General features: G+C 42.9%; 5 protein-coding genes and 2 long non-coding RNA genes across 14 annotated transcripts in view; 5 read left to right on the top strand and 2 right to left on the bottom strand.

Moving 5' to 3' along the window:
* Positions 1 to 15,437, top strand: part of LOC147023197 (carbonic anhydrase 13-like) — a 33,025-nt gene extending 17,588 nt beyond the window's left edge. The window contains exons 1-7 of one of the 3 annotated variants that reach the window (XM_085888382.1): positions 108 to 416; positions 2,875 to 3,072; positions 4,029 to 4,147; positions 10,105 to 10,200; positions 10,470 to 10,538; positions 11,860 to 12,015; positions 13,944 to 15,437. In XM_085888382.1, the coding sequence (XP_085744508.1) occupies positions 377 to 416; positions 2,875 to 3,072; positions 4,029 to 4,147; positions 10,105 to 10,200; positions 10,470 to 10,538; positions 11,860 to 12,015; positions 13,944 to 14,060 (795 nt within the window). In that variant the 5' untranslated portion in view covers positions 108 to 376 and the 3' untranslated portion in view covers positions 14,061 to 15,437. The other 2 variants (XM_085888380.1, XM_085888381.1) reach the window with 2 other exon arrangements.
* A 26,367-nt stretch (positions 15,438 to 41,804) lies between these two features.
* Positions 41,805 to 47,119, top strand: LOC147023196 (uncharacterized). 3 transcript variants are annotated; one of them, XR_015060065.1, is made up of 4 exons: positions 41,805 to 42,264; positions 43,578 to 43,770; positions 45,069 to 45,198; positions 45,648 to 47,119. It is a non-coding gene; the product is annotated as an uncharacterized LOC147023196 (long non-coding RNA). The 3 variants fall into 3 exon arrangements; XR_015060064.1 differs by lacking the exon at positions 41,805 to 42,264 and adding an exon at positions 43,098 to 43,173; XR_015060066.1 differs by lacking the exon at positions 41,805 to 42,264 and adding an exon at positions 43,277 to 43,358.
* Positions 47,120 to 53,753: 6,634 nt separating this feature from the next.
* LOC147023195 (cadherin-13-like) lies at positions 53,754 to 115,281 on the top strand. The gene is made up of 13 exons (XM_085888373.1): positions 53,754 to 53,995; positions 55,303 to 55,378; positions 67,075 to 67,142; positions 75,497 to 75,607; positions 78,852 to 78,995; positions 79,708 to 79,849; positions 92,965 to 93,143; positions 99,493 to 99,633; positions 104,018 to 104,200; positions 104,458 to 104,708; positions 108,855 to 109,000; positions 111,041 to 111,325; positions 111,467 to 115,281. The coding sequence occupies exons 1-13, from the start codon at positions 53,951 to 53,953 to the stop codon at positions 111,703 to 111,705; spliced, it is 2,010 nt and encodes a 669-aa protein (XP_085744499.1). The 5' UTR covers positions 53,754 to 53,950; the 3' UTR covers positions 111,706 to 115,281.
* LOC147023194 (uncharacterized) lies at positions 70,289 to 125,623 on the bottom strand. Its single transcript, XR_015060063.1, has 5 exons — positions 123,450 to 125,623; positions 79,971 to 80,050; positions 77,843 to 77,879; positions 76,635 to 76,692; positions 70,289 to 72,164 (listed from the first exon to the last, which is right to left on the bottom strand). It is a non-coding gene; the product is annotated as an uncharacterized LOC147023194 (long non-coding RNA).
* Positions 125,624 to 132,116: 6,493 nt separating this feature from the next.
* Positions 132,117 to 224,171, bottom strand: MEAK7 (MTOR associated protein MEAK7). 2 transcript variants are annotated; one of them, XM_085888372.1, is made up of 9 exons: positions 224,086 to 224,171; positions 223,883 to 223,980; positions 154,431 to 154,697; positions 152,516 to 152,681; positions 152,047 to 152,425; positions 146,399 to 146,514; positions 137,883 to 138,001; positions 134,001 to 134,180; positions 132,117 to 133,740 (listed from the first exon to the last, which is right to left on the bottom strand). In XM_085888372.1, the coding sequence occupies exons 2-9, from the start codon at positions 223,937 to 223,939 to the stop codon at positions 133,627 to 133,629; spliced, it is 1,398 nt and encodes a 465-aa protein (XP_085744498.1). In that variant the 5' UTR covers positions 223,940 to 223,980; positions 224,086 to 224,171; the 3' UTR covers positions 132,117 to 133,626. The 2 variants fall into 2 exon arrangements, with proteins under 2 accessions (XP_085744498.1, XP_085744497.1); XM_085888371.1 differs by lacking the exons at positions 223,883 to 223,980; positions 224,086 to 224,171 and adding an exon at positions 157,678 to 157,978 and having other exon boundaries at positions 132,786 to 133,740.
* On the top strand, positions 164,997 to 208,484 carry LOC147023193 (uncharacterized). Of its 3 annotated transcripts, none has more exons than XM_085888368.1 (6): positions 164,997 to 165,186; positions 194,472 to 194,978; positions 200,495 to 200,935; positions 202,127 to 202,720; positions 204,922 to 204,990; positions 207,694 to 208,484. In XM_085888368.1, exons 1-6 carry the CDS (start codon positions 165,175 to 165,177, stop codon positions 208,213 to 208,215), a joined length of 2,145 nt encoding a protein of 714 aa, XP_085744494.1. In that variant the 5' UTR covers positions 164,997 to 165,174; the 3' UTR covers positions 208,216 to 208,484. The 3 variants fall into 3 exon arrangements, with proteins under 3 accessions (XP_085744494.1, XP_085744493.1, XP_085744496.1); XM_085888367.1 differs by lacking the exon at positions 164,997 to 165,186 and adding an exon at positions 192,395 to 192,553; XM_085888370.1 differs by lacking the exons at positions 164,997 to 165,186; positions 204,922 to 204,990 and adding an exon at positions 192,395 to 192,553.
* A 1,219-nt stretch (positions 224,172 to 225,390) lies between the features above and the next one.
* PSMB8 (proteasome 20S subunit beta 8) lies at positions 225,391 to 259,647 on the top strand. Its single transcript, XM_085888366.1, has 6 exons — positions 225,391 to 225,602; positions 234,617 to 234,761; positions 244,233 to 244,344; positions 246,956 to 247,085; positions 250,187 to 250,391; positions 259,457 to 259,647. Exons 1-6 carry the CDS (start codon positions 225,459 to 225,461, stop codon positions 259,540 to 259,542), a joined length of 822 nt encoding a protein of 273 aa, XP_085744492.1. The 5' UTR covers positions 225,391 to 225,458; the 3' UTR covers positions 259,543 to 259,647.
* Positions 259,648 to 288,358: the final 28,711 nt, after the last annotated feature.

Here is a 288,358-nt window from a genome sequence, read left to right as displayed (position 1 = left end):
CCTCGCTCCTCGCCCCGCCCCTCGCTCCTCGCCCCGCCCCTCGCCCAGCTTGCCGCCCATTGGCTCTCGCGGGGCTATCCTGCGTGCAACGAGTTAAAAGCCTGGCCACAAGCAGTGTGGTAGATAATTAACGACGGGACGTTGTATTAGGCGGTGCAGAATCATCGCCTCGCAACAGTCACGAGTGACCGATCTCACATTTCACCGCCGGGGCTGATAGACCGGTTGGGTTTGGGTGGTGCGAAATCATAAGCACAGGCACAGCATCACTGGTATACTGCGAGAGACGAACGGAGGAGCTGACGCGGAGGAGGATTCACGGCGTTTGGTGATTGTATTTCCACTCCTCCATACTTCGTACTTTGAGTCTGCAGTCATGGCTGAACAGCCCTCTTGGGGTTACAGCAAAGCTAATGGTAAGTACATGTAAAGTCAAGAGGCAAGTAAGTAAAACGGTTGCTCTCTGTTTCTCAGAATCCTTGTCCATTACAGGTGCGATGTAATTCAGTTACCTATAAAATAAATTCGTGTGTGTGTGTGTGTGTGTGTGTGTGTGTGTGTGTGTGTGTGTGTGTGTGTGTGTGTGTGTGTGTGTGTGTGTGTGTGTGTGTGTGTGTGTGTGTGTGTGTGTGTGTGTGTGTGTGTGTGTAACATCACGAAGTTTTTCTTAATCCCATGACAACTCTTATCTTTACCAGTAATCAGGATTATGTCCTTGCAACACTATTCAAGTCCTCCATGTGTTGTTCGTCAAAGGTTCTGAAAAAAGTGGCATCTACTGTGTGTGTTTCAGATGAGTTTCATTTATATTTTTATTTTTCTTCTAACATGAGCCCAGGGATGAGATCAATTGAGACCAAAATACCACGTGAAGGAATCCTCACCACTGTGGTGTGATTGTGAGGCCAGTGCTTTTTCACCGTCTGTCCCACATACGTCTGCTTCAAGCTAATGTCATATTATATATATATATATATATATATATATATATATATATATATATATATATATATATATATATATATATATATATATATATATATATATATATATATATATATATATATATATATATATATATATATATAACCAGGCGTATTGGCGTGCGCCTGTAATCCGGCTACTCTGAGGCTAGGGTTGGAGGATCGCTTGAGGACGGGAGCTCTGCACTGGGCCGCGCTATGAGAGGATGTAGAGCAGCCTGGAATCATGGTGAAACCCAATCCTTATCCCTGTGTCGTTGGAGGTGACCAGAGTTGCGTCAGGAAGGGCATCCGGCATAAAACCTATGCCAAATCGGAATGCGGATCATAACGGATGATCCGCTGTGGCGACCCCTCACGGGAGCAGCCGAAAGACGAAAAACAACATATATATATATATATATATATATATATATATATATATATATATATATATATATATATATATATATATATATATATATATATATATATATATATATACATATACATATGATTTATTATTTTTCAGATGCATAGAGACATACATTGCACCCCTGCAGGATTGCTAAAAAGTGAACCGAATCCCTATCGAGTATCTCTCCTGATGCGAAGCAAATATATGATATAAAAGTCCAGATCTACCTTTATAACAAATATATATATATATATATATATATATATATATATATATATATATATATATATATATATATATATATATATATATATATATATATATATATATTGTCTGACAGCATGGTGCAGAGCTAGTACACTTACCTTTAAGGTGTCTCATCTGGTTTCGATTCTCCCTCCACTCGAATATAAAACTGTTGATACTTCGCAGGTCCCGAGGGAATTGCATCATAATTGGCACCATCCCTCGGATGGACATTCACCTGGCGATTTATCTGCCAGCATTAGTCAATGGCGGTTAAAGATCCCACAGTATATTTCAATGAAAAATAGGCAAGTTACTGCCAGACCCTGACCACATTACAAATCCTGCCATGGTTTCTTGGGAGGTAACAGGAAACCACCCAGCATAAGTAACCCTGGCCAAAGCACTGATTCTCTATCAACAGAGCGTGATAAATCTCCATCACTTGCAACATGTGTATATATATATATATATATATATATATATATATATATATATATATATATATATATATATATATATATATATATATATATATATATATACATGTACTTACTGATAATAGATTGCTTGTACTATTTCTAGACTTTGTAGAATTAAATACAGTACAGTATTGCATTTGTCAAGGGTCCCAAAATGACAGCAGGATGTAGTGTAATGTAGTGTTCTGTTTGAGGAAGGACACAACATGGTTTCCACTTGCAAGAGATTGAGTAAAAATTTGCCTCCACTCACATGAGTGAATCATAATCTCTTGCTTTACTTTTCGCTGGAAATGCCATGAATTTTGCATGAAGCCGGTACGTGGTATAACGAACGTCTCCACTGTCGTGCCTTTTCAGAGTGATTGTCATTGTGAAATTGAGGGTGGTTATAGGATTGGAGCATTATCAAACCTCGGCAGCCTGGTTTTTGTTGTGTGACAAACAAGTGTGATGCAATTTGGGTTTTTTGTGGCCTAGGGATTATGTAGCAGAAGATTACTTTGGGAAAGTATAAATTAATATTGTTCTTTGGACTCCACTCATGCAGAAGTGCTGCTGTAAAGTGCACACCATGAAGTTAAAGTGGTAATTGATTGCTGCCATGTTTGAATGTTCAAAATCTTTAGGTAATTAATTTTGAAAGATATTCCTACCTTACAGTTTTAGAGAGAGACTGTGACTGAGACTGATTTGGGGTAAAGGTGTAAGCACTGTGTACATGCATGTATTCCTCTCACCTAACATGTGAGTGATACCTCTACAGGTCCGCACACATGGGTGCATCAATTCCCAATAGCGCAAAGCTCACGTCAATCGCCTGTGGATTTACGAAGCTCAGAGACACACTTCGATGCCAAGTTGCAACCCTTAAACTACGACGACAAGGCCACATCTTCCCGCATGCTGAATAACAATGGATTATCTTTCAAGCTATCATTCGATGACTCCTCCGATCCCTGCGGTAAGAAAGTTCCACTTTCAAGCATGTGTGTTACTTAGTTAGATACGAAGTGGGCTTTGTCAGGTCTGGATCCCTCCCCCCACCCCCATTCTTTCTCTGGAAAGTACCAAATGTATACATTAAAACTTTGTCTGATTATTGCTATGTACGTTTAGTGCTGGCCATGTTTTATGACAGTAAGGGTTAGTGCACGTGAACCTCCTTCCCATGGATAATTGTTGCTCTATCAACCTCAAAATAAATAAATACATCTTGAACCTCCTTTGTATGTTGATAAACAACAAAAAACGTTTGGAAAAGACACTTTTTCATTGGAAGACCTGTTCCTCTCTTTTGTCAGTTTACGTGTCCCCTGTAATGTTTCACCCAGCATACCATGAGCTTACCAATTTCCTCTCTTACCATCGATTGTTTCGTTATTATTTATCCACTCGGAACAATTTTCATTCCCTATAAACATTCCTCCGAATGATTTCTTCTTGCGATAAACTTTAGAGATAGTAATTTCTCCCATTGAGAAACTAAGGGCTGATTGAGACATGTGCAAGTACTAATCTAGATCTAGGGTTTTGCTTTTGCAACTCGTGTTGCAAAAGCCAAGGATATTAGAATCTGCAATTCAACATTAATAATAATACAAGTTCCCTTGCAAGGAACTTTGACACAGGAGGCCATAAGGTCCATCAAAACCTGTGCTATTATTACCAACTTATGGTTGTTTGGCCATGTTCTATCCTTTTAAATGCTGAGTAAGACTTGTTTGGGGTTCAGATCGCCGACCTCCCAGACTCGGAGCAGATGCTCTAACCATTACACCACCGAGGCTGGGATACATTCTTCAAGTATATTTGATTATTTTGTACAAAGATATCCAACACTGTGATAAGCATCTGTTTGAAATACCTCTCACAAGACACCTTCCACCCCTGACCTTTCACCCTTTCCTGTGATGACAGTTCTGAATGGAGGTCCTTTGGATGGAGATTTCCGCCTGAACCAGTTGCATATGCACTGGGGTTGTGACAAGCTTCCAGGCTCTGAACACATTGTTGATGGGAATGCCTATGCTGCTGAAGTGAGTATATTTCTAGAGATAGGTGCACACATTAGAAAACTAGAACGGGCACTCATAGAGCGCATACCTTCGCCGCCACTACTTTTTTTGTTCTTGGTATGAATGTGGGGAACTGGTTTCATATGAATGGTCTTATGACGCAAACCACATATCTATAATGTCATGACCCCCCCCCCCGACTTTCGGGGGCTACGGACTAAACAACAATCAACTCACGTCGTTTTGGCGAGTCTTCACTCGCAAGCTCGGTGAATATAATGTTTCAACAAGAGAAGGTAATCTCGTTTGATGCTGGTTTCATGCAAATCGAATAAGAATTGACCGAGTTATGCCGAAAACCAAATATTTTTCAAGGGCGTGACCCCCCCCCCCCCGATATTTTACCCCAACCGGTGACATGTGTTATGACGTCATTGTGTCACAAGATTGGGCATTAAATTCTGACCATTTTGGTGCTGGGTTCATGTAAAGCGGACAAGAATTGACCGCGTTATGACAAAAACCGCATATTTTTCAAGGTCGTGACCCCCCCCCGACCTTTGACCCCTAACCGGTAACAAGAGTATGGGCGTCATTGTGTCATATTGCATATCACAAGATGAGGCGTTGAATTCTGAACATTTTGGCGTTAGTTGCATGCAAATTGAATAAAAGTTGACCGCGTTATTGTAAAAAGACGATTTTGACCTTTTCGTGACCTTGACCTTTGAGCCGAACGATCCAAAAATCTAATCGAATGCTTCCTGGCTAATAACCAATCATCCCACAAAATTTCATGCAATTCGGTTTAATACTTTTTGAGTTATACGAATCACAAGATTACAAATAAATAAATAAATAAATACACGCCGACCAAAACATAACCTTTCGCAGAATGCGAAGGTAACAACAACTCATTTTGAGTCCAAAATTGACTCAATTTCTGTACAAGGTTGAATCATCTTGTTTTTTTTTGTTCATTACCACCAACTTGCATCGGCTTGACAAGGATAGGTGGTTGAGAAATTATCTCAAATTATCCCATTAAAGTCATTGGCTGTCATCGTGTGAATTTCTGCAGAATAATAATAAATAATAACAACAACACTTTTTCCCTTGTAATACCTGTGTAGTACCTGATATCACATCCTTGCTACAACCACACTACATGTCAAACAGCTTTGCCAAGCACTGGATATTTTAATGTGGACCAGCTCAGCCTGTGGCCTGGGTGCTGCAAAAGTCAGAAGAGACTTCCTTTAAAGTACATATTTGCCGGAGACAGCACTCATATACATGAAAACAAATAGCATTCTAAATAATGTGCAATTTCAGTTTGTTTTGTCTTGTAACACAAATATTGACCCGTTTGTGCCACACATCCGTGATGTTTAGCATTATCTTTATAGTCATTAAAAGCTTTTTGGAATTCAATAAGTGTATTTAAAGTACATTCTTTTATCTTAGATCGTATTTATAACAGCGGAAAAGAAAATTGAGGTCTTTTAAATCCCAGTGCAATGTATCTTACAGATAAAAATACCCAAGCTGTAAATAAAATGGTGATTACCGTATTCTCAAATGCTATAATTTGGCTGTCTGCTCGCCTTGCACTGCAATCCACTTGGGATTAAACACGAGCTTGTGTTTCGGCGCAAGCTTGTGTTGTGTTGTGTTTCGGTTTCTTGTACTCGTCGAGAGCGTTGGGCCAAATTTGTATACGACTTGTGGTAATGCAAGTGAAACAACATTATCGAGTTTGTCCTCTGGATTTGCCTTTAATGAGCTATGCTGTGGTGGTGGTGTTTGTAGATTACATCTGCTCTTTGTCAAAGCAATAGTGTACTGGTACTCACAACAAGTGGTGAACACTTCCTTTGTTTGGTCAAGGCCAAGCAAAGAGAGGTCAAGGCCATTTATTCCTGATACATGAAAATAGAAAACACACTTTTGGAATGCCGGCCACATTTTCCATCCAATCATCATGTATATTTGTTTAAAAGAAATTATCCATGGGAAGGCACTCCGATGTTGAAAGTTTCATGTCAATCGCCAAAGCGTTTCAAAAGGTGCAAAGGTGACAGTGGAAGAAGAAGAAGAAAAAAAAAAACCGGGAAGGCCTCAGCCAACATTCCACACCATGGTCAAGGATGATTGTGGACGTCAACTGCTCGTTAAGAATTAATCCTGGACAGGTCGCCACTCTGTCAAACGGTATGAAATTTCTGCTGAGCATGTGAGGAAAATGGGGAATCAAACCCACACCAGTGTGGGCAATGCAAGAATGGTTTACGCACTCCTCCATTGAGCCGCTCCAGATGCTGGTATCCAATCAAAAAAAAAATCTGCTTTTGTCTGTGTTGCCATCTATAGCAGGTTGTGCATGCTGTGCTGAAGGAGAAAACCTACAGCCTTGAAGGCTTAAGTGTTTAATTGAGAATTTGGCACTATCCTCCTTCGCACATCACTACATTCGTATTATCTTATTTTAATTCCGAGGTTACAACACATGGGGCATTCGTTTAAGGATAGACCATACATTGGATCACATAATGTTGTCAGACCAAGGCCATGGACATTCTAGAATCTAGAGCTTCATATGTTTACTATTTTAAGCATGCAATTATGGCACAAGTTGCATGTGGAAGCGGAGTCGTCATATTAGTACTGTGGACATCTGGAAATTGTCTTCGCTGGCTTTATAGGCAGGAACAGTTCTCTTTGTGGGACTACAACAGCAAGAGAATAAAAATAATACCATATATATATATATATATATATATATATATATATTTTGTTACGGATCTGGAAACCATTTGCATTCAACATACAGATGTCCCAAAAGTCAGTTATGTCGTTAAGTATGTGTGTAGTCAGATCCCCTTCCTTTTGTCTAGTGGGAGAATCAAAGGCGTGCGTTGCGATTTCTTCTAGTTTGGTTATTACATATAATAAACCATCCCATCACCACCCGCTGGCTGCTCGTTCTTTGACTTGCCGAGAGAGGGTCTTGCGGTTCCAGATCTCGGCTCCCACGAACGTTGTAACTCTTGTACGATGACCTTCGTGGCACTGACACTGTTACTCGTCGAGAGCGAAGCCACATGGAGGAGTAACTGGGGTCTCCTGGCAGGGGCCGAGGCCCCGCCCCGGAAAGGTGGGCCGGAGGACCCTGTCCAATCAGAGGCGGACAGTGAGGTGCGTTTTTGCCAAGGGTCCCTCCCCATGGAGAGAGGCCAGTAAATCTCCAAGACTCTCTGTAAAAAGGGTCCAGTCGAGTTTGCTTTCACGGTGGCTGTATGGGGTTCTGGAGTTTCACGGTGGCTGTACGAGGTTCTGGAGCTTCACGGTGGCTGCTACGAGGAGTTTTAAGGAAGGACAGAGCGACCCTGACCTCTCTCCGTGGACCCCAATTGTTCACCACCCGAGCTCCGCCACGAACCACGTGTCCCGACGTGCGACTGGGGACCGGACCAACGACTTTTGTCAGGTGCCGCATCGCGGAGCATGCCCTTCCTCCGACGGTCAGGTACACCACCGAACTCTGACACCCAGCTTGTCTCTCTCCACGGCTGCGAGGGTCCAATAAAGACTCTGGGTTTCTTTTTATTTTGTGTGTCTCTGCGTGTGGGCCCGTCTTTAAGTAGATCTGAATAAGTGTTTTTGCTCATTGTAAATATTCCTTCTTGCATATTCGCGTTAAGTCTTGCCTTTGTCTTTTTGTTACAAATAAACATTTGTCTAAATATTCCCAGTCCATTTCTGTCCCTTCTTGAATTGGTCCAGCATGGTTCGGATCTGAGTTTAGGCGGGGTTTTATCCCCGATAATCCGTTAATTCCAGCCGGCACGGCTTTGGCAGTTTCTGCTCGGCTGCACCCAAACCGGAGTTGATAGTCGGTAGTTGGAACTCAACCGCAATCGGTTGAGTGACCCGGTTCGAGCAAGACGTGCCGAGGGCGTGGTTTCCCCGGTAGTCGAAATCGTGTAGTTAATTAGGTAAATTGGTTACAGACAAATAGACCCTATGCTACGCGGTTGAGATATTGGCGACCACGGCCGGTTAAACTACCCGCTGGCTTGCAGAGTTATCCGAGCAACGGCCTACAATTCCGGGGAGTTTGGTGGGAGACGACGCAAGCTTTCCCCACCTAGTGGTCGTTCTCGCCACCTACCCCCGGCCCACAATATATATATATATATATATATATATATATATATATATATATATATATATATATATATATATATATATATATATATATATATATATTAGCGATACCCGTGCAGTAAGCAGTACAACATAGCTGGTAGCAGACGGCAGACCGTACACGGAGAATGACAAAAATACGCATTGTGCAAAATGCAAGTGGTACTATGGAACGCCAAGACTTCCCAAACATTGTCGCCATGTCTGCTAAGTGCCACAGCAATTTCATAGGGATCGTGTGACGGCGAGCCGAGTTTTTAGTGTGCAAGCTTGGTATTATAATCGATATATATATATATATATATATATATATATATATACATATATATATATATATACATATACATATATAGATATATATATATATATATATATATATATATATATATATACATATATATATATATATACATATACATATACATACAAGCTGAAGTACCCGGTAATACCGGGGAAATTTGCCCTATTTTCCTCACGCTAGTTAGACTGAGGCATTAGTTGTATGGAGAAAATTAGGAAGGCTTCTTTTATTCCTCAGATTTACTGAAGGAAGGCTTTATGCTGCCGTAATCCTCAGATAGGTCATAGTTGAAGGCAGGCTTGAGCCACTCAATGTTTCTAGCAGCAGTGGCAACTGTCCTTGATGTCCTGCCAAAATCCGGACCTAGAAAGCTGGAACGTGAGTTTTGTGCTTCTCTCGCCCGTCGGTGTGACGCTATATTTGCAGTTAGGCGACGCTCTCTCTCTCTGCAGCTGACTCTGCTTGCCTGGCTCGTTCATGAGCAGATATATCAGCAGTAAGACGACACTCTCTCTCGCTCTCTCTCTCTCTCTCTCTCTCTCTCTCTCTCTCTCTCTCTCTCTCTCTCTCTCTCTCTCTCTCTCTCTCTCTCTCTCTCTCTCTCTCTCTCTCTCTCTCTCTCTCTCTCTCTCTCTCTCTCTCTCTCTCTCTCTCTCTCTCTCTGCAGCTGACTCCGCTTGCCTGGCTCTTTCATGAGCAGATTTATCAGCAGTTAGCTGTTGCCGTGCGCGTGCAGTTCTAGAATTCAGATAACAGGAGGAGAATGTGTATGTTTAAAAAGTCAACGAATACGAACATTTTGTATTTCAAAAAACCCTAGCGTTTTTAACCATGAAGCCTTTTGTTATGATTAATACGCCGGCGCACTATTCGAAAGCCATTTTTTTTCTAATGGAAATTTTATTTATATGTATATATATATATATATATATATATATATATATATATATATATTTTCATTTTTATGGAGAGCCACTTAGCGCATCCTGGAGCTGAATGTAAGTTCTATATATGTGTAAAGTTTCATCAAGACCGGTTCGCTGGTCTCGGACCTTATTCGTTACAAAAAAACAGACAGACAAACAGACAGAAGGACTGCTATATATATATATATATATATATATATATATATATATATATATATATATATATATATATATATATATATATATATATATATATATATATATATATTGGCCCATTCATGGGTTTCACTGGCTAAAAACAAATGAAGGACAAGGATATTAGGAAACATTGTCACACTTTTAACTGAATTACAAGGACATTAGTATGCAATGGAAAAATCAATACATTATATGGGATGCCAATGCAAGTACTCATCTGGGAAGGTCAAACAGTATGAACAAAATTTGCTTTCAAGTTTTTGTTCTGGTTCCATGTACGGTATTCATTTTACCAAAAGGCCATTAAGGTCAAAATTGTTCACACTCATGTCTCTATCACACAGCTTCACATGGTACACTGGAACTCGAGCAAGTATAGCAGCATGCAACAGGCTGTGACACAGCCGGACGGCTTGGCTGTCATCGGAGTCTTTATTCAGGTGCTTCTTTCTGTTTCAACTCTGCTTTTGTTCAGTTGCCCTGGAAGGCAATTGTCATAATCATAATGTCCCCCTCAACCACGGAAGTACATTTGAACTTGTTGCTCTGCCATCATCAACAATATTTGTTCTCAACACAGAAAAGTTGGCCGGAATATCTGGTTACATTTTCACGATTCATTTTGTAGCAGCTGTTTGTGACGATGGCTACAATGATAACTGTTGTAGATTGTGGTGCTTAATGAGAATTGATGGGGGTTTTTTATCAGGTGGGGAAGGAACACGAACACAAAGAATTAAAGAAAATAACTGATCTCTTGCCAAAGATTACTAATGAGGTAAGCCTGTTTTTACCCTTTTTGGTGTGCTAGTGGTTCTGTTGGTCCGTTGGACCAAATTTTCTTTGGTCTTCACAGCCTTGTAGCATACTTGCCTGCTGTACTGCTTGAGCATTAGCTTGCCTTTTTACCAAGGCCAGATGAGCTTGGTCCAGGGTGGGGATTATATGTTTGTTGTTATTATTGCCAAATGTTAATATTATTAGTAATAGAATTAATATATGCTTTGTTCCAATGTTATCATTTTTTTTGATCATATTCATATTGTAATGAGAATGCCATGCCGCGGAAGGACTTATTAAGCTGCTCTATACACCTTAACATGGTGTGCGTTTAAAACTTGGGAATTCTTCCGAGTTCTTTGTAGTTTGTTAGCCTAATCATGACAATCATTTCGGTGCATTTCACTCCACACCAGAAAGCCCCAGTAGAACTTCACAAAAAACATGGCACACCTCATCCATTTATAGTAGATTCTCTTTCTGTGCAAAACTTGATGCACTGTTTACCTTGAAAAATGTTCGGTGCAAGTCACTTGGTGTAACCTTCATACTTGGCTGTCATCTCTTCCCAGGTAGATGTTATGGAGACCTGCATGTTTATCCTCAAATAAAATGTTTATTTGTTTGTTTTTTTTACTCCTGTTTTGGCATCACTATTGTGCCTTCATTGAAACGCATTTCTTATCCATCCTCTGACAAGGTCATGTGATAGCAGAACACTAAAGGTGATTCATTATTTAGTATGAATTGTTTCCATAACATTGCCACATTTCCCAGGATCTGTTGAGCAAATAAACAAACTTTAACCTTGTTCTAAAGTTCACAAATCTTCAGAAGGGTAATTACATTTCATGAAATGTTTCTTTTTTTTTTATTTATTGTAAAGTACCCCGATATAAAAGTTTAAATGATACCTTCATGGAGCATGAAGGTAGTTCATCAGGTTCCACATTTGTGGAAGCACCTCATATATATATATATATATATATATATATATATATATATATATATATATATATATATATATATATATATATATATATATATATATATATATATATATATATATATATATATATATAAACCGTGATGCTTCAGTAAACCTTTAGAAAATACAAAAATGCTGAATAGTAGGTTTCGTCGATTTTTTTTTATTATTATTATTTTTATTTTTTGTCAGACCACAGACTTACTGATGACTTTTCTCACATTTGACGATTTGTTCGTTGTTTGAAATGTTCACCAGTGAGAGAACATCCAGAGCTGGTAGTAATTGCCTCTTTGGATGATCCTCCAGAGATCTGTCTGTGTGGCCACAGGGATCAAAAATAGAACTCAGTGGGTTGAACCCCCTTCTGCTGCTTCCATCCTCTACTGCTTACTGGACTTATCTTGGATCACTTACCACCCCACCTTTGCATGAGAGCGTTACATGGATTGTTATGAAGGAGCCCCTCAGCATTAGCAAGCAGCAGGTGAGTATGGTTAAGTGCATGAACCAATCTCCACCACCTATTTGAAATGCTTTTGATTAGTTAAATTCCTCCTACAGCCTTCCCTTGCACATTTGCTACTCTCTGGAATTTCACGTCCAGCATAGAGCGTCATTGCAATGGTTTAATTAAACAATCTTTTGAGAACCCATTAATAATTACTTGCTTACGATCCTGTCATGCCTGCATGGCAGCATATGGAGCCTCTTGAGGAACTCATGGCGCTTTTGTTTGTCTTGGGCACACTGACTGACTGCCATCCAGGTGGATAATATCTCCCTCAGCTCGTTCTCATTAACAATGCTTCTTCCTTATGATCACCCCCATTATATTATTGTGCTGTTATGCTCTCATCATTATCTCTCAAGGGGAGGAGATGCTGCTGAACGTTTTGTTGCTAATCTTGCAATCAGGAGCTTCATGACATTTTACTTTTTATACAGGTATTTATTGGTTCAGGTGACCCAACTTGTTTATTGGGTAGAGAGGTGACATACTTACTTTTGAGCTGTCTAGTCTGAGTTTGATTTCCGCCTCAGCTATAAACTGTGGGATCGGTACATAGTAAGCTGGGCGTTGTTTAACAAAGTGCACCATCCCTCAGATTACTGTTAAGCTGAGCTGGCAATGGTTGGTGGATTTTAAATCCCACAGCATCTTCCGTGAAGAATTTGTGAGTTGTCGTTGGCACCCTGAATAAATTCCAAATTCCTGCCACCTTCAGTCGAACGTCGGTCCTGGCCTGCTGCTTTGTGAAAGACTTTGGCAAAAACGTTCCTGGAGCCAACCCCCACAAGAAGGTGTAAATAACTGGGGCCGTTAAAGAAGTAATATATTTAGTACAAGTGATCGTGTTTTCATGCATATCAATAAAGACTGATTTCACACAAACTTCTACTTAAAGCGAATCGTAAGGCAAAATTCAAATATGTACTCATTAATGCGGGATCTGATCATTGTTAAAATGTCCCACTTTGGATTCTGATATGAAACGATCTATCATGAAATAAATATGCATTTCAATAAAATAGACATTATCAAAGCTTTTCGACTTGCACTCCTCAGGATAAAACCGCAAGCATATGAAGAAGAAGCACCAAACTCATTTCTATAGTTACAAAACAATGTCTCGCGTAGCGAACGCTGCTCATGGAGAGCTCGGCGTTGTTGTTGTTGTTGTTCTTCTTCTTCTTCTTGTTCTTCTTCTTCTTCTTCTTCTTCTTAAGACAAAACCTTAACCTCTCGGACTCGGCTCTTGTATATACAAGATCCGGATCTCCTTAAATACTAAGCACATGTACACATCCTTGCATTGACGGTGCCTTTTGAGCGTCTATCATGAACTTTTAAATATATTCGGACATTTGCTTTAAAGTTTCGAAAAGTTCACGTTACTATTTAAAGATTATTCCATTTATCATATTGTAATTTCGTAAATACACTATAATACGTAAATACATTATGACAGGTCTCGCTTTTGGCTTAATCAAGGCACGTGACGAAATATCGGAAGTTGTTGTTTTTTTTTGTTTTGTTTTTTGTTTTTTTAGCCGACAAAATCTTTAGGACGCTGCTCTTGGACACATTTGTCCTTGTTTATATATACAAAGACTAGACTCCTGGAGGAGACGAGGTCCATCGAGAATAAAACAATGACTAAACAACTCAAAAGTGAACGATGCTTCTGAGCAATTCTTCTCAACCAATAATTAAAACTAAGATTGACTTTATGTTCTGATTTCTTGTGATCTTGGCTTCAACAGTTGTACAAGCTTAGCTGTTTGCCATGTAGCAACTAATAATTTATCACTTTTAATTTGAGAAAATACATGAGTGTGAATGATCATCTCGGTCATGGAAATATGAAGTTCTTTGATCATCCTGATATCCTTTCGCACCTCTATCCACAGCTCAAGGCCATACAGTCTCTATACTTCCTTCGTTCAGGGAAGTATGAACGCTTGCTGAACAACAACAGGCCTCCACAGCCCCTTGCCGGACGAAAGATCAGGGCATCCTTCAAGTGATCGTGAAGATGTTTGAATTTTATGCAAAAAATTGAAGGGAATTCTGCTGTTGTGAATAGAATTAGAGAATTGTTTGTTTAAACTTTGAAAATTACTAATGATTTGATGAACAACAGATCACACTAAGGGGAAATTGATGGCATTTTCATCAGGTAGTTGTATTCATTAGAGTCTTTAAGTTATTTTTTTAAAGTAGACCAACTAATCATCCTCGGCCCTGCTACAAACTGTCATCCTGGTGTCTCGCAGGCAGGGCGAGGCATGAATGTGTGTACCGTCCCTTGGATGGATGGTAAACGGGCGTCCCATCTGCCGGTATTAGTTGGTGGATGTTGAAGATCCCATCGTGTCCTTCACGAAGGGGAGGCGATCTATTGCCGGCACCCTGCACAAATTCAAAATTCCCACCATAACTTACAATAGGGTATTGCATCAGCGGCACACCTCTCCTGCTTACTGAACATATGAATAATGGTCCCAAGGCAATGGCTCTAATCGCAGCCGTGTGCGCTTATGAAAACTAATAATTAAAGCACACTATAGATAAAAGAATATTCATATTTTAATGATCTGTATTTAAACAGCAACTGTTGATTGTTGGTATTGCAAATCCACTTTTATGAAACATTTCGATTGGACAAGTTTTCCAAATGGTTTTCACGAGCACGTTTTTGATCTGGAATTAGGAAAATTTTCATTTGCATATTGCTTTGTTACCGTTCCAATCATTCCAATCCAGTAAAGATGACCTTCATGTTTTGTATTGAACGCCATAATTTTGCAATTCCAATCAACTGTGAATTAAACGCCTTAATATCAATGACTTCTTATTCGTTTTTTGCTGTGATCTTGTGATTTATTTTGGAATAAATTACACACTTAACACCCCAGAACTTAGAATAAAGCTCGGTACAAGTAAACATGAATTTAAACTTTTATAATCAAGTTGGTGAAGTTTCACCAGGTATGTCCCTCCCCCTTCGTCCCCCTTCCCCCCCTCCCCCAGCCCTGTATTCTGTAAGTTCCGCTGATCTGTATAAAACTCTTGGGAGGCCAAATAGAGCTGTAACTGGTACAAGCAGCTGCACGAGTGTTCTGTGTTCTCAATGCCTCATGCTCTGTTCAATTGTTTTACGCTCTGTTTTTGGCTCTTCTAAGGCCATACCTTTGCTTGCGACAATAATTCCATGCTTAATTATTAAGCTATGCCCAAGAAAGTTAGGAGTACTTCAAAATATGATTAAATAACATGCACAGTAACTGTTGCATAAGTTGTATGTTTTTGATACGCTTAAGCAGTCTAGTTGCTCGTGTTGTTCGCAGAATGTAATCAAAGGTGTCATGAAATAAATTTCTCTTTTGGTCTGATCCACTCAATTGTTTGTGATGTTCGAGGTTGTTGTTTCTTTGTCTTTATTGGGGTTTGAGTTTCTTCCAACATGCAACTGCGGATTTATTACTTGTGCATTGTAACTCCAAGCTGGTTTTACTTTGCATGGACTCGTCAAACCACAGCTTTACTGTGGCCTTCACATGCAAGATTAATCCCAAGCCAAACAGTACCCAGCACTTGCTGCATTCCTTGCTTGCACTGCCAATCTTATCTTTTTAAAAAAAAATATTTCCAAAGGTAAGTGTGATGATGAACTTAAAGTTGAAACTCCTTCAGTTGCTCCTTTGCACAGGTATTGTCATCAGCTGACCAAGTCTAAAAGCATGGCACTCACGGCCAACCAAAGCACTTGTAATCCTTGGCAGGAACCAATGGCTGTTTGAGTGCTATTTAAACACCCTCAATTGAGGAAGACATTTTGCTATTGACGTTCCCCATCTTAATAGATTATGATGTATCCATTTGGAGAAATAAAAAGTTTATCATTGTGATATGGACAGTCTCTGGGTTGGTGTTGTCTGTAACCTCGTAGTTCATCCTATGTGATTGTCACTTGATACCATTATGGTCATATACAGCAGACTGGCAAACTGTGGAATGAAATAATGGGGTTGAGAATTGTACCCAGCTATAACAGGCAGTTTAAGATCAAGATGTTCCCTAAAGTTGTGGATACATTCTTTCATACCACTTCCAGACTTGGAAAATCTGGATGAATACTCGTTCTCTCACCACTTGATTGTGATTCCAAAAAATGGACCAAAGTAAATTGCAAAATCCCTCCTCTCCCCAACCCGCCAACAAGGTAGTATTTTCAAAATCCTTTGTTGTTATCCCCCGCCAACCAATGAAGTTGGCGAGGGACATAGAAATGGGTTCCGTCCGTCCGTCCGTCACATTTCGTTTCCGGAGCTTAACTACAAATCCCCTCAAGATATATTTACGAAATTTGGTACACATATCAAGCAAGTGGTGAACTGGTGCCTTTTGATATTTTCTAATTGATAGGTCACATGGTTTGGCAGCCATGTTGGATTCAAGAAAAATATTAAATAATGTTTTCTCTGGAATCACATAACCTAATGAAGCGAAAATTTGCAACTATCATCTTCCATCATGTCTGCATGAAATACTTGAAATAGTAAAAAATTGACATCACAAGTCACATGGTTTGGCCATCTTGGATAGAAAAACACACCTCATCCGATTAACACGAAACTTCACACACATATTCCACTGGACGATTGGAGGCAGAATGTACATTTATGATGTCATAGGTCACATGGTTCGTCAGCCATCTTGGATTGAAGATTAATAAATTTTTAAAATCTCCAGAACGGCTGGACAGATCAAGGGGAAACTTCACATACACATAGCACACGCTTAGGGAATACAAGTTTGTTAATCCTCATTTACTATGCCGGGGGATATCAAAGACTTTGTCTTCAACGGATGCTAGTTTTTTAACCTTCGCCAGAAGAGATGATATTGCATTTGAGTCCGTTTATCTGTCTGCCTTTCTGTCTGTTTGTTACTTGCGAAAATCGAAGATTTTTCAAGTATATTGGTCATTCGATTTTGTTATTCTGTCTGTTTGTCGCCTAAAGGCCACAATTTTAAACCGATCTTCATGAAACTACACCACATGGTAGAATTTGCCATAAGCAAGAAGCCTGTTGTTGTTGAGGTCAAAAGGTCATCATCGCCTAAAGGTCAACAAATTTATTAATTTTATAAAATCCTCAATTTTCAGCTGATTGACAAATTTTAACAGAATTTCCATATCGGCTTACTGAATTCAACCACCAATTATTTTTGAGATCAACATTGGCAAAAAGGTCAACATAGGCCAAAGGTCAAAACTTTTGCGATTTCTGAAATCCTCAATTTTCATTCAATGGACATGAAATTTGAAGAAGATTTATATTTGAGGTCACTAAATTCTATCAGCTACAATTATCTACACCTCAATTATTTTTGAGGTCAACATAGACCAAAAGGTTAACATAGGCCCAAGGTCAACAACTAAGGTGATATTTCTAAAATCCTCAATTTTCATCCCATTGACTTGAAATTTGAAGAAGATTTACATATCAGGTCACAGAATTCAACCACCAATTATTTTTGAGGTCAAATTTGTTTTATGGATTTCACAAGTATTGTGCTCTGCACGACATCTTTCTTGTTTGTTTGTTTGACCACACAGAACATGAATGTTTTTCTCTGCAACCACTTATCGGATTGACACACAATTTTCACCAATATAGCGACTTCGCATGTAGAATGTTTTAATGATATAATTATGATGTCATAGGTCACATGCTGTGGCAGTCATGTTGGAAAAATGGAAAAACTTTGGACCTTTGAACCTCCAAAACCACACCAAAGAAAAAAATTGAAACTTGACACATGGGAAGTACTCCACATGAGGAATAAGCGTGATTCTTTTATGACATCATAATTTCATATTTCGAGCATTACATCAGATCAGTATGAAATTTTTTGAGTCATAGAGGGTCCTTTGATAAATTTGTCCACAGGAAAAAATAGATGACATCATCAGTCACGTGGTTTAGCAGTCATTGTTTTTTGTTAACCTTCAAAAATCCTCTGAAACGGCTGAATAGATCGAAGCGAAACTTCACAGATATGACCGACTATCCATGTTCACACCTATAACGTCATAGGTCACATGGTTCGGCAGCCACATAGGATTTGCCCTAAAACCTATCAAAATCTTCTCCAGAACGACTGTTCAGATCGAGGGGAACTTCATACACGTTCCCCAAACCTTGGGGATACCAGGGTGTTCACAAATAATTGATAGGTCACATGGTCTGGCAGTCATATTGGATTGAGGGAAAATCTTTTCAAAAATTATTTCTTTTGAACAGCTTCATCGATCGACGTGAAATTTCAAAATTATGATCCTGTAGTGATGGGGAATATATGTTTTAAATTTCAACCCGATCAGATGCATGGTCTGGCAGCCAGAATTATTTAAGTTTTCTGATCTTGGTTCTTTTTGAATTTTTTTTTTGTTGTAGGCTCTAATAAGAATAAGGCACTTTGAGGGTGGAAGAGGATCATCTGAAACCCAAATCCTATCCAGTTTCCTCCTGATGACTTCATCTTTGCTTTTCGCTTGTTCAGGTTCCTTCTGATTACTCCAATGCAGAAATGTACCTATTTGGTCCTCCATTTGATTTGAATTGAATTAATTTTAATCCCATTCTGAATTCAATTGAATAATAATAAACGTCATGGGTCAGGGTCAAGTGTCCTCCGATCAAATCGAGGTTGCATCAAAGCTGGATGTCTTGGTACCAGCAGTTAGAGTAGTCTTGGTACCAGCAGTCTTGGTACCGTCACTTCCAGCATTTATAAAGTGGCAGTTCTTGTTATGTCTATTATTAATTACGCAATACACCAGTACACAAACACCACAGAAAACTACACAAACCGCCACACAAAAACAAGTCCCGGTGAGGATATGCAATCTCTGATTGCTCTTTTTCTTATTAAGAATGTTTTTATTACTTGAAATATTTGGTTTGCTTTGGGGTCATTAATTTATTCGTGTAATGCACCTGGAGGTGCTAAATTGAGAAAAGGAAGAGAAGGGAGGATAATGATTGCACAGAGAAAAAAAACACATGAGGGTAGTTTGGATGAAGTGTAGAGAGAAGGGAAAGCATGTTGGGAGAGAGAGAGAAAGAGAGACAGAGTGAGGGAGAGCTTTGAGGTATGCGCAGTCACCTCGAAGCTATGTCATCCCAGTGTTTCACACACATGGTGATTCATCAATGTGTGTGCCGTTCCTCTGATGGACGCTAAACTGAGCGTCCCCATCTGCCAGCATTAGTTGGTGGATGTTGAAGATCCCATGGTGTCCTTCGTGAAGAGTCGGTGAGCTTTCGCCGGCACCCTGTCCAAATTCCAAATTCCTGTCCCAACCTACAGAGGACACTGCATCAGTAGCACATAAATGCAATCAACCAATTATGCTTCCCTGCAGCCTCATGCTGCATACTAAGGAGGATGAAAATGTTCTATTCCAAATCAAAATTTTCTTGACCCTGCTTTGCTTTGGTAGTTGATGATTAGTGTGGTACCATTTTGAACTTTGTGTGACCAGTGGTTTTGGAGGAGATGCGAAAATGACACAGACACTGGATCTTATTATTCAGTCAACTATTGGTTTGACAAGGTTCGCTACAAAGAACGTCATTTCTGTCCACATGACCAGTTGATTGATGTACATTTTGATTTATTTAAGTGCTGTTGTAATGTTTTGTGTCCATATATGTATGTATTATTTTGCTGCACTTACTTTATATTTACTTTAATAACTTTACTACACTCTTTATGGTTTTCATTTATGGTTAATGACTATTTACATTGTTTTACCGATTAACATGGTGTTATAAATTGTCATGTCCAGGGGGTTAGGAATGACCTGGACGTAAAGCCAAACGACAAGGGGACATAATAAATCAAAGAAAAATCGTCTTTCTCCCAGCACTTAGCTGTGTACCCAGAGGTTAGTTTAATCACTTTCAAAATGGGGTGTTTTAATGAACCCAAACACCCAATTTTCACTCCTGCACTTCCTTGGAGTTCCTTGAGTATGCATGCAAAGTTTTAGGCTGATAGGTTTCATGGTTTTTGAGTTGTCGAGGAGACAGACTGACTGACTGACGCACACACACTCACATTTATTATTATAGATAATTTTGTGTGCTCCTTTCACGTCCATCATGCTTTATTTTGGAGGGTTCCTGCTGATCCTGCTGTCGTTGATCCGCATCACCTTAGGAACAAATAGCAATCCCTTAAGAAGACCAGCAGGTGGAGACGTGAGCAGAACTTGGACCGAGAATTCCAAACGACATCTGTGCCCGTCCGTGGTGTTATTCTCCTTGCCACTCCTCCGATGATCCCCATCCCTTCCACCCACTCCCTTACCATTGAAGTCGATAAGCTCATGGATTGACTTAATGTGCTGTTGATGGAGATTACAGTGCAGCCATGATGAGCCAAATGGAACCTGAACTCCGACGTCTGGAAGATGGAAACTGGGAGAGCATTTCTCATGGACAGTGGATACCCTTCGAAAATTGAGACCATTCTTGTCCCCACGGATCTCAGGACATTCGAAAACAAACCGTATCAACTCCATTGCCCAGGAATGCGTGTTAATTATGCTCGCTGCGTTGCCATGATGCCCGACGGAGGCCTGAGCGCAAACTGTCCGTATTTGGAGTCCTCGGAGCCCGAGTGGAAGAGGGAGGAAACGCGCGTAACGAGGTTTTACCCCGAGATGTTTATTACATTCCCATTCGTTTCCCAGCATTGTGCATTGGACAGGTTCAGCTTCCGGACCGACGGGCACTCCGACCCAACCATTTGCTCGGATCCCAGACCGAGCACGGGATTTTGATTTGGAACCTTATCTATTTATTACGTACGCAAATATCATGGAATTTTTCCATTTATTATTTATTTCTTTATTTATTTTTATTTAACCCTTCCTGCACTTCCCCTCTGCGCAACACGTCCGATCCCTACTCTTTGTTTGCCTCCGTGCTGTCCGTACTTTGTTTTCCTCCGTGCTGTCCGTACTTTGTTTGCCTCCGTGCTGTCCGTACTTTGTTTGCCTCCGTGCTGTCCGTACTTTGTTTGCCTCCGTGCTGTCCGTACTTTGTTTGCCTTCATGCATACACAATAAGCAGATGGCCCTTCTCCTTGATCCCATCGCCGGAGGTGAAATCTCAAACTCCAACACGAACACATTCAGGACGTGAGTTAGTACGTACCTCTTCAATAAATAATTAATTCGTACATTTACTACCCCTCTCCCCCACAAAAAGTGTGTGTACGTGTGTGTGTGTGTGTGTGTGTGTGTGTGTGTGTGTGTGTGTGTGTGTGTGTGTGTGTGTGTGTTCGTGTGTGTGTGTGTGTGTGTGTTCGTGTGTACGTGTGTGTGTGTGTGTGTGTAGGTGTGTGTAGGTGTGTGTAGGTATGTGTGTATGTGTGTTCGTGTCTGTGTCTGTGTGTGTGTGTGTGTGTGTGTGTGTGTGTGTGTGTAGGTGTGTAGGTATGTGTGTATGTGTGTTCGTGTCTGTGTGTGTGTGTGTGTGTGTGTGTGTGTGTGTGTGTGTGTGTGTGTGTGTGTGTGTGTGTGTGTGTGTGTTCGTGTCTGCGTGTGTGCGTGTGTGTGTGTAGGTGTGTGTAGGTGTGTGTAGGTATGTGTGTGTGTGTGTGTGTGTGTGTGTGTGTGTGTGTGTGTGTGTGTGTGTGTATGTGTGTGTGTGTGTGTGTGTGTGTGTGTGTGTGTGTGTGTGTGTGTGTGTAGGTATGTGTGTATGTGTGTTCGTGTCTGTGTGTGTGTGTGTGTGTGTGTGTGTGTGTGTTCGTGTGTGTGTGTGTGTGTGTGTGTTCGTGTGTGTGTGTGTGTGTGTGTGTTCGTGTGTACGTGTGTGTGTGTGTAGGTGTGTGTAGGTGTGTGTAGGTATGTGTGTATGTGTGTGTGTGTGTGTGTGTAGGTGTGTGTAGGTGTGTGTAGGTATGTGTGTATGTGTGTTGTGTGTAGGTGTGTGTAGGTGTGTGTAGGTATGTGTGTATGTGTGTGTGTGTGTGTGTGTGTGTGTGTGTAGGTGTGTGTAGGTATGTGTGTGTAGGTATGTGTGTATGTGTGTGTGTGTGTGTGTGTGTGTGTGTGTGTGTGTATCCGATTAAGGAGTTGGTGTTGTGGTGCTTGCTGGTGGTGATGTTCAGGGGTTGAATTTTCTCGTGTTGAGTAGAATTACACGTTTTGGTGTTGGATCAATACACAGCGAAGGTTGTGTTGGCAGAGTAACTGTTTCCTGTGTCTTTCCTTGTTTATCCTTTGTGAGCAATCTTTACAAGATCATGTACACATCACGCAGACAAATGAGGTCACATTTAGACTACCTCCCTACCCTACCCCCCTACCCCCCACCCGAGCACGCGCAATTATATCCAACACTTCCCGATTTTCCTATTCCCGACCATTACTTTCCCTCCATTGATCCCTCTTTCCCCTGCTTCATCGATCCCCTTCCAAACCCCTCCCATTTAAAGGGTGACTTGTTTTTTTTTCCAGTGGACTTCCTTCTCCCCCCACGCCCTCAATTTATATGTCGAGATCTTTTTCAGCACACGTGATGTTGTGCTGCAGGTGGACGAGGGGTTGATGGTGAAGTTTTTTTTGCGGAATTTGCATCAATCTCTACATTTCAGAGAGGGTTGATCATACGAGCAGGATAGCTGAGACTACAGTCGAGGTGTGCACATTTGCCTCGAAGCCGTCTATCCATGGGTTCGAATCCCGACCCAGCTATAAACTCTCATATTGGTGTTTCACAGGCAGGGTGATCCATCCATATGCGTGCTGTCCCTTGGAATATCGGATGGATGTTAAACTGGGCGTTACATCGACCGCTGCCGGCATTGGTTTGTGGATGTTAAAGACCCCAAGGTGTCCTTCGTGAATTGTAGGCCAGCTACACCCAGGGGACAAATACAAATTCCTGCTCCAACGTACAGGAGGCACTGAATCAGCGGCACAGCCGTGCTCCCAGCACTGATGCGACCAGCAGCCATCGGCTGTTTAGGAAATGGATGAATGGGTTGAGCCCCATCCCTCCCAAATAGGTATTTGCTCTCTTCTCCAAAACTACACACACGATTTCGACTCTTCACGAAGGACACCACCGTGGGATCTTCAACATCCACCAATAATGCCGCTAAACGGGACGCCCAGCTTAACTTGGCTGGCTCCAGCCGGTTGAACATCCTTCCGAGGGGACGGATGACACAACACAAGTTTGGATTATTTCAATGCCCATCCCAGATTCCAAAAGGCATTCAAATCCGCCACTGCGTTCACTGGCATCAAATGTAGACTAGAATCATCTTCCTGAAGGTTATTAATGAACCAGCTTGGTTTTGTTTTTGATGGGCAATCCAAAAGTGAGATGGTAATTCTTCTGAGACAAGCTTGGTCTCTTGTGTAAGCTGAAGATGCGAATGGTTATTACTGCAGCCATCAGATGAATGTCATTACAAAACATGTGTGATGCAATCCAGCATCATCGCCAAGTTTAACCTGACAATAAACTTTGGGATTAGTTGGGGTGTTGCACCGATGAAGGCGCCATTCTTAGGGATGGACATTAAAAGTGTCTGTCTGTGTGTCTCTGGTCATCGATGTACTCCTATAAAAATCGCTGGACGGAATGAGTTGAAAACTGATGGGATAATATTACCCAAGGTGTGCCCGGGAAGGTTTTAATCACTAAAAACAGATCACAGGCCTGGGGGGGTTCAGGATGGTGGGAAGACACCAATTCTCTCTGAAATTCATCAAACTCTGCAGCATAATGGTTGAAACGTCTGCTTTGAGTTTTAAGGTCAGTGATTGGAACCCTGACCATGTCATCCCAAATATTTTTTAACTGGTACATGTTGCTTCCTTGCTTGATGCTCAGCATTAAAAAAAAAATAAAGAAAAGATAGAGCACGGACAAACAACCGCAGGTTGGCAATCATTGTGCACAATTGATGGGCTCAATGGTTTACCCTTCTATTGAAGCTCTTTGTAAGAAACTCAGACGACTGTATGAGCAAATACCACCCATGGATTCGCTGACGAGAATACTAAGGGGGGGGGGGTGGGGAAGGGAGAAAGAGGGGTGAGGACAGAGAAAGAGGAGGGAGGGGGAAAGAGGAGGGAGGGCAGAGTGAGGAGGGGGATGGGGAAAGGGAAGGCACTGTGAGGGGAAGGGAAGGCAGGGTGTACCGGGGCAATACCAGGGCAAAAGTGCTTTCAGTCGTCGATTGCGAAAGCGAACTTGATGCTGTTGCAGAGTTTGGTTTCTTTGGATCCGCTTTCTCAACAGTCACCAATAGGTACACTCCCTGGTGTTTGCTTTTCAAATGTTTTGTCATATTGAACGTATTACAGTGATGAGCAAGTTCGATTGAACAAAGTGAGCATGCAACTTCCGGACTGACTTTAACCTTCCCAAAATCGTTCCAAACTGCACTTCTATACTTTTTGAATGATGTTGTCAAAACTTGGTTGCCTGCCCCTCATTCAGCAAATCAATGAGCATGCTTTTCTGGCCAACTCTAAATACCTTGCTTTTCATTTAAAAGGATCATGCCCTTGGGGTGTGTTTAGTTTGTAAGTGACTTACTTTTGCTGCTATGTTGCAAACGGAACGCTCCGGGGTCATGCTCTTTTTCAATTTATTCATTACCATTCCATGTGTAATGGAACATGCCCAGTAGGGGCGAAAAAAAATTCCCAGAGAAAAACAATTCTTTCCATAAAGTAGGAATTACTTGGAATCAACGTCCATTCCAGTTCACTGCTCAATTCCTTTTGATTGGCATGGTTGGAATTGAGTACTTTGGAATCAACTCCACCCACCGCTATAAAGCACTCCAACGAAACAGTTTATGAGGAACGGCTGGCTGGGTCATACTAAACACTTTCCGAAGACGAGCGGAGTATCAAACAGTTTGAAAATTGGACAAATGAACACTTTTTTTTTTTGAGCAGTCAGAACTGCTACTAAGTTGAATTCCACAGTTTACCATTTTGAAATTCAGCTCAGGTTAAGGAATTCTAGATCTTAACGCATTTCTGCTGTAATGCTTATAAACACCGACAGAGTTTAATTGAGATGGACAGGGGAGGGGGTTTGGGAGGAAGTGGGAAGGCATTTGGGAGGAGGTAAGCGTGAGGTGAGGGGAAGGGAAGGCAGACGTACGGTGGAGCATTAATTATGATTCATACTGTCTCATCAAAATTGTTCTCCATAGAATAACAGTGAAGATGCAAAAAAAATAACATCTGAGATACATTTTTTTACCATCATACTGTAAACATGTCAGTGTCAGGTCATGTTAGATCTGTGACCTGCTACAGGTACCATGTAAACCTGTACTAACCTGTTCCATGGTCGGGTTGTCGGCGACTAAACCGTCTCCCCCACCAGGTTTCCTGGTGAGGAGGGTGTTTGGATATGGACACCCAGCAGGATTAAAAACAAAACCTGTCAAAGGGCGGAGGAGCTCCTTGTGAGCCAACGGCCATCCATATCTAGTGCCCAACTGTGTCTGCGGACGTCCTCCTGCAGTTGGGTTACTTCTTATTATGAGGTTGGTGGCAGGATTTGCACTCCGGCCACCGTAAAACCCTTCATTCCGCAAAACACAAAAACGCAAAAAAAATCTGAAAACCCACTCCGTGGGAGTACCTCCTGTGCAGCTTCCCTTCGCAGGGCAGCTCACCGGTTGACGGGATTGGGGCAAAGCCTTCGGGACCCCCAATCTTTGATAGGAGGGAAACCACGGGGTAACATCCCTGGGTCAGATTGCAGGAGAGTGTGTCGGAGTGGTGCTGAGGTGTCGTCCACCAGACGGGGGTCTCCTTGGGTAAACCTGAGGCGGTCCCTTCGGGTGGGTGCCTGGAATGTCCTATCCCTAAGAGAGGATGATCACCTGTCTCTGTTATCACCTGAGCTCAAGCATTTGGACATCGGGATTGCAGCACTCTCTGAGGTTTGGAGACCAGATTGCGGTGAGATAATGGTGGGTGGTTACACCTACTATTGGTCTGGTCGCTCTGATGGTTACCATACCCAAGGAGTTGCTGTAGCTGTGTCCAATAAGCTGACCCCAATGATAATTGAGGTAACACCGGTCAACGAGCGTGTTATGAGATTAAGGATTCGTCACTCCTTCGGTGTCATTTCCCTGGTCTCTGTTTATGCTCCGACTGAGGCGAGTGATCTCACCGTGAAGGATGCATTCTACGCCACACTCGAGTCTGTGGTTGATCAGTGCCCCAGACGAGATACACTTCTTGTATTGGGGGATTTCAATGCATCGACTGGAACTGATAGGGATGGTATTGAGGTGTGTGTTGGTCCTCATGGGTCAGGAACTATGAACCAGAATAGCACTAAGTTCCTTGAATTTGCAAGAAGTCATGGACTTAGGGTGGCTGGTTCATGGTTTCAGCGCCCTCAAGCTCATCGCTGGACTTGGTATTCCAACGCTGGCGGTGTGGCAAAGGAGATTGACCATGTCCTCATTGACGGTCGTTGGAGGATGATCCAGAACTGCAGGGTCTACTGGAGTGCTCAGTTCCTCAATACTGACCACAGGCTTGTTGTGGCAACTCTAAAGCTGCACCTTAAATCCTGGAGAATGGTACCATCCCAGCCGAGGCTGGATATTGGCAAACTCAGGGATGAGAGAGTAGCTGAGGAGTTTGCGAACAGGCTGAGTGGACACTTGGGGGGTCTGGGTGCTTTGGGGGGTCCTGAAGAGTTGTGGAGTGCCTTCAAGACCACCGTCCTGATGTTGCTGGTGGATGTCTTGGAACTCACCGCAGGGCAAAGAAGAATTTTGTCTCTCAAGGGACACTGGATACCATTGACCAGAGTCGCAGGGCCAGGCTGAATGGCAGAGCTGAGCTGTTCAGGGAGCTGAGGCGTAAAACTGTACGTGTACTGAGGGTGGACAAGGAGGCCTATGTGCGAGGAATCTGTGAGGGGGTAGAACATCACCTGTGGACAGGTGATTCTCGTCCCGCTTACAGGGGAATTCGCGCATTGCGTTCATCCAAGCCCATCCCTCGGAGCACTGCAGTTAGAGCAGAGAGTGGTAGGCTCTTTACAGAGGAGTCTGAAGTGAAGGCCTGCTGGGCCGGTTACTTTAAGCGGTTGGACCGGGCTGAAACCTCAGCTGTCGAGTTGGACGTCAAGGGTGTTACAATCCCTGTTGCTGACCCTCGAATCAACTGTGGTCCACCTACGCTTGTGGAAACACGGGCTGCGGTGAACCAGTTGAAACGGGGCAAAGCTCCAGGGATCTGTGGCATCCATGCCGAACTTCTCAAGGCTGGTGGAAATGCTGCACTCGTGTCGTTGCTTGCAGTTTTGTGCTCTGCCTGGAACACAGGCATCATCCCAACTGATTGGAAGAGGGGCCTTGTTGTCCCGCTCTGGAAAGGGAAGGGTGATCGCCAAGACTGCAACAACTACCGAGGGGTGACGCTGCTCTCAGTGCCGGGCAAGATCTTTGCTCGGATAATTCTTGATAGGGTTCGCCACCATCTGCTTGAGCACCAGTGTCCAGAGCAGTCAGGCTTTACACCAAAGAGGTCAACGATTGACCGTATCCTTGTTCTTCGTGTCTTCACCGAACGCAGACGAGAGTTTCGGCAGGGGCTGCTTGCAGCCTATGTTGATCTCTGTAAAGCGTTCGATTCAGTGAATCGGGATGTCCTCTGGAGGATTCTTGGTCTTCGTGGGGTGCCACCAAAACTGATTGATCTGATGTCTGAAATCTACTCTGGTACTGAGAGTGCTGTGAAGTGTGGTGGTACCATCTCTGACTTATTTCCAGTTGTTACTGGAGTTCGTCAGGGGTGTGTACTGGCCCCCGCACTTTTCAGCACTTGTATGGACTAGATTTTAGGGAGGATGTCGGAGAGATCAAGCTGCGGTGCATCGTTTGGGAATGTCAAGATCTCGGACCTTGATTTTGCAGATGATGCAGTCATCTTTGCGGAGACTTTAGATGTCCTTTTGGGGGCCCTCGAGGTGCTGAATGAGGAGTCAGAGCCACTGGGATTACGGGTTTCTTGGGTCAAAACTAAGATCCAGGCTTTCAATGACATCTTGGATGCTGCTGTCCTGTCTGTGTCTGTTTGTGGTGAGGATGTTGAGGTCGTGGAGAGATTCACTTCCCTTGGCAGTGATATTCATGTCTCTGCTGGCTACGAGTCAGAGGTCAATAGACGTCTGGGTCGGGCCTGGGGAGTCATGGATTCACTGGATCATGGGGTGTGGTGCTGCCGGTACCTGTGCGGGAGGACGAAAGTCCGAGTCTTCAGGTCCTTGGTACTTCCAGTCTTGCTCTATGGATGCGAGACTTGGACTCTGACCAAGGATCTGAGACGGAGACTTAATTACTTTGGTACCAGGTCTCTTCGGAGAATCCTTGGCTATCGCTGGTCGGATTTTGTGTCCAACGAGCGGTTGCTGAGAGAGACTCGGATGAGATTTGTTACCTGCATAGTCCGTGAGCATCAGTTGCGGCTGTATGGACATGTGGCTCGTTTTCCTGACGCTGATCCTGCTCACCAGATTCTCTCAGCGAGGGAGTCTCATGAGTGGAGGAGGCCAGTGGGCCGACCACGTGTCTCTTGGTTGCAGCAGGTTGACCATCATCTCAAGGAGATGGGGATGGGCCTGGAATCTGCCTAGGAGATGGCCAGACGGAGGCCCCTGGAGTTCCGGCGGAAAGTGGACGCAGCGACGCGCTGTTCTGGCACATGCTCCCATACCTGACCTGATACTGTAAACACCGCCCGGCTACGTCCAGAGGCAAGCACCACCCGGTCACCTCCGGAGGCAAACACCACCCGGACAGATCTGGATATAACCACCGTCCAGAGATGAACGTCATCTGGACAAGTCTGGATATAACCACTGTCTGGCGACGACCACCGTCCGGACAGATCTGGATATAACCACCCTCCGGAGATGACCACCGTCTAGACAGGTCTAGATATAACCACCGTCTGGAGATGACCACCGTCCAGACAGGCCTGGATATAACCACAGTCTGGAGATGACCACTGTCTGGACAGGACTGGATATAACCACTCTCCGGAGGTGACCACCATCCAGACAGATCTGGATATAACCATCATCTGGAGATGACCACCGTCTGGACAGGTCTGGATATAGCCACCATCCAGAGATGACCACCATCCAGAGGTGACTACCGTACGAACAGGCTTGTATATAACCACCCTCCAGAGACGACCACTGTCTGGACAGGTCTGGATATAACCACCTTTTGGAGATGACCAATGTCCGGACACGTCCGGAGTATCAGATAATTTGCGAATACATCTCTGGATGTTTATAGTTATCACAGCTGAAATGCGCAATAAGCACAAGAATGTCTTAACCTGAACCAAATTTTAAAATTAAAAATCTGGAATTTACCTCAGCAACAGTTTGGACTGCTAAAAAAGTCTTAATTCCGCAGTTTACATTTTGAGATTTGGCTCAGGTTAAGAGATTCTGGAGTTTATCACATGTGCGGAAATGAAATGAAATCACATTGTAGGTATGAAGATGAGGCATTCGATTATGCGAGTGAAGAAAGTGAAAAAAACAAATCTGAGCACTTTATCATTAAGAAACTGTTGCGGCTTGTTCCGAGTCAAGGCAATGTTGAGCAGGCCGAACAAAATGACAAATTAAGATACCAGCAAACTGACAGAGTGTTGACCGAGGATGATGTCTTGATAAAGGATAATTAAATAAGGCCGTTAATTATCTTCAAAAGGGGTGTTTAAGTTAACTCAACACCCAATTTTCATTCATGCACTCCCTTGGAGTTCCCCTCGTATGCATGCAAAGTTTTGGGACAATATGTTTCATAGTTTTGGACACACACACACACTTTTTAAAAGTGATTCGACTTCACCATTGAGTGATGGGGCCAAGACAATATATAGCACGATATCTCAAAAAGTTATGGACGGATTCGGAAAAAACTTGGTGGATTAGTTGGTTCGGTGACGCGAACAAGCTGATTAAATTTTAGCTCAGGTGCGAATCCAGATCCGGCCTCTCAGTGGGATACAAAACGTAAACGAATCAGCCTGGCGGAGACAAGCGCTCGACCGAGTGCCCTTCTAGTTACGCTTGTCCAAGGAGAGGGTTTGTCTGTCTGTCTTTGTTTGTTTGTCCGTACAGAACTTTCGTGTTTTTCTCTGCAACCACTTGTCGGATTGAGACGAAATTTTCACCGGCAGTGCGACTACTCATGTAGAATATTTTAATCATAATATGACGTCATAGGTCACGTCGTGTGGCAGCCATGTTGGAAAAACGGAAAAACTTTGGACCTCTGTATCTCTGAAACCGCACCAAGGTAAAAATTGAAACTTGGCACGCGGCAAATACTCCTCATGGAGAATGTGTGACTTTTGATGACGACATAGGTGCCTTCGTTATGACATCATAATTGTACATGTAGAACACTATATCTGATCAGTATGAAAATTTTTGAGGGTCATGTAAGGATATAATGATCCACAGAAAAATTTTGTGATGACGTCATTGGTCACGTGATTCGGCAGCCATATTGTTGTTTTTTATAAACCTTCAAAAAACTTCTTTGAAGTGGCTGAACAGATTGAGGCAAAAATTTACATGTGTGACTATCTATCCATGAGGAACAAAAGGTTCACACATATGATGTCATCAGTCACATGGTTTGGCAGCCATATTGGATTTACCCTGAAACCTATAAAAATCTTCTCCAGAACGGCTGGACAGATCGAGGGGAAACTTCACACAAATGTCACCCGTCATGAGTGTACAAGTTTGTTAAGGAATAATTAATAGGTCACATGGTTTGGCAGCCGTATTGGATTGAAGAAAATATTAAATAATGTTTTCTCTGGAACCGCTTTATCAATTGGCATGAAACTTCACATTTATGATGGAGTCGTGATGAGGCATAAATGTTTTAAATTTCAACTTGATTGGATGCATTACTTAATTGGCAGCCAAATTTATTTAACTTTATAATATGGGTTCTATTGTTTTTTTGAATAAGGCTCACTTGGCTGTGCCTGGATGAGTTTGAGGGAAGAGGAATAGCAGCTGAAATGCAAATCATACACAGGTTCCTCCTGATGACTTCATCTTTGCCTTTTCTGAGATATGGAATCATGGAACCACACAGTGTCGATGGATAAAATGTGTGCTCAGACCCTTTTGCATGCAACTCTGCAGAGGAAATTGCTGCACTTGGCACTTGAGCAAGATCTCGCGGAAAGATGACCAACGGGAGAGCTATTGGGAAGCAGATGTCACGAGCTACTGGATCCCGCTGGCACGCGATTGAAGAGCGCATTCCCAGAGGTAAAATGACAAGGGAAGTTCATGCGGAGCCAAGGAGTGTGAGGAGCTGTGTCCTGACCCAGGCAATGCAGTATTCGTTTTCTCAGTTCCGGTTTGGGTATGCCTGGCTGGAATACCCAACATGTACATTTCACCACATTTGTGGTGAAACCTGTGGGGCACTAATGATGCAGTTTGACTTCATCACAAAAATGATTACCAAAGTAGATGAATACTAGACTTCATGAAGACGAAAATGACAATACATTATGAAAACGTGTCAAAGTATTTTAATGTCATCTCCATAAATGTTGCTTAAAATATACAAAGGCCTCCGGGGAATTGGGGGATAATGCAGAGTATGGCTTCCAGATTCTTAACCACCTTATCCACTCCTCTTGTCTCATTGATTCAGCCTCAAAATAAAATACGTGTTATTACCCCAATCAAGTAAAGCAAAAAGCAGGTTCAATAAATTGCTTCACTCTGTCTGTCTATCTTCAGATGTCAGTCTATGATCGAGGAACGACTTCATTTCAGTTTCATATTATAGTTTGAACACGAGAGTATGAATCGGAAAATGAACCTGCAGTTTAGTAGTACTTTGGCTCTTAATTTGGCAAATTGTATGGAATTTCGTCCCGATTGCGCATTCGCAGAAAGGAGTAAGATAATTTGTTCTCACTCTATCTGGCAGTCAAACAAAATTGAATGTCATTCCAAACAGGAAACTTAATGAATTTAAGGATATCATAAAGGACACAACCAACAGACATGACAAACTGATGTAATGTCAAGGAGTCAAAGTACAGAAAGAGAAGATGGTGCAAGACCAGAAAAACGTGGTCGAAGACAGAGAGTCCACGGACCTGTATAGTGTATACGATGGGAAAGTGAAAGGTAACATAGCTTCTGCGCAGGAGATTCCAATGATCTTGAAAGCCTTGGTTTCCATGGCGTCAAGCTGATCAAGATGTGACAGGGGAGCCAACCCAGAGGGGAGAGCAGTACCCCATCAAGCTGTGAATGAAGGCTGAGCTTGCAGGTGGATAGGAGTTCAAGTGTACTAAGGAAGGACTTTGCACGACGGTGGATGCCCAGATGCAACTGGCTTTGGGGACCAACTTTGAAATGTGGTTTGTCTAAGATAGATCATGGCTGATGGTGAGACTCAGGAGTTTGAGTGACTGAACATCCTCAAGAGGATGGTTTAAAAAGTAGGAGAGAGAGAGAGAGGAGAGAGAGGAGAGAGAGGAGAGAGAGGAGAGAGAGAGAGGAGAGAGAGGAGAGAGAGGAGAGAGAGGAGAGAGAGAGAGGAGAGAGAGGAGAGAGAGGAGAGAGAGGAGAGAGAGAGAGCGAGAGGAGAGAGAGAGAGAGAGAGGAGAGAGAGAGAGGAGAGAGAGGAGAGAGAGGAGAGAGAGAGGAGAGAGAGGGGGAGAGAGGGAGAGAGAGAGAGAGAGGAGAGAGAGGAGAGAGAGGAGAGAGAGAGAGAGAGAGGAGAGAGAGAGAGAGAGGAGAGAGAGGAGAGAGGGGAGAGAGGAGAGAGAGGGGAGAGGAGAGGAGAGGAGAGGAGAGGAGAGGGAGAGAGACTTTTGTATCTTTTTATAATAAAAATAGAAAAGAAAGCCCCCAGATGGGAGTTACATTTTCATTTCAGAGAAAGAAGGAAAAGCAAGAAACAATTTCTGAAGAAAGGAAAGGATGAATCAGGGGATTATATACAAAACATTTCACAAAAGGATAAACATTCCTCTCGGACTTTGCAAATAACTTCTTTGAATACACCATTTTGATTCGAACTGCGGTAATCTTCCATTTACTGAAAAGAAAGCAAAATCCAATTTAACACGACTTATTACAAGGTTTTGGAACAAAAACAAAGCATCTTCATCATTTACTCCAACACCATCAAGTTTTCTTTTCCTTGACTTATATACCGCCATCTTTGCCTGAGCCAGCAGGAAATTGGCTAACACAGCATTGGAATTTTTGTGTGGGATATCCAATCCATAGATGAACACACAAGTGTTAAAAATCAAACCAAACCTCACAAAACAATTCCGAAGTAAAATAAATAAAGGTGCCAACCGTTGGCATTCAACATAGATGTGAAAAAGGTTTTCAGATTTCTTACAAAAAGGACATTCATCTACAAGCAGATTTGAAAAATGGTGTAACAAGTGATTAGAAGGAAGGATCCAGTGTACTAGTCTCCATTGGAGGTCACCATGTCATGGTGGTACAGGAGGGTGATGAAAACCTTTCCAGTTAGGAAAATAAGGGGGAGAACAAGGAAAGAGGTCTCTCCATCGAACCTTCTGCTGTGTTATTTGCTGTTGCGAAATAAATTTTACACAACCCAAATAAAGGTCTTTTTGTTTGGGAAGGCCATTGAAGCCTACGTTAAAAGGGGCACAAGGAAGAGGGCTGGCAAGAGAAAAAGCACATACGAGTTCAGGAAAGGTAGAGAGAGAAGGTATTCGATGTGGATTTTGTTCATTGCTTTGGTGGTTCTGCTCCCAAGCAGGTGCAAGCTGTGTGTATGTCCAAAGCACACTACATAACATGGCGTGCCACGATTCGAGAGGATTGCACACCGACCAGGCTTGCCAATGCATCAGCTCCAATCCAGCTGCCGTTTGGGCTGAGAAGATCTGCGACAGATTTAACGCCTTTGTCGGTAAAGCATTGAATAAAACACCTATCAGCAGGCATATCATGGAAAAAGGAGTTGTAGAACAAAGGTTCTTCCAGAAACATCTGTTTCGTGTACGAATGTGTAGCTCTTGTTATTGTCAGAGCTTGCCACGCATTTAGTATGCTCTGATAGAAACCAGAGAGGGGGGATGTGTCGATTTTGGAAAGGTCCATCAGGAAAAGAGAGTGGTCATAGTCTAGCCTCCCAGCCTGTTGCAAAAGGTGATGAGCGACGTTGACCCATGGTGGAGAGGGTCGCATGTATAGCATGCGAAGAGCAACCGAGAGTCGAAAGGCCATTAGCCGGCTTTTTATGTCGACCAGGCCTTGTCCTCCATCGGTCAGTGGTAAACTGAGGACCCCAGGTTGCAGGCAGTGTTTTCCGTCCCAGAAAAAGGACACGAAGCACTTCTGGAGCTGTTGAAGCAACGCCGCTGGAGGATGCAGCACGAAGAACCTGTGCCATAAGGTAGAGGCCACCAGTGTGTTGATGACCAAGACCCTTCCACGATATGACAGTTGTGTGATCAGACCTTTCCATTTTTGCAGTTTACCCTCAACAAACTCAAGCAGACCAGCCCAATTTTTTGCTACTGTGGTATTATTACCTAAGAACACTCCAAGGTATTTCACACCATCATTGGCCCATGACAGTGGAGCAGGAAGTCTTGGCGCCAAGTAGCACAACGGACTGAGCAAAAGGGCGCTCGTTTTGTTCCAATTTACTTTGGCTGAAGAAGCCTTTTCAAATAAGGACAAACAATAATGAACGATGTTAACGTCATTGATATCTTGTACGAATACACACATGTCATCGGCGTATGCCAGTACCTTGATGGGCCGTTCAAGCTGGGACAAACTAACCCCTGTTCGTCTACAGCGCAAAGAAACCAGTAGGGGTTCGATGGAGAGAGCATAAAGCAACCCGGAAAGAGGGCAACCTTGTCCAATTCCCTTGTTAATAGACAAAGGTGCAACAAGTTCATTGTTTATCTTAAGCACACTATAAATATTATTATATAGCATTTTAATATAAGAGATGAAGGTTGAACCAAGTCCAAACCGCTCAAGTACTTCGAAAAGGTACCGATGGTCAACACGGTCAAAGGCTTTCCCCTGATCAACGAGAAGAAGTCCTAAATCTTTAGGGTTTTCCTTGCACAGTTCAATGATGCCTCTCACAAGGGAGATGTTGTCATAGATGGAACGTTTTGGGACACAGTAACATTGGTCTTCTTTCAACAACGAGGATAAATAAGGAGTAAGTCGCGATGCCAGGGCTTTTGAAAAGATCTTATAGTCCGTACATAACAGGGAGATAGGACGCCAATTTTCAATACTCAGCATGTCTCCCTTTTTGGGGATGAGGGTAAGAAGAGCTCGTCGGCAACTCCGAGGTAGCTCTCCAAGCTGGCAGCTTGCGTTCAAGGTCTTAATGAGTTCTGGACCCAATAAGTGCCAAAACTTCTTGTAAAATTCGGTTGTAAGTCCATCCAATCCAGGTGCTTTCCCAATGGCAAGGCCGTGCAGGGAAGTGCCAAGTTCATCCAAAGTAATGGGTCTTTCCAGTTGGGAACGCCCATCTGCACACGACACTGGCAGGCCTACGGAGATCGAGGAGACACTGACAGGATTTATTTGTTCCATTGAATATATTTTCGAAAAGTATTCCTTCACGAAAAGTTTGATTTCTGATTGTGTAAAGGTAATGGACGAATCTGCTAATCGCAGCTGAGAAAGCTGTTTACTGGGAAGACGTTTCTCTAAGGAAAATAAGTACTTGGTTGGTACGTCTGCCTCATTCAGGTGTCGCACCCTCATCCGAACTAAGGCACCACGTGCATTCCTCTCGGTTATTTCCTTTAATAAGGACTGTTTCTCAGTGAAGGTTTTTTGTATGTTACTATTATTTTGTCCGATGACCCGTTGGAGTTGTAAAATCTCGAACTGTAATATTTTCTTAACTTCATGGTCAGCCCTTGTTGATAAAAAAAACTGATACTGTTGACAGAACCCTTTAATTTGGGTTTTTACTAAATCCCACCATATCAGCGGGTTAACGGAACAGCTTAACTTCTGTTCTAGGAGAGCCGTGCAGAAGGATTCAAAGGCCTGAATGAAGTTGAGGTTTTCTAGTAAACTGTTTTTGAGTTTCCAATGAGAGCTCCCTGGACATGGTTTAGAGAGTTGAATGAAGACTCGAGCTCGGGAATGGTCGGAGAAACCAGAAGGCACGATATCGGATTTATAAGCTCCATGTAATAAATGAGAATTTACATAGATGCGATCAAGCCTCGCAAGTGAGATGTGGTTGTTTAAACAACGACACCATGCATAAGACCGATCAGAAGGGTGCTGCACGTGCCAAATATCATGAAGATTATATTTCGCAATGATGTTTGCAAAACGTTTTGCGGTACATGGTTGGGGTTCCGGCCCGTTCCGGTCAAACGAAGCATTAAGAGTACAGTTAAAATCGCCACCAATAATTAGACAAGTCTGCAAATCCAGTGTTTGCAGGAATTTTCTCAGTTCGGCGAAAAAGGAGATCCGCTCGACATTTTTGCTTGGAGCGTACACATTGAGAATTGTGAACTTGACCTGATCGATAGAGAAGGTCACGGAGGAAAGGTGTCCATCAATAATACTCATAAATTTAAGGCAGGACGGATGGAAATGTTTCCCCAAGACAAAACTGATGCCTGCCTTCGACGTGGAGTTGTTACTGAAGAAACATTCCTTGTCCATAAATAGTCGCCACTGAGCCTGAACAGATCGGAGAGCATGGGTCTCTTGTAACAAAGCTATGTCAAGACCGTTGACCTCTACCAACTGTTTAATTTGGATCTTGCGGAGCGGACTCCCACCACCATTATCATAAATTGTTCCAATCTTGAAACTGGCCATGAGGAAATAATAGTTTCTAAGAATAAGATCAGAAGTGGGATCATTGATCAGGATCCCTTTTCGCCTTGGAGATCAATTTTTTTAAGCGGTGACAGTGTGTCTGGTGGAAACCGAATAAGTCAGGCTTACGTACGATAGCCTGAGCACACTCAAGGAAGGACGGTAAATCTGGAAAGTATTCCGTCAGGTTTATATTGCGTTTCCTGTATGTATTTTGTAAGAAGAGTCTTATTTGTTCAAGGGGGGGGGGGTAGGACTTTGACTGGTCGGCTTCTCCACCGTTTCCACCTGACTGTTCCTGTTTGTTTCCCCCAGGTCAGATTCGTCAGAGTTGGTTTTAGTTTCCGAGTCATACAAGCTTGCACCGTCCTGCATATCGACACTGTCGTCAGTATTGATACACGGATCTGTACTGGTTACCAGGTCTATGTGCTCTTCCATTGTGGGAACATCTCCTGGTAAAGTAATGGAAATAATCGGGGGAGTTGATGAAACAGAAACACCATCAGTGGATGTTGCGATATCGCATCCCTCGACCGTAACGGTGTTATCGACCTCCAACGGTGTGGAGGTATACAGTACTTTGGGGGTCTCTCGTAAAACATCCATTTTAACATTTCCTGCGTTTCCAGCTTCACCACGTGATGAACTGGGAGCAGTAAAAGGGTTAACATTTGTTTCGCTATTTCCTGCTGACAAGGATTCAGGGTTAACATTTACCAAAGTGACAGCAGGATCATCACGAGTGGTCTGTGTATCACCGTCAATGGACTTTCCAATAGGAGAGTTTTTAACGAGTGAAACAGTTTCATTTACTGTGATAACAGGTTAAGCGGTCTCAGTCAGGGAGACGTCGATGTCCTCACCGGCAAGTAGGCTGAACTTGTTGGTCGTAGGTTCCGGGGTCCGGGTCCATTCCGGGTCCATTCCGGGTAGGCCTTGTCGAGTGACATCAGTCACAACTGCAGGAACATTACCGACAGATTCCTCGTTTGTAAATGCTCCTTTCTTCTGCGTTAAACGACCATCAGGTAAAGTCTTTCTCTTTCTTGATGAAACGATGGTGAAACCATCCCAAACATTCGTTTTGCTGTTTCGACTATCAGACTGGGAGGACTGGGCTTTATTACCGGACACGGGATTCCCTTCCTTCACAGTCGAGGAAGAAGAAGAAGAAGACGTATTCTTGTTGACGAGGCTTGTTTCATCGTTTGACGAGGTTGACTTTGGGCAAGATCGTTTCAAGTGTCCGAAATTACCACATTGCAAACATTTTAGGGTGTCAGTGGTTACGTAGACTTGGTAATCATGATTTTCAATATTGAGTTTTAAAACGATGTTCAAGGTTCTTTCAGCGTTAGAGGGAGGAAGCACCACACGAGCTTGTCTCCGAAAAGACATCACATGCTTCGTCCGATCGTCCTGGCTACGTAAAGGTAACATAGTGATTTGAGAAACCACAGAACCATAACGAGATAGTTCGGAGATCAGCGTCTGATTCTTCAGGAAAGGAGGAGCGTTCGAGATCATGACCTTCACGGCCGGTGTGTCGAGCACGAAATGTCCGTCGTCTGTTGATAGTCCGGTCGATACGATTTTGTGAACCAGTTTTGTCTCAGACACGAAGATTACCACACGTTTGTTCATTCGCGAGGCTGCACGAACTTTGTCAGGACTAACGATGTTTCCCGTAGCGATAACGAGATCCTCGACGCTGACGTCGTCGGGCGGGACGCAGACGACGCCATGTTTTCTTGTTAATGCTTCAAATGCCGAATAACGGGAATAAGAAGTCATATTTAGGAAGGGGGAGGAGGGGTGATTGCTCTCGTGCAGGAATTAAATACGAGCCGAGACAGGTTTCCAAAGGAAATAAATACAGCTCCAGTGAGGAAAAAAACGATCAGTTGAAGGCCCGGGATGGGCCGCCAACTAAAAGCTATCCACAAGAAGCTGTGGGCTCTTTCTCTCTCTATCTCGGGGAAAAGGTATGCGAGGAGAAAACAGGGGGATGGGGAGAGGAAGAGATGACCTGAAGGGCAAACCGTGAAATAAGGACAGATGGGTGAGGTGGGGTGACGACGGCGTGAGGGAAGGCCGGATAGCGAGGTCTAACGAAGAGGGGAGGGTGGGGGCACAAATAACGATGCATAGAAGGAAACAAAGGAAAGAAGGTGAAAAACGATGCGAAAGGGGATATAAAGGCAAATAAAACAGGGCAGATCACAGCTCACCAAGACCACACAGCCGCCATGACACTCCACTCGACTCACCAACAGCCAGCAGGGGGCGAGAGGGCGAGAGAGGGAGAGAGAGAGAGAGAGAGAGAGAGAGAGAGAGAGAGAGAGAGAGAGAGAGAGAGAGAGAGAGAGGGCGAGAGGGCGAGAGGGCGAGAGGGAGAGAGGGAGAGAGGGAGAGAGGGAGAGAGGGAGAGAGGGAGAGAGAGAGAGAGAGAGAGAGAGAGATATTGGATGAGTGGTTGAAAGTCAGTTCATGTTGTCAGAAAGAAAGAAATGTAGACGGAGTCGTCAGTGTTTGGAGAATGACACAACACACAAACAAGAGGTCGGAGCGGAATGGAAGTCACAGCCAATGGTACTCCTGTGGATTGGGAAGTGGAAGAGCAGTGCAAGGTGAATGAGAAATAGAGTTCTTGATATACAGTGCAACTCCATTGCCAGGACGGGATTCAGGTAAGTCATAAAGGAGGAGACAATAGTTAGGGAGAGACAGTAAGGAGTCAGGGACGTCCTGTGGGAGGAAGGATTCTGTTAAACAAATGATGTCTGGGCTGTCAACAGCAGCCTGAATTGAGACATGTCAGGTTGGAGCGGAGACTTCAGATGTTTAAGGTTCACACAGTGAGGCACAGAGGAGGAGGTGTTGGACAGGTGGGAGGATCAGAAGGTGATGGAGGGGGGGGAGGAAGCTGGGATGGTGTGGGTTGGAGGTGAAGATGGGGGGAGGAGGGAAGGGTCAGGGTGGGGAGATGGGATAGGGAAGGATGGGGGAAGATGGGAGAGGGCAGTAAGATAGGAGGGGGCAGGACTGGGGGGGGAGATGGGAGGAGGTGGGAAGGTGGAGCAGGACGGCGGGTGGGGGGAGGTGGGAGGGGGCATGGCGAGTGGGCGAATGGAAGGCGGCAGGATGAAGGGAAAGCTGAGAGGGGCAGAAGGGAAATCCTTGTTTCTCAAATCTGTGCAGGGTAAGGTGTTCTATGAACTCTCCAGTTCTTTGGGGGATTGTTTGTAGTTACAACTACACTCTGTGGTGCAATGGTTGGAGTGTCCACTTCAAGTCTGGGAGGTCAACGGTGCAAACCCTGGCTGAGTTACACCAAAGATTTTAAAAAATGGTATGTGCTGTTTTGTTGCTTGACGTTCAGCATTTAAAAGATAGTGTATGGACAATCTCCATAGGTTGGCATCCAGGGGAGATGGGAATTCCTCCAAAGGAAATGTCCTGCTGAGTGTGGTTGGAAAGGCTGTGCCATTGTTGTGATGTCGCTGGTACCCAGACCACCCTGGAAAATGAGGTGTTTTCCCAAGCTCAGTGGCTGTTTGTCTCGTCCAACAGTTTTGTAGTGTGTGTGTGTGTGTGTGTGTGTGTGTGTGTGTGTGTGTGTGTGTGTGTGTGTGTGTGTGTGTGTGTGTGTGTGTGTGTGTGTGTGTGTGTGTGTGTGTGTGTCAGCTCTGCACTGTGAGATAGGTGAGTGAGGGGTGGGAGCTGAAGTGATGAAATTAAAATTGAGAAAATAGAGGAGTAGAGATATAGGTAGGACAGTGTGGGATGAGGAGGGAGAGATGAATGGAAGAAGTTTTTGCGGAGTGAAGAGAAGGGGGCATGTATGGAGGGCAGAGAGAAGGATGGGGGTTGAAAAACGTAAACATTTGAATACGTAAATAAAGACGTACACTGTTAACAAGGAGAACACCGATTTGAAACAAACTGTAACTTCAATGGTGTGAACAAATTTTGGACAAAGAATTGATGAAAAATTATCTTGAGAAACAGAGGATTGCACCGAGTGTCGACAAGATGAGAAACTTCCAGCAAACCCCTCATTTCACTCCGTCGAGGGTCCGTCCCAGGTAAGAATTTTGTTTGGGGAAAACATTTCAAAAACTTTCATTGTTTTTCGACACATTGTCGGCCTCCATCCACCCACTACATATGGCAACATAATCAGAGCCACGTTCTCTCTCTCTCTCTCATCCATGGCTGCCTGATCAGAAACTGTACAAAGCCTATAATTTGGATGGTGACGCGTTGAATTAAAAATTGCGTAAAACGAAACACGAGCTGCAGTCTGCGATCACATGTCGATACTCTCACATAGAGGAGCTCTCGTGGGGGGGGGGGGGGAATGCCCGGAGTCACAATGAAGTTGCTATCTCATCTCGCAAAGCATCAAGTTTGACAATTCACGGTCTCATGGACACAGTGCCGGTTTGTATATCCGAATGCTGTCACAAACTGCCCAAACACGTGTCGCAGTCTTGAGTTCGAATCTCCATGTCATCCTAATGTTTCGCAGGGAGGTGTGTGTGTGTGTGTGTGTGTGTGTGTGTGTGTGTGTGTGTGTGTGTGTGTGTGTGTGTGTGTGTGTGTGAGTGATCCCTTGGATGGACGTAATAAGCTGGGCATCCTATCTGCTAACATTCGATGACGGAGGGTGTATTTTGACAGACAGTGCGCAACCTTTACCCACTTTCCCCTCTGAGATACGTTAATTAAACCACTCTGATCCCTCCCTCAATCCTCTGATCCCGGCACCTTGAACACATTCCCGCTCTGCGGCCTGGCACAGGCGCGTTCCCAACAAAAGATCGATGCAACTTCACAAGCCACGTGTTGCGCGCGAATGAAGAAGAAGAAGAATCCAAGCCGGGCGACTCCCCCCGTGCCCCGTGCCCCGTGCCCCTTCACGCGCTCACGCTCACTCCCAACTCGCATCCTCATCTTGTCCTCCCCGTCCCGTTCTACTTTCCCCTCATAATTACACGCACAAACTCGCATTTTCCGTCGGCCGGATCGTTATTTTTCTTCTTCTATTTGCATTCCGGGAATTTCCGAACACGGCGGCCGAGTTACGAGCTGTTTGTTGCGAGTTGTGTCGTTTTGGCAACGAGCTCGAGGTTTTGGCGCGTTTTCCGGGCCCCGAGCCAGTCTTTCCGAACTATGACTCGCTGTGTGGATCGTGCAGCGGGATCAAGGAGCGGCGAGAGTGAGTTCGGGACTGACGCTCGGGGCATCGAGGGAGGTGCATGGCGGGAGGAGGGGAGATGGGTCGGGGAGGGGAGATGAGGGGTCGGGGAGGGGGGGAGATGAGGAGTCGGGGAGGGGGAGATGAGGAGTCGGGGAGGGGGGAGATGAGGGGTCGGGGAGGGGGAGATGAGGGGTCGGAGAGATGAGGAGTCAGGGAGGGGGAGATGAGGAGTCAGGGAGGGGAGATGAGGGGTCGGGGAGGGGAGATGAGGGGTCGGGGAGGGGGAGATGGGTCGGGGAGGGGGTAGATGAGGGGTCGGGGAGGGGGAGATGAGGGGTTGGAGAGATGAAGAGTCGGGGAGGGGAGGTGAGTCGGGGAGAGGGGGGGGGGTATTCGACCAAAGATCAAAGCGTGAAAAACTATGAGGGGAATAATAAAAAAACACAATACAAGACTTTTTGATTTTTATCAGGATCGTGTATTAAATACGGAGATTTGAGAATAATTCACGTCATGAAGGTTTGTCTTCAAACCACATCTCAAGACTCAAACCACAAACTCTTCATCAACAAGGCTCAATTGTCTTCGAGTTCATGTAGACTGTAGAGAGATGAAGTGGTGGCATCAATGAGGTTGAAAATCAGCTCGAGCGCCATCTATTTATTACGTATGCTCCTAGATTGAAAAAGGGAGTGTTGGAGGGGCTATTCGGGTTGAGAAAAAGAAGGGAAGGGAGGTTTATCGAGGAGAGAGAAAGCAGGATAGCTTGGAGAGCGTGGGAGGAGTGGAGAGAGAAGGGAAGGAATTTGGGAGGGGTGAAGAGAGAGGGGAGGGGTTAAGAGAGAGAGAGGGGGGTAGCTGGGAAGGGACACGTTGCTGAAAAGCATTTAATGGAAGGTGAGGAGGTGAAAAAGTCATCATATTTGAGTGAGTAATACATCCATATCCCATATCCCCTTATATGATGAGACTCTAACCATGAGCAAAAAAACCTGCATGTTGTCCTTGCACACAGACTCCTCCCCCCCCCGCCCCCCCCCCAAGCGAGCTCCCTTCCCCTCGATTGACCGTCGGTTCCTTTACATGTTGTGCAAATCCAGACACAGAGGAAGGTATTTTTATTTAGAGAGGAGGGTCTGGGGTATATCTTACGGAACCATTCATTGTGACGATTTAACAAACTCAAATTAAACTAAAAGTGGAATTTGGAAGTGCGGCAAGGAGGGGGGGGCAGGGGCCAGGAGAGAGGGTGCTCTGTTGCCTTGCAAGCTATTGAAGAAAATATATGATTGCTTTCGGACTTGGTTTATAGGATGCTTGTCGGTCCACAGGTGTTTAGAACTATTGGCCGTGTCTCCCAACTCGACGATTGGGACTCCAGATTCAAACCTGCCATCTTCTCATGTCAATTCGCCGGATAAACAAGGTTTTACCTGAACAGGACGGGAGGAAAGGCGGAATCACACGACAGAGAATCCCGGAGGGAACCTGCGTGACGTCAAACTGCTTGGCGCGCAATTCCAGGTCCCGTTTCACCCTCCTGTCCCTCCGTCTCACTCACCCTTTCTCTTCGTCATTCTTTCCCTTGGTTTATAGTTTATACTGTGCACATTATTCATATGAGATGTTAATCAATAACACATTGATTTAGTAAAGTAATATGGTTGGCCAGGGGGAAAAAAATGGACACAACAATGGTGTTTCCCCACCTCTTCCAGTTCCAGGGGATATCTGGTCGGTATGGAAAATGGCAGAATTTTTCAGACACTTCCTCCCCTGCGGCATACCGGGAATGCATCATAAGCCGACATGCAGATCCCTTTCCTTCTACCTTTTCCACAATACCCATACCCTCCATTTTCTCTCCAACATCCTAATTACACGTCTTTTCCTTTACCTTTCTCAACTGTAACATTTTCAACTTGTCTCCGCCTCTCCACACATACGGAATGCATAGACGACCCCTGATGTTACCTACAATTCCACTCAAGACACAGCCTTGGCTTTCTTGGACACTTTTAGCTATTGAAAGAAATGTCCATGGATACTTGGTGCAGTTTTTTATTTGTGATCCCCTCTCCGACAACCACCTTAACTTAATATCTGTCTCTGTCCGTCTCTATGTGTCTCTGTCTCTCGCTCTCTTGAAACTCCTACCCCATTGTGAAGAATTATCCAGCAAATTAGATCAGGTTAGCAAGATGATAGACATGCTTGAATCTATGAGTATATTATTGGTCAATGTTGTTTCCTGCTGAATCGTCCACCGTTTCCTAATATGGATGGTATCCGAGGATAAAGAGATTCAGCTCACAGATTATTATACATGCCTTGTGTTGATTTAATAGTTAGGGTGGTGAGCTTGGGATCCTAGGGTTCTGAGTTCAAATGCCGCTCGGCCGTTGAATTAATACCAGGTGGGGTTGACTCAGCCTGTCATCCTTCTGAGGTCGGCAAAATGAGTACCAGCTTGCTGGGATGATTGAGCCATTCGAGTATCCTGCGTCGGAGCGGCGACCCCAGCACCAACACCCAGTACAGAGAATGGTCTGGATGGATGGATGGATGCATTATTATATGCTATACTACTCATCCAGCATACACTGACAACACCACTACTACTTCTTTAACAGCCTCTATTAGTCCCAGTTTATTGTGGAAAGCTTTTGACCTAAGTCCTTCACAAACCGGCCGGCCAGATCTGACATTCGACTGTAGCTGATTTGACAAGAATTTGTCATTTGTTCAGGATATTGGCAATAACTCACCTACTCTTGAAAGACATTGTGGGATCTTTAACATCCACCATCTAATGTTGGCAGATGCGACGCCAAGCATTTCATCCATCTGTGGGTTGGAACACTTTGTGATACAACGCCCTGCCTGTGAAGCACCAATCGGACAGGTTATGGTTGGGTCAGGTATCAAACCCAGGCTGTAGACAGCTCAAAGGTAAGTGCCTTCCCACTGCACCATCCTATCAGAAACCTACCCTTCCTATTAACACTATATAACATTAGTTATATCTATCCCAAGACTAGATTTTCAGAGTGTGGAGATGAAAAGCTACTCAGGACTCTTAAGTGCCAAAATGTAAATGTATGCAGCTGTGTAGGAGTTGGGGTTGAGTTCCAAATAGCAGAGGGCTTACGTTGTGAAGTTTTTTTTGGTTGCTTTATTCAGCCTTCTTTGACTCGGCCTGTGTGTTGGTAATTATATAATCCTAGTTACAACTGGAGATGATATGATTGATTAGGTGAGGGCTGATTAGTCATTCCTCCAATTGCTGGTGATAGATGTGATTGGGCTCTTACTATTTCAGTGTGTTTCAAAAAGATTGCTACAACTTTGACTTCCTGCCATTTCTTTGTTTTTTGACCTATACTTTTTTTCCTTTTCAGGGTTTGTTGGTATTATCGTGGTATTTGTTCCCTGGGATTTCTAGCTCCATAGCTGAACTATGCCATTGACAGTGAAGCAGAAGACAAAAGTGGTGGCTCTATGGTATGAGACTAAATCATGTGTAGACACCCGCCGGAGGTTCTGCCAGGAATACGACCTCATAACAAGTGATGGACCCACAAATGGTGCCATTCAATGTATTGTGAAACATTTTGAGCACAAAGGTACAGTGCACAACCAGACCAAGGTGGCAGGCCAGCATCAGTAACCAAGAGCCAAGCCAACATCGACGCTGTGTGGGATTCTGCAGTGGACAGTCCCAAAAAGTCCCACCGCCGGTGCTCACGGGAGCTAGGCATCAAATCAACACCAGGCTGGTGTATCCTCACTAAGGAACTGAAGCTTTCCCATATATCATCTCTATTAGGCATAAACTGAATCAAGATGACATGAGAAGGAGACTTGAGATGTGCAATTCGCTCAGTCACAGGATGGAGCAGTACCCAAACTGTATCAACCTGATCTGGTTCAGTGATGAAGTTCATCTCCACGTGAACGGTGCCATCTACAACCACAACAACAATTTCTGGGGGGCAGAACTACCTGAGGAGATCATTGAGAGGTACCTGAAAGGGCCTAAGGTCACATGCTTCTGCACCTTCATTGCCAGATGGGGAATGCTCTGGCCTTACTGGTTTGTGAATGACAACAGCAGGACAGTGATGATCAACAGTGAGTGCTTCCGGAAGCGTGCTCCAAAAGTTTCATAACGATCTAGTCCAAAAGGTCACCCCAAACCAGCTCGGCATGACGTGGTTAATGCAGGATGGTGCACCCCCACACACAGCTGGTGACACCATCACTTTCCTGCGGCAGCTCTTCAGAAACCGGCTCGTTTCCCTGGGGTACCACTCATAACTGGGCATGCCATAACCTAGACTTGAACCCTCTGGATTACTGGTTCTGGGGGGCTGCCAAAGGCGCTGTCTATGCCAACTGCCCTGCCACACTGGACGATCTTCAGACTATCTCCAGGCAGTGCCACATGAGACCTACAGGAAAGTTTGACAGAACTTTGGAGTCAGGATCAATGTCTCTCTGAACCACGGAGGTGCACACATCAAGAACGTCAATTACAAGGATTTTGCGTAAATGCCAATTTCACACTTTGGGCTCTCACTAACTCCAGCAGTGATTTACTGCAATCGCAATCAGTGATAGAAAATAGCATTTCATAAGCTTTCAAGAAATGTTATATAGCCTGCAGCTATAAAGGAACTCAGGTTGAGTTTGAAATAGGAACGGGCTTACCTTGGAGGTGGGGTGGCTTTAGGCAGCCTTCTTGAACTAGAAGGGCCCATTGTTGGTAATTATATAATCTGAGTCACAGCTGGGGCTGATTAAAAAGGTCAGAGCTGATTGGTTGTTCCTCTAATTATGAGTGAGAGAGTAGTTGGGTATATATACATATATATATATATATATATATATATATATATATATATATATATATATATATATATATATATATATATATATATATATATATACTAAAACGCAAAAGAAACTTACCACTTGTTTGAAATGTAATAAAATTGTAACAGTTCAAAATAAAACAAACCAACAATTGCTAATTGAAACATTGGCATTTTATTAATGACATGTCAAGTTTTTGACCAAGATACACCATCTCATAAGTTTGTTCTACAGTACAGAACGGCACAAGGTGCAATGTCAGTCCCCTTTCAATAGCGTGTGTGGCCACCATTTTTTTGGATACAGGCAGTGCATCGTCGGCACATACTGCCTACCAGTCTTTGGATGGATTGCTGCTGGATTCTGTCCCACTCAGTCCTCAATGTCTGAAGCCATCTGACTTAGGACCATCTGCCTGTCCTGCCTTGCAGTGGTGACTCTTGGCCTCCCTGATCGAGGTCTGTCATCTGCAGAGTTGTGGAGGGTGTCTCTGTCCACCAGGGCCGATATCGTCTGGTGTGAACAGCCAAGGCGACGTGCCACCTCACGGTAGCTCAATCCGCCTTGCAGTATGCCCAAGGCACACTACGGTTGATCCCTTGACAATCGTGGCATGTTGATTGAAATGCCAATTTTGCACTGGCCTTTTTAAAGTGAATATCAAGACATCACGTGCAACTCATTAAAATGATCCCATACCCCTTGGCTATTCACTGACAGTCAAAACGGCTGTTCAACAGCTGTGCTATGAAGTGACCATTGAAGGTTCAAGTGACCATCTGTGACCGTTTTGTCTGACAGTGAGGACACTATTGTCCACAAATAAGTTCACACATTTACTACACGCAGTGTTATTGTTGATATTTGAAGGTTTAAAAGGTGGTAAGTTTCTTTTGCGTTTCAGTATATATATATATATATATATATATATATATATATATATATATATATATATATATATATATATATATATATATATATATATAGATATATATATATATATATATATATATATATATATATATATATATATATATATATATATATATATATATATATATATATATATATATATATATAGATATATATATATATATATATATATATATATATATATATATATATATATATATATATATATATATATATATATATATATATATATATATATATATATGGGTTGACTCAGCCTGTCATCCTTCCGAGGTCGGCGAAATGAGTACCAGTGTACTGGGCCGGTGTATACCCCGGTTAAAATAGGTGTACCATATCCCTGTGTCATAAGAGGCGACCAGGGTTGCGTCAGGAAGGGCATCCGGCGTAAAACATGTGCCAAATCGCTCTGCGTATCATACGGATGATCCGCTGTGGCGACCCCAAACGGGAGCAGCCGAAAGAAGAAGATATATATATATATATATATATATATATATATATATATATATATATATATATATATATATATATATATATATATATATATATATATATATATATATATACACACACACTAGCAGGGTGTGCTTACACATACACTGTGCTTACAATGTGTAAGCATATGAACCATGTTTCCCCATTGTCTCCAGTCGCTCACCTCCATTTGATTTTCATTTATTTATGTTCATTTATTTATATTTTCATTTATGGATGTTTTCTGACGGTTTTGTGATTTTTCCTGGTGTATCAGCTTCGATGTCCATCGACATACAAAATTACCTGCTTCCCCATTGTCTCGGGTCACTCACCTGTATTTTTTTCATTTTTTTTTACATTTACTTATATTTTCATTTATTGATGTTGTCCGACGATTCTGTGTTTATTTTCTTTTCTGGTGTACCGGCCACAATGATTTATTAACGATAAAGTGCTGAAAATGTTTTTCTTTTCACTTTCCTCACTCATCTCATCAAATGCCTCATCGACATAGCTATGAATCACTGTAGACATCACTTTTGTAAGTGCTATAGTTTTCAAATTATGAGCTTCAAGAAATTTCATGCATTATACGATGCAATTTTCCATGATCTAATCTCACGGACTAATTCAAGTACATATTAAAAATGTAACTTGAGTTTTGAGAATCGGATCATGTCGACGAAATAACTCGAAATCTGGAGTGAAATCTGAAAATGTTAAGAAATCAGCGATGTTTTTGTGGGTATGTGCCATTACCAATCAGCTGGCTATCACTTGCCAAGCCAATCGTTCCTAATCAACCATTTAATTGGAGTGCTTGCTGGAGTGCTTAAGCCACTTGCAGAGCGCCCTGCAGTCGACAGCGGTACAGTTCGTATCACGCAGTTGGCAGTTGCCCCAAGGTTTTTGGTTGTGTACAGTACATAGTTGGCATATTACACTGACTCCAATCTGCCGATTCCTGAAAAATTTCAGATATCGGCCCCTCCTCTCTCTGTCGCTCGACATATCTGGATGGTGGTTGCCTGGACGATGTTTGTCTCTGGACATGTCCGGGCAGTGTTTATGTCTGAGCGGTGTTTGTCTCAGGACGCGTCCGTGTGGTGTTTGTCTCCAGATGCGTCTGGACGGTGTTTGTCTCCAGCCGTGTCCAGGCGGTGTTTGTCTCCAGACGCGTCTGGTCGGCGTTTGTCTCCAGACGCATCTGGGCGATGTTTGTATCTGGACATGTCCAGGCGGTGTTTGTCTCCGAATGCGTCTGGACACTATTTGTCTCCCGACGCATCTGGGCGGTGTTTGTCTCCAGATGCGTCCGGGCGCTGTTTGTCTCCGGACAAGTCTGAGCGGTGTTTGTCTCCCGACGCATCCGGGCGGTGTTTGTCTCCGAACATGTCCAGGCGGTGTTTGTCTCCCGACGCATCTGGGCAGTGTTTGTCTCTGGACGCGTTCGGGTGGTGTTCGTCTCCGGATGCCTCCGGGCGGTGTTTGTCTCTGGACACGTCTGCGAGGCGTTTGTCTCCGGACGTGTCTGGGCAGTGTTTGTCTCTGGACACGTCCGGGCGGTGTTTGTCCCCGGACAGGTCCAGGAGGTGTTTGTCTCCAGACGTGTCCGAGCGGTATTTGTCCCCGGACGTGTCCAGGCGGTGTTTTTGTCTCTGGGTGGTGTTTGTCTCTGGACATGTCTGGGCAGTATTTATAGTATGACCGGGAGAAAATGTATTTCCAACATTATTTTGTTTCCATCTTCACTGTTATTCTATTCTATTCCATCTTCATGTTATCTCTGCTGAAGCATTTTGATGAGATATTATGAATCGTAATTAACACTCCACCACACATCTTCCTTCCCTTCCTCTCACCTCATGCTGCCTTCCTTTTCCCCACCCTTCCTCACTCTCCCCCTCGACCTCCCCACCCTCCCCCACCCCTCTCTTTCCCCCACCTCTATCCCTCCCCCTTCTTAGTATTCCTGTCAGCGAAGTGACGGATGGAAATTGCTTGTGTTGCAGAGACAAACACCGCCTGGACGCGTCCGGAAACAACAATACGCTCTGCGTGAAAAGCGAAAAGTGCGGTTTAAAAGCAATTGGTTCAATCTGTCTGTCTACAGACATCAGTTTATGATCAAGGAACAGGTTCATTTACATTGAATGTTATATTTTGAAAATGAATGAGAACATGGATCGGAATATGAACCGACAGTATAGTTTAGCGGTAACCTACTTTGGCTTTGAATTTGGGAAATTGTAAAGAATTTCCCCAAACAAAGTTTGCGCAGAGAGGAATGAGATAATTTTTTTAGTTTGTCTGTCTGTCTGGCAGTCAAGCAAAATTCAAAATCGTGACAAACAGGAAACTTACTGTTTTTAAGGAAGTCAAAAAGGACACAAACAACAGGCATGAAGAACTAATGTAACGTGTTGGACAGAGTCTACAATACCCTGCATCAACAGCGGTAAACTTCTGAAAAACATTTTTTTCTGCAACTTTTGAAATCTTTATTTTATTTCAATTGAATTATACTGTACACTTGAACACTGTAGAACACAAATCGCCTTATTGGAACTTTCAAACCCTTCTGTTTAGCAGTACTCGGGCAAGATATTACGGCATTTTACGTCATCTCCACCAATCAAATTTGACACTCACAAACCCTCCCCGTGTGTTTTTTCTCTCTCAAGACTGCATGGGGCACGGTCTTTTGTGAACTGTCTAGTTTGCAAACTGTGACTACCAGACCACTACTTATTTTGAGAGCCTTAATGGACACCCACTATTATTCTCACCTTATAGTAGGGTCAGCTATGGAGGGAAATTTGGTCCAAGTCTTTCATGAACTGGCTAGGCATGCCTGACGTTTTTACTGGAGCTGGTTAGGACAGGAATTTTAAATTTATTCAGGGTGTCAGCAATAACTCGCCTACTATTTGCGAAAGACTTCCTGGGATCTTCAACGTCTGCCAACTATTTCGAAATGACGGGACATCAGCTGATACCTTTTTCAAAAGATGGTTGACTCTTTGGTACAACAACGCCCTTACCTGTCATGCTGTCAAGCCAAGCATCAATCTACAGTCGGGCTGGGAGTCGAACCTAAACTAGAGCTTAAAAGCTAAAGTGCGCTACCTCTGCACCATCCTGCAGTCATGCTGTCCAAAACATTTTCACCAATCTATAACTACTGGCAATGTTCCCAGTGTCAGCAGGTGAAGCAGAATGAATGAAAGCTGGAACGAATGCGCACTTGCAATCACATGCACAATGACCAGGCCAGACTGGTCGAGTCACTTGTCCCGTTCCAGTTACCAAAGTTCGTGTTATTCAGAGATATCGCTGACACGCAAAAAAACACTGATTGGACTTCATAATCATTCCGTGATGTGATACACCCATTGGAATAAACGAGTTCTATGTATTTGGTTGTGTTGTAAAAGTCGTCCCTATATTGAGACAAATGTCCCCTCCCAAGATTTGCCCCTTGGAACTACAACTCGCTGAAACCACAGGTAGTTTATTTTCGAGCTGGATGTGCATTCATTGTATTATACTTTCCGCAGTTACACGAGGAAAGAGATGCAGCTCACCATGAGAGTATTATTGTGGGGGCTTCCTGCCTCTATGGCACTAATCAGCACATGGGCACACGATTCTTACTTGAACATTACTTGCGGCTCATTCTTGTTGCCCTTTTGCAGGAAAGCTTGGAGGAGACTGTTGTTTAATTCCCTCGAAAGAGAGGAGGTGATGGCAGAGCCTTAAATCATTCTTTGCAAAGTTCGCCAAAGGCAAGCAACTCTATAGGCAACTTTTATTTCTTAATGAATATATATATATATATATATATATATATATATATATATATATATATATATATATATATATATATATATATATATATATATATTGTAGTTACAAACAGTTAACTTACTGTTTTGAAGGACATCGTAAAGGACACAAACAACAGGCACGAACTAATGCAACGTGTTAGATAGGGTGTAATGTACACTAGTAGGGAATGCTTAAACACTAAGCAATAATGGACCACGCTTCCCCATTGTCTCAGGTTGCTCACCTTCGTTTATGATTTTCATTTACTTTATTTTCATTTATTTATATTTTCATTTATGGATGCTTTCCGATGGTTCTGTGATTTTTTTTCCCCAGTGTATCGGCTTCGATATCCGTCGGCACGTGAACTTTCAGTGTTCTATGTCACGCGGAAGGTACCAATCTTTAATATCAGTCAGTCAGTGATTGGTTAGAAAGAGCGTTATATATTAAATATGTACATACATATGACCAAGGTGTGTGTGTGTGTGTGTGTGTGTGTGTGTGTGTGTGTGTGTGTGTGTGTGTGTGTGTGTGTGTGTGTGTGTGTGTGTGTGTGTGTGTGTGTGTGTGTGTGTGTGTGGCCTTTTCTTTGATTTCTATACAATTCCATACTCCTGGGCCACTTGGTGTACATTGGGCCACTTGGCTTTCCCATATTAGTTTCACACACAGAAGGTCAACGTCACACTAAAAACTTTCAATGAGGCCACTTGGACCAGCATCGCTGTGGTGCATTCCCAGGTGAATTTTTGCTGCAGCTTTGAACATCAATCTTCTTGATGGTTCAATAAAGTCTAAATACCCCGATCTTGATTGGGTGATCCAAATTGTTTACTTATACCTACGAGGTGTGTGCAGTGGAAGGACCGATAAATAAAGGGAAAACATTTTATTTGGAGAACTTCTTGTATAATACAGAATAGCTGCAATTACATTCTTATTGGAGTATATTATTTAAAGGTTCAAAAGTTGCACAGCACGAATGATGAACCTATGAAACTTTGTCCGAATGAGTGTATGGTTATGGGGCTTCTATGTTTTGCAAGATCTGGTTTCTCTATTTGAGAGGAGGTGTGGGAGGTGGGCCGTCTTGATGAATCAAGATACTTGAAACAACCAGTCATCCAGAGACAAACACTGCCCGGACGAGCTTCCACCCTGTACTTACACTTGATTAAATTTGACATCGTCCTTGAAAAACCCATATACTTTTGGTCAACCTGCCAAAAAAATGTGCTTCGTCCAATCCCAGCAGAATAGTGAATCAACTGCGATTGGACGAAGCGCACCGAGCAATGCAACCACCAACACCCCCCTCAGACCCACTTTTCACGTCTGTTCTTGCACATATCCCGCTGGGTGTTTGGGGTCCCTGCCATATAGCACAGGCGGTCTCAGCGACCGCGCCCAGCAGCTCCAATAAAAACCCCTCCCTCCAACGCAGTTTCTGAACTCCCTCTTGTAACGGGCAACTGAGCCAGCGCCAGTGGGAGCCGAGTGGGCAGGCTCCGCTCGTTTGCTTTGGAGCAACAAACATCCTCAAGCTTTTCTCGGCGTCTGTTCTTCGCTGTAACACACGATGGCTGCTGGAATGAGGTTTACGGTGATGCTCCAACTCATGCAGGTATCTTCCACACTGTTCTAAAATGAAAGCTACATTTAATTTACGGATCTCTATAGCCTTTAACCCTATCACCATAAGTTTCTCTCTGTATCACAAAAATGTCCAAATCCCATATTTTGGGTCCATCGACATTTCACTCTCACGATATTTACTCACTCTTTACAACTTTAAACTACACACCATGCTTTTACAATTTACATTTGCGCATGTAATCAGATATGACAGTGTGATGTACGGAAAGTGAACATGAACCTATTCATGAACCTATATAACGCTCCATTAGAGCCCCGTTCATTATCGAAAGAAGAAGTTTTCTCATAAAAATAATTTCAAGTGATTATAGACTTTTATCTCTTGTCAAAGTTAAACTTTTCATTGTTCTGAATAGAATAAAGGGTTATCACTTTGTCACAACCATTCTCATACCTAGCCATGCCCTTCCTGTCTTTCTGGGGTTGCTAAATTCTAATTTCTTGATTTTGGGGGAACAATTTGAAGTTGTACATTTATATTTTGTCAGAGTAAAGTATAGAGTGACTTAATACTCATCATCATCATCATTGTATCTTGAACTCTACATCCAAGAGCATCGATGCTTCCAAAAACAGTTTCTTATCAGGGGTTATGCCGAGTGGTTGCCATTGCCTTCTCAGTAATCAGCCAGTTCAGGCATTTGTAATTTGTTCAGGGTGTCAGGGATAAGTCACCAACTCTTCACAAAAGACACCATAGGATTGTTACTGTCCATAAACAACCAGTGCTGGAAGAGAGATCCTTGGGCCTAATGTCCATGTCAGCAGTGGACACAATGATGGATCAGCCTGCCTACAAAACACCAGGGCAACAGTTTATAGCAGGGCCGAGATTCAAACCCAGGCGAAACGGCTCAAAAGCCAGTGCACGTACCTCTCGGCCATCCTTCCAGCCTTCCAGCCTATATAATTTGATACTACATTTGTTGAAATTGAGACTTTTCAAAAATATTATGAACAATCAAACTTCGTGAGTTAATTCTGATACACCCTGTACGATATATTTGTAGTTTATAGTGAATTTGATGCATTGGTTAAAACTCATTTATTTCACCATCAAATTAAACTTTATAATCAACCAAACAGCATTGACTCAGGAGTCATGACTCATGCTCTGTTGTGCTGTGTGTAAACCTGACATTAGATTTGTGTTAAGAAATGCATTGCACCCTGCAGCATGAATACCAGGGACAGAAATAAACACCGTTATCTTGAGGGTTGTGCTTTGTGAATTCTTTGCATATGGTGTTGTTCTTGCATGCCTTTTGCCCGCAGGCGGTATATACGCTGGCCCTGGACTCTAATTTCCTGCCACTCCTTCAGTCCCACTCCCTGCTTGTGAAGGATACAGGTATGCCCGCATGGAGGGATCACAGTACTCCCACGTGCCGCACCCTGTTTCTGAACATTTGATCTCGCGCGAGGTCCACCTCCTGTCCATATGCTTTTGTCCGCAATATGAAGTTTAAGTTTAGTGTATGCAGCAAGTTGTTTTTGAGTCTGTGAGATTACAGCATTTTGTAATCACTGTAATTTTGGCTCACTTAACTGGACATGCTCAGTGTGGGTATTTGAGAAATCCAGTAACAAATAGCCCAATCGTGCGATCACATGGTACACTTTTTGGCAGATTATTATCAGTGAGGCAAAAACTTTGAGAAACATCTGTAATATGAGCTCGAGTTTATGTTTTGTCTTTGAAATGATGATGGTTCTTTGAGCGATTTCATGGACATGCATCGCATTGATTGCAAGGATATGAAAGCAGAAACGATTGAGATAGCACGGTGTAACGAGAGAAAAGGTGTATACACGACTGGTGTTGAATCTATAACAATCAATGTGACTGTTGCACATTGAGCCTTTGGGTCATGACCCATGGCAATACGTTGTCGGTGATTTTTAAAAATAATTTTTGTGCAATCCATGAAGAACTGAATACTAAACACGATTCTCCGGCAAAATGGTGAAATAATTTTCAGTTTTATGGAAAATGCACCAAAGGTAGAGCATGGCCTGCTGGCATACAGCGGATATGGACCCACTTCGCAATTTGTTCAAAATGGCCGTCATTTCCAAGATGGATACCAAATGTTCTTACAATTTCCACTTTTATTAATATTATATATATATATATATATATATATATATATATATATATATATATATATATATATATATATATATCATTTGTAGGTACAGAGGGATATGGGTTATGGGGTCTGTGAAACATCATTCTTCTGAAGATTTAATTATTGCTCTGGAACTCTGGGTTAAACAGCAAGCAGCTAAATTTAGCACAGATAAATCCTGCAGCACATATTCAACTAATGTTTGTTCCAACACCACAGTGCAAACTGAAGTGGGCAGGATTGAGGTGGTGTGGTCTTTGATAGTACAGTGTTCAAAAGGAAGAGTCGAAAGTTTAACAACCACATGCATACACGAATGTGCCTCCTGCAAGTCCTGTTGTACTTTCTGTTCAAACTTTACTTGACGGCGACTGTGAGTCCCATTACTTATTCTCTGTGAAATTTTAAAAGGAATGGAGTGAGCACTTCTGAATTATTTGGTCATATTTATTTTCAACAATATATTTGTCATCCATCTTGAAAAGAGGTGGCCATTTTTTTTTTTTTTTTAAGGGTCAAGTGTGTCGTTATCCAATGTTTCACGTGGTCTGTCTCTCTGCCACATTTGCTACTATTACCACAACACACACAATTCCTTAAATTTTTCACCATTCTGCTCGACTACTATACAAGCTGTTTCCATGTTAAAGCCGGAAAGGTTGGCTTGTCGGTGAAAAATTCAGGTATAATGATATGAGTAACAGGTGAACATCGATGAATATCGTCAAGCAGTGATACAATCTCATATTTCTTACATCATTCACCCAAAGGAGACTAGTCGACTTATTTCTTTTATAAATAATGATAAATGCACAACTCCTGTTTCTACATCACTTTTTTTGATTTTGATGTACAGTACTCCTGAGAGAGCATTGATGCTGCTGAAGCAGTTTCTTGGCAAGGGTTATACTTGGTGGTTTGCCATTACCTTCCCATCATTGTTTGTATATGCTCTATACTTTAAATGCCAAGTGTCAAGCAAGGAAACGGCACATACCATTTTTGTAAGTCTTTGGTATGACTCACATGGGGTTTGGACCACCGATCTCCCAGACTCGGAGAGGACGCGCCAACCTTTACACCACCGAGTCTGTTTGCAAGTATAGACAACCGCTTATATAAATATGAGAGTATATTGCCGATAACTACGCGTGGAGTCTGGTTCTATGTCACTATAGGCCAAATAAGAATATCATTGCGGAAACTTGTGATATAAAATCCATGCAGATTCAAACTTTTTATGTGAAAGCTCAGTGCATGCAAGAGGCTTCACCAAGTACCATTAAGATGCTTGAAAAATAAAGTGTAGACCGAGGATGTAGAGCCGTGAACGCCAAAGAGGGATTAGAAACACATGACTGTGCTTGGTGAGTGCACAAAGCACGCTCTATGTGCGTGTCACATGCTCAATATATACTGCTGCTCTCCATCCCAGAGGTTAGACGTCTCTTTTGATTATTTCATTTAAACACAGACAGACATCATTTCTTCAATCTCTTTTGCACTTGAATGAACTTACGTAAAGTTTTATAAAGTGAACGGCTAAAACTTGGAATCATGTGTTGTTGGACGCCGCCTCTGACATCACATGAGTCACACTTTCCATGGTGCCTTTTACTAAGCAGTGTTTCTGCAGGGTTTGTGTTATTTATTCCATATAGTGTATTTGGCTCCCTCCCCTTCTTTTCGGAGCATGTCCATGCAAGGCTAATTACCACTATGAGTTTCATGCTTTCATTCCTTATGGATAGTTACATGGTTGCTGCTTGAAGTGAAGGGATAGAAATGTGGGTGATGTGAGTGAAAAGTGCTGCTGATTATTGTTTCTCATTTCAATATTACTATTATGGGAGTTGCAACTGGAGTGTAGGGTGCTGAAGGATACGAGAGGTATGCTCGGACGATGAAATACCGATGCTGACATCTCGCTGATTTTTTTTTCCAACTTTTTTGAATCGGGGGCCCCATAGGAATCATTCTTGAGCCACTCCCAGCTACAATAAATATTCCTGGAAGTATATCATGAGAACTAAATGGAAAAGTTGTACTGAACCCATGAATCCCTCTATGGTTCCTTAGGCTACTCTGTACAATACCACACCAGTCACCTCTTGGTATCCAACTCTACTGCCAAACTACTGACCCTTAAATCCTACCGATTCGACCAGGCTTACCTTCAAATTGTGTTTTTGACTTGATAAGTGCAACAATAGGCCCAGTGACCCCATTTGGAAATTTGTCTTCCACGTTGCATAACCTCAAGACCATCTGTTTTTGGGGCACATTTAGAAAGTTTCAATGTGGTGATCAACAGCTCTCTTCTGTTTATCAGGTAAATGTGGTGTGTGTTTTTCTTCCTCATGCAGGTACATGTCCTTCATGTACGTTTGATTTGTAGTTTCTGAGAACATCGGATCTAGGAATTAGATGGCTAATCATTTTCCAACCACAAATTCTCTCCGAGACAGCCAACATTCTTTAATGTGTTGCCAACTATTTATTTCAGTTAGTCTGCATCATGTATATGTACATCTGACCATGGGGCCAAAAGATAGCTTCAAAAACCTATGGAGGTTGACTGATGCAGTTGGCAGTGTAGCAGCTGAGACTGCATGAGGCAGTGGGTGGTTCTGTGTTTTTCACCGAATGCAACCGAGTCGGTTTTCCATTTAATGTTGATATTTATCTTGCCAGCTATAACTGAAAGTTATTATTAATTGGTAATGGGTACCAATTATAATGGGTAATGGGTAATGGCACTTGTTATATTCAGCAGTAGGCTGCAAGGCTGAAGCACATGGTCAATGGGTACCGAAAGAGGGTGATGTGTGGCAGGCATCCCCTTTTGCTCAGGACTTGAAACAAGTCATGCTGTGACACCAGGATTCATTGTCACCAATCCAGTTTATAGATGGGGGGGGGGGGTATACTTCCTCATGAGACAGCATATTAACTCACTTTTTAGTTTTATGTTTATAGTATTACTAGCAGGGGTACGCATCGTTGCCCAGTCTATTTTTTTTTGTGGAGGCTTAAACCACTTCCCTACACCCACGAAGGAATGGGGTCAAGGATCATTTAATATTATCTTTCAAATAGCTACAAAGGCAAAGGCGTTATAGAGTGATTTAATAATGGCCCATCACAGTTCCCTTTCCAACTCACAATCCTGTGATATTTGCGGAAACCTCGTGGAATTGCAACTGTGAAGTGACCATGAGACCCGAAACCAAGAGATCCTAAAATCAACTTCGTACATGGAGAAATGTACTGTACTGTACAGAGTGGTCACAGTCACATTACCCCTTCCCCCCCCCCCCCCCCGCAATCATCATCGACTCTGGTACGTTTCATGTATACATATATATATATATATATATATATATATATATTCATATTAATGTCAATTCTTTGGTTTTTGTAACCACTGGGTGGTGAATACACAAAACAATAAAAGTTTTGTGTATTCATAGTTTACATTTATACCTCTTGTGTTCATTATATTAATTTATCAGGTTTTGCGGAGGGGGTAATGGGACTTTGTTAACACTGTTGATTAATTATTGGCTAAGAAGCATTGTAAAAGTGTTACATTAGAAGTGGAATTCGATATTATTCATCGAATGCATGCTCATGAATGTGCCGTTGATGTTTATGCGTTAAGTTTGACCCTGATCTATAAATATGGTGCCGTTCAGGAAGAAGATGTCCCGCCAACTTCAACCGCTTCCGGAAGAGGTTCATTTGTATTTATATTGTTGTGGGCTGGATATCGGCAATGAGCACGACCGCTAGATGGAGCAGTAGAGTCGGCTCCACCGAGCACCTGGAATTTATAGGTCGTCACCCCGGATAACTCCCGAGCTGACGGGTCCCTTATCGGACTGAAGATCGCCAATAGGTCAACCGCGTGGGATAGGGTCGATGGCCAATTTCAAATTACCTAAATACCCACGTCGTCCAAACTACCGGGGAAATTCACCCTCGGCGGAGCTCGGGTGGAACGAGCCGTTAGCGTGCTCGAACCGTGCGTAACCCGAGCGGATGGTTACCGAGGTCCGTCGGTCCAAATGCACAACTAACGGCAGCAACGGCCTTTTTAATTACCCAACACGCACCGTGCTAAGCCAATGCAGGAAAGGACAGAAACGAGCTGAAAAAATAGGAATATCTATTTACAATAGCGTGGGAGAGGGACATAGAAGAGCAGAGTGAAACCGACTAAGCAATGCAATCAATGTACAAGCAAAAGCACTTAAACTGTTCTACTTGACAAGACTGGGGCCAAGGACACACACACGCACACACAAATACCCCAAAAGAAGTGATGGACCTCAACGGTCTTTATTCGGCTCTCCAACCAAGGAGGATAGTTTGGCTGGGAGTCAGGACGGCTGGCTACCTGGCCGCGAGCGCACGGCTGGACGTCCACAACTTCCTGGAGCTCCAGTTGCCAAAAGCACGGACCAGGGCAGCCGAGTCCAGCGGAGGCGAGACGAGGCGATCTCCCCCGATGAAACTCGACCGCTCGCTGCAACGCGCCGGACGAGACACCCTCGAAGCGTGGGATGCAGTCCGCCGCAAAACCAGGCAGAGACGCGCACTCGAGCTGACTGAGGACGCAAAACTCTCTTAGACTCCACGCGCACCCCAGCAGACTGGACGCAAATTCTCTTCAGGCTCGTTCCGACAACCACTCCTTCTCCTCAGGCGGGAGGGGCTTCTTTTTTTGGCCACTCGCCCCCGTGATTGGCCGAAAGGGCGCCAAGTCCGCCGATTGGACCGGGGAGGGGGTGTGTCTGCCGTCGCGGCGGACCGCCCCTCAAACAAGGAGAGTAACATGGTCCTGCATGGGCTGCGCTTATTGGCCGACCGGTGGCAACCTCGCTCACATTCCCCGGATTGGGTGAGAGAGACGTCAGGTCCTCGTGAACTCTGCCCACGTACGTGCTGACACGCACGCATGTAATGGTGCCGGTAGAGGATGGTGGAAGGAAGCGAAGGCAGGTGTCGTTGGTGTTGTTCTTGTTATAAAAATCCTATCTATCTATTCATTGGCGTGAACGCCAATGACTCAACCATGTGACTTTGGGTCCTCCGTCTAAATCAATTACCTAATTATAATCACATGACCTAATTACCAGGGGACACGCCCTTGGTACGCCTCGTCCGAACTGGGTCATCTTACCGGGTCAGATGCAGCCCAGCAACTCTACCAAGGACATACCGGCTAAAAGAACAGATCATTGGGAATAAAGTCCCGGCTTGGTTCGAATACAGACCATGCTGGATCAATGAAAGAAAAAACAAAAATGAGCTGGGAACATTTCTACACCATCATTTATTAACAGGCAGGTGAGGAAAAGCATGTGGCACAATTAATAGAGTTTATTGTTGTATGTAAAGCAGGGATAGCAAGAAATGTGAGGTGCGACAATAAAACAAGCAACTAAAAGCAGACACAGACCAGACCTATCCCGATAGAATTCTTCTGCAATCTTAACTTAAGTGAGGACAGGCGCCATGACAACACACACACACACACACACACACACACACACACACACACACACACACACACACACACACACACACACACACACACACACACACACACACACACACACACACACACACACACACACACACACACACACACACACACACACACACGATGAAGAAGAGATAATGAGCAAAAAGAAGAGGAGATGAGGCTAACGGTCTCGTAATACCTTGCACGATTGACTGACCACGCCATCCAGTAAGTTTTGGGGGGATGCTCCCCTCCTTGATAGTTGGTGCATCACCTCCTGCTGGCTACGGTGCAGCAAAGCGTCTGCGCCGATCCAGAGAATGGGCGCGACCGTCAGGCATGAGGGAGGAACTTTGGGTGGAGCCAGCGGTGAGTGGGTGGATGGAGGTGGAGTCACGCGGGTGGGTGGAGCCAGCGACGAGTGTGTGAAGAAGAAGACGGTGTGCAGCAGGCGCACACAGAGACCGATCCAAAACCAGGCAAGGAAGGTGAGGATGACCCTGACTCCCTCTGAACGGCTTCGTGATCTGTCATTTATAGGCCCTGCGATGAAGGGTGGGGCGCCGCCCCGAAGCGATGCGTCGACACCCGAATCGGGTGCTCCCATTGGGCTCTGGCCACCACACGACCCGGCCGTCATTGCCGGAAGCGTCCTCACTGCTACATCCGGCAATACCTCACTGAGCTGTGGAATTATCTCGCTCCGAACCCTGTGATATGAATCGCCCCGCACCGGACTCCCGGGCCGTGCTCCGGCGACTAGCCGAGGGCCACGCCGGTCCTGCATGCCCGCTCGGGCACCCCCGATCCGCTGCGGTTGGCGCCGATCAATGTGCTTGCTTCGTCCGTACGCCATGCGGCCCAAGCGATCCGAGCCGTACAGCACGCCTCTGCTTGGTTCCAGTTGGCTGACTGATGCTGAGGTTCACAGTGTCGCAGCTGACACTGCATTCGGCAGTGGGTGGTTCTCTTTTTTGTGGACTGTAATTAAACTGGTTTGCCCATTTGATGTACAGTACATGACACTTTGCAAAGCGGCACATTTTATCAACCGGCACAAAAGGGATCTCAATTAAGTTGTTTACACATGACCAGAGCTGACTCTCTGAATTATTATCACATCAAAACAGGGGAAAAACAAAACACGAGATACAGAGTCGACCCGGCCTCTGCTGTGAAAACGAGGCTTTTCTCTCGACCCCCTTCTGTCACAGCCTAATGTTTCAAGAGCCGTGTTGATCTGTCGTAAATCCACACCATCGGAGGTGCCACGGAAATCTCTTGGCTTCTCAAAACGTCAGGCATTCACTTCCTTGCATTTGAAAAACCTTCGCTGATATTTCCTGAATCGAGGTTCAACATACCCAAAAATGGGAACGAATCCATGTCCTAATCAGCACCATGATGCATCCGGCTCTCTCCACCCAACAACCAATCACAAGATCCCAAGTCTTGGGTAGAATATATGTGCAAACTTGGGGGAACAAGAAAAATAAGTTTGGCTTCCAAAGCATCATGACTTCTGTTAGCCTGTAAAGCAGTACTGATGGGAAAAGGAAGAGGATTGTTCTCACAATCAACCAGAAGTTTGACATGTGGGAGATTGGAGAAGGGAGACAATAGAAATGTGTTGATGCGTGAGTACCATGTCGGATCATCAACCATTCCAAAGTCAAGACCCAGAAGGACAAGTTACTGGACTTTTACACCAATTCAGAGACAAAAAAGTTGAGACAAAGCTGCTGACAAGTGCCATACTATACACAAGCCAAAAATGGAGCAGCTGGATAAAGTTCTGGACGAATCGCCAAGTGACTTAAGTACGCAAGCAAGAACTCCAACGAAATGGTTGATGAGGAATAGCTGGCTTGGCAAGCGATAGCAGCTGATTGGTAATGGGACACACCCCTGGTAAAGGTCTTGACATGCTTGTGAAAGTTGCTGAAAGGCAGAAAGCTAAACAGCACCCAGGAAGTGATGCAGCTGCACCTCAAACAAGAACAATTCATGAGGAAGAGGCAAGAAACAACACAGCAGTCTGACATAAGAAATGGTTCAAGAAATAAAGCCTCTGGAATGTGACAAGATATTGTTTTGCATAATTCATTGGTAATTACTTTTATAATGTAATAATGTTATTATTTAATGTTTTTTCACAGGCAAAGTTTAATAAGATGCTCTTTTGTACCATTCGATGTAACATTTAGATAACTGGCAGGGGGCAAAGTCCCATCGGTGCCAGATAACACAGCTATCACTGGAAATATATATATATATATATATATATATATATATATATATATATATATATATATATATATATATATATATATATATATATATATATTGTTGCGAATTCGCGCCCGCCAGCGTGCGATCAACCACGTAACTCGAATTGCGGCACGTCGCCCACCGGACGGACAATTCAGTCATGACCTTCTCGGAACAACGCTGGGAGCTAGTCACGGGTGGGTCTTTCGACCTCACCACAATCGTGCCAATCCGCCACCCGCGTAGGATAGGGTTGTTCGCCAAACTTGACCTACCTAAGTACCTATGCGGATGGTTAATCGGGCGATCGTACCTCGCCGCAGGTCGACTTCGGACACGAACCGCTTAAGCGGTTCGTTCCGTACTGCAGAGATAACCGAGCAGAGTTATCTTTGACCTCGACGGTTCAGATTAGTTACCGGGAACTTACACCCACTACCAATCTCTTACGCGATGCAGGATGGAGAGTCAATAAAAAGAAAGGAGACGAAGCAGAGCGGGAACAGTTCAACAAGCAAGCACTTTATTCACACACACAAACACACACACACACACACACACACACACACACACACACACACACACACACACACACACACACACACACACACACACACACACACACACACACACGCACGTATTTACAGCAAAAGAATAATGCAACAAAAGCAAATGCAGAGTTAAAACCGAATAAGACCGACACACGGCAACACTTACGCAGTTCTACTTTACGGACGGCGCCAACACAAGCATTTACACAAAAAGCAAAGGAAAAAGAAAAGAAGTCGCGACTTCCCTTTTCGTGGCTAGTGAGTCCCTCTCCCACGACCGTCAGCATGGTCGCGCCTGGCCCCGACCTCTCTCGCGGCCGGCGAACCCTCTCCGGCAATCCTCGTCCGGACACGCAGGTCCACCTCACAACCGGCGCTGCCGCGTCTCCCGTCCGTGCCTTCGTTGACAGGCCGCTCGCCAAGCCGCGAGCGCAGGACCTCTTCCCCCGACTAGACAAGCAGCGCCAAGAAGAAGACGACGTCCAGCCCAGAAGCTCAAACCACCCGAAGAACACAGGAACTCTTGAAGACAAGGAGACAGGAAGCCTCGAAAACCTCACTCACTCACTCAAGGTCCGTGCTATCCGCCTTTTGTAGCGCGGGGCTCCTCCCTTCGCTCTGCCCGGTTTTTGGCCCCGCCTCCCTTCGAGCTTCTTGGAGAAGCCTCTCGAAGGGGGGCGTGCCCTCTCGCTCTCCCTCCACCCCGCCCCGTGCGGGGGCCGGGGGAGTCAGTTTTTGGCTCAGGGCCAGAGAATTATTCCCCCAAAAAGAGGCCCCCACCTTTTCTCACCTTTGACCCCCGGCTCAGATCGCACTTCCACCACACCGAGCGCGGAGAATTTAGACGGGAGAAACAGGTGGGAAAAAACCCCGAGCATCGTTGGTGGTTTTTGTTCTTCCGCGGAGCTCGTAACCGCACGGGGCTTATTGAATGGCGAGTGGCGAAGATGTGGTAGCGTAGATGGTGGAGGTGGCGTGGTTGTAGTGTGGTTGGCGCTGTGGTGGGGATGGCGTGGTTGTTGAGATGCTGTTTGTTTGAAATAAAAGATAGAACAGAAAAATGGCTAACTCAAAGCGTCGCAGCCCGGATGGATCACATACATTCCCTCTATACAACGGGTGTGGGCTAACTACACATGGACCTATCGAGATATCTCACCTGAGGACTCTTTATGGTGTAATGCGAATTTCCACAACCGTAACAATATATGTATATATGTGTATATATATATATATATATATATATATATATATATATATATATATATATATATATATATATATATATATATATATATATATATATATATATATATATATATATATATATATATATATATATATATAGATACACAGTTCTGCAAAACGGTCCTTACCCAAAGGCAATGGCATACAACATATAGCAGTTCCCGAGATAGTTAATTCGTTATTATTTGTTTCAGATAGCCCTTCCCTTATGTTTATGGGGGGTAATTTTGCATTGTGTGGGATTAGGTAGACTTTTTCCCCATTTCATTCCCACTTAATTTCCTGAAAATGAATCTCCATCACACAACCAAGCACATTAAGCACACACAGCTAATTTTCATACGCGTGCCAAATCTCTGTTTGAATCACGTGACAATTAAACTGACACCTCACTTCAACCTTCACCACACTCTACCCACAAACACTACAATGATAACACAACATGAAGACGCCTTTATTATCACTCCACGTCATTGTAACATTACACAAGCTCACTATACATTCACCATCGCTCGACCACAATGACCACCACACCACGTCAACCACAGCTCACCCACCATGCCACCTCTGTCATCGCCTCAACCACAATCATCACAGTGCCTGCCGCCACCTTTGGAACAGTAGTAGCAACATCAGTCAACATCAACATCAGTTACACATCAAACAGAGCCATTCTGGTTGAATGGTTTGCATTAGCGGGAACAATCGTCTGGGTGGCAGATGGACGGTTGTTCTTTGCAGATTATGTGGTTTTACCGTGTGAGACATAACCCATGGCAATGCTCACCATAACAGCCAGGAGGTGCGATTGATATATTTACAATTACAAAGGTACTTCCAGCTGAAGTTGCAATAGAGTCTGTGAAAGAATCCTTGAGGCATATCCACTGAATGCCAATGAAGGCTAGCAAGCCAGAAACGTGTCCATGGATTGATTCCCAAGTGATGGGCTGGCATTGCTAAAATGGTTGCTTTGTTGACTTGTGGACTGGAGTTCTCGCAGCTGACACTGCTTGTGTGCAGTTGGCGGTTCTGTCAGGCCCAAATATATTATGCCAGCAAATTGATGGAAAAGCAGAAATATCTGAGAATTTGGTGGATTGAAAAATACATTGAAGTTCTGTATAATGCATGGCATGTATTAATTCATACGAGTGAGAGAGATTGCAGTGAAACTACAAATTGTCACCATGGTTCATTTGAAGTATTTTTGTAAATTTGATGTCAAGATAATGCAGTCGATTGTCACATGCTCTACCAAGATATGATTGTCGTGCCTGTTCGCTCTAGCCTAACCCTGTTCAATCCGCAGACAGATGTCCAGGCTGTGAGAGAACGCAGCAAGGGGAGTTCAGCAACCTACTGGAAACGGAGAGCAATGTAAGAATACTAATCTCTGAATTGCACATTTGAGTAAAATATTATTAATGGATAAAACAGCTGTATAATGATTTTCTTGCTTACTGTTTATTTTTGTTTGGTAAATTTGGAATTAAGACTATACACAGTGCTTATATAAAGTCTAAACCCCCTTTCAAATTTTTCACCTTTTGTTGCCTTATAGCCTGGAATGAAATTGCATTAAATCAGACTTTTTCCACCTTTATTTACACATCGTAACCCACAAATTCTACAAATTTCAGGAAATTAATTAATAATACAAAACTAGAATATCTTGGTTGGATAAGTGTCCACCCCCCCCCCCCTTATAATAGCAATTGGAAATTAGCTTAGGTGTAACCAATAACCTTCAAAATCACACACCACGTTAATTGGCCTCCAACCAGTGTTAAATTGTGGTGATTCTGATTATTTCAGAATAAAATCAGCTGTTCCTATAAGTTTCCTCTGCTGGATAGTAATTTCACAGGAAAGACTCAACCATGAGAACCAAGGAGCTTTCAAATGACCGGGATAAAGTTGTGGAAAAGCACAAATCACTGGATGGGTATAAAAATATTTCAAAGGCCTTGAACATCCCTTGGAGTACAGTCAAGATAATCATTAAGAAGTGGAAGGTATGTGATACCACCAAGAGCCTGCCGAGATCAGGCCGTCCCTCCAAACTGGATGACCAAGCCAAGAGGAGACTGTTCAGAGGGGCCACCAAGAGGCCAATGGCAACGAAAGAGCTACATGCCCTTGAAGTGGTGACTCTTTTTACATGCATCATTTTCTACTTGAACATCCAGTGCAGGCAGAATTAATACACCAAGTTTGTTCCGTACATACTGACGCACTGCTAGCAAATGTGGATAGTGGGGCATGGTTTAAAACGAGGAACAACCAATCAACCCCGGAGTACTTTTCTAAATTAGGGCTGGAAATGGATAAAAGGAAGAAGAAGAATTGCATGAGTGCGGAGAGCCACGAGACGGTGAAGCTTTAATAAGTACCAGTGCTGCTCAGTTCTTTTGGCTACCTTTGGTTTTCGTTCTTCCTCTTATTCGTTCTCTTCGTTTTCCCTCGTGACTATCAGCGGTTTCCTAACTTGTTTCCAGGGGATCACTTGTCGACCAGACGAATGTTCCTACTTCGTAGGCCTTTGTATTCGACCCAGTCTTCCATAAACATTAGCTGCATCTCGGTGGAATCACCACAGACGAACTTGCCTATTTCCCGGACTTGGTATTTTCAGCTGATAGAAATCAACATTTCATGACATATTTCCTGCTGGGATTTTCAACCTGGATTCGGAGGAGCATTGGCCACGTGCATCTCGGCTGATTTCGCCATTACTCCCGTCACTACGTTTGCTGAGCATAATGAAGACTTGGAGGCTGCCGGCATTCATCGATCTAACCATCGTATCACCACACGTGAGTGGAAATTTACCCACACATAATTTCTACACCCTTATGGCAAAGACTGGTCACTGTGTGCATGTGACAACAATATCCCAAGCACTCCATAAGTCTGGCCTGCACAGTAAGGTAGCAAGAAGGAAGCCATTACTCAAAAAAGCCCACCTTGAGTTCTGTTTGAAGTATGCAAAAAAAAAAACACTCCAGAGATTCTGAAGCCATGTGAAAAAAGTTTTGTGGTCTGACAAAACCAAGATGGAATTTTTTCACCAAAATGCAAAAACATTACGTTTGGCGGAAACCCATCACATCACCCAAAGAACACCATCCCTACTGTGAAGCATGGTGGCGGCAACAGCATGTTATGGGGACGTTTCTCATCAGCAGGGACTGGGGCACTTGTCAGGATAGAAGGAAAATGGATGGAGCAATATACAGAAAAATCCTTGAGGAAAACCTGCTTCCCTCTGTAAGAAAGCTGAAATTGGGACGGAAGTTCACCTTTCATCATGACAACCACCCGAAGCACACAGTCAAAGCTACACTGGAGTGGCTAAGGAACAAAAAGATAAATGTCCTTGAGTGGCCCAGTCAGAGCCCCAACCTAAATACAATTGAACATCTGTGACACGACTTGAAGATTGCTGTCCATCAACGCTCCCCACGCAACTTTACTGAACTTGAACAGTTTTGTGCAGAAGAATGGGAAAATATTGCCCAATCAAGGTGTGCAAAGTTGGTCGAGACCTATCCCAACAGACTCGCAGCTCTAAATGCTGTTAAAGGTTCTTCCACCAAGTATTAACTCAGGGGGTGGGCACTTATCCAACAAAGACATTCCAGTTTTGTATTATTCATTAATTTTTTGAAATTTGTGGAATTTGTTTTTGACTTGGAAGTTGTGGGTTACAATATGTAAATAAAGGTGGAAAAAGTATGATTTAATGTAATTTAATTCCAGGCAGGAAGGCAACAAAAGGTGAAAATTTTGAAAAGGGGGGGAGGGAGACTTTCTCAAAGCACTGTACCTCTGCTCTCTCAGTTCCTTAACCCTCCCCAGCCACTCCAAGACATATGCGTTCTTCCAGTAACCCCTTCCTAGTTCCAAAAAAAAAAAAATCCAGGATTACTGCACACCTTAGCTCTCTTGTTCTTTTCTCACATTATGTAACCTTCTTCCAATGGAAGTTCAATTTCACTCTTGACACCAGGACTTAAAATCTGTGGTGTGCTCCCCTATCATGTCTTCCCCTTTCTCCACATGTGATATTTTCTACCCACATTAACCTTACCTCACTCAATCATCTTATTTGCAGGTTACAGTGTTTCCTCTGCTCCTTTCTTTCTCTCCTTTTCCTATTCACTTATTTCCTTGGTTGTTTTGTCCATATGTGGCACTACTGCATAACGGTCAGTACGTTCCCTCCCTCCATCACCTCCCTCTTCAACGAGTCAGGAATATCTCCCACAATTTCTCACGAGATGAGATGGAAATATGACGAGAACATAATCAGAACTCATTAAAAAAAATTGTAATGGGGGTGGGGTGGTGGGCAGAGGAGGGAGCTTTGGGCTGAAAGGAAATTTGATTCTTCCAAGAAACTTTACAAAAGATTCGTTTTTAGATTGATGTAGAATTATTATACTGAGACAGCCCATAAGTCCTGCGTGTGAGATTAAGAGCAGTTGATTCAACATGCCATCACAGAGTACATTTTTGTGTCTGACTCAGAGTAATAACACTGTAAACATGTGGCTGCTTCTATCTGTGGCTTCCTCTTTGCACCACACAATGCATTGAATCAAGCACAGACAAGCTAAGGCTAGCACATACAGTTAGAAAGACACAGACTAGCAGAATTCCTTTGTCAGGCGTATGCTGGATGTACAGGGGAAATATCCAAGACGCATCCAAGGAATGCGAGTGCTAATCCTCACTGAGAATCCTAAAATAGTGGGCTGAATGAGGAATAAATTCTTTCTGACCAAGACACACCCATCTGCCTTGTGATTTAACACAGGCTTTGGCAGAAATGGTATAAATTCATTCAAGTTGGTCCTTTACACTAAACTCTTGAATGAAAGTTATGATCAAATTACAGTATTCCTAAATTTTCCTCTACCTTTCTACAATGGAAAAGGATTGTGGAAGAGGTCATACATGTATCACAAGTCGTGCAAAGATAATAGGTGGAGTCCTTCGCCTCGACTTTTACATTATTTACAAGAATATTAGCACCAATACCAATGCCCCCCACACTTTTCCACCTTTACAACTTGCACATTAGAACTTTGTCTCCACAATCAAATACCCTAGCCATGGCTGGGGATAATTGACTAAGTGAGAGCTGATTCGTTGTTCCCTCCAACTATGAGTGAGAGAAATACTGAGCCTTTGAAATATAAACAGTATGGTACTATGCAAAAGTTTGGGTTATTTTCACTTTTTCTGGTGCTATTCCCCATTAAACATTTGTGGGAAGTTTAAAAAGTGCAATATAGGTCGAAAATAATTCAGATTTCTGTGAAGGTCAATTTAATTTCAGTTACCTTTAAGTGTATAAAATAAATTAGGAAATTGAAAAAGTTTTAGTTTTGCTATACATATTATCATACGCAATATCCACTTTCCACAAAGAAAATATGCAGGAAACAGTTTGTGGATTTTTGTACAGCAAATAAAGATAAATTATTGAAATAATCAATACCAGCTTCATGAATGTGAATTACAAGACATCACAATAAAAGTTGCAAAGTAGTGAATATGTGAAATTGTTTTTCATCTGCTCGTTTCCTTGCTTGAAAGTCGATGAGCAGGTTCAGAATGGGGCCAAGGAAGCAACTTTCAACAGAATAGTCGATGAAGATTCAAACTCTGTGAGAAGGACTCAAACACTATGAAGAAAATAACAGAGGGGCGAAAGATCTTCAACAACGGTGTGTGGTACACTTTACAACGCTTGAACGAAACAAGGCAAGAAAAGGCCAGGAAGATCAAGGACAAGCACTTGAAGTTCCTCAGCTTACTCAACAGAAGAAAATAATGTCAGCAGCTGACAAATGAAATAAGAACAGCATTGAACATTAACATCTCGTCCAGCACTGTGTGCAGAAGTCTGATTGCAATAGGTCTCCATGGCAGAGCTGCGGCAAACAAACCACTGCGGAGACCACAGAATAATATGAAAAGACTGAAGTTTGCAAGGCAACGCCAAGATTGGGTGACTGAACCTGGTCTGATGGATCGAAGTTTGAACTTTTTTGATCTCAGATATCAAAAATGTTACAGCATGCAATGTTTGCAGCCTACTGTTAAACAAGGAGGTTTTTTTGGGGGGTGGAGGGGGTGACTGTTATCTTAGCTTTTGTTGAAGGGAAACTTCTTAATATCAATGAGATGCTAACAAAAGAAGTACAAGCAGATACTGCAGCACCATGCAGTTCCTAGTAGAAATTGTTTTATCAGAAAAGTATTCATTTTTCCAACAAGATGATGATCCAAAACATACATCCAATATTGTAAAGCAGTATTTGGAGAACAATGTCATGGCCACTCCAGAGTCTAGAAATGAGTCCCATCGACACCATATGGGATTACCTGGAAACAGAAAAGTACAAGAGGAAACCAACTAACCTTACAGAGCTGTGGAATGTACTACAGGATATTTGGCACAATATTTCTGAAAGAGTGCTTCAGTCATACACAGGAAGCATGGGTAAAAGAGTGATGGCACTCAAGAAGACAAAGGGCAGACACACAAAGTATTGACTCATAATATAAAATGACACTTCTTGTTATTTACTTCAGCAGTTTCTTTCATGCACATTTATAAAGACTTAATTTACAATAATAAGCACATACGACTTATCACTGATAATTGGATGCATTTACCCTAAAGTATGAGCATCATTGGAAAAACCCAAACTTTTGCACATCACTGTATAGATATAGTTTTTTTTTTCCTGCATTTGATTGGCAACTCATCCAGAATTGTAACCCTTGCCAAAGGAAGTACTTAGACAGAATATACAGTGTGTGTGTGTGTGTGTGTGTGTGTGTGTGTGTGTGTGTGTGTGTGTGTGTGTGTGTGTGTGTGTGTGTGTGTGTGTGTGTGTGTGTGTGTGTGTGTGTGTGTGTGTAGGAAAAATACACACCCAGAGCAGGAATCAAACCCAGGTCCTTTCATGAGCCATACCAGTGCTCTGCCATCTGAGCTATCTGGGAAACCCACAGGTTAAGCACCGAATTCTCCCACATATAGAGATGCCACTCTTTCCACTGCTGCTTCTGGGACACATACTGCTAACCATAGGAGCAGTAATGACCAAATATGGAAATCCTCTTCAAATTTCAAGTCAATTGGATGAAAATTGATGATTTTAAGAAATTTGGCCTATTTTGATTTTTTGACCTTTATACCTCTAAAATAATTGGTGGTTGAATTCAGTGGCATGAAATGCAAATCCTGTTCAAATTTCAAGTCAATCGGATGGAAATTGAGGATTTTAGAAATATCACCGAAGTTGTTTACCTTTGGCCTATATTTACCTTTTGGTCTATGTTGACCTAAAAATCAATTGGTGGTTGAATTAAGTGGCCTGATATGAAAATTATCCTCGAATTTCAAGCCAATAAGATAAAAATTGAGGATTTTGGAAATTTGACAGTTGTTGACCTTTGTCAATAACTACGTTTGACCATAGGGACCAGGCCTATGTTGACCTTTTGACCTTTTAACCTCAAAATCAATATACTTCTTGGTTATGACCAACTCTATCATTAAGTGAAGTTTCGTGAAGATCAGTTCAAAACTGTGACCAGTAGGCGATTAACCTACAGCCAGACAGACAGACAGAATCACTGACCAGACCAACCAATATACAGGACTTGTAGATCTTCGATTTCACAAGTAACAAGAAAAGAAAGACATCATACATAGCACGAGACTTGCAAAATCCAAATAAACAGTAGTTGCCATGGAAACAGCAATTTGGTAATTTGGAAAATTTGACCTATCAAGTGTTTTACGTGATGGAATGTTGTGCATACCAAATTTGGTTGAAACATTTTCTAATTTCTGCCCAATAGGTGTTTTACGTGTTTTACACACATACACTACATATATGAACAAATAAGCTGTGTAAGTTTCAATGTGGTATCTTGAAAAATTAATGAAGTTTGGCAGTAATAAAATCACAAAAATATTTTTGATTTGATTCTCCATATATTCCATTTGGTTATAATGGCGGTGAAATTGTTGCCATGGAAACCGTTTTCTCTTTGCCACGTGGGACTTTTTCTATTCCACATGGGACCTTTCGCAGTGGCACGAACCAAGATGAGCATAACCTGAAAAAAAAAATTTATTGATTCTATTTTGCACTCTATTTGCTTGGTACTGGTTTATCAATACTTTCCTTGGTACTGAGGTGGTTTACCAATTGGGGGCCTTTTGATTTTTTGATTGGGGGCCAAGACTTCACCTTCACGAGGGTTCAGCGTCCACCTATGATTTTTGGTTTTAAGTACAGTATATATGCATATCAAGTGAATCGGGTAAAAATTGATGATTTACAGTTTGTGACCATAAAAGTCGATCTTTAACCTTTTGACTTATTGACCTCAACACAACAGACTTCCTGCTTGTAACTACCTCTACCAGGTGGTGAAGTTTCGTGAAGATTGGAGTAAAAATGTGACCTTCAGGTGATACAAAGCTAGAGACAGACAAACAAACAGACAGAATAACAGACCAGACCAACCAAGTGGTCATAGACCACTACTTGCAAAATCAGTCGCTGCGACCGTGCCCTTTGGACCTCAAAAACAACCGGCTTCCAGCTTTTGATTGGTGAACCAATTCAGTGACGCAATATGCAAATTATGTTCAAATAACAAGTCAATGGGATGAAAATTGACGATTTTATGTGACCATGACATTTTGAGATATTGACCTCAAAACAAAAGGCTTCTAGGTTTTGAATAGCTCTACTCAATAGTTACGTTTCGTGAAGATTGGTGTAGAATTGCGACCTGCAGGCGATTCACAGACAGACAGACAGACAGACAGACAGAACTAGAACGGACAGGGCACTCGGTAGAGCGCATACCTTCGCCAGGCTGAACAGTTTACGTTTTGTATCCCACTGATGGGCCAGATCTGGATCCGGACCTGAATCAAAATCTAATCGACATGTTCTTGTCACCTAACCAACTCATCCAACAAGTTTTGTCATAATCCGTCCACAACTTTTTAAAAGATCATGCCAAACTGTACTGTATATTGTTTTTGGTGAAGAATCACTTGGTGAATTTTTGGTGAAGAATCACTTGGTGAACTTCACTTCAATGGTGAAGAATCACTTAAAAAAAAAAAAAAAATTCTCGTATCCGGATCCGGATCTTCACCAAAATCAAATCGATTCCTTCTAGTCACACTCACACACCAAACCTGTCCACAAAGTTTTGTCCGAATCTGTCTACAACTTTTTGAGATATCCTGCACACAAACAAACACACAGGGGTGAAAACGTAACCTCTGGCCATCGCAGATGGCGGAGGTAATAACTGACGAGACCAACCAATATACTGTACTTGCGAATCTTTGATTTCCCAAGTAATGGAACCCAAATGTTTACAAACCAGCTGGCCAGTCCTGACGTTCAACTGGAGTTGTTTGGGGCAGAAATTTGTAATTTGTTCAGGATGCCGGCGATAACTCGCCGAATGCTCGTCGAAAGACCTCAACATTCAGCATCTACCAGTGTGATCGACGGATCATCTCTAATCTCTAATTTTCTGTTAAAATTACTTTCTGTTAGTTTTCTTATTTTTTTCTATCGTGTTATGAATCCATGCCGTTTTGGCTTGGGAGAGTTAATGTGAATGTTTCATACAACAGCTCGCGCAACCCGTTCTTCTAACTGCAGATACCGAACAAGCCACGGCTCAGACATGTTCGAGAAGCTGAGATGCTGTTCGTGTTGGAGCTGGCTGTGTCAGAGAATGGAAATGGACCCTTCCCACAGCGCGTAGGACTGGTATTACTGCAATGATTCTTACTTACACATCCATGCTGCAAGCCACGACCTCTACCCTCGACCCTCATTGATGTCCACTTGGTTACTTTTGCATCACAATGAATGAAGTCGATCTTTAACAAAGCAGACGGTGCTTTTTTATTTCACCAGAAAACATTTCAGTCAGTTTTTGCCAATAGATGACTGGTTTGAGACATTTACTTGATGATTGTGATGAAAACAATGAATCTCATAATGTTGGAAGAAATGGACCGTAACACTGTCAGAACAAAAAGTTGCAATTATTTTGGTTTTACTGGTCGAAGTCGACACTGTGTTATATCGTAAAAAACAATATTTTGAAGTGTTACGGATATGTCATTGATTTGCACAAACGGTTGCTCTCAAGAGACCCGTTCGACATTCCCATCTGAGCACTGCTCATGATGCTGTGCTCCTCAGTTCAAATCCCTGCATTCACTCTGTTGATTTATCAATTGTCAACTAACGTCCTTGTGATTCGTGAAAAGTATACAACGACGTGGAATACACATTGCAGACAAGACTCGATGGCGTAATGAATGGTGAGAACGGCCGCTCTGAGTCTGGGAGGTCGAGAGGTTGAAACCGGACCAGGCCGAGTCATTCCAAAGACTTTAAAAATAGTACGAGCTGCTTCCTTGCTTAATGGTCATTATTTTAAAAGGATAGAGCATGAACAAACAACCATAGGTTGGTATCTATTGGGAGGAGGTAAGTTCTTCCTCCATTGCCCAGTGGAGACGTCATAAAAGATGGTGTTTCTTGCAAACAGTGCTCTGGGAATTGATGTCACTTTCCCCCAAGCTCAATGGGTGTGTTTGTTTGAAGTCGTCGTGTGTGTGTGTGTGTGTGTGTGTGTGTGTGTGTGTGTGTGTGTGTGTGTGTGTGTGTGTGTGTGTGTGTGTGTGTGTGTGTGTGTGTGTGTGTGTGTATATACACATACATACATACATACATACATATAAATGCTCTTTCTGACTCACTGACTGATATTAAAGATCCGTACCCTCCAGATGACGTAGAAAGCTGAAATGTTGCGTGCGACGGATATCGAAGTCACGACACTGGAAAAAAAAAATCACAGACTTGTCGGCCAACATCCATCAATGAAAATATAAATAAATCAAAAAAAATGCAGGTGAGCAACCCGAGACAATGGGAAAGCAAGGTTCGAATGCTTATACAATGTGTAAGCACATCCTGCTAGTGTGTGTGTGTGTGTGTGTGTGTGTGTGTGTGTGTGTGTGTGTGTGTGTGTGTGTGTGTGTGTGTGTGTGTGTGTGTGTGTGTATATATATATATATATATATATATATATATATATATATATATATATATATATATATATATATATATATATATATATATATATATATATATATATATATATATATATATACATTGGCAAGGTGCCCGTGCTATGCATGGGAGGGTGCTCGGCAGCCAGTTCGTGAAGGACTTGGGCAAAAAAAAACTTACTGCAGCTGACCCCAACAGAAGTAAGGTGGGTAATATTTCTATGATGTCACAATGGTGAAACAACAAATGCCGAATCCGCGAATCTCACGGGTGGAAACCTTCATATCATTTCCTCCTTCTGCTTTAAACTCATTCTCTCTATATTTTCATTCCCAACAGAATCATTCCAATCACAAAACACAAACACCCGTGAGGTCAACAAATATAGACGCAGTTCTCACGTGCCACCCAATACAGACGAATACGCCGGCGAGAAAGGGTGGATACAAAACACTTCGTGCGGATCAAAAATTAGAATCATAATTGTGTTGAGAAATTTATGAAACCTCCCACCCACTTGGTGGAATGGATAAAAGCGTGGTCGTTTGGGTGGAAACTCAAAATTATATTGTATTGAGATTTTATCAAACCAGCCAACGTTTCTGCCAAACTCGTGATTGTGTTTACTTCCAAATCGGGAGCAGCTTTGTACGGATCAAAAGTTAAAATCATAATTGTATTGAGGTATTTATGAAACCTCCCACACAACTTTGGACATCCTTTGGGACTCCAAAATGTTCCACAGGTTTGACGGGGCTAGCCACAAAACTGAGGGAGTAATTCAGGGACGGGCAAATGGACAGACAGACACTACTTTATAATATAGAGATATATGTGTGGCGTGTGTGCAAGTTGTTGGTGTTGGTTGCTATCTCCACACGTGAGTGGATTTCAGGAGATAGAACGGAGACCTACCAGATCTGAAAGTATCCACCTCCTCCACAGCCTGACCCTGTAAACAACAACAAAAACAAATGCCTTCTAATTTTTCTTGTCTTGCATTCAGGAATGCTGTGAAAGTGACCCTGAAGTTTATTTTTAGACATGTGCGGTAGTTCAAGAACAAATTTTCTTGTGATTTTATATCTCATAGTAACTGTCGTCATGTTTGCATCAGTATTGATTTGAGAAAGTGGCACAAACTATATCTCAAACTGAAACCTCAGAGAGCATATGCATGCCTGTCCCATAAACTACCAACTCCATAAGGATTGCTGAAATAGTTTCACAATAAATCAGAAGGACTATCATGAGGCTGAGTAGCCGTCTTTCTGCTCGAGCCTTGGAGGATGACTGTTTAAAAAAAAAAAATGTTGGAAATCCTGCTCAGGAAACCCACCCCTTCCGAGCTAACAAAAAACACATTGAGTTCAAGCGGATGTCATCAAGTTGCACTGACGCATACCTCTCCCAAGAGCAAAATCACTATCTAAAACAAAGATACAAGGTATGTAGATAGACGAGTGAAATTTAACCTGAAACCCTTGAACATATACACAGCACTTCTGGTTTTCTGTGTATAATCAGGACTCTGACATTGCATTTGCATCACGACTCTGGCACTCAACTTGTTACACTGTTTATAACTGCCATCCAGTCATTATGTTATTCACAGTGCAGTATCATCTCTTCCAAGTATCCAATTATGAGCAAGCCATTCCTATTAGGCAACGGCACCACTGGCATTCAATCATCAATGGATCTACCACGCTGCCACCTGATGAACTCTCGATATATATATATATATATATATATATATATATATATATATATATATATATATATATATATATATATATATATATATATATATATATATATATATGATTTAGGGTAAAAAAAAGAAGTGCTTTTTCAACGGCTTGTACTGAATTTAATGACATGACTGCATCAAACAACCCATTTTGTGGTGTATCGAGTGCAGGTGGCCCAGTTGGAGCCAGGAAGTACAGCCACACTTGTGCTGGAGGGACCAGGCATGAATGAAGACCCTTTCTCGTTCAACAGTGCCAGTGGAGAGGTGTTTGTCCACAAAAGATTGGACCGTGAAGAGAAAGACAAGTACAGGGTAATTGATATCAATAAGTGCCATGATGATTAATGCATTGCAAATCCATGATATGCTCCGAGAAAAGAATAATTTTGTCGATTAAGTGTTGCCCATAATTATAATCTTGCATTGTAATAACAGATGATTGTGGGGGCATTAAGTTTACAGTCAACTTTTGGCTTGAAAGATGTGGGTATTTGATGGAACGACATCTGCAGTGTTTGCAGAAACGTTGCGGGCGGCGGGAGTTTTCTACATGCGTGTGAAAGTTGTTAGGGAGGTGGCACATGTCGTGTATATTATTGCACTGAGTTCCAGAGTAATATTAAAAAACAAAAGCAAAAAGCACTCGAGCTACACCACACTAATAATAATGCACAGCCTCTTGGAAGAAGCCATCTATTTATGACATAGGCAAGACAATTACCAATGGCAAATGGTTGTTGGCACACTGATGAAAACGTATCATTGATTACTATAGATAAGTGTATCCAACACTGATGTTTTCATGAGGTTTGTGTGCCAGTAGAACATAGACAGAATATACAGTATAAAACGCATTTCGAGTGTGCATGCACGTGTCCATGTCCAATATGCACTCCTTAACTGCCGTGATGCCTCTGACACATCTCCACAAAATCACTAACACTGTCTGTTTTAATACAACTGTATTTACATATATGTACAGGAGACAATTGTTTTAACATCACCGTATGGTCTCCTTCCATAGTTTACCATGAAATTGCTAAACAGCAGTGGATTCACACTGAAAGAAGTCGCTGTCATTGTGAACGTCATCGATCAGAACGACCACCGACCACAATTTCTGGGTCAACCGTACGTGGCCAGGATACCCGAGCACAGTGAAGCAGGTACACCGGTGTATCCCCAACTTGTTGCTTTGCACCTACTCAAAGATTGTACCATTTTCACCATATACAGTAAATATTTACATTCTTATCAATCATGGTGGCAGCATCGTTTTGAGCTCACCTGGAACGGAGTTCCGGGGAGCTGTTATGAGATGGCGCGTTGTCCGTCCGTCCGTCCATCCACAAATACTTGCAACTTCTCTGAAACAACATATTCGATTTTGATGAAACTTTACCACAATGTTCATCACAGTGTGTGAACTAAAGTTTGTTCATGGCATTAAAAAAACAATCGGGATTTGAAGGGGTCAACAGATGGGGTTTATGGGGGGGGTGTTGACCCCCAAAGAGATATTTGCTTTCTTTTCATAAACACACACAATTTCGATGAAACTTCAGTACAACTTTCATCACCCATGACATACCAAAGTTTGTTCATGACATTAGAAAAATCGGGCTTTAAGAGGGTGGTGTAAGGGGGGTGTCCCATCCCCCCCCCCAAAAATAGGAATTTGCTTTCTTCTCAGAAACTACACACAAATTTCAATGAAGCTTGACCACAACCTTTATCACCCGTGATGTACCAAAGATTGTTCACGGCATGAAAAACAAAAAATGCAAAGGTATTTAACTTCTTCTCCATTACATATTTTGTGGGTCATCCATGCCTACCTGGTTATCTTATCCAGCTGTCTTATCCATGTGGGTTCACTGGTTATCTTATCCAGCTGCTACCAGGTGATCACCCAGGGGGTATTTCCCCTATGTTTTGAAATTGCATCGACTGACATCTTAATGCGTTGTTGTGTACATTTCATATCGTTCTTTGCGATAATCTGACTCTGAGTTGAATGCGCCAGATCCTGATCGATCTCAAGGACCAAGTAGAGTCAAGCCTGGTTAGTAGTTTGATGGAACATCTCTGTGGTGTTTCAGATTAAGGAATGGCAGGATGCTTCAAGTCTCCTCTGAGCTGTCTTGTCCTGGATGTATCCCACCCCAACCAGGAACCCAAATTCGAATAAAACTAAAGCGCAGTCAGAGGTTGCACACAATCAAGACTTGTTTTGTGTGTTTTGAGTGGTGTTTGTGTGGTTTTGGGGTAGTGTTCGTGTGGTGTGTCGACGATGCAATTCCCACGTCGGTTTATGTTCATACAGTGGACAGACAGACCATTTTGGTTTTGTTCCAATTCACATTCGAAACGTACGTACTCTGTAGACGTACATCCATTCTACTAGTACGTACTTTATGGAATATGCAATATGTTCCTAATTACACGTACCTCATAAACGTACTCACATTCATAGTACATTCTTTATAGAAACTTGAATTCTAATTGTACGTACATTATAGACATGCTCACATACTAATCTAAAATAGAAAACAGAGTGGTGTATGTATGTCTGTATGTACTCTTTTGCCGATCGACGCCAAAATTTCAGGGTATACTCACAAGATTTTTACTTAGTTAGTTTTCCATGAAATATTTTTCAAAAATCTTTCCAAAACAATTTCAATTATTTATTTATTTATTTTAATGATTTCTCATAGGTGTTATTATTTCGGTTATTTCTCCATTGTGGTGGACCAGTGGGCTGAGAAGGGCACTCCACCCAAATGGTGGGTGTACCCGGTAGTGATTAATAAAGTGTATTGTGTATTGCAATGAAACTGAATAGACATTTGTGTGGTGTATTTGGTGATTCTCCAACACTGCTTTGTGTGGTATGTTGTGTGGTGGTGTGTTTGTTTGTGTGGTGTGTAGATGATGCATTGACGACGTAAGGTTATGTTCATACAGCAGACAAACAGAGCTTGTCAGTTTTATTGCACAGATTCCCCTTGCAATCGTATGTATTTACCATGTGCTCGCGAAGCGAAGAGCGGGGTTAGGCGATCGGTCATGTCTGTGTGCCGTACGTACGTGTCTGCATTTTCAAAATTCATTTTCTCAGCAACTGTTGGTCTGACACAAAATTTTCCAAATAGGTGCGCCTCTTCCTGTGGAATTTTTTTTTTAGTCATAATTATGACGTCATAGGTCACGTGGTACAGGTGCCATCTTGGAAAAAAAAACGAAAAACTTTGCACCTCTATTTCTCTGAAACCGCTCCATGGGAAAAATGTACACATGGCTCATTGTCAAGTACTATTGGGAATAAGATTTGTTAATGATAATGTTATTGGTACCTTCATTATGACGTCATTCGACATGTGCAACGCTTGATCCGGTCTGTTTGAAAGAAAATTTCTCTGCAATTGTTGGTCCAATGGACACAATTTTCACCGTTGGAGTGCCTCCCCCTGTAGAATTTTTCAATGATAATTATGACGTCATGTATCACGTGGTACAGGTGCTATCTAGGAAAACCCGAAAAACTTTGCCCCTCTATATCTCTGAAACTACTCCATGGAAAAAATTGAAACATGGCTCATTGTAATGTACTCCCCATGGGGAGTAGTTTATAGACTCCCCAAGGGGAATAAGATATGTAAATGATGATGTCATCGGTGCCTTCTTTATGACACCATAATTCAACAAGTGCTATGCTTGATCCGGTTGGTATGAAAAAAAAATTATCTGCAGTTGTTGAAACTGCTGACCGATCAATGCAAAACTTTAATTAATTGATGAACTTCCCATGGGAAATATAGTTTGATAAAAGTGACATCATCAGTCTCTGGTCTGGCACTATATTGGATCAAAGAAAAAAAACAACCTTCAAAAAACAGAAGTTAGCTGGCACCAAGTCCTTCTCAAGACTGTGCAGGGTAAGTATTCTACGAATACCATCTAGTTTATAGATGTAGTCACGTTTTGTAGTTTCTCGACATATGCACGTTATAATAGCATATACTTTATAGATGCACTCACGTTCTTAATACACGTACTGTCCGACCCCGCCATTCGCGGATTCGCTATTCGTGGACCCCGCATCTTCACGGTTAATAAAATGCGACCTGCTTTGACATTCGCAGCCTGCGCTTCACGTATTCGTGTTTTTTCGCTGATGTATTCACCATTTCTTGTGGATGTATTCGTGGGTATTTTTTGCATTTTAGGAGACATATTCGTAGGGTTTTTCATGTTTTTTCACGTTTTTTTCACGGTTATTCACGGGATTTTTGATTTTTCCCTCATGAATCGCTTACTTCCAGGATCCTAGCCCCCCTTTCTCCATTGAAACAATGCCCCGCTATTTGCAGATTCGTATTCACGGCATGTGCCAGGAACATATATATATATATATATATATATATATATATATATATATATATATATATATATATATATATATATATATCCCCCATGAATAGCGGGGTCCGACAGTACTTTATAGATGCAATCATGCTCTTAATATATGTACTTTGTAGACGTAATCGCATTCTCATCATACGTACTTCATAGAGCTACTCGGTTGAAGAAAGATAATGTGTATTACTGGCTACCACCAGCTAGTGTTTGTGGTCTACGTTAACACACATGTGGAGAGACAAACAAACAAACAGACCCAAATGCAATACCCTCTCCTTTGACAAGTTACTTCAGTTCAGTGCCAGTTGTTAGGTTGTGGATGATAAAGATGGTATCTGTCAAAAACAAGTAAAAAAGACATAAAATGTCACAGCCCCCATTGTTTTAGTAATTTTGCTGCACAGAGTTAAAGGGCTAGCCCATATTTATGTACAACTAAAATGGCAGCCAGTCTGTCTCCCAGTCGGCCATCTTTGATCAGATCGCAAAATAAAGTGAGTTGCCCCTGTATGCCATCAAGCACTGTGCTTGTATGCCTGATGTTGGCTTAGTGGTTAGGGTGGCGGCTTGGGATCCAAGAAATGGTTGAGGACGTGTTTGACACCAGGTTTTTTTTTTTCAACTAAAATGGCTGCCAGTTGGTCATCTTTGATCGCATCGCGAAACAAAATGATGTGCATATGTATCCCATCATTTGTTGTCTTTGTGCCAAGTACAAATAAAATCGGTCCATACATGTCCGAGATATGATTGCGCACGCACACACGGACACGAAAATCGAGACCAAATCTATAGGCCCATGTTTTGGACGAAGTCCAATAGGGGCTAACAAACCTTTGTGGTTACCTGGTTAAATTCCTGTACTCTGGCTAAATTCCCTTCTGAGAGTATAAATGGGATATGTAGATTAATTATAAATGGATATCGATGTTAAGCTGGGAGAACATTATGGTGAAAATGGGATTAGTTCAAAGAAAACTAGAAGCACACTCAGTCGAGCGCATACCTCCACCACGTAATGCCTGATCCACGAGAACACATTGAGCCCAATACATTTTTGAACAAGAAAAAGATCAATCGGAGATTGCAAACCCTCGCCAGAACTTCTTTCGAGTGGTGTATTTTTATAGGTTTTCAGATAAATCCAATATGGCTGCCAAACCATGTGACCTATGACATCATATGTGTCTCTTTTGTTTCTCATGGATAGGTGGTCAGATGTGTAAAGTTTCGCCTCGATCTTTTCAGCCATTTCAGAGAATATTTTTTAAGTTTTATTTTTTTAAACAATATGGCTGCTGAATCATGTGACCAACGACGTCATGAATTTTTTTTTTCTGTGGACCATTTTATCCCAAGATGACCCTGAAAATTTTTCATACTGATCGGATGTGGGTTTCTACACATGCAGGTATGACGTCATAATGAGGGTACCTATGACGTCATAAAAATCACTCATTCCCCATGAGGAGTACTTGCCATGTGCCAAGTTTAAAATTTTTCCTTGCTATGGTTTCAGAGATACAGAGGTCCAATTTTTTTTCCGTTTTTCCAATATGGCTGCCACATCACGTCACCTATGACGTCATAACCATCATCAAAACATTCTTCATGAGTAGTCGCACCAATGGTGAAAACTTCGTCTCAATCCGACAAACAGTTGCAGATAAACAGACAAACAGACAGACAAACGGACCCAAATGCAATACCCTCTCCAAATCCTTCAGTGAGGGTAAATATCACGCTATCCAGTACTATCTCATTTTTAGCCCGATCTCTCAATGGTGAAGAATCACTTTAAAAATTAAATAATTCTCATATCCAGATCCGGATTCGGATCTTCACCCAAATCGAATCAATTCGTCCTTGCGACACACCCAACCTGTCTACAAAGTTTTTTATCTGAATCCGTCCATAACCTTTTGAGATATCCTGCGATATATCATTTTTGGCCCTATCTCTCAATGATGAAGAATCACTTAAAAATTCAAGTAGTCGGATCCGGATTTGGATCTTCACCAACATCTAATCAGTTTGTCCATATCACACACCGAACCTGCCCACCAAATTTCATCCGAATCCGTCCACAACGTTTTGATATATCCTGCACACAGACAGACAAACAAACAAACAAATAAACAGACAGAAAGGGGTGAAAACATAACCTCCTTCCACCGTCGGTGGTGGAGGTAAAAATTAGAATTCAATTATAATGTAAAAAGTGCTGGCACAGACTGTCATACACATATTAAATTGTCACAACACTCATGACACATTCACATACATTCTCCAGGACCCCTCCCCCCCCGCCCCCCCCCCAACACCCGACAATGCACCTCACAACATAGAGTTTCCCATTCTCAAGCACAATAGCTACTCTCATGTATAAACAATCTTTGAACATTTTGGAATGACTATAAAGGAAGGAAATGGCTTTGTATGAGTAACTGATATATATATATATATATATATATATATATATATATATATATATATATATATATATATATATATATATATACAGCCCTGGAAAAAAATTAAGAGACCACTGCAAAATTATCAGTTTTTCTGGTTTTACTATTTATAGGTATGTGTTTGAGTAAAATGAACATTTTTGTTTTATTCCATAAACTACTGACAACATTTCTCCCAAATTCCGAATGAAAAGATTGTCATTTGGAGCATTTATTTTCAGAATAAATATTTAAGCAGAACATTTATTATCTTGCCAAAACGAAGTTTTTGCAAGATATGTTAGTCAGCTTGTATTTATTTATTTATTTATTTATTTTGTCTGTAATCACGTAGAAAAAATTCTGCAGAGCACAGTTATCATCGGAAATTTTTGTAACTTCGCATATCAGAGGCCTATAGAGGTCCCTTTCAGTGCACAAAATTTTGAAGGTCAAGGTCAAAGGTCAAGGTCACTTTGGCGCAAATCAGGGGAGTCGACGAAACCCTTATTTTTTGAGTAATTTTGATCGGATCGTCTTCAAACTTCATGGGAATATAGTTCATGGTCTGGCGCTCAGCTGATTAATTTTTGGTGGCGATTGGCCTTGACCTTCATATGTTTTTTTTTTGTTGTTGTTGTTGTTGTTTTTTTGTTGTTTTTTTTTTTGGTCTGTAATCACTTATAAATCACTCTGCAGAGCACAGTTGTCATTGGAAATTTTTGAAACTTCGCATATCAGAGGCCTATGGAGGTCCCTTTCAGCGCATAAAATTTTGAAGGTCAAGGTCAAAGGTCAAGGTCACTTTGTCGCAAATCAGGGGAGTCGACGAAACCCTTATTTTTTGAGTAATTTTGATCGGATCGTCTTCAAACTTCATGGGAATATATTTCATGGTCTGGCGCTCAGCTGATTAATTTTTGGTGGCAATTCACCTTGACCTTCATGGTTAGCGCCTGAGGTCAAACATATTTGACCCCAAGGTCAAATTTTCAAGTTTTAGGAACCATATCGTGTCATACCTCAAATTGAACACCTCGATGAGTGCTTTCTAGATATGTCAAGCTTGAGACATTATGACGTCATTTGGTGATGTTATGAGGCAAAAGCATATTTTTCATGGTTACTCTGTAGAACGATTCTCATCGGAATCTCTCGTAGGCAGATATTCCTCAAGGAGTCGCTCCTGGTTTTTTTGTTTGTCTGTAATCACGTATAAAAAATTCTGCAGAGCACAGTTATCATTGGAAATTTTTGTAACTTCGCATATCAGAGGCCAATAGAGGTCCCTTTCAGCGCATAAAATTTTGAAGGTCAAGGTCACTTTGTCGCAAATCAGGGGAGTCGACGAAACCCTTATTTTTTGAGTAATTTTGATCGGATAGTCTTCAAACTTCATGGGAATATAGTTCATGGTCTGGCGCTCAGCTGATTAAGTTTTGGTGGCGATTGGCCCTGACCTTCATGGTTAGCGCCTAAGGTCAAACATATTTGACCCCAAGGTCAAATTTTTAAGTTTTGGGAACCATATCGTGTAGTACCTCAAATTGAACACCTCGATGAGTGCTTTCTAGATATGTCAAGCTTGAGACATTATGACATCATTTGGTGACGTTATGAGGCAAACGCATATTTTTCATGGTTACTCTGTAGAACGATTCTCATCGGAATCTCTCGTCGGCAGATATTCCTCAAGGAGTCGCTCCTGGTGGATAGCAGCTCTGTTCACCTCAGTGTGACCTTAAAGAAATCACACGTGGTCACCTTTTGGCAAGATACGGGTCACCCTGCGGGTGACATTGGTTTATTTGTGTTTTCAGACTTCAAATAATACAAACAAAACAAGTTCATATTAATTTTTAAACAACACAATACTAATGTATTAACTTAGGAAGAGTTCAGAAATCAATATTTTGTGGGATAACCCTGATTTTCAATCACAGCTTTCATGCGTCTTGGCATGCTCTCCACCAGTCTTTCACATTGCTGTTGGGTGACTTTATGCCATTCCTGGCACAAAAATTCAAGCAGCTCGGCTTTGTTTGAATGCTTGTGACCATCCATCTTCCTTTTGATCACATTCCAGAGGTTTTCAATGGGGTTCAGGTCTGGAGATTGGGCTGGCCATGACAGGGTCTTGATCTGATGGTCCTCCATCCACACCTTGATTGACCTGGCTGTGTGGCATGGAGCATTGACCTGCTGGAAAAACCAATCCTCAGAGTTAGGGAACATTGTCAGCACAGAAAGAAGCAAGCCTTCTTCCAGGACAACCTTGTACGTGGCTTGATTTATGAGTCCTTCACAAAGACAAATCTGCCCGATTCCAGCCTTGCTGAAGCACCCCCAGATCATCACCGATCCTCCACCAAATTTCACAGTGGGTGTGAGACACTGTGGCTTGTCGGCCTCTCCACGTCTCCGTCTAACCGTTAGATGACAAGGTGTTGGGCAAAGCTGAAAATTGGACTCATCAGAGAAGATAACCTTACTCCAGTCCTCTATGGTCCAATCCTTATGGTCTTTTGCAAACCTCAGCCTGGCTCTTCTTTACTTCTCATTGATGAAGGGCTTTTTTCTAGCTTTGCACGACTTCTGCCCCTTGGAGCCTGTTTCAAACTGTCCTCGCCGTGCACTTCACCCCAACTGCCGTTTGCCATTATTTTTGTCGGTCACTTGATGTCATCCTACGGTTGTTGAGTGACATTCGAATGAGTTGGCGGTCATCCCGGTCAGTGGAAAGTCGTTTTCGCCCTCTGCCAGTCTGTAGCTTTGTTGTCCCCAATGTCTGCTGCTTGACCTTGTTCTTATGAACCGCCTTTGTGGGTGTCTTTGAAATTTTAAGGATGGAAGCAACGTGACGCTCACTGTATCCCTCTGCCAGTAAAACCAGAGTTGAACCCTTCTTTTCCTCACTCAAAACCTTTCTTTTCAACTCTTTTGGCATGGTCAATAGTTATTTTTTTGATTCCAATTACTTTTGAGGTACTATGAGCACTGTTTTTGCCATCCAGCTGGTCCTTTTGCAAGAGGATCGTGATGACCACAGCAGTGGTTTTTATTCTTTTCCTTGTTAAATAAGATTCGGTTCAGGTGATCACCTCATCAGTACGGCACTAAGTAGAATGAGGTGTGCCTGTGTTGGAATTCAACAGACACTGGAATGGAATGGCTGCCATACATGTAGAGATGCTGATTTAAATTTTTTTTGGAGTGGTCTCTTATTTTTTCCAGAGCTGTATATACAAATATTTATAGAAATATTTATTCAAATATATGTTTATTTAAATACATACAGTATATATTTCCATATATACTGTATATGTATATCTTTTTATAGATATATTTATATGTATACATATATCTATTTATATATATATATATATATATATATATATACATACACACAGTATATGAGTATTAATATACATGTGTATATATATATATATATATATATATATATATATATATATATATATATATATATATATATATATATATATATATATATATATATATATATATATATATATATATATATATATATATATATATATATATATATATATATATATATATATATATATATATATTTATATGTTTATATAAATATACGTATGTATTTTTAATATGTATCTCCATGCTTTTATTTTCATATATATATAAATATCTATATGTATTTATTTATATATGTGCATATATATATATATATATATATATATATATATATATATATATATATATATATATATATATATATATATGTGCATATATATATATATATATATATATATATATATATATATATATATATATATATATATTTATATATATATATATATATATATATATATATATATATATATATATATATATATATATATATATATATATATATATATATATATTCACATCAACCCACAAGTGATTAGACCTTCAAGCTGACAAGATTGTCGATCACTCTTACCAACTACTTAATAAATTATTAATAAATTTTTGGTGTTGTATAAATTATGTTTGGAGTGCATAACATGCGTTGTGGGGACTCGGCTGTTTTCCTGAAAGTATTCTCCTCTTGAACTGATGAAGTGGTTTAGTGCTCCTAACTTTGCTAGTCTTCTTTTTCAACCCTTAAATTTTTATCACCACCATCGTGGGATTGAACTATCATTTTTACAACAATATGCTTTTTAAAGAGTGGTTATTAATTTGTGTAAGAGAGAAAAAAAAGGAGAGAACGAGAAGTGAGATGTGATGAATCAGGTGGCGAGTTCGTAACTGAAATGCCATGCTTAGTTGGAAACTTCCATTCAGATATCAGAATGTGCGTTTATTTTGGGACTCGTTATTTGAATACATATTTGTCTGGGCAATGCCAACATCCTGCTTCATGAAAGCCTTTCAAAACATTGATGTTTAGCAAGTGCTGAGCTGTGAAACTAAGTGCTGTCCCGTGAGGTCGTTGTCGTGATGTTTGTAGTAAATGAGAATGTCAAATCAGTTGAAGTTTCCAAAGTGGCTGGACAGTTCAGTAATGCTCGTCTTTCACACATAAGTTTACTTGGGTAGTGTAAGATAATTAAAAATGGACCCGGACCAGTAACGAACATGAACATACTGAAGGGCAACCAATTGTCTATCAGGATAGCTCATAAGTAGTGCAGTCTAGTTGTGGTTTGATTCCTGACCCGATGATAGATTGTCGGATTAATACTTCACAGACATGGTGTCATCAAGGATTGTAGAATGGAATGACTAAAATATATTTTTTAAAGAAGCTGAAGATACTTTAACCTGTGAGAAAGGGGTGTGCATCTGCACAACAAAACGGTTCCCGAAGTTATTGATCAACTCGTCCAAAAAGTTGATAACAGAGAGCAATGTGCCGCAGACATGTTGTCTGGCGACCGTCTCTATATCGGGTCATAGGGAAAGAGTCACATCGCGCCTGACACGGGAGTGGGGGGGGGGGGGGGAGTCGCTCTCTGACCAAAGGAGAAACTCTCTGCCCCATGTTCCTTCCCAGTCCGAGTGACCACGGCGATGTGCATTAAGTGCTAACGCGCCGGGATGCACTTTGACTATTTGGCAATACTCACAATTTAAAAACTTCATGATCTGTATAGACAATAACCGCTGAAAGATTTTTCCAAAGCCGAGTCCATAAGTCCCCGAGTCCCTTTGCCTTTTGAATGCCGGCCCCCGGCTCGTGCCTATTTTGTCAGTAGCGTTTGCGGCAGAAGCAAATTAGCCCGCGATAAATACCACCATGATAATTATGACAATTAGGACCACCATGATAATTAGGGTATGCTTTGTCTGAGCCATTCCATCAGTTCAGGATGCCGGTGATAGCTCGCCTACTCTTTACGAAGACACCGTGACATCTTTAACATGCACCAACTAATGCTGGCAGACAGGATGCCAAGTTTAATGTCCATCCAAGTGATGGCACACACATTGATGAATCGCCCTTCCTGTGAAACACCGGGATAACAGTTTATAGCTTGGTCGTGAAGTGAAACCAGATTTTGGAACTCCCTTCTACCCACATTTAAAAGTTGACTTTTACCTTTTCCACGAAGGTGAAGGAGGTTATGTTTTCACCCCTTTCTGTCTGTTTGTTAATTGCCGGAATCCTTCGGATTTCGGCAATTATGTTGGTCTGTTGTGTGTGTCATTCTGTGTGTCTGTCTGTCTGTCTGTTTGTTTGTGTGTTTGTTTACCCTGTAGCAGCTACACCATTTCAGCGATCATGACCAAATTGGGTACAGACGTCGGCCATGCTCCAACTTAGACACTTGTCGTTTTTGGTGAATCTAGGTCAAAGGTCAAGGTCACCGAAAAACCGAAATTCTTATTTTCACAATAACGTCTGCTAAAATGGTCGTATCGACTTCAAACCAAATCCAAAATGTGCATCTTCCAATACTGCATCCAACCATATGTCTCATTGGGGGAGTCACACCAACACCCTTCTTAGCGGTCAGGGGTCGAATGTTAGGGGGGTCGGGTCAAAAATTTCAAATTGCAATAAAAACGCCATTTCAAGTCTGATTGACTTCCAAGTTATGATCATGACCAAACTAAGTGCTATAACTTATTAAACAGGAGCACTATCGACTTATAATAACCAAATTGATTTCCAGGTTTTTGTTTTTTCAGAGATCATGGAGATATGACAAAGTTATTCTGGCAATTCCTTGCTCAACGAGCAATTTCATTTGTTTGTTTGTGTGCAGGATATCTCAAAAAGTTGTGGACAGATCTGGATGAAATTTTGTGGACAGGTTCAGTGTGTGACAAGGATGAACCGATTAGATTTTGATGAAGATCCGGATCCATATCGTACTATTAGAATTGTTTTAAGTGAATCTTCACCATTGAGAGAAAGGGCCAAAAACGATATATAGCACGATATCTCAAAAAGTTGTTGGACGGATTCGGCCGAAACTTGGTGGACACGTTGGGTGTTTGACAAGGAAGAATTGATTGGATTTTGGTGAAGATCTGAATCCAAATCTGGACATGATAATTCATTAAAAAAAATTTTTTAAAGTGATTTTTCACCATTGAGAGATAGGGCCAAAAACGATATATGGCACGATATCTCAAAAATGCATTGGGCCCGATATGTTCTCGGGGATCAGGCATTGCAAGGCGGAGGTATGCGCTCTACTGAGTGCCCTTCTAGTTATTTGTGCCATCACCTCCCACATCAATATACATGATGATGCAGACATAGTTGTTTCTACCAAACCTACTGCTGGGCAGATAAACTTTCATTATTATTATGGTGCATTTTTTGAAGTGTAATTCCCCATTAAAATACTGACATTTTCATGACAGCCATTACGTGGTGTGATAAAGCTTGGGTATCAGTTGTGGGAGTAGTGGTGAGAGGGGGCTGATGTTTACCCACCATTTACCTGAGGAAACAGAGGTTGGATAGGAAGGTTTTTTTTAATCCTAGTGACCTTTGAAAGTAAACAAAATTTTGAAGAAGACAATTCCATTGTTATTCTTAAATACTCTGCATTGCTTTTTTTGCTGTTTAATTTTTTTTTTAATTTTAAGCAGATGGCTTGAGTAGATTCTGATGCAAGTGCAAGCCTATGGAAGGGATCGTGATGCCAGAAAAATGCCTGAATATTCCATACAACTATACACATCTGTCCAAACCTTCATTTTGAACAGCGTCTCTTCTTGAGGAATAAGAAAAATAGGAAGTGTACTTTTTTGGAGTCACTCTTGCAGATTGATATATGAATTGAGGGTGATTGGATACAGGTGTAAAGTAGGGGCACATTTCTAGTGTTACAGTCTCTTTGTTTGGTTTACATTGTTACATTTTTTAACGTGTACTGTAGTTGGTAATGCAGGATGATCAATCTGTGTGGCAGGTACCAAGGTGCTCCAGTTTTCAGCACAGGATGAGGATGACCCAAACACAGGCAATGGCGAGCTCCGCTACTCATTGCTTGTACCGAGCCCAAACGACACGTGGCCTGTGACGTTTGAAATTGACCCCAACACTGGAGAGTTGAACAGCACTACAGATCCGGCACGACTTGACAGGGAGGTGTGTATTTAAAATATTTATTATCAGCAAGCAAGGCCCATGAAGGAGTAGATGGGATCACTTTAGTACCGATTAAAAAAGGAGAAATGATTATTTCCACGATGTGGTGCTCACGGAACTGACTGAGGAGGTTTAAAAAAAAAATACAAAGTCCAGTATCAAGGAAGAGCTACAACACAAAATGGATATAGGGTGGGGGAATGGGTTTAGGGGGCAGAAAAGATCATGCTTTTGGATGGGGGATATTCTGAGATGCTGGTGAACAGCTGTCACGAAGACCTGGAGGGAAGAGTGAGATTGAAGAGAAAGTGGAAGTTTGTTCCACATGTGGGAAAAAGAGGAATAAATGAGTGGAGGTGAGCAAAGATTCTGGATTTTTGGAGTTTCACCAGAAGGGGGTTGCAGGCGGAAAGTGTGCGCCCTGTAGAATCTGGGATGAGGGGGGGTGAGGAGGTGGAGGGACAGAGCATGGAGAAGGCAGAGGCTGCCAGAATAAAAAGGAGACAGAAGAAGACAGAGACCACCAAAATGTCTGCAATGGCAGGGTGATAGGCCCATAGACTCAGCTTCATCAGTCAAGCTGAGCAAGGTGTGAGGCAGGGGTGCCAGCCCAGAGGAGAGAGAGCAGTCCTTCATAAAGCTGTGGATGATGGCCTTTTAGGTGGATAAGAGTTCAGGTGTGCCAAGGAAAGACTTTGCATGAAAGATAATGCCCATTCGACAACTGGCTTTGGAGGCCAACTTTGAAATGTGGTTTGCCCAAGAAAGATAATGGTTGGTAGAGAGACCAAAGAGTTTGTGACTGAACTCCATTGAGAGGATTGTTAAGAAAGTAGATGGGAGGGGGTTTGCCATATCAACCTACGAGATGATGTTGAGAGGTGTTGTTGAGAGATGATTTTGAGAGATATTGAGATCGAGATAGATAGATTGGGATTGAAAGACATTTTACATATTCCAAGTGTTTGACCTGCTTGTTATTTTTGTCAAGATCTGCAGAAAGGAAAGAGGCTGCAGCCTTTATATATGAAGGATGAGGGATGTCATCGTAGAGTGTGGAATCAGCAAAGAGATAGCGGATTTTTCCAGAGTCAGAGTGATCGTTGATAAAGATTAGGAACAGGATGAGGCCTAGAACACTGTCTTGAGGCACTCCAGCCTTGACAAGGAAAAGAGATGAAAGGAGCCACACATTGACTATGAGAGTGGAGGAAGCCAGTCACCCCAGAGTGGAGTTCACCAAGGTTGCCATAGGCAGATAGTTTGGACAGTAAAATAGGATGCCAGACTGTAGCGGAAGATCATTATATGTCTAGACAAAAGAGAGATGGCTCTGGTTTTATGTCTGATATTGAGGACATCCATCTATTGTTGGGAGAGTAGAAGCAGCATGTTCAAGGTAGATTGACCTGGTCTGAATCTGAATGGATGATCTGAGATGAGGCCGTTAGAGAAAAGGGAATAATTTTATGTCAACTGCGATGATGGAGTCCATGACCTTGCTGATGATTGGAAGCAAACTGATGGGTCTGTAGTTAAGAGAACATGGTTTGCACCTTAATTTTGTAAGGTGGTGATGTTGGGTCATTCCCAAGCAGATGAACGATGACCGAGAGCAAATTATAGGGTGAAATGGCAGAAAGGGGACATGCAAGAGCAGCAGAGCTGGTTTTTTCGGACACTTGAGCTGATGTCGTCTGGTCCAGTTGCAGAATCAACCAAGGGTTCCCAGAAACTTCTCCACCTTCTTGGGTCCAAAAGACACAAAGTCAAGGAGCACTTGGGTGTGACTGGGAAGGGTGGGTGCAGAGAGCGAGGGGTTGGGGGAATGGGGACACAAGATTTGTAAGCAAACACAATTGAGGCATTTGGCCTTCTTTCGAACAGAGTCGGCTGTGGTGCCATTTGAAGTGATTGAAGGGATGGAGGGGGAGCATACATAAGAGACACTGAGGCTGTTCAAGAATGGCTAGAGAGATGATGAAAGGTACTGATACGTTCCCCCAGTAGCGACATAGGATAGTTATGGGTGCAGTTTTGATTGGAATAAAAGTGTCTTTTTAATCAACTCAAGATGAAGAAATAACTCAAGAGGGAAGTAGAATCTGCATTTGTAAATTAAACTACAGTTCATGGGTTTTCTGAATGTGGTGAAAATCTAAGCTCCTCATTTCCACCTCATAAAGCTGAGTTTTTCAAACCAAATATTTCATGTTTTATGTTATTGTGTCTTGTCTCGGTGTTGGTGTTGCATCCTGTGTTGTTGTATGTTTCATCTTAATTTGTTTGTTGTTTTTGCTATTAGTTTCATTCCTTATTGCTCAAGGCCTGACAAGGCCTATCCTCAGATAGAAAGTCTGAAAAAAAAATTTCTCCATGTTTCTCGATTTGTTTTCTTCTTCATGGGTGTCTTGCTTCTACCTCCGCAACATTATCCTATTTCCTTTCCGTGCTTCAAAAAATCAAAACAAGCAAATAATAAAAAAAAAACTTTATTTTTCAATCCATCACGATTCTCATTTCTACTTGAATTTCCTTCCGATTCGGGTTCTACATTTCCCCCCTTTCCTCAATATCTTCAACCTGAATCCATATTATATATAAACACTCCTTCCTCCTTTAAAATTATTTTCAATCAATTTGAGAATGAATTTCAGCCCTTGTATCTCCTTTAGAAATGTTGAACATGTTTTCTTTCTGCATCATGATATTTGTCTCCTTCTTCTTCACAATGGTTATTTTTCAATGGTGTTTATGTGCTTGGTCCACCAATAATCCCCTCACATGTACAGAGCAGCGTTTCTCCATGCGTTCAACAAGGGATCTTATCTCCCATCCCATGATCTTTATCTTTGTTTGTCAAAGTTGAAAGTTGGCATCCAAATAAGCATCCACCCCCACCCCACCCGCTCAAAGATTCATGTCCCCCTTTTCTGCATCCATTCTCACCCAGCCTCTCAATGCTTCCCTCTCAACACACCCTCCCAAACCTTCCCTCACATCCCACATACACAAACCATTACCCAGACCCCTCACACACAAATCTTCCCCCTCATCCCATCCCTGTAAGCCTCACCTTGCCTACGCAAAGCCTCCCCCCCCCATTCCGAATCCTCACAATGTCTCCTCCTCCCCTATCTCTAACCGTGTGGACCTCAAACATCTGGGGCCTCTGCTCTAACCTGACAAATTTCTTAATCCAGGCCACGACCGATAAACCAGACATCATCTGTTTCACAGAATCCTTCTGACCACAACACATCCCTGACTCCATAGTGTCCCTCCTTGGTTATTGTCCCCTCCAATTTGATAGGACTGAACCAGGCCCTGGCTAAGGAGTTTCACTTTACATCAACAAGTCAATTTCTCACTGTTCTGGATGTACTGATATTACATCTCAAATTCCACAGGAATACCTCTGGCTGTGACTTCCCCTCCGCTCCCACCTCTTGTTCATCTGTGTGTTGTACCGTCATCCTAACAGTGACGACTCCATTTACATCTCTCTCAGAAAACATGGCCAGACTTTTAACCACTTATCCCAACTCTCTCTTTGTCATATATATGGTGATTTAAATTGTCACTATGCAAATTGGCTGTGTGTTGATACCTCTCCCACCAGCCATGGCACTTCAGCAAAGGACTTCTGTGATTCCATGAGACTGACTCAATCTCTAAACTTTCCAACCCGGATTTCTCCCAATGGCAAATCCTCTCGTCTAGTAATGCAAATGTCTCCTGCTCTTTCTCTGCTCCAATTGGATCATCTCATCATGTGCTTGTGAAAGTCAACTGGCTACTTTCAGAGCTGCCTCAATGCTGGCCAGTCTGGCAGTTCACTCAGGCAGATTGGAAGGGACACTAAGCAGCCCTCTCTGTTCAGGACTGGTGTCCCATATCTACTGCCCTGATGTTAACTCAGCCTGGGAATTCTTTCACATAAACTCTCTGTCTCTCTCTGTGTCCCATCTTATCCTCCCCTTCTTCCTGCCCATGGTACACTGAATCCTGTGGGAAGGCAGTAGCTCTGAAACAACTTGTCCTCTCTTCCTGGAAGGCTTAATCCAACCGAATGCAATATTGGTGCTTTCCAAAAAGTCTGCAACAAGTATGTGTCCACTCTCAGGAGAGCCAGAAAACAACATCTGTCCAACCTCAAAAATGAACTTCCAAACTTGTCTCCCTCTAAAACCTGGTGGTGCCTTGTTAAGTCTGTCTCTGGAGTATGCTCTCCTTCCATTGCTTCAAATGTCAACACAGCCGACTGTGCTCGTGAGAAGGCTGAATGCCTCAATTCTGTGTTTCCTTCCAAATCTTGTGTTCCCAACCCCTTACTCTCGGCACCCATCCTTCCCTGTCGTAACCAACTGCTCCTGGACTTTATCTTTTGCACCTCAAAGGGTGGAGAAGGTTCTTTAAAATGGTGCAAAAACTGACCCCTCAACTACAGACCTATCAGCTTACTTACTTTCATTAGCAAGGTCATGGAATTCAACATCGCAGTTGATATGAAAACCTTCCTTTTCTCCAACAACCTCATCTCAGATCACCAATTTGGTTTCAGACCAGATCACTCCACCTTGGACATGCTGATTCTACTCTCCCAACAATGGATGGAAGCCTCAATATCAGACATGAGATCAGGGCTGTCTCTCTGGACATATATCATGCTTTTGATACAGTCTGGCATCCTGCCTTACTTTTCAAACTGTCTGCCTATGGCATCTCAGGCCAACTCCACACATCGCTTACTGACTTCATCTACTCTCATTGCCAATGTATGGCACTTAATGGAATCCTTTTCTCTCATCGCCCTGTCAAGGTTGGAGTGTCCCAAGGCAGTGTTCTGGGTCCAGTCCTTTACCTGATCTTCATCAGTGATCTCTCTGAAAATCTGAAAAATCCTCTTTATCTCTTTGCTGATGACTCCACCCTGTGTTGTGGCATCCCTCATCCTTCAGACAGGCAGGCTGCATCCTCTTCCCTCTCTTCAAACCTTGATAAAATCACAAGATGGTCAAATAGTTGGAATGTCTTTCAATCCTAACAAATCTCACATTCTCACTATCTCTCTCAGAAAGGACCATCTGGCAAACTCCCCCATCTACTTTCCCAACAATCCACTTGAGAAAGTTCAGTCATTCAAACTCCTTGGTCAAACCCATTTTAAAATTGGCCTGCAAAGCCAGCCAACGACTGGGCGTCCTCTGCCGTACAAAGTCCTTCCTTGGCACACCTGATCTCATATCCACTTACAAGGCCTTCATCTGCAACTTGATGGAGTACTGCTTTCTCCTCTGGGCTGGCTCCCCTGCCTCACATCTTGCTCAGATTGACGCCGTGAAAACCAAGGCCGACAATATTGTTGGAATCTTCCGCGATGAAGCTGAGTCTATGGGTCTGTCACTCTGCCATTGCAGACAGGTCAGAGGTCTCTCTGTTCTCTCCCACCTCCTTTCTGGTCTTGCACCCTCTGCTCTTTTCATGTTTTGTTCCCACCAGGTTTCTGCAGTGGACACATGATCCACCATCAACCCCTTCACTGCTCTCCAAAAATCCAGGATCACTGCTCACCTCCACTCACTCATTCGTCCTTCATTTCTTCCACCTGTGGAACCCACTTCCGCATTCTCTTCAATCTCATTCTTCCCTCTAGGCCTTCAAGACAGCTATATACCACCATCTCAGATAGTCTCCAATCCAAAACCATGAGATTTCTACCTTGTTAACCCCCCCTCCCTCCCACCCCAATCCCTCATTCCACATTTCCAGTTTTCCCTCCTGAGAGTTTCCTTCTGTATCCATCTTGTTCACCCCATACACCCTCTCCTGCCCCTCATTCCTCTCCGCACCCATTGTTTGTCCAGGTCTGCCTCTATATTGGCCTTCAACTGTACTGTTGGTGTTTCCCCCCTATCTTAACTGTTCCTTCTGGCCTATTGTGTCCTGTTCCGTTCAGTGTACTAATTTTAGCTCTTCCATGAAATAAAATGTCCACAAAATAATAATAGTTGTAATAAAAATGCATATATTGTTGTATCCCATGGAGTCCTTCGTTAAGAGTAGGCAATCTATGGCCGTCATTCTGGCCAAATTTAAAATTCCTGCCCTAAACTTCGTGGTTGATGTCAGGCCAGGCCAGCTGGTTCGTAAAAGACGGGCCAAATCTTTGCCCGCCCAACCCTATGAGGTGGGAATAATTGTGGCTATTAGAACGCATCATCATCATCTCATTTTGTTGTTTCGCCCGACGATATTATCAATTGTATTATCGCGCAATATTTAATCTCAACATTTTGGTGACGTGAACGAAAGGATATGTGTAAGAATATAACAATGTGTTGCACAGAGCCTACCCATGCTGGAGTACTCGGTTGTCGTGAAGGTGTCTGACAACGCAGGATCAGATGCCGCCCTCATCAACACTGCCACGGCGACGATAATTATCGAAGACATCAACGACCATAGCCCAGCTTTCCTTGAGACGAGCGTAAGCACTCAGCACCGTTTTTCTAATTTGGTTGGTAAATTAAAAAACGTTATTCACCGGACTCAGGGATGTCATGATTAGAGCATCTGCTCCAAGTCTGGGAGGTTGGTGGTTAGAACCAGACCCCGGCTGAGTCACTTGTACCAGACTTTAAAAATGGTACGTGCTGCCTCCTTGCTTGACAATGAGCATTGTAACCGGATGGAGCATGGCCAATAACCACCATAGCGCAGACCTTGATAGCCCCGATGGTCTACTCCTGCATTGAAATTCTTTGTTAGGGAACTTATGGTATTATAATGTTGGCAGATGTAAGTACGTAATTGTGTTGAGCTCAAAAAGGGTTTTGTGTACGACTTGGCATTGTGTCATGATGTTGTAGATAAGATCACCCAGGTAGAGCTAGAGTGTAGTACTTTAACATCTATATGCATCCCATGTGTGCTTATTAACAAGCTTGATAGGATATTCTTTTGGTAATATTTGAGTTTTCTCAAATATATTAGTTAAAGTCGCTTCAAGTAGTTAACGACAAGAAAACACACACAATAACCACCCATAAGGGACAGTTTGCAAGCTCATATTGTGAGTTCCAGTCTTGGAATACTATATGGTGTTTCTGCCTTAATGGCTTTATCAGCAAGACCAAAATACCTTTTGTTGTATGCAAAAGGTATGTGAATAAAAATGCATGAAACCAAATTAAATCGTAAAGTATCTTGTAAGGGCGGTTCAAACTTCATTCGGACTTTTTGCTTATAAACATAACCCATTCAATCATTTTTGTATGCAGCCAGTGGCTGCTGGTTGCATCATTGCTGGGACCACAGCTGCGCCACTGATGCAGCGCCCCCAGAAGGTTCGAGCAGGAATTTGGAATTTTTTCCAGAGTGTTGGCAATAGCTCACATACTCTTCACAAAGGACACCGTGTGATATTTAACATCTACCAATTAATTCTGGCAGATGGGAAGCCAAGTTTAATGTCCATCAGAAGGAAGGCAAACACATTGATGTATCATTCAACCTTTGAAATACCATGATGGCAGTTTATAGCTGGGCTGAGATTCGAACCTCGGTTCGACAACTCAGAGCGGAGTGTGCGTACCTCTAGGCCGTACCTCTTGCCAGCCATTTAAACATAACTCACTTGTTATGAATGATGCACTCAACAGAAATGGTCACTTCAAAGCTGATTTGAACAGAAACTATTCGGTCAGTCAAAATCAGCGCACTCAATATCTTTAAATTAATGATTCTCATTCACTGCAGGCAGGTGGTTTACATTGTTCTCGACTCTTGAGGTGACGTTTTCATTTTACGCTCTTGCGGAATGTGGTCATTCTGTGTGGTTTCATGTCCTCCTTTAAATGATTTGCAACAATCAAATAAATACCAATTGCCTTGACAGTTGATGATCGTCGCACCATGTAGTCACTTGTCATAAACTCCAACAGGCTTGATGTTTTCGTTGAGCAAAGATTTCATGACTATTTGCTCTTCCACCCTCTTTGTTATCTGACTGGCCACCGTCTTGGGTTTGAGCACATGCATTAAATCAGGAAGCGCATGATTATGGGTATTGGTTACCAACAAACAAACCTCCTCAAAATTTTCGAATCTACATACATTGCTCTGCTGTGCAAGTCAAATTTGAACCAACTTTGTAGTTGTAGATGTTAGCTGCAGACGTAAACTGGTACTGATGACTCTTCTCCTACCTGCCTTGAGGCAGTGGAATTCAAGACTCCCCATGTGATTGGAATCTAACATCAGAAAGGTGAGTCTCAGAGTCTTCTTTTCGCTCATGGGATGCAGGGTTTTTTGGGGGGGGTTTTACAGCCTCTACTCGGGTCTTGCTCCTACTACTATCTCACGCCTCTGCTGAGCCCCAGCCTCTCCAGGTTGCACAGGTCTGCCAGAAACCCGTTCATTGTTATCCTCGCCAAGTCTAAGCTCAACTGTCACCTCCATTCTTTCACACACACATTTTTCGGCCTGTTGAACTGTCTTCTTGAATCTGTCATGACATCTTCCCGATGGAATTTCAATTCTGCAGCTCATATCATAGTCTCTCCCTTTTTACTAATGACCTTTACTACACCCACTGAGACCATGTTCTCACCTTTCTCTGATAATATCAACTCCATCTCTGACAATTAACCTCTTTATCTCTTTGCTGATGACTCCACCCTCTGCCGTACCATCTGTCATCCCTCAGACCGGCATGCAGCAGCTTCTTCGCTCACTGCAGATCTGGGTAAAATCACAAAATGGTCCAACATGTGGAACATGTCTTTCAATCCTGACAAATCTCACACTCTCACTATGTCTCTCCGAAAGGACCGTTTAGAACCCCCCCCTCCCCCATTGCACTTTCTCAATAATCTTCTGGAAGAAGTCCTTTCTTTCAAGCTTCTGGATCTCACTATCTGCCATGACCTTTCCTGGGAAAGCCACATTTCAAACCTCGCCTCCAAAGCCAGTCGCCGACTGGGAATCCTCTGTCGTGCAAAGTCCTTCCTCGGCCCACCTGAGCTCCTTCCGCAGGGTGCTCAAGGTCCGCCAACAACCCCCTTCTGTTAAAACTACCAAAATCACGAATCACTGCTCACCTTCACTCTCTCATTCCTCTTTTTTCCCACCTTTGGAATAAACTCCCACACTCTCTTCAATCCCATTCTTCCCTATAGGCCTTCAAAACAGCTGTTCACCACCACCTCTTATCATCCCCATCGAAATCCTCGATCTTTTCTACCCCCGTTAATCCACCCAAGCCCACCTCCTTCAATTCCCTGCTTTCCTTCCTGAAAGTCCCTGTGATGTCCATCTTGTATTCCCCATGTTCCCCGCCCCATCCCTCTCCCTTCCACAGATCTCCTAATGTCTCTGTTCCCCACTGTTTTGTCCTTCCCACTCCCACCCCTCTTGTCTCATGTCCCCCTTGCTGTGCATTGTGTTTGCTCTCATACGAGCCTCGACAAGGTATACAAAAAAATCTGCTGTGGTGGATCCATTTGTTGTCATCACAGTTTTCCCTTTGCCCGATTTAGTCTGTTGATCCATTGCACCATGTCGTTATGCTCTTCCCTGACCCTCAATACCAACATACGTATATCTGTATATACAAAAAACGAAAAGCATGGTGAGGCAGTGAGGCGGTGAAGCCATCCATCAGTCAATCACGTCCTGTTTGAACGTTAATTCCCCGAGGACCCAAAAACCATGAAGACCCGAAAGTCCCCAAGGACCAAAAAGACTCTTTAGACCCCTTCGACCTGAACACCATTTAGACTCCTTACACCCTTCAGACAGATGAGACAGCATAGACCTCTGACCATTCAGACCACTTTGACCTTTTTATATCACAAATAAATTTCAAACAAGTAGAGGTATATTCAAAGTACACCGCTCCCATGCCAAATAAATAAATAACAAATCCTCCAGTGCGTGACATTGCCGGGGCGCCTTCGTCACCCGGCGATGCCACCATGCAGCACATGGAGACTGAATCTGGAGGGAGCAGTGTACAATAATTGATTGGTGAATTGAATAATTAAAATAAATAATAATCGTAAAATAATTAATTTCCTAATCAATTGGCTAATAGCATAACAAAACCACCACTGTTTCATCCGAATCTGTAAGTTTTTGAAAATTAAGTAATTCATCGAAAAATGAATAATTAATTGATTAATTAATCAATAAATAAAAAATACCCGTAAATGCCAAATCATTGTTCACTGTCGTGTCCAAATTTCAGTTTAAACTGTGCTTAGATTAGCCTTTCCAGACTGTGCAGTGCACATGGAAGAAGTGGGACAAAATGCTGAATGTGCCACTCTGTACTGCGTTCATCATTCAGCATACACATGCTGTATGTTTAGTTCTTTAAAAACAAGTTGCTGTATCAGTGTATCTACTTCCACTTTATCCATGAGAGATATCAATACCTTGCTCTGCGAAGTTAATCTGCATTCATATCAGGTTATCTTTGCTTCTTCACCCTTAAACTGTGATTTTAGTTAGTTTGTCTATTGGGAAAAAAAATACCGATTACACCATATAGAATCTGCTTTATTCTCAAACTCACCAAGTCTCCTAATTATATGAACAGAGAGTTGCAGTTAGGACTTAAAGCCCTCTTATTAACTATAAACGTTCATCAGCCTAACCATTAGTTTCTCATTATTGTTCTGCTTTACTCATAATCAGGAAGTTTTTTTTTTCCATCAAATCTGTACATTTCATTCATGGAGATCAACTGAAACTTTGTTGTACTTTTAGTTACAAATTATTATAGTTGGAAAAGTTGTTCTTAGGTAACTTCATTACAAGCAGGTTTATTAACACCATCTTGCTGCCCCACATCTTTTCCCCACCAGGTGAGCCTGGCCGTCGAAGAGGGGACTTATGGGCACATACTGAACCTCACTGTCTTTGATGATGATGCACCAGGATCTCCAAACTGGCTTGCTGTTTTCAACATCACCAGTGGAGACCCTTATAGTCATTTCAACATCAGCACAGATCCTGATACTAACATTGGAATATTAGAGGTTATTGAAGTAAGTTGAGTGTCGAAAGTTTTGTTTATTTCCCTGTTTGAAAGTACATACCATAAAAATGGCAGCTTATGTGGACCTAAAAGCGGTCTTTTTGATCGTAAAATAATTATTTTTTTTAATTCCGAGGTCTTTTTGATGATCAAAAGTAATTAAATAATTGCACCTCCTGATGTCAACATTCTAGCTGAATTTAGAATGCTACTACAATTTGAATGAGAAGTCACACTAATACCACTGTCTGTGGTCTTTCCTCTCAGGCACTTGATTATGAAACGATGGCCAATTATGTTCTGATAGTCAGCGTCACAAACGAGGTTCCACTAGTAGATCGCACAACAGTTGGCCCCAATGCAACTCTCACCATTAAGCTACAAGTGAAAGACCGGAATGAACCACCTGTGTTTTCTGACCCTGTTTTGGTCATGGAAGAGCCAGAGAACATGCCTACAGGAACAACTATAATCAAGCTGAATGCCTCCGATCCAGACACACACAACCAGGGATTTAGGTATGTTATTCCTTATTTTCATACTTCTCTCTTAGCAATCACTTTATATAATACCTTCACCCCATCGGTCTTGCCTTCAACCCCGTGGCCGTTCGGTCATCCCTCGGTCCAGCGAAACCCCTCTCCGTTTTTACATGCATGTTCATGGCACGGCGCGTGACGCTTGGTGTTTATGGCCTGCAGGACGGCACTTCTCATGTGTTAAACTGATCATACAGTGCAGGGGACGTTTTTGCGTGCACGGGGAGGGGCTGAGTGCTCTCGGCGTGGCCTTGGGTGCGTGAAAGGAGGGGCAGGGGCTGTATTGAGCATTTCCTCAGAATGACGTGGCATTTTCCACAAGCCACATCATGGACCCGCCCCCATCGGCTGTGGACCAATGAGGGACAGGTTCACATGAGCCAAGTCAGAAAGAGCTCACGAGAGGAAGGGAGAGAGAGAGAGAGAGAGAGAGAGAGAGAGAGAGAGAGAGAGAGAGAGAGAGAGAGAGAGAGAGAGAGAGAGACGCAGAAGGCTCAGAGACGCAGAAGACTCAGAGACGCAGAAGGCTCAGAGACGCAGAAGGCTCAGAGACGCAGAAGGCTCAGAGACGCAGAAGGCTCAGAGACGCAGAAGGCTCAGAGATGCAGAAGGCTTGTGAGAAGGAAAAAAAAAGTGTGTGAGGGTGAAGAAAGAGAAAGGTTTCAAGAGCAGTTGGTGTCAAGCTTCTGATGGGAAAAAGAACACTTCTTCCACGAACGTCGTCCTGCGGTCTCGATCCTGTCCGCCACGAAGGACGAGGAGGGTGAATGGTAGCACCTCATCAATGAGTGCCTGAGGATGAAGAATCTGAGGCAGTGGAGAGCAAGTCACATATCAAACTGGCATATTTGGACCGCCAGAGAGGACTTGCCTACTGGGTCTGGGAACCTCAGGGACGTGGATGCGTGTCTCACCATGCCACATCGCCATCGCCCATCTTCCCCATCCATTTTCCTCCGCATTCTCTGATGTATTTGGGCTTGCACAGCCGTCAGGCTGTGAGGTGAGGGCGAAAAGAAAAACTTTTATTTTTCAAGTTCTTGTTTTATTCTTCTCCCCAAAGTGAATGATGGCCATGTGTCCTTCATGTAACTAATATTAAATAAGAATAAATATATGTTCTGGTTAAATCTTCTCTTATCTGCATTTTGCATTCTTGCTTGTGGAGAATCGCTTTTAAATGATTGCTTGCTTGTGTGTTTGTAATAAATAATTGTTTGTTGTTATTTCCAATCTGTCTCGGTTGTCATTTCCTTTATTGGTCTGACAGTGCACAAGTAGACTTAGACGGGAAGTTGTACCCCACCTGATTTGCTTATTAGCCGGTACATACTTGGCAGCTCCACTCGGCTGCACCTGATATGGTAAATGAACGCAAGTACGCATAAAACTCGCTTGGTGGAGTCAATCCACTGGAAATGGCAACACGTGAAGTAGTGTAACCCTGCCAGGATTAGTGGTAGCAATTGGAGTTCATGGTTGCTTAGAAACCCACCAGTACGCGGAGTTATCTGTGCCCGGCGGCCTCAGGACTGGGCGTTCGGGAGGGACACGAGTGCTTCCCCTTGTGGCAAGCCCCGAACCTGGGATCCGTAACTATACATATACATATATATATATATATATGTATGTGTGTTTATACATATATATGTATACATATATATGTATCTTTATACATATATATCTCTATTATAATACCAAGCTTGCACACTAAAAACTCGGCTCGCCATCGCACGATCCCTATGAAATTGCTGTGGCACTTAGCGGACATGCCGACAATGCTTGGGAAGTCTTGGCATTCCATAGTACCACTTGCATTTTGCACAATGCGTATTTTTGTCATTCCCTGTGTACGGTCTGTCGTCTGCTACCAGCTATGTTGTACTGCTATCCCATGCATGTGCACGGGTATCGCTCGTGTATATATATATATATATATATATATATATATATATATATATATATATATATATATATATATATATATATATATATATATATATATATATATATATATATATGAAAAAAATGTACTTCGAAGCAAAAGTAAACTAATTCTCTGCCGATTTGAGCAATTGAGCAATAAGCAACAGCAGACCAGGTCTCAGGCGACGTTCAAAATGGTGATCATAGGAGCGAAAATGTCAATATCAAACGCACTCCTCAGAGGCAATGGCACACAACATACAGCGATCCCAAGGCAGTTATTTCAATAGCTTGTGTTTAGTTTGTCCTTTCCATATGTCTAGTGGGTAAATTGGAAAGATGCGTTGCCTTGCGCTTTTAGTTAGGTCTTCAATCTTCAATCCCTGCTCTTCTTCCATTCCTTTGTCCAACTTTGTCTCTCATGAACCACTAAAGCAAGCACGCACACAGACGATAAAAGGAACCAAGCAAAGCACCACGAGTGCCTCATTTGCATCTGCGTGCCATTTTCCATTCAAAACTGCACGCCAATTTCCAACTGCCATCTCACCTCAGATCTCTATTCTGCTCACTACAACCATGCCATACAACGCCTAAAAATCCCCACAACAACTTACGTTCAGGTCTTCACTACGGAAGCCGCCATTATGAGCATCCCCTTCCCCGCCACAGCAACACCACATTTACAATCGCCTCTCAACGTCACAAAGTACTCTCACCTCTACAACCGCCGCAACTGCCACTTATTCTTCGAACGTTCGCCACAGCCTCGAAGGATGCTGAAGGAATGAGAGTCGGGTTGTTTCGGGGCATAACTCGAATCGCGAACGTGCACTGTAGTTTGTTCGAGGATGTATATAAAAATGTATAAGTTTATTCCGGGTAACTCTTGTCTCCTTTTGTGATTATTGCATTTCTTTTGCTGCACCCTTGGATTCCTTGCTTTCCCCTGCTCTACATTTGTGAATAAATCCCATACTGTGCCACATAACTTTCCTCGCTTGTTTAAATAAATGTGCCTGCAACAAATGTACCCAACTTGTTTTTATCTTTTCCTCCATTGGTCTAGCATGGTCCGCACCTTTGCATAGCCGGGACGTTACACCCCAAAACCTGCTTATTAGCCAATGCGTACTTGACAGCTCCGTTTGCCTGCACCCGATACAATATGTTAAGCAAGTATACATCAAGGGCGTGATTCGCCGATAAGGGTATTACATGTTCCTAGTTAAACGGTTGTCAGATGGAGGACACTGGGTCACGTGGTCAAATTATTGGTGTTCGCAGTCGATTCGTGACCCACCGCGACACAAAGTTATTTGTGTGCAACGGCCTGCAATTCCCAGTGAGTCCGGCGAGGAACCAGGGACAGCCCCTCCCTCTTAGTTCCCCCAGGGCTGTAACATTACAAATGTATAAATATATATCTTCTTCTTCTTTCGACTGCTCCCGTTCGGGGTCGCCACAGCAGATCATCCGTATGATCCGCATAGTGATTTGGCATATGTTTTACGCCGGATGCCCTTCCTGACGCAACCCTGGTCACCTCTTACGACACAGGGATATGGTACACCTATTTTAACTGGGGTATACACTGGCCCAGTATACTGGTACTCATTTCGTCGACCTTGGAAGGATGACAGGCTGAGTCAACCCCCTGGTGTATTAATTCAGTGGCCCAACGGGGCTTGAACTCGGGACCTTTTGGATCCCAAGCCGCTGCCTTAACCGCTGCACCAACACCAGGCTTAAATGTATAAATATATATATATATATATATATATATATATATATATATATATATATATATATATATATATATATATATATATATATATATATATATATATATATATATATATATATATATATATATATATATATATATATATATATAAATATAAATATAAATACATACATACATACATACATACACACACACACACACACACACACACACATGAATGTATGTGTAAATATAAATGTAAATATATATATATATATATGTATGAGAAATTGTGCATATCGGAATTCTAAGGCCTTCCTGTTATTTTATTACACTATTAAGATATCGTTATTATTACTATTATTATGACGTTTATATTTTGTCTAATTTATTGATCTGCTTGCTGTTTTAAGGAAAGGCCAAAGTTGCTCAAAACACAATAATTACTTTTCTTAATTCCTGGTTGCCCTCAGGTACCAAATTGGGAGTGATCCTGCTGGCTGGCTAAAAGTCAACTCAAATACTGGAGAGGTCACTACAACCACAAAACTAGATCGCGAGTCATCATACATTCAAGGGGATCACAACTACACTGCTACGTTCTTGGCCATTGACAATGGTACGACAATTTGTATTATTTTGTATCATCCACATCTCACAACTGTGATCAGCAGATGCTCAACATTGTTTTCACTTTTATTTCTACCAGTAAGTCAGCTTTCCAGCTCGGATGTAGCAATGGACATCCCCAGTATACAGGCTATTCACTATTACGGGGGATGGGGTGCTCGAGGGACGTGAATGCTATTAGACACAGAACAGAGTACCGTACTGGTGGTTTTTCTTGAGTGCTGAAATTCTCATGTTAATCCCTACTCCTTTATTCATAGTATCACAAGTTGCAACGAGAAAACACCTCGAAATACAAAGCCCCTCCGCATCCGCTTTGTACTCAAACTCAACCTGACAAAAACTGCAAAAAAATAAATAAAAAGTTAAATTCATGAATTGCTGTTCTCCACATTTTCATAAGAAAGGTTTGTTGCAAATTTGCTGACAAAAGCTCAAAGGGTAAACTAGAAAGCATCTCAAAATGCAAGCGGACAAAATAAAATAAAAAAAACACGAAGTGATTACAAAACCCCGCCATCTTGTGCTGGTGCGTGATGGATGGACTCATAAAGGTCTATTTGTACTTTGCCTGACTTTGTCCTTTGACATTTTGACCCAATTCTTAAATAGTATTTTCCATATTCTCACATTAAAGGTTTGTTGAAAATTTGATGACAAAAGCTCAAATCGTAAAAAGCGTATTGGATGCTTCAGATCAGAGAAGACTCTGTTTCGTTTTAGAGACTCGTGAGTGGAAATGATGACCACTGGCGGCTGCACATACATGAATCCTGATTTACACATACGCATGCACGATTGTGACTGTTCACATATTATACATATTATGTCCACACGTATTATACGTGTCATTACACACACACACACACACACACACACACACACACACACACACACACACACACACACACACACACACACACACACACACGGAGGTGGATACTTTGAGAGCCAGTAGGTGTCCGTTCCATCTCCTGAAACCCACCCACGTGTGGAGATAGCAGCCAACAACAGCAACTTTCACGCACACACACATACACATATACAGTCCATGCACACCCACATGTATATAAATACACAAACAAGAAGGTGGATACTTCGAGGGCTCCGTTCCACCTTCTGAAACCCACATCTGGAGATAACATTCAACAACAAAACACACACACACATACGTGATATATTGCAAGCGGGCAAAATAAATCCTACTGGCTGGCTAATTAGATAAATATTATATACACAAATATTATAGGTTCCCATAATAATAACCGAGGTTCCTATAAGAATGTTGTAGTCCTTAAAAGGTTCATTGTCTTGTTATGTTTCCATATCCAGGATTGGCATTGTCTTCCACTCTGCAGGGGACGGGCTGATAAATGTAATTCCTGCTTGTTTATAACTGAAGCATTCCTTCTTTTCTGGAACATTCCTTCTTGGGGAGTGCAGAACAGCTCCAACGAGTTGTTGCTCTGCCCGTGCCTATCCTGAGCACCTTTAAAGGATGACAACATTCTTATAACGACCTCGGTCTGGCATATAAGTAAGCAGTAATGTAAAAAAAAAAAAAGCACTCCACAACCAAATTGCTCCTTTGGGGTTTACATAAGGTTTACAGAAAAGTGTCAATATTAGGATAAAAGAGTCAAGCGAGGAAGCCACAATCTTATGAAACAACTCGTAATCAACTTCGGTGCTACTGTCATGGCCTTAGTTTCCCAAAAGAACCAAAAAACTTTTCAACATGTTAACACAGACTGTAACACTATAGTGGTTGCCCAAGTTTATAATCAATTCACTTTCAGCTCAACTTTTAATGCAGGACTGTTTTTTTTGTTAAATCTACTTCCTAAGTTTGATAAGCATGCAACACAAATTTGAAGTGGTATGCATACCAGAGTTTGCACTTGTAGCTTCTGGGTAATATTATGTATGGTGCACCCAGACAGCTGGACACAGTATAATAAAAAATGTTGTTTCTGAGGTTGTTAAAAAACAAAGATTTCTTAAACCCTGCCGATGTATTTTCATCTAGGCTCACCCTCTGCAACCAGCACAGCTACGCTGCTCATCTATCTGGAAGATGAAAACGATAATGCTCCAATGCTGTCTCCTACTATTGGCTGGGCATGTCACGGCAAAATAAACTCCACCGTGGCCTTGCTCACAGCCACCGATATTGATCTTCCACCTCATGCTGGCCCCTTTTCCTTCAGCCTCGGGCCCCTCGCCACATCTGTGCACAGCAAATCTGGCCACGCATTTCGACTGAACCACAACAAGAGACTTCAGAGTGCCTGGCATATTGCGCCTCTCAATGGTATGACCTTATCTTTAATAAACACAGTTTGGGGTACCATGAACATTTCTTCATTGCTGCAGACCCTCAGGAAGGTAGCCTTGTTTTAAAGTAGACAGTAATGATTGAATGATGGATTATTGACATGTTTCATTTCTACAGGTACACATGCTCATCTTATTCTGCAAGACAAGCTTCCAAAGGGTCAATACCTTCTTCCCGTGCAAGTTTCTGACTCGGGACGACCCATGCAAAGCAACCAGATCCTCTTCAATGCCTCTGTGTGCTCTTGCCGTGGTGGCCAACCTCTCGACTGCATCAGTGCCTCCACCCGCTTCCTCTCATTTCCCGCAACCTTCCTGCTTTTGTTGGCTATACTTTCTGTTCTGCTACTGTTATGATGCTCTTATACACTCTGTGCACCACTCAATGACCTGTTCCGTTTCGCCGTGGCTCGTAAAACACAATCCCATACAGCTCTGCATTCTCCCACTACTGCTTTCATATCACTACCTCGTGCCAGTGTTCCTCATGACCTAACACACCCATCTCTTCCTCGGCTCTTTCCTAATGAATAGCACTTTCTTTTTCACAAAACGAAGCCTATTGAAACGAGTTGTATTTCAGTGCCCACGCCCAATCAATAGCATCCAATACAAGAAATAACAGTAAATTTGTATTTATTGGAGGATTTGTATCAAGCACCTCTACCAAGTAGAATCAGTGGAACATGTTTTTTGTTTTTTTGCATTGTGGATTGTAAAGTTTTGTTTGCCCATGTGTTAGCACTTTGTCCAAGTAAGATATTGGGATCTCATCCGAAATTCAAATCTTACCAGTGATAGGCGTCTCTAATCATCCTTGACCATGTTGTGGAATATCGGCCGAAGACCTTATGCGAATGAGATGAAAAAGGACTCTACTGAATGTTCAGGATAATATTTTGGTGCTCATTATCTCCTATGTTGTCTGTTGTGCCACACTGCTGACACACCGCGTATGATAGAGATGAGAGATAGAAAGCCTAGTTTACTCGGGCTTGAGCTGAGAAAAGCTTTCAAACAAATAGAGTAAGTGTTTTGTCCCAGTAAATCATTTCCCAGGAATTATTGGAAAATTGCAAGAAATTGATTCGAGATTCCTGCCTTTTCCTGTTTTTTTTTTGGTTTGAGCTCAAACCATCTCTAGTGATAAGTGTAGATGTACTTGCGCTTGTGCGGTGTGCTCTGTGCACCTCCTTTCCCACCATGAAGGAAAGGCTCGTGAACTTGTATACTATTTTATGGCCTGCAAAGCCATTCCACAACCAAGTTGACTTAATAAGAAATGTGTGTCATGATAAAAGCTGTTAGGTAGCTTCATACAAAGTCGCATGATGATTAGATAGAAAATGTGGCCGGCGTTCCGAAAGATCCGTTTCCTGCAGGCATGGGTTGTGCGGTGTTTCACGTAGCAGGAATTTGTTTTTCTTCCGTTTCACTTTTTCACCTTTATTCACTTTTAAATTCGTTTTCTCCGGAACCACTTGAGGGATTGACACAAAACTTTGAATGTAGGAGCACCTACGCACAGATAATGTTTTCATGAAGTTACATGATGATTGGATGGAAAATGTGGGTTGCCTTCCAAAAGGTCTGTTTTCCGTAGGCATGGGTTGCAGGGTGTTTCACATATCAGGAATAAACGATATTGATTTGGCCATCGTCTACGAATGTCCTTAGTATTCATATAACGGCATACTGCTCTCTCCTAATGTCGTTATCTTGCATGTTATACAAAATGTTCAGGGTCCTCCATGATATCTAAATCACTGAAAAGAAGAAGAAGAAAAAAAATGACCCCAAAGTATCACATGATCAAGTTGTTCACAAGCCTCAGGATGATTGGATAACAACTGAATGTCCGTTATACAGCAACCAATGTATCATGTAATTGGTCAGAAAGGTAAATCGTTGCCAGACTTGTTCGATCACGCCACACTTTTAGCCCAATGCCATTGTTAATGAGGACATCGGAAGAGCATACATCATGCTGCGCATGCAAATCATAAACGACACAAAATTTAAAATCCTTTTTGTGTAAAAACTGGTAACCCTCCGTGTATGCGCACATTCAAATTGTGCATCTTTTATACAGTTTTCACCTGAACAAATATTGCTAAAAACAAAATTCATGACGTTTTTACATTAACAATAACAACCGTCTTACTTCGACAAGAAGAAGTTGCACAAACTCCCATTGCTTCGTGATTGCCAACAAATGGCTATGACGTGACAACTACGGTTGCAACCTTTTAACGAGGGTTTGCAAACTGCTTAAATAAGAAAATAATACAAACAAATCTGAATGTTTGACGGTGTGTCTCAAGATTCAATCAGGACTGAAAAAGGGCTTGGTATCTTCCTTGTATTTTGATCCGTGCAACTTGGTGATGGGTGAACAAGCAGCAATTGACGGGGTTTTTTTGTAGACATGATGGAGGTGCGTGGAAGAGATAGAGCAGAATGGAAGGGAACAAAATAGAATTTAGGGGGGAACACCAACAGCAGAGTATAAGTGAGAGTGAGATCAAGGGGAGGGGGAGAAGGACACATGGGAGTGAACAAGCTGCACGCAAGCTGAATAAAACTCAGGAAAGAGAGGAAGGGGAAAGTGCGGATGAAACGGAAAAGGAACAGCTGAAACGTTTAACGAGATTTAACGAAAATGTTGAGGAAACAACAGTAAACCTACAAGGGGAATTTTTTTTTTTTTTTTGCAAGCTGTTTTGCTCATAAACATTGTAGTGTAAACTAATAGCTGGAGATGCTTTATTATATAAAAATGTTATGCTCTTTTGAAGAGTCCAATGTATTCTACTTATTTGTATGTAAAAAAAAACAAACAAAAGCTGCGCATGTAATTATTTTTTTTCTAATTAATTTTGTTGTCTCATTTACCATTTGGTCAAAGGCTTGATTTTTAGAGGCAAAATGTGATGGCCTGAGACTGTAGAATCCACACTGTTAGAGCAGGTGTTGGGGTCAAATTGTGACCGTCTTGCTTTTATCAAATCAGTGATTGCAAAATGTCAAGTTCGGAATTCTTCAGTTGCCATGCAAACATTATCAATTTTTGTTTAGAATAAAGCAGGGAAATGGAAATGTTATTTTGTTATCATACGATTGTGAAAGTTAATGTTTATCACAGTCCATGTTGCATGAAAAATTTGTATCCAGTAAATGTTATCTGCACCTACAGCTTGGCATGATTGCCAAGGCCCTGGAGGTATGCATACTCACCTAAGCTGTCTTGCCTGGCTTCAATTCTCAGCACAGGTATAAACTGTCACCCTGGTGTTTTGCAGTTAGGGCGATACACCAATATGTGTTGTCCATTGGATGTGCATTAACCCATTGAACCCTGAGCTCCTTGGACTTTCGGCTCCCTCGCCCTGTGCTCCCTGGAGAAAAATCCAGCTGCTTGGGTATATGAAGGTTCGAATTGCGGCCGGTAAACCGGCCACTTGGGTATATGGAGGCTTGAGTGGTGGCTGGTAAAACGGCCCCTCGGGTTCAAAGGGTTAAACTGGATTATCTGTCTGCTGGCACGAGTGGCATTGTTGAATAATAAAGATCCAACGGTGTCTTTTACGAAGAGTAATTGAGTTATCACTGGCATCCTGAACAAATTACAAATTCCTACCACCCTCAATAATGTATCCTGCGTTGGAGTGACAATCCCTCCAGGACTGGTTCAAGCCACGAAGCGTTCCTTGACTAGTTCTAAAGAGTATGGGCCTCTAATTATTATTATGTTATTATTATGATTATCCACCCTTCCCTCTCCCCACCAATCATTTTAAAATATTTGTCAGGCAGCTTCTCACCATTGGCTTATGTTTTGTACAGCACATTGTGTCTTGTGTGAGTTGGTGCACATACAAAATGCGTAGAATGAAAGTAAAAGTCTTTTCATAATTAAAATCCTTAAACGTGTCTGGGTTCTTTTTGTTTTTTATTTGTATTTTTTTTTGTTCAATCTTTCGGGGAAAGCTGTTGCACTGATCAAGCTCTATTGGATGCTAAACTGGACAGTGGGATGAAAGCCAAAGTTTAAAAACAGTCATTCAATGCATCATGCTCACAATCATATGAATGGAATGATCATGCATGAATATAAATTGTCGTGGTGAAACCATGAGGGAGGGGCTGTCTCTGGTTCCTCACCGGGAATCACAGGCCATCACACACGACTAACTTTGTGTTGCGTGAGTCGCTAATCGATCGCAAACGCTAACAACTTGACCACGTGGCAAAGGGTCCTCCGTCTAACAGCTGTTTACCTAAGGACATGTGACCTCATTTTCTGGGGATCACGCCCTCGGTATGTACTTGTATTATTTGGATTACTCACTGGATCAAGCGCAGCGGAGCTGCCAAGTATATATCAGCTATTTAACAGATTATTGGGGAATCATGTCTCAGCTAAGTTAGGGGGCAGGCCATGCTGGACCAATGGAGGAAAAGATAAAGACGAGCTGGGAACATTTCTAACAACACATTTATTTAAACCAGGATGCGAGGAAAGTTATGTGGCACATTAATGGGATTTATGACAAATATACAGTAGGGGAAAAAAACTTGGTGTTGGCGCAGTGGTTAGGGCAGCGGCTTGGGACCCAAAAGGTCCTGAGTTCAAGCCCCGTTGGGCCACTGAATATATATATATATATATATATATATATATATATATATATATATATATATATATATATATATATATATATACTCAGTCGTATATACACCAGGGGGTTGACTCAGCCTGTCATCCTTCCGAGGTCAGCGAAATGAGTACCAGTTGTACTGGGCCCGGTGTATGCCCTAGTTAGAATAGGTGTACCATATCCCTGTGTGTCGTATGAGGCATCCAGGGTTGCGTCAGGAAGGGCATCCGGCATAAAAACCTATGCCAAATCATTATGCGGACAACAAAACGAATTCCCATACCGGATCGGTCGAGGCCTGGGTTACCAACGACCGCCACCAGTACCGTTAGTCAGCAGGGTACCGGTGGAAATTGTGCTACTGCTGGGCGAAGGAGGAGAAGGAGACGGGGAAGGCGAGTCCGGAGGGAGAGGGGGAAGGGTAGAAGTGTGGACACAAGAGTTGGAACTTTGAATGTTGGGACTATGACTGGCAAAGAGCGAGAGTTGGCTGATATGATGGAGAGAAGAAAGGTGGACATACTGTGTGTACAAGAGACCAAGTGGATGGGGAGTAAGGCGAGGAGCATTGGAGGTGGTTTCAAACTGTTCTACCATGGTGTGGATGGGAGGAGAAATGATGTCGGGGTAATCCTGAAGGAGGATTATGTCAAGAGGGTATTGAGGTGAGGAGAGTGTTGACCGAGTGATGAGTGTGAAGTTGGAAATTGAAGGGGTGATGATGAATGTCATCAGTGCATGTGCCCCACATATGGGGTGTGAGATGGAGTATAAAGAAGATTTCTGGAGTGAGTTAGATGAAGTGGTGGAGAGTGCATCCAAGGATTAAAGAGTTGTGATTGGAGCAGATTTCAATGGGCATGTTGGGGAAGGTAATAAAGATGATGAGGAGGTGATGGGTAGGTACGGTCTCAACGAGAGGAAAGTGGAAGGGCAAATGGTGGTAGAGTTTGCAAAAAGAATGGAAATGGCAGTGGTAAATACGTATTTCAAGAAGGAGAAGGAACACAGGGTGACGTACAAGAGTGGAGGAAAATGCACACAGGTGGATTACACCTTAAGCAGGAGATGCAACCTGAAAGAGATTCGGGACTGTAAGGTGGTGGCAGGCGAGAGTGTAGCTCGACAGCATCGATTGTGGTCTGGAGGATGATTTTGGAGGTGAGGTTGAGGAAGAGAGCGAGGGCTGAACCAAGGACCAGATGGTGGAAGCTGAGAGAGGAAGACTGTTGCGTGGAATTTAGGGAGGAGGCGAGACAGGTGTTGGATAGTGGTAAAGATGGGTGGGTTGATTGGGTAACTACAGCAGAAGTGGTGAGGGAGATAGCTAGGAAGGTACTTGGTGTGACATCTGGACAGAGGAAGGAAGATAAGGAGACTTGGTGGTGGAACGAGGAAGTAAAGGAAAGTATAAGGAAGAAGAGGTTGGTGAAAAAGAAGTGGGATAGTCAAAGAGATGAAGAAAGTAGGCAGGAATGCAATGAGTGGTGGCGAAAGGCAAAGAGAGGTGGCAAAGGCCAAGGAAAAGGCATATGACAAGCTGTATGAGAAGTTGGATACTGGATACAAAAGAAGGGGAAAAGGATTTGTACTGATTGGCAAGACAAAGGGACCGAGCTGGGAAGGATGTGCTGCAGGTTAGGGTGATAAAGGACGCAAATGGGAAGGTGTTGACAAGCGAGGAGAGTGTGTTGAGAAGGTGGATGGAGTACTTTGAGGAGCTGATGAATGAAGAAAATGAGAGAGAGAGAAGGTTGGAAGAGGTGGAGATAGTAAATCACGAAGTGGGGTGGATCAGTAAGGATGAAGTGAGGACTGCTATGAAGAGGATGAAAAGTGGAAAGGCGGTTGGCCCAGATGATATACCAGTGGAGGCATGGAAGTGCTTAGGAGAGATGGCAGTGGGGTTGTTAACCAGATTGTTTAATAAAATCTTGGAAAGTGAGAGGATGCCGGAGGAGTGGAGATTAAGTGTACTGGTTCCGATTTTCAAGAGCAAGGGTGATGTGCAGAGCTGTGGAAATTACAGAGGGATAAAGTTGTTAAGCCACACCATGAAGTTGTGGGAAAGAGTAGTGGAAGCTTGGTTGAGAGGAGAGGTAATGATTTGTGAGTAGAAATATGGGCTTATGCCAGGAAAGAGCACCACTGATGTGATGTTTGCTTTGAGAATGTTGATGGAGAAGTACAGGGAAGGCCAGAAGGAGTTATATTGTGTGTTTGTGGATTTAGAGAAAGCTTATGATAGGGTGCCAAGAGAGGAGTTGTGGTATTGTATGAGGAAGTCGGGAGTTGTAGAGAAGTATATGAGGACGGTGCAGGATATGTATGAGGAGTGCGACAGCGGTGAGGTGTGCGGTAGGAATGACGGACCGGTTTAAGGTAAAAGTGGGATTGCACCAAGGATCGAGTCTGAGCCCTTTCCTGTTTGCAATGGTGATGGACAGTTTGACGGACGAGATCAGAATGGAGTTCCCATGGACTATGATGTTCACGAATGACATCATGATCTGTAGGGAGAGTAGGGAGCAGGCTGAGGCGAGCCTTGAGAGGTGGAGGTACGCACTGGAGAGAAGGGGAATGATAGTCAGTAGGAGTAAGACGGAGTACAAGTGCGTAAATGAGAGGGAGGGTGGTGGTATGGTGCAGTTGCAACGAGTTGAGGTAGGGAAGGTGGATGGGTTTAAATACTTGGGATCAACTGTCCAAAGTAACGGAGAGTGTGGGAGAGAAGTGAAAAAGAGAGTGCAGGCAGGATGGAGTGGGTGGAGAAGAGTTGCAGGAGTGATTTTTGACAGAAGGGTAGCTGCAAGAGTGAAGGGGAAAGCATATAAGACGGTAGTGAGACCAGCTATGTTGTATGGTTTGGAGGTGGTGGCGCTGACAAAAAGACAGGAAGCAGAGCTGGAGGTGGCAGAGTTAAAGATGTTGCGATTCTCGTTGGGAGTGACGAGGATGGATAGGATAAGAAATGAGTATATTAGAGGGACAGCGCAGATAGGACGGTTTGGAGACAAAGTGAGAGAGGCGAGATTGAGATGGATTGGACATGTGCACAGGAGGGAAGCGGAGTATATCGGGAGAAGGATGCTGAGGATGGAGCTGCCAGGTAGGAGGAGAAGAGGAAGGCCAAAGAAAAGGTTCATGGATGCAGTGAGGGCGGACATGCGGGTGATTGGAGTGTCAATGGAAGATGTGGAGGATAGAGCGAAATGTATAGGGTTGATCCGCTGTGGCGACCCCTAACGGGAGCAGCCGAAAGAAGAAGAAGAAGATACAGTAGGGAAAGCAAGGAATTTGTGGGGTGCGGGAAAAGGCAAACAATATTACAAAATATGACAATGCAGAGTTATCTCGAACATTATTATACACTCTTAACTTATGCTACGACATGTGCCATCACGCACACACACATACACACAAAACCCAAGGAAAATTAGAGAGAGCCCAGAGTCGATAGAAACATTTGAGGATTAACGACCTCCCAATACCTGGCATGGCTGGCAGACCTGCGCAGCTCAGAACGCTTAGGAAAGGCGAGGAGGGAGAAATACTGAGGGTGTCTGGGGTGTGTGTTTGAGAAGTGTAAGTGCAATGTGATGTGGGGTGCGGTGTGGTGCAAAAGGAAGAATATGAGATGCAGGTCAGTTTGGTTCGCTCTTCGGTTTTGCTCTGAAAACAACAGTTGGTCGGGCTTGTCCACGTTGATCGCTCTGTGTCTACAGTAGACGAGAGATAGATGGTAGAAGAAGGATGCGTGAGAGAAAAGATCCTATCTTATATCGTGTAAGAGTCTGTACATGCAAGTGTTGCTGCAGGATGCAACCTAAATGAGTGACGTTGAAATGGAGCAGTCCTGTCTCACAGCAGCAATGCGTGACCCCACACCTGGTCACGCTGACTTGACGCTTGTCTTTGCGACACCTGTCTCCCCTGCAATGTCCGATGTCTGGCGATATTTTCTCCTACGATGCTCTCGGCAAACTCTCCATCTCTGTCCCCAGTGATCTGCTCTGTCCCCGGTGATCTGCTGCTCCGTCCCTGTCGATTTGCTCAGAATGAGCCGCATACGCTCTTTTTATGAGCCCTGCATGAGGCGAGGAGCCAACCATCAGATCAAAAGGAGCTCTAACGAAACTGAGCTCCCCCTATTGGTCCATAGTGGTCATAGCCACACCCTGAAAGCGAAAGATGGCTCTGTCACCAGCCAACAGGGGCACGCGCAACAGCTCCCGACCTTTACGTGGGGCCATGGTTTTTGAAAGCGCTCTCTGGACCTGACCGTGCACTGGCCTTCATTTAAATGGAGGGTTTTTGTGAAATCCCTGCGCAAGCTGTAGATCTTTAAATGAGCGACAGCACACATTCGTGCTTCGAGTTATGCCCCAAAATAAGCTGACCTACATCTCCTCGTCTTCCGAGGCTGTGGTCAGTGTTCGATGAGTATGTGGCAGTTGAGGCAGTTGTAGAGTAGCAGGAGCACATTGTGGTGTTTGTCGTGAAGTAACAGTACATTGTGGCCTCGTGTGGAAGAGGTGGAAGTTCCTTGTGACGAGATTGTGAGTAATGGTCGCATTTGTAATGGAAAATATAAGTGTGGGTTGCGAGGATTTTTAGTAGTCGTATGAAGTGTTTGTGGTGAGTGTGGTATAGTTTGGTGAGTCGATTTGAAGGTCTGAGGCAAAATGGCGGTTGAGAATTGGCGTGCAGTTTTGAATGGAAAATTGGCGTGCAAATGCAAATGAGGCGCTCGCGGCGTGCTTGCTCGGTTACTAGTAGTATTTACTGATCTGCGTGCGTGCGATAAATGGGGTGGAAGAACGCAAAGATTGAAGCTTCAAAAGGTTTAACTGAAGGAGTCCCACACAGCGCATCTTTCCCATTTACCCACGAGACATATGGAAAGGACTAACTAGTACACATACTATTGAAATAACTGCATTGGGATCACTGTATGCTGTGTGCCATTGCCTTGAAGGCATGCAGTTTTACAGAACCGCAACAATATTTTAAAACCATGAAAGCTCACACAATATCTATGTACATTGTTACGGACCTGGGATCAGGGCAAGAAGACCACGGCGGTGGGGGGGGGGGGGAGCTACCTCAGGTTTCTGCCAGACCCTCCGGAATCGCAGGCTGTTGCACACGGATAACTCTGTGACGCGGCGGGTTGCTAAATCGACCGTGACGCCAATAACTCAACCACGTGACTTAGAGTCCTCCGTATAATGGAACCGGTTACCTAAAATGATCATGATCTCGGTACGCCTTGTTCAAGCCGGATCACCTTACCGGATCAGATGCAGCTGAGCGTAACTGCCAAGGCCGTACCGGCTAAAAACAGATCGTTGGGGAATAACGTCCCGGCTAGGCTAGGATACGGACCATGCTGGACCAATGAAGGAAAAGACAAAAACGAGCTGGGAACATTTCTACACAAAGCATTTATTTACAATCAAGCGAGGAAAGGCATGTGGCACAGTGAATGGGGTTTATTATTACGTACAGCAGGAATAGCAAGGAATTTGTGGGTTGTGACAAAAGGCAAACAATTTAGAAAAGCAAACACAGAGCAGACATCTCCTGTTATATCTTCTACAATCTTAACTTGTGCTATGACAGGTGCCATCACACACACACACACACACACACACACACACACACACACACACACACACACACACACACACACACACACACACACACACACACACACACACTGAAGATAAGATAGCCAGAAGGAAGGAGAGCAGATGAGAACTAACGGCCTCTCAATACCTGGTGCGGTCAGTCGATTGTCTTAGTTGCTACTGTCTTAATTCCTGAAACAAGAGAGTATGAGAAACCTCTTTTTGGATACAGAATCGACGCTGGTGGAGGAACTCGAATGCAGAATGTATCAGGACGAAACAGAACAAGAGGAACAAAACAAAGAGTGAGGGGAGGTGAGGGGGGTTGATTGGGGGGGGGGGGGGGAATGCACCAATAACAGAGTTGAGGGACAAATTGGAGGGAAACTTGGAGAGAAAAGGGACGTAGGGAAGATTCAGGGGGACACAGCTTGTGAAAGAGATGGATGCAACCACAAACTCTCAATCATAGAAAAGAAAGGAAAAACTGGAAATTTGGAAAGGGGAGGGCTTTGGGGTTGGGGCAGGGGGAGGTTAATGGAGGTTAGAAAAGATTATTATGGTTGTGGATGGGGGGGAGGGGTGACCTGAGATGGTGTCTTGAAGCCCTGCAAGGAAGAAAGCTTGAAGAAAGACCTGAAATATGGAAAAGGTGGGATTGTGGAGGGTTAATGGAGGAAGAAAAGATCTGAGATCGTGGTGAACAGCAGTCTTGAAGACATGCAAGAAGGAATGAGATTGAAGGAAATGTGAAAACTGGTTCCACAGGTGGGAAAAAGAAGGAACAAATGAGTGGAGGTGAGCAGTGATTCTGGATTTTGAGAGTTTCACCAGAAAGGGGGTTGCTGGTGGGCTACATCCGCCATGTAGAAACCTGGGGTGGGGAAGGATGGGGGTGAAGGAGCAGAGTACGGAAAGGGCAGAGGGTGCAAGACCAGAAAGGACATTAACTTTCCTGAAAACATTCACCATTGTGGTTGACGTCACAACATTCTGGGTGCCAGTCACAGGATTGTTGTTGACCTATGGCCCTATCATCCTATCAAATCACCGCTGGATTGCACTCACGCCACAACAAGTCATCACATACGCTGTGTGTCAGCGGATCTGGGAGGTGACGTCGATTGCGTCACACCAGACATCCTCAGAGTAAACTCGGTGACGACCACCATCACAGCAAGGTGCTCTTGGTTGCTCTGGTCTTCATGCTTGAACGTAGACCATTGCTTTTTCATTCTCCTGCTTGACAAAGCCTACACCACTTTTATTCTTCTCGTTTTCCCTTTTTTCAGATGTGGAAGGGGTAGCTAATCATCCACCAGATGTCAATTGAAGCTGGATTTACTCCATGGTGTCCTACGATCCTCGCTTTACCTACCGCTGTCCACCATGTACATCATATCTGAGGAACCGTCTCTCAGGGCATAACCACGGAGTCAATGGTGATAGACAACCGGTGTATGTTAGTCACTAGGTTATTAGCTCAGTCTCTCAGATGTATCAATTTTTCTACCAGATATATCAGTAAAGATGTGACCTGGAATTTTGCTATCACCTGGAGTCCGAGACGTTTTGCTTTGCAAGTTACATGTGAGGTATCAGAACTTTAGGGATGACATATAATTTTGGGTTCCTCAAACAGAGGTCAAGGCTCATGTAATAGCAAAACACCAGAGGGCAAGAGGTCAATATCCAAATAATGAGTGTTGAGAGTATTATTATTATGTTCTTCACATCTCAAGTTTTTTTTTTGTTTTTACATAAATGAATCTGCACGAGTTCCTCAATACACCTAAAATGAACCTACCTTCTCCAAGCACCTCGGGAATGCAAAAGACACAACCGCACTCCTCAAGAACTGCTGATGCCTGTCTGCGTGCTCGGCAGCCTCACCAGGTCACTGCCAAAGCTCACATCCTGACCGGAAAAATTATGCGGAGTCAGTAGAAAAGTTGCAAAAGTAGAAACAGGAAAAAGCAGTAAAAAAAAAAAAACCTGCACACTGCGCAAACCGCCTTCCACCGTCAAGCGGAGCAATTCAATGTTCAAAAAAAACAAAACTCCAGGAGATGAGCGAAAAAGGAGCCAATCAGTAATGGTGAGTAAAGGGAGGCACAAAAATAATCTACCGTATTGAGCCTGCAATGAAAAAAATGGCAACAAACATGTGAACAAACCTTGTGTGTGTGTGTGTGTGTGTGTGTGTGTGTGTGTGTGTGTGTGTGTGTGTGTGTGTGTGTGTGTGTGTGTGTGTGTGTGTGTGTGTGTGTGTGTGGAGAGGGATGACAGAGCGGTGGCGCCGTCATGAATCGTCTGTTGTACTCCTGTCGCTGTCCCAAACACGCAGGTTGGCCGTGTCGAACATTTCATTCAACCTATTGTCATTGTGTGCGATCACATCGACAACTATGCGTCCATCAACCTTGTACGCATTTACTTGACTAGTACGTGTCCGTAAAAAAAAAAAAAAAAAAAATAAATAATAATAATAATAATAATAATAATAATTAATAAATAAATATTCAAACTGTCAGCAACAAACAACAACCACACAGGCCGTTTCTTCGCTCTCGCGTGCCCGTACGTGCGTGGACCGGAAGTTCGCAGATTATTCGCAATTTAGTTTTAATACCCAATTATTCAATTAGCGCCAAAGTATTTTACCTTTTGGCAATGTCGTGGCAAGGAAAAACAAAAAGAGAAGAGAAGAGAGAGAAAAAATTTACTTCCTGGTTCGGAGCATACCAGCAATCTGATGTTACCGAAATTTATGCACCGTCTAATATGAAAACGATCATAACTTGCGGCATTGTTTTTATCTACAAATGCGCATAAGAAATCGAGAAATTATTAGAATACACGAAGTCATCACTCTCCGGAAGTCCGTACGTTGTAACCCGTAATGGGGAACGCAGCTGAGCTTCCCTTCCCCATCAGCCACGCCCACGCAGCAACGTGTCTTGGCATTGGTTTGGTAAATAAATGGCCATAACTTGGGAAGCACTTGTCCGATTAATATCAAACCTTCAAAAGGCACATCCTCAGGTCCCCAGCAATATACCTGGCAAGTTTCAATGAGATCGGACCAGTGGTTGTTGAGAAACAGCGGTCACAGACAGACACACACACACACACACACACACACACACACACACACACACAGACACACACACAGACACACACACACACACACACACACACACACACAGAGATTGCTGGAATTATAGATAGATGATGGACAACAAACGCTGTGGTGCGGTAGTGGTGGGGAAGCAGCGTTCCGCTTTTCCAATCAATGATGTAAATTCGGTTCTGCAACAATACAAAATGTGATGACACCACACGGAGTATTATATGGCTGATGTTACACATACCAATGAAAAAAATATCTTTACAACTTGATCAAGGTCTGAAGACACTGCAAAGCAATTTGTTTCACCTGGATCACAAAATCATTCTAAGATCATGCCTAGAAAAATAAATAAATAAATCATGCCCAAAATTGCTCACCAATGCTTGAGGTCACTCTTTTGGTACATTGGAATGGTTTTATCCACGGATGCAACATTTGACTTTCTGAATCATAAATAACAAAAACAGAATTCAGGTAATTAAGATGGGCTTGCTGTGCATTGTAGCCTCAACACCATGAAGACCCAATGACTGAATAACCAATTCAATAAAACAGTGAAAAGGAACTCATAGTCGAGATCCCCTGCCTTTTGGGTGGTATGAGGAATGGATCTGGGAATATGAAAGCGAAATCTTGAACGTTTTATGAAATATTGCGTACACAAGCCAAGTTACGGAGACGGTTGCCATGGCAACATAATCCAGACAATTACAGCCATGATCTAATCAGGTTGAGATGATGTGTTGAGGAATCGATATCTGTAAGATGAAAACTAAATGTTCAACAGATTTTGAAATATCACGTACAAAAAAATAGTACATGGACAGATCGGTCAGTGGGTCGGTCGGATGGAGCTCATTTCAATGTTTCAATGTCCCCCCCCCCCCCCCCGTCTCTGACTTTGGTGGAGGGGACAACAAATGTTCACCAACCAAAGGATTTTTTTTATTTCTTGATTCTGGATAAGGGACAACATTTTTATTACATACTAGATGACCCGTGAACCCGTTGGGTTCCCCTTGTGACAGCGGTTGAAAAAAAAATCATTTCAAAAATAAATAAATAAATAAAAAAGATAGCTCCAGCGAACTATACCGCTGAGGTTGTTTGCATTGATCAAATACTCCCGAAGTGTCCTTGACTGAATCGGGAATTGATTTTTTAAATAATGTTTTCGTTGCCCGATTTGAACGAAACTTGATGCTGCACACCGCAGGAGAATGGTGAGTAAGGTGGCCCTAAAATGTTTATGTTATCGTGTACCGTTTTGGCTGTATTTCGGGAACATACATACATACATACATATATACATATATACAAGATGAGAGTTTTAGTAATATATAGATGCACTGGGTGGGGAACAAGAAAACGAAAACTGAAAATAGTGTTATGTTTGTGGGGTAGATGGAGGAAGTTTATAGCAAAGGTAGGATTGTATAGAGTAGCATGGTTCACGATGCCTTGCAGCACAATTTTAGGCAGCAAACCTCAAACAAGTGTCGTGACTGGCGCCGCTTGCCTCTGAGCTGCTGGGTGGAAATTCACGGAGGGGTCGCTCCACCACCAGACTCATCTGCGTCCAATTGTTAGTGAGTAAGGAGGGGTGGAGCAATCATCGATGATGCGTGGAGCAAAGGGCTTAAAGGTGGAGGCAACTGAAGAAACGGAAGGAGAAACTTTGGGAACCCGGCATGGAAGGCTGCTCTTTCAAATTTCTCGTGCTGAGTGGAAGCCACAGTCCCAGCAATCTGGCCGCGCCTCTCCTCCTCCTCCTCGGCATTACACCATGTGGACAAGAGGGCCAATTTACAGCTCAACCCGCTCTGTCGAGTTTGGCCCAAGCTCTCTTCTGGGCTGTCATTACTACCTCTGTCTCCCTATCGTGGTGTGATTTATTAAGCACGATAAGGACCCAATATTTAAAGATCCCATTCATTCTTTTGGTTTTGTGGGCATGCATGTCGGTAGTGGGTAAAGGGGTTTTTTTTATTACGTACTTAATTGTGATTGTTTCCTGTTGTTTCCTTTCCCGTGCCGTTTTTCTCATTAAATCCACTTGGTCTTGGGTGAATTCTGATTGTTGTGTTTCTCCTTTGGTGGCTTAAAGAAAGACCCATGAAGGGATCATTGGTCATGGTGAGACAACACCATACACCCGGATTGCATCGCATGTCAGGGTCACTTGGCCTCATTTGTATATGACGCATGGCACCTCATCGGCGTCATGCTGGATCGATTCGTACTTCCAATCTGCACAGTACTGCGACTTTCAGACATGTTCGGGGGGAAACCCTGCGTTGCGGGATATCCTGAAGCGAGCGACCATTACAGTCGGTCGTGTTGATCGGACTCGTCAGACTTGTACTGGGCAACTGGTTACAATATTAAATTTACCTCCATCAACGAAGGAAGACAAAGGTTATGTTTTCATCCCTGTCTGTCGAGCTCCCTGTTTGTCTGTCTGTGAGCAGGATATCTCAAAAAGTTACAGACGGATTGGGACAAAACTTGGTGTACAGGTTGGGTGTGTGACAAAGACGAATTTATGAGATTTTGGTTCAGGTTCAAATTCAGATCCGGCCTATCAGTGGGATAAAAAAACATAAACTGTTCAGTGCGGCGAAGGAATGCGTTCTACCGAGTGTCGTTCTTGTTGCACATGCAAAAACTAATAACTCAATTCCACATTGATGTGCAACTAATTTAAAATGTACCATATTTCTTTAAATGGTGAAACACTTGATGCCATGAAGCCATATGCAAGTTGAACCAGGAATTAAAATGTATCGACGAAAATAAAAGTTTATGTTTGACTACCTGATGCGACAGATGTTGAATCTAAACTGCACAGATCTGCCATACTGTGAACTGTTTGAAATTGTTCAAGGCCAACAACGTTTAATATTGTTACGAATTTGCCGCCCGCCCGGCGTGCGAACGACCGCTTTCCACTCATAGCAGCAGCAGCACGCCCACCGGACGAGCAATTCAGTCGCGACTTCCTGGAACAACGCCGGAAACCAGTCACGGGTGGGTTCTTAACTCCACCACGGCCTAGTCCGTATTCTACCCGCGCGCGACAGGGTCAATCGCCGAATATCGATATACCTAAGTATTCGCGCGGGTAACCTACCGAGGGACCGTACCTCGGCGAAGGCCTGCTTGGACATGAACCGCAAAGCGGTTCGTTCCGTTCTGGGATAACCGAGCGGGTATTATCGCCAGACCTCGCCGGACCCGATTCTTTTATCGGCTCCATTCCGAAATGCAATACGGTGGTTCAATGTGGAAAAATGACACGACGAACGGGTTCACGTTCAACTAAGCACATTTATTTACACACATGCACATATACAGCCATACAGGTATGCAAAAACACGCATGCAGTCATGTAACCAAACAAGCAATGCGTGGGACGGGCACAAAACACGAGCAAGGACCGAGAGTTACCACCGTTTATTAGTTATTATCAATGTACACTTAACAGTTTCTACTTACGGGACACGGCGCCACAACATTCATTCAAAAGAAAAGCAAGAAAAGACCCCCTCACAGACAACGGAGTCAGACTGGGCCAGTGGGCCTTTATAACGTGGGGCTTTGGTGACCGAAAGGGCCCCACGAGAACGTTGCAGGTTACCTGCACCCTCGTGGTGCCTTGATGGGCGAGTCGCGACATCCCGTCCCCACGGCAGCTAGCGTAGTCGCGGTTGAGCTCGGGCCTTCCGCGTGGCAGGCGAGCTCTCTCCGGCTCTCCCCACACGAACGAGCAGGTTTGCGCGACACAGCAGGGCTGCTCCTCCAGCCCGTGTCTCCCTCGCGACGCCCGGACCTCCACCGACTGACTGTTCCAAGCTCCCGACTCTGACACGAGCCCAAACCTCCACACAGCTCCTTGGCTTCTTCAGACTCTCAGAACCCTGACAGACACACTTCGAACCCCAACAGAGACTCGGTTCTCTCCACGCAGCTTCCTCTCTTACGACACACACACACCTCGCTGCGTTCAGCGCTCGCTTTTATTCCCCCTCCTTTCTCGCCCCGCCCCCCTTCCAGCTCCTGCGGGAAACTTCCAGAAGGGGGGCGTTTCCCTCGTGGGTCGGGGTTTTTTCGTAGCAATCATCCTGGTAGCACTTCTCTATTCTCCCTCCACTCACCCCTCCCCCGTCCCAAAGCGCGGGAAAGTAAGAGGAAAAATCCGTGCGTTATCGGAACGCCTTCTTCTTTCTCCACGGCAGAGATGGTTTTCGATGTGGAGAGGGTTGTAGCGTGGGTGTGGAGAAGGTGATTGGTGGCGTGGTTGGCGTTGGGTGGTGGTTGTGAGGGTGGTGTGGTTGGGTGTTTGTAAAAAGGTGGTTGGTGGTGTGGTTGGTCCAAAATAACGATAGCAAAGAATAACGGCTAACTCAAAGATCACAGCCCTGATAACACGAATAAATTCCCTTTACACCATGGTGGGGAAATCTATCTGAACACACACTTAGCGATATAACTAAACTCAGGACCTTTATGGTGTTCTGCGAATTTCCACGGCCGTAACAATATCTTCAGAGCCCTCAAATTAATCCCAACTGAACAACAGTGGGAAATCTTATAATGCACTGCATTAGAATGGCAGTTCTCACGACGTTAACCTATTGACCTCGTGCAGCAATTACATTGCACAACACATCTCAAATTAACATAAAGGTGTGCTCCAAATACATGGCCCAGTTCTGGCACCGCACTGTGCAGGACGGCAGTTTTAGATGCAGTCAACTTTACGGCAGCACTCCACATTCAGCATTTGAAGGACATGGCCAAATTGATCTTGATAGAAGCATGCATAGATGTCTCACATATGCCATTTAATGGAATAGGGCTGACAATTTTATCTGGAAGCCAGGTAAGGCAGCTGGCCCAATTATTAGCAAAGAAGTATGCTGCGGTATGTTTCACCAGGTCAAGCTTTAGCACTTGTTCAATAAAAAAAATCATGTAAGATGATGTGAGGCCAAAGTTGTAGAAGTAGCTTGGTCTAAAATTCCAGGGTGATGGCAAGCTTGCTTCAATTGTTGCTGCTGAAACCCCTCCATTGCAGCCTAGACTGGCAACAATGGAAATACCAGTTGCATCGGGTAGTTATCAATCTTGACACGAGTGCGAGGAGCATTCCAAGAGTATTTGAAATGACATTTTCACAAGTTCAAGAAACAGCAATGGTTTTTATTATTTATAAGTGAATGTAAGCGTCGCTTCGCTGACAGATTGAATCAAAAGACAACATGTCGTACTTCACAAACATTCTTCTCGACTCACTCTATAATTTGCCCGAAGTTATCTTCCGTCTGTTTGAAAGTGAGCTCACATCACCTTCATCAACCTTCCTTGGTGCTTGTACATGGCCCGAGCAAAAATCACTTCCACTTCGCCGCAAAGCTTAGTGTTGAATGTTTTGGTTTGAACATCTGCTTAAAATGAGTGAAATGAAACATTTTGAAAATTTCGAATTATTCTCACTCAGATTTCGACATCGCTGCATTGCGTATCATCCAGTTGGTTAAACTTTCTTTATTGAAGAAAAGGGCTGGCAGGATGGCCGAGAGGTACGCACACTCGGCTATAAGCTGTCTCGCCTTGGTTTGAATCCTGAACCAGCTATAAACTGTAATCCCGGTGTTTCACACGTCGGGTGACTCATCGATGTGTGTGCCATTCGTCGGATGGATGTTAAACAGATGTCTCATCTGCTGACATTAGTTTGTGGACCTTAAGGGTCCCACGGTGTCATTCACAAAGACTATGCGAGCTCTTGCCAGGACCATGGTCAAATTCCAAATTCCTGCCCTAACCAGCAGAGGGCATTGCATCAGCGGCGCAACTGCACACTCAGCCAATGATGCTACCCCACATCCTTGTGCTGCATACGAACAAAGATGAAGACGAACCAGAGATCGAAGTGCATATAAATGATCACAAAAAAGGAATAAATTTAAAATAATAAATACTCATTATTATGCATTATTATTACCAAAGAAGGGACGGCAGCATTGCTGTTTTGTGTGTGAGCTGTCTTTTGAGTTTTCTATTTCTAATCTCTTCAAATTTCTAATCAATCAGATGAAAATTGAGGATTTCAGAAATCTCACCTAAGTTGGTGACCTTTTGGCCGATGTTGACCTCAACAATAATTATTGGTGGTTGAATTCAGTGACACGACACACAAATCCTGTTCAAATTTCGAGTCAATCGGATGAAAATTAAGGGTTTTAGAAACTTGACATTGCTGACCTTTAATCTACGTTGACCTTTTGACCTTTCAACTTCAAAAACAATAGGCTTTTTGCTTATGATGAACTCTACCATATGGTGAAGTTTTGTGAAGATCGGTTTAAAATTGTGACCTGAAGGCGATTGACATACAAACAAATAGACAGACAGACAGACAGAGACATACAGGAGTGAAAACAACCTCCATCCACTTTCGGTGGCAGAGGTAATAAATCACCTTTTCCCGTCTGAAAACAAGCCAAAGAGTGAAAAAGCCAGCAGAAAGAAAAACGATTATTGGTGGCCCATCCATCCATATGCCTGCTGTTGGCTTAATGGCGAGAGTGGTGGGCTTGTGATCTGAGGGTCCCGAGTTAAAATCCTGCTTGGCTTTTGAATTAATACCAGGTGGGATCGACTCCTTCTGAGGTCGGCAAAATGAGTACCAGCTTGCTGGTATCCTGTGTCGGAGTGGCGACCCATCCAGGATTGCGCCCAACAGCTCAAGAGACTGCTTAAGCAGCACCAACGCTCTGCACAGAGTATGGTGACAATGGATGGATGGATCCATCACTCCACTCCCAAAAAATAATTTTTGCACTGTGTATATTAAAGTGTGTGTACGAACATATAACTTCTAAAAAAAAAAAAAAAAAAAAAAAACTCCTTCGGCAATTTCCCGACTAATTAATTATTATAAATAGCAGAGCATGCACACTTTGGGTGGGTCGAGTTTATGCATTACTTGCTGAAAAATGTATAGTCTGTGTTCTGTAAGAAGATGATAGATGTTTGTGTGATATGTGCTTAAAAAAGGTTCTATGGTCTGAAGGGTACGTTCCAATTGTAGTTAGTGTCTCAGGGGTCGAAACTCTCAAACATGTAAAAAGGGTCTAAAAAGGTCCAACTATCTAAATAGACAAGGGTCCAAGCTGTCTTATCTTTCTCAAGGATGTTCGGGGTCTTAAAGGTCGAGGTGGTGGATGAAAATACGCTGAGGACAATCCCCGGGTCGGACTTGGTCTATGTACCAAATTTGGTGGTTGGTGGCACAGACGTCTTGCTGCAAAAAAACGCGAACCGAGACAGACGGACGACGCCAAATTTTATTTATTAGATTATTAGGCAATTTAACAACCACATTTGTGCACATTAAGGCTAAATCGAGTCAATGAAGGTGAATATGACAAATATTTCAAACTATATTCCCCATGGCAAGTCGATCACATGTATGAAGTTTGCATTGATCGGTCAGGCGGTTCTGGAGAATATTTTTTAAATGTTTTTATTTTCAATCCAATATGGCAACCAGACCACGTGACCAATGACATCATAAGATTTAATTCTTCACTCACCTCGGGTCGTCGATCGGATATGTGAAGTTTCAGATTTTTCAGATAAAGATTAATCGGCCCTGAACCAAAATCGAATCTGCTTGTTCTCGTCACATGCTCAACTCAAACAAAATTTCATCCAAATCCATCCATAACTTTTTGAAATGTTATTTTCGGTCCGATCCACAATGGTGAAGAATCACGTAAAAACTCCAGGATTCAGATCTTCACCAAAATCGAATCAATTCGTCCTTGTCACACCTACACCCTATCCACCAGATTTCATCCAAATCCGTCCCCAAACGTTTTGAGATATCCTGCTCACAGACAAACAAAAATTGGTGAGAACAACCTCTGTCCACCTTCAAAGGTGGAGGTAAAAAGCAATTTGGTCCAGGTGTGTTGGACTCGAGAACAAACCAATATCTTTGCGAATTGAATCATCCCTTTAATGGGGGAAAGAAAATGACATTCGATGGCTTTTCAATTTGTAAAAGTAAGAAGGTGAACAATTTGCACAAGTCGATGATCACAGCAATGTGTAATTAAATGTATAAACCATTATCAACACTCAAAGTGAGTACGAAAAACACGTCAATGGGTAAAGGGCAATTCAAACACTCATCCCTCAATGGTGTTTTCTAGTTATCTCAAATTGACAACATACTACCGCAACACCACTAACCCTGCATTTTTAACTTTACCAATTTGATCAACCAAGTCAAAATACACCATTTGCATCTCAAAGTTAAATACAAAAATAAATAGCTGCAGAAACCTATCAATTTATAATCATCGATTTCTTTGCAGCTTCGAACTGCTGGTCGCATCATTACAGGGAGTGTGGCTGTGTTGCTGACACAGTGCCCCCCCCCCCCTGTAAGTTAAAGAAGTAATTTGGAATTTGGCCATGGTGCTGGCGATAGCTTGCCGACTCTTCGTGAAAGACCTTTATCTTTAAATCTTTAAAGTGGGATCTTTAACGTCCACCAAATAATGCTGGCAGATGGGACACCCAGTTTAACGTCCATTGGAAGGACGACGCACACACGTTGATGAATCCCCTTGCTCGTGAAACACCAGGACGACAGTTTATAGCTGGGTCGGGATTCAAACTCAGGGTAGACGGCTCAGAGGTGAGTGTGCATACAGCGAGACCATCCTGCCAGTCCTGAGATTTATTTATAAAACCCCAAAGCAAGCTGAAGTATTAAATGAGTCACAAATTCTCTTTGCTTTGATGACTTGTCTTTCAACAGCAGGATTCTTCATTCTTCTTCGTGTGGCTCTCGCAAGCCTGTGCTGTGTCTGCTCTTGCCCACCATCTCCAGGATGGCTTGGGTCTCTGGATCAGCATCCAGGACACTACGCCCATCAAGACCCTTTGTAATTTGTGGGCGAGATGAAGAGGAGGTTAATCAATCGATTTCATCTTTATCCCTCCTAATCACATGGAGAACAAAGACGGTCGGATGCATATCCATTCATGAAACTTACTCTTTGTTCCATAGCTTTACAGCTTGCATGGTTTGTCGTTTCCAATCCTGTCATTTTACAATCCAGATACGAGCTTAAATCTGCACAGACTACCAGATCAAGTGTAAATGATGGCGTTGCAGTGTCTGTGTGAAACACCTCTCACCTTTCCCTTCAATGCTGGCTCACCCAGAGCCCACACCTCCAAGCATGCAACATTGAAGTCTTCATGTGCAGACAGCTGTGGGCTGCCATACGTTGTACAGCTTGGCTTAGCACGGCTGTGGCCTTTCCCATAGTCACAGTCCAACCACAAACCAAAATAGCCATGCTGGCCACCCATACCCTGGGTGGACAATGCAACCGAGAGTAGCTACCATGAGAATTAAGATCTCACTAATGGAACAGACAAGGGGAAATGAGTTTTTGCTCGTCGATGCCACAGCTTGGATTGAATAATTTACAATTCTCTGTCAAAGTAAGAGCAAGACTGCAAAAGGTGAGACACTAAAATCACAACTGGAACGGCACTCGGTGGAGCACATACCTCTGCCAGACTGAACAGTTTATGGTTTGTATCCCACTGATGGGCCGGATCTGGATCCAGACCTGAACCAGAATCGAATCTGCTTGTTCTTGTGACCTATCAAACTCACCCACCACATTGTGTCATAATCTGTCCACAACTTTTGGAAATATCATGCTACAGTAATAACCTGATTTACGTCTCCTCTTTTCACATCATTTCGCGACTACATCGTCACGTAATTCATACCACGGCCCGATTTGCTTCACCTCAATTCACACTTTCATTGCTTTTGTAGCCTCCACCTTGAGTGCCTTTGGGCTTTGTGGTGGATGAAATCTCATCATTAAAAAAATTACCCCCGTGTGGGGGTAACGGTCATCTCTATAATGGTTTTTTTACTCTCATAATCGATGAACCGTTGCCAGATATCTCCTAAAATGACAGACGAGATAGGTTTTGAAAATGGCGACTTTCACAACTTTCGTGACCTCGACCCTGACCTCGAATCCGGGGAAAAAATATATTGTTGGGTATCACTCATCGACCTCGACCCACATACCAAATTTCATCAATATCGGAAGTAAAAAGTTTTTTGTACCGGGAGGTGTTTTTGACCATCTTCCAGGTTACGTGGCGGCCAAACGGGACGGAAATTCAAAAATCTGTCCGGTTAGATACAAGATAATATTTTTTACTATCATAATCAATAAACAGTTGCCGAATATCTTGTAGAATGGCAGACTAGATCGGTTTTGAAAATGGCGATTTTTATAACTTACGTGACCTTGACCTTGAACCCGGACAAAAGTTATATCGTTGTGCAACACTCATCGACCTCTACCCACGTACTAAGTTTCATCAAGATCGGAAAGAAAAATTGTTGACGGACGGACGGACATTTGGTCCAGCTTTATTAGGTCATATCGGTAGAGATGACCTAAAAAGAAGCCAGACCTCTTATTATCGAGCATTTTCATAACTTACAAGACCCCAGAATACATCGCTAAAGTACCAAATCGGGAGATCTCAAAATGAAATTGGATGTTATTAGTCAAATGGATGCTGGTGAATATGCCGTTGATGTTGCCGGGTTATTAAGTTTGCCTTCGACTGCGATACATACAATCTATAACTAGAGAGCTGCGATCTGAGGTTGCTGATGGTTACCGGTATGGCCAACTTGTAATATTCGCCAATTGGTAGCATTTGAAATTCTGCCTCATCAAGAAAACAAACATTCTTTCTTTGTTTTTTTTTGTTTTCACAAAAGGGGGACATTACGGACACAAAGACTAAACACTGAATCTTCCATTTGGCAAGCAACAAACAGGAGTAAAAACATAACCTCCATCCACCTTCGGTGACGTCATGTTCAAGGTATTCTGGAAGAGGATGCTACCTCGTACATTCATCTCCAAGCAGGAAAGATTGGCTCCGGAGCTCAATGTAAGGTGGTTAAGGGTCGTCTTACCCTTCTCATATGTGGCAATGCCGCAGTTGACGTCATCGTAAAGCTAATGCTGCTCTTCCGATCACTGAATCTCCTTCCCCACTCCCCCTCTCCACACTCCTCCACTCGAATGGCATCATCCTAAGCTAAGTCTTGTGTTTTCCATTTACGGCAGAGTACAACACGAGCACGCAATGTTCTTACCCTCACCCACCTCGCTGTTTTGTAATAAATTTAAAATATAAAACTGTTGTGTTTTTGTTTAATTACCTCCACCACCAAGGGTGAAGGAGGTTATGTTTCACCTCTCTGTCTGTTTGTCTGTCTGGGTGCAGGATATCTCAAAAAGTTATGGATGGATCTGGATGAAATTTGGTGGGCAGGTTGGGTGTGTGACAAGGATGAACTGATGATATTTTGGCGAAGATCCATATCCGGATTAAACTACTAGAATTGTTTAAGCGATTCTTTACCATTGAGAGATAAGGCTAAACCTCACGATATCTCAAAAAGCTGTGGATGGATTCGGATGAAACTTGGACAGGTTGGGTGTGTGACCATGACAAATTGATTCTATTTTGGTGAAGATCCGAATCCAGATCTGGATACGAGAATTATTTAATTTTTAAAGTGATTCTTCACTATTGATAGGGCCAAAAACGATTTAGTACTGTATAGCATGATATTTCAAAAATGTATTGGGCCCGATATGTTCTTGTGGATCAGGCTTTACATGGCGGAGGTATGCGCTCTTCAGAGTGCCCTTCCAGTTTACAATGTATTTATTGTATTTTCATGTTTATTTTAATGTTAACATGCATTTAATAGAAATAAATATATATAAATGTTTATTTCAGTTGTCATGTGTATTTCTGGCTACTGCCAACCTTCCTCTGTATTTTCTCGAAGCCTAAAAACCGAAGCCCCCTTTTCTCATTGGCCCTTCGTTTTCACCATCGTGGTTTCAACTCTCGCAGCATTTTCCAGGAGCCTAACCCCCACGATATTGGAGGGTTTACTGATATAATTTGGCTTGTAAATGTGTGTGTTGAACTTGTATCGACTCCAAAACAGCTGGAAGGAATGAGTTGGAATTTGGTGCTTGTACTTGGGGTGTGGCCAGGAAGATTTTATGCATTAAAAAGGATGGCCTTTTTGTATTCAAAGTCGAGGCTCCTGGAGGAGCGAGAACATATAATTGATCAGGACGTAACAGAACAAAAGGAACAGCAGAAAGAGGGAGGAGGAAAACACACCAACAGCAGAAATGAGGGACAAAATAGAGGGAGACTTGGACAAATAAGGGATGTGGGGAAGAATAACTGGTAGGGGATGACGAATGGGAGGTGAATACAGAAAGATTCTCTGGAAGGAAAGACCTGAAATATGGAAAAGGTGGGATTGGGGAGGGTTAATGGAGGTAGAAAAGATCTGAGATCGTGGTGAACAGCAGTCTTGAAGACATGCAAGAAGGAATGACATTTAAGAAAATGTGAAAGTTGGTTCCACAGGTGGGGAAAAAAAGAGAAACGAATAAGTGGAGGTGAGCAGTGATCTGGGATTTTGGGAGTTTCATGAGAAGGGGGTTGATGGTAGATCGTGTGCACCCTGTAGAAACCTGGGGTGGGGGAGCAAGACCAGAAAGTCAGTGGTAGAAGACAGAGCACAAAGCTGTCTGCAATGTGAAAAAGAGATAAGCTTCATTGCGGGAGACTACAATAATGTTGAAGGCCTTTGTTTCCACAAACTGAGCAAGGTGTGAGGCTGGGGAATCAGCCCATATGGGAGAGCAGCACTCCATCAAACTGCAGTTGAAGGCTTTGTAGGTGGATAAGAGTTCAGGTGTGCCAAGGAAAGACTGTTTTTTCAAAAGTATTTTTCACGTTTTTAAGATTGATTATTTCTGTGATATCACCCCTAAACTCCTCAAATTAATATCTTACTGTTGTTTCAATTATAGGTGTATCGATCAATTTCAAGGCAAACTGACAAATGTGGCACTTCTGGGTTGACCCTATAACTACAAGCCAAGCTCTATCATTTAACCCCACAGGAAATCCTGTCTATACCAGGCCATTAGGAATGGTTTGCTGCCCATGGGTGAGATACATGTAGTGGTCGTTGTAGCCGGTGCATGTATACACGTTGAGCACCGGATCAAGGCTGAAGAGGAAGCACAGGTTATTTCCTGAAACAACAAAACAACAGTTAACTTCACAGCAACTTTTACACAAGTTAACAGTTTTTTTTTAAAAGTACAAACAAAACTCAAAACAAATACAAAAGAAAGTCTTGAAAAAAAAAAGTGGAGATCATGAATTCCTTCCACATCTCGTTGCATTGCCAATACAAAATGCAAGTAAAATTGTGATACAAAGTACTTTCAAACAAGTAAAAACATATAAATGGAGGCAAGCATGGCAAGAAAGACAAGTGAAAGAAATACAATTCATAGCAGTAAACCAGAGAGTGCATCGTGGAGAAAAAAAAACATAACAAAACACGCAATTTATTAGTCAGCATGGCTGCCATTTTGTTCATCTTCCTTTGGATGCCAGGATCACAACAGCCGCTTTGATTGTTGACACTTTTCCCGGAATCAATTTGGCATAGTTGTTAAGTGTCGTCATCTGAACCCAAGGCAAATGTGATGTCGGGTTCCAATCCCATGAACTGTGCTGTCCGTTGTCATATATATATATATATATATATATATATATATATATATATATATATATATATATATATATATATATATATATATATATATATATATATATATATATAAACATATCAATGCTCTTGCAACTCAAGCAAATGTACACCGATCTCGACGAATGTCTGATTGCTCACTATTTATGTTCCAGCTCAATCATGAGCCTTATGTTACTTTTAAAATAATAACAACAAAACAGAGCTTGGCAATCCCGTTTACACACCATGGCACGACATGTTGCTCTGCATGTGGACACACACATACGCAACACCTATCCCTTTCGGAAAAGGAGAATCATAGTAATAATAATAATAATAATAATAATAATAATAATAATAATAATAATATACAGTGATGTTGGTGCATCGGTTCTAAACAATTACTTTCAAATGTGGCCTGGTTTAATTGCTACTAACTGCCATTGGAAGAACGTTTACCACCTGTGCATGGAAATGAGGATACTTTGGCTCAGTATAAACATCTTTTGTTTTGGGGATGATGCCCACTGCGAGGACATGCTGCCACGGGTAATTTACCGAACCCTCTGGAGCACTAGTCTCCTCTGTAGGGGTATACTAGTGCTGGAACGTACTGGAGCACCACTCCGGCACCTCAATCCATCTGAGGTGGAACTGAGCTCTGCAACAGTTTAAAAACAAACAAACAACAACAACAAAAAAAACACCCGCGTTCACGATCGGTTGAGTTATTGCGCTTTGTGTGCTTTCATAGGCAAATAATCAGGGTCAAAGCTTGTGCTGAAGCTTGGGTATGTCAACACTTTGTCTCAGGAGAGATATTATGATGGTGCAGGTTATAGGCAATGCAGACCTGTATCAATTGCTGAATACAGCAAGGTCTAGAAGCGAGACAGTCTTTCCAACAATTTTATATCCAGATTTAGTGAATGATCTTATGTTTACAAAAAGTATTTACACCCTGGAATATGTGAAGGCATGGACTTTAGATGCCTACAACTAGTTGACGTCTGGCTGAATCAGTGATGTGGCTGTTCTTGTGAAGAATGGCTATCACATTGTATGACCAAAGGTAGGCTTATAAATACAGGGCATGGCACCTAATTTTAGCATTGGGTACCCAAATTTTATAAGTGGTTGGGTTGTGGATGCCCGGTCGGGCATCCTCAAAAATCACATCATGAACATCAATTTTGCACCCAAGATTTACGATCGTCATGATGGGAGCGACAAGGTTTTTGAAATCCACCTCGTGCTATGAAATAGCCAAATTTAGAGGTACTATTAATAATTTTCAAATGCACTAAACTCGCATGTGGTCTGCAAGAAGCAGCAGCGAACTTGCAAATGCATGAACGAAGATGTGAAAACGATTGGTTGATTATAATGATTCACAATTTGATGATCACCTCTGAGCTTTATCCAAAAGAATGTACATTCTTATGACACATCTCAGTGCCGTTGCATTGACAATATTTTATCACCACTATGTCAGTTAAAAGGTAGATGTTGGAAGCAATAGTAAATGAATGATTAAAATTGATGGTTACATATTATAAGTTTCATTTAGCATGGATTGGTAAATTGGAATGAGATAATTTTGACTGTAGATGATGGAATTGTACTGTAAACTGCCAGGTAAGATTCGTGAAGGTGCTGGAACGTTCTCAGACGAAACTCCCAGTATGGATGAGAATCGCATTTGCTGGAACACCCGGGATTGTTCTGTGATACTATATAAACCTGTGAGAGGGGGGTGTGTAGAGAGACGAATGACATGTGACAAGAAGTGCATTTTGATCGTCCCGTGCTCGATTTAACTCTGATGAGTGAACGAGGTGTTAATGTCCAGAGGGGTTGTTATCGTGTGGAGCCGATTATAATCAGGTTGATTAAAACTCATCAAGATTGTCCATCAGGAAATAATTCGTTTGAGCTCTTGGAATTATCCTGGAAGGGCCAGCATATGAGAGAAGACACCACGATGGGAATTGAAGGCTTGACAGCCCCGAAGGATGAGGTGAACAAGCGTTAGTTGTGCCGGCAGGACTGGGACACTGTGCAGCGGAAACAACTCAATGCGGGAATCGGAGTTGGACATTGTATGTAATGGTGAACTTCCTCATTTGACTTTGTATCTGTTTATTTGAAATTCAGATTTCAAAAAAAACATTCTGTTGATGTGGTCATTGTAACGTCACTCAGAAATTACAGATAAGTACTGACAAAGATCCATTTGAGGGGTTGCGCACCTGTACGTTCGTTCATGATCCTGGATTACAGTCATTAGAGAGCGCGCTGGGTTCGGCACCACGAGCAACATACGTACATCAAAGGGAAGGAAACTCCCGAGGTGCGTGCATCACCCCCCCCCCACCCCCGACACACTATGGTACATGAGGAGGCCTGCATCAGTCAGGGATAATAATGCCCATGCAGATTAGTTTGGAGAATGAGTCATATAACGAGTTCTGGGAGTGGGCCAGTCAGTCTCGTCTCCGAGCTATGTTCAGTAATGTAAACAAAACGACAGGTTCATGTAGTTCTCTCATCTTGGTCTTGCACAGTTGCTTGGTCGTTTATTTATTCAAAGTATGCAAATGAGCTTTGGAGGTATTTCATGTACGACAGGGGTGAAAACGAAAAACATACTAGCAGAAGGCACCTGCAAATATTTAGTAGCCCATTGGTCCGTGGTAAAAAATTTAACTTAATTTAGTCATAATAACAACGGAATTAAAGTTTACTGAAAGTCTACTGACAGGGAGATGTTAAAAATATAATTCTCCTACTATTAATTTGGAATTGGTCACTGGCTTTGACACCAACACAAATAATTATTATGGACCCAAGGGATCAAAAAACACGACATATAATCGAACAAACTGTTTCAAATGGACACCTCGCCTTAAATCTCTACAGGTGGTTCTGCCCCCCAGAAAATGGTGTTGTGGTTGTTGATGGCACCATTCAAGTGGAGAGTTTCAAATGGAGCATTTAAATTGCATCAGATGTTGCAATAGATGCAAATTGTTGCTCCCAGCTTGCCGGCTCGACGACCGAAGAAGCCATTTGTATTTTTGCTTTCTTTATCCCTTTCTCGATTAGAATCCCGTGAGGGCACGGGCAACTTCCAAGTATCAACGAATACACACACCACCTTTAAATGCACTACACTCGCACCTGGTTTGCAGGAAGAAGCAGCGAACTTACAAACACAGGGCGTTTCAAAATGATCGATACAACTTTAACTACCTGCCATTTTTTTGTTTTTTTACCTATACCGTTTTCCTTATCAGGGTTTGTTGGTGTTATCATGGTATTTGTTCCCTGGGAGTTCTAGCTCCATAGCTCAACTATTCCACTGACAGTGAAGCAGAAGACAAAAGTGGTGGCTCTGTGGTATGAGACGAAATCGCATGAGGACACCTGCCGGGAATACGACCTCAGAACACGTGATGGACCCACAAATTGTGCCATTCAATGTGTTGTGAAACACTTTGTGCACAAGGGTAACAGTGGCAGGCCAGCATCAGTAACCAAGAGCCAAGCCAACCTTGACGCCGTGTGGGATTCTGCAGTGGACAGTCCCAAGAAGTCCATCCGCCGGCGCTCCCAGGAGCTAGGCATCAAACCATCATCAGTCTGGCGTATCCTCTCAAAAGAACTGAAGCTTTTCCTATACATCATCTCTATGAGGCATAAACTGAGTCAAGATGACATGAGAAGGAGACTTGATATGTGTAAATGGCTTAGTGACAGGATGGAGTGGTACCCAAACTGGATAAACCCGATCTGGTTTGGTTAAGAAGCCCATTTCCACTTGAACGGTGCCATCAACAACCACAACAACATTTTCTGGGAGGCAGAAGCATGCACCTAAGGAGATCACTGAGAGGTACCTGAAAAGGCCTAAGGTCACATGCTTCAGCGCCTTCAATGCCAGATGCGGAACGCTGGGGCCTTACAGGTTATAGAATGACAACAACAGGATGGTGACGATCAATGGTGAGTGCTAACGGGCTGTGCACCGGAAGTTCCAAAATGATCGAGCCCAAAAGGTCACCCCAAACCAGCTCAGCACGACCTGGTTTACGCAGGATGGTGCACTCCCGCATACAGCTGGTGACAATCACTTTCCTGCGGAAGCTCTTCAGAAACCACCTTGTTGCCCTGGGTACCGCTCATGACTGGGCACCCCATAGCCCAGACTTGAACCCTCTGGACTACTGGTTCTGGGGGACTGCAAAGGGCTCTGTGTATGCCAACTACACTGCCACACTGGATGATCTGAAGCAGGAGGTGTCAGACTACCTCCAGGCAGTGCCACATGAGACATACAGGAAAGTTGGACAGAACTTTGGAGTCAGGATCAATGCCTGTCTGAACCGCACGCAGAGGGGCACACACCGAGATCGTCAATTAGAAGGATTTTGCGTAAATGCCAATTTCAGAACTTGGGCTCTCACTAACTCGAGCAGTGATTTTACTGCAATAGCAATCAGTGATAGAAAATACCATATCGTAAGCTTTCAAGAAATGTTTGATTCACGTTCCTGAGGTTTCTGTTTCTTTGTAAATAAACATTTAAAGTTGCATCACTCTTTTTGAAACACTCGTACATGAACAAAGCTGTGAAAATTATTTATTGATTACGATTCACAATTTGATGATCACCTCTGAACCTTATCCAAAATAATGTATGTGTAGTGAACATGGAGTCCTGTGTAATACATCCTTGACACGGAATCAAGTTGGCAGTGCAGATCAGCATGACGTTATAGGTTAAGGGGCTGTCACACCTTGACGTTTTAGCCAGCGTATGGCAAGGTCTCAAAATGTATGTAAAACGCTGGTGTACGCTGAACTATTGATGTTTTTTTAAAGTTTTGGGCATATAATAACGTGTTGGACGTATGCATAACGTATTAGTAACGTACACAGAACGTTTTAATCACATATAGATAACTTATACCAACGAATGCTGAGCGTGTTGTCGGCGTTCATAACCTATGCCCAACGATAGTCTAACTTATGCATAGCGCGGTAGCGTATCGCCGACGATCACGTGGCGTAGGCTATTCATAGGCTGCGGCTCGATGATTCAAATCATAACCGCACTAGACATCGAAGTGTGAAGCCGCTGTCACACCTTGACATTTTAGCCAGCGTATGCCAACGTATGAAAAATTTGCCGAACCAACCTGGCACACGTCGAATACGTTATGGGAAAGTTTTGTATACGTTAAGAGCACGCTGGCATACGTCAATGTACGCCAAGAAATTTTCAGCATGTTGAAAATTTTGACGTATGACACATTCCGCATACGCTGGCATAAGTTGTAGGCACGCTACGCGATCGTTGACAAACGTCGACATACGTTACTTGTACGTTACTCACAAGTCGAAACACGTCAAGGTAATAGTTAGCGTCAGTGTTCCAGACTCCCTGGTTTTTTTATTTTTTATTTTTTTCGGTATGATGGTTATGATTTAAATCGTTGAGCGGTAGCCTTTTAATTATATCATATTATAACCGCACTAGAAATCAAAGTGTTAACATCACCGTCATACCGAAGAAAAAAAAAGAAAAAAAAAAAAAAAACAGGGAGTCTGGAACACTGACGCTAACCATTACATTGACGCATTTTGACTTATGAGTACCTTACAAGTAACGTGTCAACATGTGTCAACGATCACGTAATGTGCCTACAACACGTTACTCATCGGTTAGAAATAAGTTTCAGGTACGCTAAACATTACCTCGACGCGTTTCGACTTACGAGTAACTTACAAGTAACGTGTGTCGACGTGTGTCAACGATCGCGTAACGTGCCTACAACTCATGGCCAGCATTATGCGGAACGTGTGAGTCATACGCTGGCATATGTCGGGAAATTTCAAGCATGGAAAATTTGTCTAACAGTTCGGCGAACTACGACGTATGCCAGCGTACTACGACGTATGTCAAGTGTGCTCTTAACGTATACAAACTTACTCATAACGTATTCGACGTGTGCCAGCGTTTTAGCCAAATTTTGCATACGTTAGGCATATGTTGGCTAAATCATCAAGGTGTGACAGGGCCTTTATACGTGTTAACATCATGCCTCTCTGCCAGGTTTGTTGCTTCCAGCTTGCCGGCTTGATGACAGAAGAAGCCATTTGCATTTTTGCTTCCTCCATCCCAACCCCATTTAGAATCCTGTCCGGGCATGGCTAACTTCCTCGTATCGGTGAATACACGACACCCTGGTAAGAGTAATGTGCACCCAAGTAGGGCCAGGCTCTATCAATTGAGATAAGTAAGAGGAATGAGTCAGAAAAGACTCTCTCAATTTGGCTTCACACCTGTGAAAAGACAAATGTGGAGAGTGGGGTAGGAAGTCAAGAGGAGAGTGTTTGTGATGCAGCAGGAGGAGGACAAGTGGAGGGGGGTTGAGAGGAGAGTGTTCCCCCATGGTCGGCTGGAATACCAGCGAGCTCAGCTGGTGCCTCTGCCAGTGACGTTAAGGGATCCTATGGTGGGACTTCCTATCCCAAGAATACAAGGCTTGTATCAATCTTGCTATCAGTGTAAGGGCTGTGTACTTCAAACATGGTGATGATGAAGTTCAATCCAAATAAAAATCTTATTGTTCTTTAAGAAATGAACATTTTCTGTCTCACTCTCTTAAACAAAAGCTGGTTGAGGCGTTTTGAACTTTTCAATGATCAGTGTATGCATAAATGTCCATTTTCTTCAAATTTGTATATTGTAGAAAGGAAGTTTTAATTTTCTTGTTAATTTTTTTCTGGCACCTCAAAAATATTGCCCGGTAGGACACCCCAAAAAAAGTTACCATGGAGTCCTGTATAATAAGTCAACGACGGGCTCACGTTGGCAGAGCGGATACAAGCATGACGTTACAAGTGTTAATATCATGTCTCTCTGCCCTGCAATTTCCTTAAATACCCTCGGATGTTTATCCGATCCCAAAACTTCACCTTCTTTCGTCAACTCCAAGAAAGACACCAACTGAAGAACTAATGCCAACAGATGGGATGCCCAATTTAATGTCGATCCGAGGGACCACGCACAAAATGATGAATCACGCTGCATGTGACACGCCACAACGCCAGCATATAGCTGGGTCAGGATTCAAACACAGGTTAGACAGCTTAGAGGCGAGTGCGCTTACCTCTAGGCCATCCTGCCAGCCCTTTCCACATGGTACCAAATAAAATAAATTCATAAACTTCTCCATTTCTTAAAATACATAGTTTTGTCGAAAAACAGTGCCGAAAGACTCACTGATCTGACCTTTTGTTGAAAGGGGGCACCAGCTGAGCTCGCTGATGCCAATGAAAGGGAATTTTGAATTGTGAGATTAAGTAGGTGTGAGTGTTAAAGCTTTTGTTTATCAAGTTTAAATATGTGTACGTGTATTTCTTTTATCACACATTTTGGGAACTCAAATGGTTCGTGTCATGGTGAAACTTGATGTGACGGTAGATCTGGCGATGACGTCACGGCTGACATTTATGTAAGGCTCCAGTACCTCAAAATTTAGCACTACACCGATGATCCTATGGCTACGATAAGGTGTAGTAGGCATTGATGTGTGGGTTTTTGTTTCACCGTGATGAACATTACACCTCACCTTGACATGCTAAATCCTGTCGCCTTTCCAGTCTCCACCTAAAAGTTTAATGACCATTTGACTATTGTTTTGTGTTGTAAAATTGGAACCTTCTATTTTGTTTCTTTCTTTCAGCATATCAAGCCTTTTGCAATGATCCTCGACTAAATTTCTCTTTAAGCTAGTACCTGTTGTTGTTCCAGTGCTGCCCAAAGGAGTTTAACTTTTTAAACACATTTTAATAAATGAGCTATGCGTCACATACTCACCCTGGAATTGTGGCTTTAACTCCCAGCTGCATGAGGCGAAGCCACCAAATACGTATCCGTCAGTGTCACGAACAAGCAGAAGGCTGGGGCCTTCAGCCACAATCTTTGAGCACAACCTGCACCGTTAACAGTGACCGATTTATGCCCCATTTTAAGAGCTTTGTTGAAGTACCGATTCACATTTGTCAGACACAAGTGATTAAGACCAGAAAGTACATCTACGTTTGCATCTCAAATTCCAGCTGTGATGAAATGCTTCCCGTGACAGGCCTACAGGTAGGGACCTGTGCGTGTACACTTGATATATACAAAAACCTTGTCCCCAAATAAGAATAAGAAGATATGAAGCAAAACACTTTTTTTAGGCATCATTTGGATTGTTTCCTTCAATGACGATCATTTTGTATGCAGCCCGTGGCTGCTGGTTAGATCATTGCTGGGAGCATGGCCCCACGAGTTAGGGATGGAATTTGTTCAGTGTCGGCGATAGCTCGCCAACTCTTTCCAAAGGACACCGTGGGATCTTTAACACCGTGATCCACCAACTGAAACGGACGCCCATTTAACGTCCATCCAAAGGACGGCCCACACATCGATGCCTCAGTCTGCCTGTGAGACACCACGATGACAGTGTACGTCAAGCTGGGCCGAGATTCAAACCTAGGCTAGATGGCTCAAAGATGAGTGTGCGTATCTCTAGGCTATCCTGCCCAGTTTCCTTTTGTTTTTAAAAGACAAAGTTTTCGGCTCATAATAGAGCCGCACGCACACACACACACACCCACACACACACACCCACACACACACACACACACACACACACACACACACACACACACACACACACACACACACACACACACACACACACACACACACACACACACACACACACACACACACACACACATACACACACACACACTGACATACTGACATACTGACATACTGACGGGACAAACATTTAACATAGCCACCGAGCTTGGGGGAAGTGCCGTCACTTCTCGGGATACTCTGTGTACCAGCGATGTCACAACAATGGCACTGCTTTTCTCACCGCACTCAGTGGGGCATTTCCTCATCTCCATGGGTGCCAACCCTAGGCTGAACTACCAATTGCTCACTGGACGTTTTGTGGCAGATCTCACGAGGGAGCTCATCTAACCAGGGTTCAGCAGAGCTTTATCTAACTTTCAACTTAGATCTGATACACAGATTGACCGTTGCTTCGCGATAGTTTACTCCAAAAATGCCTGAGAAATATTGACTCCTCTCCAACGACGTTATGACATTCATCTGGCCTTCCAAAATAAATCATGGGCCGTGGGCTGTACCAAACAAAAATGCCTCACATTGAAATATTGTCAGTACAGCACAAACAACACAAAAGGGATTTATGGCTTGTTAAGCATTTAAAAAACCCCTCCACCTGTGCAAAACAAGGATCGAGTTGCAAGAGCGAAAACACAAACAAACTAATAGTGTGTCACAAAGCCAAAGAACATCAGCAACCCCACTTCTATCAAAAGTTGCCTTCCTTTAACAAACTCTTCGTAGATTTAAAAAGTACTTTAAGAAGACAACAAGAATTGGCTTTTCACATCAAATAATCAACCTTATTTTATGCGAAGAGATTTGTTGAGAAGAATCAGTAAATTTACAAAATTCCGACAGTGTAAAGACACATTATCACCAAGTAGTTTCACACAGCAGTTTTCACGCAGTATATATTATTCACTTTTATTCCTTCAAACTTCAATTTTTTTTCTTAAACAGGTATGAAATTGATACGAGCAATTTAAACCAGAGAAGTCGATGGTGAGCTTTCACAAATCCCCACGCTTTCCCACCTAAAGCAAAGTTGAAAGATGCCAAAAGATTCCACCAGTAATAACCCAATATCAAATTTTGAGTTAAAATATATATATCTATATAAATATTGTTACGGATTTTAGAATCCGGTCTGATGAATGCATCCACACATCCAGGTCCTCAGACAGTTATTTCCTTAAATGCATGTTCAGATTAGCCCCATACCCAGGTCTAATGGGATCTTAAATGTGATGTGTTGAGAAGGGTAAAGGATAGATCCCCTCTCTTATGGGAAGCTTCTTTCTTTACGACAGACACGTTCCCACACATTTCTTTCACGAGCTCTGAAGCCCGCCCTCATTTTTCCTCAGCAATATTCTTTCGCGAGCTCCGACACCCGCCTTTTTTGAGAGACCACGGGTCATGGTAACCATGCGCAAGTGGGGCGGGGTGAGCTTGGAGCGGACACAGCGCCGCCTAGACGGCCCGCAGATATAAAACGAATGGAGGTCCGTTCTGAGGCGAGGGAAAAGCGGAGGCGAGAAAAGTGAAAGGAAAAGAGGCGAGAGAAGCAAGATGAGCCAGAGAGAAGAAAGAGAAAGTCAGAGAGGAAAAGGAGGAGGAAGTGTGCAAGCCCGCAAGTGAGCCAGCGAGCGTGTGGTGCGCGTGTGGGTGTGAGCAGCACCGCCAACAAGTGAGGCACGGGTCAGTCACCAACAACACCAGGGTCTAAACCCACGACGGACGGTCTTGGTGCCCTCCAGACTGGCGTTCAGTCGACTGGCGTTCGGGGCTGTTTGCGAGAGGGTGCACGGCAAGGCTGGGCACTGACGACGAACGTGACACGCACGCACATATTTCAGGCCGTTTTCACTTCACGGACGACTTACTGGTGAGCGAGACGATTCTTCCCGCCCCCCCCACCCCCAAATGATCTGTTGGGTACCCATGTCTGTGTTTAGCTGTAAGTCAACCCCGATAAGCATCTGCTCTTTGTGTCTTTCTTGGCATTTTGATTGATTTTGCTTTGAAATTTATTCTTTATTTACCTCAGAAAATAAAAAGGTTTTTATTATTTATTAATTTTATTATTAATAAATCATTTGTCGATTTCCAACCTGTCCGTGTTTGTCCTTTCCTTCCATTGGCCTAGCATTGTTCGAACCGAGATCGACTGGGAGGTAATTACCACAGATTAGACCAAAAATAGTCGGCACGCACCAGCGGTTAAAACGCTCGGCCGCCCTAATTAAAATCTAATCGAGATCACATTGGTGCTTTGCCGAGGGCACACTCCACGCTCAGGTAATCACGTGACCTCGTTAAATGGAATAATTAGACAGTGGACACTGGAACTCGTGATTGACTGGGAGGCATTCGTGGTTTTAAAACAACCCACCGTACCACAACGTTAATTGTGAGCGGTGGCCCCAGGTCTGGCTCTACCGAGGACAACCGGTGATTCATCCCTCTGAGTGACAAGCTGGTGTCTCGGTACCCATGCCGGCAACAACATACATGTTTATTCCGTTTTGACCCATGTGACTAAATCACTACCCCCCATGAAATCCAAAAATATAAAACAAAATAAAATAAAATCGTTCCGTATTCCATGCGTCCCCCCCAATGTTGATTGCATATACAGTTTCATTAAAAATGTTTAAAAAGGTGCCCGCAATTGCATTTTTTGACCCCATCCCAGTAGACGAGACCGAAAAGTGATACTGCTCTTGCACCTTCGTGCCATGTGGTGATCATAGTTTGGTGAATTTCTACCCAACCATTTGAGGAGGAGATAGCATGACGGGCGGACAGAGACAGACAGGCAGACGACAATATCCCACCGTTTTGTTTTTTTTTTCCAAAAACTTTGGGGATAATAATTAAACAAAAAGGAAGGAAGAGTTTCACAAATTCTACTTTCCAATAAAACTTGTATTTTGTTCAGGAGAGCAATGCACTTTTATTTCTCAAAAATTAATATTGTAGTCTCATGTTGACATTGATAGAAACATAGCTGAACTGACGGGACTGTCTTGTTCAATCTATAGAAGTACCATACATACCATACAATTTACATCGCATTGGTGGTGCCAAATCAGTTCCTGGACAGAGGTTATGTTAGGTGGTTTTCCATCGCCTTCCGAGCAGTAAGTCACGGTAAGATTTTAGAATTTGCTCAGGCATCACCTTCCAGTTCTGGCCATAGCTCGCCTATTCTTCGCGAAAGACACGATGGGGTATTTTACATCTACCAATGACCAATGCTGGCAGATTGGTCCTCTGCCTATATGAACTGTGCACACAATGATGTATTGCCCTGTCTGCGAAACACCAGGGTGACCCAGTTTATAACTGGATCAAGACTCAAACACAGGCTAGACAGCCCAGCGGGGAGTGCACACACCTCAAGACCATCCAGTAACCTGGAAGTCCTACTTTCCTGTTGAGAATCTAACAATGGCTCTTTGCATACTTTGAGCAAAAGGCGTAGGAAAGGAGAAGTGAAAACAAGGTTAAAACATAAAAAGGAGTCAGAGTCTACCCCCCACAAAAGGAAAAGAAATAGACAGCAGATATTGGAGAATGAAGAACTCGTCTTGTTGGCGAAGGCTCGGATCTAGAATGGTTTAAACACTTTGTCAATTCCTTCCACCCTGACCTCAATTTCACACGAGACATTTAGAGTACCTCTGCCGCCTTTCTCAAGGTCGATATTTCAGTCAAAGAGAACAGACTTGCCACCACTGTCTATCATAAACCTCCAGATCCACACAGCTACCTTCATATTCACCATCCCACCCTCCCACGTCAAAAAGTTCAATTCCACATTCACAGTATCTCAGCTTCACTCATCTGTGGAGTGATGAGTCTGACTTTGAATCAATATCAAATTAGATGTGCAGGTTCTTCACCTAGTGTGCCATCCTCACGTCCACTGTGGCCAATGCATTGAAGCATGACCGCAATAGACAGACAGACGGCTTTACAACCTTCTGAAGAAAAATAAATAAATAAAAAAAGAAAATAAGAAAGGATCCCGTTCACATTGATATACTATATTCCATCAACTTTCGAATAAAGAAAAACATCCAAAGGAACTTCAAGCCTTTATGGAATTATCCTGTAACTGCCTCTATTTTCCCACAACCATCCCTCATGTTTCAAGTATGATTAAAATTGGAGGAATTCCCTGGTTTAAAAAACCATTTCCAAATGACCTTCCTCCGGGAACATTTAAGTGTTGAAGGAGTCACTAACACCTGCCCTTTCATCAAGACAACCTTTGCTTTCAGGACCCAAAAACAGTATTAAAGTCACGGACCCCTTCGGTTGCAACTCTGCGAAGGTGATCGACAAAATCACGTGTACTCTCTGCAAGACGATCTACATCGGTGAAACTAGGCGAAGACTGGCCAATGGATTCCATGAACACTTGCTCGAAGTATGAACCAACAGCTTCACACAGCAATTAGCATACCTCAATCAACATCCTGTGGATTTCATCCATTGTTCACTAGATGTTGGAGTTTTTGTTTATGAAAAAAAAAAAAATAGCCAACAAACTTACCTTTTACATTCTGCAAATACAGTGGGTCTGCTTACTCACATCATTCTCAGATTTAAATTTTAAACTGCCAAAAAAATTTCAAACATTTGCACCTAAACAGATATTCTGCATCAAGCTGTTAATTCTTTCAGTCATTTATAAATACAAAAAGTTATTCAATCACATCAAAAAAGTTTGGAGCGAGGCTGCTATTTTAAATTAACCAAATGTAGAAATGAGGAAATTATGAGGGGTAGGGGAAAAAAGATTAAAAAAAAATGCTTGCCCAGAGAAGCTTTGGCCGTGCAGTGCACTGGAAAAGAGCAGTCGCCATTTCTTCCGGAGCTCAGAAGGAAGATGGGAGCTGAGCCACAACACAGAGGGCAAGTCCAGCAGAAATTTACATCGTCTTGCTGCGCCAGAACCATCATTTCTGTTATCAAGATCATTCCAGTCAACGCCCTCACAGTATGGCAGCTTTACGCAGCATGTAGACTCTTTGTTGACCATGGAAGCCCGTACATTGGGGTCAAGTGAAGTCAATTGGAGAGCAGATGTGACCACAAGAATTAAGATGTCAATGACAAGTGGACTGCGAAACAGCCACTCGCCAATTTGGTCTCGGCCAAAATCTTGTTTATAATTTGTGGTTGCCTTATCAGAATCTAGAAGATGACACAAACATTATTCTTCTTACCAAGTGACATGAACAACAATATCTAGCAAAGACGTGATAAAAACAGCTGGGTTATTACCATGCGGCAATTGTTCCCCCGGTCTTATTCCACTCGCCAAACCATCAGTAAGAGATGCAGCCAACCGGCCAATTCCGCCCATGGCCATGTACTCCTCTTTCCAACCACACAGCAATAGACGTCTCCGTAGGGTGCTCATCCCAGCCTCAATCAGCTCCACCATAAACTACAGGAGCAATGGAGGTCACTCTGGTTTAGAAAACGTTCACTTTGAGAATGTAAGAAAAATCTTCATTAATAAAAAGAGAAGTAATTGTTAAATGATTATAAAAACAAATTTTAATGCAGGAACACTTCGAAACAGGAGGCCATTTTAGCCCATCATTGCCTGTACCATCTCCACACCTTACTCCAACTGCAGGTGATGCTATTTAGACGGTCAATTCCAGTAGGAAATTGGTTTGGTCTCAATAAACAAAGGAGATGCTGTGAGATCTTAAACAATGGCAACCTAAATACACACAGGTCACATGACTTTGTCCCCATCCGAACCACAAAATTGCTGCAACATTCAAGAATCCCCTGCTGGCAATGTAGTCGACATTTTGACCACAGAACAGTTTCAAAAGTTAACTCTTGTTCAAAGGGCATTGGCACAGCAGGGGATTCAAAAAGCATTGCGTACTAGAAAACGATTATTACATCACAACATCTTGCCTTCCTCTTCCCCCCACCCCAAAAAAAAAAAAACACTTCTTTCAGGAAAGTATAGATAATATAGACAAAGTAGCATGTGCTTCCTCCTCTATCAAGTTACTTAAACCAGTCAAAGGAATGAGTAATGACTTTTTTTCACAAGTAAGTTAAAAACATAATTTTAAACCTCTTCCTTTATGCCTCATACTTTCTCAATTTCCTCTTGTTGCCAATATCCTTCCAACATTATTTTCTTCATTTCTCAATAACCACTAACTTTTATCCCATATTCTTAATTAACTTGCTGGCTGACAGGATGGCCGAGCCAAGAGGTATGCTCACTTTCCTCAAAGCTGCCTAGTCTGGGTTTGAATCCCGACCCAGCGAGAAACAATTTCACAGGCAGGGCAATTCATCAATACGTGTGCCGTCCCTCAGATGGACGTTCAATGGGAGTCCCGTCTACCAGCATTCGTCGGTGGATGTTAAAGATCTCACGGTGTCCTTCGTGAAGAGTCGGCGAGCTATCGCCGGCGCACTGAATAAATTCCAAATTCCTGCCCTGACCAGCAAAGGGCATCAACAGCACAGCAGCACCCTCAGCCAATGATGCTACCACATGATGATACCCTCAGCCAATGTGTATGGCCACATGATATGTGGATGATAGCAGGTCAAACAACTGTGAAATGGTGTTACATAATGAGCAAAATAAAATAAAGGGATTATAATTTAGAGTTATAGGAGGTCGTTCTATTTCGTGGAACAGACAACTCATTGTGAAACCACAAACTCTTCTATGCAGAGTACAATGTGCATTGAAGAACTGCACAACAGAGTAGCTATTAGATACATCAACAGCAGGGTAGAGGGGTACAGGCAAGGTAGAGGGGTACAGAGATTAGAAGATAACAAGGATTGGAGGGAAGAGTAATATAGGACAGTCTCGGGGAGTCGATTCAATACTTGAGAGACAAGGGAATAAAAGGAGTGGGAAGAGGAGAAAAGTTTGGACTTTGAGAAGGAAAGAATGAACATGCAATAAACATGTGTAACCCAAACAGATATGACAAGGCCGAGGAAGTAAACAGGGCTTGAAAGTTGATGACCAAACTTCCACAAGAGATACTAAAAAGGGATTCACACCATAATTCGAGAAATGTCTGAGAGTTTACTGGATTGATTTCTTCTCCAGTGGGAAAACAACAAAATAATAGAAAAGTTCTGAATCGAGTTTCACCAAAAATAATAACACGAAAAACATTTCGGCCTTTTATACCTGCTGCATTTGATCCTGGCGACATGTCACACCATCTCCGTCACTACCTGCCATGCCGCAAACGACTCGCCCACGATCTTCCATGTTTCCCCACAGCACGGCATCGAAAAAAGCCACAAACAGCTTCTTGCTGATCACCGTGCTTTCAGCATTACGTGCAACTTTGACTTCTCTTCCTCCTGTCTCTTTAGGATCATCGAGAGCAAAGGTGAAACCACGAAACAGGTGATTCACCATGGGCCGACTCAATGTGGCAGTGGTATATTCCTGTCCAAATCAAGAGAAAAGATTAGCAAGCTTTTCAAGAACACAGCCGATTAGTTTTAAGTGTTTGTTTCACGTCGATGCACCGCTGAACCGAAGAGAGTTGAAAACTGGTAGTTGTACTCGAGGTATACATAGAAAAGTTTTAGGCAGTAAAAAAATAATCGCAATCCTTACTACAATTCACGGACCAGTGTTTGTGAGTCTGTGTGTTTGTTTGTCGAGCAACTTCTCCTACGGTTCTGGGCCAATTACATCCAGACTTGCTACAGAGGATCAGCATAACCACAATTAATGTAGAGGGGTGTTTTTATCTTTGCTGGTGGTCTTGAAGGCGTGAGGGGGGGGGGATGCAAATTCTCATTGCAAATGTGTAGCACCATCTCCAGGTGGGGGAGGGTATTAGAAGTCTCCACCATTTACAGTGAAGTATTCCTGTCCCAAGCCCAGTGCTGGTTTTGCGGCTTGGGTGGTTGGCTTGGGATCTTAGGGTCCTGAGTTAGATCCCCGTTGGCTGCCGAATTAACGCCAGGTGGGGTTGACTCAACGTGTCATCCTTCCGAGGTCGGCAAAATGAGTACCAGTGTACTGGTAGAGGGGCACAGCATCAGCGGCACAGTTGCACTTCCAAGAAATGACAGCTACCCTGGCAGCCAAGCTGCCATACACAACAGAACGGAACAGATTGCTGTCCCCACATTTTCCAGTGCAATGAGGGGTTTTGAATCATAAGCAGTAGGTACGTTTTTTGCTCCATGCACGTAACCAGGGTTATTTCATTGCCTATCTTGTTAATATCTCCTTAGTTTGTTGAATCACACTCTCCCTCCAGGGCTTCAAGTTGGCAGTACAACACCACCTCATGTCATTCTCCATTCCTCAACCACGATTACCCATTTACCCCACACGCATAGTGCAAAGCGGGGTTAAGTAATAGGTTCACTGTGTCTATCAGTCAGTAAGTCAGTCTAAGATGAAGGAACTGCTTGGTTTAAGTTGAATTTGATATTTTGAACTCTCGAACATGGTTAGCAGCACTCGGGCTCTGAATTTGGCAAATTGTACCGCGTCTCATCTCAAACGCGCATGCGGTAAAGCAATTACTTCATTCTGTCTGTCAGTCAAGCAAAATTGAAAATCATTCCAAACAGGAAAGTTACTGTTTTTAGGGCTGTCATCAAGGACACAAACAACAGGTACGAAGAACAAATATAACACATTAAATAAGGTGGTGGGAAAAGACGGTGCATCATTGGCGATAAACTTCCGATTCAACGGCATGGGTTTTTTGTTTTTTTTCCTACGACCATTAAAATGTTTATCTTATTTTTACACAAGAACTCAAAACGCCTTGATTGCGCTTCCAAAAACCTTTTGTTTTGCAGTACTTGGACAAAATATTTTGGCATTCTCCATCACCTCGACCAATCAAATTTGCCGCTCGCAGACCCCGCCCACATCCTCGTTTCTCTTCTTATCCACAACTCGCCCCTTTCACTTGCAGGTTCCCGTTTCCTTCCTTCTCCTGTCTCCTCATCCCATACATCACTTTTCTTGTGTCCGCATGTTGTCCCAATGTGTTGTGTTGCCTCCTATCCACCGTTCCCTCACTCTTCCACGAGCCTAAAACGTGTCGATTAAAGAGTGGACTTGCAGTCGTAATACAACCCCGAGAGCAGAGCTGGGTTCCACAGCACGTATATAATGAACAATTAATGCATAACTGCGAGACAAATTGAAGCTTGAAATCGAGCAAAGCACCGAGCTACATCAGGTATCTCTCTCCACACCAACAGCGGCTAGCTGTTAGAGTTCGAGTTGGAGTGGCACTCGACAGTTGACACAGCAAGAACGCTGTCTTAAACGTCCACATAAAGACTTTGAACTACTGTATACTGTACTAGCAAACTATTGGTTCACGAGTGCAAGCCAGTGACCACTTTATTCGTTATGTCTGTGTGTCTGCCTGTCCAGAGCATAACTCTGTGGACTTTGATCCGATCTTGATGAAACTTGGTTATGTGTTTGATATCAATATCTAGTTGTGTTTTCCTGGATGAGGGCATGTTACGCCCATGTGGGCGGAGCCACACCCAAAAAATAGCTATTTTATTCTCCTCGGGAATTGACTGAATGGAATGGGTTCTTCGGTATTTGAATAGCAAAATGAATTATCTAAAACTTGTCGTCGTCCGATTTTTCATTTTCGTCCCAAGGTCAAGGTCACAAGGTCAAAAACTTAGAAAATTGCGAATTTTGACATAAAAAAAATCATACGACCGCCCAAACTTTGTTGAGAGCTAGGATGGCAATATTTTTTATGCATAATCTTGAGGTCATTCCCCACCGAAAGTCTTGAAACCATTTTGCTCCATCTCGAACACCTTGCCCGTGGCGCCCCCTTCAAGTTTGTTTTTACGCTGATTTCATCAAAGCATGGATAATCCGAGGAGTGCGAAATGCCATATAGCCTATATGACGTTATATTGTTCCTGGAATGTTCCAGAGGAAGTTTTGCACCAAAGGTCATAATCCTTGACCTTTGACCTTTAAAGGTCACAAAGGTCAAATTTTCAAAGTTGTGGGAATCAAACCGGGTTTTCGACCTTCTTCGACGAACTTACTCCAATAAGCTATAGCACGTATCCTGTTTCCTTATTTTAATGTCCACAACATTGTTTTGTGACCTTTAAAGGTTATGCAAAGGTCAAATTTTGAAAGTTGTTGAACGACACCGGGTTTTCGACATTTTGCAGCTAACAAACCTGTCACTCGTACCACATCATGTTGATCATTTTTATAACTTGGTCAAACATTATCACATTGTCTCATCCTTAACTTCTGAAACAATCTACATCGTCAAATACCGCTCAATAAACCATCGTCGTCTTCAGACTTGTCTCTTATTACGAACAGAAACTGGTCGCGTTGTCGTGCTCTCCCTTCGAATGAAAATAGTCGCCGAGAGTACACACTTCAGTACCTGGAGTTCGTGAAGTCCGAAGCCATCGTGAAGTCCCGTTTCAGTGTTCAGCCTCACCAACGCATTGTAAACCTCCAACAGGCCGGCTTGCTCCGTCGACGAGAACCGGCCAAGCCGCTCAGATAATCCCGTTCGATCCGAGCTGCTCGAGTTCCCCATAACTTATCAATGGACAACAGGGAAGTATCAAATCGATGTAAACATGTCATTCCTCGGGAAATGAGTCGGCCTGCATTTTCTCAACGAAATAATAATAATAATGATGATGACTCTGCCATTGCGTGTCCCGTCGCTCGGGATCGTGAGGGTTGGGTCGGGTGGGACGAAGGGAAACGAATAATAAATTTCAACCATTTTTACACTGCCACTAATTACACGTCATGGCCGCTATACATTGCACATAATAAAATGACAGAATTCACAATTGAGATGTCTTCGTTGGAGCATTTGCTGAACCAAGTATTTTAAACGAAGGAAGTACACTTGTGTATAAGTTGTTCGGGTTGGGTTACGTTATCCTCAACAATACACTGTTAATCACGGTTACTTACCCTCGACTGTTTTAATTTTAAAGGTCGGCAGGCACTCCTTAAACAAGCTCGAATGAGCTAAGATCCTCGTCCTCTTCATGATGACGTCATAAAAACGAATATGACGTCATTGTGATGTATCAGGTTTGCGATAAATTATCTGTGCTAATGCCCGGCTTGATTCCCGCAAACAAAATTCAAACAGCTTGCCTAGTTTCGGAGATAATGGTATAGGCGATTTCCATTTGCTGCGATATTATGACGTCAACTTTTTTTCTCGGAAGAATTTCCAAAATCGGAGATGGTTACTGCCTGCGCGTGGGCTTTCTGCATATTCATCCCAAGTTTCACGAAGATCCAATGAAAACTCTGGGTTGTGAAACAAAAAATGTCAAAAAACAGGAATGACGTCATAAAAATTGATATGACATCACCATAGTCTTCTTCTTCTTCTTTCGGCTGCTCCCTTTCGGGGTCGCCACAGCGGATCATCCGTATGATCCGCATAGTGATTTGGCACATGTTTTACGCCGGATGCCCTTCCTGACGCAACCCTGGTCGCCTCTTACGACACAGGGATATGGTACACCTATTTTAACCGGGGTATACACCGGCCCAGTATACTGGTACTCATTTCGCCGACCTCGGAAGGATGACAGGCTGAGTCAACCCCCTGGTGTATTAATTCAGTGGCCAACGGGGCTTGAACTCAGGACCTTTTGGATCCCAAGCCGCTGCCTTAACCACTGCGCCAACACCAGGCTCCATAGTGATGTATCATATCACCATAGTGATGTATCATATCACCATAGTGATGTATCATATGTGTGGTAATTCATCTCTGCTAATGCCCTGTTCGATTCCCACAAACAGAATTCAAAAAGCTTGCCTAGTTTCGGAGATAATTTTTTAGGCGATTTCCATTAGCGGAGATATTTTGACGTCATAACTTTTTTTCTAGGAGGAATTTTCAAAATCGGAGATGGTTACTGTCTGCGCAGGGTAATTTTACGTATATATGCCAAGTTTCAGGAAGTTTCCATGAAAACTCTGGGTTGTGAAACAAAAAATGTCAAAAAATAGGAATGACGTCATAAAAATTGATATGACGTCATCATAGTGATGTATCATATGTGCGGTAATTCATCTCTGCTCATGCCCTGTTCGATTCCCGCAAACAAAATTCAAACAGCTTGCCTAGTTTCGGAGATAATGGTATCGGTGATTTCCATTGGCGACGATATTATGACGTCAACTTTTTTTCGAGGAGGAATTTCCAAAATCGGAGATGGTTACTGTCTGCGCAGGGTATTTTTACATATATATGCCAAGTTTCAGGAAGTTTCGATGAAAACTGTCGGCTGTGAAACAAAAAAGTCCACAAGAACAACAACGTGAGTTAGACTTTGAGATCCTCCACGAGGATGTAAAAAGTCCTCAGGCCCTTCATCGAAGGGGGTGTAAAGTCAGTTCTCTGCCCACGAGCATTAATTATTTATGGGTTGAGATTGAAGAATACCACTATGCCTTCAGAAAAGAGTAGGCCATTGTGTTTCTGTACCATACTGAAATAACCTCCCTTGCCCTGTTATTGTGTAAAAACCGATTCAAACAACTTCAGTCAAATGAGCTCAAGAGGACGTTCATTCCCCTTGCTTGCACATCCTTTTCCAACATGGCATCTCATTTCCCACCATCCAACAACCCACACCCACTCACTTAAGGCAACGGAAGCTATATCCACACGAACACGTCATCAATTCAAATGAGAGCAGAAAACCAAACATAACACCCCCCCCCTCCCACGCCACCTTAAACCCCACACAAACACTGCAGTCATGAATGGCATTGTTATGCCTTCTGAGACCAAGGCTCAGGTTATGGAATCTGCATCCGTTTTCACATACCAAAGGTCTGCTTTTGGAATGTGTACCTATTTTATTTTCACCAAAGTTCCAGGTTTTCAAATATGCACCCATTTGGTCTTGAACAAAAGTCCCACTATTTGGAATCTATTAAGCATCAATTCATCAGTCAAAGTTTGTGATCACATTCTCGAAAAGACCAATGCAAACAACAACAACAATCTTGTACCTTTGAAGGTTCTTGTTAATTCAGGTTTGGAGAATGTAGACTTCCTTCCCCCCCCCCCCCCCCCGATGCGTTTTTGCAACATCATCCTGTGTCATTCCACCCAGACTATGAAGATGTGTTACCTACAAGGATATTCAAAATTTGAATGTACATAAGTCAAGAATTAACTGTTTATACAGACAGATGAAACTCCAATATACAACAAACGGTGTTTCTTTTCACCAAAATCACGATAACATCTCCAAACACTGACAAACAGTTAGTTAAAAAGAGAAAGCTGGCTTCAGATCGATCAGAGAATTAACCCTTAATGTTGGAATAATTATACAATAGATGTAAAACAAACGGTTTGAAGCATACAAGTGCCTCCTTTTCTGTTGCCTTGTCTGTTAATAACTCCTCTGCCATTTGAAGTTCCTCCATCGTTTTAAAGGGGAAATTGAACTTTTGTATGATGGAGCATTCAGCATCATGCGGCTGCTGTCGCTCAAGTATGGTTTGCAGCATTACAATGTGTTGTTTCATGTGTTGTTTTATTTCTTCCAGTATCGTGAACATTCTCTTGTGCTTGTCTTTGAAAAAAAAGAAAAAAAGAAAATCATTCTGTGTCAAAAAAGGAAAAGCAATGACTTGTACCAAAACGTATCTGAGTTCTGGATTACTTTGTTTTTTTTCACGTTAAATACTTACAATGCATGAAGGTGTGCGTCAACCTTGAGCAGGAAAAATTTTCAAGAGTGCAGTAATCTTTTTATACAGGTAAACACTCAAACAAGCCGGTAGGCGGCGATGGGTCGGTGAGCATGGAAACTGTAAGATATAGAGCAAAATGGATGTCATATAGCGGACAGGGAATCACCTTAAGATTATGCATATCAAATCTCATCCAGTTCCATCCACTGATAACTACTCGGTATCCATTTGAATGAAAAGTACCGAAAATGCGGTTTGAAATCGGAAATCCCCAAAGTTTGAGGGGGTGCTGTGGGTGAACAAAGATCTAAAGCGAAAATCCGGCTCGATCGTTTGTGCACAATGTATTCCAGACGATTAGTGTGAATCTTCATGACCATCCGACCATAACCCTAGGAGGAGTAGCATTTGGCACGAAGGCAACTCCAGCTCTTGCATATTATCGATTTTTGCACGAATTGACCTTTGACCCCTGACCTAAGCGAAATCGGTCAATATGTCCGGAGGCAAAGTTGTAATACTCATTGAGTACCATGAACCTGCAAAGTTTCATTCGTATCGATGCACTCACCTGGTCGCTCGGGGGCCTTCAATTTTCGCCAATTTTCGCGCATACCCTAATTGTAGGGGGCGCTGTGGGTAAAGTATTCCATATATCACAAAAACTGGAATATATTTGATAGAGCATCACGTGTAGATCATTCGTGACAAATTTCATAACCCTACGTGGGATAATGGCTTTCGGAATTGATTTCGCGTGAACGGTACTGATTTTGAACGTTTTTCGGTTGTTGCTGGGGAACCAAAGCGTCCCTAGCAACCATCACAATTTCCAAAGCACTCGGTCATGAGATGTACCTACCACCCAAGTTTGGTCAAAATCCGCCCATGTTTACTACCAATTATGCTGATGACAAACGAACAAACATCCAAACGAACATCCAAACAAACAGACAGAATTAGTGACAATAAGGGTCACCTATTTCGGCGACCCAACAAACTAACGAACCCAAACACAATACCCTCTCCTTTGGTGAGTGTAATGATGTGAAAGGCTGCTCTGTACTGAACTGACACTGGCTGGACTTGACAAATTTGTTCCTCCGTCAGTGAAGTTCATGAAGCATGCTTTTGACCTCCAGTTGAGACTACCATCATTTTGCCCATCTTGATTTGATTTTCGTTCGATAACAATTGAAAAAAGGCCGTCACAAGTTTTCCCAACATTGAATCCCAGGATTGACATCTCAGCGATGAAGTGCATTGGTACCATTTAACAATCCTCTTGAGAAAGTTCAGTCATTCAAACTCATTTGTCTCACCATCAGTCATATTTCTTGGGCAAACCACATTTCAAAGTTGGCCTCCAAAGCCAGCTGCCGACTGGGCATCTTCCATCATACAAAGTCCTTCGTTGGCACCTGAACTCCGATCCAGCTACAAAGTCTTCATCAGTTCATCTGCAGCTTGATGGAGTACTGCTCTCCCCTCTTGACTGACTTTCCTGCCTCACATCTTGCTCAGTTTGACACCGTGGAAACCAAGGTCTTCAAGACTATTGGAATGTCCCGTGATGAAGCTGAATCTATGGTGCAGGGCACACGTGGTCCACCATCAACGCCTTCACTGCTCTCCCAAAATCCAAGATCACTGCTCACCACCACTCATTTGTTCCTCTATTTTTTTCCTGCCTGTGGAACGAACTTCCATATTCTCTTCAATCTCATTCCTCTTACAAAGTCTTCAAGACAGCCGTTCACCACCATCTCAGATCATCCCCCATCCAAAACCATGATCCTTTCTATCCCCCCCACCGCACCCCCACCCAATGCCCACCTTCAAAATTTCCAGTTTGCTTCTGTATACATCCTGTATACCTGGTGCATCCTCCCCTATCCCTCATTCTTCCCCACACCCATACTTATTTGTCCAAGTCCCCCTCTATTTTGTCCTTCAACTCTGCTGCCTCTCTCTCTCTCTCTCTCTCTCTCTCTCTCTCTCTCTCTCTCTCTCTCTCTCTCTCTCTCTCTCTCTCTGCTGTTGCTTTTGGTCTGTTGGGTTCTGATCCATCCAGAACTTTGACCTTGCATACAAGAAGGTCATATAAAATGTTGGAATGGAATCCCCAAGAAACGACCAAACTAGGGAGGAATGACGTGACAATATGACACCACAATCCTTTTACGGATTACCATGACGACATCCTTTGCCATTTTTGTCAAAGGTGACTGTGTGCCAATAGGAACAATTGTTTATTTATTTTCTATATAACCTATGGCTACTGGTTGCATAATTGCTGGTAATGTGGTTAAATGCCATTGATGCCATGCCCCCTGAAGGTGAGGGCAAGAATTTGGAACTTGTTCAGGGTGCTGGTGAGAGCTCACCTACTCTTCGTGAAGGACACCATGGGATCTTTAACGTCCACCAACGAATGTCAGCAGATGGGACGATGCCCAGTTCAACATCCATCTGAGGGACATTGCACACATTGATGAATCACCCTGCCTGTGAAACACTGGGATGACAGTTTATAGCTGGGTGAAGATTCAAAACCCGACAGCTTTGAGGTATGAGCTGAATGTGCATACCTCTTGGACACCCTGCCAGCTCACGCCATAAATAATAGATGGTCTTATTATCCTGCGTAAGCAAAACGAAAAGCGGGGTTAAGCAATTGTTTCATGTCTGTCTGTCCATCCGTCATTCTGTCTGTCTTATCAGTTTATGATTTTGGAACAATGTATTTAAATCGAACATATTTTGAAGATGAATAGGAAGACAAGTCTGTCGTTTTACTGTACTTTGGCTCTGAATTTGTCCTGACCGTGCATGGAGAGAGAGAGAGAGAGAGAGAGAGAGAGAGAGAGAGAGAGAGAGAGAGAGAGAGAGAGAGAGAGAGAGAGAGGGAGAGAGGGAGGGAGAGAGGGAGGGAGAGAGAGAGAGAGAGAGAGAGAGAGAGAGAGAGAGAGAGAGAGAGAGAGAGAGAGAGAGAGAGAGAGAGAGAGAGAGAGAGAGAGAGAGAGAGAGAGAGAGAGAGAGAGAGAGAGAGAGAGAGATAGAGGGAGATAGAGGGAGAGAGAAAGAGAAAGAGAAAGAGAAAGAGAAAGAGAAAGAGAAATAATATTTTTACATTGCCTGCCTGGCAGTCAAACAAAATTGAAAAACATTCCAAGCAAGAAACTCACTGTTTTTAAGGATGTTATAAAGGACACAAACAACAGGCACGAAGAACTAATGGGACGTGTTAGATAGGGTGATGTAGCAACCATCTAGTAGCCCCTGGGTGATGTAGTCCCTGGGTAAAATGGCGGTCAAACCCAGAATTATTGAATTAATTCACTTTTAAACCTTTTAAAAATCTTTATTTAAATTGAATTACATATTGGAACACTGTAGAACATAAATCGTCTTAATAATACAGTACTTCCAAGAACCATGCAAAATGTCGATTTATAGCAAGAGAGGGCATGGCGTGTGAGAGGGTATCAATAAAGCCTCCATCTCCTAAACTGCGACTGAACGTCGTCTTATTACAGTGTATAAGTGTGATTTATGTATATAAGACTGCTTCAGTAACGCTAAACTTGCATTTTTTTCTTATTTTAAAACGATCTTTAAAACCATTATTTTATTGGAATTGAAGTACAGCACATATACACATGAACACTGCGTGGGGTATCATGTTCTATGAACTCTCTAGTTCATTCAGAAATGTAGGGATTAAGGATAAAGCTGGGTCCTTTTCAGTGTGGTTGGAAACTAAAATGTAGATTTATTTTTGCAGAGTCACTTACAGTATGTCGTTTCTTTTTCTACATTGAAAAACAATGTAAATGAAATATACTTTGGAGTTTCCAGCTCATGTTAATGCCACATATGCCATAAGAAGACAAAAACGACTTCACATGCAGACTTGTGGGTGGGGGGAACGAACAACTGGTGGGGCAATTTGCCCATTAACACGGCTGTATAATGGGTGTGTACCTTGCCCCGGTGACAAAGGTACAAAACTGTTTTGCAGCTTTGGAGCGCAGAAGTGTCTTATCTTATTCTTATTCACAGACTTTCTTCCACAAGTGCGTTGTTCCTCCACATTCTGATCTCATTTCGAGACTGAACATCGATACTAATGACTTGGGCTTTCTGCTGGACTCTGTAAAAACAACCTGCTTGAGTTATGCCAGTTTCGGTAAGTCACGGAATGACCAATCACTTTGTAGGCTCGTGGTGATCAAAGAGCCCGTGGAGTTTTATATTTGAAGAGCATTTTGTAAACTTTCTTGGGAAATTATTTATTTAAAGACATAAGATCATGAAGGTGTTTTGACTGTTTTTACTCTTGCTGGTCCGGTTTGATTACCTGCCGAATATCCACCTGTTCCGACCTGCCTTATTACCAGCACATCAACTGTCCAACTCTTAAACAGTATAAGCCTTATTCCCTCCAATTAAAAATTATCAGAAGTGATTTTTTATGCTGGGAATTTACGAATTCCGAACTTTTTAATGATTCCTCAACAGGTGAACACATTAACTACTTATTGTTCGATTGTAAGTGGTAATAATGGGGTTAGTAAATTGAGGATAAGCAAATTGATGGATTAATTTCATGGGGTGTGGATATCTCACAGATATGATAGGCTAAATAGCTTCCTCTTGAGTCTTAAGTTTCTTTGGACTATCTCCCTGTGGATCTCTACCAGAAGGCAGGTTCAGTCCTGCCGAAACAGTCCGACAGCAATGATTACACTGTGTGGCTTGCCTCTGTCTTCCCAATGGTAGTCAAGGCAGGAATTTGGAAAGACACCGTGGGACCTTTAATGTCCACCAAGTAATGCTAGCATACAGGACACAGTGGCAAATCCAGGGGGGTTTCCTGGTTGCCCGAACCCCCCCCCCTCTCCCAACAAAAAAATATTTACCATTACAGTGGCAAACCCAGGGGTTCCCTGGTCACCCAGAACTCCTTCTCCCACGAAAGTGTGCCACAAAAAAGGACAGAAGCCTCAGAAAAACTATCAATACAGTACCGAACTAGAGGGGGAGCACTCGAGAGAGTGCAAAACCTCCGCCGCCAATACTGCTGGGTCACTCAAGTGAACCTTATATCTTATTCATTAAATATGATGTCAATAGTGCTGACAGAGTTATAGTTCTTTTCTGCGACATTTTATTTTTTGGTGGGGGGGGGGGTGGAAATCACTTAAAACATGTAGAAATGCAAAAAAAAGAAATCGAAATTTTGTTGAAAAAAAGTTGCAAAAAATGTTATTTTTCTCAAACAACTTTTTTGGAGGGGGGTGGAAATCACTTAAAACATGGAGAAATGCAAAAAAAAAAATTTTTTTCTCTAACAATTTTTTTTTTGGGGGGGGGATGAAGTCCAAAATCTAATGGCATGATCCTTGGACCATACCTAACCCCCCCCCCCACCAAGTTTCGTCGAAATCCGTCGAGGAGTTTTTCCGGAATACTGTTCACAAACAAACAAACAAACAAACAGAAAGGGGTGAAAACAGTAACCTCCAATCTTCGATGGCGGAGGTTAATAAACAATAAACCACTAACAGCTCACAGTAATTTATTAGGAAAATTTATAATTTTCTGTTATTTGGAAACCCCCCCTAAACTACCCAATTCCTGGATTTGCCCCTGGGACACCCAGCTTATCGTCCAATCAAGGGATAGCACACTTCGTGAAGGCACCTTGCCTCTGAAGAACCAACCAGAAAGTTTATAATCGGTTCGGGAATCAAATGTTGACGACGTAGCTAAAAAGGAAGTGCATAATCTCTGCACCATCCTGTTGCATCCCTGAATTATGTAAGCATCCCAATGAAAGGAGAGGGTCAGATTGAGAAAAGGTGATTCCAGAGGTGTAAGCGAAATGAGGATGATCAGATGGAAGTGGATAGAAAGTTTGCATTTACTTTAAGATATAGGAATTATGTTGATAACAAAAAAGCATGACCCGAGGGGGCTGGAATGGGTCGTCGTTGTCATTCGTATGCGGCACGTGGCTGTGGGGTTAGCATCAGTTCTTGCAAGGACGTGGTGATGTCGGTGATGCAGTGCCCTGTTGGTGAGAGCAGGAATTTTGAACTTGGCCAGGGTGGCCGCAATAGCTCGCCTCCTCTTCTCGAAGGAAACCATGGGATTTTTAATGTCCGCCACCTCATGTTGACAGGATGCCCAATTTAATATTCATCAAAGGCATGGCACACACATTGATGTATTGCCTTGCCTACGAAACACCAGGATGGGAGTTTAGAGCTGGGCTAGGATTCAAACTCAGGTTGGCTAGACAGCCCAGAGGCGAGTAAACATACCATACTCATTTTAGCCCCTTCCGCTTAGTGCACGTGCTGGCCCTCATGGCCACTCTTGCCCATCATCCATACCAATTCCTTAACTCATCTGCATTCTCCCAAAGCAAAGCAAGGTGTGTTATGACAGTTGGGAAAGGTGAATTGAGTTTGTTTCCAAATCACACTGGGTACGTTGTTCAATTCTGATAGTGCATGTCACAGCCATTCGTCCTGGTCCTCAAAGCCAATCAATTCCAGAACCCTTGTCCCAACAAGGACCTATTAATTGCAGCACACAATCTGTGGAAGATTATGCAAACTCATCTGGGACTTACCCAATCATGCAAGCAATTTAGCACCATAACGTTCCACAGATGCTCTGGTTCGTCCTCCGGTGGCATAACTCAACCCAGTCCTTGCCGGTACACATGTCCATCGACCAACACAGTATGGCGGTGATATCCACATTCTGGGCTGTCCCTGAGACTCAGGAAGTGGCTTCTGAACAACGTGTCTGGGTGGTTACCTTCTCAGGCCCTCACTGGCCTTCAGCAGCTCTGCCACCAAGGCATGGCACAGCTACACCTGCTACTAGTGGCCCTCAAAGCCACATCTCCCACGGGGGACCACCTCTGACCCCCAGAGGACTTACCCCCCACCAAGATCCGGTGAGCCCGACTCCATAGCTCAGGCTGCACCCTGAGTAGTTAGGGTATGACACACCACTACCACCATGCTCCCTGTGGGGCCTAGCGCAAACCAACCATTTGGCCGTGCCACACATCCAAACTCCATCAGACAACTCCCCTGGCTGCCTTGCACAACCCAATTTACCAGAAGAGTAATTTCTCTGAAACCTGACCACACAAGCTCTCACCCCCATTCCCCTCCAGTCCTAACTCAACCTGAGGCCCAATTCCCCCCAATACTATTTTAATAACAATTTAAATACCACAGGAACCAAATCATAGCTGCAGGCAATTGTTCTATGTCTCTTTGACTTACTTGCCTCTCCCTGGAGCACCCTGGAGAAATTCCAAATTCCTGCCTTGGCCTACAGAGGACATTGCACCAGAGTGGCTGAGCTGCACCCCCCCCCTCAGCCAATGATACTACTCACAGCCATGTGCTGCCCACAAGGGAAAGAAGAATCTGATCTCTGATGTCTTCCCTCAAATCGTGGAGCAGATAAGAGTGATTTTTGGTAGAATCGTTCAAACGGTGATACAAGCATGAAAATTGGCACGAATATTCTATTTGAGTCACTTTTCAAGGAAATCGTGCGAGCCACTTAAATTCCAACATGGTGGACATTTTTTAGGATGGCCGCTAATTGGCTCCAAAAATGCAATTTTTCGAATTTAAGCTGATAGAGTTGTCCAATCAGTGATCTTGGTATCAATTCATATGTTTTAGACCATGATAAAACCGATTATTGTGTCTTTACAACTTTCCAACTTACCCTTTTACTGTTTTCTGGAGGATATAGAAAAACATGTTGCATGACACAATCAAACTAGCCTATATTTTTGGTTATAGACAAATGGGCTGTATGGGGTAGCAGTCGTCGAGATAGTACCTTTGTTTCAGCAGTCAGTCACATCCTTTGGATGGACTATACCTACACTCGTCCTCATTACTCACCCAACTCTCACCTATAGCTCATAGTGATCGCTCGTGCACAGCAACGGCCACACCCCGGTACACCGCGTTGGCCCACGGACTAAACAAGGTGAGGGCAGTGCATGGAGCATCTCTGTGAAAGATTGAGTACGTCTCACTCAAACTTTAAGGTGTACAAAGTATACTCTAGTTAAGAAATATGGTCACGTGAGAGTGACAGAATCACAGCCATGGATTGATTGGGATGGACCAAAGAAGAGTGAATGTCATGCACGCGAACAGGGCACACTGATGATAGTTCACTACTGTTCAACTTAACATGGGGTTTAATGTCAGCTAACTAAAAGTTAGTATCCAATATGCGATCTAATCAACCCCTCAACGGTTAGATAGCCGTACCTGAATCGACAAAATCTGCTAGTGCTTGGAGAGCCGAGCTAAGGATAATGGGGTTTTAGTTATCTGGATGGTGTACAAATCACACAGGATTTAAATGGCACTGGATGAACGATCCGGCTAGTTGTAGGGCAAATGCATGAACCGAGTTGTATCCCATACATTAAAGTGCATATGGTAAAAGGTGGTAAAAGGGTAAACCTTTGGCCTTAACCTATTGGTTCACTCGTCTCCAAAAATGGACGCACAAGCCAATTCAAGACAACGAACTAACTGGAGCAAATGTTGCTTCTGTCAGCAGGCATGGGAAAAACACAAAGGAAAAACTTATTTCACCACATAGTTTATACAATAGATGACTACATGACTACAATCAATACAGTCATTGTGACAAAGGGAGAAAATGCCATCAGCAACAAAACAGCCAACGTGGATGAAGTAGCTACATGTACCCATGAAGAGGTGGACACGCGCATATTCGTACTTGCCCGGCACACAGTGATGGAGGGATACAAGTCTCGAATGATCAAAGCTAATGACACAGATGTTGTAGTCAGAGCCACATCTGTTATTCCTTCTCTGATTGAGCTTGACCTTGAAAAAAATGTAGGTTGCCTTTGGCAAGGGTGAGAACAGTTAATGGATTCCTGTACATCATGTTATTTCTTCCATCGGACCAGAGAAAACATGTGGAATCCTATTTTTTCCTGCATGCAGCAGCTGTGATGTTATGTCAGCCTTCCATGGCAAAGCAAAGAAATGTTCATGGCAAACATGGAACGCGTATGATGAGGCTTCAAGCACTTTCACCAAGCTCAGTCAGCACCCATCCAAGGTGGAGGATATTGACCTGCAAACTCTGGAGAAGTTTGTGGTCTCAATGTATTACAGATCCAGTGCAGTACAACTGTTAATGAGAGAAAGTTTAATCTATTTGCTCGAAAGCAGAGATCATATGACTCAATACCACCAACTCGAGCAGCACTCGAAGAACAAGCCAAACATGTTGCTTATCATGGGGTCAGGCATTAATCTGAAAGCCAGACACTCAGAGCCCATTTAACTAGGGATGGATCAATCATGGTGAGATGTGGAAGATCTTCTGGACTGCCCTTCCACTTATTGTGAAAAAGTTCCAGGAATTAGCCCAATGTGGGTGCAAGACAGAATGTAGTAGTGGAAGGTGCAAATGCTACTGCTATAGACTTAGTTGCACAGCTTGAAGTAGCTGTACTTGCCAGGTCTAGTTGGACCACCATTTGCGAGGACCAGGCCAAATTGGGGGACTGCCATCATCAGGACACTTCACTACCTGCTTTAATGGATGAAATGGAGATTAACATTACGAAGTAGTGGATTTAATACATGCACGCTTCTTGTCAAACGTAGCGACTTCCTTTCCCAAGCATTATTATAAATTCTTTGGACAAATTTTGATCGCCGTCATAGGTTCAGCATTTAAAATCACCAATTATGTTTATTCATCGCAGAATCTGTTTCATCATGGTCTAAAACATATGAATTGACACAAAAATCACTTTCATCGGACAACTCGATCAATTTATATGAGAAAAGTTGCATTTATGGAGCCAATTGGTGGCCATCTTGAAAAAGGCCCGCCATATTGGAATTTCAATTGGTGAGCACTTTTTCCTTGAAAAGTGACCCAAATAGAATATTCTTGACAATTTTCTTGCTTGTATCACCATTTGAACGATATCTGCTCTCTAAAAAGAACGGCTCATCTGTTCCTTGTAAAATTACAAAGCAAATATTAAGGCAGTGGTGTTTCTAGATATTTCAGGATGTGATTGATGCAGCATCCTCTGCTTTGAGAATTTACACTGTTTTTCATGGTAGCAATGTGTTGCAAATACCACTCATCTTCTGAGATGTCCAAATGTGATTTTGATCCTTGGTGGAGTAAAATCTCACCACAACAGCAGTTTCGGTGCAATGGCAAGAAGGAGAGCTCCATCATTATCTCCACCACTGAAGGAGGAAGGAGGTTAGGTTTCACCCCTGTCTGTCTGTTTGTTTGTCTGTGAGCACAATATGTCAAAAAGTTGTGGACGGGCTTGGACGAAACTTAGTGGACAGGTTGGGTGTGTGACAAGAAAGAATTGATTCGATTTTGGGGAAGATCCCGATCCGGATCTGAATATGATGATTTTTAATTCTCCAAGTCATTCTTCACCATTGAGATATGGGGGGGGGGGGCAAGAATGATTCAGTATCGCGTGATATTTCAAAAGTTATGGACGGATTATGACAAAATTTGGTGGATGACTTGGGTAGGTGATGAGAAGAAGCCGATTCGATTTCCGTTATGGTCCAGATGCAGATCCAGCCTATCAGTGGGATATAAAATGTAAACTGTTCAGCCTGGCGGAGGTATGCACTCTACTGAGTGCCGTTCTAGTTTAGTGTGCGATACTGTGAAATGTTTACACATCAAGCTTGCAGTCCCATTTGTACACAACCGGAAGTTATATTTTTTGAGTTATATTTCATGAGTCGGCCTTTGGGCTGGTGCTATCTTTACACAGACTCTTATCTCACGGTCTGATCTATTTCCTAGCTTTGAAGATCATCCAGGCACCATGTTGACGTTGCTGTGGGGAATTTATTAGAGGGCAATGCCCCCCTCTTCAGACCACACGGACACCACCAGAACCACAAAAATAAATTCTTACATCTAAAGCTCATGGAGGAACTTGTACATATATTACATGTAAGACAAAGGCATTATAAGACATCAATGCACTTTTAAATGGGTTACAAGAACATTTGGAGAGGATTGAAAAGTCAACAAAGTTAATGGAACATGAATGTTGAATTCCAGAATCCCAAGTTTTGAACTCGCATGGGAACACTTGACAAGCCATTACATTGGACACTTGACATTGGTGTTCATTTCAATCGTTTCTTCACATGTTAAGTGTGAGTTGTCAGTGTATATGTATATATATATATATATATATATATATATATATATATATATATATATATATATATATATATATATATATATATATTTATTTAAAATGGTAATGTAATTACCATTTTAAATGGTAATTTAACTTAATCTCTGCCATAAAGTTGATACAGTGTATCAACTTTATGGCAGAGATTAAGTTAAATTGAAAAGTAAACAGTTAATGTGATCTATAAAAGATGGGATGGAGGTGAATAGATTACTTAGTACATGTCCTTATAAGGTGCTTGCTTTGCTACTTTTACTATTTGTCAGTTCTGTTATGTTTACTGTGAATCCAGACTTTGCCCAGCAACGTGATTTGGCAAACGTGAAACAATCTTGAGAATGACACCATGTAATTCAAGGGATGAATTTGAACAGCACAGATGGGCGATGTAAGTGAACTCTGGTTTACTTTGGTTGAGGGGTGTAGTTATGGGGTTTTGATGAATTTTGAGGATGAGAGAGAGAGAGAGAAAGAGAAAGAGAAAGAGAAAGAGAAAGAGAAAGAGAGAAAGAGAGAAAGAGAGAAAGAGAGAAAGAGAAAGAGAAAGAGAAAGAGAAAGAGAAAGAGAAAGAGAAAGAAAAAGAGAGAAAAAGAGAGAAAAAGAGAGAAAGAGAGAAAGAGAGAAAGACAAAGACAAAGACAAAGACAAAGACAAAGACAAAGACAAAGACAAAGAGAAAAAAAGAAAGAGAAAGAGAGAAAGAGAAAGAAAAAGAGAAAGAGAAAGAGAAAGAGAAAGAGAGAAAGAGAGAAAGAGAGAAAGAGAGAAAGAGAGAAAGAGAAAAAGAGAGAAAAAGAGAGAAAAAAAGAGAGAAAAAGAGAAAGAGAAAGAGAAAGAGAAAGAGAAAGAGAAAGAGAAAGAGAAAGAGAAAGAGAAAGAGAAAGAGAAAGAGAAAGAGAAAGAGAGAAAAAGAGAGAAAAAGAGAGAAAAAGAGAGAAAGAGAGAGAGAAAGAGAGAGAGAAAGAGAGAAAGAGAGAAAGACAAAGACAAAGACAAAGAGAAGGACAAAGACAAAGAGAAAGAGAAAGAGAAAGAGAAAGAGAAAGAGAAAGAGAAAGAGAAAGAGAAAGAGAAAGAGAAAGAGAAAGAGAGAAAGAGAAAGAGAAAGAGAAAGAGAAAGAGAGAAAGAGAGAAAGAGAGAAAGAGAGAAAGAGAAAAAGAGAGAAAAAGAGAGAGAAAAAGAGAGAGAAAAAGAGAAAGAGAAAGAGAAAGAGAAAGAGAAAGAGAGAGAGAGAGAGAGAGAGAAAGAGAAAGAGAAAGAGAAAGAGAAAGAGAAAGAGAAAGAGAAAGAGAAAGAGAAAGAGAAAGAGAAAGAGAAAGAGACAGAGAAAGAGAAAGAGAAAGAGAAAGAGAAAGAGAAAGAGAGAGAGAGAGAGAGAGAGAGAGAGAGAGAGAGAGAGAGAGAGAGAGAGAGAGAGAGAGAGAGAGAGAGAGAGAGAGAGAGAGAGAGAGAGAGAGAGAGAGAGAGAGAGAGAGATATGATTAGTAAGTTCGTGGCCGAGGAGAGAATTGCAGTACAAGGATACAAAAGGAGGTTTTTTTTTGTACACATGATCGAGGCTCGTGGAAGTGCTAGAACCAAACGAAAGGGAACAAAATGGAAAGGGGGAAACACCAACAGAGTGGAAGTGAGAGTGAGATCAAAGGGAGGGGTAGAAGGACACATGAGGGTGAACAAGCTGCACACAAGCTGAATGAAACACAGCAAGAAGAGGAAGGGAAAACTGGGATGAAACAGAAAAGGAACAAACAAGAAGGCATCATCAGGTGGTAGTGTGACAAGTATGCTGAAAAATCATGCAAATGACGTCAATGTCACCTTGACCTTTGACATATATAGTCAAGAAACATTGACAGCCTCACTTTTGTCTTTCGGAACCCTTTGGTAAAGTTTGACGAAGATAGCTGAAAGCGTTCGCGAGTTAAGTGATGGTGAACAGCTCTCTTGAAGCCCTGGAGGGAAGAATAGGATTGAACAGACTGGGGGAAGTTGGTTCCACTGGTGAGGGAAAGAGGGGAACAACTGAGTGGTTGATTAAAGAGGAAGGAGGTGGAAGGCCATTTGACCTAGCATGTGATCGTTTCAAAACTCCTTTGACTTGATCTATCAATTTACTTTATCTTCCATGTAATTACCCCATTTATGTGCGTTCACCTAATCTAACTTCATGAAGCCTGGTGTTGGCCTAACGGTTGGGGCAGCTGGCTGGCATAAGGTCTTAGGGTCTTGAGTTTGTGCCCCCGTTGGCTGTTGCAATTTTGCAATTAACTTCAGGTGGGGTTGATTCAGCTTGTCGTCTTTCTGGAGATGGGTGAAATGAGTACCAGTGTACTGAGAATGGAGGACTCTGCATCAGTGGCACAGCTGTGCCCCCAGAAAATGATTCACCTAGCATCCACAGGCTGCACACAATAGCTATCCAACGTCACATGCACATCCCTTTATACTGTAGCTAACTTACATTTGTAATTTAATCAACAGACAGGGATTTGCCCACGAGACTAGAACTCTATTTTCGAGTAATTTTCTGTGATCATTAATTAAAACAACCCAAATGCAAACGAGACAGGAGCCTTGATGTGCTCCTGTCTTGGTCTGAAGGACAGCATGATCTTGTATACAGTGCTCCCTACAGGCATTGCACTTAAATGTATGTTTTAATCGAATTCACTATCAAAAGGGAACAAATTCAATACTCGACACCTGAGAGGTAAACACACTGTTAACTGAGCTATCCTTCAGCCGATAACATCGCATATTTTCCATGGAGGTCACCCATCGAAGTTACCTTGTGAGACCTGATAGGATTAGGCATATAATATTTGAGTAAATTGTTTACTAAGTCATCTGTGTACATTCTGTGCTACTGTGCTACATCCTCATATGAAGTTATATGTGCACATCCAAAAAAAGAAGTGTTATATTTAAAAGGCAAGCATCGTGAATACTTCGCATGGAGAGATGTGTGGGAGAGAGAGGTGGCCAAAACTTGACTTTTAGGTCCTTCGATAACAAAAAATACAAAAGTGTGTATGTATGTACATACAGTGGCCTGCAAAGGTATTCAGCCCCGACCAATAATGCCACATGGGTCATTCCGTGCCAACTCACCTAAGGGTTCCCAGGTCACCGCCTCAGATTTTGCTGGAAAAATTATTAAATGTAGATCTATATGGCTCTATCCACCATGCAAAAGATTAGCTTTCAATTCCTCATAGTTTAAAAAATATCTATCTCTAGAGACCTTTGAAATTTGACCCTAAAAATGCCAAATGTGAAAAAAATTTTTTCCAACTTCAGTGGCTTATAATTTTTTAAAGGACTCCTTAAGAAAGCTAATATTGCAAATATTTACTAATTGGCATCCAAATTTTTCAATTATGGCATCAGATAGCTTCTGGGATGCATATTTCTCATTCTATAGGAAGCTAAAAATGGCTTTTTGGCCAAAACGAGCTTAAAAAAGGTGAAACTATAGGAGCCCTCCTGAAAATATGGAACAACTTTGAATTTTTTCCTCATAACACAGTGATTATAGGGTCATTATCTATCCATAGATACATTTTTGCTGGGATAATAAGTTAGGTGATGAATTATAAAAGTTTTACCATAAGCCCTTGCCTCCGAGGGCTCTAAAATGGACCAATTTTGTCCCCTGGTTTGACCATGTGGCTAGGGGTTTAGGATCTTCATTTTTTTTTCTAAAGATTGCCTCATATAAGATGTGTCTACTGACCAAATAATTTTTTCTAATGCCCATGGCTTCATAGTTAAAGAAATTTTTATTTACATGCACGTTTTTTTTTATAATTATTCACTTTTTTCATATTCAGAAGTTTATAAATCTTAAATGGAACTATCCAGGAAAGAGTTACTGCAGAATTTTATAAACTGGTATACAAAATTTCAGATTGTGGCATCAGAATGTCTCTGGAAAGCACATACTCCTAGTTTTAGGAAGCCAAATATGGCAATTTGGCCCACTTGGTACAAAACAAGGTGAACTTGCAGGGGTGCGCATGAGGTTAAATTATGCTTCTTATTAGACATTAGTGATAAGGATGTTATTGATTCATAAATACATGCTAATGATTAATTTCGTAAGTGATTGCAAATTATAAATTAGAACAAATTTGATTTGTTGAGTAGCAGCTCTTTTATTTACAGATATACAGAGACAATGAATATTAGTAATTTTTATACCCTGGAAAACTCTTTAATGACCTTTCATCTTTTATGACATTCATTATCATGATTATCTAGCACTCAGAGGCACAGAATTTTACATCTTAGAAAACAGGTCTTGAACATGCTTAAAGTCATGCTGTGACAGTTGGTACTGACGTCCACCAGATTTTATGTCAGGGGCCTCAACCACACAAAGCATGTCGAGTAATGGCACCCAGCATTGATCTAGTGGTGTATGTCATAACTAATGACTTCAAATAGAGAACTGTAGGACATGTTTTTTAAATTAAAACCCAAGCATATGTTTGGATTATCATTACAAGAATTTATTTTTGAATAAAAAAATGTACTTATAATTATTAATTTATGAGAAGAATAATCGAAGTTGTTACATAACCTCAGTTAATGCCCCCTGCACATTCACCATTCTTGGTCAAAGTGGCATTTTCAACTTCCTACAGATAGAAACATATGCATTTATCAGGCATTCTGATAACAGATCCTTAAATTTCATATGCCAGTTTATAAATATCTGCAGTATCACTTTGCGAGGGTGTTCAGTTTCAGATTTATAAGCTCATGAATATGAAAAAAGTGAATAATTATAAAAAACGTGCATGTAAATGAAAATTTATTTTAATATGAAGCCATGGGCGTTAGATAAAATTATTCGGTCAGTAGACACATGTTATATGAGGCAATCTTTCGAAAAAAAATGAAGATCCTAAACCCCTAGACACATGGTCAAACCAGGGGACAAAATTGGTCCATTTTAGAGCCCTCGGAGGCAAGGGCTTATGGTAAAACTTTTATAATTCATCACCTAACTGTATTATCCTAACAAAAATGTATCTATGGATAGATAATGACCCTATAATCAGTGTTATGAGGAAAAAAATTCTACGTTGTTCCATATTTTCAGGGGGGCTCCTATAGTTTCACCTTATTTTTGCTCGTTTTGGCCCAAAAGCCATTTTTAGCTTCCGACAGAGTGAGAAATATGCATCCCAGAAGCTATCTGATGCCATAATTGAAAAATTTGGATGCCAATTAGTAAATATTTGCAATATTAACTTTCTAGAGGAGTCCATTATTAAATTATAAGCCCCTGAATTTGAAAAAAAATGCGTTTTTTCACATTTGGCATTTTTAGGGTCAAATTTCAAAGGTCTCGAGAGATAGATATTTTTAAACTATGAGGAATTGAAAGCTAATCTTTTGCATGGTTGGTAGAGCCATATAGATCTACATTTAATAATTTTTCCAGAAAAATCTGAGGAGGTGACCTAGGGAGGTTTTTGAAATTTAGGTGAGTTCGCACGGAATGACCCACATTTAGATGAATTACGAATTATGTAAAAACAATTTTTCCAAATGAACTTTTTTATTCATAACTGAAGAGATCAAACTGAACACGGTTATAGTTGAAGGAGGTTACACGCCAGGAATACCTTTTAAAAAACATGTACAAATCAAAATTCCCTGGTTGTAAAAGTATTCAGCTCCTGCTGCAAAAGATGCTGTTAATGCTGCAAAATTTTTTTTTAATGTTTAGTCATTGCTGCAAAAAGTGCTTCCAAAGGTGGAAGCACCTTTTGAAGTATTGACTGCTATGAGAATTTTTGGGAAGGTCTGTACCAGCTTTGTACAGTGAGATGGTGAAATATTTGTCCATTCTTCATGTGAAAGTCGCTCTAGTCCTGCCAAGTTTGATGAGGATCGTCGATGGACTGCGACCTTCAAGTCTCCTCATAAATGCTCAATTGGGTTCAAGTCAGAACTTTGACTGGGCCACTCAAGAACAATTATTTTATTCTTATTCAGACAATCCAGTGTGGCTTTAGCTTTGTGCTTCAGATCATTGTCTTGCTGAAATGTGGATCTCCTACCCAGCATCAAATTCATGGCTGACTCAAGCAGGTTTTCATAAAGGACTCTCCTGTACTCTACACCCTCCAGTGTCCCTTCTATCTGAACAAGCTTGCCAGTCCTTGCTAATGAAAAGCAACTCCATTACATGATGCTGACACCACCATGCTTGAGAGTAGTGATGGTGTTGACTTGGTGACATGCAATGCTAGGCATGCGCCAGACATAATGCTTTGAATTTAGACCAAAAAGTTCAATCTTTGTCTCGTCTGGCCACAAAACGTCACATGCTACAGTATCATGAAGATGTATTTTTTTTCGTAAACTCCATACGAGGATTTAGATGCGTCATTTTCAGTAATGGCTTCTTTATTGTCACGTATCCATAGAGGCTCGCCTTGTGAAGGGAACGGGATATTGTTGATTGATGAACACTGACACCTATCTCGGACATAGAGCCTTGCAGATCTTTCAAAGTCATTGTTGGATTTTTATTGACATCCTGAACCAGTTTCCTGTTTGCCTGGCTGCTGAGTTTGGATGGGTGACCTGATCTGGGGAGAGTCTGGGTGGTGTGATACATTTTCCACTTCTTAATGATGGATTCACCATATTCAAAGGGATAATGAGATTCTTATAACCCTCTCCTGAATGGAGCTTCTCCACAACTTTATGTCTGACTTCTTTGGAAAGCTACTTGGTCTTCATGTTTTCCTTGTTGGTTGACCAAGTGAGTTGCATCTTAAAACTCCTGAGATAAGTGGTGGAGATTCATTTAAAGTTAAACCACTGATTACATGCAGGTGACACGTTTTACACTTATTTTGTAAACTTTCAAACAAATAATTTGCTCCTGAAGTGATTTGGGGTTAATTAGGCAAAGGGTTTGAATAATTATACAACTGAGAATCATCTGATTTTCTCTGTTAATCAGACTTAGTCAAATTTTATCTGCATTTTTCAGCTTTATCATTTTGGAGTAGTTGATGAAGACTATATCGTAAGTTTGATTTTGTCAGGTCAGGTTCGATCTGTGACCTGCTACAGGTACCATGTAAACCTGTACTAACCTGTTCCATGGTCGGGTTGTCGGCGACTAAACCGTCTCCCCCACCAGGTTTTCTGGTGAGGAGGGTGTTTGGATATGGACACCCAGCAGGATTAAAAACAAAACCTGTCAAAGGGCGGAGGAGCTCCTTGTGAGCCAACGGCCATCCATATCTAGTGCCCAACTGTGTCTGCGGACGTCCTCCTGCAGTTGGGTTACTTCTTATTAGGAGGTTGGTTGCAGGATTTGCACTCCAGCCACCGTAAAACGCTTCATTCCGCAAAACGCAAAAACGCAAAAAAATCTGAAAACCCACTCCGTGGGAGTACCTCCTGTGCAGCTTCCCTTCGCAGGGCAGCTCACCGGATGATGGGATTGGGGCAAAGCCTTCGGGACCCCCAATCTTTGATAGGAGGGAAACCACGGGGTAACATCCCTGGGTCAGATTGCGGGAGAGTGTGTCGGAGTGGTGCTGAGGTGTCGTCCACCAGACGGCGGTCTCCTTGGGTTAACCTGAGGCGGTCCCTTCGGGTGGGTGCCTGGAATGTCCTATCCCTAAGAGAGGATGATCACCTGTCTCTGTTATCATCTGAGCTCAAGCGTTTGGACATCGGGATTGCAGCTCTCTCTGAGGTTCGGAGACCGGATTGCGGCGAGATAATGGTGGGTGGTTACACCTACTATTGGTCTGGTCGCTCTGATGGTTACCATACCCAAGGAGTTGCTGTAGCTGTGTCCAATAAGCTGACCCCAATGATAATTGAGGTAACACCGGTCAACGAGCGTATTATGAGATTAAGGATTCGTCACTCCTTAGGTGTCATTTCCCTGGTCTCTATTTATGCTCCGACTGAGGCGAGTGATCTTACCGTGAAGGATGCATTCTACGCCACACTCGAGTCTGTGGTTGATCAGTGCCCCAGACGAGATACACTTCTAGTCTTGGGGGATTTCAATGCATCGACTGGAACTGATAGGGATGGTTATGAGGTGTGTGTTGGTCCCCATGGGTCAGGAACTATGAACCAGAATAGCACTAAGTTCCTTGACTTTGCAAGAAGTCATGGACTTAGGGTGGCTGGTTCATGGTTTCAGCGCCCGCAAGCTCATCGCTGGACTTGGTATTCCAACGCTGGCGGTGTGGCAAAGGAGATTGACCATGTCCTCATTGACGGTCGTTGGAGGATGATCCAGAACTGCAGGGTCTACCGGAGTGCTCAGTTCCTCAATACTGACCACAGCCTTGTTGTAGCAACTCTAAAGCTGCACCTTAAATCCTGGAGAATGGTACCATCCCAGCCTAGGCTGGATGTTGCCAAGCTCAGGGATGAGAGAGTAGCTGAGGAGTTTGCGAACAGGCTGAGTGGACACTTGGGGGGTCTGGGTGCTTTGGGGGGTCCTGAAGAGTTGTGGAGCACCTTCAAGACCACCGTCCTTGATGTTGCCGGTGGATGCCTTGGAGTTCACCGCAGGGCAAAGAAGAATTTTGTCTCTCAAGGGACACTGGATACCATTGACCAGAGTCGCAGGGCCAGGCTGAATGGCAGAGCTGAGCTGTTCAGGGAGCTGAGGCGTAAAACTGTACGTGCACTGAGGGTGGACAAGGAGGCCTATGTGCGAGGAATCTGTGAGGGGGTAGAGCATCACCTGTGGACAGGTGATTCTCGTCCCGCTTACAGGGGAATTCGCGCATTACGTTCATCCAAGCCCATCCCTCGGAGCACTGCAGTTCGAGCAGAGAGTGGTAGGCTCTTGACAGAGGAGTCTGAAGTGAAGGCCCGCTGGGCCGGTTACTTTGAGCGGTTGTACCAGGCTGATCCCCCAGCTGTCGAGTTGGACGTCAAGGGTGTTACAATCCCTGTTGCTGACCCTCGAATCAACTGTGGTCCACCATCGCTTGTGGAAACACGGGCTGCGGTGAACCAGTTGAAACGGGGCAAAGCTCCAGGGATCTGTGGCATCCATGCTGAACTTCTCAAGGCTGGTGGAAATGCTGCACTCGCGTCATTGCATGCAGTTTTGTGCTCTGCCTGGAACACAGGCATCATCCCAACTGACTGGAAGAGGGGCCTTGTTGTCCCTCTCTGGAAAGGGAAGGGTGATCGCCAAGACTGCAACAACTACCGAGGGGTGACGCTGCTCTCAGTGCCGGGCAAGGTCTTTGCTCGGATAATTCTTGATAGGGTTCGCCACCATCTGCTTGAGCACCAGCGTCCAGAGCAGTCAGGCTTTACACCAAAGAGGTCAACGATTGACCGTATCCTTGCTCTTCGTGTCCTCACTGAACGCAGACGAGAGTTTCGGCAGGGGCTGCTTGCAGCCTATGTTGATCTCTGTAAAGCGTTCGATTCAGTGAATCGGGATGTCCTCTGGAGGATTCTTGGTCTTCGTGGGGTGCCACCGAAACTGATCGATCTGATGTCTGAACTCTACTCTGGTACTGAGAGTGCTGTGAAGTGTGGTGGTACCGCCTCTGACTTATTTCCAGTTGTTACTGGAGTTCGTCAGGGATGTGTACTTGCCCCCACACTTTTCAGCACTTGTATGGACTGGATTTTTGGGAGGATGTCGGAGAGATCAAGTTGCGGTGCATCGTTTGGCAATGTCAAGATCTCGGACCTTGATTTTGCAGATGATGCAGTCATCTTTGCGGAGACTTTAGACATCCTCTTGGGGGTCCTCGAGGTGCTGAATGAGGAGTCGGAGCCGTTGGGATTACGGATTTCTTGGGTCAAAACAAAGATCCAGGCTTTCGGTGACATCTTGGATGCTGCTGTCCTGTCTGTGTCTGTTTGTGGTGAGGATGTTGAGGTCGTGGATAGATTCACTTACCTTGGCAGTGATATTCATGTCTCCGCAGGTTGTGAGCCGGAGGTCAATAGACGTCTGGGTCGGGCCTGGGGAGTCATGGATTCACTGGATCATGGGGTGTGGCGCTGCCGGTACCTGTGCGGGAGGACGAAAGTCCGAGTCTTCAGGTCCTTGGTACTTCCAGTCTTGCTCTATGGGTGCGAGACTTGGACTTTGACCAAGGATCTGAGACGGAGACTTAATTCCTTTGGTACCAGGTCTCTTCGGAGAATCCTTGGCTATCGCTGGTCGGATTTTGTGTCCAACGAGCGGTTGCTGAGAGAGACTCGGATGAGATTTGTTACCTGCATAGTCCGTGAGCGTCAGCTGCGGCTGTATGGACATGTGGCTCGTTTTCCTGATGCTGATCCTGCTCACCAGATTCTCTCAGCGAGGGAGTCTCATGAGTGGAGGAGGCTAGTGGGCCGACCACGTGCCTCATGGTTGCAGCAGGTTGACCATCATCTCAAGGAGATGGGGATGGGCCTGGCATCTGCCTGGGGGATGGCCAGACGGAGGCCCCTGGAGTACCGGCGGAAAGTGGACGCAGCGACGCGCTGTTCTGGCACATGCTCCCATACCTGACCTGACCTGATTTGAAAGCATCAAGAAATAAGCTCAGGCGGCATCAAAATGTGAAAACTTTGGAGGGTGTTGAATACATTTACAAGCCACTGTATATACAAATCTGCAATGCCAATAACAATGTTGAGGACAGAGAAACCAATCAGGATTTTAAGAATTCACATTTTGTTGGAGTTCACAAAATACCTGACCTCATGCAGTCTTGCAAAATAAGGACATGGGTGGGGGTCTGTGAGCGGAAAATTTGATTGTTTGTGATTCGGTAAAATGTCATAATATTGTTATGGATTCCAGAGTTCACTCGTGAGTTGCTCACTCGCCACTCTACCCCTGACGCTGAAGCCGCAAGCCACGGATAACTCCTCGACATGACGGGTTGCTGAGCAACCATTGGCACCATCTGAGGTGACAAAATCTAGCAGGGTCCCAGCTCCAAGGCTTGCATTACCTTACCGGTGATTTAGCCCCTCCCAGATGGAGAACCGTGCTCTCGAATCCCCCACCCTCTCTACTTATTATTTAAAGCTGAGAAAAACCATAGGTGGGAGGTTGGCTGAAGTCGTGGAATGAATTATTGGGGTGTAATGTCCCGTCTATTTATTACATACGTTATGTCGAACCAATGAAGGGAAAATACAATCGAGCAGGTTTAGAATAGTTTACCAAACAATTTGAGAAAGGCACGTATTTACAAGCACAATTATTTCTAAGTACATACAGTGTCACAAAAGAAAGAACATAAACATATATGTTTATGCCAGGAAGGAGCACCACTGATGTGATGTTTGCTTTGAGAATGTTGATGGAGAAGTATAGGGAAGGCCAGAAGGAGTTGCATTGTGTGTTTGTGGATTTAGAGAAAGCTTATGATAGGGTGCCAAGAGTGGAGTTGTGGTATTGTATGAGGAAGTCGGGAGTTGTAGAGAAGTATGTGAGGATGGTGCAGGATATGTATGAGGACAGTGTGACAGCGGTGAGGTGTGCGGTAGGAATGACGGATCGGTTTAAGGTAAAAGTGGGATTGCATCAAGGATCGAATCTGAGCCCTTTACTGTTTGCAATGGTGATGGACAGGTTGACGGACGAGATCAGACTGGAGTCCCCATGGACTATGATGTTCGCGGATGACATCATGATCTGTAGGGAGAGTAGGGAGCAGGCCGAGGCGAGCCTCGAGAGGTGGAGGTATGCACTGGAGAGAAGGGGAATGATAGTCAGTAGGAGTAAGACGGAGTACATGTGCGTAAATGAGGGGGAGGGTGGTGGTATGGTGCGGTTGCAAGGAGTTGAGGTGGGGAAGGTGGATTGGTTTAAATACTTGGGATCAACTGTCCAAAGTAACGGAGAGTGTGGGAGAGAAGTGAAAAAGAGAGTGCAGGCAGGATGGAGTGGGTGGAGAAGAGTTGCAGGAGTGATTTGTGACAGAAGGGTAGCTGCAAGAGTGAAGGGGAAAGTATATAAGATGGTAGTGAGACCAGCTATGTTGTATGGTTTGGAGGCGGTGGCGCTGAGAAAAAGACAGGAAGCGGAGCTGGAGGGGGCAGAGTTAAAGATGCTGCGATTCACGTTGGGAGTGACGAGGATGGACAGGATAAGGAATGAGTATATTAGAGGGACAGCACAGGTAGGACGGTTTGGAGACAAAGTGAGAGAGGCGAGATTGAGATGGTTTGGACATGTGCATAGGACGGAAGCAAAGTATATCGGGAGAAGGATGCTGAGGATGGAGCCACCAGGTAGGAGGAGAAGAGGAAGGCCAAATAAAAGGTTCATGGATGCAGTGAGGGCGGACATGCGGGTGGTTGGAGTGTCAATGGAAGATGTGGAGGATAGAGTGAAATGGAGACGGATAATCGGCTGTGGCGACCCCTAACGGGAGCAGCTGAAAGAAGAAGAAGAAGATGCAGTGTCCCAAAGAAAAGCAATTAGCCCTTAAGCACATAAAGATCCCCTTAAAAACTCTAATCTTACCTAAGCACAGGACAGGCATGCCTCACACACTCAAAGGAAATTAGAGCGGAAGAGAGAGAAAGTTTATAGCATTGGGTCGGCCCCTCACTCACCCGAAGCAGGCAGGTGGGCTTGTGTTGGTCCAAAGTGGAGGGAAGGGAAGGGGAGGAATGTGAGTGGCATGTGGGTGCGGTTTCCAGAGGGTCATGTGTATCTGTGGTTGGAGCCCATGCGTCCAGGGATTGTGTGCTGCCTTAGAACACCCTCAGAACCCTTTTGTCAACCTTCGTCAGTGCAATGTGTCCAAACAATAAATCGTACAGGTAATAACTCAAACAGGCAATACGGCAGTTTTTGGAAGGCAGCAGGAAGGCAGTTTCAGGCTCGGCACGTCAGATTGCCCTAACAAGAAGGCAGGTTTGTCAGACAGCTCCGTTCGCTGGTGTGTCTTGGCTTATATCAAGCTTGGAGTGATATGTGGCAAAGGTAGTTGTAGCACCCCCCCCCTCTTCCTGCTCGTGTCATGTCCTCTTTGACTCTCCTTTGCCGTGTGATGTCGCATCCCTTACTTTCCATTACATGCGGTGCCCGCAACTCAGCAGTGCCATAGAACTCGCTCGTGTTGCTTTCCCATTGGTTCTCCTTTGCTGCAGTGTGACATCACGTTCCTTACTTGCCATTGCATGTGGCGCCCGCATCTCGGAAGTGCCGCGAAACTCGCAGACAGGGATGGCAATGCCAATGTCGGCTTTGATTGTGGTATTGGTGTGATTGTCGAGTTGCTGTGGTTTTGGTGTCGGTGTAGTTTGCGCTGTGGGAAGGTGCAGGGGGTTAGGATGGAAAAAAAACGATTTGAAGGAATTGAGAATGGGAGGGATTGCAATGGGTGAAGTGAAGATGGAGGGGGGTTCCAGGAAAGTATGGAATTTGTGAGGTTTGAGAGGGGAAGGGTGAGGGATTGGGATGGATGAATGGGGGATGGATGGGATCTCAATAAGGTTGGGAATGACAAGGAGATGGAACCTGCTAACACTCGCAATGTGTTTTAACCGTCCTTGATACAAGGGAAAGGTCACCTGACTAAACACATTTACAAATAAGATATCTAATTTAGGAAACCCTTATATGTTCAGTTTGACACCCCGGGGTCCTTTTTCACAACCATAACAATATATTTGTCCAAGTACTGCTAAACGGAAGGGTTTTGAAAGTGGCAATAAGGTGATTGGTGCTCTACAGTGGTCAAGTATATGATTCAATTGAAGTAAATTGACAATTAAAGGTTGTAAAAAACTTTTTCGGAAGTTTACCGACGTTGATACAGCATTTTTACCTCCACCACCGAAGGTGAAGGAGGTTATGTTTCACCCCTTTCTGTCTGTTTGTTTGTCTGTTTGTTTGTTTATTTGTTTGTCTGTGTGCAGGATATCTCAAAAAGTTGTGGACGGATTCAGATGACATTTTGTGGGCAGGTTGGGGTGTGTGACAAGTGTGTGACAAAGTGACTGGCTTTGGAAGCCAGCTTGGAAATGTGGCTTTCCCAGGAAAGATAATGGCGATATATCCCCCCCCCCATATTTCCGCAGGGTGCTCAAGATCTGCCAGCAAACCCATTCTGGTAAAACTACCAAAATCAAGAATCACCGCTCACTTTCACCCTTTCATTCCTCTTTTTTCCCCACCTTTGGAATAAACTCCCTCACTCTATTCATTCCCATTCTTCCCTCCAGGCCTTCAAAACAGATGTTTAAGCATGAGTCACATTTGCTCTATGGCTAGGATATGGCGGCCGTACCCCCCCTGAATTGACAGAAATGTGCGGCGGCCGCAGAGTTTCTGAGGTGGCCTCAGGGTGGCCCTACGCCGTATGGCTATCTTTTACAGGCCGTAGGGGTCTCCGTGGAATTATAGGGCGGAGTTATAACTTTTTTCATTTTGAGGTTGGCCGAAGCAATTCGACAAGCCGTAGCCATGACGTAGTTGTGTTCCGTACATAGGGCGTACAGTGGGCTTGCGTTATTCGTGCGTTTTTCGTAGGCTCTTATCAATGAAAAATGAATTTTGCCAACCCCTCAAAAATTACGGCAGCCACACTATTTCCACGTTCGCCTTAGGGCCCCCCTGCGGTCGCCTTGCGGGCTCCTTGAGGCTACCTTGCGTCTGCCTTGAAAATTCTATGGCCGCCACAGGGACGCCCTAAGGTCACCGTGCGACATCAAATCAAAGGCCGTACGGCACCCCCACGTTTTCGGTCTCCACAATTTCAAAATACCCCGTGCGGCTACCAAAAAAATAAAAACATATGTGACTGCTACATTGTGTGACCGTGGAAATACTGCGGCCGCCCTATAATTGCTGGTGGCCGTAGATTTTTTAGACCCTACGGCCGCCGAGCCAAATGTGACTGAAGCATTACCACCACCTCTTATCTTCCCCCACCCAAAAGCACGATCTTTTCTGCCCCCGTTAATCCACCCCAAAACCCACCTCTTTCAAATTCCCTGCTTTCCTTCCTGAAAGTCCCTGTCGTGTAAGGAACTGAAAGTCTCTGTCGTGTGCATCTTGTTTCATGTAGTGTCCATCCACCCCATGAAGCCCATCCCATCCCTATCCCTTCCACGGATCTCCAAATGTCTCTGTTCCCCACTGTTTTGTCCTTCCCTCTCCCACCCCTCTTATTTCCTGCTCCCCTTGTTGTGTGTTCTGTGTGTTTATCTTTCATATGAGCCTCGACATTGTACATAAAAAATAAAAAGCCACCGAAAGTGGACGGAGGTTATGATTTCACACCTGTCTGTTTGACTGTCCATCTGCGATAAGATATCTCAATAAGTTATGGACGGATTCGAAAGACATTTGGTGGACAGGTTGGGGTGTGATAGGAACGAATTGATTAGATTTTGGTGAAGATCTGGATGAGGATATGAGTTTTTTAAAAGTGATTCTTCACCATTGAGAGATAGGGCCAAAAACGATAAATAGCAAGATATCTCAAAAAGTTGTGGACGGATTCAGACGAAACTTGGTGGACATGTTGGGTGTGTCTTCTTCTTCTTTCGGCTGCTCCCATTAGGGGTCGCCACAGCGGATCAACCATCTCCATTTCACTCTATCCTCCACATCTTCCATTGACACTCCAACCACCCGCATGTCCGCACTCACCGCATCCATGAACCTCTTCTTTGGCCTTCCTCTTCTCCTCCTGCCTGGCGGCTCTATCTTCAGCATCCTTTTCCCGATATGCTCCACTTCCCTCCTGTGCACATGTCCAAACCATCTCAATCTCACCTCTCTCACTTTGTCTCCAAACCGTCCTACCTGCGCAGTCCCTCTAATATACTCATTCCTTATCCTGTCCATCCTTGTCACTCCCATCGAGAATCGCAGCATCTTTAACTCTGCCACCTCCAGCTCCGCTTCCTGTCTTTTTGTTAGTGCCACCACCTCCAAACCATACAACATAGCTGGTCTCACTACCGTCTTATATACTTTCCCCTTCACTCCTGCAGCTACCCTTCTGTCACAAATCACTCCTGAAACTCTTCTCCAACCACTCCATCCTGCCTGCACTCTCTTTTTCACTTCTCTTCCACACTCTCCGTTGCTTTGGACAGTTGATCCCAAGTATTTAAACCCATCCACCTTCCCTACCTCAACTCCTTGCAACCGCACCATACCACCACCCTCTCTCATTTACGCACATGTACTCCGTCTTACTCCTACTGACTATCATTCCCCTTCTCTCCAGTGCGTACCTATACCTCTCAAGGCTCACCTCAGCCTGCTCCCTACTCTCCCTACAGATCATGATGTCATCCGCCAACATCATAGTCCATGGAGACTCCAGTCTGATCTCGTCCGTCAACCTGTCCATCACCATTGCAAACAGGAAAGGGCTCAGAGTCGATCCTTGGTGCAATCCCACTTTAACCTTAAACCGGTCCGTCATTCCTACCGCACACCTCACCACTGTCACACTGTCCTCATACATATCCTGCACGATCCTCACATACTTCTCCACCACTCCCGACTTCCTTATACAATGCCACAACTCCTCTCTTGGCACCCTATCATAAGCTTTCTCTAAATCCACAAACACACAATGGAACTCCTTCTGGCCTTCCCTATACTTCTCCATCAACATTCTCAAAGCAAACATCGCATCAGTGGTGCTCTTTCCTGGCATAAACCCATATTGCTGCTCACAAGTCGACACCTCTCTTCTCAACCAAGCTTCCACTACTCTTTCCCACAACTTCATGGTGTGGCTTAACAACTTTATCCCTCTGTAATTTCCACAGCTCTGCACATCACCCTTGTCTTGAAAATTGGAACCATTACACTTAATCTCCACTCCTCCGGCATCCTCTCACTTTCCAAGATTTTATTAAACAATCTGGTTAACAACCCCACTGCCATCTCTCCTAAGCACTTCCATGCCTCCAATGGTATGTCATCTGGGCCAACCGCCTTTCCACTCTTCATCCTCTTCATAGCAGTCCTCACTTCATCCTTACTGATCCACCCCACTTCCAGATTCACTATCTCCACCTCTTCCAACCTTCTCTCTCTCATTTTCTTCATTCATCAGCTCCTCAAAGTACTCCATCCACCTTCTCAACACACTCTCCTCGCTTGTCAGCACATTCCCATTTACGTCCTTTATCACCCTAACCTGCAGCACATCCTTCCCAGCTCGGTCCCTCTGTCTTGCCAATTGGTATAAATCCTTTTCCCCTTCTTTTGTATCCAACTTCTCATACAGCTCGTCATACTCCTTTTTCTTAGCCTTTTCCACCTCTCTCTTTGCCTTTCGCCACCACTCCTTGTACTCCTGCCTACTTTCTTCATCTCTCTGACTATCCCACTTCTTTTTCGCCAACCCCTTCTTCCTTATACTTTCCTCGTTCCACCACCAAGTCTGCTTATCTTCCTTCCTCTGTCCAGATGTCACACCAAGTACCTTCCTAGCTATCTCCCTCACCACTTCTACTGTAGTTGCCCAATCATCCCACGCATCTTTACCACCATCCAACACCTGTCTCGCCTCCTCCCTAAATTCCACGCAACAGTCTTCCTCCTTCAGCTTCTACCATCTGGTCCTTGGTTCAGCCCTCACTCTCTTCCTCAACCTCACCTCCAAAATCATCCTACAGACCACCAATCGATGCTGTCGAGCTACACTCTCCCATGCCACCACCTTACAGTCTCTAATCTCTTTCAGGTTGCATCTCCTGCTTAAGATGTAATCCACCTGTGTGCACTTTCCTCCACTCTTGTACGTCACCCTGTGTTCCTCCTTCTTCTTGAAATATGTATTTACCACTGCCATTTCCATTCTTTTTGCAAACTCTTCCACCATTTGCCCTTCCACATTTCTCTCGTTGAGACCATACCTACCCGTCACCTCCTCATCCTCTTTATTCCCTTCCCCAACATGCCCATTGAAATCTGCTCCAATCACCACTCTTTCATCCTTGGATACACTCTCCACCACTTTATCTAACTCACTCCATAAATCTTCTTTATATTCCATCTTACCCCATATGTGGGGCATATGCACTGATGACATTCATCATCACCCCTTCAATTTCCAACTCATCACTCGGTCAGACACTCCCCTCACCTCCAATTCCCTCTTGACATAATCTTCCTTCAGGATTACCCCGACACCATTTCTCCTCCCATCCACACCATGGTAGAACAGTTTGAAACCACCTCCAATGCTCCTAGCCTTACTCCCCATCCACTTGGTCTCTTGTACACACAGTATGTCCACCTTTCTTCTCTCCATCATATCAGCCAACTCTCGCCCTTTGCCAGTCATTGTCCCACCATTCAGAGTTCCAACTCACACCTCCACACTTCTACCCTTCCCCCTCTCCCACTGCCTCCGGACTCGCCTTCCCAGTCTCCTTCTCCTCCTTCGCCCAGCAGTAGCACAATTTCCACTGGTACCCTGCTGACCACCGGTACCGGTGGCGGTCGTTGGTAACCCGGGCCTCGACCGATCCGTTATGGAAATTCGTTTTGTTGTCCGCATAATGATTTGGCATAGGTTTTTACGCCGGATGCCCTTCCTGATGCAACCCTGGTCGCCTCTTACTACACACAGGAATAATTTTTGTGTGTGACTCGTAAGAATTGATACAATTTTGGTGAAGATCCAGATTCGGATACTAGAATTTTTAAAACTGATTCTTCACCATTGAGAGATGGGACAAGATATCAATATTTTCTGATAAAAAGTTCATAAACAATGAAATTTATAATAACAAAAAATGGTGATTATTGTTGTTATCATGATTAAAGAAAAAAATTGGCAATTCCTCAAGGCAAATGTTAGAAAAAGCAGGAAATTGTGTAATCCATTTATTACTGCACGTATGTCATGAACAGCAAGCTTACGTAAAATCAGGAAATGTTTGTGGGAATACATTTTCTCAATAAATGTGTTTCAAAGAAAATGTTGAGAGATGTACTAAGTGCTAACCGCAGTGAGAGAGAAGGTGAAGCGATGTTTCGGCATGAGCCCTTCTTCGAAGCAAGAGAGACTAAGGGCTCACACCCAAAACCCCACTTCAGATTCTTTCCAACAGCGATTCGCACACCTCTCTTAACATTGAGTTGAGAAGATCAATTATCCTTATATTTCCACCTTTGCAGACCAACTCTACTCTCTGTGAATACTCGTTTTCTCATGTTTGCAGGAATGATTTCCCCATGCTGAATTAAAGTGACATGCATGACACATATCAGAAAAGAGAGGGGGGCATAAGGAGGGGTGGAGACTGTAGTGACACTTTCTTTGAAGCCTTCATATGTGTACAATGAACAATGAAATTACGGTCTCACTTTTAGAGATCTCATATGATTTGTTCAGATAATTTATCAGTTATTGTGTTCCGCAACCAGCTGGCAAACATCCACCTAAAGTACCATGTCATGGGCATGATTGTATGATGACGTATATTTCAGTGGACAAGCTCTGACAAGCTTGCGGTGAAAGCAGAGCATTCTCCGACTACATGACGAGCAGTGTGACCACTCCTTGGCTTTTTTCACAAGATCTTGCCTATTCGTTGTTCACCTTGCCGTCTTGGTTTTCTATAGGTTTTCTTGGCGTATAGGTTTTCTATTATATCATCGCTTTTCCGAAACCTTGTGAATTCTTGGCTTTTTTCATTGGCTCACCTTGGCATTTATGAAAATGAGGAGTGGTCAGACTGATGACGAGTGGTGTTAATGGGACGTTCAAACATTCGACTCATGTTTGGAGAAGTTGAAGACACACCGAAGTTTTTATTTTTATTTTAAACAAATATATTATTTAAATAAATGATTAGAAATAATAAAATTCTAACTTATTGGATATACTTACATATTGGAAAATAAAACCACGTCGGAGTGTCTCAGACAATGATAATTATGAGTCATATCAATTGTTTGTAGAACGCCCTTAGTAAGTTAGTTAATATGCGTCCTGTATGTAACATTGTCGGATACTTTTGCGCAAATTCACCGTGTAAAGAATTTAAGGGGTTGTAACGGAAGGGAGGGGTTGATAGAGCTGCAAATATCTTGGTGTTGGAAAGTGAGGAGGAGATGGGTGGAGTAAAAGCTTTAGGCCGTGTCTCCGCACGCATAGAGGAATGGTTAGCATGTACTTTGGGCACTCGGTCAGACGAGTGGCTGATGCTGAGTGAACAAGGAGTTTCCAGCAGGATCTGGATTCACTATGAAGCATGGGGTGAGACTAGCTCGCTATAAACACACACCTGTGCAAGCAATTCTCCATAGGTGTCTCGCCTCTGCATTCTTCACCATCTGTATCACCTTGTTGCTTTTCCACGAATGCGTGTCTATCTCTGCATACCTTTGTGTCACTCTATTTATCCTTTCATTAAAACGTTGATCTTGTTTGGTGAGGAGGGTGCAGTCCAAAACACAGCTGTCCAAGACTCGTTGATGAAAGTTTTTGCACATTTGTGTGCTTGGTACGCCACTGCTCTTTTTGTGAGGTAGTCTGTATCACTGCCCTCTGGAGCTCCTTCTCAAAGAGTGATATGTAATATGCTTGCTTGCACATTGCCCAAAAAAGTTGTTGTCTTTGGTAATCTAGCAGTCTCTCCCTCCCTTTTCCTCCCTCCCCTTTCCTCTCTCCCTCTCTCTCCCCCTCTCCCTATCCTCCTCTATCTATCTCTTTCTCTCGATCACTTTCTTTCTTCTCTGTCCAATTCGATGACCATTAGACACAACTAATGCTGCTGAACCTGATATTTGGAGAGGTTCTTTTTCCCCCTTTTTTCTTTACAGGAACGAGGCTCATGGAAGAGCAAGATTGAAGGGTCAAAACTGTGATGATGGGCAGTTCCCAGCTGATGCTACAGATGATCATTGAATGAGGCAGAAGGACTTCAGATTTCTCTTTCTCTCTCTCTCTCTCTCTCTCTCTCTCTCTCTCTCTCTCTCTCTCTCTCTCTCTCTCTCTCTCTCTCTCTCTCTCTCTCTCTCTCTCTCTCTCTCTCTCTCTCTCTCTGTCTCCCTCTCTCTGTCTCCCTCTCTCTCTCTTCCCCCTCCCCCTTTCTCCCCCCACCCTTTCTCTCTCCCTCTCTTTCCCTCTTTCTCCCTCTCTCTACATATATACATATATATCTCTCTATCTCTATCTCTCCTTCTCTATCTCTCCCTATCTATACTATCTCCCTCTCTCTCCCTCCCTCTCTCCCTCCCTCTCTCTCCCTCCCTCTCTCTCTCGCCCTTCTTCCTCTCTCCTCCCCCCCCCACCACTGCTCCTCTCCCTCCCTCTCCCCCACTCCCCCCTGCTCCTCTCCCTCTCTCCTCGATTGAAGAGATTAATGAATAAAAAAAAGTTATGTTTTCCTGTCTTTTTTTCTTTCTGAAAAGAGGTTAAGTGAGAGAATTGAGATGAAAAGGGACAGGGAAAGAGAGTTCGGAATCAATGAACTTGGAGCAGCTTGTGACCTGATTCTGTTGCAAACTATAAACAATTCGTGTGGAATTTGAGGGGTTTTTTTCTGGTCCGACCAGTTTTTCTTTCCTTGTCAGTTTACATGGTTTGCCAAAAATTATATTTCCTTCATTTTTAAAACCTATGTTTTATTTTCCAATCGAAGACAATTCTCTATGTTTTTTGCAATACAGTGGCAATCAATGAATCAACAATGCCACTGAGTTTGCTTGCATTAGCCAAAAATAATTGAATGAACTCAGGACAAATTGGACCGTTAAAAGAACAATGGTAAAAGTTATCCGCGAACAAAAATCAAAATAAAATTCTCTACAAGAGTGAGGTCAATTTGACAGTTGGGTCGTGGGGCAACAATTGGGCACAACTAGCAAGGGAAAAAACAAACAAGAAAGGAATAGAAAAGAAGCGGAGGAAGCATTGAAACCTGCATGTAAGAGGGTTGTGTGACAAAAGGTTAATGGGGGTAAAAACGATCATGGGTCAGGATAGGGGTAGACACGACTTGGCACTGCACTGTGCCTGATCGAAACCCTGTTAAACTTACCATCGAGAAATATATTCCATTCTCAAATAAATAATCAAATAGTAACTTGGATGGTAAGTTTATTAAGAGGCCATTATAGATCGAAGTACAAGTAATCCGTTTTTTGTGATTGCATTTTTTTTAATCTCACAGAACGTGCTTGCCAAGGCGATTTTTGACAACAAGGCCGAATCACCAGACGAGCTGAGTTTTCGCAAGGGAGATATCGTCACTGTGCTGGAAAATCCACCGAACGATCTTCACGGATGGCTACTATGTTCATTGCGAGGCGTGCAAGGTATCGCCCCTGCCAATCGTCTGCGCGTCATATCTTGGGAGTATGACAATGTCTGTGTTGCCAGACCTGTTGCCGAATCTCTGAGTTCAGATCAGACTGTATACCAAGTTCCAAAGTTGCAAAGGGAATCTGAAAATGGTCACGGTTTATACGATGTACCAGTGAGCAATAACCATGAAGATTCCATCTACCAACTACCATCATTTCAGGTAGAGCCAGATAGCAGCACCTATCAAGTCCCCAAAAATGATATTGATTGCACAGAGAGTTTCTACAATGTTCCCTCACAGCCAAAGTATGCTCATGAATCAAAAGAGGATGTTGTCAATGGGCCTTTCAAAATTTCAAAACCCACCAACAAGGTATGAAGCGAGTCTTTGAAAGTTCTACACAAAATACATCCTTTAAACAAATACTCAACATTTTGCTAAGTTAAAAGTAGTTTGAACCTTGCATGATACGATTTTCCTTTTTGTCGGTTTCCTTTAATTGAAGTTTTGTCAACAAAATGATCAATGGTTGTAGTTGTTCAGATTGTGTTGTGTTTGGCCAATGAAAATATATCAGATGTTGAAACTTTTAATATGTCGTCAAAAATCCAAGTATGGTGTTTGAAGTGAAACACAAGACAATTTTCAAAAACTGCAAATTGGTAGATTTATATTGTGTCGTGTAAAGTAAAAATTTTGATCTCGTTGTCCGACACACTGCTGACTTGATTCAGTATGTTGCCTTCAATTTATCTTACATATTGTTTTTGATCCGTCTGTTGCCAAATCTGCACATTCAGAAACAAAACTTTTGACCATACCCATCATTACCTGACACTTGTACTGACAATATTTCCATCTACCATTTCTTAAGATACTTCTGAAGCATTCAAACTACCTGTTTCTCCTCTTCCAAGTTATTCTACTCATTTCCCAGCTTAATGCCTCCTGTAAGTTCAGATAAACTAATGGATGCTTCTTCAGCATATTTTATGTAAATGACAAACAATGACAGACCACAACTGATCCCTGCTACATGTACTTGTTCATACTTCCCATCCTGATATAGGCCTATAGCCATTTACTGTTGCTTTTTTCCTTTCTTAGAGCCAATTTTTTTAAATCCACTATTCTGTCCTGCCTCCTCTATTACTCACTCTAAACTACTCTACTCCTTGATATTTCCTTAAGTATTGTTACCGTATGCTAGAATAATGCCTTTTTGGGGTAACAAGCTGAATGTATTTATGGACATTACGTGATGTAGTAATATTACTTAATGACTACGTGTTTTATTATTTATTATTTTATGGATTATTATTATTATTTTATTACTATTTATTATTTTATTTCCCTATCGCTTCACTGACAGATTTAATCAAATGACAGCATGTTGCAATTCGCAAACATATTGCACGTGTATCTGTGAGTCTTAATGAGGATGTAAAATGAAATGTAACACATGAAATAAGGATATTTTATAACACGTAATTGTTGTTTGTGTGTTCCTTCCCTGTCCGATTTTATACTTTTTTATAGTGCTTCAAGAAGTATTACTATATACAAGTTTTATGTGCTCCTTCCATGTCTGCCACACATTATTCCAAAGGGTTTCTGCTGTCGTAGGATAATAAAAATGTTATGGCTGTAACTGCTGCATTAAGCTCTATATCCTGATTCTTCTTCCTCTGATCGTTCTTCTTCTTCGATGCCCGAAAGACAGGCTTTTAAAAGAGGCATCTTTGTGTTTAAACGGAAGCAAAATTTTGCTTACGAGTAAATTGATTGCTGTATTAGATTTCCAACCAATTAAATCGATAATTATTAGCTTTCCAACAGTACCAGGTTGAGTTCACCTGGACTTTAGTCCATAGAGCTGATGCAATCGAGCAGTGTCATGATCCACATCGAGCACCAGTCCTCAGGTGAGTGAGTGAGTGAGTGAGTGAGTGAGTGAGTCATTCCAGAAACACTTGTCATTATCGCTTGAACCAAACACACAGTTTTGATGAAACTTGGCCGCAAGCTTCATACCTGATGCCTAATGAAGGTTTATTGACCACATCAAAATCTGTACTTGTTTAAGGCAGTTTGCAGTTTATGGAGAGGGGGGGGGGGGATGTTGATGCTCCAAAATAGGTATTTGCTCTCTTCTCCGAAACTACACACATGATTCTGATGAAACTTGAGCACAACCGTCATCACTCATGATGTACTAAAATAAATCAACTGCATCAAAATCTGTGCTTATTATAGGGGGTCTATGGGGGGGATTGATGCCCCCCCCAAAAAATAGGTATTTGCTCTCTTCTCCGAAACCACACAATTTCAATGAAACATGACCACAACCTTCATTACCCAAAATGTACCAAAGTTTGTTGACGGCATTAAAAAAAAAAATCAGGGTCTAAGCGGGTCTGCTGAGGGTTTGAGTGGCTGTTGCTCCTGATCCAGGTGAGCTTTAGGATGGGCGGTCCTATTTTTATTATTCTATGGCAGCAGGAACCACTACATGAGAGCTCGAAATACTACTTCTTCATCAATCACAGAATGACGGATTTCTAAAACAGGCATCTTTAAGATCATATGGACACAAATTTTTGTTCCATGTTAATTGATCATTAGCTTTCCAACGGTACAATTTTTATGATTCTACAACAGGAGGAACCCTTTGTAACGAAGCATTACGCATGGACAAATGGACGCTTCTCTTTTTAGGAACAAATGTTACCACAAGCAATTTTTTCCTCCCTCCGTGCACACCTGCACCCGACCTTATCCCATTCCTGAGCCTTCTGTTCTCCCTACCGCTTCCCACTTTTATGTCCTAGAAAAAAAAATACCTTCATGCAAAAATATCATGGTTGCAATTCAGAAAATTAATATTAAATAAAAGGCACCGACAACGGGTATAGCTCCCCACAAGCCCTCACATCTGACTGTTGGACTCACTGCGTGGTTTCATCCAGGATCTCAACTGATACAAAACATTTTCACAACATTTGAAAAGGATTGTAGCCAAATGTTATACCAAGCCTGGTGTTGGCTTAGTGGTTAGGGTGGCGGCTTGGGATCCTCGGGTCCTGAGTTCAAGCCCTGTTGGCCGCTGAATTAAAATACACCAGGAGGTTGACTCAGCCTGCCATCCTTCTGAGGTCGACAAAATGAGCACCAGTGTACCGGTAAGGGGGACACTGCATCAGCGGCATAGCCGCGTCCCAACCAATGATGCAACCAGCAGCGACAGTGAAACCTAACCCTAACCCTCACCCTAACCCTAACAGTGAAAAACTTCTCTGGGTACAGTTTTACAATTCCGTGCAATATTTGGAGCACCAATGTCATATTTCCTCATCATCTCCAATGGTAGAAGGAATCGATATTCAGATCCCTGAGCCTCTCCTGGTAGCGAAGCTGGCATACTTCAGGAATGAGTTTGGTAGCTCTCCTTTGGACTCTTTCAACCTTTTCAGCCCCTTCTTTGTACCGCAAGTGCCACAAGTAGTTCCCATGTTCTAAGTGAGGTTGAATGAGTATCTTGCACAACAGAGGGAGAGTCCTTTTACCCAGGTGAATAAATGTTCTCTTAACTTTCCCAAGTAGTTGGTAGGCCTTGCTATAACAACTGAAGAGACATGCTCATGGAATTTCAACTCAGTATGAAATTGCACTTTCCTTCAATAAAAGGTAGTTGCCATCTTTCAGACCAAGCAATAACCCTATTCAGATCAGCTTGAAGATCTTCCATACATCTTGTTGTTTTCAGCAAAAAGCTGTACCATTCCTTCTTTTTTTGAATACACTGTCGAGGCTTGTATGAGAGCTAACACAGAATGTAAAAGGGGAGCAGGAGACAAGAGAGGTGGGAAAGGGAAGGAAAAAACAGTGTAGAACAGAGACATGAGGAGATCTGTGGAATGGAGAGGGATGGGGGTGGAGTACATAGGATGAACAAGATGGACACCACAGGGACTTTCAGGTCCTTACATGACAGGGACTTTCAGGAAGGAAAGCAGGGAATTTGAAGAAGGTGGGTTTGGGATGGATTAGCGAGGGTAGAAAAGATGGTGGTTTTGGATGTGGTAAGATAAGAAAGATATGGTGGTGAACAGCTGTTTTGAAGACTTGGAGGAAAGAGTGGGATTGAAGAGAGTGTGGGAGTTTGTTCCGAATGTGGGGAAAAAAGGAGGAATGAGAGTGAAGGTGAGCAGTGATTCTTGATTTTGGTAGTTTTACCAGGGGGGTTGCTGGCAGACCTTGAATGCCCTGCGGATATATGGGGGGGATATATCTCAGATAGAGCAGGGGAGGAAGGCTGGAGAGGAGAGGGTAGAAGAAAGAAAGACCACCAACCTACCTGCGGTGAGAAAGTGAGAGACCCAAAGACTCAGCCTCATCGTGGGAGATACCAATGATACTAAATGCCTTGGTTTCCTTTCTGTTTCCGAAATGAAAGACATTCCTTTCACTTCTGTTGATAAGTCATTGATGAAGACCACAAGCAGTGATGGCCTCAGAACACTGGCCTGTGGAATTCCACTTGCAAAAGATATTTTGGGTGAAGTAGCCCCATTCATGGTCACATACTGCAGCCTGCCTGTCAATATGTGATGAATCCAAGAAAAGATCTTTCCGCCGACTCCATCGGCTTTCAACTTCTTCAGGAGCCTCTCATAAGGGACACTGTTGAATGCTCACTTAAAATTGAGATGCAGCACATCTGGGGACTTCTGTTCATCAAGGAGTCCCACCTATTCCACCTACACCCAGAGAAGCTTTGCAGCACATAACTTTCCTGGTGTGAAGCCATCAGCCATGGTTTTTCTTAGATAAACCACATCTGTAAGTTGGACTCCAAAGCCAGTCGCTGACTGGGCATCTCCATCTTGCAATGTCTTTCTTTCACACATCTGAACTTTTATCCATCTAAAAGACCTTCACCTGCAGCTTGATGGAGTACTGCTCTCCTCTCTGGGCAGGTGCCCCTGCCTCACACCTTGTTCAGTTTGATGCCATGGAAACCAAGTACAGTACAGTACTTCAAATTCATTGAAATCTTCTGTGATGAAGGTGAGTCTCTGGGCTCATCACTTTTACATCATAGACAGGTCAGTGGTCGCTGTCTTTTACCACCTCCTTTCTGATCTTGAACCATTTTCCCTTGCCATACTGTGTCCACCCACCCCACCCCCCATTCCACCCCAGATTTATGTCGCATGAAACTCCCAAAATACACACTCACTGCTCACCTCCACTCATTCGTTCTTTTTTTTACCACACCTATGGAACCAACGTCCTCAGTCTCTTCAATTGTATTCTTCCCTCCAGGGTTTCAAGACAGCTTTTAACCACCATCTCAGGTCATCCCTCATCCACAACCATGGCACGTTCTACCCCCATTAGCCCTCCCCAAGTCCACCTCTTTCTGGGTTTCCAGTTTTTCCTTCCCCTGTGATTGAGAGTTTGCACCTGTATCTGTCTTGTTCACTCCCTGTCCTCATTCCTCTCCACATCCCTTGTTTCTCCAAGTCTTCCTTTATTTTTCCATCAACACTGCTGTTGGTGTGTTCCCCCACTGCCCCCCCTTTCTCTCTTTCTCATGTTCTTTTTGTTCTGTTATGCCCTGATCTGTTTCATGATAGCTCCTCTACAAGCCTCAAAACTGTCTCCAAAAAAGGTAGAAATGCTGCTTATCCATTGTATAGCAGGAATTTGTAACTTGCCAAGTGTACCAATACAGAATAGCCGATTCTTTTTGAAAAAGCAGTTGATGCACCCTTATTTTTACTTCATAGTAAACACTTATGTAACTATTTTCCTGCCTGATTGTAAATCTGCTTCTGATTTGCATACAAATAAAATAGGAAATTTTGTTTGTTTCCATACAGGTTGAACCCTGTCCGAGAAGTCCTGCCTTCCCCACTCTTAGGGCCACAGAACAAGGCAACTTTGATAATATTTACGACTCACCAAGCAGCCAACAATGGAAGTGTGTGACAAATAAAGAAGAGAACGACGACAACATTTATGACTCACCAAGCAGCCAACAATGGAAGTGTGTGACAAATAAAGAAGAGAACGACGACAACATTTATGACTCACCAAGCAGCCAACAATGGAAGTGCGTGACGAATAAAGAAGAGAACGACGACAACATTTACGACTCACCAAGCAGCCAACAATGGAAGTGTGTGACAAATAAAGAGAACGACGATAACATTTACGACTCGCCGGCAAGCACGTGGAAGGGTGCCATGAAGACAAATGTCCATTATGATATTTATGACTCGCCTGGCAGAGCAAGGGAGTGTATCATGGCTGATGATAAGGTCTGAAATGTGCCTGAACTTTTTTAACACCTTACTTAACCTGTCGAAATAGTTTGTGCATGTACTCATGTTTCATTGGTGTCATTTTGGATGTTTAAAAAGATTCAGGAGTTGCTCAACACCTCACTTTTGATTCCCTTCCAATATTCTCAACAAGCGAAACATCAACATCAACCCCTGTCTATTCTTTGTACACATTATGCAATTGGAACTTGGCTCAGCTGAGAGCATTTAGGCATTTCCGCAGACAAGCTGGAACATGTTAGAACAAGCAAATATTTATTGAGAATCGGTGTACGATAATTCTCAAAGTTCCGAGAACCATCATCCGGGACTGCACAGACCAGCACACAACTTACCGGCCCAGACACCTCTCTTACTTTTTGTTGACGCCGTCAGATCTTGAAGTCAGCTTCAACTTTCTATGACACCCGAGGCATTAGCTCTCACTTTTTACAATATTCCTTTGTCAAGTCTCGTTTTCCATAATAATACTTACGACTCACCAAGCAGCCTACGACTCACTTAAACCAGAGTTGGTGTCAAAGCCACCCAATGCTCGCCTGTTTATATATTTATCGTTTTTAAAAGACTAGTCTAATAATATTTTTTATATAGCATTGCAATGAAGTCTGATCCAAATAATTTTAAAGCAACATATGTATTTGTATATTGTAATCAGTAAAAAATAGTGTGGCAGATAAAAACATTAGAAAGGAAATAAATTGCACCAAAAACTTTAACATTTTCACGCTCATGCTGACGCTCACGCTCACGTCGGGGGTATCGCTACATCTCTCTGTTCTTCGAACAGGTCAGCTAAAAAGGCATTAAACATAAAAAGCTGACATGTCATTGATACACAAGACATTTCAGCTTTTCATGTTTGATTAATTTGTAAAAATTTCTAAAAACATGTTTCCACTTTGTCATTATGGGGTATTCAGTGTGGATGGGTGACAAAAAAAATTAAAATTTAATGCATTTTACATTCAGGCTGAAACACAAGAAAATGCGACAAAAGTTGAGGGGTGTGAATAATTTCTGATGGCACTGTATGTATGTTGAATCAGAATGAATTTTTATTCTTCTAGAAAATAACAAGAAAATGTTTGCTTTGATTTATACCCTTTCAGCGTTACTGTTGCCTTGCAATTGTTTTTCATTTCCTCCATATTTATCTTCCTGCAGCCAAGCTTCCCATTATCACTTCAGGAAAATTTTGAATCAATAAGTGCTGATGATACTTATGATGTTCCTCCTGGATGGGCCTCGATATACATCTCTCCAAATCCCAAAAATACAAATGAGCCAGTAACACAAGTGATGGAATCTACTTCCATCAATACTACTTGCAATGATGAAGTTTATGACATCCCACCATTCAGAGCACCCCAGGACCAAGATTCAGAAATCTACGATATCCCTCATGGTCCCAAAGCATGTTCCACTGACTTTTGTGTTCTTGAAAAAGCAAATGAAACACAAACGTCAACTCCACATTCTTCAGCAGCACAGATTCAAAATATAAATGAAGAAAGCAGTGAGATGGCAGATTTGTATGACGTACCACGGCGAGTGTACGCAGCGATCCACAAGAAAGACGATGTCTATAACATGCCATCCTCATTGTCCCATGAGTTTGAGGGTGCATTACACCTTACAGGGAGTGTGAAAATGGATGCAATGCAGTTGGGCAATCAAGCGAGGCAGCTTCCATCTGTTCCATGCAACCCAGCTAATGGACATGTGGAAAACTCATCTGATGAATTTGACTACGTTGAGGTTTGTCTATATTTCATGTTCACCTGCTCGTTGTCCTCTACACTTCTGTTGTGCGTCACGTTTTATTTCATTTTAAACAAAAATAGGCACCAGCCATAACAACGTTGTCCTCTTTCTTCTGTGACGTCTTTCATCTGCCACCAATATCGCACCTCTCTGCTTTTCCATCCTCACCACTTTCAATCACCTTTTTTATTTGTCTTTCTTTTCACACCTGTACATTTCCGAGCTTACACTTTATCTTCCACACTTATGCTGCATTTTCTATCTTGGATTTTATATACCAAATCCCTCCTTAAAAAAAAATATTTTGTTCTCTATATCCTCTTCCATCGATCTTTCTCATTCAAACTCACTTCCAAGTTACCCAATAGTCTTCCAATGAATCAATTTTAATATAGCTAAACAAATGCAAACTCCATTGTAATCCCACTAAATTGCAGAGACAGATGTTTTTGAAGTAATAAGGATCAGAAGAAGATGGCAGTACTTTTCTATACATCATATAGTGTGATTACCTGGTTATACCTGGATATTTTCCGATATCGTGCCAAGGCTGTCTAGTAAATAGGAGATCAAAGCTCTGAGCAATATACAGTACTGATCATTCCTCTTCTTTGTTCGTATGCAGCACAAGGCTGTGAGATGGCATCATTGGCTGAGGGTGTGGCTGTGCCACTGATGCTGGTTAGAACAGGAATTTGGAATTTGTTCAGGGTGCTGACTATAGCTTGCCTACTCTTCATGAAGGACACCATGGGATCTTTGATGGCCACCAACTAATGCAGGCAAACAGGACACCCATTTAACATTCATCCAAGGGACAGCCCATACATTGATGAATCACCCTGCCTGTGAAAATTTACAGTTTATAGCTGGGTCAGGATTAAAACCCAGGCTAGACAGCTTAGAGGCAAGTGTGTGTACCTGTAGGCCATTCTCTCAGCACTATACTGATCGATGTGATGACCATTAAATGTTCAGTCTGAATTCATTGTACAAAATTAACAGCATTGTTAAGAAATTAATCCTGAAACACCTATAGAAATAATGTCCTTGATCATTGATTAATTATTGGGCTATTTAACTACCACTTTTGTGCAGAATAAGGCTAAAGTGCGTCGAAGGTGAATATGGAAAAAAATTCAAACTATATTCCCCATGGCTAGTCGATCATATGTATGAAGGTTCACATCAATCTGTTCAGTGGTTCTGGAAAATATTTTTTAAACGTTTTTATATTTATTCCAACATGGCCGTCAGACCTATGAGGTCATCACTTTAATTCCTCACTCACATCGGGTTGTAGATCAGATATATTATGATGTTTCAGATTTTTTGGAAAAGGATTTCGATTCAACCAATTATGGCTGGAATACCACATCACCAACATCATCGTTATCACCCTATATACCCTATGGGAAGTTGACGACGTATGCCAGGTTTCAATGTTTTTTTGTTGAGCAGTTTCGGAGATGTCCAAATTTTTTCCTTTAATCCAATATGGCTGCGATACCATGTGACCTATGATGTGAGAGTTATCATGAAAATTTTCTGTATGGAGAGTCCCTCCGAAGTTTAAAGTTTCACATCAATCAGACAAGCGGTTATAGAGAAAAAATATTTAAGCAAAAATATATTGATGCGGACACACACACACACACACACACACACACACACACACACACACACACACACACACACACACACACACACACACACACACACACACACACACAGCAATAGTTTAGCAACTCCTTTGGGGTGAGACTAAGAAAGAGGCTTCACAGTGGCAAAACATCAGATAGGCACAGTGTGGCTGATTTGTCTCCAGGGCAATATCAGTTGGTGATCTTTTGAGACTGGATGAGACCATGTTGATAATGATGGGCCCTGGCAAGTGAACAGGCAAAAAAAATAAACCTCCCTGTCATTGCAACACAAGATTGCATAAAATGGTCCCAGAATAACAGATCTTTCCACAGCAAATGTTTACTGTTACCACCGCAGGTAGAAAGGCTAAATGGTGTGGATTCATTTGTTGATAGTGCAGATTCGAAGTCCTTTATCATCTTGCCGTGATACAAAGACATTCGCACACCTTGCCATTAAACAAAGATAGAGATTTGCAGATCTCTGACCTGTCAGTCTTCTTTTGCTTCTTCTCATGTCTCCCGTTCTACTTGGTTTTTTTTTTTTAGGACACTGATGAGGCTAGTAATGAAAGTCTTGGAGTGCATTGCACTACTGATATGATGGATAAAACAAAAGTAAGTATTGTGATCAATGTTTGGGGATCTTGGAACCTTTGGGGTTTGAGGGTTGCTTCGTGCATGAAGGAAGTTTTTTTTTTTAATTGTGGTTCTGAAATGGTAATCTCACAGCATGGTATACGAGTTAAATCCGGTGAAAATTTATCCCACAAGTAGTTGGGTTCATGGATTTCGGATCAAGTAATTTACACATGTGGTTAAATATATTTCCTTACAAATAGAATGCATTGAAATTTATTTCACCTGACAGGTGTTACCTGAAATATAATCCTTTATTTGTATATTCTTTAAAAAAAAATTATTTCTTTATAAAGCAGCTTTTGTACATGGTTTTGCAATTGAAATTGACATTTGAAATAAAGTAAAACAATAGTGAGAATTGCTTTGCAATCCATGTCCCCTTCTGGTCCCAATGAATGTTCAGGAGATAAAAAAAAATTGTTTGCATTTAATGCATGCTCGAGCCGATATGGGAACCCAAATGAAAAAGAAGAAACTCTTTATCCCACATTGTTTGGGTCGATTCAGCAAAATAAAAGGAAAAGCAATTTTCATTTACTGATATATTTTGTAGACGAGAAACCAATAAAGACAAATGGGAGAACAAACCGGAGATAAAAATTAGTTTGCTTCAATGCATGCTTGGGCCTGATACCGGAACGAAAATGACGAAGAAGAACGGTCTCTCTAACCCACCATATTTGATTTGCTTCAAGGCTTTGTCTATTTCATTTTATAAATAACCTAACATGCATACATGAAGCAAAAACATGCGTACAGCTTATGTGCATATATTAATACAGTGTGGTTATATACCTGGGATCATTCCAATTGCACTGGGCCATGGACTAACAACCAGGCCTAAGGCCTGAGGCCTGCTGATCTGTGCTGTTTCTTTTAATGGTGGTGCATGATTTTGTTGGGGTGGAGTCAGGCCAGCTGTCCAGCCAATGTATGTAAAGCAATGGAGTGGAGTCAGGGCAGCTCAACACTGAACCCTGTTTGTGTGATATTTCCTAAGTTTAAAAAGGACATAACTCTGTGAAAAATTGATGAAATACCCTGGAACTCGAACTTGTTCTGTAACTTATCATAATAAAGCCATGTACTAAGTTTCAGTTGAATATGTTAAAGGATTTCGGAGAAAAAAAAGTCTTAATAAAAACCCAGGAAGAACAGATGGACAGATGGACAGACGGAGATCAAACCTATAGTCCCCTCCAGTGAAATCGGAAGGGGACTAATAACTAGAATGGCACCCGGTAGAGCGCATACCTCCACCAGGCTGAACACTTTACATTTTGTATTCCACCGACAGCCCGCATCTGCATCCGGACCTTAAAAAAAATCAAATCGGTTTGTTTTTGTCACCTACCCAACTTATCCACCAAGCTTTGTCATAATCCATCCACAACTTTTTGAAATATCATGCTATATATCGTTTTTTGCCCCCATCTCTCAATGGTGAAGGAGGAGGAGGAGATTGAGACCACACTGTGTAGAGCGTTGGTGCTGCTTAAGCAGTCTCTTTGGCTATTGAACACAATCCTGGACGGGTCGCCACTCCGATACAGGATACCAGCATGCTGGCACTCATTTTGCCGACCTCGGAAGGATGACATGCCGAGTTAACCCCACCTGGCATTAATTCAACAGCTGAGCGGGATTTGAATTCAGGACCCTCGGATCCAAAGCCCGCAACCCTAACCATTAAGCCAAAAACTTCTCATATCTGTATCGGCTCTTCACCAAAATTGAATCAATTCGTCTTTGTCATACACCCAACATGTCCACCATGTTTCGTCCGAAGCTATCCATAACTTTTTGAAATATCCTGCTATCTATTGTTTTGGTTCGATCACTGAATGGTGAAAAATCACTTTAAAAATCCTCACATCCGTACCTGAATCTTCACCAAAATTGAATCAATTATCCGTGTCACACACCCAACCTGTCCCCCATATTTCGTCCAAATCAGTTCATAACTTTCTGAGATATTCAGCTCATGGGCAGACAAATAGACAGAGGTAAAAACATAATCTCCGTCCACCTTCAGTGACCGAGGTGAAAATCAGGGAATATTTTTGAAATAAGATATTCAAATACATCACTGACTGGGATTTGTACATTATGCTGCCCACCCTCCAAATCCCATCTCACCAAGGCCCTCCTCCACTTCCTCTCTGTATACACCATGTAATCACTTCCCAAAATTCCCATCGGCCTCCAGTATGTGCATGTACATTTCCTGCAGAGTGAGTGTTGGGTAAGATGTTATTATAGAAAAGGATTATGATCACGTTCATGTATGTTTTAGAATGGAGGATTTTCAAGAGAAAACAACACAGAAAAGAGTATGTCCCAATACGAAGCAACATATGGGACAAACGGATGTCGAGATATATGAGCAGACGGACCTGTCTGCTGGACTTGACCTCTACTCTCTGTTCTGAGCCATAACGTGTTCTCTTTAATGTGTGCACAGCTACTGCAGATATTATTCTCATAATGACTGCTTTGATGAGAATATACGAAGGGCATAATGGACTAAATATCCTTTTCCCCTTTTTGGTTTATTCAATATTTCAACGTATAGTCTCTAACCTGGTTACCGCAGATTGCCTGCAGAATTTAATGGATGTAAAACACAAGAAATTAATTAGCCCTAACCCCTTGCCTCAATCTTTTCATATTCCACAGGTGAATGCACAGCAATATGTGACAGCCAAGTCCACGAATGGCAGGAATGCAGTGGAACATAGTCCATTGGCGTTGCTCTCTCCAAGCTCATTGTCCCGTTATGATCGCAAATTGCTCCGATTCTATGCTGAACAAAGCAAGCTTCCACAAGCAGCACTCGTCAAGGCCTCAGAGGCGTGCATTGCATGTCTTAGTGCCGAGTCACCAACACCACACCCTCGGCAAATTCTTGAACATGGACGCACACTCATTCTCAAAGGCCACAAGCTTGCCTTTCTTAGCGATGCAGTGGCTAGGTATTCACGATCATCCCAGCTACGCAATGCGGCCTCTGCCTCGGCTGATTCGGTTAGCAGCCAACTCAGGAGATTGGCCGCTGTGAGCAAACATGCAGCTGGAGGTCTGGAACAGGCAGGAGATGGTGGTATGGCTCTACGTGATGAGGTGGTTAGGCATGTGGCTGAGTTAGCAGTGGCAACAAAGGACATTACCGCACAACTAGAAAAGCTTGCGAGAGATTAATATGGATTTCTCGTTTTCTTATATTTTGCTCAAAATTCTCCATTTCTTATTCTTCTTTATTTCTTTTCCTTACATTTGAACATTTGTTATTCAGCAAAAACATTTTTCCTCTCCTTCAATATTGTCTTTCTTTAAAAAAATGATTTCACCCTGAAATGGTAAATAGCTGACATTTATTCCAGGCAACGCATCTGTAGCTTCATAATCTGTTCACTGAAATGTGTTTGCTAAATTTGTTGTATAATCCAAAAATAAAGATTCACGTATGTCATATGTGTTATAGAATACTTTATGTATGGACTCGCAGAACCTACCCATCGCTTCACTGAAGGACCAATTAGTCGTCCTGTTTACCAAAAACTTTGGGTGAGAAGGAAAGGAAGACAAATTTACCAGTGCATAGAGTGCTTTAACCTCTTTCCCCACCCTCTCCCCATTTGCCCCCCGTTTGTCCTGATGTCCATTCCCGCAAGAAATGTCTCACACATGATGACAGGCTTTGAGAGGCCCCTCTGGTTTTTGACAATCCTGGACAGGTTGCCACTCCAACACAGTATACCAGCATGCTGTCACTCATGGCACAATTGAGAGATGAGGCCAAAAACTAGATATTGTTATAGTATGCTCATTTTAATATCCCCAGTCTCCCACCTTGTCAGAGGGGCAGGGGACAAAGAGCAGAAGGATGGAAAGGATCCGTTTTGTGAGGGAGCAAAATGACCGAGGGATGGAGGGTCTGAGAGGGGGGTGTTTCCCGAATTTCTTCCCCCCCCCCTAATAGTCGGGAAATTTTGTAATCTTACCCTTTAAATTGTACATTGTAACACACTCTTTTATGCAAAATTAAAACAAAGTATTGTTTTCCTGATGAATTTTGAGTTTTTTTTAACTCCTGAATATGTTGAACTTTACATTGTTTCACATATTATGTTGTAATGAGTAAAATATAAACTCAAATTTAAAGATAAACTTCGATTTGGCCATGCCCTATTCTGCAATACAGACTTTCGGTAAATCTAGTGCAATTGCTTCATGTCACTGGTAGACCCGGATGAAGAGTTTGCGGGGTCCAGGCCATTATAAATGTTTTAAGGGAGACCAAGAGAGAGGCCATGGTAGACATGAGAAAAAGCCCAGATTTCTGTTGAAAAAAAACAAAGTTTAATTGCACAATAAAACAAAGCGCATTACTCTTACCTTTAGAAGTCAACATTGCCTTGCAAAAAAAAAAAAATTCTGCTTTGGAACTGTATACTAACATGGCATGTGCCTCCTGTAGATACATTTTTATTATAATGGGTTTGAAGGTGATGAAATAAATAAATTGATGATAGTTAAAACTTGGTATTAAAATGAAAATGTTAAACCTGAAATAAAATGTACTCAAATATGATATGATGTTTTAAGTATGTATCCATCTGGAATTAACATAATTATATTTCTCCTTTGAATGGAAAGATCACCTGGATATTAAAAGTGTAAACAGGTTGAACTTTGCCAGTAAGTTTAATATAAGAAGAATGGCCGATCATTTTAAAGCTATCTAAAAGAATTTTTTTAGAGAAAACACAAACAAGTTGGAATGTGGATTTAAGAAAATATCCAGATGTATCCACTAAGCCTTGGTTTTTCAAACCCGGGGGCGCGACCCCAAGTGGGGTCGCCGAGCAAATTCCGTGGGGTCGCGGGCATCTGCTTGCAGCGAAAAAAATTTGTCTATTTTCGATCGGTGTTCGCTTTTACGGGATGTAATATAAACGGTTCGTTCAAAGTATGGGAACCGGCACAACATGATGCTTGGAATGGGATCCAGCCGATGCGCGGGCTCGCTGAAGGGCGGTTCATTTTGGCGGGAAATTAGTGGTTTGATCCACGGCCTCTCAGACTCAGACTCTGACTCTATCATTAACATTCACGTCTCCACGTACGACTCGAGACCTTATTTGTGATGGCAGCACCGGCCACCAGCAAATCTCGAGAACGTTCTTACGAGGATAAATTTCTGGACCTTGGATTTTACTACGTGGTGGATAAAAGTGGGGCACAGAGGCCTCAGTGTGTGATTTGTTTCGAAGTGCTTTCTACGGAGTCTATGAAACAAAATAAGTTGCAGAGGCATTTGACAACAAAATATGCGCCTTATCAGGATAAGGAGAGAGCGTTCTTTGAGAGGAAACTTCTTGCACTCAAGAATACGCGGCTTGACAGAGAGGGTACATGCCATCAGACCAATTCTCGGGCATTAGAGGCCTCGTATCGAGTGTCGCTCCATGTTGCCAAGACTAAAAAGCCTCACTCCATTGCGGAAGAACTCGTGCTGCCATGTGCAAAGGACATGGTATCTCTAATGGTTGGGGAGGAAGCGGCGAAGAAACTGGCAGTTATACCCCTCTCTGACAACACCATCCAATGCAGAATTGAAGATACGAGTCTGGATGTAACGGCTCAGGTCGTACAGAAGATCAAGGAATCGCCGTGGCACGCCATACAGTTGGACGAGTCCACTGATATCGCATCGTACGCGCAACTCATCGTCTGGGTCCGCTTCATCAAGGCTGATAACTTTGTCAATGAGCCTCTGCTCATCAAACCAATGAAGGCCACCACCAAAGGCGAGGACATTTTTGGGAGAGTAGAGCAGTTTTATCGTGACCATGATCTGGACTTCGGAAAGTTGCTCGGTTCTACAACAGATGGTGCGCCAGCAATGTTAGGAGTGCATTCTAGATTCAAGGTTAAATTGCTTGACGTGGCTCCTCAGACCTCCATGGTACACTGCATGATTCACCGAGAAGCGCTCACCTCTCGTACTATGCCAGAAACCTTGCAGAGCGTGCTCTCAGAAGTCGTAAAATGGTGAATCACATCAAATTGAGCGCCCTCAACACTAGGTTATTCAGGCTATTCTGCGAGGAGATGGATGCCGACAATAATAATTTACTATTCTGCACTCAAGTCAGATGGTTATCTCGAGGAAACCTTCTTCTGCGCATTTACGAGCTCAAAGATGAACTGAAGGAGTTCCGACACACACAAGGGAAAACGGCATGGGTAGCGTTGCTTGAGTCGGACTCTTGGCCGTCAGAACTGTGCTATCTCATTGACATCTTTGAACATTTCAATGTCCTCAACTGCTCCGTCCAAGGCAAAGACGCCAACCTCATGATTTTTCACGACAAAATGAGCGGATTTCTGGCGACTCTAAAATTACTGGCAGACAAAGCAACTGTTAAGCGCTTCAGCCTTTCCCCCCATCTGGTGGAGCATCTAATGACCTGCCAGTACGATGATACTGAGCTCGACAGTCTTTCTGGAGAGATAGCACATCACCTTCGGTCGCTCATTGAACAGTACGAGCACTATTTCCCTGAGCTGGATGTGTAGTCCTGTTCTGTGGTTCGGGACCCTTTCACGGCTCCACTGGACTCGATTTCTGATGAAGATGATACAGCACAGGAAGAGCTTGTACAGCTCCAGCAGGATTCAGGAGCGCAGACTCTTGTGCGGACGAATTCATTGTCGACATTCTGGTGCAAAATGCTGCCGTCATACCCGACCCTGTCACGGCACGCCATTAAGGTTCTCATGCCATATCCTTCATCATACTTTTGTGAGCAGTCGTTCTCCACCATGGTGGTGATTGAAACAAAGTACAGAAATTGCCGAGAAATGGAGCATGATATGATCCTGGCATTGTCATCTACTTCTCCACGAATAGAGAAGTTGGTTTCTGAAAAACAGGCTCATCCTTCTCACTAATATATCTAAATGTCATTCGGACTAAACTTCTGAAACATTCAACTGTACTATTTGGATACTGTCGGCTATTCTCCATTTACTCGTCTATGAAAACATGACGATGGTGAATAAAGTAAACAGTAAATGTTCTTGTCTCATATGAAATCTTATCTTGTATATTATGAATTGGGTTTTGAATCCTTTGGGTCACGCAATGTAGAGAGGTTCTGAAATTGGGTCGCCACTAAAAAAAGTTTGAAAACCACTGCACTAAGCTCTAGTCGCTTCAAGATAATATTGTTGTGGGCCAGGGTTCGGTGGCGATAAATGACCACAAGGTGGAGCTAGGTGGATAAACGACCATGAGAGCCGTCTCCCACCGAACACCTGGAATTAAAAGGTCGTCACCCTGGATAACTCCAGAGTCGACGGGCCACTTAAAGGACCGTGATCGCCAATTCTCTGACGGCGTGGGGTAGGGTCAATAGCCAAATTTCAGTATACCAAAGTAGCCACATCGTCAAATTACCGGGGAAGTCACACCCTCGGCCGACTCTGTCCGATCCGAGTCGCAGGTAACGACTCGGATCCGGAGTAACCGAGCCGAGTTACCAGAGCTGCGCCGGTCCCAATAACAACTTACGGCACCAACGGCCTTACTATTTCTCAAACCCGCACCGTGCTGGGTCAATGAATAAAAACACAAACAACGAACTGGAACATTTAACATGAGGGTTTATTTATAACCAATTATAATCGGGGAGGGGAGCACACAAAGAGCAGAGTTGTCACGAATAAAAGAAATACAATTTACAAGGAACGAAAAGCACTTAACAGTTTCTACTTACAGGATGACGCCACACACACACACACACACACACACACACACACACACACACACACACACACACACACACACACACACACACACACACACACACACACACACACACACACACACACACACAATAAATGGACCCCGTGGGTCCATTTTGGGTCCTCAGCTCAAGAGGGAAAGGCGAACTGGGGGACCAGAGCCTGGCCGGGGTACCTTCCCACCTCGTGCAGTCACACCGACTCCAAACCACCACAGTGAGCCTCAAACCCACGACCCGAAGTCCATGGCCCACGATAGAGACCAAGCCACCACGACCGCAGACCGCTCGAACCACGACCACCACTGTGAGCCCCTCAAAGGACCACAGACCGCTCAAACCACGACCACCACTGTCGCAGTCCTCTCGTCTTTTCTACCACTCTCTTGAGGTCCGAGCGATTTCTTCTTTCGCCACTCGCCTCCCGATTGGACGGTGAATCTCGGGGGGGGGGGGGGGGTGTCGAGGCGTCTCGGAAGCCCGTCTCCCGAAGAGGCTCCGTAGTAGCTTTCGGCACGCTGGCCTTCCATTGGCTGGGGCGTGTGTGTGATGCTCGCCCTTCGCTCATTGGCTGGAGGAAACATTCCATGCCCTTCCTCAGGGCAGAGCCTAGATCTGAGGCGATAGAGGCTCCGCCCATGCCTTCAGCCAAAAACATGTGGACGATGGTGACCGGGTTGAGTGAGGGACATTGCCGTTGTTGTTGTAGTTGTAATAGATGTATAAAACCTGACTATAAAATAACTCACAGCGCACACACGAAATTCACATTAGACATAGGGGATGGATTCTAACTATACACATACTTATCGAAATAACTGAACTACGGGGACTCTGGCTGTTTGTGTGCAAAAGGTTTCCAAATCCGTAACAATATATCTTCCCAGTTTTTGGAGAAGCAGACTGACTTTTTAACCTCCATATGATGGAAACTTGTTTTAATGACCATTAGAGTTGGCATTTGACATCATTCTAGCATTCTGTGCGTTTTTTTGTATTAAGAAAGGATTAACATGTCTGGATTTGAAATATATGTTACAACCATTCAACCAGGTCAAGCCGGGGCTGTATGGAGACCCGAAGATAAGCTTCGCCTGGAAGATGTCAAGACCAGACAAGATGGCGCTAGTGCCAAAGATGATAAAAAAAACTGTCTTACTGAAACTATATAAAGACTAAGATTCTCCATTTGTATTTGAGATCTCTGTAATGCGTTTGTCTGTTCAGAACCTCCAATGCACGCATGTTAAATGTGTCGTGTATGTGAATAAATGTTCTAAATTGTACTGAAGTTGTGTGTCTGTATCTACACTCCATTTCCCTCCATGAATTCACAAAGTTCAAATTTGTAACTAAATATTTCCTGAAAACATACATCAATGATCATAGCACAGATTAGATCATTAAACTGCCCTTTTCCAAGCTTTACGATGAGCAAAATCGTCTATAATGTGGTCAAAATTATTACCGTCTGCAATACAAAGAAAGTGGAAGAAAATCGTCTGTAATGTCATCAAAAAGATTGGCGAAGGCTTCATCCTGAAGCCTGAAGTGCAGGGCCCCTTCAAGTGTGGGGCCCCAGGCCATGGCCTAAACTGGCCTATGTCTCAATCCAGCCCTGATCACTGTGATGCTTGGGACCTCGCACTGAGATCTTGGTAGGTCTCTATCTTCGCCTTGATCAACAGCTTCTGTGTGTGCATCTACTGTGCATTATGGCTAATACAGCACAGGTGCAGTTGTCATTGATACAATATTTTGCTCCGAGTTACATAATGTCATTCAACAAATGAGAAACATCCTACATTTGGCGGATCTATAATACTTGTTAATGGGCTGGCATTTGTTATTTGCTGCTGTGTACATTGAATAGTAACTGTCACCAATAAAATGCAATGATATTACGGATATGGTTTGTCATGCAGCATCGAGGGAAACCGCCCAAAGGTTGACAGAAACCTTGTCACAACATGAAAATCTATCAAAAATTTTGATGAGGTATATTATTTTGTGAAAGCAGTATTTTTCGCTATTATTGGAAATAATTATTGGCAAATTATATTTCGCTATGATTGGCAAATTCAATCCCATTCTTCCCTCTCAGCCTTCAAAACAGCTGTTCCCTACCACCTCTTATCTTCCCCCATCCAAAACCTCCATCTTTTATACCCCCGTCAATCCACCCCAAACCCACCTCCTTCAAATTCCCTGCTTTCCTTCCTGAAAGTCCCTGTAATGTCCATCTTGTATACTCCATGTGCCCCGCTCCATTCCTCTCCCTTCCACAGATCTCCTCATGTCGCTGTTCCCCGCAGTTTTGTTCTCCCCCTCTTGTCTCATGCCCCCCCCCCTTGCTGCGCACTGTGTGTTAGCTCTCATACGAGTCTCGACAATGTAAACAAAAAAAATAAATCAGGAGGCTGTTCAGGTATATAAATAAAGCGGTAAACTATATACAAAAGCATTAGAGTTGGCAACTGTGTGATAATAATACGAGTTATAGTGCCTTCAGAAAGTATTCACACCCTTTGACTTTTGTCACATTTTGTTGTGTTTCAGCCTGAATTGAAAATGGATTAAAAATTTTTTTTTTAAGTTTCACAAATCTATACAAAACCCTTTCATCGATTTTTCATCCCGTAATGACAGAGTGGAAACATGTTTTCAGAAATTTTTACAAGTTTATTAATAATGAAAAGTTGAAATGTCTTGCGTCAAGAAGTATCCAATCCCTTTGCAATGACATTCCAAATTGAGCTCAGGTGCATCCAATTTCCTTTGATCATCCTTGAGATGTCTCCACAACTTGATTGGAGTCCACCTATGGCCAATTAATTGATTAGACAGGATTTAGAAAGAAACACACCTTTCTCTATGAGGTCCCACAGTTGACAGTGCATGTCAGAGCAGAAACTCTACCAGGAAGTCCAAGGAACTGTCCGTAGGACTCCGAGATAGAATTGTGAGGAGGTATAGATCTGGTGTAGGGTACATAAACAATTTCTAGAGTTTTTAAAGTTCCCAAGAACACAGTGAGCTCCATCATTAGGAAATGAAAAGGATATGGAAATACCCAGATGCTTCCTGGAGCAGGCTGTCCGACCAAACTGAGCAATCGGGCAAAAAGGACCTTGGTCACAGAGGTGACCAAGAACCAAATGACCATTCTGACAGAACTACAGAGTTCCTTGGCTGAGATGGGAGAACCTGCCAGAAGGGCAACAGTCTCTGCAGCGCTTCACAAATCCAGGCTTTATTGGAGAGTGGCTAGATGGAAGCCACTCCTGAGAAAAAGGTCCATGACAACACACCTGGAGTTTGCAAAAAGGCACATGAAAGACTCTGAGAGCATGAGGCAAAAGATTATGTGGTTTGATGAGATGAAAATTGAACTCCTTGGCCTAAATGTAAAGCACTACATCTGGGGGAAACCGAGCACAGCTCATCACCCATCTCACACAATCGCTACCTTGAAGCATGGTGATTGCAGCATCAAGCTATGGGGATGCTTTTCAGTGGCAGGGACTGGGAGATTTGTAAGGATATAGGAAACAATGAATGGAGCTAACTACAGACAAATCCTTGACGAGAACCTGGAACAAGCTCATTCAAGAACATCTTCATCCTAAACCATCGCTGATTGTGCAAAGGTTCAAATTCAACTCTCTGTTTCAGAGACTGAGACAATCGATTACAGCATCTGTTGCTGATTTGAGGCACATATCGGAGGACTGTGAATTTGGGGTGACATTGGAGGAAATGCTCAGGGATAGACTTGTGTGTGGTGTCAAAGATGAGCGCATTCAATATAGGTTGTTGTCAGAAAAGGGTTTGAATTTCAAAAAAGTCATGGAAATAGCTCAGGGATGGAAGTTGTTGCTAAAAATGCAACAGATATTCAAGCAATGAATGCCTCTGTTTTTCCACATGGGAGGGAAGAGAAAGTACATAACGTTTGGGTCGATAATCAACAGTACAACCAGTCCAAGAGTATGACCAGCACTGGCAACCAAGGTAATTGTGACCCTTGAAATGAGGAGAGGGGCCAAAGTTCAAATGGAAATTTTGCAGCCTGTTTCCGATGTGCCAGTTCATCCCATGCACCTGACGAATGCCGGTTTAAGGACGCTGAGTGCAATTTCTGCCACCGTGTCGAGCATATTGCCAAGGTTTGTAGAATTAAAAAGAGGTCCAGTATGCGATTTAGGAAGCAGAAAGGGCAACACGCAACAAACATGGTTCAACGTGATTCTGAAGTTGATGATGTGAAGGATTCGGATGACGTTTATACCATGTGTAGTGTTGTTTCCGGAAATAGGGGAATCCACCCTCTGGTGGCAGATTCTGTCACAGGTGGTAAGAAGGTCAGGATGCAGATTGATACAAGAGCCTCTGTTTCAGTGATGAGTGCAAAGTTGTGCAAAGAGATCTGGGCTAAATCCCCGGCAGTGCACAAATCGGGTGCTGTTTTACGCACTTACACAGGTGAGCAGATCAAAGTGGTTGGATCGATTGCTGTTGTGCAATATGATGGCCAGAAATTCACCATACCTCTCATGATCGTGGATGGTGTCGGCCCAAGCCTTGCCGGGTGTGACTGGCTGAAGGTGTTCAAGCTGAAATTCGCTGAGATTTGTCACATTGGAGCATCGGCATCACACGAACCTGTGGTGGAACAATACCCAGAAGTTTTTCGGAGTGGACTTGGCAAAGTGAAGAACATGACTGCTAAAATCCATATGGACCCATTGACTAAGCCCAAGTTTTTCAAATCACGACCAGTGCCCCACATCATGAAGGGGAAGGTCGAGCTTGAGCTTGGGCGCCTACGGAAGGAGGAAATTATAGAACCCGTAGAGTTCTCAGACTGGGCGACACCAATAGTGCCTGTCATAAAAAGTGATGGCCAAGTTTGCATATGTGGTGATTATAAGCTTCCTGTAAATCAAGCAGAAAAACTTGACAGCTATCCGATTCCTCGGATTGAGGACTTGTATGCCACCCTAAATGTAGGACAGACTTTCACGAAGCTTGATCTCAGCAGTGCTTACTTGCAATCACCTTTGGATGAGGCTTCAAAGGATTGCACAACCATAAATACTCACTGTGACCATTTCAGATATACCTCCCTTCCACTGGGGATTTCCTCATTACCCTCCATTTTCCAGCGAAGCATGGACACCCTTCTGCAGGATATTCCCCATGTCACTGTCTGTATTGATGACATCTTTATTTTGAGGAAGACCGAAGCCGACAATGTGAAAAATCTGGATGCAGTGCTCCATAGACTTTCAGATTCTGGAATGACTGTTTGCAAGGAAAAATGTGTTTTCCAAGCCAAGGAGGTGGTGTATCTGGGTTACAGGATCGATGCAGAGGGGCTACACCCTGCAGTTGACAAGGTTCGAGCGGTGGTGGAAGCTCCTGTTCCCAGGAATGTGTCAGAACTGAAATCTTACCTGGGGCTCTTGAACTACTATGGGAATTTTCTGCCTGGCCTGTCAACAGTACTTGCACCACTTAATGCTATGCTGACTAAAGCAACCATTTGGATTTGGGGCCCAAAGCAAGATGAATCTTTCAAGGCTTCAAAACAGCTGTTAAGTTCTTCCAAGGTTCTGGTGCATTATAATGCAAAGAAAGATCTACTACTTGCACGTGATGCCTCACCATTTCGGCGTTGGGCCAGTTTTGTCTCATCGTATGCTGATGGAACCGAGAAACCGATCGCATTTGCCTCACGCAGCCTCGCATCTGCGGAGAGAAAATACAGCTCGAGAAAGAAGGCTCGGCGGTGGTTTTCAGGGCGAATAAATTCCATTCATACCTTTTTGGTTGGCATTTTGAAATCACCAACGACCACAAGCCACTGCAGTCCTTATTCGGTGCTACCAAAGGAGTTCCTGTGTTAGCTTCTTCGAGGATGCAACGCTGGGCACTAATTCTGGCGGCATATGATCACTCTTTCTCGCACAAGCCAGGCAAGGATATGGGGCATGCTGATGCCGTGAGTCGTTTGCCTTTACGGGAAAGCTCCAGATTTGTGCTCACTCCTGAAGACAAGGTACTCATCATGGAATTCCTGGATTCTTCACCAGTAATGGCTGAAGACATTCGTCAGTGGATGGATCATGACCCAGTTCTTCATGCGTGCACTGTTGCATAACCAATGGTTGGCATGGTTCACCAGATACAATGCTCCAGGCGTATTCACTGCGCAAATCTGAACTGAGTGTCCAAGATGGTGTGATATTGTGGGGTAGTAGGGTCATAGTTCCCCCACCAGGTAGAACGAGAGTGCTGGAAATGCTTCACAAAGCGCACCCAGGAATGGTGTGAATGAAGGCGTTTGTGAGGAGCTATGTTAGGTGGCCAAATCTCGATTTAGATATTGAGAGTACAGTTAACAACTGCAATTCGTGTCAGGCAAACACAAAGTTACCTGCATCATCGCCGATGCATCCTTGGGAATGGCCCCAGAAACCTTGGGAGCGCATACACATTGATTATGCCGGGCCATTTTTGGGCAAAATGTTTCGAGCCATTACTGATGCTTATTCAAAGTGGATGGACGTGCATCCTATGACAACAACTTCATCCGAAGCTACCATCGGTAAATTGAGAACCACATTTGCTACACACGGGTTACCCAAAACTTTAGTGTCAGATGATTGACCATCATTCACTCGTACAGAATTTCAAAAGTATATGGATGTCAATGGAATCACCCACCTCACCTCAGCACCGTACCATCGAGGGTCCAATGGGTTGGCTGAACGTTCAGTGCAAACATTTAAGGGGGGTACGAAGAAGCTCAAACAGGGTAGCATTGAGTCAAAAGTTGCCCGATTCCTTTTCAACTATCGAATTACACCCCACTCAACCATTGGGCGAGCACCATCAGAGCTTTTGATGCGAAGGAAGCTGAAGACCTATCTTGAGCTATTACAGCCAGATAGAGTTTGTAAAGGTTTGCAGAGTGCAAGCGAAGCAGAAGTCCTGGCATGACAGACAGCAGAAGTCCTGGCATAAAAAGTCTCATCAAGGTGAGACTTTTTAGCGTGGGAGTTCGTGTCTATGTGCTCAATTTTAGATGTAGTAATCCCTGGCTGGGAGGAACTGTTGAAGAGAAATTTGGTTCTTCCCTCTTTGTGAAACTCTTGGATGGCTGGAATGTGAGGAGACATGTGGATCACGTGTGACTGTCAACCTGTGATGTAACCGGTGATGTATCTGGTCCATCTGAACCATCCGTCGAGGCCAACACATGGGAAAGGCCTGCAAACATCATTCCAGAGGGCAACACTCCAGAAGGCTCTTGCAGAGAACATTTTCAGGGTGCCCCTGCTGTGGAGGAATATGAACCACCACCTCCTGTAGCACCAATGGAAGAGCGGGTACTCTGTCGCTCTTCCCGCCTCAGAAGACCTCCGAATCGTTTGGACTTGTGAATAGTATGCATAGGAGTGAACTTGAAATTAACTTTCATCGTTGATTTGATGGTACTGTTACTCACAATGTTTGGTATTACTGTTGTTGAAGGCAAACTGTTATGTTATGGAAAGTGGTTTTCTTTTTTGGGTTTTTTTGTATACCTTGTCGAAGCTCGTGTGAAAGCTAACACACAACGTACAGCAAGGAGGGCATGAGACAAGAGGGACGGGAGTGGGAAGGACAAAACAGTGGGGAACAGAGACATTAGGAGATCTGTGGAAGGGAGAGGGATGGGGCGGGGAACATGGGGAATACAAGATGGACATTACAGGGACTTTCAGGAAGGAAAGCAGGGAATTTGAAGGAGGTGGGCTTGGGTGGATTATCGGGGGTAGAAAAGATCGAGGATTTGGATGGGGGATGATAAGAGGTGGTGAACAGCTGTTTTGAAGGCCTGGAGGGAAGAATGGGATTGAATAGAGTGAGGGAGTTTATTCCAAAGACGGGAAAAAAGAGGAATGAAAGAGTAAAGGTGAGCAGTGATTCGTGATTTTGGTAGTTTTACCAGAAGGGGGTTATTGGCAGACCTTGAGTGCCCTGCGGAAATGTGCTGGGGACAAATCGCAGAGAGCGGGGGGGGGGGGGGGCGAGGCTGGATAGGAGACGGTAGAAGACAGAAAGACCACCGACCAGCCTACGGTGAGAGAGTGAGAGGCCTCATTGCGGGAGATGCCAATGATCCGAAATACCTTGGTTTCCACAGCGTGAAGCCGAGAAAGGTGGGAGGCAGGAGCACCAGCCCAGAGGGGAGAGCAGTACTCCATCAGGCTGTGGACGAAAGCTTTGTAAGTGGTCAGGAGCTCAGGTGGGCCGAGGAAGGACTTTGCACGATGGAGGATTCCCAGTCGGCGACTGGCTTTGGAGGCGAGGTTTGAAATGTGGCTTTCCCAAGAAAGGTCATGGCAGATAGTGAGACCCAGAAGCTTGAAAGAAAGGACTTCTTCCAGGGGATTGGTGAGAAAGTGGATGGGGGGGTTCTAAAGGCTTAATCTTGTGACTTTGATGATTTTTGTGGAATTGCTACACAAGGGCGTCGTCTAAGTTATGAGTGAATTTGGATGAATGGTAAGTTTGCAAGTTTAAGCTTCACAAGTGAAATTCTTCAATACAGCACGTGTGGTGAAGCAAATGAGTACACTAATGTTATTGAAAGAACCACTTATCACTTTGTCACCAATATCTATCATAATTGTAAGTAAATTTCAACTACTAATGCATGATGAAACACTTGTTTATGGCTTATATTAAAGAGAATGATGGCATAAGAAGAACTTAGCTTTCAGCGTTGGGCGCGAAATGCCATGGTGGGCAGAAATGACGTCTTTCATTCGTCCGTACATGAGAGGGGAGCGTTTCTTGGTTTTTTTTCCGTGAAGCAATAAATTCAATGGTTTTCACATATATAACACATTAGTTTCACAAATTTCCATTGAAATACTCGGGTATTTCCGTCAATTGGCGCCATTTCCGTCAAGGTTACGCACTGCCATCTACCGGACGGCCGTCATTGGCTGTCTTGAGGAACGTGGGGGGGGGGGGGGGGACACCAGGGACATTTCAAACTTGGTCGAATTGTGTACAGCGCATGCGCTGTAAAAGGGAGTGTAGCATACGTCCCCGATCGTCATTGGTGGTTAAGGTCAGGGGCACGGGGGAGTGACCTCAGGGAGGTGTCACAATGGCGGTGATCCTGGAGGCTGCGTGTGTGGTGTGTAAGCTGTGATTATGCTCCTTGCCTGGAAGGTCGAGCATCTGAGTGATAGCAAACGCAGTGAGCTTCATACTTAACGCGTGCACGTGAGAGAATAGGAAACAACAACAACAACACAATAACCCTGGCTATTTGAAATCCGTGTCGTGAGCTATGACCTTTTGTTTCCGGTTGTTTTTAAACGCTGTGCGGTGTATAAACACGATTGGGTTTTATTTCTATCTTGTGAATATTACTTAACGCGTGCACATGAGAGAATAGGAAACAACAAAAACAACACAATACCCTGCCAATTGTGAATCCGTGTCCTTGGCTATGACCCTTTTGCTTCCGTTTTTGTTTTGTTTCTGGGTTTTTTTTGTTTCTGGTTTTTGTCATGGGGAATGATGCATGCCGGGAGATAAAGGCATCGTCGGAGACATGAAAGACCCAAATAATATTGGATATGGTGTATATTTCCTCCACTGATTTTAATAAAGATATCTCCTGCATCATCAAAAAATAATTTTTAATCGTGATTTACGTTATTTGATCACCGATTCCGAATCCAGGCCGAAGTAACCGGAAATTGCTTTTCAGTTGTGAACAAGTTGTAGGTAAAGTCAGAAGCGAATGTAAGAAGAATTCTACGTTCACTTCTAGTATTTATTTTTTTAGATGAGATCCTGTTCTTGGTGGTGTAGTTGTTGTGAAGGTAATGTTGAGGTAATATTTATTTTTTTAGATGAGATCCTGTTCTAAGCGGTGTAGTTGTCGTTGTGAAGGTAATGTTGAGGTAATATTTATTTTTTCAGATGAGATCCTGTTCTAGGCGGTGTAGTTGTTGTTGTGAAGGTAATGTTGAGGTAATATTTATTTTTGCAGATGAGATCCTGTTCTAGGCGGTGTAGTTGTTGTGAAGGTCATGTTGAGGAATTTTTTTTTTCAGATGAGATCCTGTTCTAGTCGGTGTAGTTGTTGTTGTGAAGGTAATGTTGAGGTAATATTTATTTTTTCAGATGAGATCCTGTTCTTGGCGGTGTAGTTGTTGTTGTGAAGGTAATGTTGAGGTAATATTTATTTTTTCAGAGCAAAAAGACTTTAATTTGATATATTTAAGAAGCGAATGTAAGAAGAATTCTACATTCGCTTCTCGGCTTTGCCTATTCCATATTACATTGCAACTCCCCAGGCTCAAACACAGCAATAGAAATTCCTTTGGGGAAATTGTTCTAAGAGGATAGATTAAAACCAAAAATAACGGCCCTATTACAGCATTTGCTCGAGTCCCAAGATCTGGAATTGTTTCCAGTTTCCATGGAGGCTGCCATGTTATTAAACATTGCCAAGCGCTCCGTTCCGTTGGAGTGCTCCCTTAAGCGCTTTGAATCAAGTGAACCGCTTGGTGAGCGATAAGCAAGCCGCTTGCTAACGGAACAACCCTGGATTCTGTGCGTGTCTGATTGGGGGTGAATAGGGGGTTTTCAAAACTATCTCATCATCCTGTGTGCGCCGCCATGTTGGTTACGTTCACTTCCATGGCAACGACAGCATCAGTAGCTCCACAATCTCGCACTTTTATCTCGTTATTCGGACCGATTGCAATGGAAGATTCCGTTAATTATTTGGCCTTGTTTACCTTTTCTTGCTTGTTTAGCTTACCAACCAATGTGGCGCCTGAGCACTCCTCCATCATTTGCACTAAAACCCTCCATATTTAAGGCAATAGTTAAACAAAAATATATTCCCTTCATCCGGTTCAGTTATGACTTGTGAGCAAGAAACATATTAAGTATGTAGAGTCTTTTCATTCCTGATGGAAGATTAAAGATGAATTTCGTCAGTTATTTTCATGTCCACACGTAAATACCTTCTCCTCTTGTCGGTGTTTCGCCTTCTCGTGTTTCGCCTTCTCCTCTTTCGCCATTGTCCTTCAGTCGGTGTAACTATTTAGCCACTTCCTCCTGTCTGAAAACGTCACACAATCCCTTGTGAGCTGAATGGATTCGTCAGTGTCGTGCATTGAACTGTTTCTGTGACTGGAAGGATGATGGCTATTCATGTTGCACGCACCATTGTGTCGCCACCACACAGCCCTTCTCCTCGCACACGCCGCCATATTGCTCGGCCCAGTGAATGATTCACTGCGGCCTGCGTTACGTTATGTTCATGTGAGAAAGTGTTCACATCGACTTTGACTTTCAAACTCCAAATTAACAATCAACATTAAAGATCTCCCGATAATTTATCACGCAAGTCGAAGTATATCTGAATATGAGTGGACCTCCCAAGATGGCGCTTGGTGGCGACGAATTCGCATCACTCATAATCTTTACAGTCTGATATACAGTTCAACGAGGTCGTGCAATCTCTTAAACTAAAACCTTCCTTTTTTTGACCAAAATCCAGTTTAATATTACTGTATCAAGGTTTTTTTGATCGTAATGCTTTTGTTTATAATTTTAGTGTTTTGTTTATCGATTGTGTATTGCCATTAATGGAGGTGTATTTGTAAAAAAAATATATATATACACAGCTTTGTACAAGGATTAAGGGAGGTGTATAAACAGGATCGTTGTTTTAACTCAGATATATTGTTGATATTTTGAAAAACAGTGAGAGATTATCATTTTCAACAATTACTACAATTATTTAATATGTTTAAATGCACGGAACATAATCGTTAATCACCTCAGCGATATGTAGACGGCGTTTAAAAAAAAAACCTTTCTTTTTTTTTTTAGCAGCGTCTCGCGTCGCGAACGCTGCTCATCGAGTATTCTTATTCTTATTCTTATTCTTATTCTTATTCTTATTCTTATTCTTATTCTTATTCTTATTCTTATTCTTATTCTTATTCTTATTCTTATTCTTATTCTTATTCTTATTCTTATTCTTATTCTTCTCTCGGACTCGGCTCTTGTATTTACAACATTCGGATCTCCTTAAATACTGAGCACATCTACTCTACACATCCTCACATAGACTGCTTTTTGAGAGCGTCTATCATGAACTTTTAAATATATTCAGACATTTGCTTTGAAGTTTCGAAAAGTTCACGTTACTATTTAAAGATTATTCCATTTATCGTATTGTAATTTCGTAAATACATTATTTATTTCGTAAATACACGATATATCGTAAATACGTAAATACATTATGACTTGTTTCGCTATTGGCTTAATCAAGGCACGTGACTAAATATCGGAAGTTGTTGTTGTTGTTTGTTTTTTTTTTTTTGTTTGTTTTTTAGCCGACACATTTGTCCTTGTTAATGATTAAAACGTTGTAATCTTTATAGAATTTCATTTTCGCTGAAAGGCGATGTGATAATGAAGCTTCTGGTATTTTTTTTATCGTATCTTCTTTCAATTTAGAAGAATTGCTTCCTGTGGAGCTGAGCTTCGTCCTTCAACTTCCTGTTCTTTGGGAATCTCGGCGTCATCATGGCTCTCGCTGAAGTTTGTGGCTATCGTGAAATTGCCGCCCGGCTGCCGCGGCTGGGACATCGTCGTGAATGCTTCGGAGAACTTCAGGAGGCCTTGGGTGGTCTCCCTGAGCAGAGTTTCGCCATTCCACGGGGACTCGATGTGAGCGCCTCTCGATCGGCGCCGGTTTGCTGCTGAGTAACGTTAAGTCGTGTAGGCCGCAAAAAATATCTCAAAGCAATGTGGACACGTTCATTGCGCTGTTTGGCCTTATTTTTGTGAATACTAAGAAGCTCGATTTTGTTTGTTGGCGTTTTCTTGTGTATATATTTTTTTTTTATCGGGTTTGCAATTTTGGATCTGCAATTCATGTATTTTGATGCACTGTTGCAAACATACGATTTATTGCTTTGCTCAGTCGTATTTCAACACGGAGTTTTATACTTCATTTGCGTCAAGCTATGCTTTGTGTTGGCTTCATGGTTCGGATGATGGGTTTGGGATCCGAGGATCCCGAGTTCAAATCCCACTCCGCTGTTGGGTCATTCCATGTCAAATCATCAAAGAATCTGCCGTCATCTCTCAGATTTTTTGTAAAACTTTGGGAACCAATTGGGACCCATGAAAAACGGCAAGAACTCAAATATTTTTGCTAACAGCCTCTTAATTAGTGAGATACAGACTAACGAACTTTGGACTAATTAGCACGACGTCACGAATTCAAATGGCCATATCTCTAAAAGTATAATACCTCGAGAGCTGGTTTTGGTGTCATTTTAAAGGTATTTTCATGCCCTATGAATTTGTCTGGGCAACATTTTCCTACCTCCAACCACAAAAAAAGTTATCACAAAATATAAACTTCAATCATGAATCCCCAAAAAATGTATCCTTCAAATTTCCTCAAATTCATCCCAGAGGTACCTTATGATGTCAAGAAGATTCCACATAAATTTTGTGATGGGCGCTCCAATAGTTTCTGAGATATGAGCAATCATGTACATGTATGTATGTCATATAGGTTCGAAAATCAGCATTTTTAATGTATTATACAATCATTCTAACCTAGCCATGACAGGGAACACAGGGAACGACCATCAATTGCTTTGAAGTATCATAATTAATTATCATAAGTATCATAATCTGTTGAATTAACACCAGGAGGGGTTGACTCTGCCTGTCATCCTTCCGAGGTCGGCAAAATGAGTGCCGGATTGCTGGTATCCTGTGTCTGAGTGGTGACCCATTCAGGATTGTACCCAATAACCAAGGTGACTGCTTGGGCAGCACCAACGCTCTGCACAGAAAGTGGTCCCAATCTCCTCCTCCTCCTTCACCATTGAGAGATAGAGGCAAAAAACGATATATAGCATGATATTTCAAAAGTTGTGCCTATACATAGCTGTCAGTTACCTATACACCCTCCCAAATAAAGGTATGCATCAGACGAACGTTTTGCATGCTTGGAACAAGATCGCCCGTAGGGCAGGTACTCTGCAAGTATATATCTATATAATTCCAGCAATCTCTGTGTGTCTGTTTGTCTGCGACTGCCGTTTCTCGATGACCGCCAGTCCGATCTGATTGAAACTCTCCAGGAATATTGCCGGGGACCCGCGGATGTGCCTTTTCAAGGTTTGATATCGATCGGACGAGCGGTTCCCAAGTTACGGCCATTTTACTGCTTTTTCAGTGTTGAAAAGGTGTATATATGGCAGCTGAAGGTGTCGTTCCACCTTCTCACCTTATCATGCCATTTTTTTTCTCAGAATAATAACAGCATCTTAATAATAATAGCACAATAATTGGCAGTACACAATAATAGCACAATAATTGAATAAAAAGAATAACGTGATACAATTACCAATGTCTGTCAACCAATAACGACCTATATATTGTCTGTCAATCAGAGAGGACACGGTGCTATGACGTCACAAATGACGTCACAATGCTTCCTCTTCGGATTGAAACTTGCCAGGAATATTGTCGGGGCCCCGAGGATGTGCCTTTTCGAGGTTTTATATCAATCGGACGAGCAGTTCCCAAGTTACGGCCATTTATCTGTCGACCAATGACAAGACACGGTGCTCTGACATCACAAATGACGTCACAATTAATGTTTATTTATTTATTGCACGATTGATGGTCCGATCTGGTTGAAACTTACCAGGAATATTGCTGGGGACCCGCGGATATGCCTTTTCGAGGTTTGATATTAATCAGACGAGCGGTTCCCAAGTTACGGCCATTTATCTCTCGACCAATGACAAGACACGGTGCTCTGACATCACAAATGACGTCACAATTAATGTTTATTTATTTATTTATTTATTTATTTATTTATTTATTTTTTGCACGATTGACGGTCCAATCTGATTGAAACTTGCCAGGAATATTGCTGGGGACCTGCGGATGTGCCTTTTCGAGGTTTGATATTAATCGGACGAGCGGTTCCCAAGTTATGGCCATTTATCTGTCGACCAATATCTGAGAGAGGAGGGCGGAGAGAGAAAGGGGGTAGAGAGGGGTGGGAGTAGGGAAGAGAGGGGGTGGGAGTGGGGATGAGAGAGAGAGAGAGGGGGACGGGAGAGGGGGTGTGGGAGTGGGGGCGAGAGAGGAGGGGTGAGACGAGGGGTGAGAGAGAGGGGGAATAGAGGAGGGGTGAGAGAGGGTGGATAAAGAGGGGGAAGGAGAGAGAGGGGGAGAGAGGAGGGGGGGCGAGAGAGAGGGGGCGTCACAATTCTTCTTCATTTGATATGACGTCACAATTGAGGCTGGGGACCTGAGTATGTTTCCCAAGTTATGGCCATTTATGATACGGTTGGTCCGATCTAATTGAAATAATGCCCCAATCCAGTCGTCGTTTACGCACCTATGGGCCCGCCCCAACGGGCCCGTACTAGTATATATAATTAGGCGAGAGGGTTTGTGGAAGTCTTGTGAGGAGAGCACAGTTCTTCCTTAAAGCTGTTTAAGTGCATCCTTAATGTGCATCAACTCCGCAGGATACCACTGGTTATTTTGGGTGCTGTTTCTAAAGGAGATGAGCCCCTGCGAAACCGGCCTATCCTGCATCCAGGGCCAAATTGGGTTCAGTGTACGAAAGTAATTTTTCCAGTTCAGATGACCATTGATCGTTAGCGGCAGTTTTCCACAAAACATTTGAGGCTGATGATTTGAATGGCTTTGGAGGTTGACTCAGCCTGTCATCCTTCCAAGGTCGGTGAAGTGAGTACCGGTGTACTGGGCCCGGTGTATGCCCTGGTTAAAATAGGTGTACCATATCCCTGTGTCGTAAGAGGCGACCAGGGTTGCGTCAGGAAGGGCATCCAGCGTAAAACCTGTGCCAAGTCATTATGCGGATCATGACAGATGATCCGCTGTGGCAACCCCGAACGGGAGCAGCCGAAAGAAGAAGAAATTTGAATGGCTTTGGAGCTGAGCTGTTCCAAATGGGAACCTGAAACCCGTTCTTTAAGAAGTTATATCAGACGTTACATGTTGGATCGGCCAATTTACTCCTCAGTGGCTTCAAGGTCCCATGACACTCAAAAGTACTGGAATTGCATATGTATATATATATATATATATATATATATATATATATATATATATATATATATATATATATATATATATATATATATATATATATATATATATACACACACACACACACACACACACACACACACACACACACACACACACACACACACACACACACACACACACACACACACACACACACACACACACACACACACACACACACACACACACACTGGGGAGAACAAGTGTTTGATGCACTGCCGATTTAGCAGGTGTTCCCACTTACAAAGCACGTAGAGGTCTGTCATCTTTATCATATGTACACTTCAACTGTGAAAGACGCAATCTAAAACAAAAATCCTGAAAATCACATTGTATGATTTTTAAATAATTAATTTGCATTTTATTGCATGAAATAAGTATTTGATCACCTCCCAACCAGTAAGAATTCTGGCTCTCACAGACCTGTTAGTTTTGTCTTTAAGAAGCCCTCCCATTCTCCACTCATTACCTGTATTAACTGCACCTGTTTGAACTCGTTATCTGCATAAAAGACAGCTGTCCACACTCAATCAATCAGACTCCAACCTCTCGACAATGGACAAGACCAGAGAGCTGTCTAAGGACATCAGGGACAAAATTGTAGACTTGCACAAGGCTGGGATGGGCTACAGGACAATAGGCAAGCAGCTTGGTGAGAAGGCAACAACTGTTGGCGAAATTATTAGAAAATGGAAGAAGTTCAAGATAACAGTCAATCTCCCTCGGTCTGGGGCTCCATGCAAGATCTCACCTCGTGGAGCCTCAATGATCATGAGAAAGGTGAGGGATCAGCCCAGAACAACACGGCAGGACCTGGTCAATGACCTGAAGAGAGTTGGGATCACAGGATCAAAGAAAACCATAAGTAACACACTACGCTGTCATGGATTAAAATCCTGCAGCGCACGCAAGGTCCCTCTGCTCAAGCCAGCGCATGTCCAGGCCCGTCTGAAGTTTGCCAACGACCATCTGGATGATCCAGAGGAGGAATGGGCGAAGGTCATGTGGTCTGACAATAGTGCTTTTTGGTTTAAACTCCACTCGCCGTGTTTGGAGGAAGAAGAAGGATGAGTACAACCCCAAGAACACCATCCCAACCGTGAAGCGTGGAGGTGGAAACATCATTCTTTGGGGATGCTTTTCTGCAAAGGGGACAGGACGACTGCACCGTATTGAGGGGAGGATTGGTGGGGCCATGTATCACGAGATCTTGGCATACAATGTATCACGAGATCTTGCCATCACATACAATGTGATTTTCAGGATTTTTGTTTTTGATTCCGTCTTTCACAGTTGAAGTGTACCTCTGATAAAAATTACAGACCTCTACGTGCTTTGTAAGTGGGAAACCTGCAAAATCGGCAGTGTATCAAATACTTGTTCTCCCCACTGTATATATGTCCTACAGGAGTTTTTCATCGTGATTTCTGATCTGACAATTTTTTTTCACAATACTCGTTCTGTAAAATGTAAAATTAAAAAAACAAACCTCTTCAGGAACACCCCTAAAAATTCTGCCGAAATCCACTGAAAGAGGCGTAACCCGCATGACTCATCTCCAGAACAACAAAGGCTGCACGTAAATTACTTGGGTTGGTGGTCTACGTGATTGTATTGGCTTCCTGTGTGTTTCCACATTCGATTGGTCGACTCAAACGCTTCGTTCATTTCTGCTTTTAAAAAAATCAAACATTTGGTTTTGAATAATGGATGACATGGACTTTGATTTGTCTGGTAGCGACAGTGAGTGTGAGAGAAATGAAGGATTTTGGTCTGAATCAGATGGAGAATTGTCGGATAACGTAGTCACGGGAGGTGAAGTTCAGACAGCTGGAAATGGAATACGGCCTTACCAGTTCGAGCCCGAAGCAGGATAAGCAGAGGAAACTGGCGATGAAATTCCCGGCGTTCATGATGATCGGGAGGACATCGAAGGAAGACTTGGCAAGAACAACTGGTTCGACTAAATCCTATTCATAATTCAATAATGTAAATTCGACTTGCATACTGCTCGATATCAGAAATATTTTAGTGACGTGACGTGACCAGCACAGCACAACGCAGCGGGCATGTTGCAAGCAAGGCCAGCCCATGTCATCGGCCGTATCTCTCCACGCATAAAACGAAGCAATCTCGCTGTCCGGATACGATGAAAACTTGTGTGCAGAACACACCTTGCGACACAATTGTCTCGAGTAGTCCGATAAATCTGACGTTCTGTTGCATTTTTATTTATTTTATTCATACTGTTGTCATGTAGAGCCAGTAGAAAACAATAAAAGAAAGCTGCAGCACGTCAGATTTATCGGACTAGTCTAGACTCTAGAGTTGACAAGTAACTTGTATTAGCATGCACACAATGTATAAGTCAATGCGTGAGAGTCCCGAGGCTATGAGGCCGTGTAATAGGACATATAAATTTGTTTCATAGTTGTGCCAACATATTTTTCCCTGTTCATTTTGGCTATATGTTAATGAATAGCAAGCCAATGGAAGCAGTACCTTCACTTTAGAATAAACCCATGTATGTCGAGTGCAGCCATACCTGGCTTGCATGTATGTGGAATCGTACCTATCCCAACAGGCTGGTTTCAACGAATAATTCAATAAGCTGCAAAATGTGGGTGCAGGTTTTTCACGTTGTTTGATTTTAAAATTATTTAATTGTGCCTTGAAATGATGCAAGTTTCGCCATTCCACGGAGACTCGATGTGAGCGCCTCTCGATCGGCGCCAGTTTGCTGCTGAGTAACGTTAAGTCGTGTAGGCCGCAAAAAATATCTCAAAGCAATGTGGACACGTTCATTGCGCTGTTTGGCCTTATTTTTGTGAATACTAAGAAGCTCGTTTTTGTTTGTTCGCGTTTTCTTGTGTATATTTTTTTATCGGGTTTGCAATTTTGGATCTGCAATTCATGTATTTTGGTGCACTGTTGCAAACATACGATTTATTTTGCTTTGCTCAGTCATATTTCAACACAGTTTTATACTTCATTTGCGTATTCATGTTGAACCTTTGCATGCCATTCCCAATATTAATCTTTAGTATTTTACTTGTATGTCCCTGTAAGTTTATTTTTGAAAGGAAAGGTTCAACAGTCACATTTTATATTTTGTGGATATGGTATAGCCCTTTATTGTGCATACATGTATTGGATTTGTACACGACTACTACAAGGTAGTAAAGGGATAAATAATTGCCTCCTGATTGTTGTGCATACACTGCTCAGAAGCAGAATTTCTTTTCCGCGAAACAATCACAGGAATTAAGACTATATCAATGAGATAGCAAACACATGTGTACAATGCATTTGTACGTACTTTATACGGCGCGCGACGTCTTATCAATCCATTCTGTGCGAGTCGCGTTCTGGAGATGACGTCAACGGTCACGTGACCTGCGGTTCGCTGAACTCAACTTTTTTGAGGGGCGGGGCATAGCAAGTTGTGAAAAGCACTACAAATGTTCGAAATATTGGTCTAATTATGTCATTGTTGATTTAAAAAAAGAAACATTGGTGATTTCTTCACTCGGAAGGTCAAGTTAATGTATAAATAACCAGAACATTTTGAGTGTCATGGGACCTTTAAATATTCAAGTTCAAAACGTATTGTCATGTCAGACGATCCGTTAACAGGGTTCAACTGAACTGGGGGTACAATCACACGAGTTGCCAAAACGATGCTGGATTTGTTGTACTGTTCAGATTTTACAATGATTTCACCATCCCCCAAAGAGGATTGCTCAAATACAGCCAAATTTGGTGGTGCATCATTCTGGAAGAAAGGAAAATGGGAAAACTCTTCTTATAACTCGAACGGCACTCGGTAGAGCGCATACCTCCCCCAGGCTGAAGAGTTTACGTGTTTTATCCCATTGATAGGCCTATCTGCATCTGAACCTGAACCAAAATCTAATCGGCTTGTTCTTGTCACCTATCCAACTCATCCACCTAGTTTTGTCGTAATCCATCCACAACTTTTTGAGATCATGCGACGTATCGTTTTTGTTCCTATCTCTCAATTGTGAAAATTCACTTTTTTAAAATGCTTGACTCCAGATTCAGGTCCAAATCTTCACCAAAATCTAAATCGATTCATCCTTGTCACACACCCAACCTATACACCAAGTTTTGTCCGAATCCGTCCATAACTTCTTTTTTTTTTTTTGAGATATCGTACTTGCAAACAGACAGACAAACATCAGTGAAAACCGAGCCTCTATCCAGGGAGGGTGTTGAGTTGGAGAGGATAGCTAGGAGATGAAATCTCAAGCAGATGATGAGGCTTTTGAGGGATGATGTGATGTGGAAAGGTAGGAGGGGGAGGGAGGTGGGGAGCATTTAAAATACAAATTCTGCTTGCATCATACGATGTATAGTTTTCTACAATTGAGACGTAGGGCAGTGGATGATGCGGCTAAAAGGGACACACCTGGTGGTAACACTTTGCTATTTAATACAATGGCTAATGTCCTCCAAGCAATGCCCTTTCCCGGTCGCGAGTTATTTGTTATTATTAACCTCCGCCATCGAAGATGGACGGAGGTTACTGTTTTCACCCCTGTCTATTTGTTTGTTTGTTTGTTTGTGAACAGTATTACGGATTTCGACGAAACTTGGTGGGGGGATTAGGTATGGTCTAAGGATCATGCCATTACATTTTGGACTTGGTCCAAAGTCCAATATGGCCTTGATTGCGGCCATTTTGAAAAAATATTTGAATTTTTGTTTTTGCATTTCTGCATGTTTTAAGTGATTTCCAACCCCCCGCCCACAAAAAAAATTGTTCGAGGAAAAAAAACAGAATTTTGCAACTTTTTTTCAACAAGATTTAGATTTTTTTTTTTTTTTTTTTTACAGTTCTACATGGTATAAGTGATTTCCAACAAAAAACATGCCAAAATTATAATTGCGGCTGATTTTGGAACTTCAGGTGGATATACTCACGTAAAATCAATTTCTGTCTCAAGGAATCTAGTTATGACGAATGAATTGAATATGTAAAAGTTAAAAGTAAAAGGGAAAGTTGCAAACGATAACTCTGTGAGCACTGTTGACGTCAAATTGAATGAATAGGATATCAGGTTCACTTGAGTGACCTAGCAGTATTGGTGGTGGAGGTTTTGCACTCGCCCAAGTGCTCCCCCTCTAGTTTTGTACATGAGTTTGATTGATAAAATAAATTAGCTGGTGTTTATTATGCAGCATATTGTATGCCACTTCAATATATTTTTTCACTACAGAAAGCTTACGAGGCCATTGCTTACATTGTTACTAATAAATGATGATTTACAGCTCACCATATTGCTGATAAATGACGAAGTTTGGTAAAAAAAAAAAGGGGGCACTGAGAAGTCGGCCCATTCTCTACCATGACTATGATGATTGAGGTGATGTGCCCGTGTGGGAATGATTGTTGTAGTGTTGCTGTGTCATCAGGCTTTTGCTCTTTTGATGCCAATTCCAAATTTATCCTTTGCAGTTTTTTTGGGGGGCGGGGGGATGGGTGGAGGGAGTGGTGGATTTTTACATGTTTTAAGTTTAACTATTGGCTTTGTGAATGAAAAAATATTCTCTTCCAGCCCGTGGAATTCTTGAAGCCTTTTGCATCAGGCGAGAGTGATGTGAAAATAGAGTTTCACCATGGAACCACCACATTGGCTTTCAAGTTTGACCATGGGGTCATCGTCGCTGTTGACTCTCGTGCTACAGCAGGTTCTTACGTCGGTAAGGAAACTGGGTTTTGCATGAGCATGCGAAAGTGGAAATTGCTTGTCACAATCTTGTGAAAATGTTGATTTTGAAAACTACAGGTAGTGGATGAAAAATGGAAACACCAACAGAATGTTACTTGGTTGTATGTTTGGCCACCACGTGCATCCAAGACGGCATGGATGAGATTTAGAATCGAGTCAACAAGGGTCTGGAGCTGTTCTGCAAGAATTTCACACCATTCTTCAACAAGGAGGTCCTTGAATTCATTTTGGTTTGATGGAGGTAGAAACTGCTGTTTTGGGTGCTTCTCCAGACAGTCCTATAAATGTTCTGTGGGATTGAGGTCTGGCGATTGGAAAGGCCATGGAAGATGGATATTGTGCTCCCCAAACCATCCGGTGACAACATATGAACTGGAGCATTGTCGTCCTGAAAGACACCCCTCCCAGCAGCAAAGAAATGCTGCATCGTAGGATGCAGATGATCACTCAGGCCAGTAATGATGTAGTGCACTGCATCAACCCGAACTTCTAATGGAATGAGTGACCCAGGCAGTGCCAGGAAATCATGCCCCACACCATTATGGAACTGTGAGAACCTTTTACTGTTGGAGCCAGGCACTCTGGGCTGTGGAGCTCCCTGGGCTGTCGTCACACCTGCGCACGTCCATTCGTCGGAGACATTGCGAAGGACGATTCATCAGACCATATCACATTCCTCTTCTGCTTAGCAGTCCATTGCCTATGCTCCTTGCACCACTGGACCCACAAACAGGTGTTGCCAGGTGTTTATAATACGAGCAATTTGGGCAAAGCAACCTCTGCCTGTCCGATTGCCGAAGGCAATCCTCAAAGGGCGGAGGAGCTCCTTGTGAGCCAACGGCCATCCATATCTAGTGCCCAACTGTGTCTGCGGACGTCCTCCTGCAGTTGGGTTACTTCTTATTAGGAGGTTGGTGGCAGGATTTGCACTCCGGCCACCGTAAAACCCTTCACTCCGCAAAACGTAAAAACGCAAAAAAATCTGAAAACCCACTCCGTGGGAGTACCTCCTGTGCAGCTTCCCTTCGCAGGGCAGCTCACCGGATGACGGGATTGGGGCAAAGCCTTCGGGACCCCCAATCTTTGATCGGAGGGAAACCACGGGGTAACATCCCTGGGTCAGATTGCGGGAGAGTGTGTCGGAGTGGTGCTGAGGTGTCGTCCACCAGACGGCGGTCTCCTTGGGTTAACCTGAGGCGGTCCCTTCGGGTGGGTGCCTGGAATGTCCTATCCCTAAGAGAGGATGATCACCTGTCTCTGTTATCATCTGAGCTCAAGCGTTTGGACATCGGGATTGCAGCTCTCTCTGAGGTTCGGAGACCGGATTGCGGCGAGATAATGGTGGGTGGTTACACCTACTATTGGTCTGGTCGCTCTGATGGTTACCATACCCAAGGAGTTGCTGTAGCTGCGTCCAATAAGCTGACCCCAATGATAATTGAGGTAACACCGGTCAACGAGCGTATTATGAGATTAAGGATTTGTCACTCCTTAGGTGTCATTTCCCTGGTCTCTGTTTATGCTCCGACTGAGGCGAGTGATCTCACCGTGAAGGATGCATTCTACGCCACACTCGAGTCTGTGGTTGATCAGTGCCCCAGACGAGATACACTTCTAGTCTTGGGGGATTTCAATGCATCGACTGGAACTGATAGGGACGGTTATGAGGTGTGTGTGTTGGTCCCCATGGGTCAGGAACTATTAACCAGAATAGCACTAAGGTCATGGACTTAGGCTCGCTGGTTCATGGTTTCAGCGCCCAGAAGCTCATCGCTGGACTTGGTATTCCAACACTGGCGGTGTGGCAAAGGAGATTGACCATGTCCTCATTGACGGTCGTTGGAGGCTGATCCAGAACTGCAGGGTCTACCGGAGTGCTCAGTTCCTCAATACTGACCACAGGCTTGTTGTAGCAACTCTAAAGCTGCACCTTAAATCCTGGAGAATGGTACCATCCTAGCCTAGGCTGGATGTTGCCAAGCTCAGGGATGAGAGAGTAGCTGAGGAGTTTGCGAACATGCTGAGTGGACACTTGGGGGGTCTGGGTGCTTTGGGGGGTCCTGAAGAGTTGTGGAGTGCCTTCAAGACCACCGTCCTTGATGTTGCCGGTGGATGTCTTCGAACTCACCGCAGGGCAAAGAAGAATTTTGTCTCTCGAGGGACACTGGATACCATTGACCAGAGTCGCAGGGCCAGGCTGAATGGCAGAGCTGAGCTGTTCAGGGAGCTGAGGCGTAAAACTGTACGTGCACTGAGGGTGGACAAGGAGGCCGATGTGCGAGGAATCTGTGAGGGGGTAGAGAATCACCTGTGGACATGTGATTCTCGTCCCGCTTACAGGGGAATTCGCGCATTACGTTCATCCAAGCCCATCCCTCGGAGCACTGCAGTTCGAGCAGAGAGTGGTCTGAAGTGAAGGCCCGCTGGGCCGGTTACTTTGAGCGGTTGTACCAGGCTGATCCCCCAGCTGTCGAGTTGGACGTCAAGGGTGTTACAATCCCTGTTGCTGACCCTCAAATCAACTGTGGTCCACCTTCGCTTGTGGAAACACGGGCTGCGGTGAACCAGTTGAAACGGGGCAAAGCTCCAGGGATCTGTGGCATCCATGCCGAACTTCTCAAGGCTGGTGGAAATGCTGCACTCGTGTCGTTGCATGCAGTTTTGTGCTCTGCCTGGAACACAGGCATCATCCCAACTGACTGGAAGAGGGGCCTTGTTGTCCCTCTCTGGAAAGGGAAGGGTGATCGCCAAGACTGCAACAACTACCGAGGGGTGACGCTGCTCTCAGTGCCGGGCAAGGTCTTTGCTCGGATAATTCTCGATAGGGTTCGTCACCATCTGCTTGAGCACCAGCGTCCAGAGCAGTCAGGCTTTACACCAAAGAGGTCAACGATTGACCGTATCCTTGCACTTCGTGTCCTCACCGAACACAGACGAGAGTTTCGGCAGGGGCTGCTTGCAGCCTATGTTGATCTCTGTAAAGCGTTCGATTCAGTGAATCGGGATGTCCTCTGGAGGATTCTTGGTCTTCGTGGGGTGCCACCAAAACTGATCGATCTGATGTCTGAATTCTACTCTGGTACTGAGAGTGCTGTAAAGTGTGGTGGTACCACCTCTGACTTATTTCCAGTTGTTACTGGAGTTCGTCAGGGATGTGTACTTGCCCCCACACTTTTCAGCACTTGTATGGACTGGATTTTAGGGAGGATGTCGGAGAGATCAAGTTGCGGTGCATCGTTTGGGAATGTCAAGATCTCGGACCTTGATTTTGCAGACGATGCAGTCATCTTTGCGGAGACTTTAGACATCCTTTTGGGGGCCCTCGAGGTACTGAATGAGGAGTCGGAGCCGCTGGGATTACGGGTTTCTTGGGTCAAAACTAAGATCCAGGCTTTCGGTGACATCTTGGATGCTGCTGTCCTGTCTGTGTCTGTTTGTGGTGAGGATGTTGAGGTCGTGGAGAGATTCACTTACCTTGGCAGTGATATTCATGTCTCTGCTGGCTGCGAGTTAGAGGTCAATAGACGTCTGGGTCGGGCCTGGGGAGTCATGGATTCACTGGATCATGGGGTGTGGCGCTGCCGGTACCTGTGCGGGAGGACGAAAGTCCGAGTCTTCAGGTCCTTGGTACTTCCAGTCTTGCTCTATGGGTGCGAGACTTGGACTCTGACCAAGGATCTGAGACGGAGACTTAATTCCTTTGGTACCAGGTCTCTTCGGAGAATCCTTGGCTATTGCTGGTCGGATTTTGTATCTAACGAGCGGTTGCTGAGAGAGACTCGGATGAGATTTGTTACCTGCATAGTCCGTGAGCGTCAGTTGCGGCTGTATGGACATGTGGCTCGTTTTCCTGACGCTGATCCTGCTTACCAGATTCTCTCAGCGAGGGAGTCTCATGAGTGGAGGAGGCCAGTGGGCCGACCACGTGCCTCATGTTTCCAGCAGGTTGACCATCATCTCAAGGAGATGGGGATGGGCCTGGCATCTGCCTGGGGGATGGCCAGACGGAGGCCCCTGGAGTACCGGCGGAAAGTGGACGCAGCGACGCGCTGTTCTGGCACATGCTCCCATACCTGACCTGAACCTCTGCCTGGCAATGGTATCCCACCCTGTGAAGTTCCCTTTTGACAATTTTCAATGATACAGGGTCCTCACGACCCGTTGAACTCTTTCGCCTCGCTGTACGGACTAATGCCTGTGCATCACGCTTGGCGAATATGTGCTTCCACCCACTCTTGATTCCGATGATGTTTTTCCCAGGCTGACATCACCTTCGAAACTTAATCGTAACGCATTAGTAATTCCCGCAGCCTTTGTCACTGATGTGCCTGTCAAATGTGCACCAACAATTGCACCCCGTTCAGTCGCCGAGGTCTCCACTTCCGGCCGTGTTGGCTCTTCTTATCGGATTTGAGCTGAAACATATATACATATACAGTAATACCTTGACATACGAGTTTAATTCGTTCTGTGACCGAGCTCGTAACTCGGTTTGCTCGTCTCTCAAAACAATTTTCCCAATTGAAATTAATTAAAATACCATTAATCCGTTCCAGCCCCCCCCCCCAATTTTTTTTTTAAATTCACTTTATCGCTAAACTTAATTGCTACAATTTTTTTTTTACATTTTTTTTTTTTATTCCCTTTGCCGTTACACTTACTTGCTACAATTATCCGTTACCGCAGCTTCGAAATAATCGCAACGCCCTTGGCTGGCGTTATAGCCTTCAACTAATCCTTCTGCTTGAGAATAGTACATATCGTTGAAGTACTACGCTCAAACTCCCTCGCCAACTTGACAACACGCACTCCACGTTCATGTTTTGCAATGATTTCACGCTTCATTTCAAGCGACATCATTCGTTTCTTCTTAGCACTGTCCTTTGCAGTTACTTTTTTAGGACTTATGGTTGAGTTACAACAAAGAAATTTGGCAAAATAACTGCACCAATGAAAAAACAAGAGCTAAACACAACGCAGATTACTACGGTACGACCCTACTCAACGAGATAACCAAGAGAACTGAACGAGTGAGTGGCGGGAGATGCGTGAAAAGGCGGGAGAAAAAAAACAAAACAAACAAACAGCTCGCTCCACTCGTAACTCGGATCTCGACTCGTAACACAAAGCAAAAAATCATCCGAGCAACGGCTCGTAACTCGGAATACTCGTAAGTTAGTGCATTCATATGTCAAGGTATTAATGTATATGATCTTGGTTACCATGTTTCTGGGTCAGAAATATTGATTACATGTTTGCGATTGTTCACCGGGACCATGCTGGCCTTCTTCCGAGCATTAAATTCACCATGGAAATTGCACAACTCGATATGCTACCATTCCTAGATGTGGAGGTTCAATTACAACCAGATGGCACTTTGAAAACATCAGTATATAAGAAGCCCACACACACACAACTAACCTACTGGACTAACCTACTCGTGCCACCCCATAATACATAAGCGCAGTGTTGCCCACACCCTAACTTCCAGAGCTTCACAGGTTTCATCCTCAAAAAATGCTGCCATTAATGAAATTAGACTGGTGTGAGACCTTCCAACACAAAATGGATATGACAAAACATGCCACCCGGATTTGGTAAAACAAAGACCAATTACTGCACCGGAGTCCCAAGAAGGAAGCCAGACATAAAACACACACACACACACACACACACACACACACACACACACACACACACACACACACACACACACACACACACACACACACACACACACACACACACACACACACGTAAATGCCCCATACAAACACATATATGATGTACTGGTGAGTACTTAGAAAAGCTATATTTGAAGCTATAACCTTAACTTGTAAGCAATTTATTTCCCAACTGCCCAAATCATCAGCTGGGCACCGTTTTCATCGAGTTTTTGTTCCTTTCAGCCCAGAATCCCTCCAAACGTCGGATCCACAACCCTGGTCGCATATCCACATCAGTAGATAACTCGACATCAATGGACCCACAACCTCAAAGTTGTGTCCAAACAGTTGGTCAACACAGCAATGCAATATCCTTATTCAAACTTATTTATTACTTTTAGTTAAAGTATTACCACATATGAATGAATGAATAATTTTAATCATATACACCACTTCATATGATAATATATTAAGCGATAAACACTTTACCTTGCAGACATGTCCATTACACAGCACCTCCATCTCACCATTGACTCAAACTGTCATTAACAACCGATTTTTAACAAGAGAGGAGGAAGAAGACAAACGTGGTCTCTACGTCTTGCCATATTACCCAGTATTATCAGAGGAGATTGGCAAAGTCATACACAGTGCACAAATCCGGGTAGCATACAAACCCCTCTACACCATTCATCATGCCGTCACAAAATTGAAAGATAAAGATAAAGTACCATTTGAGGACAGATCAGATGTGGTATATCGCACGGCATGTGAGTGTGGTACAGCTTATGCAGGGGAAATGGGAATAAATTTAAAGCAAAGGATAAATGAACATACCAGAGCTACGAGGCTGAGAAAGGCCTCACAATCAGCCATAGCATGTCATGCATATATTCTGGTCACAGTTATGACAGAAGCAACACAGATTCTGGACCTCATGTCAAACAAACGCCACCGACTAATTTTGGAATCCTGGTATGCAAACACACAGAATGATGGATTAACAGAAGAGACATTAATACTTCTTGCTCAGTACTACCCCTTGATCCAAAAAGCAGAAAGTGGTTTGTGCAAACTCCAAAAACGAGGACAGTGTAGACCACAAATAACCCATAACGTGCCAAGAACATTGAACCCAGAAGACACACCAATTACTCAACCACAAATACGCCCCATCACAGCTCATCTGCCACAACAGCTCATCGATATCATCGACGAACCACGAGTTTCTGAAGATTTGGACTTTGATGACTCGGATGCAGAACTGCCAGATATCCCATATCAGTTTGGTGGAGATGGCACTGATAGTGATCAAGATGGACAATGTTCACCAATGAATGAACTCTGTGCCTGTTCATTACATTGAATACATTACCCAGTATATCATGCTTGGTGGTGACTTGTTCATGTGCATACATTCTGTCAGGCTAGTTTCATCCTTCATAATATTGTTGCAGTCACGGGGGTATGCGGGTGGGGGTATCCCTGGTTCTCCCTCGGCTAACCGGGAATCGAGGCCGTCGCACACTGATAAGTCCATGTCATGGCGGGTTGCTAATCGACCATGAATGCCAACAATTTAACCACGTGACCCAGTGTCCTCCATCTGACTTCCGTTTAACTGGGAATGCGCAGTCTCCTCATCGGGCAATTGTGCCCTCGGCGGTTGTGCTGCTTTTATCTTTATTGGATCTTGATTAAGGCGGCCGAGCTTACCACTAGCACAATGCCAGACTGATTTGAGAGCCATTTAGTTGGAGAATATTAACCTCCTGGCTAATTTATGTACGGACATTGCTGGACCAATAAGGGGAAAGGACAGACACAGGCAGACTGAAAGGAAAATGTGAACAAGCAATTTATTTGCAACAAGCAATGTGGGGTACGACGAGAAAGGAAGGAAGGGAACTCGAGGGCTTCAATGGAGTCAAAAGGCAACCGGGGCAGGAAAAGGGGGAATGCAATAAAAAGCAATCAAGGTATGTATTTACAAAAAGGAAAGAAAATGCACAAGTTGCAGACGGTCGTATTCAGATGGAGGGGAATGAACGGGGATTAGGGAAACAAAACAAGTATGGGGGAAGGCTGCAATAAATTACAGTACAGAGTAGACGTCCATACAGGCGAACAGACAAACAATGACTTTGTGGGGCTATAAACAATAAAGGGGAATTTGGCGTGCGCTTCTAAAGCCATGGCTTCAGCGAAGCTTCCAGAACGCTGGTGGTGTTCACACGTGCGGAGAAGCCAAGGCAGTAAAACAACGCACACCCTACGTGATGACTGCATTCACGGCACACGTCATCACGCGCTGTTGTTGTTATCCCATTGGGTTAAGAGGGGGTGCTAGCTACCCAACCCAACGCATTTAATTACATCATAACCCCTACAGGGAAGGTGCTATTCTTAACGTACATTACGGAAATAACTATTTTAAGAAGCTAGGTTCTATATGTGTTTCAATTTCGGCATGCCATTTATAAAACCGCAGCAATATTCATAATGTTTGTGATGATATGTTACTTCAGAGAAGCATAAAATGTGGAATTGGTACATGAGTTGTTGATTTATTGTATGTGTCATGTATTGAATCCCATGAATACATGCTCGCTGTTTTGCTTTCTTTTATTAACGAGTGCCATTTTTGATGTTGTCATAACTTTGTCAGTTTGTCATAGAATCGTAGTTGTGTTATAAAATGTAATAGGTATATGGATACGGTTTATTTTAATATTTGACTTGGATGAATTGTCTCACATATGCACTTCAAACAAAAATAAATGGAGAAATTTGATAATTTTCGTGATGTGCCGGATATGTACGTGGGGTGCAGGCATATGTAGTCAAATATCTCGCATGAAATATTTCTGAAATATAATATAATTTCTGAAGAACCAGCAAAATCTAAGCTTTAATTTGGTAACTCATTTATATGTATTACTGCTATGATGACACCACAAATTACCAAAGTATGAAACATGGAAATGGAATGTGATGCTAATCAACCAGTCGTGTTTTGAGGGTACCGCTAAATATTCAGCCAAAATGACTAGTTCATCTCAACTTCTGCAATGCTAACATTTGATTTAATGTTCAGGATACTCGAGGGTATCAGAAAAATATAGTATCAGAGGATTGGGGGGGTGGAATAGTGGGAGATACGTTCCTGGAAAATGACACAAATGTCTGGGCATTTTCTTTTTGTTTCTTTCCTTTTGGTCTCAGCTTGTAGAGTAGCTATTGCGCAACAAATCAGGATACAACATAAGGGGAAACGTGCTTGTTTGTCACGCTACTCTTACATTTCTGAGCCGATTAAACGCAGATTTGCTACGTAAGATCAGCCTGACCACAATTAGTGTATTGGGGTGTTTTTGTCTTGCAGTGGGTTGGGGTTGGGGGGGGGGATCCAAATTTTCTTTGGAAATGTGTATCGTGTAGCACCACTCCAGGTGGGGGAGGGCATTACAAGTCCTTGCCCTTTACAGTGCAGTATCCGTGTCTCCACGTTTTCCAGTGCAGTGAGGTGCTTCGAATGATGCAGCAAGAGGCATTTTGGATTTTGAATTGCACGTTTGAATTAGTATAATAACATAAACCCCCTGGCAGCTCTCTGAGGGAACGGGTGCTTCGAGTTCATTGCAATTTGCCCGATTTGTGAAGTAAATGCGATGTTGTAGAATTGAGCAGGTGATTGTTATCGTCATTCCCATGTCTTTTTGCCCCTGTGGGTGCCTCCTTTTTACATTGATTTGATTTTCTTTGCATCTTTGCAGCATCACAAACTGTGAAGAAGGTGATTGAAATCAACCCTTACTTATTGGGCACAATGGCTGGCGGTGCGGCCGACTGCATGTACTGGGAAAGAGTGCTGTCCAAGCATTGCAGGTGTGTCAGAGCTTTGCTCTGAAGATAACTGCTCTTACTTGTCGATAATTAAATCAAACTTTTCTTGCTCTTTTATTGTGCATTTTGGATCTAATTATATTTTCTGCACTGTTTCATGATATTAGTTTATTTTCATTGTAGTAAATGAAACTTGGTGAATTAACATTGATTTCTGTAGAAGCAGCCATGCCTTGCCAATTAGGGTCCCTGATTAGTTGTTTAAAGCATGTGGCATAAACGCCACTAACAGCCGATCATGGACCTCCCAGAATTTTATCACGCTTACTGTTGTCGAACAAGTTGGATTCTTTCCCAGGCAAAAATGTTTCTGCCATCATTATTGCAACCCTAGTGCTGTTAATAACATACTAAAGCAAAATATAGCATTTGTAGTTGCGTAGGATCACATGACCAGGATGAGGCTGCTTTTCCCTGTTCGACGCGTCAGTTTTAAATGAGCAAAGCCCAATGGTTTAAGGAAATGGCGATTTTTAGGTCATCTCTTCGAGCATGACCTAATAATGTTGGTGTTGAGAGGAGAGGTGACGGTCCGTCCGTCCATTCACAATGAAGTTGAAGCGGGAGATCTGGTTATGAGTGATCCTGATAGAGGTCGATGAGACGTACACGATGGTATGACTTTCAAGGTCACCGAAGGTCAAGGTCAAGGTCACGAGGCCTTTGAAGTTGCGAAAACGACGATTTTCAAAATCTATCTCCTCCTACATTTCTCAAGCAATCTTGAATTTGATTGTGGCAGATGAATCTATGGGACAATATCTAAATTTGGTCAGGACGGATTTTCGAATTTCGCTTTCGTTTTCGCCTCACGTGACTTCAAAGTTTGCAAAAACTACCCTACCTTCAGGAGGCTATATATTTTCTCGCAGAGATGACCGTCACTCCCGCACGGGTGTATTTTTCTGACATACTTCTACATATTCCTTAACAACTGATCACGGGCCTCTGGTACCTTGTACCTGTTACTGTGTCTAAGCCTTCGGAGTAATTGCTGAAATCTATCTTTCTGGATTCTTTCCGACACCTGTTCCTTCACACTTCTTTCTATTTTTTCACATTTCTCTTTATTCATCCGAATTATTGCTTTTTCTTTAATTTTGTTCATTTTCCTCTCTTTTAAAACTCCACAACACATTTTCCCATTGCTTTGCTGACGAGTTTAATCAAAACACATGTTGTACTTTGCACACATTCTGCTCTATTCACTCTTCCTTTGCTTGGTAGTTGGCTAACATCACATTCTTCCACCATCCTTACTGCTTGTATAATGGCGTGAGGAAAAAAAATCACTTCCACTTTGCTGCAAAGCTCAATCTTCAGTCCTGGATGCCTTCATTTGAACCTCTGCTTAAAATGAGTGAAATGAAACATTTTGAAAATTCAAATGATTCTCTCACATTTCAACACCAGCACAACTTTTCAAGTTGTTTGCTTAATTTTTCTTGAAATATAAAGATGATTATTTGTAATACCGGCTACCACTAGGTGACGCTATATGATGCACATTTACATAGAGAGAATTGGGGTCTTCCCCCAACTCTGTACCCCTCGATCAGATGTGCTATCCAGACAGAAACCATACTTGAGGTGCCCTTGGACAATATGCAAAATTTGGTTGGATTTCGTTCAGCATTTTTTTTTTTTATCATAATGCCTCCGGCACCAAGCATTATGTTTCCAGGTTGTCCGTCCGTCCGGATTTTCGTTTACACGATAACTCAAGAAGCAAATTGTAGAATTTCATTAAACTTGGTAAAAAGGTAAAGTAAGACAGGGAAAATAAGTGATAAGATTTTGGGCTAGATGTGATAAAGGTCAAGGTCAAACTCTGAAATTTTCCTGTTTATGCCCTAACTCAAGAATATTGGACAGAATTTCATCAACCTTGGTACAAAGGTAAAGTTAGACAGGGCAATTAACTGCTTAGATTTTGGGCCAGATATAAAGGTCAAGGGTCAAATATGTCAATACTCAAGCGTTTGTGTGGGAGAGCGGAGGCATACCCGTCGACTGCGTGCAGTCGAATTATTCTAGTTTTTGATTTTTTTTTTGGAGCATGTGCAGTATAAATAAAGAAATATACAAATTCACTTTTATAGTATAGATTACTCTTTTCTTAATTTCTCTCTCTAAGGAGAGTGAATTTTTAGAATGTTTTTTGGAAGGCTCACTTGGCTGCACCTGGATGGGTTTGGGGGTAGAGGAGAAGCATCTAAAACCCAAATCTTATCCAGGTTCCTCCTGATGACTCCATCTTCGCTCTTTGCTTATTCTGATTCCTTCTGATTACTCAATTGCAGTATTTGGTATTCACATTTTATAAGTTCAATGAGAAGCATTTAGAATTTTCAAATATCTTTAGATATTTGATAATTTATAAGTATTTCCATTGCATTTATATTGCAGTCATTTGTTTTGGAATATGTATAATTGTACATGTATTATGTTTTAAGTCTGTTTTTTGTACAATATATTTTGAGGCACTGCTGCTGCGGTAATCCAGAAATTTGAGAGTTTTCTCAAATTCATTTTTGGGAATGCAATGTACTCGACACTTGTTTGGCTCTTGTGATGCTGTTCTGTCTTGCAGAATCTATGAATTGCGAAATAAGGAGCGGATATCAGTGGCGGCTGCATCCAAGCTGCTCGCCAATATGGTGTACCAGTACAAGGGTATGGGACTTTCCATGGGCACCATGATTTGTGGCTGGGACAAGCGGGTAAGCTCTGCCTATGCTTCATCTCGTCTGTCCGAGCCATTTGTTCACACCAGCAATTCCTTGTTTTAGATTGTTGTTTTGCACATACCTCTCACCAAACATACCAATTAGGAATCTACGATTGTAAAAGTTGCAAATGCTTTGAACTAATTTGTAAACTCTTCGTGGCATTATATTTTAATATTAAATGCAATTATAATTGGCAGATATAATAACAGCACGATATTGCACCCATCTGGCAATATCGTGCTGCATTGTGCATCACATAATATTCATTGAGCTGTGGTTTTTGTTTGCAGCTGAACTGACATTTTTACTGTCTCTGTTATTACCAGTTAATTTGGTCAAAAGAGCTGTCTGTCTCGTGATGCACAGAAAGCTAAAAAGGGGAAATTCCTGGCATTTGTACTAGTTTTGTGTCTCACTGGTGGACATTTTACTTGCTCTGGGATTTGCATGTATGAATGGCCTTTGTGTCGTTGGCTTTTGTTGTTTGTTTTGTTTGTGTTTTTTAATGAAAATGTTTTATGAAAGACCATTAATGTTTTAATTTCTATTTTTTTTTTATGGTGATTTGATAAATTTGGCTACCACTTTGCCTACCATCAAGTGTGACCTGCTGCTGTGGTTTGTATTTGCCCAACAATTTTGCAGCCAGATCTATCATTTACCACTTTTGGTTGAGGCACCTGACACTAAAAGCAATTACCCATTTTGTGGCACCTTTCTGTGGTGACTATGGACAACTTGACTGATTCAAGGGTGATTTGGTCAAAGAAGGAGAGGTCAGTCCAAGGAAGCCACACTGTACCATTTTTGAATAAGTGGCACAGTCAGAGAGACAGACATGACTCGTAGTAACAAGTTCCTTCTCTCCCTACTCCTTAAAATTAAAACTGGAATTGGGTTGGGGGTGTAATTAATCATTAATGCTTAATGCTACATTCTATAATGCACTTGTAATATGAGTTAAATATACCAAAGGATGTTTATCATCTTTTGTACTTGTAAAATCTCCAGAAATTAATTTACATTGTGCAAAACCCACAACACATGTACTCTGTGGTACCGCACTTTCTGTTCAATCAAACAACAAACTTTTCAATTGCCATGGTGTAGTTGCAGTCTTTGTAGAACACCGTAGAGAAAACCGTGGTGGTACTGAAATCAAAAGCATTTAAAGAGTCGTTTTGATGCGGAACCAAGTTACCACTGTTGATACACACTAGTCCCCAAGCGCTGGAAAAGTCTCGGGAGAAATCCATTTGTAATTAACCACTCAATATCAAGTCTTGCATGTGCATCTCTATTACGACAGTATAATGAAGTACTGGCTCACTTTGCTGGATCAGTTAAATATATCTGCATCATTACAGCCCACACCAGGCTTGTGTTCTGGCTGAGAGGAGACCGACAACATTTCTATCTGTTAGGAATCTAATTAAATATAACACTTTTTCAATATTGGGGAAAATGTGCCTAAATCCACAAGCGAGGACAAAGGTCTGATCAAACGATTCCAGTAGTTGAAGTTGAATTACTGTAAGTTGTGGTAAATCTGCTAAAATATGACTTCATTAATTTCCATGAAAATTTTGATAAAATAGAGAAATCCATAATCGGCTCGACTTATCTGTACGCATACAATACAGTATGAATTTTATTGGTTCATGCATTTTTGTTCGATTACATTTTATATCCGTAGCATGATCTGCAACAACCCTTTTGATAGTCTGTACAGGGGGCAATTTTATAGAGAATATGGTATTTGCAGTTTATATTAAACAACATAAAGTTTATGGTTTTTAATACAATTTTACCCACTTGTAAATGTCATCCCTTGCCAATTGTGAGATTTCCTGTCCTGTAAGTAATTGTAATGCCATTCCATGGATGTACTTTAAACTGGGTGTCCCATCTCCCAGGATTGATTTGTAGACATTAACCACCTCTCCCCCATCCCCCAAAACCCTCCCACCTCCTCCAGTACTGGCTTTCTGAAGAGTAGGTGAGTTCTCCTGAACAAATTCTAAAACCATGACCTGACTGACTGCTGGGAAGGCAATGGAAAACCACCCAGCAAAACCCATGCCAAAAAACAGCTTTAGCAGCACCAGTGCTCTGGAAAGAGAGAGTATGGTTCAACTCATCTTCCATAATTAATGGTATATTGAAAGTAAAAATGAATGTATATGACAAAAATGTGTTTTTAGATCCTCGTGGAGGATCTCTAAGTCTTACTCACGTTGTTGTTCTTCATCTTCTTCTTGTGGACTTTTTTGTTTCACAGCCTACAGTTTTCATCGAAACTTCCTGAAACTTGGCACATATAGGTAAAAAATACCCTGCGCAGACAGTAACCATCTCCGAATTTGGAAATTCTTCCTAGAAAAAAGTTGACGTCATAATATCACCGCTAATGGAAATCGCCGATACCATTATCTCCGAAACTAGGCAAGCTGTTTGAATTTTGTTTGTGGGAATCAAGCCGGGCATTAGCACAGATAATTTATCGCAAACCTGATGCATCACAATAATGTCATATTCGTTTTTATGACGTCATCATAAAGAGGACAAGGATCTTAGCTCATTTGAGCTTGTTTTTTATTTTTTGGATTATCCTGACATGTACAGTATGTTTGTTTACAAAGTCCTGTTGCCCCACCACAGAACTTGATAAATGAATATAATGAACACACAAGAGGAAAGGCAAACATTAATTAATTAAGCTTATCATCAACATTAACATGTAGTATATGAAACATACCAGGGTAGATGATGATCAGGGGGTAACGGGACTTTGTAAACACCGTGTAGAATGAGTACTGCAAAGTGCTACTTTGTTGATCTGAATGTCTCACCAATTCTTTGCTCATGAAAAATATCGAGCTAATTATTGTCTCCTGTGACCTTAAACCTTACCCCAACCCTCACTCCCATACTCCTGCTGTGGCAATTAAACTTTGTGTTTATTACTCGTGCTTATGGCACACAATACCTCCTCTGTATCATTTTGTAAGCAGCAAATGCCATTGTTGTAACAATCAAATTGCAAATTAAGTAAGTTTTGTAAGTATTGGTACATATGTTGCTGCTTGCAGGGACCCGGTCTTTATTATGTGAATGAAGAAGGGACACGGCTATCGGGTGGCATGTTTGCAGTTGGATCTGGTTCCACATATGCCTATGGTGTGTTAGACAGCAACCATCGACCAGATATGACTCCCGAGGAGGCATATGATCTTGGTCGTCGTGCCATCTGCCATGCTACACACCGGGATGCGTATTCTGGTGGAGTCGTCAATTGTAAGGATGGCTGTTGCTCATTTTGTTTTGCTTTCTGGCAATTATTTTATTTTGCATTGATAATCCAAATTAACTGATGCCAGCCTTGCTCCGTGAATCCAAAACAACTTGGGATCAAGCAACAAAATTTCATAATTAAACTATCAGGGTGGTTTTTAATTGATAGCTTGATTGTCACTGACCTTTCTTATTCTGATGAACTTAAATCTGATTAAGAACTTCATCAATAATGTAACATCAAGTTTCAGTTAAGTTTATTGTAATATTACATATAAATTGTGCTTATAATTGTATTTTTACAATAATCCATTCACTGAAGGGCAGGTTTGACGCTGACATCAGCAAGAAATCAAACGGCAGTGATTTAACAGATGTTACAAATGAAGCAGGGTCACCGAGGCCCATTAATCGGGTGTGACCACCTTGCGCTCTGAAGCATGCCTGTCATCATCGAGGAAATGATAAGACACATCTCGTGAGGTCTTGTTGCATGGCTGTCCCGTATTGGATTATGTTAAACAGATGTCCGGTTTATCGGCAGCGGCCTGCATTGAGAGATCTGTCAGGTTGGAGCGGAAGCTTTGGATGTTTGAGGTCCACACTGTTGGAGACGGGGGGGGGGGGGGGGAGTTGCTGATGTGGTAAGGAGCAAGGAGAGGGTGTGAGGTGAGGGGGAACTGAGGCATGGATGACGTGTGAGGAAGCAATGCCTTGAGCAACTCAGTAACATTCTGGGGTGAGAACCATCAACTCGTCCTGTTGAGTGGAATTGGTCACTCAGTTGAGAAATGGTTGCTGAGTGGACATTCAACCGATGAGCAACAAGGCTTTGTGAAGTTCCAGCATTCAGCATTCCAATTGCCTGGTTCTCTGTGTTTGTCAGTCATTGCATTTTGTAGACGTATGGTAAAATGTTATTGTATGTTGCTTTTATGGAGCCTCGGTTCCCACAACTCACGTGAAAATGAAATCTTTGCCATGTGATATGTCAGTGAATCAAAATTTTGCGTATTCCATTTTTCGCTGAAGGGGAAGGCAGCGTGAGGGGAGGGGGAAGGCAGCGTGAGGGGAGGGGGAAGGCAGTGTGAGGGGAGGGGGAAGTCAGCGTGAGGGGAGGGGGAGGGGGAAGTCAGCGTGAGGGGAGGGAGAAGGAGAAGGCAGCGTGAGGGGAGGGAGAAGGAGAAGGCAGCGTGAGGGGAGGGAGAAGGAGAAGGCAGCGTGAGGGGAGGGAGAAGGAGAAGGCAGCGTGAGGGGAGGGAGAAGGAGAAGGCAGCGTGAGGGGAGGGAGAAGGGGAAGGCAGCGTGAGGGGAGGGGGAAGTGGAAGACAGTGTGAGGAGAAGGGGAAGGCAGCGTGAGGGGAGGGGGAAGTGGAAGGCAGTGTGAGGAGAAGGGGAAGGCAGCGTGCTGGGGAGGGGGAAGGCAGAGTGCTGGGGAGGGGGGAGGCGAAGGCAGCGTACTGGGGAAGGTGAAGGCAGCATACTGGGGAGGGGGAGGGGGAGGGGGAAGGCGAAGGCAGCGTACTGGGGAGGGGGAAGGCGAAGGCAGCGTACTGGGGAGGGGGGAAGGCGAAGGCAGCGTACTGGGGAGGGGGGAAGGCGAAGGCAGCGTACTGGGGAGGGGGGAAGGCGAAGGTGCTTTCCATCATCGATTGCAGCGAACTTGTTGCTGTAACAGATTTTTGTTTCTTTGAAAACCAAACATCAGAGAGAGTACCTATTATTGATGGTTGAGAATGCAGATTCAAATGTTTTAGCATATTGATTGGATGTATTACAGTGATGAACAAGAGGGGGAGCACTCTGTAGAGTGCAAAACCTCCGCCGCCAATACTGCTAGGTCACTCAAGTGAACCTGATATCCTATTCATTCAATTTGATGTCAATAGTGCTCACAGAGTTATAGTTTGCAACTTTCCCTTTTACTTTTAACTTTTACATACTCAATTCAATCGTCATAACTAGATTCCTTGAGACAGAAATTGATTTTACGTGGGTATATCCACCTGAAGTTCCAAAATCAGCCGCAATTATAATTTTGGCATGTTTTTTTGTTGGAAATCATTACTAACATGTAGAAATGCAAAAAATTTTCGAAATTTTGTTGAAAAAAAAGTTGCAAAAACTTTTTTTCTCCAACAATTTTTTTTTGGGTGGGGCGGGTTGGAAATCACTTAAAACATGTAGAAATGCAAAAAAAAAAATTCAAATATTTTTTCAAAATGGCCGCCATAGCGGCCATATTGGATTTTGGACCAAGTCCAAAATCTAATGGCATGATCCTTGGACCATACCTAATCCCCCCAACAAGTTTCGTCGAAATCCGTCGAGTTTTTCCGTAATACTGTTCACAAACAAACAAACAGAAAGGGGTGAAAACAGTAACCTCCGATCTTTGATGGCGGAGGTTAACAATATCTGTTGAAAAAAAGTGAGCATGCAACTTTCGGATTGTTTTCCTGAACCTTATAAAATGGTTCAGAACTGCACTTCTGGACATTTTGAATGATGTGTTGTCAAAACTTTATCAGTTGAGGAATTGCCCGCCCGGTCGCCAGCAAAGTAATCAACAAACTTTACCTGCCGACTCTAAACGCCTTGCTATTAATTTGAAAGGAACACTCTCTTGCAGCATGTTTAGTTTGCAAGTGACTTGCTTTTGCTGCTATATTCCAAACAGAACACCCTTGGGGTGTGGTCCTTTTCAATATACATTACCAGGCCATGCGTTGGACGGAACATGTCCAACAGGGGCAAAAAATATTTCCCTGTAAAAAAATAAAATATCACGCTTATTTCTCAGAAGTAGGAACTGCTTGGAATCGACATCAATTTTGGTTCACAACTGATTTCTTTCATTTCCAAAGTTGGAATCGAGTCCTTTGGAATCTTTTCCGGCCACCACTATTAAGCGCTCAAGCAAGCACTCCAGTGAAACGGTTGATTAGGAACGGCTGGCATGGAAAGCGATTAGTGTTCGGTTATACTAGTTACTACCCAGAGATGCCCGGAGTGTCAAATATTGTGTGAATTGGACAAAGGAACACTATTTTAACAGTCGGAACTGCTGCTCAGGTGAATTCCACAGTTTAAATTTTGAAATTTGGCTCAGGATAAGAGATTTGAGTGCTTATTGCATGTGTGGGAATTAAATAAAAGCACAAACATTGCTGTCTCCCGGTGTTTTATAAGCATTGCGATGTGTTGAGCGATTTGTAGGTATGAAGCTTTATCGTGCACAAACCAACCTGTTCCAAGGCAAGGCATTTTTGAGCTGAGCGGGCAAAATGGCGGATTAAGACCCCCGAGCTGAGCACATTGAACGCAGGCTGACCAAAGGCTACCTGTTTCTGCTTTTACCGTAAATTATCTTCAAAAAGGTTGCCTAAATTTACTTAAACACCCAATTTTGATTCATGCACTCCCTTGAGTTCCTTTAATATTTCATGCAAAGTGTCAGGCTGCTATGTTTCATGGTTTTGAAGTTATGCAGGAGACACACACACACACACACACACACACGCACACACACACACACACACACACACACACACACACACAGACACACACACACACACACACACACACACACACACACACACACACACACACACACACACACACACACACACACACACACACAGACATTCATTGCTCTGGATTTGTATTCGTTTAAAAAAAAACGATTTCGGTAAAAATACAGAATATTCACTATGTGATGGCAAAACATCTGCACTTGTATTGGAAAAAAAACCAGTCATCATACTCGTGCTGGGGAAAGTAAAACTGTACATGTGTTAGTTGTCAATTCCAGAAAGTTGGTGATGTGAGGTACACTACCGGTCAAAAGTTTTAGAACGCCCCCATTTTTCCATTTTTTACTGAAATTTAAGGAGTTCAGGTCCAGTGAATAACCTGAAATGGTACAAAGCTAAGCGGTAAACTGCCAGAGGTTTAAAAAAAAAGTTTCGTTTACCAAAAACTGAAAAATAATGTAAATTTCAGTTGTTAAAAAAGGCCCTTTTCAGGGAACAAGTAATGGGTTAGCAACTGCAGCTGTTCTGCAGCAATGAAAGTAAATTAGGCATTGAAAGTTGATGCAGACAATTCCTACAGGTGTCCCAACTTTTGTTGATTAGTTACAAACCCTCTGTCTGTATAAAGCAGGGGTTCCCAACCTGTGGTACGCGTACCACAGGTGGTACATTTGGACTTTCTCGGTGGTACGCGGCAACGTGCCTTTTTTTTAACGCAGTTTTTATTTTACTTCTCTCTCATGCAGCTTGTGCACAGTAATTGAATTTATATCGGAAGCGGCTGTACATTGACAGCTGTTTGTTTTCGGCCATTGTGCAAAAGTCTTATTATTCGTTTTGTCTCTACATGCCACACTGTCATCATTGCTTATTGCCTGGCTTATTGTTACCGTTATCGTCCACCAGCATCATGTCAATGCGAAAATATTCAGAGAGTTATCTCAAGTTAGGCTTCACTTCCATCCAAAAAGGTGAATTCGAAGCTCCACAGTGTGTGATTTGTGGAAAAGTTCTCGGCAATCAATCTATGAAGCCAAGTCTATTGAAGCGCCATTTTGGTTCTGTTCATCCTGAACACAGCAACAAGGACCATGATTTTTTTCATTGGAAGGAAAATGCCATGAAAAGAGCACGCTTCGACGGCAGTGGCAGTTTTCAACAGCAGTCCACGGCAGCCGTAAAGGCATCCTACTTAGTTGCACTGCGAATTGCAGAACAGAAAAAAACCTCAGACTGTCGGTGAAACCCTCATCCTTCCTGCCACAAAGGATATCGTACGTCTCATGCTGGGAGAACAAAGCGCCAAGAAGCTCAATTCTCTTTTGTTGTCAAACAACACAGTTCAGAGGTGCAATGAAGAAATGTCAACCAATATTCGTGACCAGGTGGTGGCAGAAATCAAGGCATTTCCATGCGGATTTTCTATGCAATTGGAGGAGTCAACTGACGTGGCAAATTGTGCCCAACTGTTAGCGTTCGTTCGGTACGTGCATAAAGCCAAGTTCAAGGATGAAATACTATTTTGTCACCCGCTTAAAACCACAACGAAAGCAAAGGACATTTTCGAAGAGGTGTCTTCCGTCTTTGATCAAGTTGGGCTGTCATGGGTTGATCTGAAAGGCTGTACTACAGATGGTCCTCCAGCTTTGTTGGGGTGCAGATCAGGTTTCCAAACGCTTGTGAAGGCAGTTGCTCCTGAAGTGCGTGGCTACACTGTACGAGCCACCGCCACGCACTCGCAGCCAAGGCGCTCCCTAAGCCATTGACTGACGTTCTCTCAACCATGATCAAAATTGTAAACCATGTGAAATCCCAGGCTCTTAATTCGTGACTTTTCAAGAAACTTTGCGAGGATTTCGACTCCGACCATAAAGTTCTCTTATTCCACACTGAGGTGAGATGGTTATCCCGTGGAAATATGGCGGAGCGCATGTTTGAACTGCGAGCTGAGCTTCGTGAATTCTTCGAAAACGATGGAAAACCAAAGACTCTATTTCGTCGCTGCTTTGAACGACCCCGACTGGGCATTGCACCTGGCTTATTTGGTCGACATTTTCTCACAGTTAAACGCCCTGAACAAGTCTCTTCAGGGGACTGGCGCGACTATCATTGACTTCATAGACAAGGTCTAGGGATTTCAGGAAAAACTCCGTCTGTGGAAGACGAATGTCGAAGCGGGAGTTGTGGTCATGTTTTCTTGCACGGCCGATATCCTTCAGAAGCGTGAAAAGAATCCCCCAAGGGAGTTCATACAACTGGTGAAAAGATCACCTCGCTTATTTGGATGAGGAATTAAACTCCTATTTTCCGGATCTCAAGGAACTGGATCTGAAAATGATTCGCAACCCATTTCGCATGAATGCATTGAATTTGCCACCTGGAACAGGACTGCAGGAAAGCTTGATTGATCTCCAGAACGACTCCACAGCCCGAGATCAGTTTGACGAGATGAATCTTGCGGACTTCTGGTGTGGAATGTTGGGGTCTTACCCTAAGCTAGCTGCCCTGGCTGTTCATTCGCTCATAGTATTCCCATCTACATGGCTGTGTGAAGCTGGGTTCTCGTCAGTCGTTATTCTAAAAACAAAACAAAGATCCCTACTGGATGTTGAACATGATGTTCGGTGCGCTTTATCCAAAACAAAGCCTGACATCGACCTGCTTGTGAGCAAGAAGCAGGCTCAACCATCCCATTGACTGGACATTTTACACAATCAAATAGGTACTTACTGTATCATTCTTTTTTTCAGATCAGATTGCTCAATGTCATAGTTGTGAATTGTTAGTATTGTTTAACTCCCCATTGTCGTATCTGTATCGCAAATAAACACTATTTTAGGTGAATTTTGGTACAGTGATACTTGGTGGGACCACGAACATGTGAAATGGTACCCCAGTAAAAAAAAAAGGTTGGGAACCCCTGGTATAAAGGTAGTGTTGGAACAGACTGTGTTGCTACACCCTCTGAAGCATTATTTGGACAATATTGCATTGCAGGAAGTAGTATATTGCTATCATAATGGCGAGAGAAAACAATAAACAAAGGAAGACAGACAGACCATTATAACCCTTAGAAGTGTAGGTCTTTCCTTTAGAGAAATTGTAAAGAAGCCAAGGTGTCAGTGAGTACAGTTTCCTCCACCATCAAAAGGCACTTGGAAACTGGAGGAAGCTCTGACAGACCTAAAGCCACAACACAATCAGAAGACAAGTTTGAGAGTCAACAGCTTGCCTGATAGGCGGCTGACAGGACAGCAGCTTCAAGCACAGCTTAACACTGGTCGAAGTAAGGAAGTCTCAGTTTCAACTGTGAAGAGAAGACTTCGAGCTGCAAGTTTGACAGGTCGAGTGGCAGTAATAAAGCCATTTCTAAGATTGCAAAATACGAAAAAGAGGCTTGCCTGGGCCATGAAGCACCGCCATTGGACTACTGAAAACTGGAAGAAGGTCTTATGGACCGATGAATCAAAATTTGAAATCTTCGGTTCATCACGCAGGATTTTCATACGCCATCGAGTCGGCGAAAGGATGGTTCCTCAGTGTGTGATACCAACTCTCAAACATGGAGGGTGAAGCGTGATGATCTAGGGCTCTTTTGCTGGATCCAGTCGGCGACTTGCACAGAGTGACTGGCATCCTGAACCAAAAGGGCTGCCACAGCATTTTGCAGCGCCATGCAATACCCTCTGGTCTATGTCTGGTTGGTCAAGGGTTCATCCTACAGCAAGATAACGACCCAAAACTTACCTCCAGGCTGTGTCAGAACTACCTTATAAGAAAAGAACAAGACGGTAGGCTTCAAATCATGGAATGGCCAGCACAGTCTCCAGACTTAAACCCCATTGAGCTGGTTTGGGATGAACTGGACAGAAGGGTGAAAGCAAAGCAACCTGCAAGTGCAACACATTTGTGGGAACTTCTGCAACAGTGTTGGGAAGAACTTTCCGAACAATATTTTATTTCCATTGTGGAAAGAATGCCACGAGTATGTTCGGCTGTTATATCTGCAAAAAGTGGCTACTTTGATGATTCAAACATTTAGATTAAATTTTGTTCAACAAAACGATTCCATGATTTATTTTTTATCTGCAATTGTTTATTTGTTCTGTGCTTCAATTTCAGAGTACATTGAAACATTAAACTGCGTAAATTTCAGTAAAAACTGGAAAAATGGGGGTGTTCTAAAACTTTTGACCGGAAGTGTAGTCGCATGCAGTTTTTCACAAAAAAAAAGATTGGTGGTATACAACTATTTTGGAAAATTCCCAAAATTTGTGCATTTAGTTGGTCAGTATTACTGATTGGGTTTGTGTCGAACTGACATTCTAGTCAGCTGGATAACAGATAGAAGAGATGACATTACAAATCTGTAGTATAAAAGGCTGCATGTGTCCGTCGCTCTGTCAGCCATTGGTTGGACAGTTCACCTGACTGCACCCGCAATTTCAACCTGAAAAATCATACGGACGTCAAGCGAAGGCAAAGACATCTTCGGAGCTATCATATTCACAATTGCCATACCCTCCCTCTAAGTTTTCCCTTGATTGTAAAACGACCAAAGCGAGAGTTAAAAGGATTTTTGAACTGACCCTGTGAAGTGTCACGGACCCTGTGAAGCTCGGCCTCAGCGATCGAGGTAGCAGCCTGTTGTGTATACACTGCCCAAATAACTGTCGCATTCTTTCAAGCAGGGCTTTTACCGTGGAGGTGATGGAGATTCTTGCTATTATTTACAACTTTTCTCTAAAACGATTTGACCAGGGAACAAAAAACAAATGCTTTTGTCCGAGGACTTCTGGGAATCTTGTTTGTGTGTGCCGTGTGTCCCTGCTCGTCAGCAAGAAGATAATTGGTTTTGGGCCGTTCATTGGCACAGTCAGCCTGCTCATGATCACTTGAGTGTTGCCCTGCCACGGGATTTCTGCAAATCTCGCAGGATTGTGAGTTGGACAGGTGACCGTGACAGAGTTCTGTGAATTCGGTGATAGCATGATGGGGGAGGGTAAAGTGCTAAATATTCCGATGTGGGAATGCCTGTTTGCTTTTATGAGTGTTAAGAGGGGAGGACAGAGTTGTGGTTGAGACTTTGGGGGGAGAGGAGCAAAGTTGGGACAGAGTTGGGAAGGAGAGGTTGAGGCTTTGGAGGGGTATGAGGACTTTCGTTAAAGGCTTGGAGTGGGGAGGGGATTGACACCTTCGGGTCAGGAGGGGGGCTTAGGATTTGCGATTTGGGAGGTAGGGGGAGGGTATGGAGAGTTGAGGACTTGAAGTAACATTTCATGTTCACATGCCCCTGTTCGTGTGAGTAAAAGCACCTGGCGACAACTCATGTAAAGTCAACTTGAAACTCGACATCTTTCATGGGAGAACGAACATATGCAGCTGTTTATGACGAGCTTGTTTTGGTTAATGAGCAAAGTAAATGCATAATTGCTGAGAATCATAAAAATGATGACCAATTTAAAAAGTTTCTTATTTGCATTGAATGCTGTTTTTGATTGGATAGGTTTTGATATTGCCTCTACATTTCAGTGTATCACATGCAGCAGTCTGGTTGGATCAAGGTGTCTCAGAATGACGTGAGCGAGTTGCAGTACAAGTTTCGTGAAGGGAATTGATCAACTCGGCATGTTGGCCTGTCGCTTTGCCTGATCCTTTGCTGGAAAAACTCTGTATACTGATGACTCGTGTGTTTCTATTTCAATAAAGTCATTTTCAATGTGTGTTGGTTCGAAGTTGAGTTCGTTGGCACGGTTTGAATGATGAATGGATGTTTTGACATAAATCATGAAAGCGTTAGTCCTCTTCTGGAAAGTTTGTTTAATTCATTTTTAGGTCATCTCTACCGAGATGACCTAATAAAGCCGGACCAAATGTCCGTCCGGCCGTACGTCCGTCCGTCAACAATTTTTCTTTCCGATCTTGATGAAACTTAGTATGTGGGTAGAGGTCGATGAGTGTTGCACAACAATATAACTTTTGTCCGGGTTCAAGGTCAGGGTAAAGGTCACGAGGTCACGTAAGTTATAAAAATCGCCATTTTCAAAACCTATCTAGTCTGCCATTCTACAAGATATTTGGCAACTGTTTATTGATTATGATAGTAAAAAATATTATCTTGTATCTAACCGGACAGATTTTTGAATTTCCTTCCCGTTTGATCGTCACGTGATCTGGAAGATGGCCAAAAACGCCGATGCGATTCGCAAAGAAGGAAGGAAGGAGAAATGAAATATAAATATAAAACACATTTTTAGCCTTTTATATTTATACATTTTCCGCCGAAGGTGCAAAAGTTTCAAAACCCGAAATGTAAACGTCGGCATTTATTTTCAAAATATAATTTTGTGCACGCGCGCCAAAATGCCGAGTCATCTTTAACCAAACTGCGCAGTTCGAGCTGCGCAGTAGAACTGCTCAGTCGAGCTGCGCAGTAGTCTTCGGTCATAACTGAACATTGAGAACTTGTGGTATTATAGAGATGACCGTCACCCCCACACAGGGGTAATTTTATTCAATTTATCCTTAAGCATCATGGATAACATGGCGTCACATTGTCTGGGACACTCGGGTAGGGACACTTCTTTTTTTTTTTTTGAGGATTGGGTCTTTTCACCATTGAAGCCCAAGCTCCTTTTCCTTATGGTAATGATTATGAAAACAACTTGGTTCTTACCATCCCCTTATCACAGCCCCATAAAGCAAGCTCCATCTTGGGTGGGGGTGTGGTTGACACAATCGTAAACCACTTGGTGGTGAAAATGTCAGATCTGAGCCTTACTTGTTGGTGGTGCCTTCAGTTAATAGTCGGGTCCTTATATGGCCAATTACTGTATTTTTCAGTGTTTAAACTGTAGCCGTATCGTAACCGCACCCATGTTTTTCACCCTCAAAATAAATGAACGTATTGATCATGTTATTTTCTGATCGAGATCTAAATATGTTCATATGTTAACTTTGTACAGAACAAAGTGATTGAGAAATCAACATGCCTACCCCCATATCCACTTAATTTCATGTAACAGTCTTATTCTCATTTTCAAAAGTTGAAGAGAGGAGAGGATACCAACAATTTTTTTTTTCTTATTTTTTAATATTATAAAGAGGATTTTTTTTTGTTGTGAGAAAAAGGAAGAAGGGCTTTTTACCAGTATCATACATATTTCTTGTGGATTTGTGGCCCTGAAAAGGGCTGTATGGGTTTGATGAAGCTTTTCAGCTAAACCTGAGGAAATCCTCGTCAATGCTTTCCTCGTCGAAAACGGCACATAACTCCTTGTCCGAATCAGTCATTGGCACCCTCCTCCCAAATGATGTCATAATCTGTGCCGTCCATGTTGTTGGAGATGCAACCTTTCAGAAAGACTCGCTTGATGATGTCTGACGGTATCTCCTCCCACACCTTGACGATCCATCCGCAGATCATCATAAAGTCGACCTTTCTCATCCTCCCGATGAACAGTCTCCCAGTCAACATAATGCTCGGCCAATGTAGCGACGGGAGTAAAGGTGAAAGTTCAACCAAGATGCATGTGGCCAATGCTCCTCAGAATCTGGGTCGAAAATCCCAGCAGGAAACGCATCACAAAATGTTTTTTCAACTGATGAAAATATCAAGTCCGGGAATTAGGAAAGTTCGTCTGTTGATGCAGCTACTATTCCTCAAAACCTGGGTCGAATACAAAGGCCTGGGAAGTAGGAAAGTTTGTCTGGTCGACACGAGTAATCCACGGGAAGCAAGCTCGGAACCACTGAGAGAAACGAGGGAAAACAAAGAGAACCAAGCAGAGCTGGTACTTCTTAAAGCTTCAGCATCCCACATGGCTCCTCGCTCTCGTGAGATTCTTATTTTTCCTTTTAAATCCATTTCCTGCCCTCGTATAGAAAAGTACTCGAGATTGATTGGTTGTTCCTAGTTTTATATCACATCCTGCTATCCAGCATTTCCTCGCATAGCGATGGCATGTAGGGAACAAGCTTGGTGGGTTAATTTTGCCTGCATCGGATGTTCATGTAGAAAATGATGCATGTAAAAAGATAGTCATCATGACAAGTCCCTCGTCCATCCATCCCTTCTGCGTACGAACAATGATACCAGCTGGAACTTGCCTTTGGGCAGTCTCTTCCTCTTGAACGTGACATATGAGGGAAGCTTGCCATGCAAGTTTATTTGAGATGGGTGCTCTGTTATTGGACGAGCTATTGTGAATAATTCTTTTGATGAGACCAGGTGTTCTTATTTTGTGTTTAATGGCATTTTCAGAGCCGCGTGGCTCTATATACACCACGCACCTAAACTCCAGGTGTCTCCGTTTTTGTTAATTTCTTTAATATCCACACACAGTTAATAAAGCGCTGTGCAAACTCTTAACCTTAACCGATTTTTTTTTTTTTTTCAAAATTTGAATGGTGGAATTGAGCTTAACAGCAGTTCCGACTGCTACAAAAGTGTTAATTTGGAATGTAATTGAAAATCAGCATTGATCGTTTTTAAGACTGACTTTTTTTCTATACCTGAGGATTAACTGCACCCACAACTTTTACCTTTTTGCCAAATTAAAAAAGTGCGGCTTGTATACCGAAAAATACGGTAGTTGATCAGTCATTTCAAAAAGTTTGGGTATTGTCGGATATCATTGTCTGATAAAGCCTTTGTTTACGCCTTGCATCTAATTTCACTGTCTTTCCATTCCCTATCTGGGGTAAGGCATGCACTCTTAACTGACTTTTGTTTTTGTTTTTCCATGGCAACATTATCCATTTTTGTTTATATCTGAATCAACTACTCTGTGGAACTAGTTTCCTTCTTTCCAGCCTATAGCATTGCTGCCCACAAACCTCTGAACTGAGGTTTTTTTTCTTCTTTTTTTAATGTTGAGGGCTCCTGTCACGGACTAAATTGTCCCCATCGAGGTCAGGCCTTAAATAAAGGAGGGAATGTAAAGTGAGGAGTGAAAATGACTGAGTAAGAAAAGTGTGTGATGTTTGCTTGCAAGAAATAGAGTTTACAGCGAGCCTGGGTAGCTTTAGTTTGAATGAGACAAATTAAGACCAGCAATCCTAATTCAGAAAGTGTAAGATGGTTCCGGGCACCACTTTAACCCTCCGAAGTCAGAATGGTCGTACGAACCTGGGCAGTTGCTGTCTACAACCTCCTACCTAAAATACATGTTCTGCAGTACACAACTCGGTGCAAATTTCCTTTGTTTTTGTTCCATCAGTTGGAAATGTATTACTGCCTGCCATCTCTTTAAACCAAACACTATTGCTCAGCTTGAGTTTAATACTTTGTGCAAAAATGAACATAACGTACTTCAGAGGACTAATAAAATGAACATAACGTACTTCAGAGGACTAATAAAATGAACATAACGTACTTCAGTGATTCAGAGGACTCTCGAACGATTCAGTCGCAGCCAGGTTTTGGTTCGACTTGTAGCTTCGTTTTATTTCGCCATAAGGAATTTTTCCATGCTATGGGTGTTGGAAATCTGAAAAGTATCCCAGTTGACTGATCATCTTCGTACTGTATAGGGCTATCTGCCGTCATTGTGTTGTTGTATCCATTACCAAGTCAAGCAGAGATCTCTGAGTGCTCACAGGTGTGCTGGAGAAGTTGACATGCGATTTCATGAATCGTTTCACATCGATCGTCGGTGTACCATACTCTCTTGGCAGCGTTAGTGATGCTGAATCGGTCTTGGCAGGGGTTATTGATGGGTTTGTTTGTCATTACCATCCGAGCAGTGGGAAGGATCTTTTGTTTGTTCCTGGTGCTTTTGTTCTTTTAGATTTGTTGAGGGTGCTTTTGTATAACCTACTGTGTATGAAAGTTACTGGGATATTTAACATCACCACCATTTAACATCCATCTGATGGACAGTGCAAGCATTGATGCCTCACTCTCCAAGTTAAACACGAGGGGGACAGTTTATAGCTGGGTCAAGATTTTAACCCAGGCTAGATAACTCGATGGGTTTTGTAAATTTTGTCTTCAAGGCTCAGGAATCAAGGGTATCCTGCTACTCCTTCATGCCAATAAAACACCATTGGACAGTTTGCATGGGTTCGATTCCCGACCGGATATGATTCAACAATGGTAGAAAACTGAAGGCACTTTTTTTCAAGAAGCTCTGCCTTTTTTTCTTTTCTTTTTTTTTTCTTTTTCTTTTATTTATTTATTTATTTATTTTTTTCAAGCTCTTCCAAGAACCTTGACGACATACAAAAACAAGTAGTATATTCAAAGTACACCGTCCCCATGCCAAATAAATAAATAAATCCTCCAGCGCGTGACATTGCCGCCGTGCAGCATGGAGACGGAATTTGAAGGGAGCGGTGTACTTCCAAGGTGAATATGTAAAAATGATAAATCAAAAATACTCTTCATAGCCAAATTATTTTGTCACTGTCATATCAAAATATCAACTTCCAAGCTCAAAAGGTGCTTGAGATATTGGCAGGATGAGAAATAAAATAATTAAGTAATTTATTAATCAAAAAATGAAAAATAACATTTTTGCCAAAGAACATATTCACTCTTGTCCTCAAAGGATGGCTGAGATATTGCCCGGACCAACAAACAATAAAAAGAGCAATCGGTGATTGCAGACCCTCGCCAGGACTTGTTTTGTGTGGCATTTGTGTACTGGTGTGTTACGTAATTAATAAAACATAATTAGAACTGCCATTTTATAACTGCTGGCAGTGATGACCGTTCAGCCATTTCAGAGAAGAAAATTTTGAAGGTTCCTTTTTTTTCAAACAATATGGCTGCCACATCACGTGACCGATGACGTCATCATTATTTTTTCTTTTCTTTGGAACATTTTAGCCTGAGATGACCCTCAAATTTTCATACTGATCAGATGTAGCATTCTACGTATGCAATGATGTCATAACGAAGGCACCTATGACATCAAAAATTCACACATTCCCCATGAGGAGTACTTGCTGTGTACCAAGTTTCAATTGTTTCCTTGGTGTGATTTCAGAGATACAGAGGTCCAAAGTTTTTGTGTTTTTAGCCGCGTCACGTTGCGAACGCTGGCTCGAAGAGAGCTCCGTGTTCTTGTTCTTCTTGTTCTTCTTCCTCCTGGTGAAGACAAAACCTTTAGGACACGGCTCTTGGACACATTTGTCCTTGTTCCATCATGGCTGCCACGCCACATGCCCTATGACGTCATAATTATCATTTAAACATTCCACATGAGTAGTCGCATCTGTGGTGAAAATTTTCTCGATCCGACAAGTGGTTGCAGAGAAAAACACGAAAGTTCTGTACGGACAAATAAACAAATTAAAAATCACTCGTAGAGTGACAATTTGGCAAAACAGCACAAAATCGAATGGCACTTTGTAGAGTCCAGACCTCTGCCAGGTGGAACAGTTTACGCTTTGTATCCCACTGATGAGCTGGATCCGAACCAAATTTCAATCCGCTTGTTCTTGTCACTGATTCAACTCTTCCATCTTGTTTTGTCATAACTCGTCCACAACTTTTTGAAATATAGTGATATTGTTATGGTTGTGGAAATTTACAAACCACCATTCAGGTCCCGTAGGTGAGATATCTCTGTAAGTAGATGTGTAGTTAGCCCCAAACCTGTTGTTTAGAGGGAATAAATGTGATTCATTCGGGCTGTGACGCTTTGAGATAGCCGTTTTTCTGTTCTATCTTTATTTTGAACCAACCACGCTCCAACCGTCAGACAACAACAACAGCGCCAACAGCCACGACCTTTACATTCACAACTCGCCAGGCCCGTCGCTGGGGGGGGGGCATTTTGGTGCAATGCCCCCCATGGCGCATCTGGTGCCCCCCCACTGGTACGCCACCCATTTATGCCCTGTTGCACCCTGTGAACAACTTGGTGTTTAAGGATGAGCGCCCACTGTGAACTTGCTGTTTAAGAGTTCACCTGTGTGAACTAAAACCCTTATTCCAGATGTTCAACGTGGTGAATAATGAGGCCTTCTTGGATAAACTGTTCTTTAATAATATCCTTCTTTGAATAAGAATCAAGAGATAAGTGTGCGCTTCCCAGCGCATCTCCAAATGCAATTGGCAAGACAATACAGTCCAAGACCACAAGATAAAAGATAATAACGCAAGCACCAACGCCAGCAGCCAAGACCTCGTGTTGAATGTCGATGTTGTGGGTGTTTATATATATATATATATATATATATATATATATATATATATATATATATATATATATATATATATATATATATATATATATATATATATATATATCGTGGATCATTTAGTTTTAAGGAATAGCCAATCAGCGTATTTGATATGGAGACCCGATTGAGCAGGTTACGTGATCGGTTGTAAGTTAGGTATAAATGTAATATAGTCATAATATGATTAAGGAAAAGACATAAATTTACATTATTAAAGATGAAGTGCACGTGCAACACGTGCCCTTCACAACCCGTCAACCCTCCATCTTACAAAAGTAATTTTATAATAAAAATTAAAAATATGTGTGTTTGCAATCGTGCTTACATTTGAAATTATGCAGATAAAACCTGTTTTTGATGGATAGATCATTTAATAAATAAAACCGTCAACCGTCAAATTTCGCGAGTCGCGAGATTAGTGACGCGAGTCACGAGGGACGAGTCACAGAGCACGAGCTCGCAGCAAGAGAAAAAGACGTGGATGATGGATATACGAAAATGGCTCAGAAAAGGAAAAAATGCAAGCGACGAAAATGAAGAAGATGATGAGACATGTTGTGGGAGGAGTTGGAGGAGGAGGAAAAGACGATCATGTCGATGAAATACCGACAGAAGCTGGCCAACCTGGCCAAGCCAGCGACGTCAGCCCTGCGGCTGGAGCCCCAGCGCAGACAACCGAGTTTCCACGCTCGGCGGCGGCCTCGGGATCGGGTGTGACTGTCAAGCCGCTTCCCGATGATCTTGGAAGTGAGAGACCGAATCAAGTTGTTCTACAGCGGTACCCTGGCCATCTGCTGCAGAACAAGAGTCGCTCGTTTGTGTCCTCGTGGTACCAGACTAATGAATGGCTGGAATACAGTGTGCAGACAGATGCAGCATTCTGCTATCCATGTAGGAAGTTTAACACCGCACGTGGCCCAGTGGACTCTACTTTCACAGTGCGAGGCTACCGGAATTGGAAACATGCCGTTGAGAAAGGCAGGGGGTTTCACAAACACGCAACTTCAAAGGAACATTTAACTTGTGTTTTGAGGTGGAAGGAGAATGAGAGGTGCATCGATTGTGGTGAGGAGATTTCCACACTCCTCAATGCTGACCAGCTAAATAGAAACCGGTACTATGTGTCTGCTTTTATAGATGTTGTGGGATTTCTCGCCGAAAATCAGATACCTTTTAGAGGGAGCCTTGATAATTTTGAGGATATGTCAGACGAGCACAGTGGGCTCTTCCTCTCGTTTTTAAACTACACTCTCAAAAAAGACACCGAGCTAGCCGAAATAATAAAGCATATCCCACGAAATGCAAGCTATACTAGTCCGGAAATGCAGAATGAACTGATCTGCACATTGAGTAATGTTGTGACGGATGCCATCGTGGAAGAAGTAGGCACATCATGGTTTACCATCAAGGTGGATGGGACGAGGGACCCCACTGAATGTGAGAACATATCAATCATCATTCGCTTTGTATCGGCATCAAAGGAAGCAACAGAGCGTCTACTCACAATAGCTACAGCCGACGCTGAAGATGCAAAAACATTGGCAGACCTAATAATTGCAGAGCTGACAAAAACAGGAGTTGACGCGTCAAAAATATTAAGTCAGGTGTACGACGGGGCTTCGGTAATGGCTGGGAAGCACGGTGGAGTGCAAAAGTTGTTGCAAGAGATATTGAAAAGAGAAATCTCCTATGTGCACTGCTTAAATCACCAACTCCACCTGGTAGTCATCCACACACTGGCAGCAGAGAAAGCTGTCACTGATTTCCTCGGGGTTTGTTGTTGCCTGTACAAATTCTTCAGAAAGCCCACTGTTGCTGCACAGTATAAAGGTGAGCGGTTAAAACGACTTCTTGATCAAAGGTGGACGGGACATTTAGCCACCGTGTCTGTGATCATAGGATCTTTTAAGGATATCACATTCTTACTGTCGGAGATTGATGCAGAGCGCGCCTTCGGTGCAGAGATGAGGATGGAGGCTATTGGGCTTTTGCGGGAAGTCTCTGGGCCTGCCTTCATGTTCACTGCTATCTTTGTACAAAAACTGCTGATGTTGTTAGATGGCCCTAACAGACTCTTGCAGGCAGAGGACATGGACTTGCTAACGGGGTTGGAACTGGTGGCGAGTGCTACAGAGTGCGTGAAGAAACTCCGCTCTGAGGATGAGTTCACTGATCTGTGGAACAAGGCCAACGATGCTCACACTTCTACACCTGCACCACCAAAACGGAGACGCACAATGCATAAGAACTTGGAACAGTTTGTAGTTTTGGAGACGACAGGACAAAACAATGACAATGACAAGACGGAACTGCAGAGGGTTTTTTACAGCGCAATTGACACTGTGCTTGGCGAGATCGCTCAGCGCTTCAGTGAGCGCAACACACAACTCGCCCGTTCACTCGCTGCCTTGAATCCTGAAAATGGCACGTTTTTGGATCCCCACTTGCTCCAGCACATCATGACATTAACAAAGTCAACCATCAGTGAAACAGAGTGTGTGGTTGCAAAGCAGTTTATTCGCTCACAAACAGAAAAGCAGCCAAACGAGAGATGGACAACACAAAAACTCCTCTCAACATACCACAAAACGCTGGAAGCCATGCCAAGTGTAGTGACTGCTATGATACTTGGACTAACATTTGGTGCGTCCACTGCCATGTGTGAAAACTCATTCTCAACATTGAGGAATGTCTTCACTGACCATCGACGGTCCATGCGCCATGCACGCAAGGCACTACTGGTACAGCTGGTCTTCGAGAGAGACCTCACACGTAAATGCCTGAATGAATGGAAGGAGAAGGTCCTCAGAAGATTCCACACCGAGACACGTCGCCTGCAGCTCTTCTGACAGCGAGTGCAGCGGTATAAAAACTATACGAGGAGTTCAGATTGTGTGTGTGACTGCTGGTGATGCATGTGTGGTTGTGGTTGCAGTGTGGTTGTGGTCAGCACCCGCCGTGGTCGGCTGCTTTTGTACTTCTGATGTTTAAGTTAAATGTATTTGGTGCTTTGCATATCCCATATCTCGTGCTTTGTGCATAACCTTACCTCTGTGTAATTGACTGCTTTAAATACGGACCTTGTGGTATCTTCAGGCCGGTCGTATTTGCTGTTGATAGTTTAACGTGATGATCGCAGGTCATAGCCGACTGTATCTTATTTCAAAGTGCACTGATTCTGGTGCCAACCTCCCCTGTTTAGTTATTGTATCTCTGGTATATTAATTTTTCTAATGCCAATTCTTGACAACACCTTGTATAAGTGCACCTGAATTGGTGCCAATTGTCTAATCATTGAATATCTGCATTGTGAATGTGCCAGTTTGTTGCGGCTCTCCTGCATTTGAATAATTTTAGGCCAAAAACATCGGAACATATTAAATCTAGCTGAGATTAATTTGGTTAATATGCGACGGCAACCTCAGTATAGATGTGTCAATGCTGCATGAATACAATAGTATACCGGGTTATCAAAAATATGAAATATAATAATTGTGCCCCCCCCCCCATCCAGTTCATATTCCCCCCTTAATACTGAGCCCTGGCTACGGGCCTGCAACTCGCTCCCGCAAACATCGCATCACCGCCATTCCAAACGGCACCATGGCCATCGGCCACCGCCGGAAACCCTCCACCACCTTCACCTCCCTCCTTCTACGGCCATTCCCGCACCACCTGTGAGCACCGAGCGTCGGGCTGTCCTGGGCTCGTTCAAGATACACGCCGAGCCGCGACTGCAAATAGCGGCCTTTCCGAGGAGAATTCGGATCAGGAATGCTACACGCCCACTTCTGATCCGTCCAATTAGGAAGCGCGGGGCGGCTTGGCCCCGCCTCCAGGCGCGTCTGTCTGGAATTGAGATATGCAAATTCTCGGATCAGGGGAGATTCACGCCCCTTTTCCTCCGTCCAATCGGCGAGCATGGCTCCGCCCTCGAGGAGATCCTGATCCGGAAATTTGCATATTGTTTTCTCCTGCCGGCCTATAAAACGGCGAGCGCGAGGCGAATAAGAGAGTTGTTGCGCAGAAGAGTTGTTGCGCAGAGAGTTCGTTTTTGGTAAGAGTTGTTGCGCAGAGGAGTTGTTGCGAAAGGAGTTGTTGCGCGGAGAGTCAGTTTTGGTGGCAGAGAGTGGAGTCAGGAGACTGAGGCAGTCAAGTCGGGTTGGAGAGCGGAGCGGAGTGGAGTGGAGTCGGGACGCGAAGGCGTCAAGGTGGTTTTCTGCAGTCGGCTGAGGAGAATTAGGGGAAGAGTCCAAGGAGCTCGGGTCCAAGGCAGAGAAGACGGCGGTTGGCGACGAGGTCGCGGTGGGATCGCTCATCGCGGGACCCAAGCCAGTCAACCATTCTCCTTCCCCCAGGGCATCAACAATTCCCCCCCTTTCCCCCGCGCTGAGATGGTGAAAAAAGGGGGCCCCATTCCCACCCCACTCCAAGCGGTGCCAACGAAACCCGCGAAGGAACACGAAGTCGGGGCACAGCCGCGCAGCCACATTTGCGGCTCATCACAAGGACGCGGGTAGGACCCCCCCCCCCCCGGTCTCGCGGGCCTGACCGCTCCTTCAGGTCCCGCGCACACATTGGCCTTTGGGCCCGTCTTCCCCCTTGCCTATGAGGGTGACTTCTTTCCTTTGCTTTTGAGTAAATGTGTGTCGGCGCCAGTCTGGTGAAGTAAAACTGTTTAAGTGTTGCCGTGTGTCGGTCTTAGTCGGTAGTATCTCTGCGTCATTGTTTCTTTTGTTGCATTTGATATATGTGCATTCTGTTTGGCTGTATATGTGTGCTCTCCATGTGCTGCGGAATAAATGTGCATTATGTTGAACTGTTTTCCCGTTTCGCTTCGTCTTTTCTTTAATTGAATCTCCATCTTGCTTCACGTAACGGGTTCGTCGTGGGCTTAATACGCCAGATAATTAATCGGAACCGTCGAGGCCGCCGACAACACCGCTCGGTTATCCCGATAGCACGGAACGGATCGCTTAAGCGGCCCGTGTCCGGAGTCGACCTGCGGCGAAGTGCGATCGCCCGGTCTACCATCCGCGTGGGTACTTAGGTAGGTCGAGTTTGGCGAACAACCCTATCCCACACGGGTGGCCGATTGGCACGATCGTGGTGAGGCCGAAAGGCCCACCCGTGACTAGCTCCCGGCGTTAGTCCGAGAGGGTCACGACGGAATTGTCCGTCCGGTGGGCGACGTGCCACGATTCGAGTCACGTGGCCGATCGCACGCCGGCGGGCGCGAATTCGCAACAATATATTTAGTTTTTGGTCCAATCTATCAATTTTAGAAATTAGGCCTGTGTTGACCTTTTGACCTTAAAATTAATTGGTAGTTGAATTCAGCGACCTGCCATGAAAATACTCTTCAAATTTCAACTCAATCGGATGAAAATTGAGGATTTCAGAAAATTTGGCTTTTTGGCCTGTTTACCTCAAAATTAATGGTTGGTTGAATTCAGTGACCTGATATGCAAATGCTCTTCAAATTTCAAATTAATTGGATTAAAATTGAGGATTTTAGAAATTTGGCCTTTGTTGACCTTTTGGTCTACGTTGACCTTTTCGCTTATGGTAACCACAAAAATAATAGATGATTGAATTCAGTGACCTGATTTGTAAATCCTTTTGAAATTTCAACTCAATCGGATGAAAATTGAGGATTTAGAAAATTTGGCCTAAATTGGCCTTTTGGTCTATGTTGACCTTTTGGCCGATGTTTACCTCAAAATTAATGGGTGGTTGAATTCAGTGACCTCGTTTGCAAATGATCTTCAAATTTCGCATCAATCGGATGAAAATTGACAATTTTAGAAACAATTTAAAAATTTGGCCTATTTTGGGGTTGACCTTATGGCCCATGTTGACCTATGATAACCTCAAGAGTAATAGGTGGTTGAATTCACTGACCTGTTGTGCAAATCCTGTTCAAATTTCAAGTCAATCGGATGAAATGAGGATTTTTTTTTAATCTGGCTCAAATTGACCAATTGGCCTATGTAGACATTTTTGGTCGACCAAATTTTACAAAACTTCAATGCAGGACCGTCGCAGGGTCGGTGACATAAATCTCTGAAAATTTCAGAATGATCGGTTGAGCAGTTTGGGTTGGAGGTGAGCAGACAGACAAACAAACAAACGCACACAAACAGAGGCGATCAACATACTTGTCAAAAAAAAAATTTTTTTGACAAGTAACAAACGAACCCAAATATATTATATTGTATTATATTATATCATATAATATTATATTATTGGTTCACGGAAAAAATATTTTCACGAAAAAATAAGTGACCACTATATTCGTTATTGTTGTGTGTCTGTCTGTCTGTCTGTCTGTCTGTCCCGAGCATAGCTCCGTGGGTTTTGATCCGATCCTGATAAAATTTTGGTGGGAGGTTTATATCATGATCTAGTTGTTTTCCTGAGAATGGGCGTGGTACGCCCATTATGGGCGGAGCCACCCCCAAAAAATGTGTTTTTAGGGGGTAGCCGATTTCAATTTGCATCTTCTTTGAGGGGGTTTTGTCGAATCTGACAGGGGTTTCGGTATTTGGTTAGCCCAATGGCACCTGCATAACCCCACGGAGCTCGATTTTTCATTTTCATCCCAAGGTCAAGGTCACAAGATTACGAACTTAGAAAATTGCGAATTGTGACATAAAAATGTATCTTCTCCAAGGGGTTTGTCAAATCTGGCAGGGATTTCGGTATTTGGTTAGCCCAATGGCACCTGCATAGCCCCACAGAGCTCGATTTTTTTCATTTCCATCTCAAGGTCAAGGTCACAAGGTCACGAACTTAGAAAATTGCGAATTGTGTTTTTAGGGGGTAGCCGATTTCAATTTGCATCTTCTCCTAGGGGGTTTGTCGAATCTGGCAGGGGTTTTGGTATTTGGTTAGCCCAATGGCACCTGCATAGCCCCACGGAGCTCGATTTTTCATTTTCGTCTCAAGGTCACAAGGTCACGAACTTAGAAAATTGTGAATTTTGACATAAAAATCCATCTTCTCCAAGGGGTTTGTCGAATCTGGCAGGGGTTTCAGTATTTGGTTAGCCCAATGGCACCTGCATAGCCCCACGGAGCTCGATTTTTCATTTTCGTCACAAGGTCACGAACTTAGAAAATTGTGAATTTTGACATAAAAATCATACGACCGCCCAAACTTTGAGAGCAAGTATGACAATATTTTTTATGCATAATCTTGAGGTCATTCCCCACCTAAAGTCTTGAAACCATTTTGCTCCATCTTGAACACCTTGCCCGTGGCGCCCCCTTCAAGTTTGTTTTTACGCTGATTTCATCAAAGTATGGATAATCCGAGGAGTGCGAAATGCCATATAGCCTATATGACGTTATATTGTTCCTGGAATGTTCCAGAGGAAGTTTTGCACCAAAGGTCATAATCCTTGACCTTTGACCTTTAAAGTTCACAAAGGTCAAATTTTCAAAGTTGTTGGAATCGAACCGGGTTTTTGACTTTCTTTCACGAACTGACTCCATTAAGCTATAGCACGTATCCTGTTTCCTTATTTTAATGTCCACAACATTGATTTGTGACCTTTAAAGGTTATGCAAAGGTCAAATTTTGAAAGTTGTTGAACGAAACCGGGTTCTCGACATTTTGCAGCTAATAACCTGTCACTCGTACCACATCATGTTGATCATTTTTATAACTTGGTCAAACATTATCACATTGTCTCATCCTTAACTTCTGAAACAATCTACATCGTCAAATACCGCTCGTGAACCATCGTCGTCTTCAGACTTGTGTAATATAATGTCCTTTGGTCGTCCTTGTAAAACGGTTCGAACCCACACTGGCAAATGATGGCTTGTGCAACTCTGGCCTTGTGATCCATTTGAACTGGTGCATTGCCATGAGGCAGCAGAACACCATACGTCAACATCTGCTGGAGTTTTTGTACGGATGGCTTAATGCAGCAGGGCCAGTGAGTTGGCATCAATAACACTTACCAACGATCGTAGTTTTGTGGGGTACTTAATCGATCGGCAGCTCTTAATCCCAGAAGACGCTGTTCATCACTTTGGCTGAGGAGTTTGTGTGAAGATGCTTGATGATTCCAACTGCATCAATTCGGTCTTGGTCTCAGAGTCGCAATGGTGAAATCCATGTCTCACTGGCAACACAAACTCTCCTGGATCAGCGTTGAAGAGCTCCACTCGACTCTACTCTGGTGGTGCATCTTGCACACTCGCCTTTCCAGGCACTATCTGGCAGAAACCACTATCATGCCAAGATGTTCATGGATAATGGTTTCAATGCTCCCAACAGAAAAGCCAAACCTTTATAGGTCGTGCAATCCCAATTGGACAATTAGACATGATCATGCTCTCTACAGCAGGGAATGTTTCTGTACAAGTCATTTCCCAGGCTCGTACACACCTTGGGACATCTTCGATCGATTCTCTGCCATGCTTACACTCCTTCACCCATCGTGTCATTGGAAGGAAGGGCATCCCTTCCTAACACAGCAGCCATGCATCCATGGGTTTAATATCCAGTGCATCGTTCCTTGTACAAAACATTGATGACTACGCATTGCTCAAGCGTGAACAAGTCCATCATTCAATGATTCGGAAAAGAACAGAACAGCATTAGTCATCCACAGCTGGGACTGCAGGAATGAATTTAGTTATGAATTCTCATCACCTCCCCAACTCATGCACATAGTTTTATCATCACTCGTCCAATACTTGTTGAGATATCCTGCACACAGGATTCGAGGAAATGCTCAACGTGAAGTGATCAGGAACGGTTTCCATGGAGATGTTACTAAGGAAGGACCATTGAGCTCTCAACGGTTTCCAGATCGAGTCGCACGAAATTCAAACTACTGTGAAGGTGATTCTGAACGTCAATTCATTTCCTCTGCAGGTAAGTGAGTTTTTGAGTTCCGTTAGCTCCCTTTGCCTTTACTGTCCAACTTGCTGTTGCCTAAAGGTAGTTCCAGAGCTTTTAAGCACAGGCCAAGCTCCTGGAGAAGGCTATAATTATTATTTATCAGCTTCACAGCTTTACTGGCAGATACCCGAGGCTTTCGAGATCCGTCGACTCCAAACTGCATCTGCCCGTGGGATACTGCCAGGTTATCAGGCATGTTCAATGGGACTCGCACAAATACCAAGACAGGCTCTGGAGCCCGCAAACCTACCTGTAGATATGCAGAGGTGAGTTATAAATCATCAAAGGATTACTATAAATGTATTGTATATTTTTAACCCAGGACAGCACGTTAACGAGTGCTCTTTTACTGTTAAAGTGGTTCCATTGGATGATGCATGCCTGGTGTTGGCTTTATGGCTGGAGTGGGGGGCTTGGGATCCTGGGGTCCTGAGTTCAAATTCTGCTTGGCTGTTGAATTAATACCAGGTGGGGTTGACTCGGCCTGTCATCCTTCTGATGTCGACAAAATGAGTACCAGCTTGCTGGCTGGCATCCTGTGTCGGAGTGGCGACCCGTCCAGGATTGTGCCCACTTGCCCAGGAGACTACTTAGGCAGCACCAACGCCGTGGAACGGAGTTTGGTCCCAATGGATGGATGGATTGGATAATGCTGACATCTTGTTCTTTCCACATTTCTTTCGACTTTTTCACAATTTTCTTTATTCATTCTAATTCTTGCTTTTTGTTACTTGCAAAATCGAAGATTTTTCAAGTATATTGGTCAGTCGATTTTGTTGTTCTGTCTGACTGTTTATCGCCTACAGGTCACAATTTTAAACCGATCATTTTGGTGAAGATCCAGATCCAAATCCGGCGACTAGAATTTTTCAAGTCATTTCTTCACCATTGAGAGATAGGACCAAAAACGATATCTAGAACAATATCTCAAAAAGTTGTGAACGGATACGGACGAAACTTGGTGGACACGTTGGGTGTGTGACAAGGAAGAATTGATTCAACTTTGGTGAAGATCCAGATCCGGATATGGATATGATAATTTTTTTCGTGATTCTTCACCATTGAGAGATCGGGCCAAAAACGATATGTCCAATGATATTTCAAAAATGCATTGGGCCTGATATGTTCTTGTGGATCAGGCAATGTGTGGCAGAGTTATGCGCTCTACCGAGTGGCCTTCTAGTTTAGAACTGTGATGTACGTGGCTCGTGGAAGATATGTTTATGCGTGCAGTACTATAGTGCTGTGCTTTTTGTACATACAGCTCGCTTATAGCGCGGCTCATGGAAGATAAGTTTTCAAACTGTTTCATGTGTGCAGTTCATGCAATTTTATTTCTTCGTCCGCAAAAAAAAACGTGAATACGCGAAGCACAGGGCTACGAATGTCGAAGCAGGTCGCATTTTGTAAATCGTCAATACCGTCCATGAATAGCAAATCCGTGAATAGCGACATCTAACAGTATACACTTTGTGGGTTTTTAAAAAAAATAAAAGTATTACAGGGAGCCATCACCAATCCTGATAGGATGGTGCAATCTGGGTTCCATTCCCAACCTGACCACAAACTGATAGATTGGTACTTCGCAGACAGGATGAACCACCGGGTGTCCCACCTGCTTTAGCATATTATTTGGTGAACATTATAAAGATCCCACGGTGTCTTTAGAGAATAACAGGTGATACAGGACTTTCAAAATGATGTAACCCACCCAGAATGCTTGGCGCGCATGCGCAGACACCCCGGGAAACAGCAATCTCCGGGGCATGCAAACTTCTGTTGTGCATGCGCAATAAGGATTGTTACTTAAAATGGCTCGCAAAGCTTCTAAAAGAAGCCAAAAATACTTTTTAAAAGTACTGAAAGAGAAAGCTGGGGTGGTGCCTCTGCACAATGAAAGAGTTAGAGGGAGACACCCTATCTGGTTTGGGTGCTTCTGAATACCAAGAAGAGGTCCTATCTGGGCCTTGTGAATGCACAAAGTAAGTTTTTTTTTTTTTTTTTTTTTTTTTTTTTTAGAAGAAACTTTTAAAATTAGTGGAACTCACAAAGTGCAAAGCTCACCTTGCGTGCTCATTCTGAACAAAAATACCATCATTTACTGAACTGCCATTATGATCCATCTGTATCATCCATGAACCCTGTTATGTCACATACATTGCCATTATCTGTAGCTTTATTGATTACTTGCAAACACAACCCATTGCTTTGCTGATGGGAATATTAAGAGAGGTGGGAGGGAGAAAGAGGACAGGTGGGAGAGAAAGGGAGGGGTGGGAGTGGGAGAGAGTTGGGAGATAGAGGGATATCGTTGGGAGAGAGAAGGATATAGTTGGGATAGAGAAGGATATAGTTGGTATCGAGAGGGATAGAGAGGGAGAGGGGTGAGAGGGATTATTTAATGACCATTTTATGAGGATTTTTAATGACCAATTTTTTGCACATTAAGGATAAATTGTGTCAATGAATATGAAACTGGAGGTCGCATGTCAAATATAAGGGCAAATTCTGAAAGGTAATTTGAAGAGGAACATTTTGGCACTCGTTTGAAGTCTCTACAATTATCCGTGCAAAAGTTATGGCTACAAATGGGTTTTTTCACATTTGCAATGACCATGACCTTGGCCTTTGACGTATTGATCCCCAAAACAAATAGAAGCATGTGTTATAACTGTGAGCAGTTATGGCTGGGGCCCAAGCTGCCCCACTTTGATACAACCCTTCTTTGATTGGACACATAGTGATTTAAAGTTTCACATCCATTGGTTCTGTGGTTTCAGAGAAGGAGATTTGATTTAAGGTTTTTTGCTCCAATCTAATATGGTTGCCACATGACATTACTGATGGCATCATAGTTATCAAACTTTATTTCCCATGAGTAGTCAATCATAGATATAAAGTTTTGTTTCAATCTGTTCAGCGGTTTCAGAGAATGTTTTTTTAAGGTTTTCGTTCAATCCAAGATGGCTGTCAAACCACATGACCGATGACGTTATAGTTATCACCTTTGCATCCCCAAGGGTAGTAGTCTATGATATACTTAAAGTTTCAGATCAATTGGTTCAGCGGTTTGAGATATGTTTTAAAAAAGTTTTATAAAGGTTTTACCTTCAAACCAACATGACCGCCAGGCCATAACCTACGATGTTTAAATTTTCAAACTATATTCCCAAAAACTAGTTGATCACATATTTTAAATTTCGCATCAATCGATTGAGCTGTTCAAAGGAAGGAATTTTTATTAGGTTTTGGTTCAATCCAAGATGGCTGCCAAACCACATGACCGATGACGTTATAGTTATCACCCTTGTATCCCCATGGGTAGTCAATGGTACACTTAACATTTTGGATCCATTGGTTCAGTGGTTTGAGAAATGATGTTTTTTATAGGTTGTCGCTTAAATCCAACATGGCTGCCAGACCATGTGACCTCTGATGTTGAAATTTTCAAAATATATTCCCCATGGCACATGTATGAAGTTTCACATCGATCTGTTAAGCAGTTCTGGAGAAGATTTTTTTTACGTTTTTATTTTCAATCCAATATGGTCAGGTCAGTCCGACCTATAGTCAGGTCAAGCCGGATCATATCTGTGACTTGCTCCAGGTACCATGTGAATCTGTACTAACCTGCTTCAGGTTTCTTGGTGAGGATGGTACATGGATATGGACACCCTGCAAGATTAAAAACAAAACCTGTCAAAGGGTGGAGGAGCTCCTTGTGAGACAAAGGCTATCCATATCTAGTGCCCAACTGTCTGCGGACATCCTCCTGCAGTTGGGTTGCCTTTTTCGAGGAGATTGGTGGCAGGATTTGCCCTCCAGCCACTGTAAAACACTTCTCTTTGAACGTTTTAAGGTCGGAGCACTGCATAGCAGTTGGCAGAAGGAAAAAAAAAACAGTTTGACAGCCTGACGAGGTCGCCGAGTGAGTGGGTTCATAAGCCTGTGGATCTTTCCTGGGTGATGCTTCTGCATGAAGGACGGGGTCGCGCACGTTGAGCACTACGAGGTGGCGAGATCGGTTGCAGCTGCCCGTGACACCCCTACCAAGACCAATCTATGTCTTTCTGCCCCAAACACCAGTGGCATGAACGTGAGACGACACCAAGGATTGGCACGCAGAAACCTAGTAAGGCCAAGCTGTGCCCTGCAGAGCACAGCTTCCGGTACTCTATCCTGTCCTGTGAGCCTCTAATGTTGTCTGTCATGAGACTGTGGGCCCTGATAAGCCACTTAGATAAGAGCTACCGATCGTTCGCTTGGTTTGTTCGAGGACAAATATCGGTTTGGGGGTAAATTTGGTTATTGTTTGCCATGTTTTATTTAAATAACACACACCCTGTTTGATTCACTTGGTCTCCTGGTCTTTGTGTGTGACCCATGGTGATTACATCGTCCATAATATGGACAATTGGCTCAGCGATTAGCGCCGTCTCTATTGAGCGCTTGCACGTCCAGACCTCCACTCAGTCAGATCAGATACAATGTGCAATGCGAGATGCCAGGGCAGCTCAGAGTCCCCACAAGAAGGTAATGTGGCATGATAGGCCCAGGACCCTTTTCGGGGCTTCAGACCCCTCTGGTCGGCATGGCTGTGACTTAGCGGCCCACAAAATGACGTCATTAAATACCAGGTCACGTGACGTTAAGATAGCTTTCAGAGTGGGACTCAAACCTTGGTTCGGGCTGAAGTCTAACGGCTCCAACAGTATTTTGTGTGCTTGGTTCCAGGCCCACAAGATAAATTATATGAGATTTTTGCATCTATTGCTAGAAGAAGAGAGAGAGACAGACAGACAGACAGACAGAGACAGGTGATTGTTGACATTTCTTTTGCTGAGGCTTCTTCCATTGATTTGTCATTATCTTTTGGTGGAAAATCCACTGCACTGTTTCTTACATGTTTACTTCATTCTTATGTGCTTGTGGTAAGTTCATTTCATACTACGAAAACGATGCAACTCAACAACATGAAAGGTAAAGCAAGGCATCCCCCAGCTGAACTAGCCTCCCTGGGGATGAACTCTCTTCAGAGGATTTGTGTTCCTTAACAAGGTAATGTTGTAGTTAACTCAGATATCCTGACTGTAGGAGGTGGCCACTCTGGGTTAGCCAATGGAGAACACTTGTCTGAATGAAAAGTGTGTAAATGTGGGATTGGGGCTGTTAAAGAAGTAGTAGAGCAGGAGCCATCATCATTTCGATCAAAGACCGTATAGTAATGATGGTTTTCATTATTTCCTGAAAGAACTTGAGCCAACCTTGGATCAAAATTAAAGTTTATACTCATCCATTTGTGAGCTTCTCCAGCAAAAGCATCACAGCAATGTGCAATTCCTGCTTTCCACCTTCTAAACCTCAGTCGGATATTCCTCATGTGTAAAGCTTTTGCATATCTACAAGGACGACTACTTATTCCACCGATTCTGATGCAATTTCATGGATAATTCCACTTTGGGGCCAGTTTTATGACAAGGAAATTTCCATTCCAGAATGCATGGCTATCACCATTAGATGGTAGATTTGTTTAACAATTATGTCTGCCATTCAATAAAGGGATGTATAAATTTGGAGCATTGCCGCAATTTAACATTTGTTTAATACTAATCAGTTCCCCATGTCGGACACACATGCCAAGTTAGTGGAATTGATTGTCCTCTGCATGAGCACGTGTAGGTTGCCGTTCGAATCCAAAGAAGGCTATTCCGATGAAACATGAAAACTACCTGATCAATTTGTTTACAGTCCATAAGCCACTGCCCAGCCAGCGAACACACACTAACTTAGCAAGTACTGTAAACTGGTGTCAAGGAGTCTCTAAGAAGACCAGTCAAGTATCTACCTGCATTTTTGGCAGGACTGTGGAAGTTGTTCAGGGTAGCGGTGATAACTCACCTATTCCTTGCAAAGAACACTGTGGGATCTTCAACGTCCACCAACTAATGCTGGCAGATGAGACTCCCAGTTTAACGTCCATCCGAGGGACGGCACGGCACACACATTGATGACTCGCTCTGCCTGCAAAACAACCAAGATGACAACTTATAACTGGGTCAGGCTTTGAACCCTGGGGTTAAGTGCATATCCCTCAAAGCGACCCTGCCAATCCACATAACTTTGGACATTGATATTACTGATACTCGTAATTATCGCTTGTACTTTCAGATCAATGGGCACATGAAACAGATCTCCTTGTGGCCTGCTTATGCGAGCAAACAGCTGGCCATGGCAACCTGCCCGTTACCTGAACAGTCCTGCGAACCTAGGTATTGCTGTCTTTCAAAAAGGTTTATGTGCTGTCCCTGTCCTTGTCCAAAAAACAAAAGGCCCTGTCAACCTCCTTTCTTGTAAGACGTGTTAAAAGTAATTTTGTATCATGCATGATATTGTTCTACCCTGAGAAAATGACAAAGGAAGTGATATCGACAATGGTTGAGCATTCTGGGGAAAACCAAGATGGCAGCCTATGCGGTCACATCTGACCTACATCGAGAAGGATACCTTAAATAAATATATAGTAATAATAATAATAATAATAATAGTAATGAGTTACCTTATGAGAAAATTCAATCCAGGAGAAGGCCATTTGGCCTATCAAGCCTGCACAATGGTTGCCGCAGTATGATTGTCCATTCTCTATCCAGTTTTTAAATGCTGAGTGTCGAGCAAGGAAGCAGCACAGGCTATTTGTAAATTATTTGGTGCGACTCAGCCAGGGTCAGGTTTAAACAGCTGACCTCGCAGACTTAGAGTCCATCTCTCTAACCATTATGCCATCTTCTGTGGAACCAAGGTATATAACTTAATTCCTTTTGATGGTGAACATCCAACCAGACAAAATTTACAGGATGCATTTATTTCACCAAGTCAGGTGTTTAAATGGTTCAGTAAGTTTAAAATGACCCTGAATTGGTCAGTAATGTTGATCATTCTCACATGCCAACAACTCTATTTTCCTACGTTGCTGTATTTTCCAACAACTCTGTGTTGCTGTGTCCCCCCCTCCCCCCCTTTCTCTCTTTTTACTGTTTCTTTTGTTATGTTACATCCTGATCCGTTCTTTATTCTACAGGGTGTCCCACAGAAAACCAGGAAATTTGGTACAGTTTATTTAAAACAAAACAAAAGCAAACTTAGATGTAGTATAAAACGAAGATACACTTTATTATATGTTAGTTTATTGATATGGTAAAATACGGCAAAATAAATCTCAAAATCTCAAATTTCCTGGTTTTCTGTGGGGCACCCTGCAGTTCAGTAATTCTTAACCTGAGGGAAATTTCCCCCTGGGGGAAAAATTTTCGGATTTCAGGGGGGAAACTATTTTTTAGGTTGAACAATTTTCAAACTATTTATTGCGTTGAATACATCGTCCGAATACGCTTCCCAAGCGATGAAAAATGAGCGGAACAAAAATTTTGCATTTAATGACCAAAGACATCAATAGTTTTGCCAAGTCTATTGCCATTTTTTTTAGCTTGCCTGTTAAAAGAACAGAGAGCTGTAAAGATACCCCCGGCGTGAGGGTGAGCGTGAAAATGTTAAAGTTTTTGGTGCAAGTTATTTCCTTTCTAATGTTTTTATCTACCACACTATTTTTTTACTGATTACAATAAACAAATACATATATTGCTTTAAAATTATTTGGATCAGACTTCACTGCAATGCTTTATTATAAAAATATTATTAGACTAGTCTTTTAAAAACGATAAATGTATAAACGGGCAAGCATTGGGTGGCTTTGACACCAACTCTCTGGTTAAATGATGCTCTGAAAAAACATTTCCCTTAATACGAATGATTTGAATCATGATAAACTTTTGCTGATTTTAGGAATGATAATGTTAAAATAATATAAGACTGTTAATGTCATGCAATAAATTGTGGATCAATATTTTAATGAAAATATTTATTGGAATAATTTTTTTAAAATAAATTTTAGTTTTTTTGTTATTAATTTAGTGTTGATAATGTGGTGGGGGGAGGGATATCATTATTCGGCATTTTCAAAGGGGGAAACGATACTAAAAAAGGCTAAGAAACCGTGTTCTAGCTCATCCACGAGCTTCGGCATTGCAAACAAAATACTGCTATCACTAAAGCAAACATAAAATTGTTGCAACAACTAATTTTGGAGAATGACAAGATTATTACACATTCAATTGCAGAGGAATTGGATGTCAGCATTGTAAGTGTGGAAACAATTATTTATTACCTCCGTCACCGAAGGTGAAGGCGATTATGTTTTCACCCCTTTTCTGTCTGTCTGTTTGTCTGTGTACCTGATATCTCAAAAAGTTGTGGACGGATCTGGATGAAATTTTGTGGACAGGTTCGGTGTATGACAAGGATGAACTGATTAGATTTTGATGAAGAACCACATCCGGATCCAACTACTATAATTTTTAAAGTGATTCTTCATCGTTGAGAGATAGGGCAAAAAACGATATGTCGAATGATATTTCAAAAGTGAATTGGGCCCGATATGTTCTCGTGGATCAGGCATTACCTGGTGGAGGTATGCGCTCAACCGAGTGCCCTTCTCATTTTAACTTGCAATTAAATGTGGTTCATGCAATGTCGGCATGAAAAGACTTCACGTTTGATTAAAAGTCAACTCATGCGGTCAATGCATCAAGGCAACCAGAAGAGGTTTATGTATTTGAAGAATATTTTGACGTGTGAAGAGTCTTGGGTCTTTCATTTCATGCCAGAGTCAAAGTGAATCAGCAGGATGTCGAGACATTCTTGGCCCCCCACTACAAAAAGATATACATTGAAGGTTAAGCTATGAGCTGGAAAGCTTATGGCAATGGTGCTTTGGAACCATGGCAGTTTAATTTTGGTGTAATTTCTTGAACATGGAAGAAACATCAATACACGGTACAACAATGACTTGTTTTGCAATGGATTGGAAGAAGGAATACACATTTGACGGCAAAATATTCCCCGTCAGGTGTGACTTTACTGCACGATAATTCTCACCTTTACAAGGCAAACCTAAGCACTACTACTCAAGCCAAGAAGGGGTGGTAAGTTCTGGGTCATACTGCTTCCATTCCAGATTTGTTACTTTGTGATTTTAATCTCTTTTGACCACTAGACGAGCAACTTCTGTGCCGCATTAAGTTTACAAACGACGAACATGTCAAAGTACTTGTCCTGAAATGGTTCCATACGTATATATCCAATAGATGTCTACTCATTTCTCATCAAGGTGCAACCACATCAACATCCATGTAACCCTGAGGGGTTTAGTGAAGTTTCAACAATCAGCTCCTCTCTACTTTTAGATTAATTTGCAGAAAAAAAAGTTCAATCACCCTTTTACTATACTCATATCATATCTGTCGGTACCTCTGCAGGAGGACTGAAGCCTTAGTCTTCAGGTCCTTGGTGCTTCCACTCTTGCTCTACGGATGTGAGACTTGGACTCTGACCAGGGATCTGAGACAAAGACTTCACTCCTTCAGTACCAGGTCTCTTCGGAGAATCCTTGGCTATCGCTGGTCAGACTTTGTGTCCAACGAGCGGTTGCTGAGAGAGACTTAGATGAGATTTGTTACCTGCATAGTCCGTGAGCATCAGCTGCGGCTGTATGGACAGGTGGCTCGTATTCCTGACGATGATCCTATTTACCAGATTCTCTCAGCGAGGGAACCTCGTGAATGGAGGAGGCCATCGGGTTGACCACGTGCCTCGTGGTTCCAGCAGGTGAATCGGCATCTCAGGAAGATGGGGATTGGCCAGGCATCTGCTTGGGGGATGGCCAGACAGAGGCCCCTGGAGTACCGGCAGAAAGTGGACGCAGAAACGCACTGCTCCATTGCATGCTCCCATACCCGACCTGATATCTCTTGAATCTCCATGAATGTTATGTTTATCTGCTTTGTGCCGTATGAATGTTCGGGTCTGCTTTATCAGTTTAAAAATGTGTAATCTGTGTCTACGGTCTATCACTTTACTACCAGTGGTGGAAACTGCATGCATCGGCGACTTAGCAGTGTTCCGACGATACCCAACACGGCCAAGAAAATGATAAAGAAAATGATAAAGCGATCTTGGTTGGAGGTCTAGTTGAAGAATAATAATTATTTATACATCGAAGACGGTGCTTTCAAATGATGTACACTGGTATACTTCACGATTACAAATTTGCACAGTAGCCATGTCATGCTCATCATTGTGATAACACAGCATGTCACTTTGCCATTTTTGTGTGCTTTCAGACAAAAGATGACTGAGCAACGTATCCAGATGGTCCCTAAGCCAAAGTTGTTGCGGGATCTGGAATATTTTTGCTTCGCAGATAGGGTGTTGGTTGCATCAAAAAGGCTGATGGGACTTTAAGCTGGGTATCTGTGTTATAGCATTGATTTCAAATCCCTGCTGAACTAGCTCCACAAAATGCAACCCATGAGATGGGCCTCTGGTACCCCCTCACCGACCATGCACAAATGGTCCTTGGCTGAGCTTGTAACACGACTGCGATAAGTAACAACTTAAATAATTTTTTTTATTACAGTGGCCTGTAAATGTGTTCACCCCCCACCCCCCCCCCCTTCAAAGATTTCACATTTTGATGCCACCTGAGCTTGTTTCATGATTCTTCCAAGTCAAGCTTAACATGTGGAGTCTTCACAAACTCCTCCAAAGTGATAAAGCTAAAAAAAAAATGTGCATAAGTTAAATTAACAGAGAACATCTCATGATTCTCAATTTCATAAGTATTCAACCCCTTTACCGAATTAACCCAAATCACTTCAGGAGCAAATTCTTTGTTTAAAAAGTTACAAAATAAGTGTAATGGGTTTCACCTGCATGTAATCAGTGGTTTAACTTAAAAATTAAGCTCCACCATTTATCTAAGGAGTTTTAAGGTGCAACTCGCTTCATCAGCCAACAAGGTAAACATTAATACCAAGGAGCTTTCCAAAGAAGTCAGACATAAAGTGGTGGAGAAGACCGTTCAGGAGAGGGTTATAAGAATCTCATTATCCCTTTGAGTACGGTGAAATCTATCGTGAAGAAGTGGAAGATGTATCACACCACCCAGACTCAGCAGCCGGGCAAGCAAGAAACTGGTTCGGGATGTCACTGTAAATCTAACAATGACTTTTAAAGATCTGCAAGGCTCTATGTCCGATATAAGGGTCAGTGTTCATTAATCAACAATATCCCGTTCCCATAATAAAGCTAGGTCCTCTGGACAGGTGGCAAGAAAGATGGCATTACTGAAAATGACCTATCCAATAGCTCATATGGAGTTTGTGGAAAAGCATCTTAATGATCCTGCAGGAATGTAGAAAAACGTTTTGTGGCCAGATGAGACAAAAATTGAACCTTTTGGTGTAAATTCAAAACGTTACATCTGACACAAGCCAAACACTGTACATCACCCGGTCAACACCATCACTACTGTCAAGCATGGCAGTGACAGCATCATGTAATGGGGCTGCTTTTCATCAGCAGGGACTGGCAAGCTTGTTCAGATAGAAGAGACAATGGACAGTGCAACATACAGGAGAATCCTTGATGAAAACCTGCTTGAGTCAGCCATGAATCTGAAACTGGGTAGGAGATCCACATTTCAGCAGGACAATGATCCGAAGCACAAAGCTAAATCCACACTGGAGTGGCTGAATAAGAATAAAATTAATGTTCTTGAGTGGCCCAGTCAAAATCCTGACTTGAACCAAATTGATCATTTATGGTGAGTCTTGAAGATTGTAGTCCATCGACGATCCCCATCAAGCTTGGCAGAACTCGAGTGATTTTCACATGGATAGGCAATGATTTCACCCTCTCACTGAACAAAGCTGGTGGAGATTTACCCACAAAAACTCATCGTCGTCATTGGTGCAAAAGTTGCTTCCACCAAGTACTGACCTGGAGGGAATGAATACTTTTTCAAACAGTGAATTTTGATTTGTACATGTTCTTTACAGCTATTCCTACCATGTAACCTCCTTCAACTATAATAGTGTTTAGTTTGATCTCTTCAGTTATTAATAAAAAAGTTAATTTGGAAAAATTGTTTCTACATCATTCGTAATGCATCTAAATGTGGCATTATTGTTGGGGGGGGGGATGGTGGTGAATAAATTTGCAGGTCATTGTATATCACGTGATTATAAACGTTAATCTGCCATTTGCTTATAGAGATGTATCACCTATCATTTTATGTACTCAACGTTTATATGTGAAAAAGGGGTTAGATATATATAAATGAACACATATCTAAACGAGAAAGCATCTCAAAACTAGAGGGGGAGCACTCGGTAGAGTGCAAAACAGGTCAGGTCAGGTATGGGAGCATGTGCCAGAACAGCACGTCGCTGCGTCCACTTTCTGCCGGTACTCCAGGGGCCTCCGTCTGGCCATCCCCCAGGCAGATGCCAGGCCCATCCCCATCTCCTTGAGATGATGGTCAACCTGTTGCAACCATGAGGCACGTGGTCGACCCACTGGCCTCCTCCACTCATGAGACTCCCTCGCTGAGAGAATCTGGTGAGCAGGATCAGAGTCAGGAAAACGAGCTACATGTCCATACAGCCGCAACTGACGCTCACGGACTATGCAGGTAACAAATCTCATCCGAGTCTCTCTCAGCAACCGCTCGTTGGACACAAAATCCGACCAGCGATAGCCAAGGATTCTCCGAAGAGACCTGGTACCAAAGGAATTAAGTCTCCGTCTCAGATCCTTGGTCAGAGTCCAAATCTCGCACCCATAGAGCAAGACTGGAAGTACCAAGGACCTGAAGACTCGGACTTTCGTCCTCCCGCACAGGTACCGGCAGCGCCACACCCCATGATCCAGTGAATCCATGACTCCCCAGGCCCGACCCAGACGTCTATTGACCTCTGACTCGCAGCCAGCAGAGACATGAATATCACTGCCAAGGTAAGTGAATCTCTCCACGACCTCAACATCCTCACCACAAACAGACACAGACAGGACAGCAGCATCCAAGATGTCACCGAAAGCCTGGATCTTAGTTTTGACCCAAGAAACCCGTAATCCCAACGGCTCCGACTCCTCATTCAGCACCTCGAGGGCCCCCAAGAGGATGTCTAAAGTCTCCGCAAAGATGACTGCATCATCTGCAAAGTCAAGGTCCGAGATCTTGACATTCCCAAATGACGCACCGCAACTTGATCTCTCCGACATCTTCCCTAGAATCCAGTCCATACAAGTGCTGAAAAGTGTGGGGGCAAGTACACATCCCTGACGAACTCCAGTAACAACTGGAAATAAGTCAGAGGTGGTACCACCACACTTCACAGCACTCTCAGTACCAGAGTAGAGTTC

This window comes from Eptatretus burgeri, chromosome 7 (assembly GCF_056783735.1).
Source record: "Eptatretus burgeri isolate ZD-2024b chromosome 7, Ebu_testis_v1, whole genome shotgun sequence".
Lineage (NCBI taxonomy): Eukaryota > Metazoa > Chordata > Myxini > Myxiniformes > Myxinidae > Eptatretus > Eptatretus burgeri.
Note: the sequence above shows the minus strand (reverse complement) of the source record. Positions and strands in the feature narration are given on the sequence as shown.

Bases quoted from the DNA above. Each gene is read 5' to 3' on its own strand.
- LOC147023195 (XM_085888373.1), top strand. From the start codon at position 53,951: ATGGCTGCTGGAATGAGGTTTACGGTGATGCTCCAACTCATGCAG. The intron at 67,143-75,496 runs GTAAGAATACTA...TTCTAACTGCAG, and splicing joins TACTGGAAACGGAGAGCAAT to ATACCGAACAAGCCACGGCT. The intron at 75,608-78,851 runs GTATTACTGCAA...TATCGAGTGCAG, and splicing joins TCCCACAGCGCGTAGGACTG to GTGGCCCAGTTGGAGCCAGG.
- MEAK7 (XM_085888371.1), bottom strand. From the start codon at position 157,836: ATGGGGAACTCGAGCAGCTCGGATCGAACGGGATTATCTGAGCGGCTT. The intron at 138,002-146,398 runs GTGAGTATGTGA...TTGTTGTTTCAG, and splicing joins GTTAAAGCCACAATTCCAGG to GAAATAACCTGTGCTTCCTC. The intron at 134,181-137,882 runs GTATAGACAGGA...TTGTCCACCCAG, and splicing joins AAACCATTCCTAATGGCCTG to GGTATGGGTGGCCAGCATGG.
- LOC147023193 (XM_085888368.1), top strand. The intron at 200,936-202,126 runs GTCTGAAATGTG...ATCTTCCTGCAG, and splicing joins GTATCATGGCTGATGATAAG to CCAAGCTTCCCATTATCACT. The intron at 202,721-204,921 runs GTTTGTCTATAT...TTTTTTTTTTAG, and splicing joins ATGAATTTGACTACGTTGAG to GACACTGATGAGGCTAGTAA.
- PSMB8 (XM_085888366.1), top strand. From the start codon at position 225,459: ATGGCTCTCGCTGAAGTTTGTGGCTATCGTGAAATTGCCGCCCGGCTG. The intron at 234,762-244,232 runs GTAAGGAAACTG...GCATCTTTGCAG, and splicing joins TACAGCAGGTTCTTACGTCG to CATCACAAACTGTGAAGAAG. The intron at 244,345-246,955 runs GTGTGTCAGAGC...TCTGTCTTGCAG, and splicing joins GTGCTGTCCAAGCATTGCAG to AATCTATGAATTGCGAAATA.